Source organism: Puntigrus tetrazona, chromosome 9 (assembly GCF_018831695.1).
Source record: "Puntigrus tetrazona isolate hp1 chromosome 9, ASM1883169v1, whole genome shotgun sequence".
NCBI classification, from domain to species: domain Eukaryota; kingdom Metazoa; phylum Chordata; class Actinopteri; order Cypriniformes; family Cyprinidae; genus Puntigrus; species Puntigrus tetrazona.
The window spans coordinates 13,217,304-13,503,594 of record NC_056707.1 but is presented as its reverse complement, the minus strand read 5'-3'; the positions used below and the strand labels follow the sequence as shown (position 1 = coordinate 13,503,594).

The following is a 286,291-nucleotide window of genomic DNA, read 5'->3' as shown; positions in this document are numbered from 1 at the left end:
GAAAGGGGCCAGATCAAACTCCAGTTAGGTTTCCCAGTCTATTAGATCCTTTTTCTAATTCCAGCAGTCTCAGATGCATTGTCAGCTCACCCTCAGCCACTGTGCAGTGGTCGGAACTCCACTCCACGTTTACACTGTCCATTGCACTCTCCACCATGGCAAGCTCTGTTGCCGGCTGTTGCACCTTGTCTGATGTCAGGGGCTCTGGCTCTGAGGCAGTCCTGAGATCTGGCACAATCTTTGGCAATGCCTCTTCGGTCTGGGAAGTCTCTGACTCTCCGTCAAAGGTGGGCTCGTGCTTTGACTCCACGCAGCTGGGAGATGGTGGGCTGTGTCAAGAGTGAGGCTGGTGTCATCATTTGCAAAGTTGACTGTCAGAGAAGATTTACTGGACACAAGCACCCACTCAATTGAGGTGGTTAGGCTCTCTTAAGGATCGTCTCTGGACAGCTGCTTGTGTGCAGGTGCTCAGTCCAGAGGCTGTTCAGGTAGCATATGAAGTTTTCCAAAAATATAAAATGTTTGGTATGGTTCTCGCGAAAGCGGTCCCCCTGCTCCCGCAGAAGAATGCAGGATCATCCATGGTGAAACAAAAAACCCACAAAAACAATATGTGGGGAAAACACATTGCTTTACTTTTAAAGGTCCTGTCTTCTGGTCTGGAAGGACGCACTAGTGATGTTAGGTTCTTGAATGAAGTGCAAGCCTGAACGTACTGTATATGTTTATATGACTACTGTAAAATAACATTAAAAACTGCAAAAATATATCTGTCGGGGAGATTAAAATAAATTTTACAATGGTTCATTGTGTATGCAGATTACATTTTAAATATAAGTTCAAACTCCTTTAAAGACAATAATCAGCAATGTGCATTTTTATTAGTATTTTTCAACCTGTTGACATAGATTACTTTATTTGAATGTTTATTGATACAACATGGCACCAAGTTGTTAGAAAAGAAATGCAAAGTGACGTCATTGCTTTATAACATCAGGAATCGGTGGAATGGTTTTTTGAATCAGTTCAATTAGCTTAACTGTCCGAAAAAGAACCAGTTAACAGAAATTAATGACTTTGCTTTACTAGAACGCACAAAGATGAAGAAGGTATCAATAAACAGTCTTTAATAATCCACAGAAAGAAATCCCACATAGAGAGTATCCAACAGCGAGAATGGCAAACACACACTTACACACTGACACAACTGGACAACCAAACACTGAACAGAATACAACTTATAAAGGGTAACTAATAAGGATAATTAAATGACACACACACAATGATAGAATGTATTACCTGCCTGTCAATACATTTGCCAAAAGCAAGAGTTACTGTCGAAGGCTGAGCCAAGGGTGTTTGAGCCGGTGTGGAAATAGAGATTCTGCCACAGAAGTGAAAGACAAAAATCAAAAACGTGCCAAAATAGGCAAAGACAATAGGGTAAAACAAGAGTAAACACTAGCTGTGTTTGTACAAGATGGAGGAATTGATGGAATGTTTGTGTTTCAATCAATACGACAAGCCACATGCACATAACCTAATCTTCAATTAAAAGTATTCCTAATATGTTGGGGCTTTTATAGAAACTAGCCTACTTTTATCTTTTGAGATGTGCCTTAACTTTTCTAAACCTGTAAAATCAGTGTTTGGGACATTTGAATTGGGCGTGTGACGTGTGGGCAATTTGCCAAGGTTCATTTACTTTTGTAGTTCTGCTTGATGGCATCAGTAGCATGGAAACTGTGGAAAGTTTTTTTATCAGACATGATGGTCTGTTATAATTACAACACCTGCCTTTGTATTAATTTATTATTGTAGTTATTGGAAGTATCATAATAACAGTATTTGATTCAAATTCATTTTCTGAATCTGTTATGGCTTATTTACAATTGTCACAACAGAAAATTGTTCACATAGCCTACATATTTATGGATCTCTTCTGAATCTTTTCGTTTTGTGGGGCCACGCTCAGTTAATTGTATTTCTACATTGTCCAGGATCATTTTAGTTTATAAGCCACACCCACAGAGTCACACACAGCTCAGTTGCAGCCCTGGAACAGGCAGATCTCATTTTCATTCCAGCAGCCAGTGTCTGGAGTGTGTGCTGGCACTCGTGTGTTGGCTGCTGTTGTCCATTACTGAGCCAAAACAAACATCATAGATTTCCAGTCATCTGCCTTTAGCCCTTTGACTCCTTGTCCTCATCACATATTTACATTCCCTTTTGTTCCAACATTCCATCATTCAGAGATTGAGGAATCTTTGTGAGCGTGTGAGGGAACCCTTCAAATGAAATGAATTGAAAGCAAGAAGGGATTTAATTGAATGAATTCTGAAGAATGTGGACCAAATTCTCTCTGTGACTACTGACTTCCACTGTATGGAAAACCCAGTTGTGTATTATAACGAAGTAATTATTTGAAAATACAAATGTTTTTGGGAGTATCTGTACTTTAGGCTACTTGAGTTTTTATATTTCAGCCAACTTTTTTCTCAGTAAAATGTACTTTCTCCAAAATAGTCAGAATCTCTTAACATTCACTTGCAGTTGCAGTTGCAGTTTCACATTTCGATTATTTTCAGTATCAATATCAGTATTTAAGATTTTATGTTAAAACAAAACATTAGGCCTAATGCGCCCCTGTCCCCAGTCTGAGGTACATAAACTGCAAATTCATCATTACAGATGCAGATTCCAGAAATGATTTCTTATGTTGGAATAAAAGAAACTAAGTATCGGAGGAAGTGCTTCTTATTCTTATACAAAAATAGAGTTAAAATAAAATAAAAGAATCTTGCTACTCAAGCTGTGTCAGTATTTTTATATATACATTTATTTGCTTCTTTTCCATCTTACAGCTTTTTATTCAAAACGAAAAATCTGCAATTTGGACAGACATGTGAGTAATAAAGTGTTAACAGAATTAAACATTTTTGGGTGAACTCTTTTAGGGTTAGCGAAAATAGTAAGACGTTAGGCTGGTAGGTCAATAAAACAGTTGCAAGCATCTCATTGTTATGCCATGAGAAACCTGTGCACCCTGGGAGCATTATCAAAGTCAAGTGTTGCATTGTTGCTGGTCGTGGTGTTTTTAGTGATGTATATTGATCATCCAGATTCTATCAATGGTGGCATACAGAAAAGCATAGGGGAGTATAGGGGAAATACTGGAGTTTTAAGTTAGTATATATACAGTAGCTCTGGATTGTTATCGCTGATGAACCGACTGGTTCTTGTAGACTATGCACATCTCCTGGTTCTTTATACTCCGTCTGTCAGTAATTTAATGTTTCTTGAGTTTCTTTTTGTATTACCTGCACAGACTTTATATTGTGAGCAATGCATGTATATTTTATTTTGTCTTGGCTGCTATTTTTATGTTCAGCTTTTGATCATGGTACGCATACCCTCAAGAGTGCTCTGATGCAGTTTAAACTGAAGGAGTTTCACTGTCCTTGATTGAAACCATCAAACCAATGTCAAGAGAGGAAGTTTATCTGCACAACCAATTAAAATTGATTTTCCTCTCAAGGTTGTTTGTTGTGGGGGGTTTTAGTGATTATGTAGAAATGGAGGGATGAGAAATTTCACCCAGATAATGCAAATTTAAAAAGTAGATGCATTCTATATATGCTAAAATACTTGTTTAATTATATTCTACATGTATATGCTGATTAGCTAATTCAATTTTATTAAATTTGCATCGTATCTGTAATTTCTGTAAAAACCCTTTACCCCTTTTGTTGCTAATTTGAAACGGTTATTTAAATGTCAGATTCGTCACTAAAGCAGGTATTAAAACATTCCAAACTCCAATTTCTTTAAAAATATTAACATCACTAGTCTATAAAAAGCTTAATAATTTCGATGTCTATCCAAACACCTTAATCAGTTTAAAAAAAAAAAAAAAAAAAACAGGAACTGGTGAAGGTCGAAATGTCTTGTTAAGCTTTAAAAAAACAACACACTTTTGGAAAGTCAGTGTGAAGAAAGCAGTTTTTGGAAAGCAGTTTTTAAGATTTCAGGATTTCCCTATTCAAATAGTTAGGAGTTGGTCTTGGATGCTTAAAATAGCTAACTGGAGCATAGGCGGAGTTTGAAAGTGCTGGGGGCAGTCGATTTTGTCAAAGCTATAAATATAAAAATATTTTTACATTTCTTATTTTATATTATCTCATTTTAATTGGTACATTAATGCTAAATTATTTGTAGTTAATGTTAAAAAATAACAACTCTCACAACTTTATTACTGCATGAGTGGACTCTCCTCTCGTTCTTTACCGGCTTTTGTCTGCAAAGATATGCTAAATAAACAATAGATATTCTGCAGGGGTTTTTTTTATAAACCCACAAAAGCGTGGAGGCCTCTAACTTTGACAGATACAGATACAATAAATGTTGTTCAGCGAGAGAAAAAAAGATGCAATATTGACCTGCATCTGCGCAGCAAGCCCTCGAAGCTAAATTTGACAGGTAGGATAAAATGTCAGGACAGAAGAATCGGAAACTGAGTCAACAGACCTTCCTTGAAAAGGAACTTTGCTATACTAAAAGCATTAAAATAGCGTAAAATGTTTGCAGATATTTAGTTCACATAATTATTTCTTTAAAAAAAAAATGGTCACAGCAAGTTGAAATGTGCATTCTGTTTTGGGATGTCTATTTTGGTTTTGGTCTGTGTGAGTCCACCCACTTTCAATTTGCCCAATAGTATTTTGACACCCCATGCTGCCAACTGGCAGGGAACATATTGCAATCAGGGAAACCAGCAAACAAAATTGGTCAGAGTTCGCATATTTTGCCCGACCTTAAAACCCTCTGTATTCATGTAAAAAGCTCATATTTCTATTGCATGTCCTCAATCTGGCAACGTGCCTGAGCGTCGAGTCTGAAGAAGGAGGACAGGGGAATCAGAGGTCTGTCTAAACTATCTCCCCGTAGAGAATGAGGGATCTTGTTTTCTGTAATTATTATCTCACTTATGCAAGACAATGACTGTTGCAAAAGCAGAGCAAAAGCCAAGAGACACATGAGAATTAGTGGGGTCATATCATTGAAAAAAAATTTGCAATCTACTGTAGTGTTTTAGGTAAAGTGCAAGGACGCACACAAGGCTGGATTGGTTATCCAAAGTTTTGAATATGTGTTGATTTTAGGTGTCATATTGGCTGATTTAAATTTTAGATTTTATGAGCACAGCAAACTGACTGAATCTATCAATGCGTTTGTTATCTATTATATTTGTTTGTATATATTGTGCGGTTGTATATAGTATATTCCACTGTAACGTTTAGTTATTCATTCACTGTTATGACCTCAAAACACAGGAATATAAAGGAATATAACCAGCTTGTATCACATTACTATCTACATATGTGTCTTTTCTAATGAAGTATACTTGCTCTGTAGCTCACCTGGCAGGTACAGCATTGTGATGCAGAGAGCTCCATTATTAGTGGATATAAGAGCTCAAAGACATTTATAAGGAAACTACAAAGGCATGGTTGCAACAGCAAATGTATTTTTGTCTCACTTTTCCTTGTTTTTACTCTGTTGTTTAAATTTAGGATGCCAGATTCACATTTATGTGATCAACTTTAAAAAACACATTAAAAAAGTGCTGCAAAATGTGTAAGCAGCATATTGTAATTTTTACAGAAATGTTGACAAAAGTATGTTTTCCCAATGAGCCTGGGTTGGTTAAATATCTGATTTCTTAGGTTCACGCAAGAAAATAATACAGATTTCAGAACAACATGACAGTAAGTACATGATGACATTGAATTACTTTTTCTCTGTTTGTGTGTGTGTGTGTGTGTGTGTGTGTGTGTGTGTGTGTGTGTGTGTGTGTGTGTGTAATACATCATCAAAGGTGCCCAGTTTTCAGTCCAACCTTGAAATATACCAACAATGACATAACCTTTTGTTTTTTTGTTGTGAGCTATACTTTTATATAGCTTGTGTCAGGAAGTTTTCATAGTCAGGCTAATTTATTCTGTGTTAGATTTTCTGTGCTAATGAAGGATATCATTAATTAAGAAGTCTTTAAACAGATATGGCACCCCTCAATATAGCACAGTATGCAGAAATAATGTTCTCAAGTCATTGATGGAGTTCAGGGAGAGAATGGGACAGCATCTGGTCCATGCAAAGCAGAAATGAAAAACAGTTTGCACAGCATATGTGCTATCCAGCAGTCACAAGTCACCCCTCATTTTTTTTTGGAAAGAAAATGACAGCAATTAAAATCGCAGTCTCTTCTGACATAACCAACTTGAATTCATATCATAGTCTCAGAGTCAATCAAAATGGCACTGAGACTCTTGAGTACACATAATGAAGAAGATGCATTGGAAACCAATTTATTTCTTTATGAATATTTATACTAATCACACTGTATTATCAAGATGATATATCCATCTATTTCCAAACCACTTTATCCTCTTCAGGGTTACCAGTGGCCCCATGCATTTCAGACCAGAAGTGGGAGACGGATGGCCAGTAGGATATTATATATTTAATTTAACAATATTAAATTAAACATACTGCTTGGCATGTCCTAGGTGTTGCAATTTGATGAATAATTAAAGCCCTTATTATGTATTGTCACACCGTGCTTAACTAGCTGAAATAATCACATTTAAAATTAATTGCTTCATTCAAAGTACATTAAAGTTAGAGTTTGATGTATATACCGTCATTAAAAATAAAGACCCCTCTAAAATGAAAAAGTGAAACGAATTATAGATGAAAGGACTAAATGAAAAGGTATTTCATTTCTGTGAAATAGGTGGCGTGATAAATAGACATGCACGACGCAGGGTCAAGGTTTGGCTTGGGTAGATGGTGCAACGCAATTCTGTTCAGAGTTGCCAAGTATTCTGATAAATTAATTTTTGTAAGCAAAATACAAACTGCAAGTATTTCTGTAATTATATTTTAGTAAATATTTTCCCAGTTGGAGATTATTTTTTGAGAGCTCTTCAAAACATGAAATGCACTTTTGCCTGCTGTCTTGAATGTCACATCTCAGTGCAGTTGCCGTGGTGAGGAGTTTGGGACGTGTTCTCATGGTGCCATCGGCCAATCAATGCATCTGATGATTTCCTTTTCCTGCAGAGTAACGCACGGTTTCTTTTATGTGTGTCTGTGTGGACCTGCAGCAAAAACATGTGCAGTAGTTTATCTTCGGGATTAAGCGGAGGGATAGTTGTTGTAGATTTGCAGTTTACTACAAAATAATTGGTGCACTTAAGAGCTTTAAAATATTTATTTAATTATACAGAGTCATGGTCCTCTGTTTTAAATAGCAGGATAACACACCTGAATTCACACATACAGGGAAACCTGCGTGTACATCCAGGGACAGATGGCAAGTGCTACAGTCACTGTCTGATGAATTGTAGCTTATTTTTCTAGGTGTGAGATTGCAGTTGGCCGGCGTGAATATGAGCAGGTGTGACTGGATGCATTCATGAAGTCTAGGCCTTCATGCACTGCTTTTGTTTTCTTGCTTTCTCTAGATACAATTACTGGACAACCAAATCTGCAGATGCTCCATCTAGAGAAACTTATTGATTTAATTAGAAGAGCCGCAACTAGCAACTAGTTAAGAGTGATAACTGGTCCCTAAAATGTGACTTTTATATGAATAATCAGAATTATTAATGTTTAGTATGACTATTTTTGCCAATAGAAAAAAATTCAGTATTTCTCAGCTGCATATTTCCCTTGCATAACTATTGCTGTCTGCCTCTGTCTTTCCTCTTACAGCCAAGCTGTCTTCCCCCTTTCCTGAGCTCAGTCTGACAACAGCTGTGTGTTATTCCAGAGGAGGAGTCTGTGTAGTTGTGCTTTATTCAGGAGGAGGAGTCTGCCCAGCCATTGGTCGAGCACAAGAAACTATTACTAAAGCAGTATGTTAAGGGTGGAGTGGGCTGAAAGGGGAAGTTCACGTGCCATACATTTAAACTTAACGGATCTAAAAACAGAACTCTGATATGATTCATGATAATATTTCAACCCTTTTAGAAAGCGAAAGAACAACTGAGCAGAGGAAGTATTTGTGTTCCTAGAAAAAAGGACAGGAGGACAGCTTGCAGGCTGAGGGAGAACTTGTTGCAGAACTGTTCAAGAAAAGTTGGTGAGTTACATTTCCATTCAGTATTTAAAATAAAGCTTGCTGCCATGAAATGTGCTGTTTTGCTAATTTAAATGTAAAATATAAAGGTATATTATTGTTAAAAGTTTTTTTTTTAAAGTGACAGGTACCTATTCTTTAACTGCCCAAGATTTTTTTTTATTTACATCCGCCCAACATTCTCCCATCAGAGCTAATTTTAACTTTATATCTAAGTCTGTGGCTTTCTTTCGTATTTAGAAGAGTGTCTGGTCCCCGAGAGGGTTGTGCGTAGTTTAAAAGCGTTGAGATGAAACATGTCAGGTCAGCAAATAACCACAAACACTTGTAAGTGACATCTGCCCTGCTATATTAAGCTGCACATGTACTCCAATATACTCCAAACATGCAGAAAAGTATATCTCACAATATTCAAGTCATTTCTCGAATTCAGTGATAGCAAACTCTTTGACAGATCTTTGAATTATATTTATCTAATAGGGTGCTTCACACAAGAGTGAAAATTATGTCACTATTTATTAAACCTCCTGTCATTCCAAACCTGCATAACAAAAAATAAAAAATAAATAATAAAATAAAACATTTTAAAAAAAAATACCATTTACTTTGACTGTATGGAATTAAAATATTTAATGTTTTGGAATGGCATAAGAGTAAGTCAAAGATTATATAATTGTCATTATAATTTTAACAATTATATTTTTGTACACAGAATTTTGTATTACCCCAAATTAAAACATTTTTTCTAAACTTGATTCTGCACACTAATTCTATCAACCAGTTTCACAAGTTTCATCCAGGATGCTTTTAAATGGCCTCGACTATTGTCTATGTGAAATTAATCTCAGGATCCTGAAATTATAAGAAGTCATTTTTTTCTGAATGTGTGTTTGAATCTGTCAGTACATATTTTAGTAGGGGCTCAGACTTGTGATAGTGAAAAATGGGTAAATGACCTTTAAACAGTCGGATTGAAATTGCTTTGCTGCTCATGCAGGGACTATGTCCTGTTGCCTGAGGCTTGTATAAAAGCTTCAAGTGTAAATATTAGAGTAAAAGCCAGTCATGCTGGTATACAAAGCATATGTGAGCACTAAAAAAAATAAATAATAGAAAACTAAATTTAAAATGAGCTGAAATTGCTTTATTCTAGCACTGAGTCGTGATGAGGTAAATAAAAAGTGATCTTAAATTAGAGACTGAAAGTGAGAACTTGTTTTCCATCATCACATATAACATTTATGAGAGCTCCTCCTTCAGCTTCAGGCATAAACACTGACAACTTCATAGAGTCTAACAAGTTTATAAATTAGTAGCCTTGTCAAACCCATCTTTGGGAACATCTTTATATGGTACTTTTGATGTATGTAAATAAAGAAATCCATCGCTGAATTTCAGAAAGGAAGTACAGGGTGTGGACGCTGTGCGCTGATGAGAGAAGGAAATACTGTGAATGTTTGCTTTGTTTCACAGTGAGTGATAACGTCCAAGGTCTTTAAAGGCCCCTTCCTTTGTTTAGTAACTGGCAGAAAAGTCAGCGAAGGCTAAATAAGGCCAATGGAGTTTAATCGAATGTTCCACACGGCACTATTGTGTACACATCAACATATCAAATCGGCAGAGTAGATCACCTAAACATATCATTTAGAGCTGAGCAGTCTGTGAATTATTTATGAAAAGAAACTCAGCAAGGCTGCATTTATTTCATCAAAGAAACAAGTCTTACTGACCCAGACTTTGTGATGTTATTGTATAAAATGTATTATGACTCCAACGCCACCCAGATTAGGTTGCCAGGACCCAATTTATCTTTAAGGAGAGGGATGAATGGTTAAATACTGTATAGCAAGTGCTGTAACGTAAAACCAATAAGCAATAGAGAAGTGAAATGCACATTGTATAGCAGTGGTGAGCCAGCATCCACCACCGACTCATTAATTTTGACTGTTGCATCCATTTTTAAAGGACATTAACTTTCCCTGATTTACAGCAATTTACATGTAAAATAATAATTGCAACTTTAAAATTAACCACTGATTTATCCCCTCCAATTATTTTAATACGCTCCTCTGACCTAGTCAAACATCAGTAGGAAGTTATCAACCCCTGTTGTGTCATAAAACAGAGCTTTTTCCAGAAATTCGAAGAAACTTCATAACATAGATTCATAAAATAGCTAGAAAGCCACACAAGCCTCAGATCAACATTGCTGGCTAGAGATGTGGCATCTTTCTGCCTTTTTTGTCACATTCTCTGTATATGGTCTAAATGGGACAAACACTGTATTTGGATTGGGAGTCAGTTTTTTTAATTTTTTACATTATAGAGATCTGCAATTATTGATTTAGCCAAAGTAAAACTCGCTCAATAAACATGCTTAATAATGTCTTAATGATAATCTAAACATGGAGTGCAGCTTATGTAAATAATGGATAGCAAGAAAACCAAGTGCAAATATTATTCAGTATTCACATTGGAATCTGGGATGATGTAATACGTTATGTGCCTTATCTTGAAACATAAACGACACTCTCCTGCTATTTCCTCGCTCTGTTTCCCTGAGAGCACATTGGAGTGAAGCAATTGCCCTCTCTCTCTTTCTACAGACATCTCATCATCCCTGAGAACACTCTCCCACAGCTGTCCCCCTCAATCTCACTGCCAAATATTCCTTCACATGTCTGTAATGGCCAACTCCACAGAACGTAGCGTAACCCCTACTGAAAGCATATCTGACACATCACCCATATCTATTCGTAAGTATTTTGTAGTTCTGTGCACTATACTGAATGAGTGTCAGCACAATCTGTGACAACAAAGTGCAGCGTTATCAAATGGGTGTGTTTGGATGTGGATTGGTGACATTTAGAAGAACAGACTGCTCTGAATTTCACTCACCGTCTGAAGAGAAATGAGCATGTGTGGTTTGTGTGTGTTGGCAGTGGATTGCAAGCATGTGTGTGGCATCCGATATGTGGTTTATGTGTTTGAGACATTTTTGTAAGGTATGATATATGATATGATATGATTTTTAGGATTCTTAAAATTTTTAATCTATGGTAGAATTCTGTCTTTGTCACCTAAGGTCATTTTGATGCATTGCTGAATGAAAGAAAAATTTAAAAAAGAATTTCATTTATACTTTCATTCAGAAATGCATCACACTGACCAAATCGGTAACACACTTTATTTTAATCACTTAACTAGTTGCTCAGTAGCAAGCATATTTATAGAATATTAGCCATTTAGTAGCAATTTATCGCATATTATTCTCCTTTATTCTACATGACCTTATTCTACATCCTTAATCCTACCCAATTTCTAAACTTAACAGCTACCATACTATTAATGAGCAGCAAATTACGAGTTTGAGTGAAAAGCCATTGTTTATAGTGAATGTGTTTCCTATTCTCAAGCCAAACATTTGAAAAATCATATTAATAAAAACTACCTCTGTTATATGTTTTCCTATGTATAGTATATGAATATAAATCATGTATGCTTTTATCAGAAGAAGAAAGCATAGTAAAACAACTGAAATATCAAACCGTTTGTGGACCTTTGGTTGTCTCTTGAACTGTTGCATTGCACTAGATTTGAAATTGCTGAGATCTGTTTGACAGAGCGTGATGGCGGTGTGGTACAGCTCTGAATATGAGATATGGAATATGTTTACTAGATCAGGAACAACCAGCTGTGAAAACATAGCCGACAGCATAACAAGCCAATAAGAGTCAAAATACAGCAAGGCTCTTGATAATCAACAGAAATCAGCATTAGTACACTTTGAGAATAATTCAGCATGAATGAATTGTACCAGCTGATAACGTCCTTTGTTTACACATGCTGTTTACATTGTTTTAGCACAGGAGAGAATTATGCAAATCAGGAAGCAATGAAAACACACCCCAAAAAATTGTCCTGAGTTTACTGTGCTTGGTGAAATTTCTCATTTTACAGGCCAGTTCTGGGTTGTGGGGACTGCAGGAGACTATAGTGACCTGGCAAGTTTAGGGAATGAGTTTTTACTGTATGGAAAGAAGAGGTGTGTTCGTGTCTAGTGTCTATTTTTATAGGTGGCATTTGAATCTTTCCGAATAATTGAATATTTATGCGTTCTGATGTTTCTTGCTGAAGAAAGGTTTAAAAATTGAACCTCATAGATGATTGCTGTCTGTTAAAACGATGAAAACCGAAATACTGACTTTTTATTGTACTCCAGCATGACTAAAAACTAACATACAAGTAACTACTAGAAATTGTTTCATGAAAGTCTCAGGAAAAATCATTATCCCTAACATCTTTTGATATAGTTTTCTGTTGTTCTTTTTTGTCATTTTAAAAATGCTGTGTGCACTGTGATTAAGTCATGGCACTGATCGGTGACCAGTTTCAAGGTTGTATTGTAGATCACAGGATTAGGGTCAGTTTTAAAAGAAGCCAGCAGGTCATCCATCACCTGTTGTGTGTTGGCATGATGGGGAGTTTAAATAAACATTCAAAAGACGCATAAGCCGTGTCTTTGAAGACGGATGAGGGTTGATGCTAACTGGCGAGTTACTGATGTGGCAACATAAGTTTTTCGATTTTTTTTTAGAGAGATAAATAAAATAGATGTCAAACAAATAAAAGATGGCTCAAACTTTAGATGTAAAAGCTAAGCCAAGAGAAGAGAGAAAACAAATAAGGGAAATAGGACAAGACTTGGCTTTGTTCTTGGTGGAGGATGAAACAAAGTTAGAACCAGAGGGGTTGTAGATGTTTTCCAGCTACAGGACAAACACTGTGTGAGTGTGTGTGTGTATGTGTTCCTCACAGCAACAAAACAGCAAGCCAAAATGTTTGATTTATCTTCTGTTCTGAAAGCCCTTCGCATCCAAGTCCCCCAGAATGTGATGGAAAACATAGCAAACAAAACGCTTGTTGGTCTGTATCCCTCCACAGTCCAACAGCTGCAAACGCATTCACCTTGCATTGACACTTAAGCCATGACATTGTTTTTAATTGGGAACTGTTAAACGAAGGGCAGTCTGCACATCTGTGTTTGTAGTCAGAACCTGATTTTGCAACGTGTTCCTGGATCAACATCTTTGTTGACCATGGAACAACACTGTGATTAACCAATCAGATTTCAAAAACCAGTTTATAGTTTTTCTGAAGTTTAGGCTTACATCAATGTCATTCATGTATCATTTCCTGATTGTAGGCATTGCTCATCAGAAAGGTTGGGTTTAGGCATGCATATATAGTCAGAATGAAATTTTTAGATTAAAATGTTGTTCATAGAATTCAGCAAAATCAGGACGCGCGTGTTTATAGCTTTCTAAACTAATGGACTGTCTTTTATCTCACGCTACGCCACATTATTATTAAACGATCAGACAAACTGAATACAAACATGCTGGACTTAAATACACAACATAAATACTTAATAAACGAGACACAGCTGAAGACAATTAGACAATTAACTGAAATTAGAGCACATGGAACATAAAAACACAAGTCCAAAGACGTGACAAAAAAATTACACAAAATAGTTTTGTTTTTATATTTTTAGTATTATTTTTAGTATTTAGCAGAAATGATCTATTAACAAGACAAAAAAACACTTATACAAAATACTGAAATACGAGATCTCTAACACCACTGCTAAAAAAGTTTTGACTGGGATTACAAGATTCTTTGTATAAAATAAAAAACAGCTTATACCGTTTACTCTTGTTACACACTTAGCTAAAAAGCTAAGCTAAAATATTTTATTTTTATTTAAATAAAACACTGATGCAATGCAGTAAGATGCTTTCATCGGTTATTATTAATCTTTTGAATGAGCAGGTCATCATTAGGAATGAAAATTTAAAACATATGTATAATAGCTGCCATATTTATCCGTTTCCTGTATGTGATGTGTATGTCTGTCCACCCGAATGCTGGAGAATCAACAGCAGGCTCTTTATATTATAACTGACGGAAACAGGCCCTGTTCTCAACCAGCTGTCCATAATCAACCTCAGTGGGCCTGCAAGTCACTTGACTGACTCATGAGAGCACATGCCCATTAGTAAACTCATTGAAAAGGCTTTTTCTCTCACAGAATCACCGACTCTCAGCTTGAATGAGGGAATCTGAGAGTGTGGTGGAGAGCAGAGAGAGAGAGGTATTCTTTCGAGGCGAGATGCGTGACATATGGTTGGGTGAGATAGGAACGGTTACCACTTGAGCCTCAAATCCCAGGCAGATGTGACCTCAGGCCATGAAGGAAAGAGAGAGACGGAGAGAAACACCAGATTGTTTGAGGAAATCAGTTGCAGAAAAGCAGAGAGAGGGGAATAGTGAAGAGCTCTTTAACTGAGACTCCCACAGGACTGAGTGTGTGTGTGTGTGTGTGTGTGTGTGTGAATGTGTGTACCGTATTCAGAATCTCATGACTAGCTGACTAGCCCCACATACAAGTGTGCTACGGTCATGATGAGTCACAGCAGCAGCAGAAGAAAGTTAGCAAGCTTTATTTAGATTTTCTGTTTACAGTTTGTATTTGGGGACAATGACACAGTGACACATATCATCTATACGTTTTAAATTTGACCCCAAAAAAATTGGAACTGACGTACATTTTTGGGGAAGATATAGGTGTCATGACATTTATTTAATTTATTTTAAATCAAACTGTAAGTCTAGCAAAAAAAAGTGAAAAAATGCATGCCATATTTTCTAAATGCAATTCTTGTGGACGATTTATCTGTGCGCTTTATTTTATTTTTTTACCTTATTTCTTATTCTAAATGCCAGTAAACCTGATCTCATCATGAAAACCTGCTTGTGGGAACCTTATCGTAAAACACAAAATTCGTACTATTATTTGAAAATGTGTACAACCCGAATTGCAGAAATGTTGGGACGTTTTTAAATTTTGCATAAAATTCAAACCAAAAGACTTTCAAATCGCATTAGCCAATATTGTATTCACAACAGAACATAGAGAACATAAATGTTTAAAAAGATCGATTTGACACTTTTATCCACTAAATGAGCTCGTTTCAAATTTGATACCTGCTACAGGTAATGAAAAGAAAAAGGTTGGAGTGGGCAATTTTGAAAAGATTCAGCTGTGAGAACATTTAGCAACTACTTAAGTTAATTGGCATCAGGTCTGTAACATGATTAGCTATAAAAAAAAAAAAGATGTGTTAGAGAGGCAGAGTCTCTCAGAGGAAGAGGCAGTCCAATCTGTGAAAAAGTGTGTAAAAAGATTGTGGAACATTTTAAAATGTTTTCACCTCAGTTGCAAAGGCTTTGCAAGTCTCATCATCTACAGTGCATAACACCATCAAAAGATTCAGAGAAATGTCATCGGCATGATTCCATCATGAACATTACTAAATACAAAAAACAACTACATGTTTCCTTAAACACAATCGCTGTGCCCTCTGCAGATGCCAACTAAAGCTCTATAAACCCCTAAAAAGGAAGCCATATGTGAACATTGTCCAGAAGTGCTGTTGTTTCAAAGTGGAAAAGTGTTTTATGGTCAGACAAGTCCAAATTTGACATTCTTGCTTAAAAAAAAAAGATCAAAAGATTTTGAACTGAACCTTCCAGTGTTCAGTTCAAAATCCAGCATCTCTGATTGTATGGGGGTGCATAAGTGCATACGTTACAGGCAGCGCGCATGTTTTTGAAGGCACTATCAATGCTGTAAGTTATACAAAGGATTTAAAACAACATATGCTCCCCCCCAGATGATGCCTATTTTAGGGAAGGCCTTGTGTATTTTAGCAGGACAATGCAAAGCTACATACTTCAGCTATTACAACAGTATGGCTTCATAGTAGAAGAGTCAGGGTGCTGAAAATATGTCAAAGAAGACCATAAACTCTATAACAACTGGAAACTTCTCTCAGGCAATAATGGGACCAATTTCCAACACCAAAAATCCAGAAACTCATAACTTCGGTGTGTTGAAAGGAGAGGAGATGCTACACCATAGTAAACATAATTCTGTCCCAAATATTTTGAGACCTGTAGTAGACATACAATTTGAACTATGTTAATTTTGTGCATAAAATAGTCAAATTTCTCAGTTTAAACAACTGTTACAACATTTAATTTCTATTGTGAATACAGTTTTGGTTCGTGTGATTTTGAAATTCTTTTAGTTTTTATTTTATTCATTTCTGGAATTTAGGTTGGTTTTTAATAATTCTTTTTTTAGAAAATGAATGATCGTTTCACTAGATAAGACGCTTACACCTTGGCTGGGATTGTGTGGAGCTCTTTGAAGCTGCACTGAAACTGACCTGGGGGTGAATTAATTACCAGGATTTTTTTATTCTGGAAGTGAAATCATCTTTTAATTCACTTGTATAATGAAAACTGTGAGAACATTTTTATTTTTATATTTCAAATTAATAAAACATTCCTCATCATATCAAATATTTAAATCTGAACAAAAGTGTGAATAATTAAGCTTGTATATTTTAAAATTTTCTTCATTTTCTTGTACCCAAATGGGCATACCAAAGTATACATGAGCACAAATGGACACGTTTAGTGCATGCACACAACCTAGTGGAAAATCAGCTGAAAATTACATTATGCGGATTGTCTGTAAACTCAACGTGAACACAATGTTTTTTTATTATTGCATATATGAGGAGGAGTAGCACAAAAGTTATGCTGTTGTAGCTATGCTGCAGCTTGTGGTGTGAAACGGCTAATCCTTTACCTGCAGGACAGGCGGATGAAGATGGTAATGTCGTGTCTGTACTTATAAACTTGCAATAGAAAGTCGGAAAACTTTAAAACCCTTTCTGTACACTCAGGTTTAGGTCCCTGTGGATATTTTCACATTCCTCTTATCTTCATAGACGTGCACTCTGTCGCCTCCAGTCCTCTTTCTCAATTTGATTTTTCCTCCCCCTCAGCACCACAATCTGATTTCTGGGCCACTGAATAACTGTATCTGTGGCCAAGTGACCTCGGGGTCATTTGCAATTTCCTTCTCTTACATATTTTTCGGCGATTCTCAATCTATTTCTCACACTTTCGTCGCTCGCAAAGATTAGATGTCCTAGTCCCAAAGATGATAGACTGACCTTCTCAAGGGCAAGTGGCGTCTATAGAAATGAATATCATAATAATAATTATACTGCTTTGATTATGGCAGATGGCATTGTGAGGCATATCCAGATGATGAATGAAGCCATCTAGGCAGCAGAGGCCATTCGGCTTCATTGTGTCGCCGCTCAAAGGAATATGTTGGATTCGCTCTTTGAAGTGCGTAAGGTTTCTCAAGGGCGATTCACACCAGCTTATGTAAGGGTTAAAAGAGTCAAGAGTTTTGGGGCACTGACAAAGCCAAGTGATCCGTTATGACCGGAGTAAAAATACAGACATGCTAGCAAAAGAAAAAACTGCTAGTGACATTTTTATCTTTAGACGTTAATGTACAATATAAGTGACTGCTACTGGTCACTTACAGAGAGAGACTTTGTAAAGACTATGTACAGGAAGTGAGGGTGTTGTAGAAGTGAAGAGAGATGTGGGGCTGTGTAATGGTGCGGAAGAGTGAGCTGCTCGTGATTTTAGCTGCACAGCTGTTGGGGTGGATCCAAATAAAGCTACTCCACACCGTACCAACAAACACTAAATCAAACTGTTTTTGTGTTTTGGTGTCATTACTGTCGCTGTCATTATAGGATATGCTATTAGGGGTAGCTCTATTTTAAAACGTACTTGTCACACATGGACTGAAAAAAAAACAATGTTTTTAGTATTTTTGTCTTGTTTTGCTAGTATGAATATCTAAAAGTAAGGTGCATTTTAGTTAAGTAAAATTATTTTTGTTTTAAGCAAAAATTATCACAATTGTTATATTTTTTCAGAAAACAAGAGAGTGAAGTGAAAAACAAGTGAATTTAGTTTTATTTGAAAACACCATGACCTTTTTTTACATTGATAATAAGAAATGCTTCTTGAGCAGCAAATTGGCATATTAGAACGATTTCTAAAGGATCATGTGACACTGAAGACTCACAGGGAAAAAAAATACATTTTAAAATACATTTGTTAAAAAAATCTATTATTTCTGTTTTTATTAGATTTTTCATTTTATAAAAGCTGCATTGTTAAGCTAAAGAAACTTATTTTAACAACATAAAATTGTAATTGCCCAAACTTCTGAACAGCAGTGTGTATTCTTGATGTTTTTAGCTTGAGCGAGATGATATTCAAATATTAGAGTGATTTCCTGCTTAATGTCACAAAAAAAACTGGGTCATGGGTCAGAAAATGAGGGCATAATTCAGTGTTCCCTTTCAAAAGCTACTCTTGATGCTGCATTCAATAGTGCTAATGAGAACGTCTTTTGTTCGACCGGTTCTTGAAGCATGTGTGTCAAACGTGCCAAAGTTTGGCTCTAATAACCTCGGCCAGGTGACGTCACTCCATTACACGTACCTGGAGGCTATAAATAAGCATGAAATGGAAACATCCTCAGGTCTTTTGTCTACAATGACCGTATTGTGTGTGTGTGTGTGTGTGTGTGAAATCAAAGCGAGAAATTTAAACCAAAAAAAAAAAAAAAAAAAAAAAAAAGGTGGGAGAGTGTGAGCATTGTGAGCGAATGGCCATCAAGGTACTCTGTGCTCGGCTTGCCTTTTTCCAAGGCAGGCAGTGATCTGACGCTCCCTCTACGCGTTTCTGGGGATTGCCTGCCGATCTGGCAGAGATGCGTGAGACGGGTTCGCCCCTCCAGATCACGAGGTTCTTCCGTCTGATTCTCAAGCACGGTCCGGCGCTTCTTGTGAACAGGCGGAGGAGTTCGCTTCTCTTGCTTCTTCCGAAATGGAAAGTGCCACCTCGGAGCGCACCTCTCGTGATGAGGGTACATTTCAAGACCTCCTTGAGGTAGTCACTCGGGCAGTCAATAAATTACATCTTGACTGGCAGCAGGAGCAAGAGACCCCTAAGCGCTCAAAGCTAGATGACAGGTTTCTGTCGGGTGGCCGAGGACAGGGACCTCAACGATGGTCTCTCCCCTTTTTTTCAATGATCTCCACGAGGAGCTTGCTCCTTCCATGTCTTCATTCCATCAACGTCGATATATTCCAACGTTGTCGACGTAAAGGCATAGGGCTCGTACCTTCCCCCTTAATGCTCCCATCTCGCCTTCCAGGCCTATTTTGCGACACTGTCAACACCATCGCCACTAGGTTTTGGGAGGCGAAAACGCCATGAAGTGTTTGTGAGGTTTCTTCCCCGCCATGCTCAAGAGTCGGGACTGTCAACCACCCAGTCCTGGCCAGGTCCGGTCACTTTGAGGCGTGAATGCAAAAGTAGAGTGTGGCGAGTCGAGCTCCCCCTCTTAGGGATTGAGGAATGGCTCACCACGCTTCAAAGAGACCAGACCTGTGGACAGTCATCTCTGTAAAGAAAAAGTCCTGAGGCTGGTGTTCCCAGGACTGAGGGGGTGCCTCCTCCCAATTCCAACAGAGAATAAAAATAAGGTGCAGCCTTGCAGCAAGTGTGTGATGCGGCAGGATGGTCTTCTCCGCACACATTTGTTAGATTTTATAGTCTGGATGTCCATGCTACTCCGGGCTCTTATGTTCTTGATTCAACATGCCAAGGTCATGTCTGAGACCTCTTGATGTTTGTGCACACACACTACACAACAATTGTGGTCCAGACACTTCCAGTACAGCGGCGTTGGTATTCTTGTTCCCATTAGCACTATTGAGTGCTTCTATTCTTGTGTCATATTAAACTGGCTTTCAGATATCTCTCTTCTGCTGCCGTCACCCTGTTTTGATCATTTCAAAACCCTTATGAATGTATTTTTTACAATTACAATTTTTTTTGCAATTAAGCTTTAACAATGAAACTTTTCAGTTCATTATCCTCTGAAAAGCTTTCCCTTTAATGGTAGCTCTCCAATCTTGTTCATATATGTTAAAGCATTTGAATGTGGCGGCACGACAGTTTTGATGTCAACAGTGTCACATTGGTGTGTCTTGTGTCTGATAATGACAAGATTTAATACATTTGCTAACTTCAGTGGAGGTTCTGTGAAAAACTTTTCTTCACCCAAAACTATCATATTTCTTCAGAAGACTTGGAATGTTGCAAATGTGCCACATAGATTTTTTTTTTTCCTTTTATATAAAGGCCTGTTAACACCAAGGACTACAATAATGATATCTGTATCCATAAAGTTAATAACTTAAACTATAATAATCATACCAATTCTACGAAAATAGGGAAGTCCCACAACAACTGTACTATATAATGACAACAGCACAGAGGAACAATATTGTAGATTTTTTTTTTTTCCCAGTCTCATAAAACATTAACAGCCAATCAAAAAAATAAAGAGTTTGAGCATTTAAAGCAGATGACAAAACACTTATAATAACAGAGTGGTGAATGAGTGCTGATACAGTCATCATTTTAGCTATCTTTATAGTTATTGTTCTTGGTGTGAACAGGACATTATGCAATATTGTTACAGGGTTAAAAAAATAGCAACGTTACATATTTTTGTTATACCTTTCGCTGTTATATAATCGTCAACAGAGCTGAAATTTCATCAGATCTGTGGTGTGGTTGATCAGGATAAAATGTTCCCTTATGAGACTGCCCAGCTCAGTCACAGAAATCTGTCCCTCTCTTCCCTCCTTCAATGTAACAGCACAAGCTTTCAGCACGCTTCCTACCCTCTCTCCTCCTCCAAGACATGCTGAAATCTCACTCCATTAGTCACATCCATTACTCCAGTTTCCTTCCCTGTCTTTTGTACTCGGCTCATTTTTCTTTCAGGAATGGAGGGAGACTAGCATGTGGTTTCCTCATTCTGTCTCTTCCATCTCAGCCCAGTACGGTTATGAATTTAGGGTTATAATCACCATTGTGCTCTTGTGTAATATATGCTTGCACCTGTGCTGTCCTGGTGGCTGCCCTGTCTGTGCTCAGTGAGAGGAAAGTATGTGTGTTGCATGATGAAAATCGATGCAATAGCTTGATGTGATTAACCTTCTTATGCTACTTCAGCTCTGGCCTACTGACTCAATTAATAACTCACTTCTAACCCAGAATTAAATTAGCTAATGTTCTATACATGAACATAAGCGGCCAGTTCCATGAACATGATTACTTAAGAAGCTTAAGAAGTAGTTTGACCATCTATTAGTAACCTACAGTAAGTGGTAATCCGTCTTACTTTTTTATTCAGATTAGATCAATCTATGTAATCAATGTAACTGACTTCAAAAAGTTATGAACAAAATAATAATTTTCAACACTAATCTAAGCATTTTATGCAGCTTAAATTTTAAAGTGCATTATGTGTGACCTGTGCTTTATACATCACTACATTGACATTAGACATAGACCTTTTCTACCCACAAACCTTTAAGGTGACAGCACCTAAAGGTGTAAAACATGTAAGCCAGTGATTTCTGGTTCAATTCTTCATCACACGGGAAGGCTGATGAGCCTTTTTTGGCCTTGACACAAGCTTTCTCAATCATCAATTTTCTGATATGATCTTGCAGGGCAGTCACGTCACATCACATCACAAATACAGTGACTGGTCCTCTCAAGTCTGATAGAAATGACTATCGTAAAACCTGTTTAAGAGGAGGATTTAAAGGTCTGAATAGCCTTGGTGGCATAGAGGAACCTGAGAAGAGCTCCTGACCAGTAAACGAGAGATTTATTGATGGGCTTACATGCTTTCACTCAAGGCTGTTTTGAGGCCTTTCTTTGATGTGGATCTGTGAATTGCAAACATAGTAAATAATGTGGTGATCAATATTTCCTTTTTACAGTCTTAAGTCTGATAAGGTGTTACAAGTCATTCGGAGGAGCTTAAAACATACTACTGTGGACAACAGGTCACTTGTACTTAAGTTTCAAACTTCTATAGTGTTATGAGATGACAGGAATGAGGAGATCATGTGATCATGACAAATATATATTTTTTTACCATGCATGCAGATATATATATACTTTTTATTTATTAATTTTTTTTTGACCAAACTTTTTTCAAGGACTCTCTAACATTCCCATTGGACTCTCTTGAACAACCTTGCACTAAAGGACTGTGGGAAATTATTTCTCATTCCTACCTCTTCTGAAAAGCAGAAAATATGTAAAATAGTGTGAAATCCATTAGGAATTTTCGAAGGATTCAACATAGACTTTGACTATGTGGTGGCCTTATTCTTCCTCACAGTGACTGCTGCACCACAGAAAAATGTATCTAATTAAAATATGTTGATTAACTAGGACTGAGCATTTGTATGGTTTGTTAGAGGTTCATTATAAGCTGAGGCTTCTCTGCAGCTCCCTCAGGTTATCATCTATTGTCAATGTCCTTACTGGCAATGGGCTATTTAAGGGGAAGCTGCTTAGCTTTTAATGCTTCTTCACATAGCAGGATTTGGGCTTACATTTTACAACCAGCTGCTTTAAAACTGAAGTGTGTAATTTGTTCAATTTTTAATATATTTTACTATAATATTCAGTGGCAGCTATAAGAAAGCCACTGGGTTGATTTTACCAAAAAACAAATATCTGTGATCTTTTGATATCTCTACTTAATATACCTAATAAGTATATATAATATAAATATAGAGAGAGATTGCCTAAGTGAGATGGACTTTCATTTTTTTAAGTGCATCTGCATCTGTCCATTTTAAGTTGCTCTTTTAAAAGGATGATGAATAATAAACAACAGCCAATCATCTGAGATGTGTGTGTGTGTGTGTGTGTGTGAGAGAGAGAGAGAGAGAGAGAGAGAGAAGGAGTGTCTAAGAGCGAGTTTATCGAGGCGTTTAGTGGCTGTTTTCACTCTTACTTTGGCACAGGCAGTTGGCCACAGTCGAGTGCTTTCCTGACAGACTTTGGAGCTGTTAATTCTCTACATGAAACATGAAGGCCTGCCCTGACACTTCATCACCTCAGAGATGAGACAAGGACCTCTAATCCTGCGGTTTTGACAATGTACTATAGAGCCTGCCTAGGGAGGTGATGGTACATTTAGTGAAATCAAAGAGAGCTGCAGAATCAGCATGCAAAATAATAGATTCTGGGCTACAAGAGGAAGCAGTATTTTTGGTGTCGTCTTAAAGAACTGATAAAGGTCTTGAGGAATAAATCAATTTCTAGTACATGTCTAAAAGTATACTGTTTAGGGCTACTTTTAGCCTAGTTATCCAATGTGTGTGAGGCTAACAGATGACAGCCAGATCATTGGTTGTCTCCGTGAATAAAATGTTCAGATCAGAGCTAAATGCCATTGCTTTGGTACTACTCCAATTTGCTGAAATTTGGACAGATTCACAGTTTGGGCACTGGGCAGAGCAACAATGGGAAATTTGCATTAATTCAAGCTGGAAAATTATCAGCTTAATGTGTTTCCCACCCAAGAACTGAAGGGACTGGAATTCATTCTGGCTCCTGGTTTTGCTGCCCATCCTATCGGGAGACAATTACCAATGCGCTTCAAAAGCCGGCTTTGGGCAAGATTAGCTCCACTTCTGGGAAGGTGATGAAAGCAAATGTCTTGCTGCTGGGTTTGCTCTGCCCTGGGTCTGTATGGCAGAAGTGAGAGAGAGGGTGGAATGCCTTTGGCCCTCATCATCTTTCAGGTCCAACCCGTCGGCTTTCATGGCAGGCTGTGAAAAAAAAAGAAGCTGTTCTTCAGATCTGGCCACGCAGCACAGATGTCCTCCTCCATGTCACAACGGCTGGCGGATTTCACTAACGAGGCTAACGAGGGGACGCCTCCAGGCGAGACAGGCTCCCTCGTGTTTGCATGGCAAATTTAGCAGAGATTTAATCCGTCCTGGGGTGCTGTGGCTCTACGCTGAGTGTGACTTAGAAAGATCTTTTATAACGGCTTAACTTCCACTATACGGAAAATTTTTGCTCTAAAATAAGAACTATATCCATTATCCATCATATATTTTGGCCTGAAATTTCTGGCCTTCCTGTGCCACACATCCAGTGTAATAGATTTAAAAGAGTATGATTAAAAATCTACTATCCTAATTCAATAGGCAGAGACGACTAACAGTAAGCTATCTGTGCTTATGGTGCAATCAAAACATTGCTTTGTTTGTTTCAGTATCCAACATAGTAGCATCGGCTCAGCCAGTGGTGAGTTTGTGGCCAGATTGTTTGAAAACAACCATTATTTTTGCAATTTGGTTCGGTGAAACCAGTGGTGCAGAAATTCCACACTTCAGCTTCAAGTCCTAAATAGATTTCAACAGTTTGCTTCTCTATTCACTGAATGGAAAGAAAACGTGACCTGTGAGATATAAAAACAACAGTGTCCTTCATGCCCCTTTTGAATGATTGAACTCTCCAAACTTTACTACCAGCTTTACTACCATTTTTGTTCATGTTGCTGGTCTTTGGTTTTGTGGTGTGCATTACAGAAGCAAAGGTTTTTAATTAACAATGTTAATGCAAAAATTTACAGTCACTCAACCAGTGGTTAATTTGCAGTTAACATGCAGTGAAAGTGAAAAATTCAAATGAAAGAAAGTGTTTATTGGCGGGAATAGTAAGAAAACGTCAAATGGCCACAGTTCCATATACAAACACAGCTTTTATTAGCAAAAGGAGCTCACAAGTTACAATGTAATGGAAGTAGCGACAGATCTTTTTTTCAGTGTTGTGAGTGATGTACAGTACATCTGAGTGAAATGGATTATTGAAAATTCAAAAAAATGTACATCTAAGTCTCTGTCTTGGTTGGCTGAAGACAGATCTGAATGTGATCTTGCAGTCAACTGTAAAGCTGGGCTCACACTACAGGAGTTTTAAAATCCTAACCTATTATGAAATGTGGTTGAAGCACACACATCAGGAGAATCTTTGCAGATTATCTTCTCTCAAATCTTAAACATGCACATATTACAAGATTTTAACATTGTGGCGCATCACACACTTCAAGATATTCATGATTATCATGCCAGAGCCAGCGCCTCGATTTGACCTCACGCAGCAGGTCAACATTGATATTTCAATTATGTTTACATTAGCTAACATGCTAGTAGCTTTCTGTTCTCACCAGGTACATTCAAAACTGCGGTGATTTCATTTCAGCGCTTCTCTTTTTCCTTATGATTTTAAACTGTTTTCAACAGTCCTGTTACTATAAAACTCTGTGTCCATTGTCCAACAAAGCCATTACAAGAGCTGTCTTGTGGTCGCTAATCTGTACAATATTATAGCCATCATCATCTTGATTTAAATCCTAAATATCAAACATGATTGAGGTAGCCCCAAATTCTACACAAAGGTGCAAAGTTATGAACGCCTCACATTACCAGATAATCCATGCTGAACATTGGGACAGACCAAGGTACTCAAGTTTTTTGCTTTGATTCTCGGGAGGGGAAAATCGGGGCTAAATCGGGCTAAAAATCTTTAAGGTTTAAGAGAGAGGTGGGATTTCCAGCATTTGCCACCGGAGGAAATCTTTCGCTTTTGCCAGTTCAAGTTATGATATGTTAATTTAAAAACATCAATGAATAATTTACAATAAGATTAAAGGCGTGCATTTGAAAATAGACATTTTCATGTCATTCTTTTAATAACTGTAGGGAAAAGGCGTCTGTGTAAAGTGTAACTGTTTCAAATAGTACGCCTTTCAATTTGTTCAGGAGTCCAATTTTGTCAAAAGGAGTCAAAATAGTTTTTTTGGCTTCATTAGATGTCACTACTGACTTTGCTGCTCTTAGAGAAAGCTAAGACAGGTTTTATAGACAGTTTTGAGGTTAGCAGGTCACACATCTGCATGCTATAATGATGGCGACTCACATTAAAAGCTTGTGCTACTTTGTGAAACAAACCAGATTCTCTATTAGAGAGATGTTTCATAGTGTTGAGGAAAGATTTTGCAGATAGAACCTTGGTGGGGCTTTTTGCTGTTTTATTTATTTATTTATTTAAATTTATCATACATTTTTTTTACACCTACACCTTTTTTAAAGGATAACAAATTATTAAACTTGTATGTCATAAGGAGACATTAAAGATCACATGAGCGGTTGTTATACCTTCAGACACACATTCATGCCCTTCACATTACCCAAATGTGAATGTTCTGTGTCTCCTTAATTACTCCAAATATAATCACGCTGTAAACACCATATCACAATGAGCTTTTAATCACAATGTAACAGGTTATTAGACACTAATGAGGGAGCTTAATTGTTCATGTTTGGGGGGCATCTGCTTGGTCAAACCTGCATTATCCTTTCTGTTTAAAAATAGTTTTGGGGTCTCAATAGATCTATCTCCATTTTGAAAGCAACATGTTTGATTTGCCTGTCCTTCAGTGAAAGTCAAGTCAAGGCAGCAGATGTTGCCTTTGCAATAATTCATGATTATCTTCAATCACTTTCTTTAACGAGCTTTTTGTCCCCATGGTGATGGAGAGAACGAGTCTCGCTGCAATACAATGGGGGGACAGCTGTCTATAAAAACAAAGCATCATGAAAGATTCACGTATGTTATTATACCACAGGAGGAAAGTCAACAGTACGTGTTTTGTGAGGGATTAGTAAGTTGGGAGGGATCTTTTTGCAGAATGGCATGGCTGCAATGCACTCTTAAAAAAAACCTTTAGAGCCATTTAGAAGAGATCGAACAGAGCTAACTTTAATAAAATGTTAAATATGTGACATGTGATATGAACTTTCTCATTCAAAGAAAAATGTATTCAGTTTTGTCATACTATAACCAATTTTGTTTCACCACAATGTTTTCTTCTTGTCTTTAGAGGGACCATACTTTGAAGCCATAGTGGGCGGTAAGTGTAGCAGCTCACAGTCTTTGACATATCTAATATGTCTTAATCTCAGTACAATGTAAACTTGTGCATCTTTAACCTTAAGTCAATATTTCTACCTTCTTTCCTTTGCTTTCTCGAGAGCATTGTAAAGCATAGCATTGTACAGACTATTGGGCATTTATGTCTGGACACAGTTATCTTTGAGCCATTTTGACCTGAATTTGAATGTCATGTGACTAATTACTCAAGGTAGAGAAAAGAATGACAAAACAGGAACACGGACAGTCCAAAGCAACTATTCTAAACAGCGAATGGCAGCAGGCAGAGGATTACATCCATTTTCATTTCCAAATATCCAGTCCTTTTCAAAAGCTATCCAGAACAAAACTGGGCACTTGTAAAACATCTTCTATACAATAATGACATATTAGCAATATGTCACTTATTCAAAGTGCATGACTCTCAGTGGAAAAAAAAATGCTTTTTGCTTCCGGAGTGTGTAGTTAGGAGAACATTGTGAGAACAGCACTTTGATGATGGTCAGAAAGGTTTGGAAGATTTCTGCACAAATGAGAGGTAATTTGTGCACAAGATGTTTCCTGGCCTCACAAGATCTCTGGCTGAAAAAAAAAGAACCAGTACCACAGTGGTCTCACTTTAGCTCATTTACACATGAATAATCAGAGTGTGGGTTTGTTCTCAACACTGAAGTAATTGGAATCAGTAAACCTCAGCAGGGTTCTAATGATACATGCCCTCAAAACCTTTTTCAGGAAACTAGTCTGGCATACCAGGAGAAAATTTGTGTATTTCATTGTGTGCATTAGTTGGTTAGGGCTGTGATTTACTGCTGTTCTCTGCAGACAGGGCACTCTGAAGATTAGCTTTCAGTGGATAAGTCTGTGGGTATTTTCATTAGCTAAATTTACACCTGAATCTAACATTCTGTTATCGCATTTCCCCGTCCTCTCGCTTTATTATATTATGTTGAACATGATTTTCTGTTGAATTCTCACTTGAATACGGCTAAGGATGAGCTTATTTGGGAATAAAGCTGTGAAATATAGTTATAGACCAAGACATAAGCTAATAAATCAGCAAAGATTTTGCTATTTTAACACAATCGGCCAATGCAGACACAGATCAACAGAAGGGGTGTTTTTCTACTTCATGATCATACTTTTTATTAATATTTGAATTCGTTTTAATATGTACATTTTTTGCTTCATTTTTTATTTCAATTAAATGTTTAGTAATGTTGTACAGTTTTTACTAACTTTTTGTTATAGATATTTTAATATATTAGTATTAGTATTTTTATTCCCTTTTTTCAGTTTGTTGTGGTTTTAGAAAACATTATATACAATGTGTATATCTTATTTGTAAAAAAAAACACAAAGATGAATTTGTATGATGTAATACTTATTATGACCATCAACCGTATTGGCATCACCTACTGAAACAGAAGCATATTTCAGATTTAGCCCAATTTACACTCAATCAACAGCATTTTTGGCATGTTGGTGAGTAATACTGTGAAACAAATAGTTTCCTGATCATCTAAATTTCTTCTTGTGATAATCAACACTTATTGTGATAACGAACCCCAAATGATAAATTTTAAAACCCTTATCCGTATCACCGACTCACAAAAACCCCTATGCTCAAAAAAAGTGTAGTCAGTTTATTTGAGGACATTCAGCCTCACCTTATAGCTGCACCCCACAGGTAATCTTCTAATATAGCCTCTCTTTCTCTGTGTCTGTGTGTTCTAGTTGTCATTGCTGTGGTGGTTCTGGCCCTGCTCCTCCTCCTGGCCATCATTCTGCGATACATGTACAAGCACAAGGGCACATATCATACCAATGAGGCCAAGGGCACAGAGTTCGCGGAGACAGCAGACGCTGCTCTGCGTGGAGACCCTGCCCTCCAGGACGCCATGGATGAGAGCAAGAAAGAGTATTTCATATGAGACACAATAGCTGGCCCTTTATACACATCACATAATAAACTCCTACAGGCCCACATGATGCCTCAATCCTGTTTGCTGGAACTGACTGAGCTCCCCGCAAACACAAACAAACACCAAGTGTATTGTAAAATTCCTCTATATTTCAATATCTAAGAGCGTTTATATTTATTTGTTTCAGAAAAAGAGTTAATATTGAGTACAGATGAAAGAATATGCCACACTCCTTGTAAAGCTGAGCGTCTAAAAGAGCATCAGCTCAGGAGAATGAGATCAGATGTGTTCAGATGAAGAGAAGGAAAGTCTTTGATCTCATTAGAAAGAATGTGAACGATTGGCGTAATGTGAAAACATTGAAATCAACACTGTTAAAAGACAAGAATGTGAAATTAATTGGTTTTGTATATGACATATGGGACACCGGACCACAAAATCAATCATAAGGGTCAATTTTGAACTTTGAAACTGAGATTTAGGGTTTGTTAGGACAGGACAATATTTAGCCGAGAAACAGCTATTTGAAAATCTGGAATCTGAGGGTGCAAAAAAAATCGCCTTCGTAGTTGAAGTCAAATGAAGTCTTGATATATTTACAGGGCAAAATGTACAAAATATGGAACATTATCTTGATATCTTAATTATTTTTGGTATTAAAGAAAAAACAATAATTTGTTACCATCCAATGTATTTTTGGCTATTCAGAGATACCCTTGATGACTGTTTTTGTGGTCCAGTAAGAATCAGGTATCAGATTCATGAATATCTCAAGAAAGAAGTTAGTTTTTAAGAAGTTTGTCAGTTTTTAAGACATTTTTAAGAAGTTTAAGTTTTTTCTTATTTTTTAAAAGATGAAAATAGCTTTGTTGTTTAATTGTATGGCAGTTCTTGCCAAAGACTATCCGGTCAACTCAATATTAAACACCTCCAAAAGCATCTTTTTTTTGCAGATTTATCTAATGATCATAATAAACATGCACTGTTTTATTTTTGACTGGCTTTACAGGAGTTCAGTCCTCAATGTCACATTTTAATGCTCCATGTTTTTAAAATAGTTACTTTCTAGGAGCCTGTCTCAAGATACATATCAGAAATATATCTTTTCCATATTAATGTGTACATACACTTTTTTTAAAAAAAAAAAAAGGCTAAAAAGTCATCACTGGTATGGTAACTTTTTAAAACAAACCTTGTACCTAAAGGGTGCATACATTTATGCCTTAAAGTTACATATCAGTACCTAAAAGGCTATTATTAGTACCTTTTTGAGGCTTTTGCACATTGTTCTGTTTTTACTGGGTGATTCTAATTCCAACTATTTTTTTTTGCTTGTGGGGAAATAAAAGTTAGTTTTTTTGTAAGAATGTCTGAGATTTAATTAGACAGATCTAATGAAATGTTGCTTTCTAATTAGAAGCAGTATTAGAGTTAGTCAGCGGAGTAAGTAAATGAGAAAAGTATCTTCTTTAGATGCCTTAACTTTTTAATTCAATCTATAGTAATGCTTTGACAACAAATAAAACAAATTATATCACTTCTTCTTGTTACAGCTGCCTGTTTTTCAATGTCTCAATTTTATTAGCAATGTTGAGTAAAAAGTGTTGAGTTACACTTTATTTTGATTGGTCCACAGACATTTTACTAGCTATAAAAGTAACTTTGCAACTACATGTCAACAAATTCTCATTCATTTTCAATTGCATGTCTTTAGGTTAGGTTTAGGGTTCGTAGCATAAGTTGACGTACTTGCAAAGTTTCTCATAGTCAGTATGCTGTATGTTCTAGAGATCAAAATAAACTGCTAGTTGACGTAGTTTCAAAGTCACTTACTGTTACAGTGTTTGAAGAAAGAAAGAAAGAAGAACAATAGTACACCTCAAAATTAAACGTGTGTCATCATTTATTCACCTTTGTTTGTGTCTTTTAAGACAGTCTTATTTATAGCTTATTGTCTGAGCTGCTCTTTACTATAAAGTAAAAGTAAACAGCTGTCAAGCATGATTTTTAGTTAGATTTAGTTGTCAAATGGCTCAGAAGACTTGGCATACAGTGAGTGAGTCATTTCCTTTTATGAGGCTTTTATGGTGCTGTTTTTGCAAAAATCTTCTTTTGTTTTCCACAGAGAAAACATAGTCATTCAGGTTTGGAATGACACGAGGGTGAGTAAATGATGACAGAATTTTCATTTTTGCAAAAACTATTTCCTTTAAGCTCACAGCGACTGGCAGTAAAGAGAGCTCATGCTGTGCTCAGTTTAGTGATTTTTGGATCAAACAACCAGGCCTCAGGCCATTGATAGTTTCAGCTCCTCTTCACGGGGGAGTAATTAGTACAGGTGTTGCGTTTTTCACTCCTGGGAAACCAGAATGTGCAAATAAAACACTGAAATATTATCTCATGCAAACAGTTCTTATATGGCAGTGAGATGCGGAGTGCTATAAATATGATTCGAGTTGATGCGTACCGTGATAAATCATTTTTCAATGAGATCTCTTCTGGAAGATTTTTACCAAAAAATGTACACATTATTCAAAGGCCAGTACAGATGCTGATGCAACAAAATGAAAATGCCAGACACTTTGGAGGTGAGCTACACCGCAAGAATCCGACACGAGTGAGAGATATTTTTCTTTTGATTAATTCTTGGCTTCAAGGATGGAGGCTGAAAATAAGCCCTGAGCACCAAATCTCATCTCACCTTCTCACCCCCCTCTTCCTACGTCCAACGCTCTTGATTAATGACACCTCACCACTAAAGGTTTCTGCTGCGTTTTTTTTTTTTTTTTTTTAGGTGAATTTAACATCTGAAAGGACAGTTTTGTGTAATAGCTAGACTGCCTGTCATCGCTTATATTTTGATAATCAACACTGACACCCCATGATTAATCATCCATAAACAAGAGTGAAGTGGACACAATTATCACCTCCCACAATGCTCCAACACAAATGTTTGTTTCCTACAGTCACATCACTTCATTATTTCTTAACTGCTTCTGAAAACATTTGACACTTTCAGAATGTTCCCAGAGTTTTTACGAACAGCAATATATGCTTTTTTCAAATATATATACGAAAATTTGCTGAAAATGTACTCACCCTCGGGTTCATCCTAGATGTAGATGAGTTTGTTTCTTTATAGGAAACGTAGCATTGCATCACTTGCTAACCTATGGATTCTGTGAAAATGAATGGGTGTCGTTACAATGACAGTCCAAACAGCTGTTAAAAATATTGATCCGCATGAATCCAGTCCATCAATTAACATCTTGTGAAGTGAAAAGCTGTGTGTTAATAAATCCATAATTAAGACTTAAGCTTAAACTGTTGCTTCTGGGAAAAAAAAAACAAAACAATAAAATAGTAAATAATCACATATTCAAGAAGGAACTAAGAAGAAACATCATCTTGGATGACCTTTCTTACAAATTATATTTTTGAGGTTTTTTTATATATATATATATATATATATATATATATATATATATATATATATATATATATATATATATATATATACACATAAATATACACACATGCACTCCTGGCTATCATTTTCTATTGGACCTGCATTTAAACATTAGAGCAGCAGTTTTCTATGTAGCTATATTTTAAGGGTGTTTTTCTCTCGAATGTTAGACTGAAAAACTTGTAACATTAACATATATATTTTAGCATATTTTAGACAAGACAGAAATGATCTATTGCAGTGAGCAGTAAATCAATAATGCAGCTTTTTTCAGTTGTGCGGAAGTCAAGCAGACTAGAAATAAGACAGGGATTTGTCAACAATACAATACAATACAAAAGTGAACAGAAACTACGTCAAATGAACACAAAGAAGCCATCAGCACATCAGTTTTCCACTTTTCAAGCAGAACGCTCCTCTGTGACATTTCTGATGATTGAGTATTCAGAATCTCTCTTCACATAAAGTACAGTAGCTCTCTCCAAACACAAATTGCTTTTGTAACATTTTGATTTTACTAAAATAACACTGGAGGTGAATAAAGTCGAAAGACTGTCCCCAACTGAGTTTAAAGCTTGACAGGCTGTTTAAATTCACAAGCGCTGAATATCAAAGCGACAGCTTCAGTACAGAGGCTTTTGCTATTAGCAGCTGCTTTCCAAATTCATCGTTTTCAAAAGTTTGTATAGTTTGCTTCTTTTTTTTACCACAAGGGCACTTTATTTTGGAGTCAGTAAGCAGCAGTAAAAGATCAAAAGTGACAGCAAAGACATTTATAATGTAACATCGATTTTTCTATTTCAAATAAAATACTGTGATGATTTTTTTTTTACTGTCATACATATTTGTTGAATGCAATTTCTGTTGCTTCTGAGTGATATTGTCTTCTTGTCTAAAGACTTCTTTAAATTCAGCTCTGCATCACAGAATAAATTAAATTAAAAAAAACATTACAATAGAATCAGTATTAATATTTTGTTTTATTAATGTTTTAATGTGTTTTTGATCAAATGAATACAGCATTGATAAGCATCTTTTAATCTAATCTTTTTTTTTTCTTTCCAGCAAAATAAATGAATAAAACCTTACCAATCACACACATTTACACACTACAAATGTTTACTTTCCTATTTTTTATTATCTTTTAAGAACTGTCTGATTGCATCTGTATGGCATCAAAAGTTTTCGAAACATCCTTTTCTACTATGAGACACAGTTTTTTTTGAAGGCCTTTGATTTATCCTTTGCTGCCAGAATCCAACACGTCATAGCAGATGTCTGAACTGGTTACTAAAGTGCACTTGAACGTGTTCTTGATCATTAGATGTTACGTCCGTCTGAAGCGCTTTCCCTAGGTTCCTTCTCACAAACATGCTGCCTGTGAAGTCCCTGACTGCATTTGGCTGCAGACAGCTTCACACGTCCTCTGATGTAAATCTCTAAAACTTTGCATTTTGCAGTGTTTCAAATAAGAGAGATTTGTAACCATAATGAACATACACCTGTAGGAAGAGAAGATGAGATGAATGATTTCCATTAACCTACAACTCACAGCCCCTCCTTTCTGAAATTAAGCCATCGGTGTCCTGGAATCACATTCTTTCCTCTCTGATATAATGCTGAAAACAGCAAATCATCATCTCCAGCCACAGCTGAGCCTCAGCAGAGACCGTTCCAGATCTGCTCGCTCCATCCAGCTGTGTGTCACTAGAGGGTCAGAGCTGTGGCACAGAAGGCTGACATCTGTCCTTAGTGGGGTGGATTGAGGGGGCTGCTCTACACAACTGGAAATCCAGGAGTATTTTTAGAGCATGAGGACAAGGTTGTTCATCTTGAAAATGACTGTGACTCTGGGCAACCTTGATGCCCTCTGCAGCTCCACAGGAGATCGTGGCCTGGCTCCGTTTACTGAACTCACTTAAATCCACAGCCAAGGTGCTTTGACTCCTCCTCTGTCGGAGGACTTATGTATTCAGGTTGGTGAAGAGAGCTTATCAGACATGAATGCAATAAATCATCTTTGCTTATGTTTTTAAAATTAAGACGATCCAGTGACAACTCAGATGAACTCAACTTGTTTTATCTTTAGTCTTAAAGATTAGTTATCTTGTTTTTCAAGTTTCACATAGATCATATTATTTTACTCCTCACTTTTAAAAATAATTGTTCAGATCCCATACATCCATGGAACCTTTAAGGTTCTTTATAGTAGAAAATGGTTCTTTTAGATCATTAAAATGTTCTTCACACAAAAAAGCTATTTGGGTAACCAAACCATGGGTAACCATGCTTTTTTTATGACTTCACTTTTGAAGTTGTCCATTTTTTTTTTTTTATTGTTGCTGCAGATTTTCAGTCTTAAACTCACATAATCCAAAGAAAATATTTAACCCCTTTCAGTATTCATTTGTATTCATTCTCGATAAACTCTAGATGGTAAGGTAGTTAAGTTTAGGAACTGGGTAGGATTAGGGATGTAGAATATGATTGTGCGGAATATATGCTTTATACTAATAAACAATCGATATGTTAATAACACGTAGAATTGGTCCCTAAAGTGTTAACAATTTTGAATTTTAAGCTTAAAAACAAAACATTATAAAAATATGATATTAAATATTTGGTAATTTAAGAAAACAACGTCTTCTAAAAACAAGGAATTTTTAAAAATAGAATTTTCGCATCATGTCCAATCAAGCATTAATTTTTTATCAAATTATGCAAAAAGGTGTGAAAATATTCTACACAGTCTTTATCATCCATTGCATCTGTTCGCTGTCACAATGTTTATGACAGAGACACACTACTTAAGTAACACAATTGATCTCTGTTAGTGCAAACTATCTGCTGCAAATAACAGTCATCTTCAGTGTGAAAATATTTACTGCAAATCACAGTAATGATGCCAGTAACAGTTATTCTCTGGCAGTGTTGTATTATCTTTTCAAAAACATTGAGACAGAAAATACTTAGAAATAGCCAATGGTCCTTAAAGGACACTTGCGCTGTGCCATTTGTAAACGCCTGATGAAATTTCCATATTGAGTCAGCATTCTAGGACAGTGTTAACTCTCCTGAGGAAACAACTGTTCACCACAGATCATTAGACAGTACAGGAGATGTATGAAATAACATAAACACAATATGAAAAAGGAAACCGTTTGTAACCAAGGCTCGCAGGCTGTTTCCTACATCCAGGTAGGTTTACGTCTGGACAAAGGATGTTAGCTGTTAAATGTGGTGAGGGATCTGTACTAGTGTGGGCAGTCATCTTGGCAAAGTCATTATATCTGATGTTTGCTCAGCCAAGTAATATAAGGTTTTTACAGGATCAGGTACATGATATGTTCCTAACACGGTTACCTCATGCTATTCCAATATACCAGGGTGATGTTGCCCCCATAAAAACCGCTAAATGTTTTTAAGAATTTGGAATTTGGTTTTAGAAGCACCAAGTTGAGAAAAGAACTTTTCCTGACCTCCCCAATGACCAGATCTGAACCCCTAATGGACATTCTAAAGCAGATTTCCACCTCGAAAAACTGTAGCCATTTCTTCCTGAAGAATGGTGCTAGATTTCACTGCTCTAAGAACTCTTGGGTTTTTATGACAGATTTTTTATCACTGAAGCTAAGAGAGAGTTCACCCAAAAATGAAGATATTTAAGTATATTTATCATTTACTCACCCTCATGTCATTCCAAATGTATTTAAATACAATTACAATGCAACAATATTGGTTACTATTTACTTTTATTGTATGGATGACAAAAAAGAGGTGAGGGTAAGCGATGATGACAGAGTTACCATTTTTGGGTGAACTGTTCCTTTAAGGCTAAGAATGGTCATAGCCTATGTCTTGTGTTCAAAACAGGATCCAATTTAAAGAATTAATAAGATACCCTAATCTTAGGTGTGTACTCAACTGTATAGGCTGAATTCTAACACACACAAAAAACATTCAGCAAACCGTCTTAACAAATTGTGCTTAAATAGTGCTGTATTTAAATTAAGTCAGCGTTGTGTGTTTTTTTTATCACGACAATGCAACTTTAAATATCTTTACTTGGTTTGAAACTCGTTTACATACTATTGATCATTGTATCAATAATTAATCATATGGAAGAACTATAATTGTCCATTTGTATGGATGTATGACGTACTTGTGCACACTTTTGTCTTTTTTTGTGGCGGTGCAATGGTCTACAGTCATTAAGTATGTCAGATTGCAGTGGTCTGCTGCATCCTCCTAACCTTATACTCGGATCACAATTTTTTTGGCCATATTTGGCTAACTTGCATAATTATTTAAGTGAACTGAAAGGAGCATATGCAAATTAGTAAGACATCCTAAATGAATAGTGCAAAAATGTAATAATTACAACACATTAAGAATTGTTAAGAAAGGTTTGCTGTTTAAATATGCAAATTACGTATTTAAGCTATTAAGTACAAAAATAAATAAATAAATAAAAAATCTCAACATTGGATAAAGACAGGTTTAAAATACACTATTTATTTTGTTGATGTTAAAAGTATTTGGAAATCTCTTTTTATCTTTATCAGAAAATAAAATTTACCTTGTTTTTGAGAAATAAAAAGTTGCATAAATCCAGGATATGTGTAAAAACCAAATAAACCCATCTGTAAAACTTCATAATATAGATTTGTAAAGGCAATAAACCGTAAAGTTTATAGACTCATTTTGAGATAACAACCGTTGAATATATGTGTAGTGCTGTCAAACGAATAATCGTGAGTAATCACATCCAAAATAAAAGTGCATGTATTTTAGTTGTATTAAATATATTTATTCATAATATAAATTATATGAATATAAATACAGACATTCAGCTCTGCATCACAGAATAAATTAAATTTAAAAAAACATTGCAATAGAATCAGTATTAATATTTTGCTTTATTAATGTTTTAATGTTTTTTTGATCAAATGAATACAGCATTGATAAGCATCTTTTCATCTAATCTTTTTTTTTCTTTTTTTTCTTTTTTGTAAATACATACACAAATATTGTCAGAGCACATGCTTTATGTGTGTGCATTTATACATACATAATTAATATATACCGAACACACAAATATATTATGCAAACAAAAACTTTTATTTTGGATGTGATTCATTGTTTGACAGCACTGAACGGCAAAAATCTTAAAATTGACCATTGCATGAAAAATAAATGCTTTTACACGTCTTGCCTTAACAGCCAAACGTTCCTCATAACATTAATTTTGTACAAATCTTGGATGGAATTACAGCTGTGAACTAAAGACCATTACAGCCTCTCAACATATAACCCACAGTATCCACCTTCTGACTCGCTCTGCGTGAATCACAGTCTCTCCAAGCACACAATGTGCAGTAAAACCATCTTACAGTTTCAAGCAGAGGATAAATTCTGAGAAAGAAAATGCGTGCTGTTGGCTCAAAGCTGATGAGTCAGCCCTGGTCATCTTATGCGGTGTGTTTAAGAGGGCCATTACACAGGGGCTGCAAATCCCCATAAGGCACAATTACCTGAATGAGCTGATTTATCTCCACTCATCACAGCCTATTATTCCTTGAAACCAAGAGTGCTGGCCGGGCAAGACAGCCGCCTTATGGAAAAGAGCAGGCGATTTGTTTGTTTATTGGGAAAGTGGTACTGTATCTGTAATGGGTGGATGCGGCCGACCCTGGACATTCAGCTCTGTGTGAATACTTCATAAATATTGCTCTAAACAAGCTACATGCCCGTTTAAGTGCTCGTTCGTGTTTTTGGACAGCATTATTGTGGCAAACACGCTGCGGCTTTGATACGTCTTCACAGCATTGAACACTTTGCTCACCTGCAAGGGAATTTAATGAGGCCATTACAGTGAAGAGCTGACATCTCCGTTGTGAAGAGCGGTATCCGCGGTAGTAAGATGAAAATGCTGTATCACAGCAATTATTTGTAACCTTTGGATATTGCTTGTGTGAAGCCTGGCATCAAGTCAAAGTAATCAGTAAAAGTCGGTAAGCGTTCATTAGTTTGCTTTTGGTTTAAAATCAGAGCGTCGTGTCTGAAAAACAAGCCGAAATGACACCAGAAAAAAAGGCATTTTATTACATAAATCAATGGTCATGCGGAGCTTTGTAAATATTTCATCGGCTCCAGCAGGGAGGAAAAAAAAATATTTTTATTTTAAAAAAACTAAACAAAGACTGAACAATCACACTGTTCTAGTAACAGAAAGTAAACGGCCTTAACGCTGTTGCAAACGTTGTGTCTACAACAACCTCTACACTGACCTTGGTCACGACAGGTGCATCATGTTTCTCTTGCCTTGAATTGAAAATGGAGAAATTTACATGCATATCTGAATACTCATTGAGGAAGAGAACCTAAAAGCTAATGAGTGTAACTTGCATAATTAAAAAAAAAGAATTATGTTCACGAGTCCCGTATCGCAACATTCTCCATAATTGCTAGAGGTTGTTACATTTTCTAAGGCAGGAGGAAATGAATGAATGGATTGAAGAACAGGTTCTGACCAGGTGTGACGCACAGTGCTTGGGGTATAAGACTTTTTTTTTCCTTTTTCTTCCTTCAGTCTTTTTTCTTTGACAGAAACAAGACAAAACACAGGGCTCCGAGGGGCCCTTTGTGTCTCGGCGGGTAAATGCTTCTGCTCTTTGAAGCAGCTCTACCTTTCAGGTGTTCATTATCCTTCAAAACAAATAGCTCCTTTACGGACGTCCCTCATTTGTTTAAGACAATATCGTGTAATTAAAATCTAATCAGAGAAAGGAGGGAATCCATGAATATTTAAATCTGTTTGGCTTCTGAATCTTAATGAAATGGTAATTTATGATGGCTCCGGGCTTAATTCTAGCCAGGGAGCAAATTAACTGGATTTCCAGAGATTCCCTCAAGAAACTTCCTCTTTTTTCCCAGTGAGTGTGCTTAACATATGGAAATATGATTAAAACATCTATTTAAAGCCCAGACGATTAAAGTGTATGTGAAAGTACTTGTTAACGGGAGCTAAAGTACAGGCGCTTGTTTTTAATGTCAGTGACTTCAAGGTCTGACAAAAAAGTCAGCCAAGCATAATAACCAGAATTGAAGATTTGACATGAAAGCGCCTCAACGTGAACGATTTTTGACAAATGCTTTATCTGATAAAAGATGAGGTGAGAATACCTGACGTAAAATGAAAGCCGTTTTCATCATGGCAACTTAGCACCCATGTAACACTGCGGAAAATATCAAGAACAAGTCTGACTCCTAACATGAGGGATGGACGCTGAGAGACTTCAAAGTGAGTTTTCTGACGCTAGACTCTGACAGCGTTCTTAGAGGTGACGGCGTAACCTATAAGTAGACTGACCATTAAAGCAATTACAGAGAGACTAGTTTGTATGTTGTCACAAGTTGCTAATTTGAATTAGCGTGTTAGAGGAACTTTCTCCCACTTACATCATTAAATGTGAGTTTTGGCGCCATTTACTACAGGTAATTTTCAGAAATTAGACTTTAACTGACACACACGCACAAGTTTATTTACCATTACCAATAATGTTTATTGTTTTCGTAACCACAGAAACCGTGTGGTTTTACTATCCTTGTGGGAAAAAAATGTATCTAGTGCTCAGTAAAATTTAGCGACAGCCTCGGTTGCATTACCCTTTCTTTAAACGTTCACTAAATACTGTGGCAGCATATTATAAAAACTACACACCTGTTTGGTAGATACAAGTACGTACATTTGGGAGAAAAAAAAAAAAAAAAAAAAAGTTCTAACGTAAAATGAAAAGTTCCATTTTTCTCAGAGTCAGAGCGTGACAGAAAAAAAAAGATCACTTCGACGAGAGTGCATGGGTTATTAAAAGAAAATCATGTTCTCTCCTCGCATGTTAATGATTCATTTAAAACGATGTGTGAAATCTGATTAAAGTCACATGAGGCAAAACAGAGTTGTCAGTGGGAGACCCACTCGTGATGGTCCGACTGTGAAATTGTGGCCCCGGGTTTTTAGACAGTGTGAAAGCTTCTCTTTAGAGACACACAGAAGGTCTTGAACTTTCAGGTGTGGCAGATCCCAGCCAGAGACAGGCTATTATCATATCTTCCAGCTAATTCATATGATCAAAAATATATCAAGAACATTTGGATAAGGACACAGAACTGCTGGATGAATGTAACTAGATGTAACCTTGGGCTCTTCCTTAAATTCCTTATTCCTTATTTTAAAATATAACATTGCAGTTTTGTGGGAATGGTTTAATCAATGTCAAGGTTAAATAATATCAGATATTCTGAATAATGTATTTTTTCTGCCTTTATATACTAGCACTCTAGTTTGGGGTCTGTACGCTTTTTTCCTCAAATACAGTAAAAACTGTAATTATTGAGAAATATATAAAAAAAAATGTAAAGGTTTTTTACTATAATTCAAAATGTAATATCAATGTGACGGCAAAGCACCTTCAGGGTCACATGATCCAGAAAATGCACACCGTTTCCTTATTATCAAAAATGAAAAGATCTTAACACTTTTTGTAAAAACAGTGATAGATGTTTCAGGACTGAATGGATGAAGAGTAGGCTAAATTGAAAAGAACAATTTATTTTCACGTTACAAAAGACTTCTAATCAATTGAATGCATCCATGGTAAAGTTTCGTGAATAAAAGAATCGTAGTATATATCATAACCTCTGAGAAAACGCATGCAAATGGAAGTAGAGTATAATCAGAAGTTAAAGCAGTGACTATTATCTCCCCGGTTCTGTTTATTTTCCTTCGCCATTGATGTTATTCAGAGTTCATTTTACATCCATTCATGTTGCTTCAGGCCACTGCTGTGTGTCCATTGTCTGTCAGTACTGCTACAATAGCTTTATTTATCTTTCCATCCTCCTCATTTAGCAGACCACCCCTCCAAGCTGCCTGATAACACCGCCAATAACGGACAACTCAAAGCTCTTCATCCACAGCAGATCCAGCAACTTCACTGCAATTAACCGTTTGAAACCAGCCTCTTTAAACCTTTTTGAAAATGCATTAATGTAGCTTAATTCGAATGCAGCGCTTTGCAAATGTTGCGCACTTTTCTAACCACTTTAAATTTAAATTCAGAGCCCTTCTTGCCTTGCCAAAGTCACTGCCAGACCTGCACTGCAGCATCTACTGAAAGACCGCGTATAATAACAGCTGTGGAAGGATCTATGGGTATGAAATATTTATGCGTTTAAAAGAGCGCCGTCAAAATAAAAGCCTCATAAAGACAGATATACAAGAAACAAATGAAGGAGAAAAAAAAAGCGTTCTGTGAGACATGAATCCATAAGAGCCTTCAAAGCTGGTTTCTTTAAGATTGACGGTACAACAGTGCCCTCCTCTGAGGAAAGCAGAACAAGTAGAAACTTAACAGACAATCATCCAATAATTAATGTTCCATCATTTACTTAATTTTCAAAGTCCATATAACTTTTTTCCTGAGAAATACAGCAGATAGGCAGCGTAAGTGACAGCATCAGTCAACATTCACTTTCTTTGCATCTTTTCCCACACAATAAAAGTGAAGTGACCGTCTCCTTTGTGTTCCACAGTATAAAGAGAATCACAGGCTACGACATGGAGGTTAATAAACGATGACAGAACCTTCGTTTCTGGATGAACTATTTCTGTCAATATAGGCCATGAGCCGGATAAACAGGATGTACAGCGCCCTCTGATGGTTTTCAACAAAACTGCATGTAACGACAAATTTAGAAACGCCAAACTGACAAGGTTAACGACATAAACAGTAATAACTGCAGCGAACACAACTACAGTTCGGTGACATTGTTAGTCGTTTTAAAGGGAAATAAACTTGTACTTACAGTGGTGCTGGATTTCCTCATTTTGACACTTTTAGGTCTTTCTCCATTGTCTCCACGCGCTTTCTCGGTTTTAAATGAATGTAAATTAACGGATTCCCGTTCCATTTTAAAGACGGACTCAGAGGTTTGTAAATATAGATGAAAGCTGAGGGAATGAAGGCCGGCGTTGTTTAAACAGCCACTTTTATTTCAGCGTCATTGGAGATTTTGGTGAATAATCGCCCATAAAGGCCAGAATATGAGAAATGGTGGTAATATGAGAGGCACTCAGGAACAAACGAGCGGCGGCGCGAGGCAGCGCTATTCCTGGATCCGCGGGCCGCTCCTTTACCGGCAGCGGCCGCGTGAACCCGCCGCAGACACATATCATCTCCTCTCATCTCATCTGTGACGAGAAACGACCGGTTTCGGATGTCTAATGAGCTGTGGCCAGTTCGCACTATACCATTTCTAAAAAAAAAAAAAAAATAAAATAAAATAATAATATACATAAAGTATTCTAATTGGGGTATTTAGTCACAGTCTCACCGCAGCGAAACAAAATATTGATGGGCAGATTTTTGTTTGTCCATACAAAATTCTTTTCTTTACATTTTGTTATACTATTTTCACTTGTTTCAACAAATTTATTAACAATAATACATTTTAAGTGCTTTATTACATGAGCTGTAGGAAAAAGCTGTAGGCCTGTTAGTCTGTATTAGTCAGCCATGGCTGAGTTAAGGGCCTTTGAGTACTAATGCAACATGAAATGAACATCAAAATTGTTTTCAAAGATGTGTCCAGAAGGCCTTGTGAGACCATGACCTTAGCACCAGAGTTTAAATTAAACTCAAGATCCCATCCACGAACAATGCTTACTCGAAATAAAAGGAAACACGTTTTTTTTTAACATACAACTGTTTTAATAGCAATGTACAATGATATCTTTAGTTGCATAAGAGCAGAATATATATTTCCCCATAAGACATGGACAAATGGTTGAAATACCACAAGGAATCCGTCTTTCAGACGTCCTTCCCTCCAGCGACGACAGCGTTTCTCACTTCAGCCAGATGTCTTTGTCCCCGACGTCTTCATTATAACCTTCACTATACATCTTTCCTGGGAGCTAAGCAGAGATTTTCATGTCACATGTTTGATTTTGTTAAAGCCCCAGTGTGCAATGCCAACATTTTACAGTGACCTTTAAGGAAATGCATTGAAAATAAAATAAAGTATAAGTCTAGACACGTAATCTATATTCATGAGCTCCACTTCCACATGTTCTCTCAGCTGAAGTAAAGCTCCCTATGTTTTAGTGCAAGGACAGACAAGCTGGTGATCAAATGAGCAGAGGAAAAATCTAATGGTTGAACACGACAAGGAGCTCATAACTCCCCAAGATCAATATAAGAGTGCCAGGAATCATTAATGCCCATACAAAGTGCTTCTGTCACCCACTCCAGAAGTCTGTCTCCTAATTTTGTAATGCCACTGATATCACTGAATGTCACTGAATGTCTCAGGTGACACTCGTGCTTTGCAAAAACACTCAATCATCATGCAGGCACTTGTTGAGACATTGTTTGGGCTCCTGGACACACAGTGACTTGTACACAAATGTATCTGGCAAAAACATAATGTGAAGTGGATCTATCATCACTGAGAGACCTAAAGTATCACTGATGCCATTCCATTTAATAAATGGAATAAATAAGAGAAACGGCTAAAAGAGTTCAGACAGCATTACACACGACCGATATTGGATATTAGGCACATGGATTGCATTATATTTTGTTCATGATCTTGTTACCTTTACATTTAATGGAACAGGTGCAGTGGAGATACATACCGATTTGAAAGCATAGTAGGAAGCATCAATCTCGTGAGCACCGATTGTGATTTCTGGAAGGTATCTGGGTATACAGGTCAGGTTGGCAACTGTTTGCTTAGCCTCCACGCTAGTCAATGGGGAAAAATAAGAGAAAGCACATGTGCCTTTGAACCGCTGGATGGCAAAAAAAAACTTAAAGCAGAACCTTTCTATCTCTGCTTTTTACTAAATACAAAAGCGATGAATAAATACAAACAAATGTTTCTTGAAGCAACAGCAATGCAGAACTATCTTTATTATTTCTGTTATATTATATTATTACAATATATGAAAATAAATCAAGCACTCACAACATTCGTATATGGTGGAAACTGACGTCATCTTGCTCCAGCCAAGGGCCCTTGTCAAACTTGAGGTACTCAATATCCTCCAAAATCTGAAAAAAGAAAAATAGAGTCAGAGCAATGGCATTTGCTTGCCTCATTGTCCTCCATATACAGGTTTGATCCTCACCTTCTCAATGTCCTGGGCTTGGGTTGCATCATAGGAAAGAACCTCTGCCTCTTCACTGAAAATCAGATACAATAAAACTGAAAACTTGTTTGATACATCACCAGATTAAGCACCTACTTTAAACTTTTTCTTTCTTTTTTTTTTTAATTGAAGCAAGTGCTTATCCTTATGAATGGAAATCGTTTAATAACAAAACAACACTGCTGTGAATGACCATGGCCTATCAAAACCATTCTCACCGAAATTTCGGTGCAGTGAGATGTTTTAATCAGATTAGTTGTCCGGTCGGGCAAATAAAATTCTAAAAAATTAAAAATAAAGCATTTGTGTCAAGTTCTATTAATGTATATAAAATTCAACCCGCAGCTAGTGCACATTTAATTCTCCAGTGAGTTGGGCAGCTGTGGTTTTGTTTTTTTGGACACAATCCCGGTTAGCACCCGGACATCCCTTTCAGACAGCTTCCTCTTGCGTCCAACAGTTATTCCTGTTGGATGTGGTCCGTCCTTCTTGGTGGTATGCTGACATCACCCTGTATGCCGTGGCTCTTGATACATCACTTGCAAGACTTGCTGTCTGGACCAACAGTTTGTCCTCTTTTGAACTGTGATACATCACCCATAATGCACTGCAATATTTTAAGCAAAACTGTGCTATGACTCTGCTAATTAACCCTTCACACGCTGCTCTTACTGGTGGAATGTGGAATTAATGAAGATTGGCCACCAAGGCTGGTGTTATGCCATGTTGTGTATTCAAGCTATGTTTTTTTATATAATATAAACAGTACATATATTAATTATAACATGTATGCATAATTACAAATTTCAAACATTTTAAAAAAAAAGTTGCATGCAAGTAAAACGCAATGGATCAGATACTGACCTGATTTTAGGAAGGAAGTTGGCCTTGTATGCTGTCTCAATATTCTTCAGGTACGATAAAGGAACATTCTGGAGGTATGACTGTGTAAGGTAATAAAGATTTACATTTACTCATGTACTGTTAATCATTCAGTCACCAACTGGCAACCATTGCTTCCTGCATTCATCTCCTGCAAAATATTGCGATACACTGAATTCTTTACTCAGAAGCCATAAGTTTTTAGTCAGAAATCTGAGATAGTTTTAGAATGAAAGCTGAAAGAGAAAAACTGATCCACTTTAACTTGTTTGACACAATATTTGTCATTTATTCCCCCTAAATATTCATATAAAACTCCCATATGGCAAGCAAATCAAAAAATAAATTATTTTGTGTTCTTATTTGTTTAAATTAAAATCAAACGATTAATTATTTTAACCTAGAGAGAGAGAGAGAGAGAGAGAGAGAGAGAGAGAGAGAGAGAGAGAGAGAGAGAGAGAGATCTTGTGTTTGCTTCCTTCCACAAACCTTTCCTGATGCCTTGAGATTTTTCTGGACCTCTTCAGCAGGTACATCCACATAGATGACCAGATGAGGGGGCAGAAACTCACAGATACTGATACCTTTAATCTCATTATAGTGATCCACACCTGCCAGAATAGAAACATTTATCACACATCCTTTTCATTTCAACATACAAAAAAAACGCACAACACACCTCTGATATACTATCTGCTGTAATATGACCACCAGTCATTTTCAGCACCATTATACTCTTCCACATTATGAATTTCAGACATAACTACTCACACTGCTTTCTGATGAACCCTTCTTTGACCATGGCCTCCAAAAACACAAAGTCACTAAACGGAGAGCGTTCCAGAATAACTCCCTGTCCTGAGAAAGGGAATCGGAGAAAATACACTTGTGCTGTAATGTTTTCTTCGTCAATCACAAAGCAGCTGTACGTTTGTATAGAGTATCAATCAGGTTTGGTTACCTGTAGAGAGCAGGTGTTCGAAAGCTTTACAGTACTGCAGCAGCCTCATGAGGTACATCCAAGACTGCAAGCGGTAAGAGTGACCGTCACTTGCTTTCGGCTCCAAGTAAAACCTCTCCAGACTGCAGTTTCCATTAAAAGCGTCATCTAGGGGAACTTTCTCCTTTGTCACTGTGTCCATGTAGTGCGTGTCTGGCTCAGGCATGTACAGCATTCCTGATGAGAGAAACATTTAATTATTCTACTTCACATTCGAACACAAACACACAGGTGCTTAACATACATAAAAGAATATGTCTTACCCAGTTTATCTGCCAATTGTTGTGCAAGTGCACCTTTTCCAGACGCCAAGTTGCCATCAATGGAAATAATCTTGCTGTTTTCCTTGAAGCGGGAGGTGGTCCTCTCCCCCAGAACATAAGTCCACCATCCATACCTCAGGTTACTGACAGCGCTTGTGTGAATTTGAGCCTAAAGGGTACACAACGTCTTGTTATTTTTTCCTGTAAATAGGGTAATATAACAGTGAATACACAGCCATGGTCAGCTGCAATACCTCTCCATACAGTGTCAAGCCATTAATGTTTTTCAAGGCAAAACAACAAAACAGTTTGTTTTGACAGAACTAGCCTGAGCTGCATACGGAGTTTTTATTGTTATACTAACACTGGTAATGTGTGAACCGCAGTAAATGCACGTTTATATAAACGTGTAAGTGATTAGGCAAATATATGCACTGACGTGACAGTAAGAAGTGGTTTTCACAGCTGTAGTTTTGCTGTTGTCCTTCAGTCTAGACTACTTAAGGCCCGACAGGACAGATCAACCTTTCGTCTGGGGTCTAGAGGCTGTTTATCAATCTTACCGTCGCCACGGGCGATGCGGCTTTCCAAGCTGCTCTGCCCGATGGCACAACTACCCGAATAAACCGCAACGCCATCGCGAAACTTCACAAACTCCGGTGAGTCTGACGATCCTCAATGTCGTCGAGCGATCTCTGAGTCGCGTCGCGGTTTTTTTGCGTCAGCTGTGCGTCATGCGGTTTCTTTACATGACAAAAGCCCTGGCCTTAATGAAAATTATAATGCACTGAAGTCGTTTCATTTATTAACTACATTATTTTTTATAGACGTATTAGAGTTGGATCTTGCACTTCTGTATTTAATTATATGTTTTGTTATTTTATTTTCGGTGTTGTCTTCTGGTCGTATATGTATTGTAATTTGTATTGCTGAGTCTTCTATCATAATAATTAATATAATTATTATTATCAACTACAACAACAACAACTACTACTACTACTACTACTACTAAATATAAACTGTTTAGTATAAATAAAAAAAAATGTCAATAAAATTATTGTCAATAAAAAGCTAAATTATACTACCCACTACGGAAATAACTAAATAATGGATTAAAAAATAACTTAAAAACAAGTATTTTATTCACTATCACATATGTCACCAGTTCCAAATCATCGCCAGCAGATGGCGCGATGGTTTACTTCTTCAATGTGTAAACAAGTTTATGGCGAAAACAGAACAGCTTTAAAAAAGATATACTTATTTATTCTAAACAAATTATTCTATTAATAAAAATAATTTCTTGATTTACTTGTTATTTATTTATTTATTTTGTATCGTAAGCATGATGGCGTAAATGAAAGATCCTTGATTTTGTATGAAAATATATGTCATGATGCTTGAATACATATGTTTTATAATAATATATATATATATATATATATATATATATATATATATATATATATATATATATATATATATATATATATATATATACTCAATGTTGTACTGATAAATGTCAACATCACAAAAAAGGATACAGCATTATTGCATACAGCATAATTCAGTTAATCACATCACATGGACAGGAAAACCTTGATTACCGATATAAAAATCTATATTTGTATTGTGTTAAAAATGTATGCAGATAATGTATTTACCCTCGTTTTCACTCTTGATCATCGTGCATTCTATCTAACACCAAGGTCCAATGTTTTTCATAAAAATAAAATCATTTCATGTAATCAACAGTAGGCCTACTAACAGCAGCAGTCAAACAGTTCAAAAGAATGAAAGAAAAGTTCTAGTCAAATCAGGTTTAATTCACTAGCATCTGTTATCATCATCAGAGCTGGGCAGATAACTGAGAGGAAATAAATAATGGTGTAACATCACCACCAGCAGATGTCAGCAGAGTCTACCGTGGCGTTGAAACCGGCGTAAATGAGGACAGAAGAAGAATAAGCTGTTGCCATAGTAACTGTTGTTAGCTGGAGCAGATTTGTTGTCGGCTAAATTTGGAGCTAGTTGTGTTGATGGTGTTGGCGTCAGTTGCTTTACTATTTTCTGCATTGAGGAAAAGCCAATCAAAAACACACAAACGCGTTTTATTTCTGCTCTGGTTTGGACCGGTAACTACATGCATTTATTACTGTCTTTAATTCTCTGACTCTTGTGTTTTGAATGACCGACGGCTTACTGAGGTTCACAGATTTAAGGGCTCTGACACGTCGCCAGCCGCCCGCTTTATCCAGATTTCTTTAAGTATCCTTATCATAGTAAATTTCCCTTCTCTACGCAAGGCGTTTGACAATGCTATCAGTGTTTTTCTCTTTATTGAGATAGGTAATGTTTAGCTTTTATTGCTCGTGAAACAAGACGTTCGATTACGAGGGATTCAGTCATATCTGTTTATATCGTTTCTTTTGTTGTTGTTGTTAGACGCTGGAGGACAGAAGATGTCAGGAGATCTCGTAGCCGTGTGGGATGTGGCTTTGAGCGATGGAGTGCACAGGATTGAATTTGAACACGGCACAACCACAGGGAAACGGGTCATTTACATCGATGGAAAGGTACAAAAAGCTGACACTTAAAATTATAAATCCATTACATGTAAATAAAACATTTCATTTTGATGATTAAAGCTTACAGTTCATGAAAATCAAAAATAGAATATTTCCTAAGATCGATAAAAATAAAAGCAAATCAGAAAATTTCAGGTAATGTAAGCTTATGTTTAGTTTCTGCGTACTTGACCGGGTCTCCTAACACACTCCAGCATCAGTGAGGACTGGCATGAAGGCGATCAGTCTGTGGCTCTGCTGAGGCACTATTGGGCTTCAGCTCGTCTGTGTTCTTGGATCCATTGTTTCTCGTCTTTCTCTTGAAAATATCCCACAGATTCCACATAGGCTTCAGGTCAGGCATGTTGGCCGGATTGACGAGCACAGTAATATCATGGTCAGCAAATCACTCATGTCACTGCGGGCAGGTCGTGGTCATTTCATGAAGCTCAAATGTAAATCATCGAATACTTTGAGATACTGGATTTGTGACTTTCGTGAGCTGTAAGATCTGATCATCAAATTTAACAAAACAAAAAAATGTTTCATATGTTACAAAAAGTTGTTAAATAAGTTTTTCATAACATTCAATCTTTTTAGATGCACCTCTGCATAGCTGAACTTTCTGAACAAACTCTATGTAGAAAATCAGTAGCCAGGGCCAATTGTCAGCTTTGCAGTTTTCAATCTGTATTCCAGAGAGTTGTGTAATTATGGATTTATTTTTTTCTGTTAGCTGATGAGTATTTCTTTTATAATGATGGGAAAATAAGTGCTGATGCTTTGCATGACTTTTCCAGGAAGTTACAAGGAAAGACTGGATGTTCAAACTGGTTGGAAAAGAGACTTTTTATGTGGGTGGTACAAACACAAAGGCCACTATTAACATAGATGCAGTGAGCGGCTTTGCATATGAATACACTCTTGAGATTAACGGACAGAGTCTGAAGAAGTACATGGAAAATCGCTCCAAAGTTACCAGCACATGGCTCCTCAACCTTGATGGCATCGACTGCAGAGTGGTTCTGGGTAAGAAATACCTGATCACAGGTTCCTTAAATAAAAGTGATTTGACCGGTCAGTGATTAGGTTTTCCTCCTTATTCCCCCAACAATACTGATTCCTGTATTTCGAACACAATAATTAACACGATCCGTTATTTTGCCCGTACAGCACAGTGGTTCCCACTCACTTAACCTCAGTGACCTGCTACACAGCAGCAGTGATTAACTCTAGGTTAGATCATGGTTAAAAAAGATTACAAAGCTTCTTTAGCAATAAAACACAAATGTTTTTCAATAGATGTTAACCTCATGGAGGCGCAGGTGAGCAGATACATATCAAGCACTATGCCAGTAGAGCATATTGACCTTAGATAATTGACCTTAGATAACACTTTTAGCTATTAAAGAGAAACTTCCAAGGACTTTCCAGAACTCTGATTTATATGTTGGCTTATATAGTAGGGGTGTAGCAACAAGTACTTGGAAACATTTTCAAAGACTAGTAGCCACTAAGATATAAATCATAGGTCCTGAACATATCAGAATAAACCACTTTCGTTTTTAATGGAGCGGTAGTTAAGCGACAACAGGCTGATCTTCTCATTTTTCATTCACAATGGCAAACACATAGCATAAGATAGTGCTGGAATCTTAGATTTACAGTACGTCACAGATCAGAGCACTGGTCAGTGAGACTAGTATGGTGAAGTATGATTTTTATTGATGTTTTTACCTTTATAACTCTCTGTAACCTGCTAATTGGTCACTTATAAACTCTTCGTTCTTCAACAGAGAAAGATACCATGGATATATGGTGCAATGGACAGAAAATGGAAACAGCTGTAAGTCCAGCAGTCACTATATTCATTTACATTTATTTTCAAAAAATGTTTTATTATTATTTGTAATACTGCAATTTGTTACCATAAGTTTAATGCATCAAGTATCAAGAACTAACAATGAACAAAATTTATTTTCAGCATTTATTAATGTAGGTAATGCTGATTTTTAACAACCCAAGTTGTATAAATTTAATATTAGTTAATCATTTAAAAGGTTTATGAATCATATATGCAGCAAAATAGTTCATTGTTATTTCATGACACCTAAAGTATTAAATAATGTTAACAATGAAAACGTAATGTAAAGTCTGTTTTTTAAATCATATTTTATTATTATTATTTTCTTATGTTACAAGTGATAAGTGTCCCCACCTAGTTCTTAGTTTTAGCTGATACCTTAGGTCAGCACAATCTGTAACAGGTCTTATTCTTTGAGTAAGTGTGGATGCAATAAACAGCTGATCAGACTTTGATGTAAGTTTTAGATTAGCATATCATATATACTGCAGTCTTTGTTCACTGTGGAGGAAAACACAATTTCATCAGACTGAAATTGCTTGCTTGTGCATTTTACCTGTAATAAAGCGAAATAAAACTCTAAATCTACCATCTTATATGGGTCGGATTAAGTGCCCCAATAGAATCAACAAGGCAGAGATAAAAGCAAGAATGTGGATAGTTTAGATTTATTTTCCACAATGACTCACATGTGACGCTGTCAAAGTAGATCTGGTCACAACCCTGCTGAACATTCTGGTTCTACAGCACACGAGACTGCATTAACCACCATTCATTCTCAAGAAAAACATTCTTCTCTCCTGTTTCTCTTCCTCAGGGTGAGTTTGTTGATGACGGCACAGAGACGCACTTCACTTTGGGCGACCACGACTGCTGCATCAAGGCTGTGAGCAGTGGCAAGAGACGAGATGGCATCATTCACACGCTGCTTGTGGATGGCATGGAAATTTCAGAGTCAGAGTGATCTCTGTGAATGAATGTGTGAGTGTTTCTATTATCCGTCCTCACGAGAAGAGTGTATATACGGATGCTGGGACATCATGTTCTCAAGTATGACCACCGATCAGCATGCGCTGGTTCAGTAATGGACCGTTTTAAGTCAAAAGAGACAAATACAGTGTACTTTTATTGCTACATACCTCACGTAACATCAGCGTTTTTTTTTAGTTTCTCAATTTCGTGTCAGTTTGGTTTTTATCATCAGTGAAGTTATCTGTGACCACGGAAAGATGTGAGGATCCCTGGACCTTTACTGGGTGGTTTGGTATGACGGGCATGTCAGATTTAGACAATATTTTTATTCTTTGTGAGGTAGCATCACGGTCTAGTGGTCTAAATGTGAATTAAGTGTGAACGTACTTGTTTAAAGTATTTGGTCTAGAATCTGACCAGCCTCTGACTCATATTTAGGGTCAGACTACAGCAATAACATTCAATAGGATGTATAATATTTTTCCAATTCAATACTTTTATTTGACTTTGCGTTTTTGAGACACTGGCTCAAGGCCTCGGGACAAGCAAAATTGCTCATTCCTGCCATTCAAGCTTCATGTGTCTGGTGAATTCAAGATGACATGACAGACTCCTGTTGAGATTGAAATGAAAAATGATCAGAATCTAAATATGAATTAAGCTATTTCTTTTTGTCAAGTTTTAGTCACTTTTCCTATTTGGAATAAAAAATGGTTTTGTATTTAAATGCTCTACAGTGCCCTACGTAAGTATTGAGACGGTAAAGACATTATAAGATGAATTTGAGACAAAACTACAGACTTGCATGCTTGCATGCAAACTTCTGACTAGAACCAAAAATAGAAAGGCAAGATTACAGTTTGCCAAATAGCACAAAGGTCAGTCAGTACAGTTTTGGAAGTGAGATTTATGGACCGAGATTAAACTTTATCTAACTTATGGAAGAAAAAAAAAAAAGAAAATTCAAATGATCCTAAGCATACAGCCTTATGTGTAAAAGTTGGCGGAGGCGGTGTTATGGTATGAGCATGCACAGCTGTCTCTGGTAAGGCCCTCTCAATTTTAGTGAGGACCTGGGGTACAAAACTATCTTGGCTACCAATATTCAAAGAACCAGACTCATCAGAAAGTGCTTCGTAGCGCATCAGGACAATGACCTATAGCACCCTGCCAGGGAAGGAAAGAATTGAAAATTCTTAAGATTGCTCAAATTAATATCCAGATTTAAATCCATTTGAACATGAATTTCACCAACTGAAGGGGAGACTAAAACAGAGCAAGAGTCCGGTGATGTCTATGATTGCTTGCAAGGGATCTGCAACTAATCTTTTACTTCTGCCTTGAGTTTAACTGTCCCATGCTCACATCAAATAGTGGGACGACCTCTAAAAGTGCTGTCCTTTTATATTTGGTAAAACATGTATGTGTTGATTCTGTTATTTTATCTAATATTTATTAGTAATTAATTTATTATATTTGCAGATGTCTTGACTACACAGCAAACAAAGAACTTTCATTATTGTCCCAGTTTTTATGGAGGGCACTATATATATATATATATATATATATATATATATATATATATATATATATATATATATATATATATATATATATATATAAAAACAGAAGTGTTAGAATAACAGCATGAGTATTGGTATTGAAATCTCAATATATTTGCTGTTAAAAATCTTCTTTTGACCCTGATGTATTTCATCTTTTAATATGTAAAGCAACTCTTATATAAATGTTAAATATGTCTTGTTATGGTCATTATATTTCTGTAATAAATATTTTTATTATTATCATAATATTGCATAAATGTCATCATGACTGAATTTTTTTGTTGAATGTTGCCATTTATTTACTTGAGTCAAAGTATTCAGTATAATTCAGTTTTACAAATCACACCACAGGAACAGGAAGGACTCAGTTACTGATACAATAAACATTCATTTGTTCATTTGTATTGCATTAATTAATCAATAAATTAAAACGTATAGTTTGAAACCATAAACTTACCCAAAAACCCATTTGTATTCTGCTATAAACATGTAAAAAAAATACTATTTCCATCTAAAATTTCTGTTAAAAGCTAATTTCATGAAACTATGTTAAGAGTAAAGAGAGGACAGTAACTAAGGCAAGACCTATAGGGAACAAGAAAGAAAGAAAGAAAGAAAGAAAGAGAGAAAGAAAGAGAGAAAGAAAGAAAGAAATTTAGTTTTGAAGAAGCATTCGTTTTGGTACTTCACTCAAAAATTTTATTTACACTAATTATTACAACAAAGACCTTTATTCCCTCTTTTTATTTTTGCACAGTATTTAATTTCTGATGGCTTTTTCAAAAGTTTTGTTAAATTTAGTGTTTTGAAATCTACATACAGTAATTAAACCACAAAATAATTTTTTATGCTCCTTGTTTTTACATATTGAGCTGTGCTGCTACACATGGGTTGCTTTGGCACATATGATCAGGTATTTAGGAAGAGCTTGCTGACTGCTGAAGATAACGCATGTCTGCCCCTTGTCAGACACGCTATCAAAACGATCCAGAGGGTCTCCACTTAAGGGAGGGGGCAAGATCAAATCTGCAGAACCAATCGTGGACTTTCCGGTGAGGACCTGGGCTTCAATGATGTAGATGTACTGCTCATCTTCCTGCTCCTTCCACAACTTCATTGCTCCATCGACTGTAGCACTGAAGTATATTCCTCTGCCATACCTTTGCTCTAGAAATGAAGCAAAACATTTTTAATGAGCATAATCTAAAAAAAAAGCCTTCAGAAAATAGTCCACAAATATTTTAATCTACAAAAACCTAATTATTGTTGTGAATGACTCTACATTCGTTACCTGCAGGAGGTGCGAACTCTTTCTGAAAGCCCACTCTGCAGATGAGATCACAGAACTGAGCAGACACGCGCTGGTAGAGACGCCTCGGTTTGTCTTTCACTCTCTGCATATTCTTTTCAAAAAGTTGCTTGAGCACACCATTCTCTAGCTTCTCCATCTGTAATAACCAGTACAACCACATTGTTTTAGTACCACAGCCTTGTGTTATGCAAATAAAAAATTACATTAAGTAAAAGTACATTAAGTAAAAAAATTGTCTGTCAGTTAAAAACATGTATCGTTTAACATAAAATGGCTGCTCTATAGAAACATGTAAACAGCCTATAGCGATGTAGAATTGGGATGGTGGCATACTCACCTTTACAGTATGAAGCCCACAAGCATCAATGGCACTTCTTGTTTCTTTTGCAGCATAATCGTCCTTGGTCACTTGTGTTCTTGTATAAAACGAATCAAGAGATTTGAAAGGAGCGATCAAGCCTGTGTTTTAAAGAAGAACATTTTGGAACTGGTCATTCAGATGTTATGAGCCAAAAACTTAACATTAGCACTATATTGACAATAACTATTAAACCTTTATTAAACTACAATTTATTTGCATTTTAATTATTTGAACGTACATGTCCTTTTCACAATGTAGTGTTGTCCAGAGTCATCAATCAAAGTCTTGCTTAAAAAGTTGACTTTGTGGTTTTTGAACTCATAGTTTTTATACCCTGCCAGAAAAGCTTTCTCCAAATCTGCACTGATTTGAGGTGTTTGTATCCAAGGGACATCTTTACAGCTCCAACGAACCACAGAATACAGCATGTCACGTTCTTCAGCTCGGACGAAGTCCTCCTGGGCCTTACAAAGCATGGCCTCGACCTCGATTGCTGCACAACTGACATCTGAAGAGCTTCCAGTGATGGTTATGCCACCATTACCGTTCCTGAAGAACTCCTCAATGCGAACATTCAACATTGTTTGGAGAGTAAGAAGATGTTTGTGGTCGTCTTGTCCAAAATATATGACATGGTTATTCTTTATGGTTCTATTTATTGATGGCATTAGCATATTAACTGTCCACTCTTTTGCTTCTCTCAGAGCTTCAATGGAAGCACTGTCCAACTCAACAGTTGGCATTTGATGTGCTGTGGTATATTTGACTGCAGAAGCAAAGCCTGAAACATTTGAGAGTATAGAACATTATCTCAGTTGTTTACACGACTAGCTGTATTATTACTAGCTGTATGGGCAAAACCATTACACTGTGAAATCAAAAACATAAAAAAAACCCTGTAATTTATTTAGCTCACTTGTCATGTCATTGCGTACTTCTGGGGACTTTGCAGCTCCCTTCCTCCTTTTCATCTCATTTTCAAAAGCCTAAACATTACAGTGAAATCACACATGTGAAATTTTATTTTTATACTGAACTGTGCTTGATCAGTTTAAACTGGGCTGCACATCATTTATATGCATTTACTTTTTCATAATTCAGCACACAGATGCTGACTAACAAATTATGTCATGCAAAGGGACATAAAATTAAAATGTGATGGGTAATGCTCAATAACTGGAAAGCTTAGTACATTATTAGCATACATCACCTCCATCATTTCCACGTCGTTTGGAAACACAACAAAGTTCACGTTCAGTTTTTTCTTGTTATCTTTGGCAAATGCTTCTACAGCATCTGTCATGATTTTGGCAACCTCCCTTTTCTCAAAGCCAAGATTCCCAGTACCAATAGCTGGGAAGGAGATGGAGTTATATCCAAATGCAACTTTCCTCAAACAATCCAAGACCACTGTATAAAGAACCTACAGACAACAGGACAGACAGTGGGTACAGAGAGTGATAGGAATGGCCTAAATTAGTAATAAAAAATCCAATCTACCTGTGAGGCCTTGTGTTCAATCTTAAATGCGCATACAGTGTGATAAACTGCTGCACAATTCAGATTATATCCCTTTGTCACATAGATATTTGAGGAATTGCCTTTTTTTCTCATCCTGAAAATCTCGTCTTGAATCTTGCTGCCGGCCTTGTTCAAAATTGCTTTTGAAACCTGCCCCATGGACAAATTACAATCTGTTGCAATTGTATTCACAATTACATCAACCTGGACATAGAAGCAATATGAAAAGAAAAAGAGGAATGTTAGCAATTCCATGTTTTATATATATAAAAAACTAAAATTTAACCAAAAATATACAAAGCACTTTTAAACTTAAATATTTTTGTCTTACCGCTTCTTGTTCAATAGCCCCTTTTTTAAGTTGCAGCATTACATTCCCAAATTGACACCTGTTGCTAGAAGAGAAAGTCATGCTGCCCTGAACGGCTCCACTGTATGTGCCAGAGATGCTGGACTGCCCTAAAAACATCTTAGCTGCTCTCTCCATTTCTTGAACAGAGGGTTCGTCATTATTGACCAGATGGATTTTAATGTTTCTTTGAAACATTTTGTATTCATCGAACTGCTTTATACTCTTTACGATAATGTCTGCACAGAGATTTCTTGGAAAATGAAAAGGCCAGAACTCAAAGCAGGAATTGCAACAGAAGAAATGTTGTTCACCAAGACAATTTGTAGGATATTATTGATAGCATTATATAATAATGGTGCAGCAGCATCAGTCTCTGATTTGGTTGGATTTGGAGACATGCAGGGACCAACAGCATGTATGATGTAATTACACGGAAGATCTCCAGCAGGAGTGAGCACTGCCTGACCAACTGGCAATTTTCCATTTTTTTCTACAATTTCGTCACTCCATTTCTGGATCTTTGGTCCCCCAGCTTTACTCAGGGCTTGTGCAAGACCGCCTGCATGTTTTAGCTTCTCATTGGCTGCATTGACCACAGCCTCCACTTTATGACGTGTAAGATCATCCTTCCAGACTGATACTTCGACTCCGCCGGACAGCTTTGTGGAGTACCTCTTCTCAGGACTTAAAACACCACTTGTGTTACTAGCAAAGATGTCAGCCTCTTCCACATTGCAGAGAATAGCCGTGCTATTAAATTTGACACTAACAGCATAACTAAAGGCTTTTCCACACTTTGCCAGAATAGCAGCCTGTTCTGGAAGTAGTTGCACCATACCCTGCTCTTTGTCACTCATGGCTTGCAGCATCCTCAGGACTCAGATATCTATAAATATTTGACCACAGATTGATTAGTCAAAAAATATACTATTGGAATGTATACAGGTTTTCTATTGGAAATATTTATTCTGCTACTTTTTCCTTAATCCCTCCGTGTTCCAGTTTGGACTATGCTTAACACTGTTTTAAACATTGTATTATGGGTCCCATATTGTCAAATTTAGAATTTTCTGGTTGATATATATAAAAGTGAGATCTAAGGTGTGTGTTCGACCGCGAGAGCGTTTGACAGCTGATGGTTCCATAAACTCGTATTTACTCTCTCGCTGTATTTTGATACAGTACTGTACAGCATATGGCACACAGTATGCATAAATTAGCTGTGATTGTTTACAAGCTCTTGTGACTTTCTTAAAATGTGACGTCCAAACTATTCAGTCTCCACCTTTCTGATAGAAAGTCCAAAAGGGATCTTTCAGGATTGACTAGGGTAGTTGGGTAGTTCACCCAGGACTGATAAATGTCTGTGTACATAAACATATATCAGACAAAAACGAGTTGAAAAGGAGATATTAAAAAGCCAGTCACCAGTCACTTTGATAGTACAATGAAAAGTACGCAACGTCCTGTTTTACTGAAGAAGTCATACAGGATTAGCATTAGGAAAGGTAGGCCTAACTGAATTTATAATTAGAAGTACATCCCAGTGGACCAACAGACAAATTCCGCTTTCAAATCCTTAAAATCTCTATAAACAATACACAAAGTATTTTTTTTGTCTTGCAAGCGCTGATTTAAACACAGCGAATATCCGTGTTTGTAATGCTAAAATACGTGTGAGACCGCAACGGGTCCTGATCGCCAGAAACCACACTTCCCTGGTAGCTATGGAACTTAAGTAGCTAGAACTTAGTTTTTTTGTAGTTTCAGCTAAATCTTACCTTGGGGGTTGACAAACTTACACGCCAATGGCTGCAAAACAAAAGTTCGCTGAATTAAAATCGAAAGCGAAAGAATTGCGCGGTCTTTTCTTTGCATTAAATGCACATATATGTCGACACAGCAACCAGCGAAAATGTCCGCTCACCTTTTTATTTCCTTTTACTGCACTACTACTTTTCTTTCTCTCTCTCCCTCTCTCTGTCTAAAACAGCGACGATTTCAACCTTTAGCAAAAAGACAATCCATGTACTAAACGGGTTCCTGCTGTAAGCTGAAACTGCAGGCTGTGGTATGTTGTTCGGGAAAACCCCGCCTGGCAGAGAAATCAAAAGTGAAAGTCTTCAGGCTGAGTTCGACGAGCACCGCAGTCAGAAGACAGGCGGACATGGCTGCTAACGAGTTCCCATACCCTCTCTGCGTGGAGTGCCAGTGCGACCCTCACAGTCACGTACTAAAAAACAAGCTAATTATCTATTTCCAGAGTAAGAAATCTAGCGAAGGAGGCGACTGTGATGTGGAATACCCCGTTTCTGAAGAGCACACAGCAACTGTTCGGTTCAAATCAAAGGAAGGTAAAGCTTAAACTCTCATCTGAATCGCTGTAAAATATCGTGCGCAGAAACGTAAAGTGTTGTGTTAATATAATAGAAGTGTCGTAGTTGTAGCCTACAACAAAACAATATGTCGTGTTACCGTGGTAGAAACAAAAAACGAAACTGTTTACAATTGCTTGGAACATTAATGTTTTTGGTCTTGCATTTTGGTTCAGTGAGACAACGGGTTCTGGACAAACAAACGCATGAGCTCAAGATTGGTAAAAAAACTGTGAAATTGACTCTGAGTCTCCCGTTATCAGAGGCCCCAGTTCCACAGGTGAATAACATTAACAGCTAATAGCAATACTACTAGTAACAACAACATATACGTATCATAATACTGTATTTTAGTACAATAATTCTTACTTGGAGTAAAAACAAAACTTTGTTTTTTTTTAGGAATCAACTTCGTCTGCTGGTAACCTTACTAGTACAGCGGGTAAGTCATCCGGTTTCAATAACGTTGTTTTGCTGTCCTCTACTGGACACTTACTATTATATGTAGTAGTAGTACTAATAGTAGTAGTAGTAGGCTAGTCAACATTTAAAGTGCATCAAAAAAGGTAAATCAGAGTTGTGCTAAAACGACGAGAACGTTATTCCGTTTTAAGTTTTAGGACAACTTTTATGAAACTTTTTTCCACTTTAGGTTTTGACTATGTGTATATTTATATTTGCATTTAAATTTTTGTGATTTGGCAGACTCTTTTATTCAAAGTGATTTTCGGACAAATTAGGACAGTAGTAGAAATCAAAACCAACAAAAGAGCAAATAAATGCAAGCTCTTTAGCCTAAAGCAATATACTCAGCTTTTTTTAGTTGATAGAATACAGAAAAAAAGAACATAAAATTTTAGCATTTTATAACTTAAGTAACTTAAAATAAGTCTTACATAACCATCTGTTCTAGAATCATGTATACAGCAAAATATGCTAGTGCTCTATAAATCTAAATGGTAGAACTAGTAAACTGTTAAAACTATAATATAATAATAGTCTCTACTTCTAACAAAGTACCAGTAATAATAGTCATTGGACCTCAGCTCATTAACTCAACTTTAATTTGCTAAATAATTTTCAAGAAGATTAAAAATCAGTAGATAGGTATGCTGGCATGTATTCCAAAACTGTATTCTTTTTTTATTATTATTATTTTGTTGAGATTTTGTTCAGGAATTCTTTGAGTTAGGGAAAACTTTGAAGTCCCATAAGACCCGTTGTCACATTCATAAGAGAATAATAATAATCATTAATTACTGTATTGGTTTGAAGAGGTGAAAGATAAAGTGAATGTGGACTTCAAAGATTTAGACATTGTAATCAGTGGCCCAATGTCTCTGAATTTGTATCTAAGTGCAAATGTGCTACAGATCACCTCAGAAATTGAAAAGGGTTCTTGCAGAGGAGATACAAACTCTTTATTCCCAAAATCTCTAAATCAAGGAATCAATTCATTTTGAAATCAACTTCCAGTCCTATCAAACACGAAAACTAAACACATGGTTCAAAAATGTTGTGTTTATTATGTACGTTTCAGCATATCTAAAACTTTTCAAAAGAGAATGATGTTTGTTTCAGATGAACCAAAGATTGAGGAGAAGGCTAATGTCGTTGAGCCACCTGAGGAAACAGAAGAAGATGCAACCCTTAAATCAGCTGTAATTGAAAATATCCAAAACATTAGTCCAGATTTTCTAGCAATGCTGGTGGAAAGTGTGCTGAAAGGATCTTCTGCTGAGTCAAAGGACTTCAGCATTGAACCAATACCAGAGAGTAGCTGTGCTGTGGTAACATTTTCCAGTAGCAAGGGTAAGTCATGGAATCCTCATAATACTTGCAAAATAATAGCCTTTAGCTAATATCTAAATGTTGATTGTCTTTCTCTCAATTCCTTTTGCTTATGTTTCATTCTGTAGATGCAAAACATTTCTTTGTATCCTCCGAAAGCAATGGAATTATTAAGAGGAAAAACATTCAAGTTCGACTGCTTGAGATGACTTCAAAAGTTAAAGCTGAAGGCTTACCTCGAAACTCAAACTCTGACTTGTTAATGCTCTACTTTGACAAATTTGCAGAAGTAGAGGATGATGGGGTAGCATTTGAAACAGATGATTCAGCAATAATCACTTTTAAAAATCTTGAAGGTACATTTAAGTAGTTGCATTTGATTCATCAGTTGAATTTAATTGTCAAATGCATTTTAACTAAGCAATGTGTGCTTTTTCAGATGTGCAAAAAGTCCTCAATCAGCAACACCAGCTTAAAAAACATGTTTTTAGAGTAATGCCATACTATGAATCACTGCAGACAGCTCTGTATGGTAAAGACAGACCCACCCTGACACTTCCAGAGGCATTTAATGAGAAGATTGACAGAACTGTATGGCACCACATAAAGGAAAACAGGAAATCTCTGGATTTAGTCACACACGCTGTGTCCAGTCATTTTTGTGAGATGGATTTTCAGTCTTCAGCGGTGAAGATCAGTCCTTCTCAATCCTTACTTAACAATGGTGCGCAGACAAGAAAACTCATTCAGACATGGAGAGAAAATGCCCTTTCTGTGTTCTTAGAATCAATATCTAAGTTTAAATCAACTGAGCTCCACATTCAGGAGGATGCATGGACAGAGATACAACCTGAAGTTGAAAAAGCAGTAGTTGGAGAGGCTGTCACGCTGGTTTCCTATGTGGATGAAGGAACAATAGCTATAGCCGGCCTGAAAGAAGATATGAACACAACTGAGGGAATTGTAACAGAACTTGTTGAGAGAGTCACCCAAAGAATTCAAAGAGAGAAAGGTAGTGAATCAGAGGAACTCAGTATGACTCCATCCATATACAATCTTGTTCTCTGTGATGGTTTGGAGCAGCAAATGCGTGACACGTTTCCAGAAATGAACATCACATACAATAAGCACAACCGAAAGTTAACTTTCTACGGCCTAAAACAGGAGGTGCTGGAAACAAAGAATAATATACTGCAGGCTTGTCTTAATTTGATTCGTAAACCAATTGAGCTTCACCAACCTCTTTTAGATTTTCTGCACACAAGGGATGTAGAGGAAATGACGACAGAATTGTTTTTTAACAAAGGAATTAATGTGGCATTAGAAGTTGATGGAAAGAGATTATTGCTTGTTGCAAAAACAGACAATGCCTTGAATGCTGGTGAGAATCAATTGCGGACAGATCTAGGCCACCTTAGCTTCGATGTAGAAGATCCCAGTGTTCTAGTAACATCTGATTGGCATGACCTTGTCTCTCACATAAATAACGTAGTCAAAAATGTTACAGTACAGACAACTGTCAACCAGGTGATGGTATCTGGCTTTGTAGATAGCATTAATGGCGTTGAACGAGAGTTATATAATTTCGTTCAGGAAAACTCTCACTTTGAGAAAACTCTGAAATCTCACAAGACTGTTGTCGCATTCATAAAGGATCACAAAAAGCAGGATTGGTTTGAAGAGGTGAAAGGTAAAGTGAAAGTGGACTTCAAAGGTGAAGACATCGTGATCAGTGGCTCAAGGCTTTACGTCTCTAAGTTTGTGCCTAAGTTCGAGGAATTGCTTGGATCTGCATATCACTCTACCATGAAAATAGTTAAACCAGGAGCAAAGAAGTTTTTCAAGGAGAAAGAGTCCATGTGTATTACATATGCCATGACAAGAATGAAGTGTTTGGTCCAGTTAGTAAATGAGCATGACAACCCTCATGACACAAATAAATCACAAATCACAAAGCCTGTTTATCATTATAAAACACATGAAGGAATGGAGATTATAGTACACAAAGCTGACATGTGTTCATTTCAAGTGGATGCAGTGGTGGGTGCATGCAAAGAGAACCTCCAACTGGATGGAGGTTTAGTAAAGGCGCTCTCAGATGCTGCTGGTCCTAAACTTCAGAAGGACTGTGACAAGATGGTCAAAAAACGGAAGTTCACAACTGGTGATGCTGTCCTCCTCGATGCTGGAGACCGACTACAGTGCAAGCATGTCATTTTAGCAATAGGACCACATTATAACTCTTCCAAACCCCAGGAGTCAGAAAAGCTCCTGAAAAAAACTGTGAGGAAGTGTCTGAATTTGGCAGATCAGGAAAGCTTCCAGTCGCTGGCAATCCCAGCCATTAGTTCTGGTGTATGTGGTTTCCCACTGGACCTTTGTGCAGACACCATTGTGAAAGCTATAAAAGAGTTCTGTGATTTTGTTGAAGGGGACTATACACTGCAGGAGATTCACCTAGTTGACAACAATGATAAGACAGTTAAAACTTTAGAAGCTGCAGTGAAGAAAGTTTATGGGGCCAGTCCGCTTACCCACAGCTTGACATCTGGAAGCAGTTCAAGCAGCCAACAGCAAGACCAAAACCAAGCAAGCGCTTCTCTAAACCAACAGCAGATAGCCACACACTTCCAAGGAACATCACAAAGTTTTCAGACAAAAGAAGGTTTAACCATCACTCTTAACAAAGGAAACATTGAGGACACAACAGTGAGTTCAGCATTATTATATATAATATTGTTTGGTGTCTTACTTTTTGACTATAGCTCATTTTCTATTTGTAATTTCAAAGATCACCTTCAAAGGGGTTTCAAGTAAAAGTATATGTTTTGGGCTGACTTGCCATTTTTATGATTTTTTTTTCTTTTGTACAGATGGATGTTGTTGTGAACACTCTCAGCAGTGACCTGAATCTCGGTGTAGGCGCAATTTCAAATGCCCTTCTCAAAGCAGCTGGTCCTCAGCTTCAGGTTCTGCTCAATCAGAAAGTCACAGGCCCTGTCAGCATCGGAGCAGTCTTTGAAACAGCCGGTGCAAACCTAAAGAACAAACTGGTGTTCCATGCTGTTGTACCCCACTGGAATCAAGGGCAAGGAAACGAGCAGAAGGTACTACCCGTTAATTATTTTTTTTAGTAACTAATAGAAAACCTAAAGCTTGCAATAATGTTTTTTATTCTCTTTGAGCAGGTGCTGGAGGATATCGTGGATAAGTGTTTGAATCAGGCAGAGCAGCATCAGCAAAGCTCTATTGTATTCTCTGCCATTGGCACAGGGAACCTGGGATTTCCAAAGCCATTGGTGGTCTGCACTATGCTGGACTCAGCCTTCAACTTTAGCAGTAAAAGAGGTTCAAAGCATGTGAAGGAAGTGGTATTTGTTCTTCACCCCAAAGATACACAAACCATTCAGGTACCTGACGTATGATATCATATCTTTGATACTTAGTACAATAATGAGTTATTTTCACCTTAGTAATATTATATATCATTTACAACAGGCTTTCACAGATGAGTTTAGCAAGAGGTTTTTGGGCCAGTCTGCCCCAGCAAGTAACCCCACACAGCCACAGAGCACAGGTGCCCAAAACGTCACTTTTTCTAATCTATTTTGCATAACTTATAACTAACTGGACTTATAGTCATTTTGTCATTGGCTATATGAACTTTCCATAATGTTTATTTCTTTCTCTTTCTTGCTTCATTAAATTATGAAATTAAATCACAGGACCCTTCTCAAAAGTCACAACGAAATCTGGGATTCATGAGACTACAGTAGGAGGAGTAATACTACAGGTCCTGCATGGTGATATTACTTTAGAGAAAACTGATGTCATTGTGAACTCCAGCAATAAAGATTTCACAGCGAAATCAGGTAAAGTTACTAATTCTAAATAAGTAGAACACTCTTACTGCTGTTAATGTTAATGTCATTTTATAAGACATGAATGATTAAGCTTAGAGTTGAAACGGAGAAAAAAATTTGTTTTAAGGTGTCTCAAAGGCTATTTTGGATAAGGCTGGTCCAAATATTGAAACTGAGTGCCAGCAACTTGGTAAGAAGAATGTTTTAATTTCTAAACTGAATATGTTATAACAATGAAGTAATAAATTATTTAAATATTGATTAATCATTAAACAATATTTTCACATGCTCTGAAACTTTAGCATGTTTTATAATTGTAGTTCATGTGTGTTGCCAGGGGCCCAGGCTAACAGTGGACTGATAATGACTCAAGGGGGAAATTTACAGTGTAAAAAGATTATTCATCTTGCAGTACAAAGCGATGCCATTAAGATCAAAAAACATGTTAAAAGTGCTTTGGAAATATGCGCCAAGGAAAAGTTCACCTCCATTGCATTCCCAGCTATTGGTACAGGTGAGAACAAAGTAACATCAACATAAGGACATATTCTTATAGGGCTATTTCAGTTTGAGTTGAAATACATAATGTCAAATTCTGTATAAACATTAAAAATAAGTGCTTATACTTTACATTATATACTGGTACATCTCCAAAAATTTGAATATCGTGAAAAACTTTCATATATATAGATTAATTTAATGTAAAGTAAAACAAAAAAAAATCATTTGGATGATTGGAACTTATAGCTCATAAAATTTGAAATCTAGTATCTCAAAATATTAGAATATTTATATTTGAGTTTAATTAAAAGCCCATCCCTACAATAGAAATTCTAGGTATCTTGTTCTTTGATACCACAATAATGGGGAAGACTGCTGATTTAGCAATGGTCCAGAAAATGATCATTGACACCCTCCACAAAGAGGTCACAGAAGGCTGTTACTGAAAGGAGTGAGTGTTCACAGAGTACTATATCAAAGTATATTAGATGCAAAGTTTACTGGATAGGGTAGGAAAAGGTATTTAAGCAACAGAGATGACCACAAGCTTGAGAATACTCCCAAGTAAAGTCAATTCACAAGGACTGAAGCTGAAGTCAGTTCATCAGGAAAAGGGCTACCAAGACACTTCTGAAACAATAACAACATCAGAATCATCTTACCAGGAGAAAAATATCTGGACATCTACTCAGTGGTCCAAGGTCCTCTTCAGATAAAGTACTTTTTGCAATACATTTGGAAATCAAGGTCTTGAGACAAGAGGAAGGCACAGAACCCAAGCAGCTTGAAGTGCAGCATGAGGTTTCTGAAGTCAAGTCAGTGATGGTTTGGGGTGCTGTGACGTCTGCTTATGTTTGTCCATTGTATTTCATCAAGTCAAAAGTCAATGCATCCTTCTGTCAGGTGATTTTGGAGCAATTTATGCTTACATCTGCTTAAAAAACTTTATGGGGATGCTCATTTCATTTTCCAGCATCACTTTAGCACCTGCCCAACGTGACAAAACCACTTCCAAGTGCTTTGCTGACCATGATATCACTCTGCTTGATTGGTCAGCCAACATGCCTGACCTGAACCACATATGGAATCTATGGTATATTTTTAAGTAGTGCCACAGTAGAGACACAGGCTGATCTCTTCCATGCCAGTCCTCAATGATGCTGGAGTTTGTGCTAAAGGAATTCCCTGACCAAGTATTGAGTGCAGAAATTAACATACACATGAACTTGAACCTTTCTGCTTTGCAAATACTTTTTTGATTGATTTTAAAAATATTGAGATACTGGATTTTTAATTGTATGAGCTGTAAGTTCTAATAATCAAAATCAATTTTTTTTAAATATATATTTTCCATTACATATAATGAATCTAAAATCTAAATAAAAATTTCACTTTTTGAAATAAGTTACAAAAAGTTTTTTCATGTTACATTCAGATGTTCAGATTATGAGCCCCAGTTGTAAATATTATATTGTATTATTATTATTATTATTATTATTATTATTATTAAACCTTATATGAATTTCCTAGGACAAGCAGGGTTGTCTCCAGGTCAAGTAGCAGACTCCATGATGGATGGTATTCTGGAGACGATAAGAAAAATGTCCCAGTCCACTGTCAAGCTGATAAGACTGGTGGTGTTCCAGAAACAAATGCTCCCTGAATTCCACAAAAGCATGCAGAATCGAGAATCTGGACCTGCCAAACAAGAGCAGAGCACCTGGTCAAAAATCAAAGGTATGATGTCATTTTAACCTAAATTTATAGAACTTCATTTTCTGAATAGTCCATAAAACAGAATAGTTCAGGAATGCATTTTCATGCACGGCAAAAAATATCAATATGTGTTCCCATTTTGTGTATTATGCAGCATATGCCGCTAATGTTAAATCGTTCTTTACTGGATCTTGGGAGAAAGAAATAAAACAACATGGTGGCAAAGACTTTGTCATCGAAGGCATCCAAGTAGATCCAGTGTATTTTTCTATCTGTGGACCTTCACAAGCAGAAGTGGACAAAACAAAGCGATTCTTAGAGGACACAATCAACGATGAACAAGTGTTCCAACCCATCACAGACACAGCCATACTTACCTTATCGGATAAAGACCAACAGCGAATCCAGGACCTGCAAAGCTCCATAGATGTGACTATAACTCTGGAATACAAAGCTCATAAAGGTTCAGACGAAACCCCGGGACAGGCCACACTCATAGTACAAGGTCTCAGCCGAGATGTTCTAAAAGCCACTCAGGAAATCCAAGACATGCTCAAAACAGCAAAAGAGAAAGAGACACTGCAAAAAGAAATGGATTACACAAGTGAGCTTGTTGATTGGCAGTATGAACAAGGTGGCCAATATAAGAGTTTTGATCAACATACAAATTTGGAATTGGAAAAGGCCCTTGCCAGACAAGCTACAGACATCAAAATTTCCTTCCAAGGCCAGACTTATAAGGTCACACTGCCTGAGGGTCCAGCAGTGAGCACCTCTGGTGGAAACCAGATGAATATCAAACGCATTGACAAACTCAAAGGTATTTACTGACAAGAAAACAAGTATTAAAAATGAATGTATGAATTTTTATTCACTTGTATTTTAACGAATAAAAGATGTGATTACGATGTGTTTGATAAACTTCACTAGAACTAATGGTGTAGATTTTACCACTATTTTTAATAACTATGTTTTTCCCATTAGCTACTGAAGATATTCCACAGCATTGGGATGCAATGGCACCTAGTGAATTTTACAGAATGTTTAATTTGCAACAAACCAGCACAGAATACAAAGATGTATTGGGACTCTTCCAGGCCACTTGTCGAAACCAAGTCTTGAAAGTGAGTGCCATTTTATTGGACCTGATACATCAGATTGCCTACAAGGTTAAACATTATTAGCTTAAAAACCTTTCTAAATGATCAGGAAATAAACAAATGATGATAACATATACTTGTATTTATTATATGATTGTTACACTTTTTTTTTTTATTACAGATCGAACGAGTCCAGAATCCTGGCATGTGGAAGAACTACCAGAATAACAAAAGCGTCATGGAAAAGAAGAATGGCCATCAAAACAACGAGAAACGACTCTTTCATGGAACCAGTGAGCCGACTATTAGTCAAATCAATAAGGGTGGCTTTAATCGCAGCTACGCAGGGAAAAATGGTAAATCATTTACTACAATCACTTTTTCACATTTTATAATTGTACGTGGTTTGAAGTGGAATATGTATGAATTTTCTCATTTAATGTAATTGCCTTTGTTTCTTGTTATAGCTACAGCATATGGAAAAGGCACTTATTTTGCACTCAATGCAAGCTACTCTTCTAGCAACACATACTCAGTGCCTAATGCTCAGGGACATAAGCACATGTACCTCTGCAGAGTCCTTACAGGTGATTATATTACAGGAAATTCAACAATGTTCGTGCCACCTGCAAAAAATGCCAACTGTGACCCCTACGACACGGTCGTGGACAACCCTGCTGCACCAACCGTTTTTGTGGTATTCCGAGATGATAATGCATATCCTGAATATTTAATCACTTTCATGTAGCTGCTGAAGATCAATCATTTTACAATCAGGGAGATGATTTTTAAATGAAACTGTAGTTCCCAAAACATGTTTTATTTACCTGTTAAAATTTAAAAGGGTATTAATTACGGAACCCGCATGTGCCTTAGAATTCATTCATATTCTGTTGTTTCTGCTGTAATGTTTTCAAAATTGTGTTTTGTTCTGGTGATATGTGAATAATTTGCACAAACAATACAATTTTCAATCACAAACTACTACACTGCAAGTAAAGATCTTAGAAAACTCAGATTGTTTTATTGTTATTTCTTACACCCTTCTACAACATATAACTGATACTTTAGGCATTCAAAAACAATTATAGGCACAATCAACATGTATGCTTGCTATTCCACATAATAAAAATAGTTCAATACAGTTACATTTCTGATCGATCTAGAAAGAATACATATTAAAGAATCTTTGTAGAAAAAAATAGACTTAGTAAAATCTTAGGAATCCTTCCATTATAACCGAAAAATAAACTTCGTTGACTGTATATGTGTTTACTAATGAATGCGTATGTGCATAATAATATTTATAAACAAAAACTCTAAATATAAACCTGTACAAAAAGGGTTAAAAAAAATTAAAAGCCAGTTTACCTCCTGTTAAGAATTACTGTCTCACACACAAAAAATATTTTACAAAAATGAAATATCAAGCCATATATATATATATATATATATATATATATATATATATATATATATATATATAGCTTGAGGTCAATGAAAGCAATGAGACCCAAAATGATGAGGGAATGGATATTGTTTTTAATTACATATATGTATTTAAATCACCAAGTCAGTGCCAAAGTGCTTAGTCTGTCTCATCTAGATAGCTTTCACTCATTAAAAAAAATAAAAAAAAAATATAACCAAATATTAAATCTGCTCAGTTAATTCTGCTAGTTTGTCTTCTTTAGTCCAGGAAGAGTGAGTTCATACCTGTTTATCAGAGAGGAAAAAAGTTTTACATAAACTATCTACAGCATCTTCATTAAACCTTACAAATGAAAAAGTCAACTGTGCAATAGAGTGAAATAGTGGCCACTTTTTCAGTTTTGTTGTTTTTTCAGTTGTCTTATTTTTCCCATAAGGATTTTTTAAGTATTTTTTTAAAGCATTATACACCATGAGCCAAATATGAATGACCAGCTCTGAGCTAAATATACCTTTAAAAGTTGTCACTGAAAGTCAGTTTCCCTATGTAGAAAATAACATTTCCATTCTACGGAACCCAACTGTTGTACTTTAAAGACAAAGAAATTTAGCTGACCACAATTGATTTCCTTACCATTCTGTGGATCCCTTGATCAGATCCATTTCAGACATATCAATCAAAACCTTTTTAAAAAGAATAAAATAACGTCCAGATAATTAGTGATCCGTTTTTATCCATTTCAATCTACATACATTCTTTATCTACTTACCATTCCAATCTCCTTTCGCTCTCTTTTGTGAAGCATTTTATTGTTTTTTACTGCAACATCCAACTTTCTTGTTCTTGCTTCCTCCATTGACACGGCAAACTCAAATCTGAGGTAGAAAGATATTTTAAAAATCTTTGAAATATTTCTACCAAAAATGAATGCTTGATTTTCAAAAGGTGGGAAATTTCTCTAACGTCTCATTGAAGACAGGGTTCACGGTCTTCTTTTTAACCGGAGTGCGCTTGCGGTGCTTCCACGTCTGATCAGGCAGCAGATACATGCGGACGTAAGTATCAGAGCCGCTCTCGCTGCAGGAGAACAGGTCCCTAGGCAGCAAAATAATAGCTTTTGTGAATCTTTGATCTGTGAAATCATTACAATTTAAATAAAAAAAGGAGGGATAAGCATCTCACTTGCAGCAGCTGACAATAACAATGAGCCTCTTCCTTAAGTTGGCATAACGCAATGTGATTTGAATCTGCCCAAAGCTGCCCTGATGATTCAGGATGGCCCTTTAATGAACACAAACTCATAAGTTAGATTTTTGTAGGACGCAACATTTATAAGCAGCACCAGAGTGTACTTACTCAGGATAAGGGACGTTGTCCGTAAGATCGAAGCGAGAAGAAGCTATGGAGTTCTCTGACAACAGGCTGTGGGAATCGTAACGGCGCATTTGACTGGGGGTGGAGGGGGTCGAACGCAACGCCTCTGTGCCAACAAAAGTGCTTCGTCGGTAGTGAGGATGTTCCGCTTGGAGCTCATTATAGGAGCTGACTGAAGATGGCACAGGGGCAGGAGCGGTCTGTGTTCTGGAGAGGGGGACAGAGGAAACAGGCACTTTTTCTTTCGGGTTGCTCTGTACAGGCTGAACTGTAACTGGAGCTGGAGTCTGAGGCTCAGGACGAGTTTGGGGAGATGGGACTTTTTCCTTAGCCTGATTTGGTGGAGTGACAACCTTTGGTACTGGTTTCTCCAACGTAAGAATCTAATTGAGACGACAGGTGTGGTTTGTTAACCATTTTACCAGCAAATATGAAATTAATATAGTCATTATGATGACAAAAAAACATATCAGACAAACCAAAAAAACACCTAAAAATATCTACGTCAAAAACTTTCATTGTCCTTCAGCTCAGTGGTTCTAAACTGGTTGGCTGTGACTCAAACTTCTGGCACAGGTTATTATGTTATTATGGGGTTGTGGTTGGCAGGATAGCAAAATACATAGATTTATCAACTTTTAAAGTGTAGGAGCTGAAATGTTCAGATATTTTTAGTTGTTGAAACCAAAGGCCCAATTCATCTCTTACTTGGCAGAAGACAGTATAGTTAGGGGGGATGCCAGTAAACAATGTTATTGCATTTAACAATAAGGTAAAGTGCTTCTTAATGGGTTTTTAGTACCGTGTTTGGGTATAATAAAAACAGCTGCGGTAGTTCACTCACTCACCCTGAGAACAGCTTTCATTTTGATCTGGCTGTTGGCTCCGGAGCGCTCAAGCTGAAAGCGCTGGTCCATGGTCATATCAGATGCACTGAGCAGCCGGACCAACGGCAGAGTGAGTTTACCCAGTGAGGACTTTTTCTCATGTTCTTTTACCTGAGGCCACAGGATAGAAGAAACACAAACATCATAGTTCTTGGTTTTTGTTATATTTATCAAGTTTGTGTATGGAGGAACAAGAATAGTTGACGGCAAAATGATGGTTATGGTTTTATGATAGGTTTACCTCGACATTCAACACTTGGTTATTCACACTGTGTACAAAGAACGTAAAGCATTCATCATATGTCGGGTCTTTCGAGCCAAACACAACCTTTCAGAAAAAAAAACAAAAATATAAATACAGATGAAAAACACTCCAGTGTCTAAATGTCTGATTAATTGTGTTTAAAAACTGGGAAATAGATTGGATTCAAATACCTTGCTTTTTTGACTTTGCGGATCAATGGAAAACTCCACGTATGAGTTGGGATCATTAGTTCTTTTGGTGAGCTGCAATTAAAAATGGACACAAATGGAAATGAAGCTCGTAGAGATGTTTTGATTCTGGATATTCTAAATAACCATGAGATTTGGTTCGCAAACTTTTTGAATTCCTTTGACTTTTCATTGTCATGACCGTGAATTTCCTTGACCTTTCCAATAAAATGTTTTCAGTGAAAAATCATTACTGTAATGCAGTTCACAGATGATTTAGCAAGTGGTGCAACAAATAGAACATTATGCCAAGTCATTCCAGCAGCTGCAGAAAAAAAAAAAACCTTCAAAGAATGTATACAGGAAATGTGTAATTTCTATGCCCTGACCAGCAGATTACTGACACTGAGGTGGGATATTATGATTATGAAACTACGACACTATGAAAAAGAGCCCAAAAAATGCTTTACCTTTCGATTTGCATGATGCACATGCGGTTAACGTGATCATTTTCATGAACCAGTGGTAGAAACCAGTTGGACAGGTTGCCACAATTACAGAGAAGCAGAAACTAAAACCTGGGCCTTGACGTTATCGTGCTTGAAGTTGAAATGTTATGATATAATCTCTGGAATGCACAATATTCGGTGAAAGATGGTAGGAGGCTGCATTCCAGATGCATGATGGAATAAAAGACATCTAGCTTTTGACTCAATAACAGAAGAAGCCTTGTTTTTGAGGAAGCCTACACAAACCTTCCAGAAAGGCTTAAAGGGATAAATCACTTAAGAATATTTTTTTTTGCTTTTTAATTGTGAAATGAATGTATATTTCAGTCTGCTTCTCATACAAGCATTTAGCTCCAGAAGACTGTTATTTGGTATTTTTATTGTGTACTTTTCTAGAATCCTTTCGGAGTTCACACCTATGAATCACCTTTGTTTTGACCAAATGATCAATGGCCAAAATGTTTGAAAAATATGGAAAGATTATTATTTCACTCATATATTTTTGCTGTTATTGGTTCTATAAGGATTTAGAATGTGCTTCATTCTTCCTGCATAAGGTCAAGGACAATAGTGGCCATTTCTTACCCGAGATTCTTTGGGTGGTTTTCCATGCTTTTCATTATGGGTGAATTCACGTTGGTCTTTCTAAAGGCAAAGAAAAACGGTAAGTGAACAAGCAAGAAAGAAAGGCAATATATCAAAAAACTTCTTGTTCTCACATGTTGTGTTTGTGTTATGATAGGCTGACAGTTGTTTAGTTGTGCTCTCACCGCACTTGTATACTCACAGGCAAGTTAGAGGCACTATCTAAGTATACAGCCAACATGGCACAAGCGAGCCCATCTCTAGTCTGAAAGACGAAATTGAATAAAATCCATTAAAATACCTTTACAGTCATTCCAGTTCAATGTTTTTACAGTTAAACATATTGATCAAACACACTATTTTTTTAGACAATACACCGCTTAAATCACAGCAAGTATTTTAACCACCTGGCACAGCATATATATTATCTACACTATTATAATAAGCTCACCTCCTTCAGTAGTGATGGTTTTGTGTTCAAAGAAAACCATTGCAATTTCATATGTATCTGACCGCTCTCAATGTCCTCTAGGGTAAACCACTACAAATCAAAGACAGAACTTGGTGAACAAGCACAGCTAAATTTATATTCATATTATATCACAGAATATTTTAGCACTTTTTTGATGTACAGAGAAATTCTGATAAGGTTTTTGTTCAGCTATCAGTTAAGAAGCACCGCAGTTCAGATCTTTCTAATGCTCACCTTATCTAATTCTCTGTCTTTCCTCACATCTCCACAATCCAGGCTGTATCTGTTGCAGACGATACAAAATCTTACACAAAATCGCATAATATGGGCAAAATAATGACCGTTGTCTGAGCAAACTCATCATTACCTGCCCAAAAAGTCATCAGCATCCGGGTCTTCGTCATAAAGTTCCACCTCCAACTCTTGTCCAGGAGCTTCATGAATGACAAACTATTAAAAAAAATAGATATATGAATGAAATCTCTATTTTCATTCTGAAATAATTTTGTGGCAATAGATTGAGAACTGCTCAAAATTACCTCATAAACTTCATTCCAGCGTGGATTCAAAGTTTCTTTAATGGTCTTTGTTTTGAATTGCTTGTTTCCGACCCTCAGCACAGTATATGGATCTGACTTGCCCTTTACAAGTCCCATCATATATGTATCCTTTGCTACAAGATCCCGGGCCTCCAAAACATGAACCCGCACAACACCCTAAACATGTTCACATAGTCTAACTTATTCTGCATTTTGAAAACAGAGTTTTTTGACTGATTTTAGCAATGGGAACCAATTATTCCCGGTCTTACTCGAGGAAGAGGAAACTTCATTTGGTCAACTTTGACTTGATCGATCAAAGGGATGCACATGCGATTGGGTAGAACCATGAGAGAGGCGATGATATCCACAATGGCTGATTCCGACATATGACTAGAAGAAATAGAGAGTCAGATTTACAATGGCGAGGAACACTACGTTTTTAGATACCTCTTGGTTTCTAAGTGGCCACTAAAATTTGTAACTGAAAGATTTTTACAGGTAAAAGCTATGCTGGGTGATAGGAAAATATTTTTAATAATGTCTCAGGAACACAAATTATGAAATCTTATTTCTTAATGTGAAAAGGACAGCTTTAATCTTTAATAATCCTGTACTATTTATCCCTCCCTGTACAGGAGGCTTTCATGTTTGAAAACCACAAATGAACACATTTGTCTATATTTAAACTTGAATGACAACATTCCATGTCCTGAAGCAATTTTAAAGAAGTGTGGCTAGCTAACTAGTTTGGTTTTTCCGTTGGTATGTTTAGCTCATTCAGCTACAACATGACTGAGTTGCTCAAGCTGGTTACAAGGATGACTGCTTGATAACACAGCGTTTAAAACATAACTGACAAAGTTAATAAATACTGTGATAAAAATCATTTGACCCTTATAAGATAGCATGAGAATTGAACTGTTAACTACAAAAAAAATCATAAAAATAACAAATGTGCACGGAACTGTTTGAGTGACAATCAAAAATAATGAAAACCTATGAACACACCTTAGTCCTGGACCATCCAAAACATTGGTCATTCCAGTCCAATTGAGTTGCAGAGCCTGCAAATTTAATTTAAAATGTTTTAAACTAATGACCTAGTGACACTTTTGTCTATTTGCGATTTTAAATGAGCCGATTACATCTGATGTCCACACTCACAGGTCGACGAATGAAGAACATGGTGACTCCACCTACAAGGGGTGACTGGCCAATCAGAGGCTCAAGAATTACGCGTAGCATTCCCTGTAGCTGACAGAAAAAAATAAACATGCAGGTGTTCATTGATTTCATTTTATTTCATTGAATAATCACATTATTACTACTTTTATTGTATATGGGCAATACATTAAGTTATTAAAGACTTTTAAAATATAGTGTAAATCAAAACTTTTGCCTTGCTTGATATAAAATGCAAGTATTAAATACCATCTATTATCATTCAATTTAACTATTAATTCACTAACCTGAAGGCCTTTGACTCCTACTTTGATGGCCGGTTTAACATCTGCATCTATGTCTACATCAGCATCGTAACTGCAGGAGACAAAAAGAAAAGAGAGCTTTAAAACATTTCAACATATCAGTCACATATGGTTTAGCAAGACAATCTGGTGTCAAAATGAAATTTGATGTCTTAGCTCACATAATGTTAAAGTCGAAGATGACCTCTCTTGTTTCTAGCTCATGCGTGTAGACTCGTACCCCTGTAATAGTCGGAGCCTGAAATGCAGATGCACAATTGTAAGCTTCTGTTTGACTGCTGAAATATTTACAGTAGCGGCAATGAGCCTCAGATTACAGAATCATACCTTCTGTCCCATGTGAACTTTAGTAAAGGTGAAGGTCTTCAGATGAGAGCTGGACGTTCTTACAGATTGCTGAATGTTATCAATAAGAAGTTTTTCCATGTACATGCCAAAGAATGGCCATGCTTGCTGAAGTATCTACAACAAACAAGCACATTTATAGATATGCAATAACAGCAAAAATACAGAAACAAATCAACATCCGAGGCGCAAGCCGTACCTTGTTGATCCAAGCAGCCTTCTCAACGTCTGCAAATTGAATCTATCAGAGAAATAAAGAATGAAAGAATAGATACATTTTGGAAATTGAACACGCTTGTGTGCAACTTATCTAAATGTTATGTTTTTTAGCACATCATAATTCTGTTTTCCTTTCAAATTTTTATGAAATATGAATAGAAAAAGATCAATCCCTAAAAAGCCAGAAAGTTCAAAGGGCGGTTTTAGTTTTATTTTGTGGTGTCATAAATATATGAGGCTTGGAATCTATTATATCTAAATCAACTGTGAAGATCAGGTAAGTGATATCAGACACATATTTTATAGGGAAGACAATAAGAAACCTAATATCCTGAAACAGCTTGACTGTTTTGGTCACAATGGGCCAAAGGGACATTCTTCCGATAGCAGCACATCTCCTGTATTTTCCAGAAGAGAGATTGTCATACTGGTTTAGGATGACATAAGGGAGAATGAATGATGGTAGAGCTTTCATTTTTAGGTGAACTACCCCCTTAGGGCTACGCTGGAGTTTGTAAACATGAAAATCTTGGGAACGGTAGCAACATAAAAAACTATAAAAGTAAACCTTACAAGTGCAATAAAACGGTTCTACAACATAATCTATTTTATATATTTCTTTCAATTTTAACAAAGGGTGTGTCACATTCCTGTTTTAAAAAGGGCTGGGTATTTTAATGAAGAAACTCAAACTGACACCTTAGTGTGTGATGTTCCCAAAGCAACGCAACAAGAAGCCACACCTCTACAGTTCAGTACCATCTAGTATTGTTCGAATGCCAAGTATGCATGCAAACAAGCACGGTACAGTATTTCCCCTTCCAACATACAAATTAACTTACATCTCTACAACTAATTAAAATACACAGATCCCTCAGACGAATGTTATAATACCAAGCAAGCAAAGATGCTAAAAAGAGCACCCACCCAAGCTGGCATGTTCAAGGCTTGGAGTTCAGTGCCGATCACGTCCTTCTCGTTTTCCAAAAAGTCAATGGCTGTATCGATCCTCTGAACTTTCCACCTGCGGTTGTTTTTCCACATGGTCCACATCAGCATGCTCAGGAGAATCCAACTGACGCTGAGTCCGAGCGAGCCGGTCAGGTATACGGGATAGCACAGGACAATCGCTCTCATCATGAACATCAGGAACTCCATGATCAACCGATTGACATCCTTTACACTGAGTCCCTCCGGCTCTCCATCAGACACGGGGGGCGCTTGACCCTCACTGGCTGCAGCGCTCATTGTGGCTCCGGAGCCCGGCTGCTGATTTAAAGGGCTGAAGCAGATAAGCGGTAGAAGTAAAAGCTCCTGAATTCACATCAGAGACGCATCGCCTGCCGGTCGTTGCGCTGAGGTCGGTTTACTCGGCTCCCTGAGATCAGATCTAACCATCAGATCGAGAGAGTAAACAAGACGCGTTCAGCATCCCCGTTCACTTCGGCTCCATTAAACCAACTGTGATTGTGGACGCTCTCTGACAGTTTTTGCGAACTTCCGCGTTTCCCATTCTTTGGGTTTGTACCTGCCACCTCGAAGTAGACACGCCTAAAATCCACCCTTTTCTGCCTGTGAGAAAGAGTGCGTTCGTTCGTGCGGTAAAGTCGACGGACAGGATCTGTCTCGAAACCGAACGATCTGTTAAAAGAAGCTGGCCATATGAAGACGATATCTGATTGACTAATAACTGGCCGGTACGCAGTAAGCGGCCGAGATTTATCGTAAAACAACTGTTTTTCACGGTCGCCGTGATTTTTGCCAAGACATCAACATCTCAGATTAACATCTTTTTGCTGATCCTCGACTTTACTTTATCTCAATCCTAAACCTAAACCTAACCCTGACCGAAACGTATTCCTAAAATCAGTGGGAAATGATAGCTGATTAACAGGAGTGTGAAAACACCTAACCTAAACCTAAAACGTATTTCTTTCGTCTGATTGGTTGACCGACAGTAACGTTGATGCAGGAACATCTTGTACGAGGTAAAATCACGCTCACTTTTTTTCACTTGGATGAACTTAGTTTAAGTATTATTTAAAGAAACGTGCTTAATCAAGAATAAAAATGATCAAAAGTAATTAAATTTAAAAGTTTCGTTTTCTCTGTTTAGCTTTAACAAGAACAGAAAGATCCGCATTGGTTTTGGTTTCTTGTCTCTATATTTATTAACGTTAATTATTTTTTCTGTAAATACGTGAAATATATTATGTGCACAATCCGATTTTTTTTTTATTTACAATTTTTTTCTTTCTTTTTTCACACCTAACATTTAAGTGAACACAGAATTTAGGCCTATTTGTAATAGTGGAAATTAAGGCCATTGTATTTAGCCTATTTCGTGACCTGCTGAAATGATGAAACCCCTTCGTTTTCAAGATATTTTCATGCAGTTCAAATTTAATTGCTATTGTTTGTCTTGCGCTCTCTCAATGGTTTCAGAGTCATTGCAGTCCAACGCAATTTTAGCAGCTACTTTATGTACATAACGATAAACTTACGGGTAATAGCTTGACCCGTCTTGGTAGTGGAGGTGTATTTGTACGCCAGTACTCATTATTTAAATAGGAAGACATTCGCAAACATGACTGCTTGTGTCTTGAAACTGGTGAAGGAGAAAGACACCGATTGTGTCACATGAAAGAGCATAATAAAAACACCTTAAAACATGATAATGTGGGATTTGACACAACGGCAGTACAACGAGAGAGAAATGACTGGCGTTTCTGAACTCACTAAATTCTAAAACATTTTTGTTCACTATTATTTTTTATCCTTACCTTGCCTGTCATGGGTCCGTTTAACAGTTAAATTGTGTGTAGAAATGGAAACGTAGTTTTAATCAACATTTAAAAAAAAAAAGATCTTGTCAGAAGTGGGATTCGAACCCACGCCTCCATTCGGAGACCAGAAGACCCATGCTTTACTGGGAAGGTTTGAACCTTGAGTCTGGCGCCTTAGACCACTCGGCCATCCTGACAACTATGGAGATTTGGAAAATTTGCTGCTATCCATATTAATGAATACTGTTAATCTCGGTTTTATTTACGATGTGGGTGTCAAACATCGATGTAAAATGTGCGCGCACTGGGAAAAAACTTCGATTGGTATACTCAACTTCCTTAAATAAATTTACAATGCTGTTATATGATAGAATTATTCTAAATGTTTGTATTTATTTATGTTTTACAAACTGTTTTAAATAAGTGCACAAATTTAAGGTTTTCACTAAAATAACGTTTTGTCGTGTAACGTAGCATGAGCCAAAGTCCTCATTCTTTCAGCTTAGCAAACAGAACTGCGCATGCGTGTTGTAACCCGCGCTTACAACACATTCAACACGTGATCTGTTATTAAACGCCACAGGGGCGTGACTCCGATTTCCAACGTGCTCGTGTGTTATGACACCGCTCTTGAATGAGAACGAGTGAAATCGTGAAGATGTCTCTCTACCGAAACACGGTCTGGTTCCTGAAGGGTCTACAGGAATATACCAAGTAAGTCATCCTCGGCGTATTCCCATTTGAGCTTAGCCTAACGCATTGATGAGCACAAGTCATAAACGGCCATTCACCATCGAAGGGTTCTGCGGTAACGTACAGCGGTTTAAATCTCATTAACCCTCACCAGGGGCGGTTATGAGGCGGCGGCGAGGCGCTTTAACGAGGCGGACCTGGAGGTGAATGTGAGCGGCCGCTCGTTCATCATCACCGGAGCGAACAGCGGCATCGGTAAAGCCGCCGCGTGCGAAATCGCCAAAAGAGGTGAGAAAAAGTGCCCTTGTTAATTCAGAACCGAGACTTCCTCTTCTAGTTTGTGACTTCGACAGCTGGTCAACTTGGTAGATGTTGTACATTCCATTAAAACCCTGTTACGACAGTTAGGTGAAAGTTTAACCAACAAAAGGGACGCAACAGTGACTCCTACTGGCGAATAACGTGCAGCGCTGTTAAAAACGTGAATTAAAGTCCATTCAAACAACTTCTCTTAAGGTGGGACAGTACATCTGGTGTGCAGAAATGAAGACCGCGCAAACGAGGCAAGAAAAGACATTGTGGAGCAAAGTAAAAATGAGGTATGTTTTTACATTTTATATACTATGAATATAATTTTTTCACTCTTCCGGGACAGAAACAGTTAGTCTCTCTTTTGCTTTTAGAATGTCCACATTCACCTAGTTGACATGTCCAGCCCCAGGAAAGTGTGGGAGTTTGCTAATGGATTCTCTCAGGATCACGATCTACATGTTCTGGTGAATGTATTCCTGGTTTAAGTCATATTAACGTACAATAATGAGCTAAAACAATAAGTCGCGAGAGCCCATTCACAAAGTAAACTCACATTAATGCATGTATGTAAGGATACTGTTGTTATTATGTGGGGATAACTGCACTATGATAATGATAATTTGTTACATCTATTGTATATGGTAACAATAATGTATACTTCATCATTTTAACTTATTCTTAATAATGTAAAAAAAACATATTTCATCTTCCCCCAACTATTGCATCTTATTAATACCATGGCACATTTAATATAGCATGTAACGCCTGTTGATAGTCATTTTGTCAGGCTTGTATTGTTCAGCCCTTTGTCTTTTATCTTCATGTGATTTGTTACTGTAGATCAATAATGCAGGTTGCATGGTCAATCAGAGAGAGCTGACTGAGGATGGCCTGGAGAAAAACTTTGCAACAAACACACTGGGTAGGAAAGTTCATGCATGCTTTTTCTGATCTAATGCTGATCATATGCTTTTTTTCCCAAAATGTATGAGCTTTTTTGTGTTTTTTTGTTATTGATTTAATAGAGAATATTGATGCGGTAGATCAAGGTTTAAATCAAGGGATATGGATAGATAACTAGTGCTTAGTGGGCTCACTCTTCTTTTGTGGTTTACAGGGACGTGTATACTGACAACAGCGCTGATACCTACACTGAAGAAGTCCGAGAATCCCAGAGTGGTTAATAACCGTTTTTACTCTCACAACATTAACAGAAATGAATGACTTGGGTGGTGCTTATCAATTTTATGAATGTTAAAACAGGACCTTTAAAACTGTATTTTTATTTCTATTTATTTTATTAAAGTATTATTTTTATTATTATTGAAAGTTGAAGAGAAAGAACATTTTAGTATACAATTATACATATTATTTTTGTATTTTGATTCTTTTTCTTTTTATTGTTTATTTTACAAATATTTCAATGACTTCTGTAAATGTTTTTTTATTACAGATCACAGTGTCATCCGGTGGGATGCTGGTTCAGAAGTTAAATGTAGAGGACCTTCAGTTTGAGAAAGGTTCTTTTGATGGCACCATGGCCTATGCACAGAACAAGGTACTACCATTAACTATAAACTCACAATATAAATAAGTAAAACTTTGCACTGCAGCTTGCCTTTTGTATGTACGTTATTATTTCAGTTATTCAGTGTTAACTGTGATCTTTCTCAGAGGCAACAGGTGATCATGACAGAGCAATGGGCAGCACAGCACAAAGAAATCCACTTCTCATCCATGCACCCCGGCTGGGCAGACACCCCAGGTGAGCAGCGTTTGTGTATAACGCATGTAAATATATATATCAATAAATACAGGAATATTGCAGTCTCAGTCACAAAGATATTGTTTTTGTTTCATCTCCAGCGGTGCAGTCATCCATGCCAGATTTTCATGCAAAAATGAAGAATAAACTCCGTACTGAAGCTCAAGGTGCTGACACAGTGGTGTGGCTGGCCGTATCAGATGCTGCCAGCAGACAGCCCAGCGGCCTCTTCTTCCAAGGTCAAGTATCTTTATAAAATGTAAAAGCATGCCGCGTACATCATCTATAACACGTCTCTGATGTTGCAGACTAAATCGTTTTTTAACACGTTACTGAACTTCGACCACGTTTTCTCAAACTGACTCCTGTGCAGACAGAAAAGCGGTTTCTACGCATCTGCCTCTGGCCTCCTCCAGGTCTTCTCCAGCCGAAGACCAGAAGCTGATGAGCAAGCTGGAGGAGCTCACTCTGAAATTCAAGTGTTAATTGGTTGTGTCAGCAGCCAAATCCAAAGAAGACATCACTCCATTAACAGACTGTGATATTTATTCTCAATAGCGGTGAGAATTTCAGAGGCGTAAAAAGCTTTTGGATACTATAACAAAACGACTAACCAGAGCAACCTGAAATGTTTAAAATATTTGTTTTTTGAACAAATACAACTCCTAAGCTTTTTTTTTTAATCATCCTAGATTAAGGCAAGAAACTACTTTTTGCAATGGCATTTTTTTTAATGCGTTTCTCGATTCTTACATCTGACATGAATTAGATGAATGTTGAAGCTGAGTTTGCTTTCTTGATGAATCAGACAACTGTTGCAGTATGTAAATAGCAGATTATTTTATTCATAAATCTAAAACTGCTATTTCAAAAAACAACAAACTGACATCAAGAATCGGGTGTCTGAGAACAAGCCAAGTAACACTACCTATAGCTCATACTGACATTAAAGAAATAAATGTGACAGAAATACATAAGGAATATGAAGAAATATTCTGTCTCTTATTTACACTTACAAACAAGTTTGTGGTGAAATTTTGTGGGCCAATTTTTAATTATGACTGATTTTATTTTTGTCAATTTGTTACAGCTGACATGATTTTTAATTAAAGATAATAACAAGCTATTTATCCCTCTGTCTCAATCTTTTAGGGAAGTCTGTATTATATGTTTTAATTTTTATGAAAACTTTTTGACTAAAACAACAGATAAAATCCAAATGGTGCACAGCTCAGACTAAACCACAGGACTATTTATAGAATTACAAACAATAAAAGAATAACCGTTGCTAAACTGACAAAAAACAATACGTTTAATTCAAACTGAAAAAAAGACTTTCACTCCAATTATTATCATTTATACTACCATTAAAAAAAAACTAGGGTCAGTAATATTTTTTATTCTTACAAGAAATCATTACTTTTTTTTTTTAACAAGATTTCTTTTTCCAGGTAAATGCTTTTCTTTCATCAAAGAATCACCAAATGCATCCATTTTTCCACATAAATAATTAGGTAGCACTTACTGTTTTCATTACATTACTCTTTACAGTGTTTTCTGAGCAACAGATCAGCACATTAGAATGATTTCTGATCACACCAAACTGTTGAAAACTGAGCTTTGCGATCAAAGAGAATAAATTATATTTTAAATATATTGAAATACAAAACCGTTCTTTTAAGCTGTAAACATTTCAGTGTTACTGCCTTACTGTATTTTTGATCAAATATACTTACAATGAACCTTTCTGTCAACTTCATCCTTTTTTAAAAGCTAGTATGCAATCCAACTTCCACATTTGCAATTACGCAGTTACAAAGTAAAGCATATTTGTTTTGTGCCAGTTTTATCAATCCGTACCATAATGAGCCATTCACAATGGCCACCGCAAAAACAAATACACCTGACAAATAAAGTTAAAGTACGTATTAAATCGCCACCATAATATATGATCCAAAGAAAGAATGAAATGCCATGTTTCTTACAGTAATGACATGCCTATGAAACATCAGCTTTAATAAGATCAAACACGATATCATTATAATGAAGCATTATTAAATTTCACCCTGTGTAAACAATAGCATTTGTGATTACGTGCACATTAAATCCTCCGATTAAATTTGCTGGAACGTAAGTGCTTACATTTAAAGAGTCAAATAGGATGCAATAGCAGATACTATTTAACCATGCCAAAACCACCGATTGAGCTGCGGTAAAGGCACTTGAATATAAAACAGTTCCAACATGCTTTGATGCAGTGTAACAAGGATTCACTCACGTTTAGGATAAGACATAAGATGATATTAGAATGTGAGGAGTTTCAGAGACGACACACCGTAACAACACTGGTCAATATAAACAACCTGAACTAAGCAGATTTAAACTGGACAGTATTTACACGTTTGTTCCCATAACCCACGTGCACATGCACAGATACATACAAATGCACATGCTCAGTTCAATATCAGGACATCCTTGAGTTTTTCCTCCATGAGATGAAGCTGCCCATGGAAAGTGACGTGAACTTTGAACGTTTTCCACAAACACATGATTCTCGGTTCCGGTTCAGCGCCGATTTTTAGTTCCTGCTTGCAGACGTTACACGGGATTCTCACGATACCACCGGAGTCATGTCCCATAGCTGAAGGTAAACACACACCACAGATATCACAAGCAGTTCAGTGTCTTCATCAAACAGCATGCTCGCAATTGAATGGGAACAGGTACTGACCTTGATGATTTTGTCTGTCCCGGAGGTGAGCAGCCAGCCCCTGGTTGGCTCATACTGCATGTGTATGACGCTGTGCTTACTGTCATGGAATGTTGCAGTGGGCGCACGTCTGGACAAAAAAAAAAGCATATGTGATTCCAGCATGTAAGAGACTCAAAACATTGAAGATGATCAAAATTGGACTTACTCCTCATCCGTGATGGAGTCGTGACAGCTGTCACAAACCCGCACCTCAAACTCAAATCCCATTAGAGGAATGGTGGAGCGTTTAGAGGAGCACTTTCCACACACGGCCTGGCCACACTTCCTACAGTGATGCTGGGAAGGAGGAAAAGCAAGCTGCTTTATATCAGATTAAAGTGTGGGCTGAAGGCTGAATAATGGACTGCAAACCTAATCAGAACCGCTTTAGTCTTTTTTTCTGGAAATACGTTTTAATGCATAATGCATTCGCAGTTCTTGTATAAAAATATTTTAATGGAAAATGTTTTGAAATATAATTCCAGATATGTATATTTAAACTTGATTTTGAGTATTTAACTAAATTCGTGTACAGAATAAAAGGTCGGCGATAATTATCAACAAGGATGATTAAATCAAATGTATCTTATTTAATTTGACAATAATTTTAATTAAAAGTGACCGTAAAGATGTATTTAAAATGTTACAAAGGATATGTGTTTTCTCATAAAAACATTAATCAGCGCTATATTATCAATACTGAAAACAATAGTTGATGATAATAATAATAATAATAAATGTCTCCTGGGATCCAAATCAGCATATTGCTTTACCATCACAGGAATAATTAAAATTAACATTTTTACTTTTCATTTGTAATAATATTTCACAACATTACCATTTTATTGTATTTTACATAAAATAAAGTGAGCATGGCATATTGTAAAAACATTCAGAAATTTTACAGACCCCAAATATTTGAATGATTTTGTATATTATATCAAAAGGTCTTCTCTTACACAATTTAGTTTCACAACTAAATGTATCTTGTTTTAAGGATTGAACTGTAAAACAAGACAAAATGCTAATAAAATAGTTGATTATTCTTATCACTTTTAATTTATTTTTGCTGTGGTTTTGTTCACTGTACCTGTCGCAGGCCAATTTTCTTGCTGTCCCACATCTGTTTAAAATTCCAGAAGAATGGCTGTTCACATTTCTGACACGAGTCACTGTCGAGCCACTCAGGAGTCTGAGACACAGAACAGAAGAGGAAGTGTAACTAACATAAACACCACGCGAGGCAATCCTGTTTGTAGTAGATTCTTCATCCTTGCTCTGTATCTCTCTCACCTCTTGTCGTGTGACATCCATGTTCCAGATAACTATTCCTCCATCTGAGCCACAGGAAATGAGCTGACGTGTGTGAGGAGCGTAACACAAACCCTGCACTTTATCACTGTCACACACACACACACACACACACACACTCAAATATTAGGATCTGAGAAGTATGCTTTGCTTATTCTCATATCTTAAATACACGACAACAATTCATCTGTCCTACTTGTGTCCCTGCAGCTCGATGGCTGTGCCTTTACGGCCTCCAATGTCCCACATGATGATTGAATGATCAGAACTTCCGGAGAATAAAACCCTTTGGACAGGATCCCAACACAGGGCTGTGACATTGCCTGCACACACATACACACACACAGTCACTGTTGTGTTGCGTAAGCACAAGTAATGGAAAACTTGTTTCTCTTATACAATATTTTGTGGATGTATGCATGATGATTAATATACTTGTGTAAGGCAACTCAAGGGGATGGAGGTCATTTAAATGTTCACCTTCTGTACACTTGATACTTGTTTTTTTGGTTAATTAGCTTTTTTTGTGCTGATCAACTGTTTGCCATGTTAATTTTTAATGTATTATCAATCTATTTGTTGCTTGCTAAGATTCTACCACTACCCAAAAATGAAAAATCTGTCATTAATTACTCACCCTCATGATATTCCACACCCTTAATACCTTCGTTCAAATGTTGAAATTGAAATTGAATTTGAATGAAATCAGAGAGCTCACATTGGGTAATGTGGTGTTTGCGTACGCACCTGTGTGGCCTTTAAAGGTGGTGACCAGGCTGCAGTTGTCCTGCTCCAGCTTTAGGATCGTCACTTGACCGGAATGATCTCCAACGAAGGCATGTCTGGTTTCCACATCAAATCTTACACGGATTGTCAAGAAGCCAATGCTACAAAGTTTTTAAACCCCTCCTGAATGTCATATATTTACACGATTACAGTAATATGTACTGTGTAAAAAAAAATCTTTATGTTTTTCAGGGCATTGTCTTGCTAGGTGATAAATTATAACCAGTCATAGTAAAGTTCTTTGTTTTATTTTGGCAACAGGCCACCTCTTAAGGTTTCAGCGAAACCAATTTTGCATACTGCCACAAAAGCATATTTTTGGTCATGGCGTAGGTGTGTCCATACTGCTGACATTAACCCCTTCCTATTCATGCTGAGTGCGTGAAACACACCGTACACAGTCAAAATGAGTCAACGGAGAAGTGTTAATACACCTAACCCTAACCACATCCCTACAGCATTTATAAGGATTGGTCACCCAAAAATAACAATTCAATCATTTACTCACTCCTCATGTTGCTTCTGCATAACATAAAAAAAGAGATTTTTAAAAAATGTTGGTAAGCGAACAATGGACATTGATTTCCATTGTATGAAAAAATATTAAAAGAAAATAAATATTTTCTCAAAATGACAGACAGAATTTCCATTACCTCTTCATCTAATTACATTTCTAATATACATTACACAAACTTAACATTCAAGTAAATTATTGGCGTTCTTGTTACAATTTTAAATAAGTATATATTTCCTATAAAGCAAAAGTAAAAGAATTCAAATTGGACCCAAAACAATAAGAAGACAAACTCAGGAGTGGCGTATGAGTGGATACTGTAGTCCAGACACCCATGCCGTGGTCCTGTACGAGCCCAGCTGCTGTCCGCTCTCTGAGCAGTGCCACGTGAAGCTCTTGTCCTGACCCGTGCTTAGAACCCACTCCATCTCTAGGACAAACAGCACCACGGTCACGCCACCCTGATGAGCTAACACAGACATAAGACAAGGCAGAATGAGAAGAACAGGGGTGGATCACTTTTGAACACAGCCAGTTAAAAACACCACCGATTAAGCTCTCACATATAATAAATAAATAACAAAGCAGCAGAAAGTCAAATAATCAGAGAGGTTGTATTTCAGTAACAAAGGAGCAATCCCAAACCACAGCACTTACTATAATTCATGTTTATACTTTACACGTGTATGTCTATCCATAACGGTATCATTTATCTTTGTTGGAAGCGTTACATAAGCCACATGTATTAAAGAGGGTTAGCTAGCCATATCACATTAAAGCCATTCTAGGCCATGACAACACCCTGTGGTTAAAAAAAGCTCCCCTAGAGTTAAACAGTTGAGTTTTACCATTTTTGAATCCATTCAGTTAATCTCCATGTCTGGCAGCTAGCACTTTTAGCTGTAGCTTAGCATAGATAATTGAATCGGATTAGACAGTTAGCATCACGCTAAAAAAATGAGAGTTTCAATATTTTTCCTATTTAAAACTTAATAGGAAGTTTGACTGACAGGCTATTCACAAAATACTCTACTTTGGGGTATATCATTTTTCGAAAACTCTTTGGGGCGAGTACCAAACAAACTTGTAGCCAATCAGCAGTTTTCTGTCAGACAGCATCCAGTGCAGACAACATGACTGATTATTACGATAGCCTAGTATTTTGTCGCACGGTGTGACATTGGCTTTGCTTTGTTTTACAGAACTAATCATCATCTGGATGGCGTAGGCTACGTATGTGTGGAGGGGGCGGGGCTATCAAAATAGGGGCGAGACCCTTTTGGGGTGGAGGCGTGTTCGTTTCGGTGATTTCAAAGATCTACACTTGCTTCCAGAAATCGCTTACTCAACCTTTGGACAACAAACAAAAAAGTCTAAAGAGAGATTGCGATGCTTGAACGTGTGCATATGATTTGTGTTAAGGTAGAAAAACAAACTTAATTGCCAGTGCCTGTGTTTTTGACTCACCCTGATATGTTCGTGCAGGAGTCATTTGGTTGTAGTCCTCTGATAAAACAAACTCCTGATAAGAGAAATGCCAGGCTCGATGAAGCTTAGTAATGCATCTGAGAACCTGCTAGTGACATATCGCTACATAGAAAACAGGTGTGTGTAAGAATAATGTTCAATATACATACCGATACCGCGCCATTTTCCAGCCCTACAGATATCCTCCTTGTTTCTGGATTAAATGACATGCATAAACACGCCACTGCAACATAAGAAAAAGACACTGAGTATGAGAACCTATTCAAAAAAATCCCTTGATCACAATTTAACTATAAACAAACACCCTGCACTAAGAGCCGGTGGCTCCACGGTCTACAATAGCTAACTAGAAAGCAAGCAAAAATGCAACATCATTACTGAGAAATGAAACTCCTGTCTGAACGGGCCGAAGTTCATGCTCATACTGGTTTCACTTCATGCTCTTACTTCAGTAGAAAAATTCCTCAAGTTCTGAGGTTGCATGTCCCGTAACGGTTACATCAGTTTAGCTCTCAGACAGCTGCACGGGATCGATGTTGGACTGAGGACTCACCTGGCATTGTGTGAAAGACACTGGGCCAGTACTGACCACTGTCCCTCTTCAGCCACACACGGATTGTCCTACAACAAATTGAAATAATTAAATGCTGTTAAAAGACATTGTTCTCTTTTATTCGTTCACACTTCACGCTCACACATTCAGTGCTTCAAATTTTAAAGATATGTAAAATAATCTACTTCCTCACGCAGTACAGTACACTAAATAACTTGTGAGTCCTCGTCCTGGCTGGTTGCGGAAGTTGTGCTGGGTCTGACGCTGACATGACCTCTGGTGCTCTTTTACAGCGCTTATTTACATGAACATGAGGTGTGCTTGGAAACCCAATCATATGACACTCATTACTTTGAGCTGCAGAGCAATTCAGTTGGAACAAAATTACTGAAAGCATAGCATGCAAAAACTACAACAGCGCAGTGTCTTTTTTTAAAAAAGTATATATTTAATAGAAACGCTGCACTGTTGTACTATACCTTTTCTTCTTTGCATGAAATAGGAGTTTACTGATTTACTGACTACAGTAATGGCCCTTTCTGAATGTTTCTATACACTGATTATACTGGTTTACAGTCTACAAATCTACCAATAGACTCCATTGTTATCTTCACAATAATGCAGACTTTCTTCGCTTGTCACCGAACTATATCTATTATACATATGCATATATATACATATACATTTAATTTATACATATTTATCTCCTGTAGATATTACCTGTATGTGCACTTGTCATTTACATTTATACCTATATCCTGCACTTGCTGCTTATTGCACTCCTGGTTAGACCTAAACTGCATTTCGTTACCTTGTACTTGTACATGTGTAATGACAATAAAGTTGAATCTAATCTAATCTAAAACTGCGTGGGAAACTAGAATAATACAGAAGAAACCATTTTCGAGTTTCGTGGAAAGACCCCATGCGAGTTTATTCGTGTATTTCTAGCGAATATTTTAAACATGCCTAATTCTTTTGCCATTTCCCCTCCTTTTGTAAACGAGATTTTCCAGTTCATTCGCAAATGAGACGTCTCGCTCTTTTAGATTCAAATCAGCGACCATTTCCAGTTTTTTTTTTTTTTTTTGTTTTTAGTCCGGACCAGAATGCTTTCTTTTGGTTTTTGTCAGTAACCGAAGGCAGGAAAAGGCAGTCACGCGTTTCAAACGGGACGCTTCAGTGAATGAAATTGATTCGTTCGTTTAAACGATTCTTTTAAAAACATCGATTCGTTCGCGAATCACGACACGCGCAGGCAAATACAGCACGAGCAAGCGAAGCGCATTGACAGAAGCGGCTTAAATGGTTCGTGTTCGACTATTAAAGCGCCTTTATTATTATTACCTTTCATCTGCACTTTATTTCCCCGAATACAGTTTATTAAACCGAAACAAAAAAGCATACATGTTTCTAACATATCATCGACTGTGCATGTCACGTGAATTTTATGTTTAATATTACACGTTACGCGGGTGCTGCTTATAACAAGACTGTAAAACGCAGGTGATATGGATGCATTCTGCACTGTGATTCTAACAGTCTAATCGCTGTGGGTTTGTAGCGTGCTGACCTGTCTTGAGATACGCTGATAACCCCGTCCTCCTTGGGGATGATCACAGCCGTATTCACCACATCTTGAAAACCCTCGATCTTACTCAGCAGGACGGGTTTTCGGGTCTGCGGACGGGGATGGATCTCTGCCGCCATGGCGCTGTAGTTCCTCCGTCACCCGAGTCCTCTCTCGGCAGCATAACACGCCGAGCGCAGGTCGACTATCAGACCTGCAGTCGGTCAGGGATGCTGCGGGTCAGCTGATGAAGTCTCCCGGCCTGCGCTGGTCACGCTCAAACACGATCTCTATGCCATGGCCCCCGACGCCGCGCGCGCCGTCCTCTCGTTCTCCACGTACACGGACGATCCGACTCTTCAATGAATCACAGATGCATGCGTTCGAGGCGCGCAGGGTTGACTCCGACGAACAACGTGTTTGTAGAAACGGAAGTTGAACGTCATTTCTTTTTCCATTTGATTGACGTTTGTGAACAAAGGTTCGCGGTACCAGATTCTGCACAACTGCGCTATTTGTTTTGTTCGGTTGAAACAATTAAACGAACTTTACGTCAGTCTATATTGTTTATATTAAGTATTTTCTGAATACTTAAACTTTTCAGTGTTCTCAACAACAAACCCACAGAGTGGAAATTTTACTATTTATAGTTTGGCCTTATCATGTGCAGACAGACACCGAACTATTGTTGGTTGTGCATACTAGTTTTTTGTTGTTGTTTGTTTGTTTGTTGTTTGTTTTTGCTGTACTAGTTTCATATTCTTTACCAGCTTTATATGACACAAAATTTGCTAATTATGTGACTAATAAACATGCCATTATATGCACTACATTATTATTACTACTAGTACTAGAAGTTCTTCATTTTGTTTGGGTTGGGTTAATGTCGAAGTACAAAAAATAAAATAAAAAGACCAATAATGCTAACCGGCAATCAATCAGCTGGAAATAAAGAGTCTTTCATTGACTGGTTATAATCAATATAATTATAATATAATGATAAATATATGGAATTTAAAATTGCATACATTAGCTTGATTAGCTTGCTGTGTGTGTGTGTGTGTGTGTGTGTGTGTGTGTGTGTGTGTGTGTGTGTGTGTGTTTGTATATAGGCCTACTTTTACCAATATTTTACCGATAGCTCTTGCAACATCAAAAACTTAATTAGGCTACTTCTTATTCTTAATATAAAATTATATAAGGATTTATTGATATTGACCTGAGCTTCAAGAAAAAAAACCATTCATGATCTGACTGCAGTAAAAGAGTATTTTATGCGTAGCATAATAATAACAATAATAGATATGCACGACCTATCTGAAAAAGTTTTTTTGTGTAAGAAAATAATAATAAAACAATAATAAAAGCAGTCATGTTTTATTATTATTGGAACTCTTTGTTTAATGGTCAAGTGATTTGCCAGGAAATGTGTGGTTATTACCAGAGGTTTCATATTAGAAACAAGGTTTAAAAGAAACAAAAACTCCTGTAATGTTACACACAGATTTAGCTTTATTTAGGCTACATCTGTAATTACAGAAATAAAAATGCATAAATGTAAAACCACTTTGTATTTAATTTAATAATTTTGTTAACTTTTTAAATGTAGACGTTTTTTCTTCTTCCTTTTTGTTTTGCGTGCATTGTGTTTAATGTTTTTTGTATTCAGATTTAAGCGTAAGTGTATGTCTATTTTTTTCAATAATAGGTCTACAAATACGCATGCTCCCTTTGAGCTTCTCTTTTTTTTTGAAAATATGCTAATCACTCATTTTCAGCTGCCAATCAGATGAAGCGTTTTGACGCACAGCGCTCCGGCGGCGCTCAGGGGGCGGAGTCAAGCGCTGTATGCAGAATAAAACCACTGCAGCCCGCGAGCAGACCTCAGTGTGAGGAGAATCATGGACGTAAACTAAACAGAAAGTTACCATGACAAAAGTTAGGCATTTCTTTCAAATTACAGCAACAACACCCGTTTCCCTTGTAAATCAACAACCTTTTCCCCCCCAGGGTCTGAGGTTTGCTTAAGTTTACAAGGCATCGCTCTTTCTACACTAACTACAGTTACACTCTGACAGAAAGAATGCGCGAGTCAGTTAGCATTAGCCGGCTAGCAGCGTGCTGACAGCAGCGACAGGAGGCGAACAAAAGATTGCTCTGCATTTGTCCGCTTGCACTGACATTCGGTCCATGTAGAAGGGGCGATTACCAACACAATGCCCGTGTTACTTTTCCTGATAGACACGTCCGCCTCCATGAACCAGCGCTCCCATCTGGGCACTAGCTATCTGGACATAGCGAAGGGCGCAGTTGAGACTTTCCTGAAGGTAAATGAATACACACCTCTGCTCCACACTCGCACTTTACTTAAAACTTACAAAAAACTGCGTTTCCGTTCGCTTATCTCCACAGCTGAGGAGCAGAGATCCGGCCAGCAGGGGAGACAGATACATGTTAGTGAGTTTCGAGGAAACACCGGCTGGAATTAAGGTACAAACTCTTTTATTTCTTTCCAAACCTGATTTATTTCACTCCAGACACTCTCAGCGCTCGAATCGTCTGTTTGCGTTTCAAAACATCACGGCTAAATTTGTAGCGTGAAAACATTCTGTCTAGCATGAATTTGTGTGTTTAAACATGGCCGACATTTTGTTCAGTGTGGCAGCAGAGGGCTCTATGTATGTGTGCGCGCTTGAGAAAAGAGATGGTGGGGGGGCTAGCCTAACTTAGTTTTCCCACCCATTGAGAGATGGGTCTCTTCACTGCCCTCTACATTAACACCCCAAAGCAAAATTCGTGTCATTGCATCTGTCTGAAGAACTCTTGATGTGAGAACCTCTTAAAAGGCGTTGCTTTATTTTCTGTTTTGATATTTCAGGCTGGATGGAAGGACAGTCACGCCACTTTTATGACTGAGCTAAGGAACCTGCAAGCAGTTGGACTGACATCGATTGGCCAGTCTTTAAGGACATCTTTTGATTTGCTCAATCTCAATAGATTAGTTTCTGGGATAGACAACTATGGACAGGTATGTTATGAACCAGGGACTGTTATAAAGTCTATGGCCTAGTCCCATGAGCCCGTCCCCAACACCTCACAGTTAAATAAGCACCCAATAGGCTCACACTGTGCCAACACAATCCCAAGAGCCCCTGGTGACACACAGTAGTAACAACTAAACTGCATCTTGGATGCGAAAAAAGCAAGTCTTATAGTGGGCACTGGTAATGCTTTTTTTGCGTGCTTTTTTATTTTTTTTAGTTCTTTGGTTGTGTTCTTTTGTGAAGGACTTTTGAGCTGTGAATGTGCAACAGATTCAACATTAACTCACATAGATGTTACGCTAATAGTACGTTTTGGAGGCTGTGTGTGACTTTGAATAATCACGGAAGATTAATTTTATGACATTTTCATTCAAAAATATGACCGGTTCATGCATGAATGTTATTATGAAGATGCTAAATGTTCTTATTGGTTTCATCATGTTACTGTGTAACGATTGTTGGCATATGCCAATGAATTAAATTATATTACCTGTCATGTAATTTAATTTTATTCATAGCCATGTACCGGAATCATAATACCATTCACGTTTACGGTGGCTTTCTCAGGAGAATTTCTCGTTGTAATAGGAATCTGAATAAGGATTTTTAACTCTTTGCATTTTTTTTCAAACGGTGTCTCTAACAAAACGTTTTGTTGTTCCAGTCATTTTTCCCTGCTCTGTCTTTTTTGACAGAAAATGAGAATTTCTGATATATGCCGTAGTTATGATTTAGATTATATATATATATATATATATATATATATATATATATATATATATATATATATATATATGCTGTTCCTAAGTTTATTATTGGCATGTAATGGAGCTGCATGTAGTGACATGACACACAAGAAAAACGGGGTCATTAAATCTTTCCTCTGCCTGCCTGCGGTAAATTTAGATACAAACTCTCTCCCTTATGTTATTGTGAGTACACGGTAACGGATCTCTTTTGGTTTCTGGTTCACGTATTTCAGATATTATTCATCCATTAAAAACTGCACTGTCCTAAAGATCTAATTAAGTGTAATCATTGAAAGAGCAGAGCATTTACATGATTGATTTTGTATTATTTTATCAGTGCATATGTGCCATATTTTTGGTTTGTGTTATAAAAGCAGGGTAACTACCATATAGTTAACCTCAAAAGCAGTGGGTGTATTTCATGCTATGACTTCCTCTGAGCTCCAATGTTGGTGCTCCAGTTTTTCTTTTTTATGGTTTTATGATGATTATATCGTCGTCTTTTTTTGCAGGGTAGGAACCCTTTCTTCTTGGAGCCTGCAATCATTGTGGCCATAACCGATGGCAGCAAGCTAACCAGCAGTTCTGGTGTACAAGATGAGGTGGGTTTTGTCAGAAGGGGCCGGACTTTAAGGATTTCCTCTCTGATGGCATCCTGTCTAGTCATGAGTTTCCTATTTAGTTTTGTACTTGCTATTTCCTGCTTGTTCTTTCCCCTTAAACTTTTCTTCTTGATATAGTTCACTCCTTTGACAGAATGACTTACAGATCTGTAAAAGTAGCTGATAAAATGAGCAATAGTCAATGTCTCTTACAGAACCCCCCCCCCCAAGGAATTTTTCCATTTATATGCAGACATGTGAATGAATTCATTGTCATTCTCTGCTTCAGTTACATTTGCCTCTGACAACACCACTGCCCGGGAGTGAGCTGACCAAAGAGCCCTTCCGATGGGACCAGCGACTCTTCTCTTTAGTGCTCCGCATTCCAGGCAATGCCTCTCCTGACCCTGAGCCAATAGGTGGAGTTCCACTTGACCCATCCCCTATTACGCCCATGTGTGAGGTCACTGGGGGTGTGTATGCATTTTAACTACTTTAGAAGTGAACATTTTATTGTTGGAAAAATGAACATGTATAATACGCTTACATATATCTAGAGGAAATTTTATCACTCCCTTTGACAAGTTCTTTCCAAATGACAAAATAATGGCATGCGCATGCTCTTTTCACTTCAAAGTCCTCATTAACAAGTAGTTAAGGACGATCACTTTGTTGATTTGTAACATTACCATGAATCGTACAATAAGCAAAATTTTACATCCATATTATATGTTAAAGGTTTTGAAATATGGGGCAAACTTTGTAGCTTTTGCTAAATTCCACAGGAAACCATGTATAACATCAATATAACAGTGGCCTTTCAGCAGCCGTTTAGAGTCAACGGTAATAACTGTTCTGCCTAGAGTCATTAGTTTGTAAATGGCTTGACAGTTCTTGACTTGTTTTAGGCATGCATGTCACACTATTATTGGGTGCTTTAAGAATAGAGTTGGGTATATGTGATGTCATTGCATGATTACTTAACAAACTGTCCAAAAGAACCAGAGAATAATGTTAGCACAAAGAATTGACATCCCTCTGCATTGCTCACAAGGTCTTTTTCCATGTTAAAAATAACATTTTGAATTGGATATTTATACGTTTGAGGTTACAGAGTAAATTTAGGGCACTCTTTAAAAAGCTGTACATGCCCTGCTGTGTAAATGTCAGGTCGTACCTGACGGGTAGTGTTTAAGTGCTGTGTGTTTGAATTGTGAATTGAAGAGAATTGCTGATTTGTGGTTAAGGGCAGATTCTGCTGGACTCGCGTGTGCTGACTAATACGGCTGTGTAATAGAGACGAGCTGAACTTCACTATAGAAAGAGGAACAACGTCTGTTCTCTCATGCTGATAAAATACTAAACACAATAGAGCGGAGTGTGTGTGTGTGTGTGTACACACATGTAAATAGATGCGGCTTGCCAATAAACTAGCCAGGAAAAAAGACCACAGAAATGGTTTAATCTTAAACTAGACAGTAATTTGTTCCAAGTTACTTTAGATATAAATAGTGCTCATGTTAAAGCTCACAAGACATGCGATTGTTAAATGTCTTTTGATGATTTTTTTTTTTTTTTTTTTCCTTCCCCTGCGTTTAGGCCGTTCATACAGCGTATTCTCCCAGAGAATGCTGAACCAGTGTCTGGAGTCACTGGTGCAGAAAATCCAGAGTGGTGTGGTCATTAATTTTGAGAAGACTGGACCTGATCCACCACCTACTGAAGGTAAAAGAGGTCCTGGTTTTTGTAGTTATATTTTTCAGTAGCATTTCAGTGCCTATTATAGGTGAGTGGAATTAGATGGATACTTCATAAATTCAATGGTGCAAATCGCTTTTTTAGTACACTATTCTCTGATAAAAGGCTTTGAAATTCATACAGTAAGAATTTAGTGAAAACACAAAAATTGAGAAATTATATAGATTTTTTTTCTATTTTAATATTTTAAAATGAAACTTATTCCTTTGAAAAAAGTTTAAAATTCAATATCTGCTATCTGCAATCAAGTTTTTGTCACGTTTGATCAATTTAACAATGAATATAATTATTTTCTTTCCAAGATAATAAAAAAAAACATGTTAAACCCAAACAAACATTTGAATGGTAATGTATGCTTTACTAAAACTTTAACCCAAACAATAAATAATGACACTACAACTTTTTTTGGTTTTACCCAGATGGCCCAATAGAAATGAAGTATGGACCTCAATCATGGCACAGCTGTCATAAGATGATCTATGTCAGACCTAACCCTAAAACGGGTGTTCCTGTTGGTCATTGGCCTATCCCAGAATCCTTTTGGCCTGACCAGAACTCTCCTACTTTGGTATGAAAAGACTTGTTGCAGTACGCTCTACCATCTGTTCATTCTGTTTTATATCCAATGTAATGCGTATATGCTCTTTTTTTTTTTTTTTTTTTTTCCTCCTAGTGTAATAACTTGTAACTTGCAAGTGTACTCTGCCCATTTGACTCATTTGTCCCTCCTCAGCCTCCACGTGCAGCTCACCCGCAGGTGAAGTTTTCATGCGTTGATTCAGAGCCCATGGTGGTGGATAAAGTGCCCTTTGACAAGTACGAGCTGGAGCCCTCTCCGCTCACACAGTACATACTGGAGAGGAAATCACCGCACACCTGCTGGCAGGTACTGCACGCATCCATTTTTAAGTACAGTTATACTCAGGACACATATAGGCTGTGTGTTCTGTCAGACTGCACTAACTTGCACTCCTGCTTATGGCTGAATGTTAATTGATGTTTTATACGTTCTCAGGTTTTTGTGTGTAACAGTGCTAAATACGGAGAACTCGGGCAGCCGTTTGGTTATCTGAAGGCCAGCACAGCTCTTAATTGTGTCAACCTGTTTGTCATGCCCTATAACTACCCTGTGGTGCTGCCTTTGCTTGGTAAGCTTCATTAGTACCAAACCTATCGTCATGTAAAGAATTAGTACATTTTTCTCTAGCTCTGTCTTGTCTTTAAAATGTTTCCAATTAGTTCGATATTTTATTCCACCAAACTAGATTCAAACTAGCCACCAATTTCCATTCGAGTGTGAATGAATATAACTCTCAAATACAACTTTTTATCTGTTTATAGATGATTTGATTACTGTGCATAAGTTCAAGCCTCCAGCAAAGTGGCGGCAATCTTTTGAGAACTATCTTAAAACGGTCCCGCCTTACTATATCACTGTAAGTAATGAATTTGGTCATTTTGACACTACAACTTTTGGACTGCATTCAAGTCAACAATTAATTCAATTTTTTTTTTGTGCCTAATCCTGATTCACCCAGGCCCTGCGGAAAGCACTAAGAATGATGGGAGCTCCAAACCTTTTGGCTGACAACATGGAGTACGGTCTGAGCTATAGTGTTGTGTCTTATCTCAAAAAGCTCAGTCAGCAGGTACATTTTAGCATAGCATGTTTTTAAAGTCTTCCTATTAGGCATGTTTCATGAAGTTATATATTATATTACTATATTGTGTATATTACAGGCAAAGATCGAGGCAGACCGAGTTTGTGCATCAGTAGGGAAAAAAACTGTACTAGAAGGCGGGATTAAACTTCGCTGCAGAAGCTCCGCCCTCTCTCTGGCACACAGGAAGGATTTCACGCAGCTGCTGCACAGCATAATGGGAGATGGCCCAGCTCTGCCAGTGGAGGCAAACAACAAGGAGTTTGCCGGCTTTCAACTAGCTGCTTTGAATAAAGTGTGTATGCACAACTGTACATACACAGAACACCTTTCGAATGTTTTTTTTTTTTTTTTTATACTGTTTTCATGCAGTCGGAACCACAAAGACGTACGTGGTATGCTCAGTGTGAATCAAGTCAGAGTGAGATTAATATTTAATGTTGTTTATTTTGAGGGCTGGAATTTACTAGTGCTTTACATATGGCACATTTGCAGTTTAGAGGCATGTTTTGTGCCTAACCAACAATTCCAGCAGGACACAGTTGAGCAGAGCAAATCAAATCCAAACCACTTATCTCCCATTTCCTTCTCTTTTCACACAGGCATTAAAACCACAAGGCCTGCGGAACCCCTATGATATCCCCAGATCTCATCTGATAGACCAGCTGAGCCGCATGAGGCGGAACCTTCTGCACGCCAGCATCTGTATTCTGAAAGGTCAAGATCAAGGTAACACTCAGACAGCCGTGAATGGTTATTGATTTTCTTAGTTTCCTGAGTGTCTGGTTATTTTGCTCAAATTCAGCGTGTGCTTTATAAAAGAATTGTGAGCCTTTTTTATCTGTTACGGTTATGCTCTTTACATGGTACGTTTTGGAATGATATGTTTTTAAAATGAATATTTCTAGATCAGCTGCACAGTGTTCCTATAGCTCAGATGGGCAACTATCAGGATTTCTTGAAGCATTGTCCATCCCCTCTAAGGGAAGCAGACCCCGATCAACCTAAACGTTTGCACACCTTTGGTAACCCCTTCAAATTGGACAAGAAGGTATCTTTATATCTGACTTTTCAAAAAAAAAAAAAAAAAAAAGCTTAATGAAGGTTTGAATTTCAAGCAAATAATTTTCTCTCTCTCTCTGTGTCAGGCGATGATGGTAGATGAGGCAGATGAATTTGTTACTGGCACTCAAGGCAAAGGCAAGCGTCCTGGAGAATCTAGTAATCCTGCTGGGGGCGGGGCCCCTAAACGGAGACGCTGCATGTCTCCTCTGCTTCGGCTGGGACGGGCATATACACCTCCCAAAACACCACCTAGAAGTAAGCAACCACCACACACGGGCAGAAAACCCTTTAGTAGCAGGTCGTTCAGAAATTAATTTTATATCTCATTTAACATAGCTCCAGATAATGATGACCCAGAATTGACCAATCACATCAACAACCATCTCGAGTCAAACCTCAGCTCTGACAAAGATCCAAGTCCTGCACCAGAGACTGAACTGATCCAGCAGAGCAATCACCTTCAGCCAGAAGAGGCGGAGAACCAGGAAAACAGAGTGCAGGAGAATGGCCAGTCCAGCGATAGTGAGTTATCTCTGGGCAGCGAGGGAGAAGAGGAGGCCCCGCGCCGCTACCCTTCTCCCTGCCAACTGAAGAAGATCAGAAACCAAGAGAGCCAGGAACTGAACTCCGAGCTCAGAGTACTTATCACCAAGGAGATCAGGAAGCCTGGCAGACGTGAGTCACAACACGCACGTGCAGATGTCTGCTACTCGACTCTCATTTCCTCTCCTGATGCTCTTTCCTGGGTAGTGTCCAATAAGCAAAGGAGGGGTGACCTCCCACAAATGCTTTGTCTTGGGCCTTGTGAAATAAACCGTCCATACTTGCTTTTACTACATGTGCAAATCTGTAACATTGTTACAGCTGGTTTTCATTAGACTTTTATTTTTACTTCGTAATGAGCATTACAGGCTTCTGGAAACTCATTTGTTCCTTTTTGTTTGTTTTTTTTTGTCATTGTTCATGATGCCATACATCAAATCTTTCTTCTTCCTCAATGTCCTTTTTTTTTTTTTTTTTTTTTTTTGTCTTAATGCAGGTTATGAGAAAATCTTCTACCTCCTCAAGCAAATACAGGGCAGTTTGGAAACGCGTCTGATCTTTCTGCAGAGCATAATCAAAGAAGCTGCCAGGTAAACTCCAGATTAAAATGCAGACAAAGTAGATGCTAACTCTGCATATTGGTATTTGTATGACGGTTAAAACACCAAGTGTACTACTTTACTAATTGTGATATGGAAAAAAGGATATGAGGAAAAAAATGCATATGAACATTTTGTGCAATGGCTTTAACCGCATGTTGTTTTCATAGACAGGAGTCTGATTGCTAAATAACTTGCATGCTGTGTGTGTGCTCAGGTTTAAGAAGAGGGTCTTGATTGAGCAGCTGGAGAACTTCTTAGAGGAGATTCACTTAAGAGCCAACAGCATGAATCATCTGGACGGTTTCTGAGCACTCCATCTGTCCTGTCTGAAGGACTTGCACACACATCTGCACTATTTATGTACTGTTATTTTGGACTTGTGTGTCTCCAGTCTTTATCAGTATTGAAGCTGATTTTTTTTTTTTTTTTTCAATGAGGACTTGATGGGTTATCGCTAAACCTCAGGATTGGGAGAAATAGGAAAAGTTGCTCTTTCTACAACAAATGGTCATACGCATACTGCTCTTTCTTTGTCTATTCTTTTTTTTTTTTTGAGGCACCCCCTCTAATTGTGCCAAAGAGAACTGGCTGAATGGCATCGGCTTCCTTAATCATTTCCATTTTTGTATGTCCCCCATAGTCCCCTGCGACATTTTGACACATGGCATTGATCACCAATATAAATGTTTTCCTTTCATTTCAGTCGGGAATTGCACCTCTGCAAACTCACTGCTGCACTCAGTCTCTGAAGATAGACGATTTACTGGATATCACATTTGTTAGGTTGGATCTCTCTAATAAAGCAACTAAATCAGCAATATTCTGCACCAATAAGTTACGAAGCAATTCTTTAAAGCTGGAGGTTTGAGTGATGTTGAGGTTTTATAATTAAATGTAGACTTGCACACTCCAAAAGTCATTTGTTGTTTGTTTAATAACTCATCTCAGGAATGATGTTGGCATTTGGCAGCAGAGGAGCATCTTTCTGGAATTTTCCTTTCCCAATATTCTTAAAGCTCTTTCTCCTTTCACAGAAGTAGCTTTTTTTCCCCCTAAATCTATTGAAACAAATTTGCCCTTTTAGGCCTTTTTTTTTTAAACCACCCAGCATTAAGCATGGCTTCAAGCGACTGTTTTGCGTTTAGCAAAAGACCTTCTGTAGCGCATCATGTGGTTTTCAGACCACAGAATCATGACAGGCTTCTGTGAAAAAGGACTGTGTTGCTTTTCTGAACTGACTAAAAATTGCAAATGACAGTTCTGCACTGAGTAACCGTATTTGATTTACAGAAGCAACAACCAGAAGTTGATACTTAATCATTCAAGATGGAGTTAAGAGCCACTTATTCATTGACATGGGAAGTTGCTGCTAATGTATTCCTACATTTACTGCCAAATATTCAGTAACTTAGCTTTTTTTTTTTTTTTTTTTTTTTTTGGTATGTCTTTGTATCTCATCCTCTTAACCCTGCACCCTAATGTAGGGACCAAATCTTTGCCATACATGTCATCGATAAATGAGAAAGGCTTCTTTAAAAAAGTATTTTTATTATGTTGTATATATGTACATGGTAACATTGAAAATATTATTTAAGAATGTTTTGGTGGACAGCCTTTTTTGTATGTATTTGAATAAAGTCTATTTTACACTGTGAATAGTCATGTAAATAAATGACATTTTCTGTCATTAATTTCTCAGTGGCACAATGTCATTAAAAAGGATTGCAAATCTTAAACTTACTGTGTTTTCTATATACTTTAAACCCGTTAGTTTGCAGGCATAAAGATTGAAGTTTAGTATGGGTTTTGGTTTGTTTGGTTTTTTCACTTTTCAATTGGTAAACCACAGACCGATGAAACAGACTTTAGTTCTAGATGTTACAAATTTCAACAGTTATTCAACATGTTGTTCAGCGCTAACAGAATTCTTATTTCTGAGTGCCATGAAATCAGTAATTGGTGGTAACCAAACATTTCCATGAGAATTGAGGGTAGACAGGGAAAAAAAAAAGACAACAGACGCTTTAAAGTGCAAAAACCCTGATGTAATAAAATTTTATTTACAGATATGTACAAAAGTCTCGTCCCTCTTCCTGAAGCGTCAGTGGACCCTCCTTACGGTCCTCAGATATCCCTCTGACCCCCCACCCATGAGGGAGGAGGGGGGTGTGGAGTTGGCAAAATCATACAAGTGTATATTAAAACAAGTCTCCTGTGTGTTTGTCATTTGAAGCAGTCGTGATTGCGTGCGTCATCTCAAGACATCTCGGCTGGATTCAGAACTCGACCTATAAACAACAATGACCCTGTGGAGCAAAAACCTACAGATTAAACTGACTCCCGTATCTCAAAACAGATGTCATGCAGATCTGGTTTATGTAGACTAATAACACTTTATGATGTTCACTCTATGGAGCATTAAATTTGCAGATATTTCTCAGTCCGTAAATGTAACTGACCTCTATCTCTTATTAGAAGTCTTTTTTTGTTTTGTTTTTGAGAGAGAGAGAGATGTTTGCATTAAGCAAGGATTCTGTAATTTACACCTTTATAATAACATTTATGTCACAAATCACAACGGTTTTCAACAAACTGGCATTCAAGCATTAGTTCTGAAGGATCATGCAACACCTAAGACTGGAGAAATTTCAGATTTGCCATCACATAAATAAACTGCATTGTAAATAAACCATTTAATAATTCAGAAGATTACTCTTAACTATTTCTGATCAAATAAGTATAGCTCTGGTGCGATCAGTGTTTTCATTTACCTGTACTAATCTGCCGTAAGATGAAGAGAAACGGTCGATCTGCTTTGAAAACCGCTGAACGGGATCTTTTCAAAAGCACCATTGCTAAAAAGAAAGATAAGAGGGAGAGCGCTCAGTTATTATTCCCCAGCTGATTCACAGCTTGAACAGTCTGTTCAACTATATCCCATCTGTTGACTACAACTGATTCTCAAACCAGGTACACATACACCAGGGAGCTGAGTGTATAAAAGATTACATCTTAGATAATATTTGGTAACATTTAGACGTGGTTTTGTCCTTTTCACAACAGAATAACATTTATTTAATTTGTTAAACCAGGAATATATCAGTGTCCGCACTAACAGACGATTGCGTCATCTGCTGCTCAAACGCTCAAGCTCTTTAAAGCAGCATGGGTTCTGCTTTTTAAAAAGAAAAGCATTCAGGCGTAACTGGAAGTCTACAGAAGCCCTAGTATCTTCTTCACGTCTATATTCTGATATGGTATGTCAATATCGGTCTCGACGTTAAACAGTGTTTGATGTACAAAAGTCTTCCTAAACATTTCCACATTCATTTATTTCAGCAAGCAAAATGTTGCATACCTGTAGCTGAAGCTGCTTTTGTCCCTTCCTCGGTCACTTCTATTCTTGCCTCATGGAAAGCCTCTGACACAAAAAGCCCTTCTCCGTCTGTAGACATATCAAACAGAAGGCTTAATCTTCACAAAGCGAATCACTGATGGAAACGGATGGTGTTTGTGGTTATTTCTCGGCATCTATGATTGGTATAAACTGTATTTGGTTGAACTGTCCTACCTGAGATGCCTCTAAAATCAGCAGCTGACGGACTGAAGACATCAGAGATACCGAGAGACTGTAAAACGGGCTTCAGATTGAACCTGCTCTGCATCTTAAACCTAAAATACAAGGATATATCCAATTTGCATAAAACAGTATTTCACAAGTGATTGTTTTTTTTTTGCATGTTGTTACCTGGGCAGAAATATATCCATTTTAGTGCGTCTTAATGCAGTATCCCACAGTCCCACAGAATGGGAAGTGAGCTGCTTTTCCAGCTGGGACAGAGAGGTTTTCCGGTCACTAGGTAAGGCCACCAGTAGCCTGAGTGAGCGATCTAAGTACGGAAGCTCCAGCACAGTGTACTCCTGCTCAGACGGCAGGCGGAAATGACCTAGGACAGGTGGACAGGTAAATATATACACTCTTAGCAATGTATTGGTGTCTGTCTCGTTCCTCCTCTTACCAATATTGACTCCGGTTGACTGGTACATCATCGGGACTTTGACTGTGCTGCCGTCTGAGAGGCTGAAGGGCAGGTTCTGAGTGTCAGTGAAGAGAAATTGTTTCTGCCAGGCACCGTGAAACACCACCGTGCTCAGAAGAGCCATGTGCAGTAAACTGTCTTGCCTGGAGGCCTCTTCCTGGGACGGAAGCTGTTCCTCTTTTGTCTGGAGATGGTCATCAGCTTTAGAAATAAATAATTCGTATGAAAACGTACAGTATGTATCCTACAGTATGTATCCTATATCATACATGTATATAGTTTCGCATGTTGCATCATGATAAAACAATTTAAATGCACTGAAAAATATTTGGTGTAGAAGCAATTTTCACTTAACTGAGAAGTTTTTGAGAAGTAACACATTTAATTAAACAAAGCATTACACAGCAGTTATTTAGACATCATTTTATATTTATAATTTTCAAATTAATTATATTTTAAATTGAAATCAATGTCTAATCAATATTTAGTTTGACGTATGTGTTTTTTTTAAGGGAAAGTCAAAGCTCACCTTTACTCTGGGAACGTGTCCACTGCTGTAGCCGACTATGAGTGTGGTTTGGATTACTGAAGTTTACACTCAGTAGACTACTGTTACCCCATCCCAAGGCATGCTGGGTAAATTCTGGCAGGAGTTTCACACCACTCTGGACAAATAAGGCATTGGCAAGCTGAAGCTGTACCCCTTCACTGGAATTACCCAGGTCTCCTTGTGGGCGAGACAAAATGTCCTGCACTCGAGCATCTGCGAAGAGACCAGTGCGTTACTTTTCGTATCGTCTTAACTCTCGTGTTAATATCGCACAATAACATACAGGTGTGCCTCTAGCTTCCTCTCACCATTCACGTCATATCCCAGAGTTTCCTCGAGTTGTGCTAGAGTGTTTCCCCTGGCACCGAGCTGAAGAAGACCAAGACACAACGAGACGCTGGCTGGAGACACGATCAGGTTGGAGTTGTTCTCCGTCTCTGTGAGTGTTTGGTAGAGGCTGACTCCAAACTGTGTGTGTAGATCATTGAGGCTGTTGCCATGGCAGCGCTCCAGCAGCCACAGACATAGCAACAGCGAAGTCACAGACAGCTGATGCATGATCAACAGGTCAAGATCTGCAAACACTACATTATTAGGAAAGTGTTTGCTAGAACAACCTAACATTAATCATTTTTATATATATATATATATATATATATATATATATATATATATATATATATACTATGTATTTGATAGCTAGGTTTAACCTAATAAATTACTTTTGTTGGTGTAACCCTATGTTAAAATAATACCACTAATTTAAAGTTGCTTAATCTTTATAATAGATTTTATTTGTTTTTAAGATTAGCATGTTAATTGCACTAATAGATACGTGGCCTCTATTCTGAATGAATGTAAAAATATAACCAGGTGTAACCCCTGTAAGGGTTGTTAAAATTTTGTCAATAGAACCCTATTTTTTGTTTATAAGCATATTTTTTAATGTGTATTATGAAGCCTGTAAAAAGTTTTTATTATAAGTACATGTCCCTTTAAGATCTTGGACGAAGCGCTAAGGATCGGTTGAAATGTACTTGGGCAAAACGTGGTTTTCAACAGCATGTTTGGTTGATTGCCGTTGATTGGAGGTTAATTAGTTAATGCCCGCCTTCTTTATAGGTATAGTCATACTTGATTGGTTTGGGGAGGGGGATATAAAAAGAAACCCGAGAAAGAGAACGAACAGAAGAAAAAGAGGAGCGAGTGAGAGAAGCAGGTAGATTCTAATCGACATCTATCGGTTTATTATTTAATCTAGTTAACTTTAAAAACTCTCGTAGAAGCGTTTGAGTTTGGTTGAAGTGTTATATTTCGTTCGATTTATTTATTTTTCCATTTATTCGTTTATTCGTGGACAACGAGTAATAGTTAGCGGGTTTCAGTTTACACACGCTGTGTGCGAAGTTCGGACGGATTGACTGGTGGTAGTAAAATAGTACTGTCGTCAGTATCCCGCGTGGGAACGAAGAGGAGATCAGATAGACCCGTTGAGCCACCGGACGCGCTCACAGGTCCTCTGACCACGAGGGACGAGAAGAAAAAAAACCGGAAAAGCGCACGCCAGCCACCGGGAGCGTTGGGTGTTCCTCCGCCGCGAGGGACGAACGACGGTTGGAGAGACTGTCGGGCTTCGTGACGAACGAGGACGGACTATAGGTACTGTTTTGTTTTTTTTTCAGCTCGCTGGAGAGTGAAGCGGCCAATAGTGTTTTAAGGCCTCTACGCACCCAAGCCACGCATCAGGCCTGCATCGGGAGTGGGTATGAGTGTGGTTATGGTGTGAGTGGGCCCACAGTTTATATGGTGTTTGTGGTATACATCGTAGTAAGTGTGAAGCATTAACGTTACTGTTATCATACTACTCGTGTGATGTAGATATTTTGCTATCCTCCTGCTAACACGCATATTTCTATTTTGTTTTTTGGTTTATAAATAAAAACTCATTTTTTTTTGCATACGGGTATTAGATTACTCATTTGGTAACTTTAATCTCTCTAAAGTGGTATCATAGGTGAGGCTGAAAATATATAGTCGAGAGACAACCTATAAAAGAACCCGGTGCTCCACCCTATAGATCTTAGTGTAAGGACACATCTAAGAGGGCAGGGGCGCTACACAAATTGGGGGCTCGTCCGGGATTCATCTTCCCCTCCCTGGTACCATACAGAAGAGAGAAATAGGTGAGAGTGAGAAAAAGTGTTTTTACCTTTTTTTGTGCTTTTAACTGCGTCTGGTTGAGCTATGTCTCGCCGAAGTAACCCCCCTATTCAAAGTGATCTTGCTGACTGGTGCAATGAGACTGGGATTGACCTTGCACACGCATTGCTGCTAACAAGTGTACCCCAAGCGACAGAGACATCACGCATTGAAGAAGTTGCTGAGACTGTGAAAGTTTTCGGAAGAGTGCGCGTTCGAGATACAAGATGCGGAGCCACTCCTGCTACCCTATTAGTGCTGTGTGAATGCCGAGAGATTGTAGATCCCACTCGTTGCCCCATGGAACTGAAACCCACCCCTGAGGAGTCCTGGAGGATAATTACTGGAGTTGAAAGAGAACCAACCAGTGCTGTTCCAGCAGAATTTACTGACCGGCTCTCCCAGTTTCTTAAGGATGAAGGGAAGTCCATGACTGATCTACAGGCTTTGTTTCCTTCACTGAGTGCCAGCTCTAGCTCTGCTGAGTCCATCATTCGTGCGATGGGTGAGATCCTAGAGAAAACAGCAAAACCACCAAGTGATAGCAATGCTTACCGCCGTTTGCGTACTTTCTCTGGGACGGTTCCGACACCCAATGGAGAAGAGACCATGGACCACTGGATGGAGCAAGCTAAAATGATGATAACTGAATGTGAATGCTCTGAGAAAGAGAAGAGGAGGAGAATTGTCGAAAGTCTGAGAGGGCCTGCCATGGAAATCATTAAAGCTGTCCGTATGTCTAATCCGGATGCCAGCTCAATGCAGTACCTTGATGCCCTTGAAAGTACTTTTGGATCCTCAGAGTCTGGAGAAGATTTGTATTTTGCTTTTCGGCTTCTTCGACAGCGCCGGGAGAGTCCTTTCTGATTTCCTAAAGAGGATTGAAAAATCCCTGACTAAAGTTGTGCAAAGAGGTGGACTGTCTCATTCCCAGGTTGACAAAGCCAGAGTGGAACAACTGATTCGTGGAGCTGTTGAATCGGATATGATGCTCTTGCAGTTGAGGTTAAGGGAGAGGAAAGAACACCCACCAACTTTCCTGAGACTATTAAATGAGATTCGAGAGGCTGAAGAAATTGAAGTCACTCGACGGAGATTCACTGCTACTGCAAAATCCATACACCTGCAGGACGAGGGGAATAACTGTCCCGTTTTTGTACAAGAACTAAAAGCAGAAATTCAAGAATTAAAGGCCCAGTTTAAAAGTGACAACTCAAATAGCGTACCAGCGTCCTCCATGATGATAGAATCTAGAACCAAATTAAGACAAACAAGCCCCTCAGATCAAAACGCGGTAGCAAAGGATTCTGAAGTTCAGTCTTTGAGAGAGCAAGTACTTCAGCTGCAGAAACAGATAGCAGTCATGAGTGTAGGTTCAAGTAGTTCTTCTAGTTATCACCAGTTCCCTCAGAGGCATGCTTCAGGTCCGCAGCGACCCAAGCCCTCACGAAAGCGTGGAAGATTACTTTTGCTACCGGTGCGGGGAAGACGGACACATTGCTACAAAGTGTCAAGCAGCTGAAAATGCCACTCAGGTAATCGCTAAATTAATTAATTCGTTACGGAGAGCAAAAGGACTGAAACGTGATTCAAACTCCAACGATCCGTCTGGAGAGAGAGCCTGTTTTTCTAAAAATAGTCAGGCGCACACCAGTGAGCGAAGTGGACTGCCCAAGGGACTAGTTGGACCAGCCTCGACCGTGGAAGTAAAGATCAGTGGTCGTCCATGCCAAGCCCTGTGGGACAGCGGATCTCAAGTTACCATTGTCTTCGACTCCTGGTACTCCCGAAACTTACCAGACGTGCCCATCCATCCTCTTGCGGGATTATCTGTTTGGGGACTTAGCTCATGCAGTTATCCCTACAAAGGATATATTGTCATAGATGTTACTTTCCCTGTAACTCACTCTGGTGCTGAAGAGACCATAGCTACCTTGGCGTTAGTCTGCCCAGATCCCCAAGGCCCGCCACAATTCCCTGTAATCATTGGGACCAATGCGAGCTTCTTTCAACGACTGTCAGCGTATAAAGGGAATACTAAGGAAAGAAAACATGCCCATTCGCTGAGAATACAGACATCCCCAGTCTGTCGTTTACCTCCAAGTGGAAAAACTTCGGCCACAGATCAACCTGAAGGTAAAGTGATTTGGGAAGGCCCAGGAACGTTTAAAGTCCCATCACGAGGGGAGCGGTATGCATTATGTAAAGTTGAGTCTGATAAACCCTTGAGAAAGGATATCTTTCTTATTGAAGCCTCTGCTGTGGATCCACTTCCTGCTGGACTGTTTGTTTCCCCAGTAGTAATGCCTTCGTCAGAGGTAGATGTGACTAATTTCCAAGTTCTGATTCACAATGACACAAGTAAAGATCTTTCAATTCCAGCAGGCTCTGTAGTTGCCCATGTATTCCCAACGGACACAGTTACGGTAGCTCACGACATGCCTGAATCCCAGGGACCCCTTAATCCAGAGTTATTTGACTTTGGGGAGGCCCCCATACCTGCTGCCTGGGAGAAGAGATTGCGTATGAAGTTGGCTGAGCGGAGTAACGTTTTCTCCACTGAGGAATGGGATGTAGGTTTGGCTAAAGACATTACCCACCAGATTAGACTACATGATCCTCGCCCTTTCGAGAACGATCAAGGCGCATTGCCCCAGCGGACATTGAGGATGTAAGACGCCATCTTAAAGATCTTCTAGCGGCAGGCATCATCCAAGAGTCCCGAAGTCCGTATGCGTCACCAATTGTCATCGCGCGAAAGAAAAATGGTGCTGTACGAATGTGCATTGATTATCGGACCTTAAACAGCCGTACTATACCTGACCAGTATGTCACTCCACGGATTGATGATGCCTTGGACTGTTTGGCGGGGTGTAAATGGTTCTCAGTCCTAGATCTACGAAGTGGCTATTATCAAATAGCTATGTCTGCTGAAGACAGAGAAAAGACTGCTTTTATATGTCCGCTGGGGTTCTACCAATTTCAACGAATGCCACAAGGGATCACTGGGGCTCCAGCGACGTTTCAAAGACTCATGGAAAAGGTGGTAGGTGACATGCACCTCTTACAAGTAATCGCCTACTTGGACGACCTTATAGTTTTCGGTAGAACACTCGAAGAGCATGAGGAGAGGCTAATGAAAGTTTTGGATCGACTGGAGGAATGGGGCCTAAAAGTTTCTATCGACAAGTGCCAGTTTTGTCAACCACAAGTCAAATATGTGGGGCATATTGTATCAGCTATGGAATAGCTCCGGATCCAGAGAAAGTGTCAGCTGTAACTCGGTGGAAAGAGCCAACGGACCTGAAATCCTTACGGTCTTTCCTTGGATTTTGTGGATTCTATCGGCGATTCATTAAAGGGTACTCCACAGTAGTAAGACCTTTGACTGAACTCACTAAAGGCTACCCCCCTGTAAAAGGACAGGGCAAGAAGGATGGAAAGAAATATTACAAAGAGACTGACCCATTTGGGGAACGATGGGACAACGCCTGTGGCGAAGCCTTTAAAACAATCATACATTGTCTAACCCATGCGCCAGTACTTGCCTTCGCTGATGCCTCTAAGCCATATGTACTTCACGTCGATGCAAGTCTGAGAGGTCTCGGTGCTGTGTTGAATCAGGAACATCCTGAGGGTCTTCGACCAGTCGCATTTGCTAGCCGAAAGTTGAGTACTGGAGCAGCATTACCCCATACACCAGTTAGAATTTCTAGCATTGAAGTGGGCTGTTGTCGACAAGTTTCACGACTATTTGTATGGAGCTCAATTTGTTGTGAGAACAGATAACAATCCTCTCACCTATGTACTGACCAGTGCAAAGTTGAATGCGACAGGACATCGATGGTTAGCTGCCCTAGCCACATATAACTTTAGTCTGCAGTACAAGCCCGGAAAACACAACATTGATGCGGATGTACTATCCAGATATCCTACCAATCATGCTGAGTTTGCCTCTTGGACTGAAATTCCACAGTCTGGAGTTAAAGCAATATGTCAGTTGGCCAGCTCCACTGAGAGTGATGACTCTGCTCGACTGGTGGACCATCTAGGAATTTCGCCGGATAGCATACCTCCTGTTTACTCTTGCCCAATTTCCCTGGCAACGTGTCACCTGGAGCAGTTTACCCTCGAAGATCTGAAGGTGTCTCAAGATCAAGACCCAGTTATCGGGTTGGTGAAACAGGACATTGAAACGGGAAGAGTGTTTACCCTTCGGAGGAGCTCTGATCCACTGCTTACACTCCTACAACGTCAGGGCCCAAAACTGGACATTAGAAATCAGCTACTTCACCGAGTATCCAAAAACCACCATGGAAAAGAAAGAGTTCAGCTGGTTCTGCCTGCCAAATATCATCGGACTGTCCTGCAATCTCTACATGATGAATCAGGTCACCTTGGAGTAGAGCGGACAACGGAGCTAATAAGAGATAGATTTTACTGGCCCCGTATGGCCCTTGACATTGAGCAGTACATAAAAACTTGTGGTGCTTGTATTACCAGGAAGACCTTACCTCAGAAGTCTGCTCCCCTCAGCCACATTACCAGTAAGGGTCCGCTAGACTTGGTATGCATCGACTTCCTGTCACTGGAGCCAGACACCAAGGGTATTGCCAATGTTCTAGTAATAACTGACCATTTCACTCGCTACGCACAGGCGTTCCCTACCAAAGACCAGCGAGCAGTTACTGTGGCAAAAGTCCTGGTGGAAAAATTCTTTGTACACTACGGACTGCCGTCTCGCATTCATTCGGATCAGGGACGAGATTTTGAATGCCGGCTGATAAGCGAACTCCTAGGAATGCTGGGAATCCGAAAATCAAGGACCACCCCCTATCACCCCCAAGGTGATCCACAACCGGAGCGCTTTAACCGTACCCTTCTCTCAATGCTTGGTACTTTGGACCCGGCTCAGAAGAGTAAGTGGAGTCAGTACATCCCACAACTTGTACACGCCTATAATTGTACAAAGAACGAGGCGACGGGCTATTCCCCATATTATCTCCTTTTTGGGCGAGAGGCTCGTATGCCCATCGGCGTGTGTTTTGGTACATTCCTGATAATCAAAGAGGAGTAGATCATTTGCAGTACATAGAGAGAATGAAGGATGATCTTCAACAGGCATATCAATTAGCAGCCGAAACTTCTCTAAAGGCTCATCAACGAAACAAAAGACTGTATGATCAGAGAGTGAAACCACACACTTTGGCAGGTGGAGACCGAGTCCTCATCCGAAACCTTGCCTGTACAGGAAAACATAAACTTCAAAACCGATGGAACTCTTTACCTTATGTGGTCATTGATAAGTTTACTGACTTACCCGTCTATAAACTGAGGCCTGAGAGTGGTCTAGGCAGAATACGAACCCTCCACAGAAACCACTTGTTACCCATTGGAGATGAGGTGCGTTTATTGAAGCCTGGGGACTTGAACCAAGTAATACAACCACCTGTAACGAGAGCTCAAACCATGAAAAGAAGAAAAAACAAACAGAATAAAGACAGTGTTGATCAGACTGACGGAGTAAACCAAGAACCTTCAGAGAGTGAGGATGATGATCTCTGCTATTATCACCCAGCAAAGATCCCATACCAGAGGTCTATATCACCTCCATGTGCATTGGAACCAGAAACTGTACCTCCTATAGTTGTCCCGGAGCTTATCCAGGAGTGTGTGGGGAGGGAAGATCCGACAGAAAATGATCCCCAAGAGATCCTTAATCAAGTTCAAGAAGTGGAGGAGGATCTGAGTTTAGAAGGGGGAGAAACTGACCCAATGATTGTACCCTCTGTGGAACCTGGGCCAGTGCCTTGTCGTAGATCGCAGAGAGAAGTAAGGCCAGTGATTAAGCTGAGTTATGATGATCTAGGAAGTCCAGCGGATAAACCTTTAACTGTGGTTCATCGTGGGATGGTAGTACACATTGAAGAGCTGTTCAAGACAAAGAAGGTCTGCCCCACTGTATGGTGCCACCCCATGGCCCAATGCCCCCAGTGTGTTACAAACCCCTGCCCTATCGTCAGAACAGTAATTCTGTCCTAATATATGTCTAATCACATGAGGGCATGCGACGTTTAGAAGGGGGAGGGTGTAACCCCTGTAAGGGTTGTTAAAATTTTGTCAATAGAACCCTATTTTTTGTTTATAAGCATATTTTTTAATGTGTATTATGAAGCCTGTAAAAAGTTTTTATTATAAGTACATGTCCCTTTAAGATCTTGGACGAAGCGCTAAGGATCGGTTGAAATGTACTTGGGCAAAACGTGGTTTTCAACAGCATGTTTGGTTGATTGCCGTTGATTGGAGGTTAATTAGTTAATGCCCGCCTTCTTTATAGGTATAGTCATACTTGATTGGTTTGGGAGGGGATATAAAAAGAAACCGAGAAGAGAAACGAACAGAAGAAAAAGAGGAGCGAGTGAGAGAAGCAGGTAGATTCTAATCGACATCTATCGGTTTATTATTTAATCTAGTTAACTTTAAAAACTCTCGTAGAAGCGTTTGAGTTTGGTTGAAGTGTTATATTTCGTTCGATTTATTTATTTTTCCATTTATTCGTTTATTCGTGGACAACGAGTAATAGTTAGCGGGTTTCAGTTTTTACGCACGCTGTGTGCGAAGTTCGGACGGATTGACTGGTGGTAGTAAAATAGTACTGTCGTCAGTATCCCGCGTGGGAACGAAGAGGAGATCAGATAGACCCGTTGAGCCACCGGACGCGCTCACAGGTCCTCTGACCACGAGGGGCGAGAAAAAAAAACCGGATAGCGCACCCAGCCACCGGGGCGTTGGGTGTTCCTCCGCCGCGAGGGACGAACGACGGTTGGAGAGACTGTCGGGCCGTGACGAACGAGGACGGACTATAGGTACTGTTTTGTTTTTTCAGCTCGCTGGAGAGTGAAGCGGCCAATAGTGTTTTAAGGCCTCTACGCACCCAAGCCACGAATCAGGCCTGCATCGGGAGTGGGTATGAGTGTGGTTATGGTGTGAGTGGGCCCACAGTTTATATGGTGTTTGTGGTATACATCGTAGTAAGTGTGAAGCATTAACGTTACTGTTATCATACTACTCGTGTGATGTAGATATTTTGCTATCCTCCTGCTAACACGCATATTTCTATTTTGTTTTTTGTTTTATAAATAAAAACTCATTTTTTGGCATATGGGTATTAGATTACTTTACTTTAGTAACTTTAAATCTCTCTAAAAGTGGTATCATAGGTGAGGCTGAAAATATATAGTCGAGAGACAACCTATAAAAGAACCCGGTGCTCCACCTATAGATCTTAGTGTAAGGACACATCTAAGAGGGCAGGGCGCTACACAAATTTACCAAAAATGAAAAATCTGTCATCGTTTACTCACCCTCATGTCATTCCAAACCTGTAAGTCATACTTTCTTCTGTGGAACACAAAAGAAAATATTTTGAAGCATGTTGGTAACCAAATAGTTTTGGTGACCATTGATTTGCATTTGCATCCTTTATGTATCTGATGTTATCTTTAAAACAATGATGACAGATTTTTCAGTTTTGGGTGAACCATGCCACAGCCTCCATTTATTCAATATTAATAATGTATTCTGATTTAAAACTCGTGCTATATTTATATAGTTTTATATTGAAATTGATCGTAATATGCCTATAATAAAATATTTTTATTATATATTTTATAATTAAAAATATATAAGAATAATTGAAAACAAAATGTATGATTATATTCAAATATTTAAGAATGTCTTAGTATGATTAAAAAATAATACAAGAATATAACTGAATTCAAATATTTAAGAACTTCTTATGTAGTATAATAATAATAATAAAAAAAAAGAAAACAAATTTTACTACTAAAATGACTGAATTCAAATATTCAGGAAGTTGTTACCAACCTCTGGATTGTGTGAGTGTCAGCTGCTCCTGATGTTCAGCTCCACTATCACTGTCACTCCAGCAGGACGTGCGTTCGCCCTGATCCTCCACGCCAAGACAACTGATTGAAAGAGTTGTCGATCATGAGACCTTGTTTAAAGGGAGAGCTTCGTGTTTGTGGTCACCGGCGGCGATGTCCGTACCACTCGGTCAGAATTCCTGCCTCCCGCCCGGCACTATAAGGAGCCAGGCAGAGGGAGGCATGCGCTCGACCAGCAAATCCGCACTCGACAGCCACACACACACACACACACACACACACACACACACACACACACACACATAATAGAGAGAGGAAGTCATTACACAAGCAGCTTGTTCTTTTGATAGAATGAGCAAATGCCATGCAGCTATAACACAGGGTAACATGCTGCATCAGCATTTCTGCATGAGATGCCATTAAACATTTCAAATTCTCATGTAATCAATGCCAAGGTGTGAGCTTTGCCAAGCGCTTAACATCAACCATTCATAGCTTAATTGACTGATTGATTGATTGATTGACTGGAATGGAGTATGACACTCAATGGGCTGCAAAACAGCAAAACTGTGAAATATTGTTAAAAATTGTTTTCTTCTTAAAATATATTTATATTGATCGTGATTAATCGCATACAAAAGAAAAAAAATGTTGGCTGTACAATAAATGTCTGCGTTCTGTGTATTTATTATTTATATATAAATGCATTCATTTTGAAAAGTATACATTTTGAAAAAGTATTTACATGTCTGTATTTATAATGATCTAATTTATATGATAAATGTGTTATATATAAATATAACATATTTTTCTGAAAATATATATATATATATATATATATATATACGTGTGTGCATTTATATATACATAATAAATATACATAGCACACTTACATACATTTTCAGTTTTCAGTGTCAGGTGATCCTTCAGAAATCATTCTACCAAAATAAAACACAATATGATAACATGATAACATAATAAAAAAATGGAATTTAATAAATATGCCCAATTCTCACTATTAACAAACCATCAATTTACCTCATAACCTCGTAATTTGCTTCCTAATAATGGTAAGTAAGCTAGTTGTGAAGTTTGGCGATTGAATTAGGGATGTAGAATATGGTCATGCATAATATTTGCATCATAAGTACTAAAATACAACATAACTAATAATTGTATATGCAATATATGTTAATAATGGCCATGCTAATAAGCAACCAGTTAATGCAGAGAATTGTTCCCTATACTAAAATGGTACCCAACATTTATTTTAAACAATATTTAATTTATATTTGTTTTGTTTTCTTCACATTTCTCCACTGTAATTGGATTTTCTATAAATGAGCCTAATGGATTGAAGAGACATTTTTTCCCATGGTAAACTGCAAGCGGGAAATGATCAGTAAGCATCAGGTATTTGGATGGTGCCCATCAGAAAGCATGTTAATTAGTAGAAGCAACTTGGCAGCAGTCAGTGGAGAAGACAGATTCTTTAATTCCAGCATTCCGTCCACGGCATTTGAATTTTTAAGATGGGAAATGATGATGGGAAAGTCACGGCCACTTGGGCAAGCACAATGCACCCGTCCGAAGTAAACAACTCCTCTTTCATCTTGAGGTCAGATATTTAAAAGTTGGTATGTGAACATACTTTGAACACAGTAGGTTCTTTAATGGGTCAAATATTGATGAACTAAAAGATTAAAAGATTACAAATGCCTATGTCTAAATCACTTGGACACTCTTTAGCCCCTTTACTTTCAACTGGACAGTTCCGCTCATTCACAGCTTCAGAATTACATTCTCACTATTATATGTAGTGGATTGCAAACATTTCCCCAAATCTGTGTTTGCATTATTATTTCATTGTAAAAATATTAGTGTCACAATGGTAATATTATTATCATTAGTAGTAATAGTTGTAATAACATTAATAGGGTGGGCACTAATACAGCTAATATTATGCATCATTACCATTACAAATATTATTGTTGTATTAATATTATTAAAGGGTGAACGTACTGCTTATATACTGTAGTATGCTGTAATAATAATATTACTTTTAAAATAATTATTATTGATTAACTATTAATTATGACTTTTGATTTGTTGCGTATTAATAGTCAGCAAGGTAGTTGTTAAGTTTAGGTATAGGGTAGGATTAAGGGATGGTCATGCAGAAAAAAAACATTAATATGTGTTTTATAAGAACTAATAAACATCCAAAATTCTAGTAATATGCATGCTAGTTAACAGTGAGAACTGGTCCTTAAAACTGTAACAGTTACCCTAAAATAATGTTATATTTACAGCTATAAATATTTTGTATACTGTGTAATATAGTATACCGTCCGTAAATGAAGCAACGATACTACTACTGCTACTAATTATTATTATCTGATTATTCTGGTATTGTATCCCATCACGTTTCATCTACAGCTGCTTCAAATGAAGTAGACTTCTGTTCTAGCAGGGAACTAGTCCACGCTGTGGTTCACCCCTCCTGCCCTATTTCTGTAGCTCTATGGCTGCTGGACGGGATTAACAGAATCCCAGTCTAGTGCCGGAGCGCAGTAGCACTGAGAGGCGGTATCGCCGTAGCGATGTGCCAGGTACGCTCAAAGGATTAGCTGGGAACGGGTGGGGAGTGATCTGGCACTGAGAGAGGGGCAACTCACAAGGGCTGTCCTGTATGTGTATGTGAGTTACATGACTGTAATGAAACATGGACGTCTTTGACCTTTGACCCTGCACTGAACCAAGATTTGAAGTGTAGGTAACCGATAGTGATTATTCCATTAACAAGCCTGCATACAAGACTTGTTTTCAGTGTTTGACAACATGAACATATTGGCAACGTTAAGCATAAGATGCACTCCTTTTGAAAAAATCATTTCTAAACAATTTATAACAGGTGCCAGTGACCGGCTGTTGTAAAAGTATGCAACTTTCCACAATGCATTATTTATTTATTTTTCCTCAAAGAAACAGCTGCTAACCCCTATGAAAAACCATTATAATTATTTGGGTTTTGTTTTTACAACATCAACAGCAAGTCGTTCAGACCACAGTAATTATATGTTTGTAAAGGCAGACATAAAAAAAAAAAAAATGAGTTCCTTGACTATTTCCTTTTCTATCCATATAATCACTGACATTTTGCGCAGGGTTCTGACATCTGCCACTGAGAGGTCATCAAAACAAAAATATTTACATATAATTTAAAATTTGTGACAATGTAAAACATTACATACGTTTTCTTAAACTCTTAAAAGAAACAAATAGTGAAACTGTACAAATGATAGAGATTTTAATAGTTTCTCTAACAACGAGTGACCTGCTGCCTTAGGACACAAGCGTCTGGCACTTGTGTAGTTGCCATGTTCAACCACTAGGTGGCAGAACTTTATTCTTCGCTGAGTTCTCTGACATAAGCTTTTTATTACAACTATCACGTAACGCTACGTAATACCACAACAGACAACAAATACAAGCCAATTTGATTCAGTCTTAAAGTCATTCATATGAATGCACATGGTTAAGCACTGTCTTTCGCTTATAAAACAATTTCACTACAGAACAAGACCTTAAATATAGTTCACCCAATAATTCTGTCATCCTTGACTCACCCTCTTGTTTCAAACCTGTAAGATTTCGGAACGCAAATTTAGATATTTTTAAGTAAACATATGTTTCTGTCTGTCAATGCAATTGTGTGCGCACATATTTAATATAATATATTATATTATTGTATATTTTATAAATGTATTACATATTTATTTATATTTAACATAGTATTTACCGTTAGGTTTCATATGAACGTGTAATTAAAAGCTCATCATATAGAGTGATCATACCTGTTCACAAGAAGTAAATATATTTGTCAATACGTTTATGAACTGAAGTTTTAATTACCTTGACTCTCAATTAAACATCTGAGGTCTTTAAATTTGTGTTTAACATGAGTCTTGTCAATTTAGAACAATATAAAAATGAGTAAACGATGAAAGAATGATTGGTTTAAGGTTTTTCCACATTCAAATACTCAGGTCCTTGCAATTATAGAAAATTCCCTTTTTAAAGGGTTACTCCACCCCAAAATAAAAAAAATGTAATTAATCACTTACCCTCATGTCGTTTTAAACCTGTAAAAGCTTTGTTCATCCTTGGAACACAATTATGTTTAACATAATTATATTTTGGCTGAAAACCAGGAGGCTTGTGATTGTCCCGTTGAACACTCTCAAGGTCGAGAAAAATACAACCATAACGTTATGAAGCAACAACAATACTTTTTGTACTCGAAGTACATTTCTCGTCGCTTCTTAAAACACAAATCGATGGCAGATGGACTACTCAGACAATGTCTTTCATACTTGTCTGGACCTTGACAGTGTTCATTACTTGGCAGTCAATGGGACAGTCACAAGCTTCCCGGTTTTCATCAAAATACCTTAAACTGTTCCAAGGACGAACAAAAGCTCTTACCGCTTTGAATCGACAATGGGGTAAGTAATAAATGAAAAAAAATCGTTTTGGGGTGGAGAAACGCTTTAAGACTTGCATACATGCTGATGATTGGCCTGCATGTGTCAGATATAAAATTCTTGCTCTTCCTCCGCAATGCCTTCTTGACCACAATCCTCTACTGTCACAATGCCATTGCTGTTCTGCTGTCCTTTGTCCTGCAACACGTCCTTCACATTCTTTGGCTGTGGTTTGTGTACTACACAAGGTGTGGATTTTGCAGAGATGCTCTGTGTTCTAGACAGCACAGGAGTCTGTCTTATGGAGGAGGCGTTATTAAAGGTCAGATCTTTAAAGTCAAGACCTCCATCTGTTGGAGGAGCAGACTTGGGCCGCGGTGCTGGGGCCTTCAAATGGGGCCTCAGCTGTGGATGGGAATAACCTGAGACCACCGACAGGTCCACAGAGCTGCCGCTGATGGTCTGTCCCGTGTCCACGTCCGTCTCTTCGGCTCCCACTAGCGTATCGACATTGACACGGAAAATTGGAGCGGCCATTGAAGAGAAGCAGCGAGGACGGAAGCTGGATGGAGAGGCACACGAGGAGCGGGACTCGTCTGTGGGCAGAGAAAAGAGGGACTGTGTGCGGTGGCCAGTCCATCCCGCTCGTAAGAGCTCCACATCCCTCTGGAGCCTCTCCATGCGCTCCTCCTGATCGCACAGCGTAGGCGTCCTGGAGGTGACCGGAGACGGAAGGGTCTGGGTCCTAGAACGTGATGAGCTCCGGTGAAAACGCCGATTTCGATAGGAGGCGGGGCCGCGGCCGTAAGGTGGAGGTGGAGGGGGCGGTTCGGGTGGAGGAGGGGTGGTAACCGGAGGATCATCAGGAGGAAGGTAGCAGAACTTTGCAATAGTGCGTTTGCGGTAATACCGTGAACCTTGAACCTGACAAAGTCAAAATGAGACCATGAAATTATGTATTTATGCAGATCCTAGTAAAAGTGGCTTTAACTACTATGTACTTTACATTTAAATGAATCATTTGATGCAGTGCACTTAATGTGTACATGCATGTTTTTACACTGTACATATATAAAAAAAAACACTTGCATATAATTACATCTGTAATTAATTTCTGTAAATACATTCATAATTAAACTGTTAAACCCACCCTTACCTGTTAAACTGTTAAACCTACCAATACTACCAAACCTGTCCCTAAATTTATCCGTATCCCACCTCAAGAGCAGCAGAAGTGTTTAGCAATACAATACAAACACAATAAGTATATTATACTTAATACTTAGTAATTAAGGCCACCTAATATAAAGTGGGACCTTTTATTTAAATTACTACATTTATAATAGAATCTACACAAATATTGAGATGTTTGCAAATGTGTACATTTTTTTTAAATAACGGATACCAAGACTGTTTGCTTCATTGAAAAAGAAAAAAAAAAAAGGAAAAAACAAAAACAGTAAAAATCTAGGTAAAATCTCATTTTAAAGGGTAAAAACCAACTGATCTTGAACTTTTCACATGTCAGTCTAACTCTTTGTGGAGAATGATTCTGCAGTGAGCTGTCAAAGTAGTTTGACATTAAACCAAAACGGCTTGGGAAAGGGAACCATGTTCCTGCAAATGCCAAATGAAGCACAATGTGGGAATGTGGCTTTGATAAGGTAACTGTATACCTATGTGCGTGCATGTGTGTGTGTGAACGAGAGAGAGAGAGAGAGAGAGAGAGAGAGAGGAAAAGAAGAAAATTTCTCTTTTTAACTTAGCAAGCATTGTTGAGTGTGTGTGCATTAGAGTAACAAAGTTCCACTGTTTTCTGCTTCACACCTCACTGCACATTCCCTCCATCCCTCTACCTCTCCCTCGATCATTTTCCTCTGTTGCTTTATTTGCTTTTCCATCCATCTCTGAGCCTCTTTGTGCCCTTCTTCCTCACTGTTCCACTCACACATTTCCCACGTTTTCCACATTCATACATTTCTCTCATCATATGCCATTATATTCATTCTGTATGTGTTATATCTTCCTCAAAATAGTATATATTTCCCTGTAAGAACATTTCTGACTCACTGAGCACCAAATGCGAGTAAAATTGTCATTGATGTAGAAACAGAAATTTACAGTTTTGTAAAGATTTCGTAATAATTTCAGTATTTTACGTATTTAAATAACCGCTCTAATGTTTGGAATAGTTTTTGAAAACAGTCTCAAATTTCAAATTTCATTTTCAACAATACGGTAAAAACATAAAACTTTTTTTTTGCATTCCTGTTACAGCAAAAACAAACTTTCAGCAGCAATTACCCTGTCCCTGTTGTTTTCCAAACATGAAATATTTTCATGCCCAGCGGTAGATTATAATCCAAAAACTCGTCTTTATGGTACGTCTGTATATACAACCAGTTTTTTTTAAGGTGTTTTTTTTTTCATTTGAGACATAATGTGAATTATGTGTGAAATCCCCTCTGTGCCATTTGGCACCAGCAGGGGTTGATTAGTAATGAGGCTATAGCTGTGACAGAGAGCCAAACCTGCTTTGATCGCAGCTAATCCAGGTCAGGCAGAATTGACCTGTATGTGCTTGTGTGTCAGTTAATTTGGCTGTCTTTAGGTTTGTATGAGTATTTTAACACTGAGTACAGTCTTTCCACACACATAAGCACACAAACGCAAAAGGCCAGAGGTGTTTGGACCTAAACCAGAACACATTTTAAAAATGAGTATAATTCATGCAAAGCCTTGGTGTTTGAATCCTATTTTTTCCTGCATGATAAGCAGTAATGCTCCTTTCAGTTGCCTGGTCTGAACCTGAGCTCAGTATCAGTGGTATATTTGTGGTGTATTTGTTTCATCGGTGTAGTTGCTAGCAGCGGTTGTTTTCTACAGTAGCTAGGTAACAACTCAGGAAGAGAAGGTCGGGCTGCTACACTTTTTTCAATTTTGGTTTGTTTGGTTTCTACCAAAACACCCTCAGGACGCCACGGCAAGAGATGCAAAGAAAATGAGCTGCTCTCTCAAGGTAATTTCTGCAGAGACAACCAGTAATGAAAAACTGATTCACGATGCCGCTTTCAGAGCATCATTACAGAGCTCAAATGTAATTTCAGGGACCTGAGATATGAAAGCATTTCGCTCATTATTTTTCTCCATAGGCAATAAAGAAAATTTCTGAATGAACAGCCCTGAACCTTAAAACAAAGCAACTCCGAGGTGACACAGTACTACATTCAAAATGAAAAGTGTAGCAAAGAAAATCTATAGATAAGACAAGCTTCGAAACATCTCAAAGAAAATTAATAATGTAATGAAATTAATCTAGGATAACATTTTGTTTTTAGCCTAACATGAACACATCCCATGTTAACTTAATTTGGCTAATGTTAGTTAGTTCATCTGTAAGACTTCACAAATGCAAAAGGTTTTTTTTTACAGTAATAGGTTTCAAAAGGTGTACTGGAAGTTGATTTGCTTTTTAATCCAACATTCCAAATTTAGGTTATCATGTACGAATAACACATATGAATATTAAAATGTATTAAAATATATGTATATTGCCTTCACTAACTGTCTTGTCTTAAACACTAGCTTCTCTATTCTTTTTTCATTCTAACTATCTCTTTTTCTTTTTACTTACACAAATAACAAAATCAAAAAAGGTCTCTATAGCTTGCTCAATTTTTTCTTTCTATTTATTATATAATTTAATAATTCCTTGCTACACGCACTACGTTAAGCTAACTGAGACTTGTTATAGCACTTGCGAATCATTGCTCTTTTGTTGATTTTGATTGCTTCCATTCTCCTCATTTGGATAAAAGCGTCTGATAAATATCTAAATGTAAATACAAATATATATTGCGAATCTTTGCGAATCATTATAATACTCACAGAGCAATCTCTACAGCTACTGACAGTTCACCAACATTGCTTTGAGACATGTTTTCTAATAACACATTCTCTGTCTTACCTGTAGCAATATTTTATTCCCGTCATAATCATTTGTTTGCCAGCGGACGTCGCTGATAGGCGTGCAGGGACATGGCAGCAGTGGCACAAGTTCACCGACATCCCTCACTCTGATCTCCATCACGGCATTTTCAGTGGGAACGGGGTTCTGGCCACGGGGCATCCGCTTGAATGACAGCTGGATTTCTGTTTCAGGGTTGGAGTAGACCACACAGAAGCAGAAATCCTCTTTCTTCTGGGCTAGCCTTCGGCGCAGGAGCAGTCTGTACAGACGCACCTGTTCGGTGTAGGTCTCATAGCGACAGTAGACTGTAAAGCGCACTATTTCTTTGCCGTAGTGCACCTGGCGAAGCGCCCACAGCGGTGTGCCCGGTGCAAGTGTAACAAAGTCCTGGCTGGCTGGAGAAAATGGCAAGAGCCCTCGCCCGTTCACCCGCTCTGTATGGTGGTATCGCCACGGTGGGCGTCTCAGCTGACTGTGGAGACGCTCAAGACTCTCTTCACCTCCGTATTCATCCTGTAGAAACAGGATCACAGCCAAGGCGGGCTGATGCGACGGCGGTTCGGTGACGCGCTGCAGGCGGGCCTTGGGCTTTCGAGAGAGACCACCTGCCCGTTCTGACACCCTGAAGAGGGTGAGATCAGGGTGGAGCCAGGAGAGGACCTGATCAGCGGCTTGCTGGAGCGTTTTGGCCTGACCGGGGTCAGTGATGATGTGGATAGAAACTAGGAAAGGATCTTGTAGGTCCCCCATGGACAAATCACCTAAAAGATGAAAAAAATCATACATAAATATATGCTGATTTATATAATATATTACAGTATGTTAACTATATGAAACAGAAGCAAGACGATCTTTTCTTAGTTCTTGGAAAAAAAAAATACAAGTGAAATAGATTATCCAAAAATAAAAATATAGGGTTGGTATAGGTTTGGATGAAGGGAGATCTGAATGCAACCTTGTGGTGGATTGTAAGAAAAGGGTGGAGGAACTGACTTAATGAGAACCACAGAGAACTTTCATAAAGATCAAAAACATGCATTTATAAAATATATTGGGTAAATTTGAATGTTGAAAGTTAAATTAATATAAACTATGTAATATTGATTCATAATTAATCTATAAATTAATTAAAACAAACAAACACTATGACACAATGCTTTACAAAAGCCACAAACCGCCACTGCTTTCAATAATACTTTAATATATCTTTTTAATATACAATAATAAAAATATCATTTGATTAAATAAGAGACTGATGCATAAACTACATTAGTCATTTAGGCTCTGTTCAGTTTGAGCACTGCTAAAAATACACTTAGTTTTTACACACTTTAGGTGTATTAGTGTTACAAGTTCTGCTTTATTCTGGCCTCAGAAGTCACTGTAAACCTACTTTGGATGTCTAGAACAGTACGAAACAGAAAAAAATGTATTGGCTCTCAAGACTGAATGCAATCTTTTCATCCATGCGCTCCTGTTCTGTAATCAGTCTGTATAGTGAACAGTGCAGCCTCATTAGTTGCATTAGTGGATGGTTAGTAACCCTGGAGAAATGCTTTGGCTCCCTGTAGGACTTCAGAATAAGGTTTGCCCTTCCACTGAACCTTTGACCATAGTGAGCCTTGAGTGCACAAACGCACGCACAAAAATACATGAAAGATTTCTTAACAAAGTGTTCAAGGCAAATGTAACAGATTATGACTGCAAAATGAGATCAACGAGAGCAGCAATTGAAGCATTTCATAAAAGACTGTATTTGTATGACATGTGAAAACAAATGATGTCTCTACGCAACATAACAAGTATTTCAAATCCCCTTATTGATATATTCATTTCTCTGCCATAATCTAGTGACAACAGCAGTGACAATCTTTGGGCTCTTATTGTATTATGAGAAATATTGCACATTCTATTATCATTCTCAACAAAAATGTAATAAATAAATAAAAATAGCAGGAAGTGGCAGAACATGGACAGCTGCCTCTTTCTTTTTGCCTACTCTTTTTTTCACCCCGAACTCTCCTGACTCATGGGACTCGTCCCACTTTGTTTGTTGTTTAAGGTTGGGGGCACCAGAGGCCGAGGGAACGCTATGCTCTTACACACTTACACACAAAAACACACTCACGCAAGTAAACACACTTCTCTAGTTGCACTGCACTCTTGCAGGTTTAGCTGACGCACATCTGAGTTCAATGAAGAATCCTTTCAATCGATCAGTGTGGAAAAACCAAGCAGTGTGTTTGCTAGGCAAAGGTACTAGTATAGACTTAAAAACACACAATACATCCTCTATTGTAGACTATGACCTCTAGAAACACACATATGCAGACAGACTTACAACAGACCTAATGCGATCCAGTTATTAATGTTTTAATTACCAAAAGTTTTCAGCTGGAAGAAATTAAATGTGAATGTTAGGGCACTTTGCCACACAGACACATGGTTTATGTAGACACTGTTTACAGCACACTATTTATAAGAAACAGCCTAATTTGAATTATTACTGATGCAATTATGAGGAGAAATCCAAATACTGAAATTATTCATTGGAGCATTGGCCAGTTTGCAAATCCGCATTTATCAAGTTAATGGCTTATACTATATACATATATATAGACAGACTTATTCTGTGATATTTCCCCTTTTAAAATAAAGGTTTTGATTATGATTGTTCTGTCACTCTGAAAATACATCTGACTCTAAGCAAAGTTAAATCTTGAACACACTATTTATCAGTATTTTATAATGGTTACACTTTTACAAACATCTAATAAAATGTATTGCTTATGCTTATCTATTCAAATTCTAATTATAGGAATTACAAACGTGCAAACGTAAAAGTTTGGTCTCTAAGTTTCAGTGTATTTATTTTTTTATGAGATGCAGCTCTATGTTCAGTTAGATTCAAGAAGCCTCCATTACTTAAAACCAACTGTAATCTCAGTTGAGTCTGTAATGGAATGTAATCTGGCTGTTTGAGACTTAAGCAACCAACATTAAATAAGACACCATATTTAGCACCAGCTTAACCATCCCTAATATACACTCCAATCTGGTGTCATTCTAACACTGTAAAAACCTGCAACTGTAAGTGGCTATTTCTTTCTGATCTAACGGTTTGTTAGTGTAACATAATGGTTTTAGGACTTCAAATTAATTTAAGTATTACCACATGAAGCATGATTATTGTTCGGTAAAGTGTCCAGAGCTATAAAGAGTTGAAAGCCCGATTTCACAGAATATGCATTTGAGTGGTTAGGGACATAACTAAGATATATAGAGGAAAGTATTGTGCACATGGATACAGAGAGAAAATGATGAGCTGCAGAAGTGGCGAAATGCTGACATGACTGATGATGAAGCATTAAGCAGTTATTCATGGCAGCCTTTCAAGAAAGCATACTGTCATACATTAAAAAAGAGACAGAATGCAGAAACAATAAGGGGAAATGTGGTGGAACTAGTGAAAACCAGATCTCTCATCCATGCAAAGGTGCTCAGACAAAGAAAAACAGTGTATAGCAAAGTGTAATCATGCTAAAGAACTCCTTTTCTATACACTACCACCTTTATATCTTTATAATTCAATAAATCTATTTTGTTTCAAAGTCGCTGAATGTTGTACTGTAAATTGAACCCTGTCATCAAATAATTTTTTTCGTATGTGAGAACAGAAATTGAAGCATTTAATTCTTCTCCGGCCCCACTAGTTTTCCCCATCTCCCATTATTCCTCAAACCATCTCATTCTGTTTTCTTCATTTTCTGTCCCTGAGTCCACATTGAACCACTTTTCAATAAATTATAAACAGTCTATTATGTGGTGTCCTTGATGGGCTCTAGGTTTTAGTGTGTGTGTGAGAGTAGGTGAGTGTGTCTATATGTGAGTGGGTGAGTGAGGGAGTGCTTCCTGCACTGTCACTGGGAGGAGTGTTTCCTGCTGCCCAGATTAATGGGCTAATATTGGACATTAATCCCTCCATAGGGAAACAGACTGGGCCCGACGCAGGTCAGACACACACACACAAGCAGGCGCTCACACACAAACAAGTGGAGGTGTTAGAGCTCTCGAAGCACTTCAAGCAATGATTCCCCGAACAAACTAATCTCACTGTCATGGCAACAACTGTCAAGTGTTTAAACTGACAGAAATCTTCCACTTCAAATTAATGTGCTTTTCTCGAAATACGTACAAATTCAAAAGCAGGTGTAGAAAGAATAGTCTCTTTTGAACCCCCCAACGAGCACATGGTGACAAAGGAAAAAGGATATTATATGAGGGAAATATGTGTTTGCTTAAGGCATGTTTGGTTGGAAAATTGATCTGAAGTGCATAAAGGGGAATATAAAAAACAAATGGCGTGTACTCACTGCTTGCTGATGACATAAGACTGTAGTCAGACCTGAGAAGAGAGTGAATGACAGTAAGGGGAGAGAGAAACAGAGAAAGTCTTTTGTTAGAGACTGTTAGAGTGATTTAGGATCCCAAGGTTTCAAAGGAAGGTCCTACATCTGGATAAACAATCCTGGGTGTCATGGTATATATAGTGTGCGATAATGTCTCAAGCGTATTATGCACATATACGTGTATATGTTTTGATCAAAGATTGTCTTGCTGCTTTGTGTCAGAAACCTTCTATTCTCAGCTCATCGGTTGCTGAGGTAGGTAAAAAAACAAGACCTATTTGACATATTTCATAATTTATGTACGTGTCTTACATAGTGACCTAGTCATTTTGTTTCCATTGTACATGTTTTGTTTTTTTTCTTTTATCGCTCTCTGGTCAATTTTTTTCCTTTCCTCTCCCTCTGTCTTTTTCCTGTTTCTCTGGTAGGGAAAACAGTGTAACAGGGTATTAAATTCTTTTTAAGAACAGGGAAATTCCATGTAGTTAAACTTAAATTGTGAATGTACTAATTTAAGGGGTGGTATGTGGTTCATTGGTGCAACATGTATATTCAAAAGTTTGGGATCAGGAAGATTTTTTTATTTTTTGAGGAAAAAAATGACCTTTTATTTAGTAAAGGTGCAATAAATTGACCAAAAGTGACAGTTAAGCCACTTATAATGTTACATATTGAATGCAAAAATACCACAAGAATGCACTTATAATGTATGCACTGAACTGTAAGCTGTAGACATGTGAAACACAATCTCATTTCTATGTGATGAAATAAAGTATCTACCTACAACATCTTTCTATTCCAGATAAACGCTGTTCTATTCATTAAATAATCTTGAATAAATCATATTTTCCACCAACATTTGAAGAAGCACAAAGAACAACAAACTTTTGAGCAGAGTGTAAATACTATGCTCTGTACTTTGCTTTAAACAGTAAAAGCATTTTTATGTGTTTCAATGTACAGTATACTAATACTAATAAAATCATTATTACAGTCTATAAATGCGTAGTAATGTCATTACAGTGAATCTCATATCTTTTATGTTTGCTATTCCTGAATCAGTAAGTGCTTTATAGTTTTCTGCACACTTCATGCAATCTCAAGCATCATTTTATACATTTTAAAACATTTTTAAAAGGCTCTGATTTACTGCCACCCGTGCAGTTTACAGTCACTGTTGTTAAATGAACTAAATGAGAATATAAGCCACAGAACATCTGTTAGCTCACGTCCCAACCAAATCTGACATCTGACCCTGGAACACAAAACCAGTCATAAGGATAAATTTTTCAAAATTGAGATTTATTTGGCTGTATTGCCAATTTGACAATATTTGGCTGAGATATAGCTATTTGAAAATCTGGAATCTGATGCATAGCTTTTTTACAGTAGAAAACTGACAAAATATCTATGGAACATGATCTTTACTGTATTCTAATGACTTTTGGCATGAAAGAAAAATCTATAATTTTGACCCATACAACATATTTTGTCTATTGATATAAATACATCCCAGTGACTTAAGAGCTTGTGGTCCAGGGTCATATTTATTTATTTTTTGAACAAGTGGCTAATCAAAAAAGCGTAGACGATATTCAATATATTCACATAGGAACAATACATCCTTCACATTATAATTCCATGATCAACCACGTAACTCATTTTAGGTCAGATGAATTTCTAAGATGGTTTTGTACATTTTGAAGGCAAGAAGAACTAGATAATTCACCTTAGTGGTTAAATGTGGTCAGATTACAGGTTGTAGTTCAAACTCAACAAGGGATAAGCTATCACCATTTGAGCTTAAACCCCAGGTTGCTCCTGGTTTTACTGTAAGTGGCTTTGGATAAATGCATCAGCTAATTGAAGAGTTAGTCATTAGAAAGGTACCAAGGCCGTTTTCTTCAGAACAAACGACTTAAAGCATATCTAAAGAAATAATATTCTAAAGCAGACATATACCATACAAACACACAAGTCGCATGTTCTGAAGAAGAGAGGATAGTCTACTATCCCACTAAATCACCATACTTACACCAACAAGACAGGACAGCCATTATGATATGACATACCTATAAACAAACCAGGATGCATCTTTTCATCGTTCACAGCTGAAATCACAGAATGATGGTACAGATCATGACTTTGAGATAATAGAGAGTTAAATCTTAGGTAGAGAGCTGATGTCAGATCTATGTGATTAGTATATTGGCTACTTCTGTCACTCTCTTGTGCTAAAAAGCCTAAGCAGCATGCACTAATAGCTCAGCTCATTGGCTTTCCAGCTACTTTTCGGCACTAAATCTCTGCGCCAGATGTCTTGGGTGTTAATACCAAACAACAGATGGTTAAATAAGAAATGGGCCAAATGAGGTAGACAAGAAACGAGATTTTAAACAAGCGCGCTGTCCAATGATTTTATTGATGAGCTGCGCTGCTCGGGTAACATAACCCTCCTCAAAAGCACTCACTTTTAAATGAATCACTTTCTTACAAGCGCGTTGATATTTGTAGCCCATTGGTGTTAATCCTAATCAGTGCAGTAAAGCTACATTCCCAATTCTACGCATTTCATTTTCTTTGTTAAAACAAGCGTGTTTGTCACTACTCACCCTCCGGTCTCCGCTCCTGAATCAGCCCACTCATCTTCAACCGAATTCTCCATCTCTGGTGAAAGTGACAGTAACTTCACATGCCTCCCGTTTTCTCTTCTGCACTTTAACGCTCACGCACACTGCACGAAACGAAGGCGGCGAAACTTGTTAAAGGTCGGAAGAACGACCGACTCCGGTAACGGTGACAGGCGCAGCTAATAGTGACAAGACACGCTGGGGTCTGTCTGATCCGGTTCGCTCGTGAAGCTCGTGCGTCACCGCCGTTCATTCAGTTCAATAGCGGTGCGTTTACCGCTCCCAGGTGGCACAACACAGTTAAAGCGAGCACGCACTTTTTGACCAAGAGAGGAACATTATGCGAACTTAGTCTGTGGAATGTGGAAATTAGGAATTAAAGTGTGTGTGTGTGTGTGTGTGTGTGTGTGAGAGAGAGAGAGAGAGAGAGAGAGAGAGAGAGGAGGGAGAGAGAGAGAGAGAGAGAGAGAGAGAGAGAGAGAGAGAGAGAGAGAAGTTCTTTAGCTAAAGCTCTTGTATTACGAAAGGATGAATAGACAACATTTAAGTTTAATACTAAATAATAGGAGCACTGTTTAATCCGGCTATTTCTCAAAAACACAATTCAGCAGGATACAATGGAGATATAGTTACACTATTGTACTCTTTTCTTTAAAAATAAAATAATAATAATAAAAAAACAATTTACATTGTGCAGTTCGCCCTCTCATGGCCGCCATGCTAACGCGACCAGACATGTAGGCTTAATAATAATAGACTTAATAATAATAACAACAACAAAATGAAATAATACGTTTTTATTTAGTCAAGTTATTAAAAAAAATACATCAAAACAAGTGCAAGGTCCACAGCGTTTTGCGTGACAGCAGCTAATAATCCAATTTCATGCACCGAGATCGATAAATATATCTCTTTCTTTACCAGAATTACTTATTTCTGACCAGTTCATATAGCTGTGTTGTGAGTATACGCTTACATATAACACACTAAACACTGGAGAAATAAAGAAAGAAATGACAGATATTATTTTAAAAAGATATTATTTTAATGACTGACAAAATCATTTCTTAATGAAATAATATGCAATGAACGTTAATTGAGCTGCAACTGCAACACAAACAATAAAATATCTTGTAAATCTATTTACACTAATATATTAGGTTATTTATATGAAAACAGGTGGAAAAAAATAATATAACTGTATGGTGACATCTTCGTCAGAGTGTTACATTTCTTTGTGCTAAAAACCCTTATACAGTATCCTAAAGGTTTCTAGTCAATGTACCCCTCCGGTTCCAAAAGAAGATACTGTTCAAGAGGTTTGGGTACGGGGAGCCTGGGAATGAATGAGCAGCAGTTTTTTCCAAACTGTTTCCTCAGTGCAGACCGACACAGATGCTGTAAACTACGTGGTTTATACTCCAGTGCAAAGAGAGACTCGTAAAATGTTCTGTGAAGCTTAAAAAAAAATAAATTATATAGTACAATAATTTCAACAGCATCAGCATGCATTGATTTATTCCAAAACTGATTGTAGGCCTTTTATCCTTGTTTTGTTACACTATTTTTGAAACATTATTGCTACAGTGTGAATCATGTTCTTGTAGTGAATGCAAATATCTTTATGAAATGATGAAAGACTTACATGAAAAATATCTTCAGGTATAGCCTCCACCCATTTGGAGGTCACAGGAACAAGTGTGTATGAGTTAAACAGGATTTCCACCGTTTTAGGTGCTTCTGCGCAGGCTGTTAATACCTTAAAACCAAAAAAAAACATGAATGGAAATATTTTTTTTGCCACCTGATCATACCACACATCAGATATAAGAATCACGAATAAGACATCAGCAAATTAATAAATGCTTTTTATTGAATAATGTTTAATATATAGAATAAATCTATTATCTTAGTTTTCACCTTCAGCAATGCTTGTGGCCAGACTTTAATAGAGCCCCGATTTAACAAGGTCTGAACAACCCTGTGAGGTTCCCAATCTTGCCGAACCACAGAGCTTTGTAGAACACTCGATAATGGCGAACATCCGTTATAGTCAATGGCATTGATATCAGCCCCATGGTCCAGGAGAAGCTCCACCAGCTTAAGCTGAACGTTGCGGGCTGCCTTGTGTAGAGGACTTCGCCGTTCTTTATCAGATGAATTAATCTTAGCTCCGTAGGCCAGAAGGAGACGACAGATCTCCAGGTATCGTTCATCTTGACTTTCATCTATCTTTTCTGGGATGACTCCACAAACCACCCCCAGTGGCGTTTCACCTGAAGAGTTGCTATGGTTCACACAGGCTCCGAATCGTAGGTACAGCTGTGCATGATGAGGCAGGCCATGTCTAGCTGCCACATGCAGAGGTGTTTCATCCTCTTCTTCACTGGGAGAGTTCACTTTGGCACCATATCTCACCAAGGCTTTTGCACATCTACAATAGAAATTGTAAACAATTATTAATTTGTTGCTTTTTTGCATTACAAGAGATATGTAGATTTACATCGGTTTGACAGTTGCATTAACATTTTTACAATTACTTTCAAATTATACCTGTGATTATATTTATTATTAGATGTAATAATATATAGTGTATTATGCAGCGTGATAATACTGTAGTGATTGTGGTGTTCTGCAGAGATGTAAGGCAGTCAGTCCCTCGTCTGTCATCTGGTTAGGATTAGCTCCGTGTTCCAGCAGCAGCTCTACACATTCGAGGCTGGCGTTTGCACAGGCCTCGTGAAGTGCTGCTTTTCCTCCTGCGATAAGGTTGGGGTGTGCTCCATGTTCCAGTAAATATAGCAGACATTCAGAGAAACCTTGTGCAGCAGCAATACACAGTGGGCTTGTCAGTTCTCTTTTATACTCCAAAGACCAAAGACCTAGAATAGGAAATACTGTAGGTGTCATACTGATGTGTTTAAATAACTGAACAAATCTTTAGTAAGATACTTATTTAATTTTTTTTTGAAACACTTTAATTAAAACTTTAAACTTTTTTTTTTTTTTTTTTTTACTCAAACAAATACTGTTCTTTTGAACTTTTATGGTACTTTTATGAAAACGTGCATTAAGCAAAGCAGCATAACTGTTTCAACAGTGATAATAATAATAATAATAATATAGATTTTAAAAGGCTCGGTAAAAGAAAAATAAATATATAAAAGATAAATGAATAAAAAAAATCCAAATATACAAATCAAATCAAAATTTTCCAGAACAGCAACATACAATTTTCGCTTTTTCTCTATTATTAGAGAATAAACTCAATCTTTGTTTCATTTATCGATACAGCACAAAAAACGAACAATCTTTTTCAAACACCTCCAAAGTTTCTATCTCACAAATGATTGTTTTTACCTGAGGGTCCAAAGGGGGTGTCTGTGTGAGCTTGCCATTCAAGTTCCTCACGGCTCACATTGTAAAATACATCAACATCAATATAGTTCCTTTTAAGGAGGTTACGCAGCCCTCTTGTGTCTCCCTTCACTACAGCTCTATAGAGCCATAAGGAGCGTAAATGAGCTCTTTCCCAATGATCCTGTCCTAACTCAGAGTTATCATCCAGCAGAGCCTGCCATCCATTCAGCTGCACGGTGGAACAGAGGTTCTCAAAGCGCATAGTTCTTAGCATCCTCTTACCTTTTCAAATGGCTTAGGCTTTCAAGGACTTCAGTTTATATAGTGCTAGTCATGTTTTCCTATGGCTTCAAGCACTTTTTGCCTCTATTTTTAGAAAGCCATTGTTCTCCATCAGTTGGTCATAGCTTACTGGGGCCATTTTTAGTTGTTGATGTATGAGATAGATGCTAAATCCTTTGAGCTTCTAACATCTATGCCCATTTGTTGCCTTTTGTTTTATTTGAATAATAGACCTGTCTTTCACGGACATTTAAGACAAGCTCTATTGTTAAACGGATCAGATTTTATATGCTGCTTCCTTGTATGCTAAAAAGTGCCTGCAGTGTCACACGTTAGATATTTACAATACAAGCACAGAGTTTAATTGCAATGGCATAATCTCTTGGTTGTATGAGATCATTCATTTTGCGGGCACACCAGGAAAATCTTTATTGGAATCTGCAGAATGAGTCGTAGGGGTGTTGCATGGAGACAGACCCAAACATCGACTCGCATCAAGGCTCTTGAGTATTGACCTGTGCATGGCATTTATATGCACGGAAGATTACCACAATCCCTTAGAAATCCTGTGTCAACTCCACACAGATTCCTCACAGCAGTAATGCTGCATTCGCCCACCGATAGTATGAAGCACAATGCTGTGAGTTAAGTGATAAAGGACTTGTAGAGCATGGCACATTTAGTCTATTTTAGAAGACACAAGCTTTGTTATCCTTGCATGAAAAGCTTCAGTATGTCAGTATGCTTCATGTAAGACGCCTGTCTCATCTAAAGGGAGTGTGGGGAATGTGCAGGGTGTTTACTAGCAGACATGCTGTCCATGGTAAAAGCCTGGATTAAAACTTATATGTCATACATCTCCAGTTGATATCCAACTTTACAACTAGTCATTATCAAAACAGTTAAATTTGATTGGTCACAATTTTTTTTTATATTCTGTGATAATGAAAATGTGATAATGACATTTTAAAAACTACATATTAAGAACAGCTTATCCAAAAATAAAAATTCTGGCATACTTGCCCATTCCAATATAAACCCATAAAACTTTCATTCATCTTTAAAAATTACATGAAGATATTTTTTTAAAGAAAACATCAAGCAAGTATTGTTGAGCTTCTTCGTACAGTGCAGAAAGCTTTTAGACTCCTTTACATTTTTGAGTTTATGTTGTTAACTTGCAGCCTTATACTGCAATTGTTATTTTTTTCTCATTATTTTACACTCAGTAAAATATAATGGCAAAGTGAAATGTCTATATATTTATTTAAAAGAAAAAAAAAAGTAAAAATCACATTTACGTATGTATTCAGACCCTTTGCAACAACACTTGAAATTTAGCTCAAGAGCTTATTTCTTTTGATCATTGCTGAGATGTTTGATTGGAGTTCACCTGTGGTAAATTCACTTTATTGCACATGATTTGGAAAGGCTGCACAGCTGACAATGCATATCAGAGTGAATTCCAAGCCACGTGGTCACAGAAACAGATCTCAGAAAGAGGACTGTATAGAGGCGCTAGGGAAGGCTACAAAAGATTTCTGCCAAAGGTTCCCAAGGGCACAGTGGCTTCCATAATACTCTAATGGAAGAAGTTTGGTACAACGAGGACCCTTTCAAGAGCTGGTCACCAGCCAAACTGAGCAATTAAAGGAGGACTGGTGACCAAGATCCTGATGGTCACTCTAGTTAAGCTCTTTGATCATATGTTCATACAGTCCTCTATGATCATATGATCATAGAGCTGAACTAGAGTGACCATCAGGATCTTGGTCACCAGTCCTCCTGGAATGAATGACAAACATCACTGCAACACTCCATGATCTGTGGCAAAATTCAATCCTGTCCTCAGTGAAGACACATGGATAAACACTTGGAATTTGCAAAACAGCACCTAAATCACCCTCAGATTCTGTGAAATAAGATTATCTGGTGTGATGAACCTCAATTCTAAGTTTAACCTTTGATTAAGATGTTTTGAGATGTTCTCAATGAAAACCTTTTATACAGTGCTCAGAAGATTCCCCTTCCACGATGGCAATGACCTTAGCACACAGCCAAGGCAACACATGAGTGGCTTAGGAACAACCGGTCAGAGCCATGACTTGAACCCTGTCAAACATCTCTGGATAGACCTGAAAATGACTGTCCATTGTTGATCCCCATCCAACCTGACCGAGCTAATGGCAGAAAATCCAGACACACTATGTCATACCCAAAAAAACTTGAGGCTGTAATTGCTGCCAAAGTGCTTCAAATAAGTACAGAGTAAAGTGTCTAAATATTTTAGTTTTTTATTTAATAAATATACAGAAATTCAAAATTTCTGTTTTCACTTTGTCATGTTGCGATATGATGTGTAGTTTACAGAGGAAAAAAGCAATTTAAACAATTGTAATATCAGTCTGCTACATAACCAAATTTAAAAAAAGTGAAGGTGGTCTAAATATTTTCTTATTGCACTGTATGTGATTTGCTTAATATACAGTGTGGTCTTTTTATATGGCAGCCATCCAGGGAAAACATGTAACATCCATTAAACATTTCTTTTGTACAAAAGGTTTTTAATATTGTAGTTTCCCCCCAATATTAAAATATTCAAAACGTTAGGTGGAGCATACTTTATTTATGTGTGAATAAATGCATTTCTGCATAAATTAAATGTCTCAACTAAGTAATGTGGGTTTTGTTTAATGTGCTTGAAACAGTGGTGCCGTTTTATAAAACCCTAAGGTATATCTAGGCATTGCAGGGGTGGGTCGGTTCGCCCTAAGTTTAAATCTAACGAACAACCAGGGTATGGCAAAGAAAGCTGTGCCTGGTTTGGAATAACATGAGGATGAGTAAATGATTAGATCAGTTTTTGTTTGTGGGGTGAACTACCCCTTTAATATTAGTATAACACAAGTTTTATCAAACTAAACTAACATTTGCTGGTGGACAGCATGCTTTTGCTGTTCCACTAGTCCTGCACAAAACAAGCAGTAGATCAGCAGAGCTGTCACGTCAAGCTATTTTAGAAGTCTGTTAAGTGCACCAGGTAAGCTGTATCCCATTCTTGCAACCAGAATACAACATATGCTGCATTTCTACAGGATATTGAAGCTCAAGAATATGGTTGATATGAATATATATAGGAGTATTTTTTCATTTTAACATTTTCTTAGGCTTTATGTTTACTCTAAAAAAGTCCTGTCTGAAAGATTTTGAATGCACAAACATTAGTGTATGCATTTCTGGATGCATTTTCAACATGATGCTGATTCTGAAATTTCTTCCCTAGACGCACATTGTTTCATTTTAAATCTCAGTCCTATTCATCAAATCTGACTCACCCCGTTTCTGAGCAGTCCACAGCAGTTCGTCGCTCTGAAATTCAAGAACTTCGTTCAGTTGCTCTGGATCAGAGAATCCATCCTGCATGTCTCTCCAGTGGTGGGTTAGAAGGTCACTGAGAACAGGGGGACAAAGGAAGTCCATCCCTGGCTGTTTATAACCCTTGTTCTTTTCTTTCCTGACACCCTGGCTGCTGTCTAAAGACGACCGCCTTCTCTCTGTCAAGAATGTAGCCTTTCGACTGACAACACACGCCCCACTGCCTTGGGAGAGCATGGCTAATATTGACCTTTCTACTTCTTACCTGTCTGATTTTATGGCTATTTATATCATCAGTGTTGCTCTATATCTTGTATTTTTAGTACAAATGACATGTGATCAGCAGGGTAATTGCATGACAAGGGGGCCTTGATCATTGTTTTCATCAACAACACAGAGGCTGAGTGTTCAGAGAGGTCAGTTCAATAAATATGCCAGATGCACAGCTGAATGGAAAGCATTGCTGATGATATCACTACTGCACAAGCCAAGAATAGAATCAGACTGTCCATTTCAACAAATCATGAGGTGCGATGGCATTGTCCTCCAATCACAGCTGACCAGGAATCTGATCCTCAATGGTGCTTTACATTGTGACCTTAATTCCAAAAGTGCCCTGAACTGTCGACTGTAATTCCAGTGAGAAGTGAAAGGGCATCAGCTTCTCCTTGATGCAGACTATTTAGTTTATTTAACATTAACTGTGCTGATCACTGGATTTAAGTCAAAACTATTTGTTACACATAGGGCTTTAAGGTTTAAATTTAAGGACTAATTTAAGTTAATGGTATATTGCTTTATATTTTACAATGTGGGAGTGAACTTTAGCTTCTCAGTTTTAGCTTTGGTTGAAGGTAAATTCATGTTGCATGTTTGTTCGCTGCATATTTTTACCACATTGTACTACAAAACAGCCCTCAGTTTAATAAAACCCTCAGACGGTCTGGGACCTGTAACAATTTCACACGTGAAAGGCGTTCCCTGCTGATAACGATTTTTAAAAAGTAGGGTTCTATATAAAATAACACGCTAAATAATTTTTGAATATTATTTTTTGTGTTAATAGATATGCTAATTCTGAAATTACATGTGAAAATCAAACCAGAAACATTTTTGCATTTAATCACACATTTTCCAGCATCAGCCAAGGCATGTTTGTGTTGTACCTACCCAAAAGTACAGCTGGGGGGAGCTCGACATCAGGGTCTTTCATCCAGTCATCATTTGACAGCTCTATGATGATATTTGGATTTTCTTTGCTTGCCTCAGTGAGAAGGGTCTGCACATACGTAGAGTCCTCTTTACATTGCGCTTCTTTAAGCGCCTTAACGAATTCTGATTCGACAGGGTAATCTAATACAATGTCGTCTGACATTGTTTGATAACACTGTCAGTAGGTTTTTCCCCTTTCACACTAAGCTGAGACTGTAATAAGTTTCATATGTGGCGCATCTGTTGTTGTTCTCTGTGGTTACATCTAAATATAGACAGGTCCAACTGTAAGTCGATCTAAATGTTTATAAGACTGGTGTGAGCATTTACACTGCAAACCCACTGTCAAATCTAGTTTTGTGCGTCTTCAGAAAGTCTTAAATTGACAAACTCCATGTGTAAGCATAGTTGTACGAGTAGGATCTGATTTAGGTGATGTTTCTAAATACAGTGCTATAAGAGGTGGATTATAGACAGTGAGAGAGGATCTGTAGACATGCTCTTCTCACTACACATAAACCTGGCGAGCAGCTGGCCAGCAGCACCAGAACACTCAATCAAGTCAACAATATTATGCTGTTCTGAGAAGAGTAGATCTGCTGTAAGCCTCTAATCTGCCCCGTACTGCTTTAACAGAACGCTCGAACAGGTTTTAAAAGAGCAACTCTTTAACCTGCTAAATACGATTCAAATTAGGCTCCTGTACCTCCCCACATTTTGTTTCCCAGCTATAGGGTCCAAAATAATAGGTAATAGATTAGCTATTCCGCACATTTGGAAGTGGCGTCGCGTCGCCTGCTCTCCGGTCCAGCAGGTGTCAGGGTGGAGTCGCAGAGCTAGAGCAGCCGCGGGTTTGTTTTCCTTAGCCGTTAGCATATGAAGCTCTCGTAAAAGATGCCCGTGTCTGTCATGATGGCTGAATTTGATGAAAAGCTGCTATTGCAGTTTGAGACCCAAGAGCTGGAGGTAAAGACAGACCGAAAGATTTGTATATTAATGCTTTTATTCCGTGGATGTTTGTTTTCTGTTAAATAGCTACTGTAACTTGGTTGTCAGCTGAACAACACTAGTCATATAAAGTCAACTCTAGGCATAAATATAAGATAACATAAATAGAAATGTGTTTTTGTTCTTGCGGAATGTAACTTATGTGTAAGTGCATGTTAGGTTTTTATGTGTAGTAATAATTTTCCTTGTGCACGTGGGTATCTGTTATTGTATAACAGGCATGCTTTTCTGACTGACAGTTTATATGTAAGTTGTTATATTTATCTATTTAATATTCATAGTGTATCTTATATCCTAGGCTCCTGGTGGCATTGCTACGCCTCAAGTGTATTCCCAGTTACTAGTCCTGTATCTCCTGCACAATGATATGTGAGTGTGTTACATATGTATATTTAATGTTAATTAATATTTATATTTTCAGATGGTTCTCTTATAACATTTATTTTCCTTATGCAGGAATAATGCCCGATACCTTTGGAAACGGATACCACAGGCAATCAAAACAGTAAGTTTTACATTTGGATCCTGTTAGTCTAACATAAAGCAAAATTAATTTCAAGTCTCTGATACAGATTTTAATTACAGGCAAACCCCGAGCTGGCTTCTATATGGGCCGTGGGACAGCGTATCTGGCAGCGAGACTTTCCAGGGATCTACACAGCTATTGCTGCTTACCAGTGGTCTGAAAGCATTCTCCCTGTGATGGAAGCTTTAAGAGGTACTGAGATTGTGTGGTTTGAGGTTTATGCTGTATTTTATTCTGTATTCATAAAATGAAATGTATAATGAAGTGCCATATAATGGCCTTTTGAAAATTTCAGTTTATGTATTTATTTATTTATAGAATATATATTTATCAACCTTCTTCAAGTAAATGTTTCAGTAATGTTTAAGTAATAAATGTTTAAGTAATTAATTAATAGGTGTTAATAGGTGGAATCAGAAAATAATTTAAAATAAATAAATGCTCAAAATTTAAAATGCGGGACAATTATGGGTAAATCTTTTCAAATTGTTCATTAAAATCTTGTTCTTTAAAAAAAAAAAAGAAGAAATTTCTCCTTCAGATTTTTTTATATAAAACAATCTGGGCTGTTGATTTAAAAATTTGTTTCCAACAAATGCCAGTATGGGGTAAAGGAGAGATCTGATTGTGCCCAACAAATTCCTAGACTGATTCAAAGGATAGAATTTTCTATTTCTATTTTTGTAATAATTTTATTTATAATTAACTACATGGCTACATTGCTTTTGCTTGGATTTTTTTTTGTGAGAAAGAGAGAAATTCCTGACAGAACTCATTCTTGTCAATCAATCCTCTACTTCAAGTTAATAACTGTGAAATTTGGTTTGTTTTTTGAAAAATACTTAAAATTGAATGTTGTTCTGTGTGATTAGCTTTCTCTTTTACAATGATTAGAATGTGTTTAGTCACCATTGAATGTGGATGGATCGAAAAAAAAAGGTTATATTTTATCCTGGGAAGTAGCACATATCTTGCTCCCAGATTCCATTTGAAGTGGTTCAGCACTAAATTTAGCTCAGCATATTCACAGGCCAAGTGCAAATCCTTTTGAATGGACAATTAAAGACTAGGAAGTTACTTTATCACTACTTTGTCATTTTCTTGTTAAAACGTAAGATGGCAACAATTGCTTTGCAGTCTCTTGTACTTATTTAATATAGTGTCTTCAGGGATCATGCTAAAACACAGCCTTCATTTGATCCCCACGTGCCAGGCACCTGACCCACCCAGGCCAAGGATAGGTTAAAAATAACCCTTTCCATGTGTTCATGGGTTCCCTATGTACTGTTTTTTAAGACATCAACAGTTGTTCTTTACAAGCAAATACTCAATAATATTTGTACAATTATTTATATATAAAAAAAGAAACATTTTGAGTGATTTGTGAGTTGTTCCTCAAAATTAAATATTCTCAAAATACAAGAAAAATAAAAAGAATGCTGTAGGTAAATGTATGTTTTTTTTGTGGTTGTTTTTGGTATCTATTTGAGGTAGTAGAGCTTAGTGTTTTATTCCTCTGAAAAATATGAATTACTCTGTGCAGGATAGAAACTAGCAATAAAAATTCTGAGGGTGTTTTGTAACGGTCAGGGTTTATTTTCTTGACCTGAAACTTGTTTGTCACCCCTCCAATATTTCAACATTGAAATCTCACTGTACAGGATAGGGTAGGGGTGTTATGGTTTCATCATGACACAACACATGGGTTTAAAGGGGTGGGGGCTTTTGCTTCTCCAAAAATGAATCTTGAAAACAAGTGGATAGGAATGCGTACTCTGATTGGTCGGAGGAGTGGCATGTCATCCACTGGCCGAGGGTAGTATAAAGACCAGGGCCACTTTGCCCCAGAACAGATCTGACAACTGCAAGGAATCATTTACTGCTGTACCGCCTTTTATTTTAATCTTTTTGGGGAAGACAGCCATTGAAGTCATACAGCAAAAAGCTACAAAGTGACCATTAACATGGACATTCAGCGAACTTCCTCTTTGTTGGGGTCTCCTGGCTCCATGGAGAGCCTTGAAAAACAACTAAGCTGCCCGATCTGTCTGGACATGTTCACCAAACCGGTGGTGATACTACCTTGTCAGCATAACCTGTGCCGTGGATGTGCTAGTGATCTTTATGACTCTCGAAACCCTTATCGTTTCTCCGGTGGTGTCTTCCGGTGCCCCACTTGCCGTTTTGAAGTGGTTCTTGACCGTCATGGCGTTCATGGACTTCAGAGAAATCTTCTAGTTGAGAACATAATTGACATATACAAACAGCAGCAGGAAGGTGGGAGTGGTGGTGGTGGTGGTGGCAGCACCCCAGAAATGCAGATAAAACCTAAAAGCTCTAAAGAACCAATGTGCCAAGAGCACGAGGAAGAGAAGATCAACATCTACTGTGTGACTCACCAAGTTCCCACTTGCTCTATGTGTAAGGTCTTTGGCCAACATAAAGATTGTGAGGTGTCACCACTTGCTAGTGTCTATCAGGCTCAAAAAGGAGAGCTGAGTAATGCCATTGATGGTCTTGTAGCAGTTAACGGTCGCCTTCAAGCTTTACTTAACCAGATGGAGGAGGCCTGCACAGCTGTTCAGGACAATGCTCAGCGTGCCAAGCAAAGGCTTGGTGAATGCTTCGATTCCCTGTATGCAGCCTTGGAAGAGCGTAAGAATTCCCTCTTGGAACGTATAAGCAAGGAGCAGGATGAGAAGATAGCTGCCCTCAGGAGCCTGGCCAGGCGTTATGGGGATCGTCTTCAGGCAGCCACAGAGTTGACAGACACAGCAGTGCAGGCTCTGGAGCAAAGCGGTGCTGCAGATTTCCTGCTGGCCTCCAAGAACCTGATCACCCAGACAAAGGATGTGGCGAAGAGCTCATTGGCTGAAGAAAGGCCTGAGCCAGGCTTTGAAAAAATGGACCATTTTACTCTGGATACAGAACAAGTGGAGACTTTGTTGTCCAAGATGGACTTTGGAGGAGATGAAGATGAAGAATTTGAAGATGCTGAAGATCAGGAAGAAGAGTGAATGGGAATAGTGGCATAGAGCGCAAATAGAATGTGATGAAGGACAAAAAGATCAAGCAAGGACAATGGCAATGAGAAAGAAGGTTTAATGTTTGTATATCACTGCTAAGCAGTGTCAGCATTTCAACTTGTATGATTATAAGAATATTTCAGAAAAACTAGGTGCCATTTTTATACTTTTTATAATGTAGTTGCTGTTGTCACTTTAGAAGTTATCTTCCTACTTTTACATGTTTTACTTAGCATTGTTGGTCACAGTATGTGGTTATATAGTTCTGTATGTTCAGTTTACTCAATTGTGAACTTAATGCTTTGATATTAAATAAAATATTCAGATGTATTGAGATTTGAGTTTATTGTAAATTAATTTTATTTTGTGTCATGTACAGTACAAATCAAATGACAAATTTAAGGATCAGTTTAAATAGAGTATCTTGTAAACAGTAAGCTCTGGAGCAATTCCAAGTAAACTGTGCACTCTTTGCCCTCAACTTTCTTCTCTAGTTAAAGGCACATGCTATTTTTAAAAGGTAAGAGGATGAGATATGGCTTGGGGACCTTGGGGGTAGAATACCAGAATAGGACAGATGGACACTGCTTTCACCTCCCCCAGTACTGCCTTGCTCAGCAGCTCTTGCTATTCACGATTGCAGGTCAAGACGAGTGAGAAATCAGGAACTTGGAGTCGTGTTATCTACCATAGATTGACAAGCACTAAAAATAAACAAGCAACATACAGAAATCCTGTTAAATCTTCCAAATGCAGTTTGTTGCTTATTAGGTGTTCAGCCCAGACATATTTCACACACTGGGTCAATCTCATTTTCTTTCTGTAGAGGGCATGCTTGTATAGCATGTTCTCGTCTGTGTGTAATTTCCAAACCGCGGGCTTGTAATCACTGTTGACTTCCATGGTGTTGCATACAAGTAGCTGTTAGTAAACACTGTTGCTGTGAGTGTTGCTATTTATTTAGCCTAAAAAGGATACTCCTTTTTGCTGTAATGGAGAATATAAGTAATTTTCATTTCTTTCCTGTAAGTTACACTGGGTTAAAGGATAATGTCACACTTAACACACTAGTCTACTGCAATAATAGAAAGTGACAAATACATTAACAGAGACGCAGGGGTGCATTTATTTGATTAAAATATTGTAAAAATATTATGATTTTTAAATAACTGCTTTCTATTTTAATATTTTTGAAATGTAGTTTATGGCAAAGCTGGAATTTCAGCAAATACTTTTTATATTTGAAAAAAATATTATAATTTATATTATTGTCAACCTTGGTTAATTTATTATTATTTGGTGAATAAAAAAAACTGTATATGAATACTTTTTTGTAACCTAACTTTCAATCAAAGCGATATGAAATCACTCTATTTTAGCACTGGTCCTTCACACTTCAGATCTGAAGAAATGGGCATTTAAAGCTGTGGGAAAGTGAGAGTAAAGAGGGTGGGAAAACAACCAATAAAACACAGACCTACAACACTCATTATACAGACTTGCTTTTTTACATGTTGTTTTTTTAACAAACTAAATAGATGAGAACTTTTAGTATAAAGTTTAAAGGAAAATTCTGACATTACTTATCCTCAAGTTTTTTCAAACCTGTATCAATTTCATTGTTCTGCCAAACAAAAAGGAAGATATTTTGAAAGAAGTTTGTAACCAGGTTACAAATTTCGGTCACCATTGTCTTTCAGTAGGAAAAATACTGTGGAAGTCAGTGGTGACCCAAAACAGCCTGGTTACAAACCTTTTTGTTTCTTACACTACTTTCACTGTCACCAGTATCTTCACTACTAGTCCTTGATTGGGTGTGTGCAGCCATGGTGCAAAGTTGAATATTGAGTGAAAGGAAAGAGTTTGCGGGTGTGTTGAGAGATTGCCACCTTTTGAAGAATGCTTTGTGTTTCTTCTAGAGTCCACCCGTAGGAGGGCATATGGGCTGGTAGCACAAGCTTACACCTCTATCAGTGCAGAGGACTTTGCTGCGTTCGTGGGATACTCTGTAGAAGAGGCAGTCAAAGGTAAATAATCTGAGACTTCTGCAGAAACAACAATTTACAGGAATATTGGTTTAGAGATAAATGTGAACATCCTTCATATAAATGTTTGGTTCTGCTCTTTTTAAAGGTGTAGTTAGCCATGGGTGGCAGGCAGATCCAAACACCAGGATGATCATGCCACAGAAACCAGGTGGGGGCACTGTTTCACTTCTTATTACCAATAAGAACAGATGTTTTTTTTTTTTTTTTTCCTCTCACTCTATGACTCATTCCTCCATAAGGTTTCATTCAGGGCCCCTCTTCTGTACAGAGAGCTTAACGGTTCTGCATGTTTTTTCATAACAAGCACGTGAATTGGTGACTTCACTCAGACTCCACTTTCATCCTGCTCTCATGTTTGTTGCTGATTTGCTCTCACAGTTTCTCAAAAGTTCTTTCGTTTTTGCAAAGGGCAAAAATTTCATTAGTTTTTTTTGATCACCTTATGCTCAGCATTCTTTGTGTTGTTGTGTTTTAGTGCACTTTAGTGAACTTTTTATGTGTTTGCCTGTAACCGTTGAGAACTGTTTTTACGAGACACATTTATTCCGAAAGCACAGGAACACGCAGCATCTGGGTTTCTGCACAGGCCTCGTGAGACAGTGCAGATGTCTGTAATACATTTAAATAACTGATGATTGAGAAATGATTCCCAGTACTGATGACCTGCAGCTTTCACTAAAAGCAGCTGATGTTTATTAATTCAACACGGTTGCCATGACATTTTTCTTACTTGCATAAGCTGTTACATCTGTAACGGACTCTGTTGTGCACATATTCTTGTTCTATGTGCAACTTTGTTTACATTCATATGTCTGTGTGTTATAGAGCAGTTCGTAGAGGACTTGAAGGTATCCCCTCTTCTCTCATGTTTCTCTTCTGCCTTCCTTCCTCTCTCTCTCCAGATCCGCCCCCGGTCTCTCTGGTTCCAAACGAACAACAGCTGGCCAGACTTACCGACTACGTGGCTTTTCTTGAGAACTGATAAGCACTCCATCCTCTTCCATCCTCTTCCTCACCACCTTTTAGATACTCAGTTTTATGGAAGAAACCTGTGGTGTCCAGGATCCTTCACATACATTCAGTGATGGAGCCACCATCTTTCTTTTGTCTCTTTTGGTTCTTGAACTTGTCACCCTCAGTGATGTAGAAAAGTTTCCAGATTGTCTACTTTGGAGTATGACTTTGCTGTCAGTGTTGTAAATTATTGTCTTTCGGCATAAATACTTAACTATACGACATTATTCAGTCTTTTGTGATGTTACAAAAAATTGGATCCTAATTTCATACTAATAAAGACAAGTATGCGATTTAGGTTCAGGATGGTTTGGACTTCCATTTACGAATGTTGTACAAAATTATGATCATATAAATTTTGGCACAGCAGTCAAAATGGCTTCTTCTTGCAAAATAAACCATGGTCATATTACTGAAACCATGCATTCAATTATGCATTATGTAGACAATATTTTCTTTTGTTGTTGCAGTGAGCAAAATGTTATCATTTTAAAAACCTCTAAAATCTTCCAGAATAATAGGTTTAGGAAATGTCAGTTATGAAGCAGGAATAAAGGAATATTTCAGTTTATGATAGCTGGTAAAAAAACCCCTAAAAAGTCATTCTTAGCAAAGGTATTGTTTACCAGTGTGAACAACTGACAGTTCAAAGCAGCTTATTTTGGGAGGCGCACAGTTGTATTTAAGATGTTTTCCACTGTCTGACAAGTGTTTTGTTGACAGTGCATTTCTGTCTGTCTGCTGCTCAGATGTTATGCACTGCCTCCTTGGTTTCTCACGCAGAGCGGATTTGAGAAAGTAGAGGAAACGTACCAGCTGTTGGCCACTGTCACATCTTTTCAGCTTGAGAATAAAAGTGCGATCCATATGGTACTGTGAGAATGTTAACTTCATCCATTTTATCATATATTTGTATTTGATTTTTATTTTCCTGTCTTGCATTTGCTCTTCTTTTTCATTTTGAGGTTGCACCAACCCGGTCCTATTCAGTGTTTGATTCCGCAGATATTATTATTATCTTGTTTAAGTTTCCCTGTGGTTTAGCATCTTGTTTAAGATCAGCTGGCTGTCTGACACTTGACAAGTTCACTATTTGACCTTATCTGACATAAAACCTTCAAATTTTACTTCAGTGCCGGAACCGTTATGTTTATACTTAGCATATTTTATTTCTGAATATTTTACAGGAGACTCTGCTTCTAATCCTTTGGACTTTCCAACATAATCCTGCAGACATCAGTTTAGTCTATTCTCTAAAACAAAAAATGCTGGAATGTTGACAAGCCTCATATGGTTGTGAATGCATTTCCTATGAGGTGAATGCATTAAACCTGCAGACCTTGTTTTAATTTTTACTTGGACCAGACTAATTTCCTTTGATTTTATATTTCTATATTATATCATATGTCATATGCTTTAACAGTGTAAGTCCAAAAAAACCTTCAAAGGACATATTTGGTGATCTGAGATCATCATTGACTTTACGCTACATCAAACAGTAATAAATGCAGACCAGCTGAACTGAAGTCTTTGACATCAGTAGCGGTCAGGGGTCACAGACACAGGCTTTACTGGAGCAGCTGAGGTGCGCGCGTTTAAAACCGTTGAGCCATTCGTGAGGTCACATATGCACTCTAGAACATTTAAAAATGGGCGTTTTTTTGCTTGTTCTTTGAATTCTCCTTGACAAATGGTAATTCAGCGTTGTTATGGTAGTGTTTTTTTCTTTGCTTTCAAATAAAACAAGGTAGGTTTACAAAAACCAGATCTTACCTCTTCTTCAACAGATGTTCGAAAACGCTAATGAGTTCGCCTTTTGCAAGGGTTAAGGGTTATGTCTGTATCCCATCATGCTAGATGCCACAAAGGTGACGTGCAAAGGTGAGCAGATTGCAAATCCTATTGCATCTACCTAACTTATGTAAGCTACCCCTCTTTGAAAAGATTGTCGTATTTGTGTCTCACAACGACATGAAGTTTAAAAGTCTGGGCACGATCCTTTAGAAAATGTTTAAGCATTTGTAAAAGACTTCTTCAAGTTGTGAAATAGCTTTGTCTCCTTGTGCAGAATTGCAATATCACGCATTTTCTGCATCTGTTTAAAATTTTGCTCTTGCCATCCCTCAAATCTGAACTTCTCTCCAGCACTGTCTTTCTGTTTATGGACAGAGAGCGTTATGAACCATTAAGGAAGAATGGTTATTTGTCAAAACACAGAGTAATAGATTCATTGAATTTAAATAAACAAAACTCCTGCTGCATGTGAAGGGAAAATGTTTCCATGTGGGTGGATGAGTCATAGTTTTTTTTTTTTTTTCTCAACCTATGAAGTATTACAACTGTGTGTGTGCTTTTGTGAGACAGAGAAGTAGTGTTTTGAAATAAAATATTCAGAAGAAGCTGTTTGTTCTGACTAATTTATGGTGTAAAATGTTCTGTAATCTTTGAAGATTTTAGAGTTAATTGTTGTCAATGATTCAGGGGAGGGTAGACGCCCGTAATTAAAGAATGTGCAATGCTTACAACCTCATTCAGTTAAAAGAGTGACTCATTTAATTTGCTCCACATGGAATTCCCTAATTTAGCTGAGTTTTGTGTATTTCACATGTCCTGTTTGTCAGAGGTGGATAACACTGCTTTGTCATTATGTCTGTGAATGTAAACTACGGAAGCAATCGGACCAACATGAACACCAGCGCACCACACATGAAGGTGGCATCCAATACAACACACACTGCAGTCCATATAGCAAATGTTTTAGTGGTAAGATGAGCTCACAAGGATTAAAAACAATCCTTTTAAGACAGTCAAACAAACTGCAGCTGCTTTTTATTTGGCTTCAAGTCGTTGTGAATTTTAGTTCCAGTATTTTGATCTTAGATAAAAAAGGAAAAGATTTATCTTCTTTCTACAAATATCTATTGTCATTGTTTTCTTTGCGCCTTGGTTTAGCTGTCATCCAAGATTGTATCGCATTCTTTATTTATTTATTTACATGCTATGTTTGTTGAAGTTGTTCAGCTATCTGGGTGTTCCAAGTACTTTATACAACCTGTGTTTTTTGATTACAAGTTGCATGGACACTGTACTTATCAACTGTGCTGCCTGGAGAGCTGACCTGAAGTGGCCCAGCCAACAGGAAAAATCTCATTTACAGACATTTCGGGGCCCCTGCAGTTATGCCCTGTCAAACAGCTTGTTTCAGGTTTAAACATTGCGAATGTCATATTGGGCCTATAATATATTGTAAACAGTATAATATCAGAGTTTGATGACTTTCAGTGCTTCATACAGCGATATCATACATCATCCAGTGTGTCTGGAATGACATGAAGAAACAGAACAAACTCAGACAGACTAAAGTCACACTAAAACGGTGGCAACGTCTGTAATATGTTCCAAGGAACCTACCTTAAAAACTACAATACTGTTAAAAGTTTTAGGCGCTTGTGTAAAAATGCTGTAAAATCAGGATGCTATAAAAACAATGCTTTTAAATAGATTTTCTTTATCAATTGACTTCAATTTGGTGTGACCACCCTTTGCATTTTTTTAACCATTGTGCTCTTGCGCATTTGTTTTTTTGTAGGTAGCTTTGCAGCTAGGTTTCTTGAAGCATCTTGGAGACGTAGTCAGTAGCTCAGTTTCTTCTGTTTCTTTATGAAGAGATCAGGGGCCAGTTGCATGAACTACATGCTTATTTTCCTTTCTTTTCCAGTACAAATGAAATTAATCTACATTTACATAACTGAGCAGAAAAAAAGTTATTACCTGTCTTAAAATGAGATAACTAACTTTTTAAGACTAGTCTAAACAAATTTATGAAACATATATATATATACACACACACACACACACCTAGTACAGTTTAGTATAAATGTGCATTATTCAGTTTCTAATATTCATGTTTTAAGTGTAGATAAAGTGTAAAAAATCAAGGACAGACTGTCAGCATTATAATTAAACAGTATTTATTGTTCAGCAGAGTGTTGGGTGATAGCAAAAAAACCTGATGAGAATAATGAGACTTCTCATTTTCAACACTTTAAACATTACAGAGAAAGTTCTTGTTATTTCAACCTGCCACTGTTCCATAAAGCTTAGAGTACTTTTCCATGGGCTTTAAAACCTAAACACGTACAGGCCAAGAAATTACATAATTCTCCCTAGAAGCTGAAGTTTGTCAGGATATGGAAAGGCAGATGTGCTAAACGCTCAGCCAAAGCAGCCAGAGTTCTCATTACAATTAGCTCCACACATTTCCTTGTTACTTTTCCATTCCAATCACTGAGATAGAATGGGTCATTAAGAATAATCAGTAGCACAAGAAAAAGTGTATATTTCAAAATGATTAACCAGAAAGGTCCATGCTTGCATGTGAAAAGTACAGATATCTGTGGAGAATATCATTCTGGCCTGCCTCACCCTGTCAGTGGTCATGTTGGACCAAAGAATGGGAGCGTTTGGTGTCTCATTGCTGGCTGACTTGCAAATTTTTCCAGACCCAAAACGGAGGCAGATGAGAAGCATCAGGATGTTAGCAGTCAGTGGAAAAAGCCCTTTCCCATCTTTCATCTGGATCAGGGGGATGTCTGTGGGTTGAGAGCTAATCAGTGTTCTGGGGGTATAAGTCTGAAAATGAGTGTGGGATGTGATTTTGGTTATGCTGAGGTGGACATAATAGAGATGTTCACTAAATACATGGACAGTTATGTACAGCTCTGTAAAAGAGCAAAATATTCATTTTTCCTTTTTTAATATTTTAAAATTAATTTAACAGAAGCCTATCCAATATTAAACGGGTTCATATTATACCATTCTGTCAGCAGATTCTTCAGAAAGACTAATAGTGATTTCTAAACAGCAAAAATAAATGGTTTCCATCTATGGTATGTATCTTGATATACATTATGTTTATGCACTCATGAAGTAATGTTTATTACAGTTTAATTAAGGCACTTTGTCTTTCAGTGGAAAGGCAAACAAGCAATCTGCTGTAATTTTTTTTTTTTTTGCATTCAAACATCTGTTTATCATGATTATGATCAAAGACTATTTTCCTCAAACCATTTCATCATTCAGAGAGAAAGGAAATGAGGTAAAGCCAAAACTGTAATCTTACTTTTATTTATTTAGGTTTTTCTAATTTTAACCTTCATATTGAACTTCAAATAGATTTTTGAACATCTGGTTAGTTAGAGTATAAGTTGTATTAATGTTAAATAAGAAAATGAAATTTATCAAATTAGTGACTACAAATGTATTTTTTTTTCTGTTTGATTTGTTTTTGCCTCTTCACACTAAATGCAAAACAAAAAAGCGTAACAAATTGCAGACGAATCACTTCACACTAAGGTGCCAATGACAAATGCGGTGTCAGTGCCATCAAATGCTTGGCTCCCACGATCAAGACAAATGGAGACAGTTTTCCCTTGTGATGCAGCATGCAGATAAATTAATTGGACTTATGGTGAGCCCTTTCATGATTTGAAATATATGGTTGGTTTTTGTTTTTATTGCACCCATGGAAAGCCAAAATGCCATTATGATGAGTCATACAATGAGCCTGGGATAAACTCACAAAGCCACAGAGCAAAGGAGCTTGAACTTCTCGTCTGAATTATTTTGAAAAGAACCAGAGGAACTATGCATTCTCTTTTACTTACACAGACATCTGAACTGTATAGACCTTTTTGTAATCCCCTGTTGATATTCAGAGTGTAGTCATATCTGCTTTAAACTGCTGTGGATCTTTTCCCCACTTTGTATACACATGAATCCTTCTTTTTTTCCCACTCCTTTTTTGAGCTTGTTTCATGATGCCTTAAGGTTTTTGACTGATATAAATCTCTACGTAAACCCCCCTTCCCCCAAAACTACCAGGAATGACAGTTTGAAAGATCAGTATTAGTAAGATAATATATGCATGAAATAAAAATTTAATAGCTATTTTTAAAGCACATCTGAATGTTTATGAAAAAGGATGCAGGAAAAATAGTTTGGTCATTTTTGAACGCAATGCTACTGGTCTAATTGGATTCAATAATCTATGCTAAATTATATGCTAAAAATATAAATTATTAACTCTATAGGGGAGTTGGAGATTCTATTTCCAAAAAACAGTGGAGGGCTCCTTTAAGGCCCAATTCTCACTGTTAACCATCTGTTTATTAGCATGCATATTACTAAAATATTAGGTGTTTATATTAGTATTTACAATATTAATACCTTATTCTGCAATACCATATTCTAGGTCCCTTAACCCAACTCTATATATAGACTTTACAATAAGCGTCTATATATAGACTTTTAAGTTCTGCAGGGAAAACTCAGTGAATGTGTTCCTTAACCTAAAGTGTTACCAAAAGTATATTAGCGAGAGCAACTGAAACATGAGACACTGATGATGTGGAGAACACAGTGAGTCATTGCATAAAGCCAGGAATTAAAAAAAAATCTTGGTCAAATGCAACAATATTTAAAAAATCTGGCACTGAGCTCTGCAGGAAACTGTTCGCATGACTTGAGCGTGGATGCATTTCTTATACAGTTAACCTCAACATGGGAAGGGGGCCACAAGGACTGCTGCAAATCCCACATTGCCATGTGCAGATTGTTCAGGATTGAACATGATATTGCGTATGTGCTGCTGTGATGGATTTACAAACAGACTGGCAGAGAAAAATGCAACACGTGTGCATAACAAATCAGAAGGAGACACTTTGTAAAGTGTTTATAAGATGTGTGGATTGACATCCAGTTTAAGAATGGAAAACTGGATAATTCATGCAGCACTGTACTGACAGCTGTTGGAGATTATACACTTTTCAATTTTAAGAAGTTTACAATTACTTAAATTTATGAATATGAAAGACTGGAATCGGTTTTGGAAAGTTTAATGTGGAAGTGCGACTATGAAAATGTTAGAAATTGTAATCTTTCTAAAGTGGGTCACATACAGTTCACAGTGAAATGTTTCTCAAAGTTTGTTATCTCTAGTTGCCATAGAACTTGATTTATAAAACGTCTGCTGATGAAGCCGCCTGTCCTCCCCAAACAGTCTTGATTTGGGGTAATTTCCAGTGTGATAAAAAAAGTCAGCTGTTCACAGGAGAAAGGAAATTACAGCCTCAGTGGAACAGAGGAAATCAAAAGGTTACTTCTTTTTAATATGCATAGGTTCCCGAACTTTCAACAAGCTGATTCATTTTATCTTATTTTTCAAAGTTTGAACTTATGTGTCAAGTTGTGTATGCGTGTGGGATAAATGAAAGGGACAATCTTAGTTATTGTGTCTCTAAAATATAAGCTGGCATTACAGTTTGATGTACTGAATTAAACACTATGCTTTCCGTTGAGCATGCAAAGGTCACATCTGTTCATTTATTTCTTGTTCTCTCAGCAGAAATCGGCGTGAATGATCAGTCCTAAAATTATATTCTTCTCAGCATGACTCACAGCAAGAGTAAAATCACTTTTAAATGTGAATCTTTGTAATGCATTACAAAAAGAAAAAAGCATGATCATAGTTTTATATAAAGACTATTTTATTTATATCTGCCCATTTCCAACTGAAATACAAAGTTTAAAAAAAAAAACACCACCCCATACAGTTTAAAAAATACATTCCAATTGCTTTTTGAAACCAAAACTTGTGTGTAAGGCAATGGTTCCAAAAATGCATATTTATTAAAAAAATTACTTTCTTGGTTTCAGATGATGTAAATTTGATCAAACATCAAAAAAAAATTGTTTGGAGATTTTAGAGTCAGTGGAGATCTCCAGCGATATGACCAGAAAGAGCAATAAAAATTCTTCCTCTCAAGCAGTTAAAAAAATGCTAAAAACGTAATAAGGGCTCTGTAGTAATTTAGCAAAATTTACTAAAATGGAACTAAATTGTCATGAATTGTCTCATAACTACAAAGATTTACTGATATGTTTTGATCAAGATATTTCCACAAGCAAACCACATGATTAAAACAGCGTAACATTTTTAAAAAAATAGCCCTGGACATTTACAATGGGTTTTATTCAAACCCACACACACACATGAAAAACAAAACAATAAAAAAACTGAATGTAGCACCAGCACGAAACAAAGAAACATTTTTTTAAATGTGGAAAATACTACTTCAAGGTTTTCTTTGGATCAATCCTCTGGCTAGCTCCAGTGCAGGCATCTTGGCTGTGGCTGTGCTTCTTGTTTTAGGTGCTATATCCTCTGAGTGTTGTCAGCGGTTAGCTTACAGTCTTCATTAGTTCCTATGTTTTAACTGCAGCGATGATCCCTCGTTTAACAGGTGCTGTTAAAAACAAACAAGGGTAAAGTAATGCCTTGTTTATCAGTCAATCCTTACACTAAAATGACCTTGACATGCTCTTTTCAAAAGTAAACACACCTGCTTTTCCACAAGCCTTCTCACACTCATCTTGTGTATCAAAGCGATTCGGGTTCCCTTCACATCCTCCATACCAGAAGCGGGTACAGTTTCCACTAAGTGGGTCATAATGCCATTTAAGCACAAATTTAGTACAGGAGCCCTCTTCTTTTGGTAGCTTACAGATATCCACACTGGAGCGCAGGGCAGCTGTTAGAGGATGTAATGAGGATGAGAAAATATTAATTAAGTATCGAATTGTATTATTATTAATAATACTAATAATTACTTTTCAGATAACTGCATACTCATCATTTCAGTGACCTTGGCAGGTTTGTTTTGTTAATGAGATGGACTGGCTTTAGGGTTTATTGTCTCTAGACAGTGGTGTCTCACATATACATATATAGAAGCCCTGTTGGAACGCTCCAGGTACGGACATGCACTTGAAGTCATTTACCACCATACTGTAGATTCACACAGAGCTGTTGAGCCATTGTGTGCAGGATTGTGGCATCTTTCGATTATTCATTGATTAATATGGTCAGTGACGTCAAGTCAGACCGGTACAATATGGCAGATAGCTTACGTATCACCGCCCACAGAAACAGTCGCTAAAGAGGCATCTAGGTTTGTATGTCTGTGGGTGTTTCATATGTTATGTCATCTGCAATGTGATTTCTTGAGTACATATTTTACCCTAAAAAATTATATAGCTTTATAACCCTTTCAGTTTGCTTAAGACAACATTTACATTAGGATTTAAATGCAGTTATTTCTAGGAATCATTAAAAAAGTATTGTTCAATAAGTAAAGTGATTTACATGACTTGACAAAGTCTTTAGCAAGAAAGCAGTTCTTGGTCTTCACGTGGGCCATTTTACACATTATTAACTATGACAGCATTTTCTTATGTAAACTATTGCACACATAGACATATATATGTGAACTGTTTCTATGGGCCGCGATAAGTAAGCCATCCTTGACCTCATAGTAATCACTGAATATTAGAAAGATGACACAATCCTGCAAAGAGCGGCTCAACAGCTCTGTGTGAACCTAGAGTATGGTGAATGATGTTAAGTTCACCATTTCAACATGGTGGCCACACCTACGTACCTGTAGCTGTCCAATGGGGCGTCTAAATGAGTCACGTGCATCAGGCATTATTCAAACTGAATAACAACAGTGCTATCTTCTCTGTACTGTAGCTGCTTACTGCTAAATTTTTTCATAACATTTTTTGAAACACTTCATGATTATTGAAAAACACTGAAGAAAAAAGTTTCTAGATTTTAATGTAACAGGTGGACTTACCTGGAGCTGGTGCTGGGGGTTGAACAGCTTTGACATGCTCTTCACTTGCTTTAGCTTCAGGCACTGTGGAAAAAAAAAGTACTATTTATTGTACTTTCTTTTAAGGGTGCTTAGTAGAAGGCACAAGTAGCCAAGTAATACAAGGCCAACCTAGACTTGTAATACAACAAAGATTATATTTGAGTGCTGGAGAGTTAGTACTTGGATCCTACATTACACATTATTGTACTATTGAGCAAGGCACTGCATTTAGTGTGCTTTAAATGTTTCAGTTTCATCTTGTTATGGGATTTAAGACCTTGAGTACTGTAACCTTTATACTCAGCTTTAAATATTCATGATTTTATGGCTCTATCATGAAGTTTTCATGAACAAATCAGTCGCTGCAGTGATCGGGTCAAGGGGTCAGAGGGCGCACATACCTGGCTTCATGCAGCGTTTGAGGCAATCAGCCTCAGTCTCAAACCTATTGTCATTTCCTCCACAACCTCCATACCAGAACTGTGTACAGAATCCATTCTTTCTGTCAAAGTACCACTTAGCTTGGTAATCTTTGCATGGCAGTCCAGTGTCAAAGTCAAGTGAACATGGGTCCATAAGATTGTTAACTGAAACATGCGGACAAACAAAGAGGGTTTTCATGAAAGAGGAAAGACAAAGTTAGTGTTGTCAGTAAAATGAACAAATGATTAGTTAATATTAGGTGGCTGTAGCTCATTTAGAGAAATTAGCTAATTGTTTTAATGGGTTAGCTGGATTAAAATCAAGATTATGCAAATTGTGTAATTTTTAAATCAAGCTTGAATTCAAACCGTACTGCTCAAACTTTGTTATATGTTATACCTGCAAAGGCCAAAACCACAAAATATGCTATTTATAAAGACCTTATGATTTTATTATCTTTGTATAAAGATTAGTATTATCAGCACTGTTAGTCCAAATAGCTGGTCACTGGACAAAAGGGATAGTGACCTTGTTTGCAAAAGCACTTTGAAACACATTTAGTTTTTACATGCCTTTTCCATTTCATTTGATTTATGTGCAATACATTAGCCATCTGCAGGTAATTACGGTGATGTCAGTCTCATTAACTGTGTCTGTGCTGAGGCCATTTCACGAAACTTGCTTCAAAACCCCTACAGAGTAAACCTGACTTTTATGTGAAACAACATTTTTCCCCTTTTCAAAGTAAGTATTGCACTGTGTTAGTGGGATATCAAGTTGAACGATGTCTAGTTCAATACAATTTACGTTAGTTTATTAGTTTTTGTAGATGCATTTATGTTAAAAGTCAAACTACCCTGAATTAAATGGGGTTCTCTATTACCAGCTAATGAAAACAATGATCTCATTGTTTTGCAATGCCATCCTAACAGATTTAAGAAATCATCATTTATTCTGTGCAGACATTTGATTTTCGAATTTCTAAATCACAGAAAACCTCTAAAACCTTTTTTTTTTTAAGTCCAAAAGCACTCACAATGCTGCATTCATATACAATTATTAAAGTGAAAAAGAATGTAATAGAATACCTGTCTGCTTACAGACAACTTAATGAAAAAACTGACGTAATTATTTTTAACATGCATCCTTTTGCTGTTAATCCTCAGCATTACTTACGTTTTTCTGGTTTACTTATGGGTGCAGAGGACACAATCCCCATTGCTTCACTCAGAATCTTCTGCTCTGCCATTTCTGTTGAAAATGACCAGATCTCAGTTAATTAGATCCCACAAACCTCATGACTTTCAGCCAACATTAATGCTTTGGAGAATGGGAGAATGCACTAAAATTGAATTAAAAGTGTTCAGTGTTGTCTGGTTTTGAATCCAAATGTAAAAGCTATCCTCTGCATGTTTCTCTATATTGGAGTAAAATATCCTTGTATAGATTGTAGAACAAATATTGTCACTTACTAATTTCTGCGTTAATCAAGGGTGGAGAGGGTGCAATCTCTATCACTTCACTTGGAATAAGAACCTTCTGTTCTGCTGATTCTGTTCAAAGGAAATCTGAGGTTAACTAGGTTATACAGAAATCAGTTTTCAGTCATCATTATGTTTTCTAGAGTAAATAAAAGTAATAATTTTATAGAATTTATTCAAAATTGTATTTGTTTATACAAATAGTTAACAAATATTTGTAATTAATTTATAAAATATATATTATTCATTTTAGTTTCTATTAAGTAAATAGAGTAAATTAATAGAAACTTTAAACTATGTACCGCATAAGAGCAAGGTTTATTAAAAACAGTATTTCCTCTTCCATTATGGAAAGAAAAATCTGGTGAGTATATATATATATATATATATATATATATATATATATATATATATTCTGTCACTTACTAATTTCTGATTTACTCAAGGGTGGAGAGGGTGCAATCTCTATCTCTGGAGTAAGAACCTTCTGTTCCACTGATTCTGTTCAAAACAAATTGGAGGTTAACTAGATACTGGAGAAGTCATAGATTTTAGTCATAAGAAATGCTTTCTTATCAAACTTTAAACTATGCGTACAAGATCTATCAACAAAATAAATAAATAAAAATAAAAAAGGAATTATTTAATTATTTTGTTTTATTCGTTTATACAAATAGTTATTCATTTGCACAAATATTTGTAATTTATTTATAAAATATATATTTTTCATTTTAGTTTAGAAACTTTATTAAAAAGTCTCCTGTTATATTTTGTCACTTACTAATTTCTGGTTTACTCAAGGGTGCAGTGGACATCATCCCCATCATTTCACTGGGATTAAGCATTTTTTGTTCTGCTGATTCTGTATAAAAAGACACATCTGAGAATAACTAGATCTAGATAGAGCACTTGTCTGGTTTCGGTTTAAAGAATTCTTATTCTGTACTACCTTTATGTAACAATACAAAAGCTAGAGTCATAAAAAACACATAGCTTTGTTATACTATAGTATATAAAATGTGCAAAAAAACCAACAACCTGACATCTGAATCTGTGAAGCTAATTATTTGTCACTTACTTGTTTCTGGTTTACTTAAGGGTGCAGTGGGCACAATCCCCATCACGTCACTTACAGTAAGGACCTTCAGATGTGCCGATTCTGTTGAGTATGAAGAATAAATATATAGTTAATGGCATCCAACATTAAATTAACATCTTGTGAAAATAAATAACTAAATAAAATTATGTAATCAATTAATTTTATTATTGTTGAAATAACCACATTTTAATGAGGAACATGAAATGTGCTTTTTAGTAGGACATCCAGTCTCCTTTTTTGCACTAGAAAACAAGAACTAGGGCCAGCCAGCTTCAGAAAGAAAAAAAAAACTCTACAAGTCAAAGCCACCAAAATCCTTTGTTAGAAAAAGGCTGTAAATTGCCATTTATTGAAAATCTTGTCTTCCAGAACAGGTCACAAATCTTCTTCACTAACCAAATAAGGTCTAAAGCCTACTTTTTCTCCTTTTGTGGAGCTAAGTCCACTGTTTCCTGCTGAATGCAGGTGAGAAAGCTTTTGTATCATCTATCAAAAATGTACCACACAAAAAAGTTCCATGCAGCAAATTTTGCTTTTGCCATGTAGTCTAAATAAATCAATCCGTGGGGGAAAAACACTATGCAAATTAGTAACTAGCTGTGTGTTCCACTGAAATGCGTTAAAATTTTAAGTGGCCCTAAAACCTGTGTACTTAGTAACTAGACGTTTACATAGTATGTAAACACGGTGTTACAAGTGTACATTGTTAGATAGTATCTACAGCCCTAATGTTTGTTACACACATGTAATAACCCACTAAATGGTATGTATAAGTACAAATATGTAACAAGACATTGGTAACAACACTTTCTGGTAATGAAAGTGTAACAAATATGTAATAATTTACCATGTAATTACTCTGATGTTACACAGCCATGGCCAGTAAGTTAGGCTTTACATATAAACTGTGGTTGGTGTCCAGAATGTTACACTTTATATTAAGTGGACAGTTCCTGAGGAGTTATTAATCAATCAATCAATCAATCAATCAATCAATCAATCAATCAATCAATCAAATTGTTCCAATTACTCTTTTACATACAATTATACATACTTATACACATATAATTGTTGTTACATGTGTGTAGAAATATTACAGCTGTAGATATTATGTACCAATGTGTACTTAGACTATGGTTACATACTATGTACACATCTAGTTAATTTGTAAGTATTAGGGCCACTTAATATAAAGTTGTACCTAAAAATCATACTGCTTCATAATGAAGTAGATGACAGAATAATTTTTTAGCTGTTAATTTATTACATTTCAATTCATTTCATTGCTTATCAATTCATACTTTTTTATTTTATTTACATGACATGTTCATTAAAATAATAATCATAGATTAATTTATGTGAAAAAAAAACATGTGCTTACTTGTGGGAACAATGCCTTTGTAGGTGCTGGAAACATGACCACTGACGCTGTGAGTATTGACCACTACATGATAGGTTTCGGCTGCCTCCAACTCAGAAATGGAGAGATGGCTGCCAGTCACATTTTTCCTCAGCACCAGACTATGATCCTTCAGGCGAGTAACAGTAACCTCATGGGTGGCCTTTGAATCGCCACTCAACCACTGCAAGGAGAATCCGCTGGAGGTGACGTTAACCAGATGCATTTTCTCCATACCTGTTTCTGGACGCCAACATACACACAATGTGACCAGAATTCAACCCCAACCATTTCTCTATAAACAAATACCCACAATCTACGGTGCATACTCTCAGTACCTTTATGTGTTCTGTCATGAACCTCTTCCTGTCCATGATGCTTCTGGTGTTTCCTGGAAAAAAACAAAACAATTCTTTAGCAACTCCTAATGTCTGTAAATTATTTTTGGTCTATGCAGAAGCAACATCTAAAGTGTGCATTGCTCATAAATATACTCACTCATCTGTTTTTGGCAAACTGAATTGGAATTTGTGTGGCTGGTCACTCTGATGCCACTGACACTTCTTAGAGACTTCAGGTGACAAGTAGAAAGCATTTTCAACTATATAGAAAGAATGATGAAACTCTCAATAACAGTTCTTGGTACCAAAATGACAGTCTAATACATCAGTGGACATTTTGAGCATGTTAAATAAATCTCTGACTTACGGCCAAGATACTTGGGCAACAGTCTGGCAAATGTCTGAATATGGTCATCATAGAAGCCTGAAGGTCTATCCACCCTCTTAAGAAATACATCTGAAGGCTCACTTGCCACTTGGGCCAAAACACGGATATCACCTGCACTGAACAGCTTTCCAACTGCCATCACCACTATGAAGTATCCTTTGCATTTAACTTCAGTGGCTGCCCTTATTATCCTCTCCTCATGCAGTTCAACTGGTCCAGTCACCATCAGAACTAATACCTTCAGATGGCGGGGATGTGGCGCCTTCTCAAACACATGTTCAACAGTGCCTTCAAGAGCATCCGCAAGGGCCCGTCCTCCTTCAAGCTGGTGCACCTTATCCTGTAGAAAGCTTCGGACACTGTTTGGTGACTTGTGATCTGTCAAACCAAAGGTCACGCTGATGGGAATGCCACTGCCATTGTGCAAGTATTCATAAGGTGCATGCTGAACAAGTGCTACTCGAGCATGATGGGTAGTGCTGGCTGGCTCCGGGGACATCTCAAGTTGTTCTGTCATTAGAGCCACATATTGCTTTATCTCTGTGAAGACGGAGGGCCAGGTGCTCTCTGAACTATCAAGAACAAAGGCCATGTCGATGTCTAAGTCAGTGGTTGGATCTCTCCGGTCCCGAACTCCACGATGTGAGATATAATCACACATTTGATCCGGGGCACAGAAATCTGAAAAAAAGTGAAAGAAGAAAAGCGACATTCAAACATTCTCTGCTGGTAATGTTTTGCCATTTTAAGAATGTTTAGTGGCTTTTCTTGAAAAGTGGAACTCGGTTGTGCATGATAACAGTTTTACCTAGGCAAATATGGCAGGTCATGACCTTCTTGATGACATTGTTGTATTCAGCACTTCCAGGTGAGGGTAGGACGATAATCTGGGCTATGGCAGTGTTGTTAAGCTAAAAGAGAGTAAATATAACATAATGGTATGCTTTCTTTTATGCCAAATGCAATTGGCTGTGTCAAGTTTTTACTTAATTCATTAAAACACTAAATAAAACTGTCATATAGAGTTGACGCATAGTTAATTACGGATAATTTGTTCAAGTGATTGACATTTCCCCCCATTTAACTTTGAATGCTGCAAATTTATGTAAGCCCCAAAAATCGATTTTACTAGGGAAATGAAACAACTACTGTTTTCTGTGGATCAACTACAGCCATGAGGCAACTTTCTAAACAGCACTAATGCAAATGAAAGTTCTTTTTCTTACAGACACAGATTACAATACTTCTCCTTTTACTGCCCATACCTGCAAGGCTCGTGTGAGTTGGCGATCTTCACGGTTCAGAAGGAATACAGAGGAAATTCCTGCATCATAGAGGCGCAAAGCAGCAGCACTGAATTCTTGATTCACTGTCACAGGGCCGTTGACAAAGAAAACAGCAACCTTGCGCACAAGAAACCCACTGCGAACTCTCTTAAATGTGTTCTGTGCAACAAAGTTCATGGCTGTCTCCAAGCTGCGCTGCTTACGGGTCTGCTGAATCTGGAGCCCTTGAACTAGCTCAACAAGTGACCGCTTCTTCTGGGTATCTGCAAAGCGGATCTCAGTAGTCACCTCATTGTTGTATAGCGCTAGAGCAACACGGGCACCTCGGGGACAGTTGCTCTCAGCGATAGTGATGTCACTGACCAGGCGGAGAACAGTGTCACGCATATTGTTGAAAGCAGAGCGTGATACACCATCTGATGCATCCAGGGCAAAGGCCAACTCAGTAGGGTATAGAGGACATTCCTGAGCACCTGGTGAATTAGAAAATTAAAAGCTGAAGTACAGAATTGTGGCTTTAAACTGTGTACAGTACAAATGCAGAAGAAATTGTTCACTATTCACTTACCATAGCAGCAGGCTAAAAAAAGAGAAACAAATAGAGAAAATTTTCAAAATGTGCAAGTATAACCTAACTCAAACTATGATCAAGACAGCATTATTAGACACTGTACAATTACTATACTTACGACAGTTATCCCTAATTTTCTTGACCAGTTCACATTGCTATGAGAGAAAAAATATTTGGTATTAATGTTCCAAGCATGTAACAGTGAAGAAACTTATACAGTGAAAGAAAGGGAAAAAGTACATACCACTGCACCAGTTCCTCTGGGTCCTTTTAGACCCTGTTTTTGACAACAGAAAAAAAATTCTTTCTCAACAGCTGAACACAGCTGGGTAGAACAATCTGGATTTATTCCACTGAGTATTTTTTGTGCCAAACTAATGTCTGTCACTAGTTTAAAAAAATAAATAAAATTTAACAGCTTGAGTAAATCAAAGCTTATGACTTGGAGAGAGAATTATACACTTTGTAAGAAAAACATTTCTATTCATTCCTCAACTTAGTCACTTTGATAATTCACTCCTGTATTTAAAGATTTGCAACAAAATAAATTTGTATTTTTTTAAAAAGCTTATTTTAAAGCAATATTATATTAAAGTGTGGTGCTTACATAGGGCCCTGGGTATCCAATATCTCCCTTTTGTCCAGGTCCACCAGGTACCCCTGAGGTACCCTACACAAACATATTATAATTGATTACTGGCAGTATGGAATTTATGACCCAATTAAAAAAAAAATAGTTCCATCAAAATTACTCACTCTCTGGCCATTGTTTCCTCTAGGTCCAGATCCTCCTTTTGAACCAGAGTCACCTGCTTCACCCTTTGAATGAGATTTAACACTTAGTTCTGTCATGACAACTCTCTGAGAGATTAACACTGTAACATACATGGCAATATTAATGTATTTGGTCTTGGCTGAATACATCTGCTATCCTGCTGTTGTGGCAGAGCAAGTACAGAGACTTGATACTGCTAATCAAATCCACAGCATGCTGCTGCTGCAAATGTAACATACATTATGCCAGAACTATATGTTTACATTCATGGTTTTGCACAGCAGAATTTAAAGTGAGTGTATTGTTATAAGTACTTCTGTATAAACCGCTAAACATTCAAAGGAGCAGACAAATTCAGTAAACTCACCTTTGGACCAGGGAAACCAGGGAAACCTTCATCACCCTAAAATAACATTAAAGAGTGTTCAGTGTAAAACTGAACAAGGTTTGCAGACATTTGATAATCAGAATGGAATAATGAGCCTCCCAATAGCACTGTCTTAAGTATCTTACATTAAGGACAATGCTATTTATTACTGTTTCCATTGCATCAGTTTATCTGCAGTCCTCATGCAGAAGGACTACTGCATGTTCAGTCTCGTGTGTAGTGACGAGCTGTTAAGTATTGTAGCTGTGACTTTAACTGCCTACTGCATGTAAAATTTGGGATGTTCACAGGTGTATGTGCAACAATTCTATATGGTTCATTGAAAAAGCACAATACAACACATTGTCTTTTCACATACACACACACTCACTTTTCGTCCTTTGGGACCAGGTATACCAAACCCATCTCGTCCATCTTCACCCTGTATACATAGGAAACCCCTTAGTTTCATGTAGGCTAAACTGCTGACATACCATAGACTGATCTGATAAATGATCAGTGTGCTTTATGTTTTATTATGAAAGTACTGTTTATAATTATTCAATCTATTTGTAAATGCTATATATAATAATGCTGATGGTCATTAACATTTTTGTTACAATTTATGAAATATATTTAGATGACTGGTGCAGACTGTGACGTCTCACTTACAGGCTCCCCACGGGGTCCCGGGGGTCCAACAACACCTTTAGGTCCTGGCTCCCCAGGTTCACCCTTTAGGGTGAATGAGAAAAAGTAAACCATCATTTTATAAATAATAAGGTGCAATGGCCATACTTTTAGCAGCTGAAAGAACACACTAATTCTCACACTAATGCACTGAAGCAAAAATGTGAGTTAATTTCCTCTTCTCAAACTGTAAATACAAACTCCCCAGAAACTCTGCTCTCTCAGTTGACACTGAGATGTTTTCTTTAAAAAAAAAAAAGGTAACTGCAACATGAGAGTGTGACTGCCTTGCAATGACTTGCTAAATTTTGTTAAAGATAACCAGTACCTTCCGGCCAATGGCACCTCTTCTACCCTTTTCTCCAGCAGATCCTGGCAGTCCTCCTGGCCCCTAAAATACATAAATGTACGTGTTTGTGTAAATGCAGTATCAAACATTTTATCTGTGCATAAATGGTCATTATTATTGATACAAACAATATTATAATCAATTGAAGAAGCATAGAAACAAGAAACAAATCATGCTTGAACATCTCTTACCCTTGGACCAGGGTTTCCATCCTCTCCTCTTATACCAGGTGCTCCAATTGGTCCAGCGGAACCCTGAATCAAGTACAAATGTGCAATAATCTCATGAAATATTGTCTCATTGATAATAATATCGAACATTTTATTTCAGGGCAGGTGAACCACAACAAAACCATTGTGTATGCATCTGTATTTTGTTTTGCTTTTTTTTTTTTTTTTTTTTTACAGCTAAATAATTTACCCGAGATCCTCCAATTCCTGTCTCTCCTGGTAAACCATCACTTCCTGGCCTTCCAGCAGCACCCTAAAAATGCAATAGAACAATAATTAAATTCAACAAATTCAAATAAATTTTCTTGAGAATATTTTTGAGAGTGTTAAATTAATGTGCATGTCCCTCAATGGAATGAAAAAGTTTATATGTTTACCCACCGCTTGACCAGGAGGACCTCTTCTACCATCAGCGCCCTTTTTTAAAAAAAAGAAAAAGGTGAATAAGATTATGAACAGAACATCTGTCATTCAACATTTCATGGATCTTACACATAATATTTCACATGATGTATTGCTATAGATAACATGACATTAAAAAAATCGATATTGAAGTACTAATCAGAATTGCTGTCAAAAAGAATTCAGAAATGTCCTATCCCATAACAGTTTTCTTTTATCTTGTTAGATTCTAAACAATTGATTTTGCTGTTTTATTTTTTTTTAATATTATTTATGAATTGATTGAAAGAATATTAGCCTAATAACTACAACTGCAAATAACTACAAATTATCTTCAGCCAAGGAATCATACCCTTCTGCCTGGTTCACCAGGTCCTCCCTTATTTCCGTCCACCCCTGGCTCTCCCTAAAGAAAACATTTCAATGAACCTCAAAAATGCATTACAGTTGTGGATCTTATTCACATAGACACAAACACACGTTTAGTAAGACACAGTATGTGCAGTAATTACTACTATATGCTAAGCTTGGCCAAGTATTAAAGTTTGACCATGACTAGATATGAGACTAAAATTACATGTAATGACAAATAATAGTTTAATCAAATGATAAATAATTAATAAAACAACTTCTATAGTTTTAATGAAATTATAGTATAGTACTATAAACAAAGCTGAGATGAAGCTTGGTACTTGGTACACAATCAAATAAATGGAAGAATCAACCAGAATGACATACAAGATTAACTATATTAAACAAAAATAATAATGGACCATACCGGTGGGCCAGCATCGCCTGGATCACCTTTTGGTCCCCTCTGAAGGTTGTCTCTTCCTGGGATGCCCTAAAGCAACAACAAAAACAACATCAGCCTTACTTACTGAAGAAAGATATACTCATTTTAAATTAAGTCAAATCCTTGAGTAAATAAGAGAGCAGACATATCCGACTATGGAAATACATTCTCACTCCCTCATAGCCTTTGGTGTCACTTTTTGATGCAGAGTGTACCCCTTTACCGCCAGTTTTCAACATGAAGGGCCAAAGAATGCTGACGTAAAAGGTACTGGGAATTTTATTGTCACGATTAATAATTTAATTAATAATTAATAATTTTACCTTGTACCTTTTATATTGTGCTAGATTCCTTTATTAGCGACTGGTTCTGTGGGCTTCAAAATGTAAGCTATCCCCATTTTGTAGAGGTCTGATTTGACGTCATTCACCATAGTAATCAATGAATATTCGAAAGATGCCACAATCCTGCACACAACGGCTCAGCGGTTCTGTGCGAACCTACAGTATGGTGAATGACATCAAATACACAGTTCCAACATGGTGGCCACGTGCCTGGAGCAGTCGAATGATGCCTCTAGTATGTCTATGCTAAGAAACGCCTGACGCAAAGTGCATTTAAAACCCTTTAATGCACAGCTAGCTGTTGATTATTCTGCTTATTCTATGGTCATTTGCAAAGCTTTAGTCAATTTCAAGCTAGTATTGCTGAGATGAAGCAATATTTGACCAAAGGGTAAAAATTTGGTTATTTTGTCAGTTAGCGCTAACATTCTGCTCACTTCAAATCAGACACAGAGATGAAGTGGTAAGATCAATGTAAGAAGTGAGGTAAGATCACATTTATTTGAATGAATTTTACCGTTTACTTGAAATAATTATTGATCGGGAGAGAAAGAGAGTGTCACCTGCATTTGTGCGTGTCTCTTCAAACAATCAAGCTGTAACTAAGTTTACCACCTCGTTGCTGAGAAATATAATGTAGCAATCTAGTATCTCTAGGACATTTATTATATCTCTGTGCAACAATTAAAGCAGTACATTAATATGGATCAGTGAATAAACTGACTTGGAACGCTTTACTGCATACCGGTTAGCCAATCCAGTATTCTGACAGACCATGGAATAATAGGTAATAATATTGTCTTAATTGCATATATGTTGGGGTGTGATCATGAGTTGGGAGAGAGAACATGTTGGCTATGTATATAATACATACAGGATCACCACGGATTCCAGTCTGACCAACGTCTCCTGCCTGCCCTTTGGCCCCTTTAGGTCCCTAGAAACACAAAGATATGATAAACCATATTTATTTATTTTGAATGTATTCTGAATATATTCTAATGACCCTGCACAACTATATTCTACATGACTTACCCTTTGGCCAGAGTTTCCTCTGTTTCCTGGAGGGCCAGCAACACCACTTTTACCCTGAAAGACAAAAAGGCAACAATTGGCATGCACAAAGATTTGCACAAACTATACAACTGAACACTAAAATTAAACTAAATCAAAAAACAGCCGACCTCCTCTCCATTGATTCCATCTAAACCAATCTCTCCAATTTCACCCTAAAACGAAAAAAAAAAATGCTATCAGTTAAACATGTTATTGTGTTAATGTTTATCATGGTAATATATTATTATTTACAATGACATAATTAGAAAAGTGATATATTCTATATGTTCTTACCTTTTCACCGTTGTATCCTCGAGATCCCTGAAGAAAAGTAAAATAAATACATTGGATTAATCACGTAATATATTTTAATCATAAAGTGATCCCTTAAGTGAAATTTAGTTGAACTTACTTTAACACCTCTTTGACCTGGACATCCTTGGAATCCTTGAGTTCCATTTACACCAGGTGGACCTCTTTCTCCCTGACAAAATATGGATTATCGCAATCATGAGAAATAACATGCCATATACACAAATGTTGCATTTTGCACACTTTAATGACAACAGCAACGTGTCAGGTTGTCTGTGATGAAAACCAAGAGAAAAGATAATGCCTTTTAAATGTTTATATATATATATATAGTAGATAATTATTATATGCTTACAGGACCACCTTCATCACCGGGATGTCCTCTCAAGCCTTGACCGCCAGATTGACCCTATAGACAATTTAAACACTGACATTAGCAAACACTGATAAATTTCACTTTTTTTTTAAATATTTGCTGTAATATAAAAGGATGTTTTTTCGAAGAATGAATTTGACCTTTGGTCCAGGAATACCAACAGCCCCTCTGTCCCCTCTCTGGCCATTACACTTGCATGGAACAGAACAGCACTCCCGCTCAGCAATGTTATCCTTAAAAAGAACCAACCAAAATAATATTAGACAAACATATTCATCTGTTTTTGACATTGTAGTGGGCCATCCCTTTGTGAGTATATTTGACAGCAATATTTCACTCACAAGTTCTTCGAGAAGTTCATAATCCAAGTCCATGAGGTTGACACGTAAAGGTCGTGTGTACCTAAAGCCACGGCCAAATTCTAAGAGAACTGCATCCTCAAATCGTGGCACTCTCTCCAAGGCAACAAGAATAAAACTACTCACACCTTAAGAAAAAAATATTAAAATGTTTGTGGTAAAATATTTTGAGGTACCTAAATCCTCATAATCAACAACAAACATAAGTATTGTTGAGTAGAGAAAGTAATAAAATCACACAGTTTCATATCTATATTCATGATTACTCTTACCAGCTGAACGCATCAGTTCAACTCGCTCTTTCAGGATGTTATATTGGGCATCTAATCCATCAGTTAAGTGGATCACAACCTTTATGGGTGTAAAACAGCAATTGATTTAATTTTTAAAACAAATACTTTTTTTTATAAATATACAAAGATACACATTAAGGTTACAATTTGGCATGAATGAAAAAGATGTACCTTAACACTATCTGAAGGCTGACTCTTGAATCTGTCGGCATAAGCTTTGATTGTGGCAGCATTTAGAACGAAAGGTCCGCGGTTTCGCAGGGCCTTGAAGGGCTCAATAAGCTCTGAGTATCTGTTGGTGAAGTCCAGCTGAACAGGTTCAGAGGCAGAGTCCATTGCTAGTAAGCCCACTTGTACTGAGGGAACCTGGCCAGAAGTGCAGCTGATGGGCTGCATCTGGGTAATGCGTTGGACAATAGTAGCCACCTTCGTCTCTAATGTCCTCTGAGCAGCAAAGATGTTCTGTGCAGCCACATCAAACCCCACAAGAACATTCAGCTTGCATTCTGCCAGAAACAGAATTAAGAATTAATACAAATGAAGAGAAAACCATTTTGTTTAAAAAAATGCTTAAAAACCAAACCTTTTGTAGTTTCCTTTACTCCAGTGCACAGATCAACTCCTTTCACCTCATCATCCAGTGTTTCCAAAATCTGCTCATTCAGTTCAGAGAGCTCTTGGAAGGTGCTGGCTCGGGCCACTGTAGTAGCTTCACTGCCCAAATTATTGAGCTCATCCTCAATATCACCCACCCCAACAGCATAGATCCGCACACCACTAGCTTTGAGAGCTAGTGCCGCTGATTTGCTGTCATCCCTTGACCGTCCACCAGTGACTACCATCAGAATTTGTGGAATTCCCTCATCCTTTCTACTGCCTCTTTCTTTGACAAAGTGTGTTTTCTGAACATAGCGAATAGCATTGCCTGTTTTAATTTCCCGACCTCCCTTGTACTCGGCTCGAGTTATGGCATTAATAATGTCATCCTTATTTTTGTAAGTATTGAGGTAGAAAACATCAGTCACATCTGTAGCATAATGTGCTAGACCAATTTGAAGATTGTCTCTCTCAGTGAAGAACAGGTCAATTAAATTAAGAATGAATTCCATGACTTCTTTAAAATTGTCCCTGCCAAGATTGATTGAGCCATCAACCAAAAACACAATATCAGCAGTCTTGGCCTGTGGGAGCACAGGACCTAGGGGAAATCAGAGAAAATAAAACAGGCTAAATAAATGAACAAATAAATATTTATGGCCTATTATTATACACTTATCATGTAAAGTATGTCTAACATAACAATGACATTAAAGTTCCACCTACCTGGCTCCTCAGTGGGAGTCACCTCTATAATCGTTCCATTAAGTCTGGCTATAAACTTGCTCTGTATGTTCGGAAGATTTGGGAACGCAGACACTTGCAGGACATCATCAGCAGTGGTAGTAATTTGTTCCAGTTGTCTTGGATCTGCATTTTCTGCACCAATTCCAATACAATTTACGCGAGAGCCTTTGAGAAGTGGGCCATAAGTAGATACATCGGAGGTTGATCTTCCACCAGTTAGCACAACTAAATGCTGTGAAGCCTGTGTTAGACGTACCCCAGCAGATGCTTGGAGCTCGTTTCGAATTACATATTTTATTGCCTCAGCTAGATCAGAACCGCGTCCACCCATATGGCGCAACCTCTTAATTGCAGAGATAACAGATTGCTTGTTGTCATGAGAGTTCAAAGAGAATTCAGTTTTAGGCCTTTCACCATACTGCACAAGAGCCACACGAACTTGGTCAGGTCGTACATCAAGCTGATCAACCACTTTCAAGATGAAGTCACGAATGTGAGCAACACCGCTCTGTCCAACACTATCAGAGCCATCAATGAGGAAGATGATGTCCTTTCTTCCAAGACCAAGTGGGACTGATAAGAAACACAAATTAATACATTTACTATTAAATTTCTGCATATTCTATTAAAGCAATATGCAAGTGTAATCATGAATGGATTAAAATTAAATAATGGTTTTAACACAAACAGAAAAATTGTTATACCTCTAGGCGTAGGGGGAGCTGCAATTTCATCTCTGGTCATGGTACTGACTTTAGTAAAAAGCTCTTGCTCCACTCTTGGAAGTTGCTGGAAGTCTCTTATTGTGTATGTTAGCTCTGGACTAAAGGAAATTCGTTTTAATTCCTCTTCGTCAGCATTGTGAGCTCCAACTGCTAAGGGAGCTACGCGGCTTGACTTCAGTTGGTTAGCAGGGCCAGACACATCATCATTTGACTTTCCTCCGGTTACCAAGATAAGAAACTGGGGCACACCCTCTTCTACACGGCTTCCAGCAGATCTTTGGTAGATGTTCTTTGAAACATATTCCAGAGCTTGGCCAGTGTTAAGCTGATTGCCACCTTTGCTTCTCATTCTTCGTATTGCTTGGCGAACTTCATCCTTGGTGGAGTGCTCATTGAGAAGAAACTCCAATTTGGGATCATCACTGTACTGCACAACTGAGACTCTCACATCGTCTAGACCCACATCTAACTTTTCCACCACTCGCAGAACCATGTCTCTTATGGCAGGAAACTCACTCCGCATCTTTGATGTGCCATCAATGAGGAAAACAACATCCCTTTTATCTCCACGAGGTACTGGTACTGGAAATACAAACTCTGTGTTTTGAAATAAAGAGATGAAACTGTACATAAAAATAGTATACCAAATTCTCAATTCTTCAATTACTATGAAATGTTAGGTATATTCAAGTAGTTTAAAAAAGGAATTGATGGAGAAAGCTGATGGAGAAGCTGACGATACTTAATGTTGTCTTTTTAGCCACAGTCTATTGCACTTTGCACACAACAGTGTATTGTATATTAATCTGATTGGCAGTCCTTATGCAATTTCTTAAAGCAACAAGAATAGGGACACATTTTTAGATGTTATTTCCAGCATAGAATGCATAGAATCTAGTGTTTTTAGCAAGCTTCTTAAATAGGGCAACAACATCAAGACTTCCTTGATCATCCAGAAATAAGTGATAGACCATATACTGGATAACAAATTTCACAACTTAAAATTTAAAATAGAAATGTTTAACCACCAGCTGTATCACATGTGAAAAAATATGTTTCTGGTCCATGCTTGCCTTTTCAGCAGTATTAACACATCAACAAGATATCACAACACATCAAAACCCAAATATGAAATGATTGTAGCTACCTGTAGGGTACTCAGGGCGCAATTTGTTTAACTCTTCACTAGATAACTCTGTCAGGGTGGTGATGAGTGTGTCCTGAATTGTATATAGTCCAGGCAAGTCATCAACTGTGTAGGCAAATCTGGGGACATAGGATGTCACCTGTAATTCCCGAGTGTCCACGTCTCTTGTTCCTATGCTAAAAGGGACGACTCCAGATTGTTTTAGTGCAGTTGCAGATGGTCTTATATTATCAGTTGCTTTTCCTCCAGAAATTACAACAACAAATTGTGGAACTCCTTCCTGTTTCCTTCCACCACGTCCAGAAGCCAGAACTTCACGACTAACAAAGTCAATTGTCCGACCAAGGTTACGCTGTCTCCCCCCTCGTTGTCGGAGTTCCTTAATGCCATTTAGGACACCTTCTTTGGTTCTGTGTGAGTTGAGGTATATGTCTGCATACGGTGAATCTCCATACTGCACCACACCTACTCGGATCTTGTTCTCGCCAACATTGAGGTTCTCCACAACTCTGCGCACAAACTCCTGGATAATTGGGAACTCTCTGCCAACACTTTCTGAGCCATCAATCACAAAGACGATGTCCTTCTTAGGTCCTTGTGACTCCACTAAAACAAACAAAAAAAAGAGATCTGATTTAAAATCAAACATTGCTGATTAGATGAGGGCCAGTCTGTATACACACCCAACCACAACATAAATATAATTACATAAACTGTGCAACCCCTTTGATCAGTGAATATAACAAATTTTCACTTTATTCCAGTACCTAATGGTAAGACATTTTATCAGCAAGTTTTGTATCATCATTCAGTATTTTTTTCCACATGGAATTGTGATGTGCAAGGTATAATTTTCAACACTGAATTTTGGAAAGCAACCATAATAACATATTTTTTTTATATATGTGACACTGTACCACAAAACCTGTTATAAGTAGCATGGGTATATTTGTAGCAATAGGCAACAATGCATTATATGGGTCAAGATTATTAACCTAATTTTTAATTATTAATATGTATTGATAATTACTTCATTTAGACAGCTTTAAATGTTTATATCCCGCACCGCTGAATTGCCTGATTGAATCTTAAACAGAAATTCAGTAAATAAAGCATGAAAAATCTATCAACAGCTGAGCAACACTGGTCTACACACATTTAATAGTAAATCTGATCTCTCAAAAAGCACTGAAAAATAAATGTTTCCATTCAGAAATTGTATGGAAATAATTAGGCAAACTACAAACCTGTGCATATTAAAGGAAGACAAGGTATGAAATAAGAAAGACGTGTAAAATTTGCTATACAATCCTAACTGGTATAAGAATGTTTCGTGTTATAAATGAAACGCATTTTCATAATGTTCACTAAAGTCATACATTAGCAGGGTGGTTGTCAAGTTGCTGCAAGAAGGTTGCATAATACGTTACATTACTGAAGTAAAAAAAGAATACGCATACAATGTTTGATCCTCCATTAGTCAAAGAATAGATAAGGGTACATCTCTCCTTGAGAAGCCAAAGCATATTTTGCGGCAAAGTAAAGCATAATGTGAAAAAAACTCGACTGGACCTACATACTTTAGCAGACACCATAATACATAAAATGAAGTACTGCAAAACTGGTGTAAATTTCTTACCTATTAATGTAGAAGTGTTGGACGTGTGCTCTACTAGTATTGTATTAATGTTAGTGAAAAGCTGCTTTTGGACACTGGGAAGGTCAGCAAAGTCACTCACTGACAGTGAATAACTTGGCTCATGGGAGATCCTTTGGAGTTCCCTGCTGTCTGAGCTCCTTGACCCTATGCCAAAAATAAGCACTCCCAGCTCCTTCAGGGATGAGGCCGGTGTGTCAACATCATCAAATGACCTTCCACCACTCAGCAGAATTAGTAACTGAGGCACACCTTCTGCACGTCTGCTTCCAGAAGCAGCAGCGAAAATGTTATCCTTCACATACTGCAGCGCTGCTCCAGTGTTGAGATATCGACCTCCTTTGTGTCTCAGACCCCTGATTGTTTCAAGAATCTCATCCTTTTTTGAGTATGTGTTAAGATAGAAATTAACCTCTGGATCTCTGCTGTATTGAACCACTGACACACGGTCTCTGTTCTCAGACACATTCAGTCTCTCCACCATCCGTTCAACAAAATCACGCAGTGCAGGGAAAGTTCTCCTAGTGCCATCTGAACCATCCATAAGGAACACTACATCCCTCCTAGCCATCTTTTCCTCAGCTATAAATATGAAAATAAAGCACAAAGTCATATGACGACTCAGCACCTGATAATTCCAGTTGGGAAAATTCTAGGATTTTGATAACAAGCATTAAGATTGTGGACCTAAAAATTAAAGAAACAAATATCAACTAGAAAGAAAACTGTATGAAGTAAAGCGCTAACATACACATACCAGTGGCTGTTGGTAAAGGTGGAGTGATGGGAACTGGAACAGCCTGGACAGAGGCCAGCAGCTGCTCTTGGACTTTTGGAAGCTCACTGAAGTCGGAGACGGTAAGAGCATAATTGGGGTCGTATGAAATTCTCTGCATTTCTCTGCTATCAGAGCCCCTCGATCCGATTCCAAAGGTCAAAACGCCAAGCTCTTTCAGAGAAGAGGCTGCTGCATCAACACTGTCAGATGACCTTCCACCGCTAAGCAAAATCAATATCTGCGGCACACCCTCCAGCCGCCTGCTGCCAGAGGAGGCGGCAAAGACATTGTCTCTGACGTACTGGAGACCCGCCCCCGTGTAGAGGGGTCTGCCTCCTTTGTGCCTCAGACCTCTGACACCTTCAAGAATGTCTTCCTTTGTCGTGGTACGTGTTAAGATAGAAATGGGCCTCTGCTTCTCTGCTGTACTGGACCACAGAAACGCGATCTCTGTTCTCAGCTATGTCCAATCTCTCCACCATTCTTTGCACAAACTCTTTCATTGCTGGGAACCCATTGCGAGTGCCATCGGATCCATCCAGCAGGAAGACAACATCTCTCCTCTGTCTACGGCCCTCAGCTAAGAAATAACAGTCATGGGTCAGATGGGGACAATTTTAAGGAAAAAACGCTAAAGGAAAATCAAAAGCACATTGCATTACACTGTAAATGCTTTGCCCTTAGTCGTGCTTTCTGTGCTTTTCGATATCATCTCACCTCCAGCAAAGTTTTACAACTCATTAGAACTACAAGTAGAGTAAAGCATACCTCACTGCAAACATAAAAGCTGAGAGGAAGTAGAGCAAGCATGTTTCTTTTTTGTTTTTTTTTCTTACCTATCGTCGCGGTAGTGGTAGACGTGCCCTCGACAAATACTGTGTCAATGTTGCTGAAAAGCTGCTGTTGGACACTGGGAAGGTCAGCAAAGTCACTTACTGAGAGTGCGTAACTAGGCTCATGGGAGATCCTTTGGAGTTCCCTGCTGTCTGAGCTCCTTGACCCTATGCCAAAGATAAGCACTCCCAGCTCCTTCAGGGATGAGGCCGGGCGTGTCAACATTATCGAATGACCTTCCACCACTCAGCAGAATCAGTAACTGGGGCACACCTTCTATACGTCTGCTTCCAGAGGAGGCAGTGAATACGTTTTCCTTCACGTACTGCAGGGCTGCCCCTGTGTTGAGGGGTCTGCCTCCTTTGTGCCTCAGACCCCTGACCGTGTCAAGAATGTCCTCCTTTCTTGAGTATGTGTTAAGATAGAAATGGGCCTCTGGATCTCTGCTGTACTGGACCACGGACACGCGATCTCTGTTCTCAGACACAGTCAGTCTCTGCACCATCCTTTCAACAAAGTCGCGCATGGCAGGGAAAGAGCTCCTAGTGCCATCGGAACCATCCAGCAGGAAGACTACATCCCTCTTTCGCTCAGCTACGGGTAATGAAATGGAACACAAAGACACGTAAGCACTCGGCATCTGATATTGTCTGTAGGTGTATGCGTGCTCTAGCTGGCAACTGCAAAAGGGATAAATGACTCTCCCGTCCTTTAAGTGATTTTACGACCACTCCAAAGGCCAAATGTTGGTCCCTTCTGCTATAATAACACCCCGTCTTGCTCAGAGTAAAACTGGCTAAACTGGATGAATATGAAGCCGGGAATATGGCCTAAATTTAAAGGATATATTGGTCAAAAGACAAAAACTTTGCCTAAAGCGAAGCAACGAGTGAATGAACAAACACTTTCAAATATAACAAGTGCCTAGAGTTCAAGCCCTTGGCCTTTTAGCCTAATTTCCCACGGTTCTGCTCACATGCAACGCTAACGTGAACTGTTCAGGGTCTACTGCACGCTTTGCAAAGAAGGGCTCAGTGTGCTGTTTTTCTAGAGGAGCGCGAGAGTCTGTCTTACCCGGCACAGTAGTTGTCATGGGCTTGACTTGACCGAGCACGTTGTTGAGGGAGCTGGTAAACTGCTGTTGGACACTGGGAAGGTCAGAGAATTCATTGACGGACTGTGCATAGGAAGGATCATTGACAATTCTCTGCACCTCTCTGCTGGAATTTCTGGTGCCGATGCCAAAAATCAAGATCCCGCTCTGTTTCAAGGCAGAGGCAGGTGTATCTATGTTATCGCTGACCGTCCTCCACTGAGGAGGACGAGAACCTGAGGGACGCCCGCTTGCTTTCTACTCCCGCAGAGGCGGTAAAGACATTGTCCCTCACGTACTGGAGAGCTGCTCCAGTGTTGAGGGTCTCCCTCCTCTATGCCTCAGACCTCGGACAGAGCTCAAGATCTCCCCTTTTGTTGTGTAGGCATTCAGATAGAAATTGACCTCTGCGTCTCTACTGTACTGCACCACGGCAACGCGGTCTCTGTTTGCATCTATGTTGAATTGCTCCACTAATCTTTGCACAAAGTCACGCATCGCTGGGAAAGCATTTCTAGTGCCATCCGAACCGCCCAGCAGGAACACTACGTCCTTTCTGGGTATGGCGTCATCAGCTAGGGAAAGAAAACAGCGTCATTAACAACCAGGACATGTCAAAACATCTTTAGAACGGCACGTTAGTTCACTACCTCCTAGACTACCTAAGCTGCGAGTAAGCAATAAGGCACAGCCTGTCAGCTAGCTCACATCAAGTCCTGCCATGCACATACCGGTCGGAGTCGAGGAAGTTGGAGTGAAGGGCATTGCAACATCCTGGACAGAGGCAAGCAGCTGCTCTTGGACATTTGGGAGCTCACTGAAGTCGGACACGGACAGAGCATAACTGGGGTCGTATGAAATTCTCTGCAGTTCGCCGCTATCCGAGCCCCTCGATCCTATTCCCAGATCAAGACGCCAAGCTCTTTCAGAGAGGAGGCCGCTGCATCGACACTGTCAAATGACCTTCCCCCGCTAAGCAGGATCAGCATCTGCGGCACCCCCTCCAGCCGCCTGCTGCCAGAGGAGGCCGTAAAGACATTGTCTCTGACGTACTGGAGAGCTGCCCCCGTGTTGAGGGGTCTGCCTCCTTTGTGTCTCAGGCCTCTGACACGGTCAAGTACGTCTTCCTTTTCGTATAGCTGTTCAGATAGAAATGGACCTCAGCGCCTCTACTGTACTGCACCAAAGAAACGCGGTCTCTGTTGGCCTCTACATTGAATTGCTCCACTACTCTTTGCACAAAGTCTCGCATAGCAGGGAAAGAATTCCTAGTGCCATCTGAACCGTCCAGAACAAACACTACGTCCTTTCTGGGTGCGGTGTAAACAGCTAAGAGGGGGGAAAAAAACAGTATCATTAACGCCAAGTAATGTCAATAACGTTCATTAACCTTCAGAATGTCATATCAGTTCACCACCTCATTAACAGTCTAAGCTCTGGCTAACATTCGCACTGCTCACATAAAACACAAAATGGGGGTGGGGCATTAAGTAGAAAGACAAGACACAGCATGCAATAGACTTCTGCCATGCACGCACCGGTGACAGGAGGTGAAGTTGGAGTGATGGGAACCGGAACAGCCTGGACAGAGGCCAGCAGCTGCTCTTGGACTTTTGGAAGCTCACTGAAGTCGGAGACGGTAAGAGCATAATTGGGGTCGTATGAAATTCTCTGCATTTCTCTGCTATCAGAGCCCTCGATCCGATTCCAAAGGTCAAAACGCCAAGCTCTTTCAGAGAAGAGGCTGCTGCATCAACACTGTCAGATGACCTTCCACTGCTAAGCAAAATCAATATCTGCGGCACACCCTCCAGCTGCCTGCTGCCAGAGGAGGCGGCAAAGACATTGTCTCTGACGCACTGGAGACCCGCCCCGTGTAGAGGGGTCTGCCTCCTTTGTGCCTCAGACCTCTGACACCTTCAAGAATGTCTTCCTTTGTCGTGGTACGTGTTAAGATAGAAATGGGCCTCTGCTTCTCTGCTGTACTGGACCACAGAAACGCGATCTCTGTTCTCAGCTATGTCCAATCTCTCCACCATTCTTTGCACAAACTCTTTCATTGCTGGGAACCCATTATGAGTGCCATCGGATCCATCCAGCAGGAAGACAACATCTCTCCTCTGTCTACGGCCCTCAGCTAAGAAATAACAGTCATGGGTCAGATGGGGACAATTTTAAGGAAAAAACGCTAAAGGAAAATCAAAAGCACATTGCATTACACTGTAAATGCTTTGCCCTTAGTCGTGCTTTCTGTGCTTTTCGATATCATCTCACCTCCAGCAAAGTTTTACAACTCATTAGAACTACAAGTAGAGTAAAGCATACCTCACTGCAAACATAAAAGCTGAGAGGAAGTAGAGCAAGCATGTTTCCTTTTTGTTTTTTTTTTCTTACCTATCGTCGCGTGTAGTGGTAGACGTGCCCTCGACAAATACTGTGTCAATGTTGCTGAAAAGCTGCTGTTGGACACTGGGAAGGTCAGCAAAGTCACTTACTGAGAGTGCGTAACTAGGCTCATGGGAGATCCTTTGGAGTTCCCTGCTGTCTGAGCTCCTTGACCCTATGCCAAAGATAAGCACTCCCAGCTCCTTCAGGGATGAGGCCGGCGTGTCAACATTATCGAATGACCTTCCACCACTCAGCAGAATCAGTAACTGGGGCACACCTTCTATACGTCTGCTTCCAGAGGAGGCAGTGAATACGTTTTCCTTCACGTACTGCAGGGCTGCCCCTGTGTTGAGGGGTCTGCCTCCTTTGTGCCTCAGACCCTGACCGTGTCAAGAATGTTCTCCTTTCTTGAGTATGTGTTAAGATAGAAATGGGCCTCTGGATCTCTGCTGTACTGGACCACGGACACGCGATCTCTGTTCTCAGACACAGTCAGTCTCTGCACCATCCTTTCAACAAAGTCGCGCATGGCAGGGAAAGAGCTCCTAGTGCCATCGGAACCATCCAGCAGGAAGACTACATCCCTCTTTCGCTCAGCTACGGGTAATGAAATGGAACACAAAGACACGTAAGCACTCGGCATCTGATATTGTCTGTAGGTGTATGCGTGCTCTAGCTGGCAACTGCAAAAGGGATAAATGACTCTCCCGTCCTTTAAGTGATTTTACGACCACTCCAAAGGCCAAATGTTGGTCCCTTCTGCTATAATAACACCCCGTCTTGCTCAGAGTAAAACTGGCTAAACTGGATGAATATGAAGCCCGGGAATATGGCCTAAATTTAAAGGATATATTGGTCAAAAGACAAAAACTTTGCCTAAAGCGAAGCAACGAGTGAATGAACAAACACTTTCAAATATAACAAGTGCCTAGAGTTCAAGCCCTTGGCCTTTTAGCCTAATTTCCCACGGTTCTGCTCACATGCAACGCTAACGTGAACTGTTCAGGGTCTACTGCACGCTTTGCAAAGAAGGGCTCAGTGTGCTGTTTTTCTAGAGGAGCGCGAGAGTCTGTCTTACCCGGCACAGTAGTTGTCATGGGCTTGACTTGACCGAGCACGTTGTTGAGGGAGCTGGTAAACTGCTGTTGAACACTGGGAAGGTCAGAGAATTCATTGACGGACTGTGCATAGGAAGGATCATTGACAATTCTCTGCACCTCTCTGCTGGAATTTCTGGTGCCGACGCCTAAAAATCAAGATCCCGCTCTGTTTCAAGGCAGAGGCAGGTGTATCTATGTTATCGCTTGACCGCCCTCCACTGAGGAGGACGAGAACCTGAGGGACGCCCGCTTGCTTTCTACTCCCGCAGAGGCGGTAAAGACATTGTCCCTCACGTACTGGAGAGCTGCTCCAGTGTTGAGGGTCTCCTCCTCTATGCCTCAGACCTCGGACAGAGCTCAAGATCTCCCCTTTTGTTGTGTAGGCATTCAGATAGAAATTGACCTCTGCGTCTCTACTGTACTGCACCACGGCAACGCGGTCTCTGTTTGCATCTATGTTGAATTGCTCCACTAATCTTTGCACAAAGTCACGCATCGCTGGGAAAGCATTTCTAGTGCCATCCGAACCGTCCAGCAGGAACACTCACGTCCTTTCTGGGTATGGCGTCATCAGCTAGGGAAAGAAAACAGCGTCATTAACAACCAGGACATGTCAAAACATCTTTAGAACGGCACGTTAGTTCACTACCTCCTAGACTACCTAAGCTGCGAGTAAGCAATAAGGCGCAGCCTGTCAGCTAGCTCACATCAAGTCCTGCCATGCACATACCGGTCGGAGTCGAGGAAGTTGGAGTGAAGGGCATTGCAACATCCTGGACAGAGGCAAGCAGCTGCTCTTGGACATTTGGGAGCTCACTGAAGTCGGACACGGACAGAGCATAACTGGGGTCGTATGAAATTCTCTGCAGTTCGCCGCTATCCGAGCCCCTCGATCCTATTCCCCAGATCAAGACGCCAAGCTCTTTCAGAGAGGAGGCCGCTGCATCGACACTGTCAAATGACCTTCCCCCGCTAAGCAGGATCAGCATCTGCGGCACCCCCTCCAGCCGCCTGCTGCCAGAGGAGGCCGTAAAGACATTGTCTCTGACGTACTGAGAGCTGCCCCGTGTTGAGGGGTCTGCCTCCTTTGTGTCTCAGGCCTCTGACACGGCCGGGCACGTCTTCCTTTTTCGTATAGCTGTTCAGATAGAAATGGACCTCAGCGTCTCTACTGTACTGCACCACAGAAACGCGGTCTCTGTTGGCCTCTACATTGAATTGCTCCACTACTCTTTGCACAAAGTCTCGCATAGCAGGGAAAGAATTCCTAGTGCCATCTGAACCGCCCAGAACAAACACTACGTCCTTTCTGGGTGCGGTGTAAACAGCTAAGAGGGGGGAAAAAAACAGCATCATTAACGCCAAGTAATGTCAATAACGTTCATTAACCTTCAGAATGTCATATCAGTTCACCACCTCATTAACAGTCTAAGCTCTGGCTAACATTCGCACTGCTCTCATAAAACACAAAATGGGGTGGGGCATTAAGTAGAAAGACAAGACACAGCATACAATAGACTTCTGCCATGCACGTACCGGTGACAGGAGGTGAAGTTGGAGTGATGGGAACCGGAACAGCCTGGACAGAGGCCAGCAGCTGCTCTTGGACTTTTGGAAGCTCACTGAAGTCGGAGACGGTAAGAGCATAATTGGGGTCGTATGAAATTCTCTGCATTTCTCTGCTATCAGAGCCCCTCGATCCGATTCCAAAGGTCAAAACGCCAAGCTCTTTCAGAGCAGAGGCTGCTGCATCAACACTGTCAGATGACCTTCCACCGCTAAGCAAAATCAATATCTGCGCACACCCTCCAGCCGCCTGCTGCCAGAGGAGGCGGCAAAGACATTGTCTCTGACGTACTGGAGACCCGCCCGTGTAGAGGGTCTGCCTCCTTTGTGCCTCAGACCTCTGACACCTTCAAGAATGTCTTCCTTTGTCGCGTACGTGTTAAGATAGAAATGGGCCTCTGCTTCTCTGCTGTACTGGACCACAGAAACGCGATCTCTGTTCTCAGCTATGTCCAATCTCTCCACCATTCTTTGCACAAACTCTTTCATTGCTGGGAACCCATTGCGAAAGTGCCATCGGATCCATCCAGCAGGAAGACAACATCTCTCTCCTCTGTCTACGGCCCTCAGCTAAGAAATAACAGTCATGGGTCAGATGGGGACAATTTTAAGGAAAAAACGCTAAAGGAAAATCAAAAGCACATTGCATTACACTGTAAATGCTTTGCCCTTAGTCGTGCTTTCTGTGCTTTTCGATATCATCTCACCTCCAGCAAAGTTTTACAACTCATTAGAACTACAAGTAGAGTAAAGCATACCTCACTGCAAACATAAAAGCTGAGAGGAAGTAGAGCAAGCATGTTTCCTTTTTGTTTTTTTTTTCTTACCTATCGTCGCGGTAGTGGTAGACGTGCCCTCGACAAATACTGTGTCAATGTTGCTGAAAAGCTGCTGTTGGACACTGGGAAGGTCAGCAAAGTCACTTACTGAGAGTGCGTAACTAGGCTCATGGGAGATCCTTTGGAGTTCCCTGCTGTCTGAGCTCCTTGACCCTATGCCAAAGATAAGCACTCCCAGCTCCTTCAGGGATGAGGCCGGCGTGTCAACATTATCGAATGACCTTCCACCACTCAGCAGAATCAGTAACTGGGGCACACCTTCTATACGTCTGCTTCCAGAGGAGGCAGTGAATACGTTTTCCTTCACGCACTGCAGGGCTGCCCCTGTGTTGAGGGGTCTGCCTCCTTTGTGCCTCAGACCCTGACCGTGTCAAGAATGTCCTCCTTTCTTGAGTATGTGTTAAGATAGAAATGGGCCTCTGGATCTCTGCTGTACTGACCACGGACACGCGATCTCTGTTCTCAGACACAGTCAGTCTCTGCACCATCCTTTCAACAAAGTCGCGCATGGCAGGGAAAGAGCTCCTAGTGCCATCGGAACCATCCAGCAGGAAGACTACATCCCTCTTTCGCTCAGCTACGGGTAATGAAATGGAACACAAAGACACGTAAGCACTCGGCATCTGATATTGTCTGTAGGTGTATGCGTGCTCTAGCTGGCAACTGCAAAAGGGATAAATGACTCTCCCGTCCTTTAAGTGATTTTACGACCACTCCAAAGGCCAAATGTTGGTCCCTTCTGCTATAATAACACCCCGTCTTGCTCAGAGTAAAACTGGCTAAACTGGATGAATATGAAGCCCGGGAATATGGCCTAAATTTAAAGGATATATTGGTCAAAAGACAATAACTTTGCCTAAAGCGAAGCAACGAGTGAATGAACAAACACTTTCAAATATAACAAGTGCCTAGAGTTCAAGCCCTTGGCCTTTTAGCCTAATTTCCCACGGTTCTGCTCACATGCAGCGCTAACGTGAACTGTTCAGGGTCTACTGCACGCTTTGCAAAGAAGGGCTCAGTGTGCTGTTTTTCTAGAGGAGCGCGAGTCTGTCTTACCCGGCACAGTAGTTGTCATGGGCTTGACTTGACCGAGCACGTTGTTGAGGGAGCTGGTAAACTGCTGTTGGACACTGGGAAGGTCAGAGAATTCATTGACGGACTGTGCATAGGAAGGATCATTGACAATTCTCTGCACCTCTCTGCTGGAATTTCTGGTGCCGACGCCTAAAAATCAAGATCCCGCTCTGTTTCAGGGCAGAGGCAGGTGTATCTATGTTATCGCTTGACCGCCCTCCACTGAGGAGGACGAGAACCTGAGGGACGCCCGCTTGCTTTCTACTCCCCGCAGAGGCGGTAAAGACATTGTCCTCACGTACTGGAGAGCTGCTCCAGTGTTGAGGGTCTCCTCCTCTATGCCTCAGACCTCGGACAGAGCTCAAGATCTCCTTTTTGTTGTGTAGGCATTCAGATAGAAATTGACCTCTGCGTCTCTACTGTACTGCACCACGGCAACGCGGTCTCTGTTTGCATCTATGTTGAATTGCTCCACTAATCTTTGCACAAAGTCACGCGATCGCTGGGAAAGCATTTCTAGTGCCATCCGAACCGTCCAGCAGGAACACTACGTCCTTTCTGGGTATGGCGTCATCAGCTAGGGAAAGAAAACAGCGTCATTAACAACCAGGACATGTCAAAACATCTTTAGAACGGCACGTTAGTTCACTACCTCCTAGACTACCTAAGCTGCGAGTAAGCAACAAGGCACAGCCTGTCAGCTAGCTCTCATCAAGTCCTGCCATGCACATACCGGTCAGAGTCGGGGAAGTTGGAGTGAAGGGCATTGCAACATCCTGGACAGAGGCAAGCAGCTGCTCTTGGACATTTGGGAGCTCACTGAAGTCGGACACGGACAGAGCATAACTGGGGTCGTATGAAATTCTCTGCAGTTCGCCGCTATCCGAGCCCCTCGATCCTATTCCCCAGATCAAGACGCCAAGCTCTTTCAGAGAGGAGGCCGCTGCATCGACACTGTCAAATGACCTTCCCCCGCTAAGCAGGATCAGCATCTGCGGCACCCCCTCCAGCCGCCTGCTGCCAGAGGAGGCCGTAAAGACATTGTCTCTGACGTACTGGAGAGCTGCCCCCGTGTTGAGGGTCTGCCTCCTTTGTGTCTCAGGCCTCTGACACGGTCAAGCACGTCTTCCTTTTTCGTGATAGCTGTTCAGATAGAAATGGACCTCAGCGCCTCTACTGTACTGCACCAAAGAAACGCGGTCTCTGTTGGCCTCTACATTGAATTGCTCCACTACTCTTTGCACAAAGTCTCGCATAGCAGGGAAAGAATTCCTAGTGCCATCTGAACCGTCCAGAACAAACACTACGTCCTTTCTGGGTGCGGTGTAAACAGCTAAGAGGGGGGAAAAAAACAGCATCATTAACGCCAAGTAATGTCAATAACGTTCATTAACCTTCAGAATGTCATATCAGTTCACCACCTCATTAACAGTCTAAGCTCTGGCTAACATTCGCACTGCTCACATAAAACACAAAATGGGGGGGTGGGGCATTAAGTAGAAAGACAAGACACAGCATACAATAGACTTCTGCCATGCACGCATCGGTGACAGGAGGTGAAGTTGGAGTGATGGGAACCGGAACAGCCTGGACAGAGGCCAGCAGCTGCTCTTGGACTTTTGGAAGCTCACTGAAGTCGGAGACGGTAAGAGCATAATTGGGGTCGGATGAAATTCTCTGCATTTCTCTGCTATCAGAGCCCCTCGATCCGATTCCAAAGGTCAAAACGCCAAGCTCTTTTCAGAGCAGAGGCTGCTTCATCAACACTGTCAGATGACCTTCCACCGCTAAGCAAAATCAATATCTGCGGCACACCCTCCAGCCGCCTGCTGCCAGAGGAGGCGGCAAAGACATTGTCTCTGACGTACTGGAGACCCGCCCCCGTGTAGAGGGGTCTGCCTCCTTTGTGCCTCAGACCTCTGACACCTTCAAGAATGTCTTCCTTTGTCGTGGTACGTGTTAAGATAGAAATGGGCCTCTGCTTCTCTGCTGTACTGGACCACAGAAACGCGATCTCTGTTCTCAGCTATGTCCAATCTCTCCACCATTCTTTGCACAAACTCTTTCATTGCTGGGAACCCATTGCGAGTGCCATCGGATCCATCCAGCAGGAAGACAACATCTCTCCTCTGTCTACGGCCCTCAGCTAAGAAATAACAGTCATGGGTCAGATGGGGACAATTTTAAGGAAAAAACGCTAAAGGAAAATCAAAAGCACATTGCATTACACTGTAAATGCTTTGCCCTTAGTCGTGCTTTCTGTGCTTTTCGATATCATCTCACCTCCAGCAAAGTTTTACAACTCATTAGAACTACAAGTAGAGTAAAGCATACCTCACTGCAAACATAAAAGCTGAGAGGAAGTAGAGCAAGCATGTTTCCTTTTGTTTTTTTTTCTTACCTATCGTCGCGGTAGTGGTAGACGTGCCCTCGACAAATACTGTGTCAATGTTGCTGAAAAGCTGCTGTTGGACACTGGGAAGGTCAGCAAAGTCACTTACTGAGAGTGCGTAACTAGGCTCATGGGAGATCCTTTGGAGTTCCCTGCTGTCTGAGCTCCTTGACCCTATGCCAAAGATAAGCACTCCCAGCTCCTTCAGGGATGAGGCCGGGCGTGTCAACATTATCGAATGACCTTCCACCACTCAGCAGAATCAGTAACTGGGGCACACCTTCTATACGTCTGCTTCCAGAGGAGGCAGTGAATACGTTTTCCTTCACGTACTGCAGGGCTGCCCCTGTGTTGAGGGGTCTGCCTCCTTTGTGCCTCAGACCCCTGACCGTGTCAAGAATGTCCTCCTTTCTTGAGTATGTGTTAAGATAGAAATGGGCCTCTGGATCTCTGCTGTACTGGACCACGGACACGCGATCTCTGTTCTCAGACACAGTCAGTCTCTGCACCATCCTTTCAACAAAGTCGCGCATGGCAGGGAAAGAGCTCCTAGTGCCATCGGAACCATCCAGCAGGAAGACTACATCCTCTTTCGCTCAGCTACGGGTAATGAAATGGAACACAAAGACACGTAAGCACTCGGCATCTGATATTGTCTGTAGGTGTATGCGTGCTCTAGCTGGCAACTGCAAAAGGGATAAATGACTCTCCCGTCCTTTAAGTGATTTTACGACCACTCCAAAGGCCAAATGTTGGTCCCTTCTGCTATAATAACACCCCGTCTTGCTCAGAGTAAAACTGGCTAAACTGGATGAATATGAAGCCCTGGAATATGGCCTAAATTTAAAGGATATATTGGTCAAAAGACAAAAACTTTGCCTAAAGCGAAGCAACGAGTGAATGAACAAACACTTTCAAATATAACAAGTGCCTAGAGTTCAAGCCCTTGGCCTTTTAGCCTAATTTCCCACGGTTCTGCTCACATGCAACGCTAACGTGAACTGTTCAGGGTCTACTGCACGCTTTGCAAAGAAGGGCTCAGTGTGCTGTTTTTCTAGAGGAGCGCGAGAGTCTGTCTTACCCGGCACAGTAGTTGTCATGGGCTTGACTTGACCGAGCACGTTGTTGAGGGAGCTGGTAAACTGCTGTTGGACACTGGGAAGGTCAGAGAATTCATTGACGGACTGTGCATAGGAAGGATCATTGACAATTCTCTGCACCTCTCTGCTGGAATTTCTGGTGCCGACGCCAAAAATCAAGATCCCGCTCTGTTTCAAGGCGGAGGCAGGTGTATCTATGTTATCGCTTGACCGTCCTCCACTGAGGAGGACGAGAACCTGAGGGACGCCCGCTTGCTTTCTCCCCGCAGAGGCGGTGAAGACATTGTCCCTCACGCACTGGAGAGCTGCTCCAGTGTTGAGGGGTCTCCCTCCTCTATGCCTCAGACCTCGGACAGAGCTCAAGATCTCCCTTTGTTGTGTAGGCATTCAGATAGAAATTGACCTCTGCGTCTCTACTGTACTGCACCACGGCAACGCGGTCTCTGTTTGCATCTATGTTGAATTGCTCCACTAATCTTTGCACAAAGTCACGCATCGCTGGGAAAGTATTTCTAGTGCCATCCGAACCATCCAGCAGGAACACTACGCCCTTTCTGGGTATGGCGTCATCAGCTAGGGAAAGAAAACAGCGTCATTAACAACCAGGACATGTCAAAACATCTTTAGAACGGCACGTTAGTTCACTACCTCCTAGACTACCTAAGCTGCGAGTAAGCAATAAGGCGCAGCCTGTCAGCTAGCTCACATCAAGTCCTGCCATGCACATACCGGTCGGAGTCGAGGAAGTTGGAGTGAAGGGCATTGCAACATCCTGGACAGAGGCAAGCAGCTGCTCTTGGACATTTGGGAGCTCACTGAAGTCGGACACGGACAGAGCATAACTGGGGTCGTATGAAATTCTCTGCAGTTCGCCGCTATCCGAGCCCCTCGATCCTATTCCCCAGATCAAGACGCCAAGCTCTTTCAGAGAGGAGGCCGCTGCATCGACACTGTCAAATGACCTTCCCCCGCTAAGCAGGATCAGCATCTGCGGCACCCTCCAGCCGCCTGCTGCCAGAGGAGGCCGTAAAGACATTGTCTCTGACGTACTGGAGAGCTGCCCCCGTGTTGAGGGGTCTGCCTCCTTTGTGTCTCAGGCCTCTGACACGGTCAAGTACGTCTTCCTTTTTCGTATAGCTGTTCAGATAGAAATGGACCTCAGCGTCTCTACTGTACTGCACCACAGAAACGCGGTCTCTGTTGGCCTCTACATTGAATTGCTCCACTACTCTTTGCACAAAGTCTCGCATAGCAGGGAAAGAATTCCTAGTGCCATCTGAACCGTCCAGAACAAACACTACGCCCTTTCTGGGTGCGGTGTAAACAGCTAAGAGGGGGGAAAAAAACAGCATCATTAACGCCAAGTAATGTCAATAACGTTCATTAACCTTCAGAATGTCATATCAGTTCACCACCTCATTAACAGTCTAAGTTTCTGGCTAACATTCGCACTGCTCACATAAAACACAAAATGGGGGGGTGGGGCATTAAGTAGAAAGACAAGACACAGCATACAATAGACTTCTGCCATGCACGCATCGTGACAGGAGGTGAAGTTGGAGTGATGGGAACCGGAACAGCCTGGACAGAGGCCAGCAGCTGCTCTTGGACTTTTGGAAGCTCACTGAAGTCGGAGACGGTAAGAGCATAATTGGGGTCGTATGAAATTCTCTGCATTTCTCTGCTATCAGAGCCCTCGATCCGATTCCAAAGGTCAAAACGCCAAGCTCTTTCAGAGCAGAGGCTGCTGCATCAACACTGTCAGATGACCTTCCACCGCTAAGCAAAATCAATATCTGCGGCACACCCTCCAGCCGCCTGCTGCCAGAGGAGGCGGCAAAGACATTGTCTCTGACGTACTGGAGACCCGCCCCCGTGTAGAGGGGTCTGCCTCCTTTGTGCCTCAGACCTCTGACACCTTCAAGAATGTCTTCCTTTGTCGCGTACGTGTTAAGATAGAAATGGGCCTCTGCTTCTCTGCTGTACTGGACCACAGAAACGCGATCTCTGTTCTCAGCTATGTCCAATCTCTCCACCATTCTTTGCACAAACTCTTTCATTGCTGGGAACCCATTGCGAGTGCCATCGGATCCATCCAGCAGGAAGACAACATCTCTCCTCTGTCTACGGCCCTCAGCTAAGAAATAACAGTCATGGGTCAGATGGGGGACAATTTTAAGGAAAAAAACGCTAAAGGAAAATCAAAAGCACATTGCATTACACTGTAAATGCTTTGCCCTTAGTCGTGCTTTCTGTGCTTTTCGATATCATCTCACCTCCAGCAAAGTTTTACAACTCATTAGAACTACAAGTAGAGTAAAGCATACCTCACTGCAAACATAAAAGCTGAGAGGAAGTAGAGCAAGCATGTTTCCTTTTTTGTTTTTTTTTCTTACCTATCGTCGCGGTAGTGGTAGACGTGCCCTCGACAAATACTGTGTCAATGTTGCTGAAAAGCTGCTGTTGGACACTGGGAAGGTCAGCAAAGTCACTTACTGAGAGTGCGTAACTAGGCTCATGGGAGATCCTTTGGAGTTCCCTGCTGTCTGAGCTCCTTGACCCTATGCCAAAGATAAGCACTCCCAGCTCCTTCAGGGATGAGGCCGGCGTGTCAACATTATCGAATGACCTTCCACCACTCAGCAGAATCAGTAACTGGGGCACACCTTCTATACGCCTGCTTCCAGAGGAGGCAGTGAATACGTTTTCCTTCACGTACTGCAGGGCTGCCCCTGTGTTGAGGGGTCTGCCTCCTTTGTGCCTCAGACCCCTGACCGTGTCAAGAATGTCCTCCTTTCTTGAGTATGTGTTAAGATAGAAATGGGCCTCTGGATCTCTGCTGTACTGGACCACGGACACGCGATCTCTGTTCTCAGACACAGTCAGTCTCTGCACCATCCTTTCAACAAAGTCGCGCATGGCAGGAAAGAGCTCCTAGTGCCATCGGAACCATCCAGCAGGAAGACTACATCCCTCTTTCGCTCAGCTACGGGTAATGAAATGGAACACAAAGACACGTAAGCACTCGGCATCTGATATTGTCTGTAGGTGTATGCGTGCTCTAGCTGGCAACTGCAAAAGGGATAAATGACTCTCCCGTCCTTTAAGTGATTTTACGACCACTCCAAAGGCCAAATGTTGGTCCCTTCTGCTATAATAACACCCCGTCTTGCTCAGAGTAAAACTGGCTAAACTGGATGAATATGAAGCCCTGGAATATGGCCTAAATTTAAAGGATATATTGGTCAAAAGACAAAAACTTTGCCTAAAGCGAAGCAACGAGTGAATGAACAAACACTTTCAAATATAACAAGTGCCTAGAGTTCAAGCCCTTGGCCTTTTAGCCTAATTTCCCACGGTTCTGCTCACATGCAACGCTAACGTGAACTGTTCAGGGTCTACTGCACGCTTTGCAAAGAAGGGCTCAGTGTGCTGTTTTTCTAGAGGAGCGCGAGAGTCTGTCTTACCCGGCACAGTAGTTGTCATGGGCTTGACTTGACCGAGCACGTTGTTGAGGGAGCTGGTAAACTGCTGTTGGACACTGGGAAGGTCAGAGAATTCATTGACGGACTGTGCATAGGAAGGATCATTGACAATTCTCTGCACCTCTCTGCTGGAATTTCTGGTGCCGACGCCAAAAATCAAGATCCCGCTCTGTTTCAAGGCGGAGGCAGGTGTATCTATGTTATCGCTTGACCGTCCTCCACTGAGGAGGACGAGAACCTGAGGGACGCCCGCTTGCTTTCTACTCCCCGCAGAGGCGGTGAAGACATTGTCCCTCACGTACTGGAGAGCTGCTCCAGTGTTGAGGGGTCTCCCTCCTCTATGCCTCAGACCTCGGACAGAGCTCAAGATCTCCCCTTTTGTTGTGTAGGCATTCAGATAGAAATTGACCTCTGCGTCTCTACTGTACTGCACCACGGCAACGCGGTCTCTGTTTGCATCTATGTTGAATTGCTCCACTAATCTTTGCACAAAGTCACGCATCGCTGGGAAAGTATTTCTAGTGCCATCCGAACCGTCCAGCAGGAACACTACGTCCTTTCTGGGTATGGCGTCATCAGCTAGGGAAAGAAAACAGCGTCATTAACAACCAGGACATGTCAAAACATCTTTAGAACGGCACGTTAGTTCACTACCTCCTAGACTACCTAAGCTGCGAGTAAGCAATAAGGCGCAGCCTGTCAGCTAGCTCACATCAAGTCCTGCCATGCACATACCGGTCGGAGTCGAGGAAGTTGGAGTGAAGGGCATTGCAACATCCTGGACAGAGGCAAGCAGCTGCTCTTGGACATTTGGGAGCTCACTGAAGTCGGACACGGACAGAGCATAACTGGGGTCGTATGAAATTCTCTGCAGTTCGCCGCTATCCGAGCCCCTCGATCCTATTCCCCAGATCAAGACGCCAAGCTCTTTCAGAGAGGAGGCCGCTGCATCGACACTGTCAAATGACCTTCCCCCGCTAAGCAGGATCAGCATCTGCGGCACCCCCTCCAGCCGCCTGCTGCCAGAGGAGGGCCGTAAAGACATTGTCTCTGACGTACTGGAGAGCTGCCCCGTGTTGAGGGGTCTGCCTCCTTGTGTCTCAGGCCTCTGACACGGCCGGGCACGTCTTCCTTTTTCGTATAGCTGTTCAGATAGAAATGGACCTCAGCGTCTCTACTGTACTGCACCACAGAAACGCGGTCTCTGTTGGCCTCTACATTGAATTGCTCCACTACTCTTTGCACAAAGTCTCGCATAGCAGGGAAAGAATTCCTAGTGCCATCTGAACCGTCCAGAACAAACACTACGCCCTTTCTGGGTGCGGTGTAAACAGCTAAGAGGGGGGAAAAAAACAGCATCATTAACGCCAAGTAATGTCAATAATGTTCATTAACCTTCAAAATGTCATATCAGTTCACCACCTCATTAACAGTCTAAGCTCTGGCTAACATTCGCACTGCTCACATAAAACACAAAATGGGGGGGTGGGGCATTAAGTAGAAAGACAAGACACAGCATACAATAAACTTCTGCCATGCACGCACCGGTGACAGGAGGTGAAGTTGGAGTGATGGGAACCGAACAGCCTGGACAGAGGCCAGCAGCTGCTCTTGGACTTTGGAAGCTCACTGAAGTCGGAGACGGTAAGAGCATAATTGGGGTCGTATGAAATTCTCTGCATTTCTCTGCTATCAGAGCCCCTCGATCCGATTCCAAAGGTCAAAACGCCAAGCTCTTTCAGAGCAGAGGCTGCTGCATCAACACTGTCAGATGACCTTCCACCGCTAAGCAAAATCAATATCTGCGGCACACCCTCCAGCCGCCTGCTGCCAGAGGAGGCGGCAAAGACATTGTCTCTGACGTACTGAGACCCGCCCCGTGTAGAGGGGTCTGCCTCCTTTGTGCCTCAGACCTCTGACACCTTCAAGAATGTCTTCCTTTGTCGTGTACGTGTTAAGATAGAAATGGGCCTCTGCTTCTCTGCTGTACTGGACCACAGAAACGCGATCTCTGTTCTCAGCTATGTCCAATCTCTCCACCATTCTTTGCACAAACTCTTTCATTGCTGGGAACCCATTGCGAGTGCCATCGGATCCATCCAGCAGGAAGACAACATCTCTCCTCTGTCTACGGCCCTCAGCTAAGAAATAACAGTCATGGGTCAGATGGGGGACAATTTTAAGGAAAAAAACGCTAAAGGAAAATCAAAAGCACATTGCATTACACTGTAAATGCTTTGCCCTTAGTCGTGCTTTCTGTGCTTTTCGATATCATCTCACCTCCAGCAAAGTTTTACAACTCATTAGAACTACAAGTAGAGTAAAGCATACCTCACTGCAAACATAAAAGCTGAGAGGAAGTAGAGCAAGCATGTTTCCTTTTTTGTTTTTTTTTCTTACCTATCGTCGCGGTAGTGGTAGACGTGCCCTCGACAAATACTGTGTCAATGTTGCTGAAAAGCTGCTGTTGGACACTGGGAAGGTCAGCAAAGTCACTTACTGAGAGTGCGTAACTAGGCTCATGGGAGATCCTTTGGAGTTCCCTGCTGTCTGAGCTCCTTGACCCTATGCCAAAGATAAGCACTCCCAGCTCCTTCAGGGATGAGGCCGGCGTGTCAACATTATCGAATGACCTTCCACCACTCAGCAGAATCAGTAACTGGGGCACACCTTCTATACGTCTGCTTCCAGAGGAGGCAGTGAATACGTTTTCCTTCACGTACTGCAGGGCTGCCCCTGTGTTGAGGGGTCTGCCTCCTTTGTGCCTCAGACCCCTGACCGTGTCAAGAATGTCCTCCTTTCTTGAGTATGTGTTAAGATAGAAATGGGCCTCTGGATCTCTGCTGTACTGGACCACGGACACGCGATCTCTGTTCTCAGACACAGTCAGTCTCTGCACCATCCTTTCAACAAAGTCGCGCATGGCAGGAAAGAGCTCCTAGTGCCATCGGAACCATCCAGCAGGAAGACTACATCCTCTTTCGCTCAGCTACGGGTAATGAAATGGAACACAAAGACACGTAAGCACTCGGCATCTGATATTGTCTGTAGGTGTATGCGTGCTCTAGCTGGCAACTGCAAAAGGGATAAATGACTCTCCCGTCCCTTAAGTGATTTTACGACCACTCCAAAGGCCAAATGTTGGTCCCTTCTGCTATAATAACACCCCGTCTTGCTCAGAGTAAAACTGGCTAAACTGGATGAATATGAAGCCCTGGAATATGGCCTAAATTTAAAGGATATATTGGTCAAAAGACAAAAACTTTGCCTAAAGCGAAGCAACGAGTGAATGAACAAACACTTTCAAATATAACAAGTGCCTAGAGTTCAAGCCCTTGGCCTTTTAGCCTAATTTCCCACGGTTCTGCTCACATGCAACGCTAACGTGAACTGTTCAGGGTCTACTGCACGCTTTGCAAAGAAGGGCTCAGTGTGCTGTTTTTCTAGAGGAGCGCGAGAGTCTGTCTTACCCGGCACAGTAGTTGTCATGGGCTTGACTTGACCGAGCACGTTGTTGAGGAGCTGGTAAACTGCTGTTGGACACTGGGAAGGTCAGAGAATTCATTGACGGACTGTGCATAGGAAGGATCATTGACAATTCTCTGCACCTCTCTGCTGGAATTTCTGGTGCCGACGCCTAAAAATCAAGATCCCGCTCTGTTTCAAGGCGGAGGCAGGTGTATCTATGTTATCGCTTGACCGCCCTCCACTGAGGAGGACGAGAACCTGAGGGACGCCCGCTTGCTTTCTACTCCCGCAGAGGCGGTGAAGACATTGTCCTCACGTACTGGAGAGCTGCTCCAGTGTTGAGGGGTCTCCCTCCTCTATGCCTCAGACCTCGGACAGAGCTCAAGATCTCCCTTTGTTGTGTAGGCATTCAGATAGAAATTGACCTCTGCGTCTCTACTGTACTGCACCACGGCAACGCGGTCTCTGTTTGCATCTATGTTGAATTGCTCCACTAATCTTTGCACAAAGTCACGCATCGCTGGGAAAGTATTTCTAGTGCCATCCGAACCGCCCAGCAGGAACACTCACGTCCTTTCTGGGTATGGCGTCATCAGCTAGGGAAAGAAAACAGCGTCATTAACAACCAGGACATGTCAAAACATCTTTAGAACGGCACGTTAGTTCACTACCTCCTAGACTACCTAAGCTGCGAGTAAGCAATAAGGCGCAGCCTGTCAGCTAGCTCACATCAAGTCCTGCCATGCACATACCGGTCGGAGTCGAGGAAGTTGGAGTGAAGGGCATTGCAACATCCTGGACAGAGGCAAGCAGCTGCTCTTGGACATTTGGGAGCTCACTGAAGTCGGACACGGACAGAGCATAACTGGGGTCGTATGAAATTCTCTGCAGTTCGCCGCTATCCGAGCCCCTCGATCCTATTCCCCAGATCAAGACGCCAAGCTCTTTCAGAGAGGAGGCCGCTGCATCGACACTGTCAAATGACCTTCCCCCGCTAAGCAGGATCAGCATCTGCGGCACCCTCCAGCCGCCTGCTGCCAGAGGAGGCCGTAAAGACATTGTCTCTGACGCGTACTGGAGAGCTGCCCCGTGTTGAGGGGTCTGCCTCCTTTGTGTCTCAGGCCTCTGACACGGTCAAGCACGTCTTCCTTTTTCAGATAGCTGTTCAGATAGAAATGGACCTCAGCGTCTCTACTGTACTGCACCACAGAAACGCGGTCTCTGTTGGCCTCTACATTGAATTGCTCCACTACTCTTTGCACAAAGTCTCGCATAGCAGGGAAAGAATTCCTAGTGCCATCTGAACCGTCCAGAACAAACACTACGCCCTTTCTGGGTGCGGTGTAAACAGCTAAGAGGGAAAAAAACAGCATCATTAACGCCAAGTAATGTCAATAACGTTCATTAACCTTCAGAATGTCATATCAGTTCACCACCTCATTAACAGTCTAAGCTTGGCTAACATTCGCACTGCTCACATAAAACACAAAATGGGGGTGGGGCATTAAGTAGAAAGACAAGACACAGCATACAATAAACTTCTGCCATGCACGCACCGTGACAGGAGGTGAAGTTGGAGTGATGGGAACCGGAACAGCCTGGACAGAGGCCAGCAGCTGCTCTTGGACTTTTGAAGCTCACTGAAGTCGGAGACGGTAAGAGCATAATTGGGGTCGTATGAAATTCTCTGCATTTCTCTGCTATCAGAGCCCTCGATCCGATTCCAAAGGTCAAAACGCCAAGCTCTTTCAGAGCAGAGGCTGCTGCATCAACACTGTCAGATGACCTTCCACCGCTAAGCAAAATCAATATCTGCGGCACACCCTCCAGCCGCCTGCTGCCAGAGGAGGCGGCAAAGACATTGTCTCTGACGTACTGAGACCCGCCCCGTGTAGAGGGGTCTGCCTCCTTTGTGCCTCAGACCTCTGACACCTTCAAGAATGTCTTCCTTTGTCGTGGTACGTGTTAAGATAGAAATGGGCCTCTGCTTCTCTGCTGTACTGGACCACAGAAACGCGATCTCTGTTCTCAGCTATGTCCAATCTCTCCACCATTCTTTGCACAAACTCTTTCATTGCTGGGAACCCATTGCGAAAGTGCCATCGGATCCATCCAGCAGGAAGACAACATCTCTCCTCTGTCTACGGCCCTCAGCTAAGAAATAACAGTCATGGGTCAGATGGGGACAATTTTAAGGAAAAAACGCGCTAAAGGAAAATCAAAAGCACATTGCATTACACTGTAAATGCTTTGCCCTTAGTCGTGCTTTCTGTGCTTTTCGATATCATCTCACCTCCAGCAAAGTTTTACAACTCATTAGAACTACAAGTAGAGTAAAGCATACCTCACTGCAAACATAAAAGCTGAGAGGAAGTAGAGCAAGCATGTTTCCTTTTTGTTTTTTTTTTTCTTACCTATCGTCGTGTAGTGGTAGACGTGCCCTCGACAAATACTGTGTCAATGTTGCTGAAAAGCTGCTGTTGGACACTGGGAAGGTCAGCAAAGTCACTTACTGAGAGTGCGTAACTAGGCTCATGGGAGATCCTTTGGAGTTCCCTGCTGTCTGAGCTCCTTGACCCTATGCCAAAGATAAGCACTCCCAGCTCCTTCAGGGATGAGGCCGGCGTGTCAACATTATCGAATGACCTTCCACCACTCAGCAGAATCAGTAACTGGGGCACACCTTCTATACGTCTGCTTCCAGAGGAGGCAGTGAATACGTTTTCCTTCACGTACTGCAGGGCTGCCCCTGTGTTGAGGGGTCTGCCTCCTTTGTGCCTCAGACCCCTGACCGTGTCAAGAATGTCCTCCTTTCTTGAGTATGTGTTAAGATAGAAATGGGCCTCTGGATCTCTGCTGTACTGGACCACGGACACGCGATCTCTGTTCTCAGACACAGTCAGTCTCTGCACCATCCTTTCAACAAAGTCGCGCATGGCAGGAAAGAGCTCCTAGTGCCATCGGAACCATCCAGCAGGAAGACTACATCCCTCTTTCGCTCAGCTACGGGTAATGAAATGGAACACAAAGACACGTAAGCACTCGGCATCTGATATTGTCTGTAGGTGTATGCGTGCTCTAGCTGGCAACTGCAAAAGGGATAAATGACTCTCCCGTCCTTTAAGTGATTTTACGACCACTCCAAAGGCCAAATGTTGGTCCCTTCTGCTATAATAACACCCCGTCTTGCTCAGAGTAAAACTGGCTAAACTGGATGAATATGAAGCCCTGGAATATGGCCTAAATTTAAAGGATATATTGGTCAAAAGACAAAAACTTTGCCTAAAGCGAAGCAACGAGTGAATGAACAAACACTTTCAAATATAACAAGTGCCTAGAGTTCAAGCCCTTGGCCTTTTAGCCTAATTTCCCACGGTTCTGCTCACATGCAACGCTAACGTGAACTGTTCAGGGTCTACTGCTGCGCTTTGCAAAGAAGGGCTCAGTGTGCTGTTTTTTAGAGGAGCGCGAGAGTCTGTCTTACCCGGCACAGTAGTTGTCATGGGCTTGACTTGACCGAGCACGTTGTTGAGGGAGCTGGTAAACTGCTGTTGGACACTGGGAAGGTCAGAGAATTCATTGACGGACTGTGCATAGGAAGGATCATTGACAATTCTCTGCACCTCTCTGCTGGAATTTCTGGTGCCGACGCCAAAAATCAAGATCCCGCTCTGTTTCAAGGCGGAGGCAGGTGTATCTATGTTATCGCTTGACCGTCCTCCACTGAGGAGGACGAGAACCTGAGGGACGCCCGCTTGCTTTCTACTCCCGCAGAGGCGGTGAAGACATTGTCCTCACGTACTGGAGAGCTGCTCCAGTGTTGAGGGGTCTCCCTCCTCTATGCCTCAGACCTCGGACAGAGCTCAAGATCTCCCCTTTTGTTGTGTAGGCATTCAGATAGAAATTGACCTCTGCGTCTCTACTGTACTGCACCACGGCAACGCGGTCTCTGTTTGCATCTATGTTGAATTGCTCCACTAATCTTTGCACAAAGTCACGCATCGCTGGGAAAGCATTTCTAGTGCCATCCGAACCGTCCAGCAGGAACACTCACGTCCTTTCTGGGTATGGCGTCATCAGCTAGGGAAAGAAAACAGCGTCATTAACAACCAGGACATGTCAAAACATCTTTAGAACGGCACGTTAGTTCACTACCTCCTAGACTACCTAAGCTGCGAGTAAGCAATAAGGCGCAGCCTGTCAGCTAGCTCACATCAAGTCCTGCCATGCACATACCGGTCGGAGTCGAGGAAGTTGGAGTGAAGGGCATTGCAACATCCTGGACAGAGGCAAGCAGCTGCTCTTGGACATTTGGGAGCTCACTGAAGTCGGACACGGACAGAGCATAACTGGGGTCGTATGAAATTCTCTGCAGTTCGCCGCTATCCGAGCCCTCGATCCTATTCCCAGATCAAGACGCCAAGCTCTTTCAGAGAGGAGGCCGCTGCATCGACACTGTCAAATGACCTTCCCCCGCTAAGCAGGATCAGCATCTGCGGCACCCCCTCCAGCCGCCTGCTGCCAGAGGAGGCCGTAAAGACATTGTCTCTGACGTACTGGAGAGCTGCCCCCGTGTTGAGGGGTCTGCCTCCTTTGTGTCTCAGGCCTCTGACACGGTCAAGTACGTCTTCCTTTTTCGTATAGCTGTTCAGATAGAAATGGACCTCAGCGTCTCTACTGTACTGCACCACAGAAACGCGGTCTCTGTTGGCCTCTACATTGAATTGCTCCACTACTCTTTGCACAAAGTCTCGCATAGCAGGGAAAGAATTCCTAGTGCCATCTGAACCGTCCAGAACAAACACTACGTCCTTTCTGGGTGCGGTGTAAACAGCTAAGAGGGGGGAAAAAAACAGCATCATTAACGCCAAGTAATGTCAATAACGTTCATTAACCTTCAGAATGTCATATCAGTTCACCACCTCATTAACAGTCTAAGCTCTGGCTAACATTCGCACTGCTCACATAAAACACAAAATGGGGGGGTGGGGCATTAAGTAGAAAGACAAGACACAGCATACAATAGACTTCTGCCATGCACGTACCGGTGACAGGAGGTGAAGTTGGAGTGATGGGAACCGGAACAGCCTGGACAGAGGCCAGCAGCTGCTCTTGGACTTTTGGAAGCTCACTGAAGTCGGAGACGGTAAGAGCATAATTGGGGTCGTATGAAATTCTCTGCATTTCTCTGCTATCAGAGCCCCTCGATCCGATTCCAAAGGTCAAAACGCCAAGCTCTTTCAGAGCAGAGGCTGCTGCATCAACACTGTCAGATGACCTTCCACCGCTAAGCAAAATCAATATCTGCGGCACACCCTCCAGCCGCCTGCTGCCAGAGGAGGCGGCAAAGACATTGTCTCTGACGTACTGGAGACCCGCCCCCGTGTAGAGGGGTCTGCCTCCTTTGTGCCTCAGACCTCTGACACCTTCAAGAATGTCTTCCTTTGTCGTGTACGTGTTAAGATAGAAATGGGCCTCTGCTTCTCTGCTGTACTGGACCACAGAAACGCGATCTCTGTTCTCAGCTATGTCCAATCTCTCCACCATTCTTTGCACAAACTCTTTCATTGCTGGGAACCCATTGCGAGTGCCATCGGATCCATCCAGCAGGAAGACAACATCTCTCCTCTGTCTACGGCCCTCAGCTAAGAAATAACAGTCATGGGTCAGATGGGGGACAATTTTAAGGAAAAAACGCTAAAGGAAAATCAAAAGCACATTGCATTACACTGTAAATGCTTTGCCCTTAGTCGTGCTTTCTGTGCTTTTCGATATCATCTCACCTCCAGCAAAGTTTTACAACTCATTAGAACTACAAGTAGAGTAAAGCATACCTCACTGCAAACATAAAAGCTGAGAGGAAGTAGAGCAAGCATGTTTCCTTTTTGTTTTTTTTTCTTACCTATCGTCGCGGTAGTGGTAGACGTGCCCTCGACAAATACTGTGTCAATGTTGCTGAAAAGCTGCTGTTGGACACTGGGAAGGTCAGCAAAGTCACTTACTGAGAGTGCGTAACTAGGCTCATGGGAGATCCTTTGGAGTTCCCTGCTGTCTGAGCTCCTTGACCCTATGCCAAAGATAAGCACTCCCAGCTCCTTCAGGGATGAGGCCGGCGTGTCAACATTATCGAATGACCTTCCACCACTCAGCAGAATCAGTAACTGGGGCACACCTTCTATACGTCTGCTTCCAGAGGAGGCAGTGAATACGTTTTCCTTCACGTACTGCAGGGCTGCCCCTGTGTTGAGGGGTCTGCCTCCTTTGTGCCTCAGACCCCTGACCGTGTCAAGAATGTCCTCCTTTCTTGAGTATGTGTTAAGATAGAAATGGGCCTCTGGATCTCTGCTGTACTGGACCACGGACACGCGATCTCTGTTCTCAGACACAGTCAGTCTCTGCACCATCCTTTCAACAAAGTCGCGCATGGCAGGGAAAGAGCTCCTAGTGCCATCGGAACCATCCAGCAGGAAGACTACATCCCTCTTTCGCTCAGCTACGGGTAATGAAATGGAACACAAAGACACGTAAGCACTCGGCATCTGATATTGTCTGTAGGTGTATGCGTGCTCTAGCTGGCAACTGCAAAAGGGATAAATGACTCTCCGTCCCTTAAGTGATTTTACGACCACTCCAAAGGCCAAATGTTGGTCCCTTCTGCTATAATAACACCCCGTCTTGCTCAGAGTAAAACTGGCTAAACTGGATGAATATGAAGCCCTGGAATATGGCCTAAATTTAAAGGATATATTGGTCAAAAGACAAAAACTTTGCCTAAAGCGAAGCAACGAGTGAATGAACAAACACTTTCAAATATAACAAGTGCCTAGAGTTCAAGCCCTTGGCCTTTTAGCCTAATTTCCCACGGTTCTGCTCACATGCAACGCTAACGTGAACTGTTCAGGGTCTACTGCACGCTTTGCAAAGAAGGGCTCAGTGTGCTGTTTTTCTAGAGGAGCGCGAGTCTGTCTTACCCGGCACAGTAGTTGTCATGGGCTTGACTTGACCGAGCACGTTGTTGAGGGAGCTGGTAAACTGCTGTTGGACACTGGGAAGGTCAGAGAATTCATTGACGGACTGTGCATAGGAAGGATCATTGACAATTCTCTGCACCTCTCTGCTGGAATTTCTGGTGCCGACGCCAAAAATCAAGATCCCGCTCTGTTTCAAGGCGGAGGCAGGTGTATCTATGTTATCGCTTGACCGTCCTCCACTGAGGAGGACGAGAACCTGAGGGACGCCGCTTGCTTTCTACTCCCGCAGAGGCGGTGAAGACATTGTCCCTCACGTACTGGAGAGCTGCTCCAGTGTTGAGGGTCTCCCTCCTCTATGCCTCAGACCTCGGACAGAGCTCAAGATCTCCTTTTTTTGTTGTGTAGGCATTCAGATAGAAATTGACCTCTGCGTCTCTACTGTACTGCACCACGGCAACGCGGTCTCTGTTTGCATCTATGTTGAATTGCTCCACTAATCTTTGCACAAAGTCACGATCGCTGGGAAAGTATTTCTAGTGCCATCCGAACCGTCCAGCAGGAACACTACGTCCTTTCTGGGTATGGCGTCATCAGCTAGGGAAAGAAAACAGCGTCATTAACAACCAGGACATGTCAAAACATCTTTAGAACGGCACGTTAGTTCACTACCTCCTAGACTACCTAAGCTGCGAGTAAGCAATAAGGCGCAGCCTGTCAGCTAGCTCACATCAAGTCCTGCCATGCACATACCGGTCGGAGTCGAGGAAGTTGGAGTGAAGGGCATTGCAACATCCTGGACAGAGGCAAGCAGCTGCTCTTGGACATTTGGGAGCTCACTGAAGTCGGACACGGACAGAGCATAACTGGGGTCGTATGAAATTCTCTGCAGTTCGCCGCTATCCGAGCCCCTCGATCCTATTCCCCAGATCAAGACGCCAAGCTCTTTCAGAGAGGAGGCCGCTGCATCGACACTGTCAAATGACCTTCCCCCGCTAAGCAGGATCAGCATCTGCGGCACCCCTCCAGCCGCCTGCTGCCAGAGGAGGCCGTAAAGACATTGTCTCTGACGTACTGGAGAGCTGCCCCGTGTTGGGGTCTGCCTCCTTTGTGTCTCAGGCCTCTGACACGGTCAAGTACGTCTTCCTTTTTCGTATAGCTGTTCAGATAGAAATGGACCTCAGCGTCTCTACTGTACTGCACCACAGAAACGCGGTCTCTGTTGGCCTCTACATTGAATTGCTCCACTACTCTTTGCACAAAGTCTCGCATAGCAGGGAAAGAATTCCTAGTGCCATCTGAACCGTCCAGAACAAACACTACGTCCTTTCTGGGTGCGGTGTAAACAGCTAAGAGGGGGGAAAAAAACAGCATCATTAACGCCAAGTAATGTCAATAACGTTCATTAACCTTCAGAATGTCATATCAGTTCACCACCTCATTAACAGTCTAAGCTCTGGCTAACATTCGCACTGCTCACATAAAACACAAAATGGGGGGGTGGGGCATTAAGTAGAAAGACAAGACACAGCATACAATAAACTTCTGCCATGCACGTACCGGTGACAGGAGGTGAAGTTGGAGTGATGGGAACCGGAACAGCCTGGACAGAGGCCAGCAGCTGCTCTTGGACTTTTGGAAGCTCACTGAAGTCGGAGACGGTAAGAGCATAATTGGGGTCGTATGAAATTCTCTGCATTTCTCTGCTATCAGAGCCCCTCGATCCGATTCCAAAGGTCAAAACGCCAAGCTCTTTCAGAGCAGAGGCTGCTGCATCAACACTGTCAGATGACCTTCCACCGCTAAGCAAAATCAATATCTGCGGCACACCCTCCAGCCGCCTGCTGCCAGAGGAGGCGGCAAAGACATTGTCTCTGACGTACTGGAGACCCGCCCCGTGTAGAGGGTCTGCCTCCTTTGTGCCTCAGACCTCTGACACCTTCAAGAATGTCTTCCTTTGTCGTGGTATGCGTGTTAAGATAGAAATGGGCCTCTGCTTCTCTGCTGTACTGGACCACAGAAACGCGATCTCTGTTCTCAGCTATGTCCAATCTCTCCACCATTCTTTGCACAAACTCTTTCATTGCTGGGAACCCATTGCGAGTGCCATCGGATCCATCCAGCAGGAAGACAACATCTCTCCTCTGTCTACGGCCCTCAGCTAAGAAATAACAGTCATGGGTCAGATGGGGACAATTTTAAGGAAAAAACGCTAAAGGAAAATCAAAAGCACATTGCATTACACTGTAAATGCTTTGCCCTTAGTCGTGCTTTCTGTGCTTTTCGATATCATCTCACCTCCAGCAAAGTTTTACAACTCATTAGAACTACAAGTAGAGTAAAGCATACCTCACTGCAAACATAAAAGCTGAGAGGAAGTAGAGCAAGCATGTTTCCTTTTTGTTTTTTTTCTTACCTATCGTCGCGGTAGTGGTAGACGTGCCCTCGACAAATACTGTGTCAATGTTGCTGAAAAGCTGCTGTTGGACACTGGGAAGGTCAGCAAAGTCACTTACTGAGAGTGCGTAACTAGGCTCATGGGAGATCCTTTGGAGTTCCCTGCTGTCTGAGCTCCTTGACCCTATGCCAAAGATAAGCACTCCCAGCTCCTTCAGGGATGAGGCCGGCGTGTCAACATTATCGAATGACCTTCCACCACTCAGCAGAATCAGTAACTGGGGCACACCTTCTATACGTCTGCTTCCAGAGGAGGCAGTGAATACGTTTTCCTTCACGTACTGCAGGGCTGCCCCTGTGTTGAGGGTCTGCCTCCTTTGTGCCTCAGACCCTGACCGTGTCAAGAATGTCCTCCTTTCTTGAGTATGTGTTAAGATAGAAATGGGCCTCTGGATCTCTGCTGTACTGGACCACGGACACGCGATCTCTGTTCTCAGACACAGTCAGTCTCTGCACCATCCTTTCAACAAAGTCGCGCATGGCAGGGAAAGAGCTCCTAGTGCCATCGGAACCATCCAGCAGGAAGACTACATCCCTCTTTCGCTCAGCTACGGGTAATGAAATGGAACACAAAGACACGTAAGCACTCGGCATCTGATATTGTCTGTAGGTGTATGCGTGCTCTAGCTGGCAACTGCAAAAGGGATAAATGACTCTCCCGTCCTTTAAGTGATTTTACGACCACTCCAAAGGCCAAATGTTGGTCCCTTCTGCTATAATAACACCCCGTCTTGCTCAGAGTAAAACTGGCTAAACTGGATGAATATGAAGCCCTGGAATATGGCCTAAATTTAAAGGATATATTGGTCAAAAGACAAAAACTTTGCCTAAAGCGAAGCAACGAGTGAATGAACAAACACTTTCAAATATAACAAGTGCCTAGAGTTCAAGCCCTTGGCCTTTTAGCCTAATTTCCCACGGTTCTGCTCACATGCAACGCTAACGTGAACTGTTCAGGGTCTACTGCACGCTTTGCAAAGAAGGGCTCAGTGTGCTGTTTTTCTAGAGGAGCGCGAGAGTCTGTCTTACCCGGCACAGTAGTTGTCATGGGCTTGACTTGACCGAGCACGTTGTTGAGGAGCTGGTAAACTGCTGTTGGACACTGGGAAGGTCAGAGAATTCATTGACGGACTGTGCATAGGAAGGATCATTGACAATTCTCTGCACCTCTCTGCTGGAATTTCTGGTGCCGACGCCAAAAATCAAGATCCCGCTCTGTTTCAAGGCGGAGGCAGGTGTATCTATGTTATCGCTTGACCGTCCTCCACTGAGGAGGACGAGAACCTGAGGGACGCCCGCTTGCTTTCTACTCCCCGCAGAGGCGGTGAAGACATTGTCCCTCACGTACTGGAGAGCTGCTCCAGTGTTGAGGGGTCTCCCTCCTCTATGCCTCAGACCTCGGACAGAGCTCAAGATCTCCCCTTTTGTTGTGTAGGCATTCAGATAGAAATTGACCTCTGCGTCTCTACTGTACTGCACCACGGCAACGCGGTCTCTGTTTGCATCTATGTTGAATTGCTCCACTAATCTTTGCACAAAGTCACGCATCGCTGGGAAAGTATTTCTAGTGCCATCCGAACCGTCCAGCAGGAACACTACGTCCTTTCTGGGTATGGCGTCATCAGCTAGGGAAAGAAAACAGCGTCATTAACAACCAGGACATGTCAAAACATCTTTAGAACGGCACGTTAGTTCACTACCTCCTAGACTACCTAAGCTGCGAGTAAGCAATAAGGCGCAGCCTGTCAGCTAGCTCACATCAAGTCCTGCCATGCACATACCGGTCGGAGTCGAGGAAGTTGGAGTGAAGGGCATTGCAACATCCTGGACAGAGGCAAGCAGCTGCTCTTGGACATTTGGGAGCTCACTGAAGTCGGACACGGACAGAGCATAACTGGGGTCGTATGAAATTCTCTGCAGTTCGCCGCTATCCGAGCCCCTCGATCCTATTCCCCAGATCAAGACGCCAAGCTCTTTCAGAGAGGAGGCCGCTGCATCGACACTGTCAAATGACCTTCCCCCGCTAAGCAGGATCAGCATCTGCGGCACCCCTCCAGCCGCCTGCTGCCAGAGGAGGCCGTAAAGACATTGTCTCTGACGTACTGGAGAGCTGCCCCCGTGTTGAGGGGTCTGCCTCCTTTGTGTCTCAGGCCTCTGACACGGTCAAGTACGTCTTCCTTTTTCGTATAGCTGTTCAGATAGAAATGGACCTCAGCGTCTCTACTGTACTGCACCACAGAAAGCGCGGTCTCTGTTGGCCTCTACATTGAATTGCTCCACTACTCTTTGCACAAAGTCTCGCATAGCAGGGAAAGAATTCCTAGTGCCATCTGAACCGTCCAGAACAAACACTACGTCCTTTCTGGGTGCGGTGTAAACAGCTAAGAGGGGGGAAAAAAACAGCATCATTAACGCCAAGTAATGTCAATAATGTTCATTAACCTTCAAAATGTCATATCAGTTCACCACCTCATTAACAGTCTAAGCTCTGGCTAACATTCGCACTGCTCACATAAAACACAAAATGGGGGTGGGGCATTAAGTAGAAAGACAAGACACAGCATACAATAAACTTCTGCCATGCACGTACCGGTGACAGGAGGTGAAGTTGGAGTGATGGGAACGGAACAGCCTGGACAGAGGCCAGCAGCTGCTCTTGGACTTTGGAAGCTCACTGAAGTCGGAGACGGTAAGAGCATAATTGGGGTCGTATGAAATTCTCTGCATTTCTCTGCTATCAGAGCCCCTCGATCCGATTCCAAAGGTCAAAAGCGCCAAGCTCTTTCAGAGCAGAGGCTGCTGCATCAACACTGTCAGATGACCTTCCACCGCTAAGCAAAATCAATATCTGCGGCACACCCTCCAGCCGCCTGCTGCCAGAGGAGGCGGCAAAGACATTGTCTCTGACGTACTGGAGACCCGCCCCCGTGTAGAGGGGTCTGCCTCCTTTGTGCCTCAGACCTCTGACACCTTCAAGAATGTCTTCCTTTGTCGTGTACGTGTTAAGATAGAAATGGGCCTCTGCTTCTCTGCTGTACTGGACCACAGAAACGCGATCTCTGTTCTCAGCTATGTCCAATCTCTCCACCATTCTTTGCACAAACTCTTTCATTGCTGGGAACCCATTGCGAGTGCCATCGGATCCATCCAGCAGGAAGACAACATCTCTCCTCTGTCTACGGCCCTCAGCTAAGAAATAACAGTCATGGGTCAGATGGGGGACAATTTTAAGGAAAAAAACGCTAAAGGAAAATCAAAAGCACATTGCATTACACTGTAAATGCTTTGCCCTTAGTCGTGCTTTCTGTGCTTTTCGATATCATCTCACCTCCAGCAAAGTTTTACAACTCATTAGAACTACAAGTAGAGTAAAGCATACCTCACTGCAAACATAAAAGCTGAGAGGAAGTAGAGCAAGCATGTTTCCTTTTTTTTTTTTTTCTTACCTATCGTCGCGGTAGTGGTAGGCGTGCCCTCGACCAATACTGTGTCAATGTTGCTGAAAAGCTGCTGTTGGACACTGGGAAGGTCAGCAAAGTCACTTACTGAGAGTGCGTAACTAGGCTCATGGGAGATCCTTTGGAGTTCCCTGCTGTCTGAGCTCCTTGACCCTATGCCAAAGATAAGCACTCCCAGCTCCTTCAGGGATGAGGCCGGCGTGTCAACATTATCGAATGACCTTCCACCACTCAGCAGAATCAGTAACTGGGGCACACCTTCTATACGTCTGCTTCCAGAGGAGGCAGTGAATACGTTTTCCTTCACGTACTGCAGGGCTGCCCCTGTGTTGAGGGTCTGCCTCCTTTGTGCCTCAGACCCTGACCGTGTCAAGAATGTCCTCCTTTCTTGAGTATGTGTTAAGATAGAAATGGGCCTCTGGATCTCTGCTGTACTGGACCACGGACACGCGATCTCTGTTCTCAGACACAGTCAGTCTCTGCACCATCCTTTCAACAAAGTCGCGCATGGCAGGAAAGAGCTCCTAGTGCCATCGGAACCATCCAGCAGGAAGACTACATCCCTCTTTCGCTCAGCTACGGGTAATGAAATGGAACACAAAGACACGTAAGCACTCGGCATCTGATATTGTCTGTAGGTGTATGCGTGCTCTAGCTGGCAACTGCAAAGGGATAAATGACTCTCCCGTCCTTTAAGTGATTTTACGACCACTCCAAAGGCCAAATGTTGGTCCCTTCTGCTATAATAACACCCGTCTTGCTCAGAGTAAAACTGGCTAAACTGGATGAATATGAAGCCCTGGAATATGGCCTAAATTTAAAGGATATATTGGTCAAAAGACAAAAACTTTGCCTAAAGCGAAGCAACGAGTGAATGAACAAACACTTTCAAATATAACAAGTGCCTAGAGTTCAAGCCCTTGGCCTTTTAGCCTAATTCCCACGGTTCTGCTCACATGCAACGCTAACGTGAACTGTTCAGGGTCTACTGCGCTTTGCAAAGAAGGGCTCAGTGTGCTGTTTTTCTAGAGGAGCGCGAGAGTCTGTCTTACCCGGCACAGTAGTTGTCATGGGCTTGACTTGACCGAGCACGTTGTTGAGGAGCTGGTAAACTGCTGTTGGACACTGGGAAGGTCAGAGAATTCATTGACGGACTGTGCATAGGAAGGATCATTGACAATTCTCTGCACCTCTCTGCTGGAATTTCTGGTGCCGACGCCAAAAATCAAGATCCCGCTCTGTTTCAAGGCGGAGGCAGGTGTATCTATGTTATCGCTTGACCGTCCTCCACTGAGGAGGACGAGAACCTGAGGGACGCCCGCTTGCTTTCTACTCCCCGCAGAGGCGGTGAAGACATTGTCCCTCACGTACTGGAGAGCTGCTCCAGTGTTGAGGGTCTCCCTCCTCTATGCCTCAGACCTCGGACAGAGCTCAAGATCTCCCCTTTTGTTGTGTAGGCATTCAGATAGAAATTGACCTCTGCGTCTCTACTGTACTGCACCACGGCAACGCGGTCTCTGTTTGCATCTATGTTGAATTGCTCCACTAATCTTTGCACAAAGTCACGCATCGCTGGGAAAGTATTTCTAGTGCCATCCGAACCGTCCAGCAGGAACACTCACGTCCTTTCTGGGTATGGCGTCATCAGCTAGGGAAAGAAAACAGCGTCATTAACAACCAGGACATGTCAAAACATCTTTAGAACGGCACGTTAGTTCACTACCTCCTAGACTACCTAAGCTGCGAGTAAGCAATAAGGCGCAGCCTGTCAGCTAGCTCACATCAAGTCCTGCCATGCACATACCGGTCGGAGTCGAGGAAGTTGGAGTGAAGGGCATTGCAACATCCTGGACAGAGGCAAGCAGCTGCTCTTGGACATTTGGGAGCTCACTGAAGTCGGACACGGACAGAGCATAACTGGGGTCGTATGAAATTCTCTGCAGTTCGCCGCTATCCGAGCCCCTCGATCCTATTCCCCAGATCAAGACGCCAAGCTCTTTCAGAGAGGAGGCCGCTGCATCGACACTGTCAAATGACCTTCCCCCGCTAAGCAGGATCAGCATCTGCGGCACCCCCTCCAGCCGCCTGCTGCCAGAGGAGGCCGTAAAGACATTGTCTCTGACGTACTGGAGAGCTGCCCCCGTGTTGAGGGGTCTGCCTCCTTTGTGTCTCAGGCCTCTGACACGGTCAAGTACGTCTTCCTTTTCGTATAGCTGTTCAGATAGAAATGGACCTCAGCGTCTCTACTGTACTGCACCACAGAAACGCGGTCTCTGTTGGCCTCTACATTGAATTGCTCCACTACTCTTTGCACAAAGTCTCGCATAGCAGGGAAAGAATTCCTAGTGCCATCTGAACCGTCCAGAACAAACACTACGTCCTTTCTGAGTGCGGTGTAAACAGCTAAGAGGGAAAAAAACAGCATCATTAACGCCAAGTAATGTCAATAACGTTCATTAACCTTCAAAATGTCATATCAGTTCACCACCTCATTAACAGTCTAAGCTCTGGCTAACATTCGCACTGCTCACATAAAACACAAAATGGGGGGGTGGGGCATTAAGTAGAAAGACAAGACACAGCATACAATAAACTTCTGCCATGCACGTACCGGTGACAGGAGGTGAAGTTGGAGTGATGGGAACCGGAACAGCCTGGACAGAGGCCAGCAGCTGCTCTTGGACTTTTGCAAGCTCACTGAAGTCGGAGACGGTAAGAGCATAATTGGGGTCGTATGAAATTCTCTGCATTTCTCTGCTATCAGAGCCCCTCGATCCGATTCCAAAGGTCAAAACGCCAAGCTCTTTCAGAGCAGAGGCTGCTGCATCAACACTGTCAGATGACCTTCCACCGCTAAGCAAAATCAATATCTGCGGCACACCCTCCAGCCGCCTGCTGCCAGAGGAGGCGGCAAAGACATTGTCTCTGACGTACTGGAGACCCGCCCCCGTGTAGAGGGGTCTGCCTCCTTTGTGCCTCAGACCTCTGACACCTTCAAGAATGTCTTCCTTTGTCGTGTACGTGTTAAGATAGAAATGGGCCTCTGCTTCTCTGCTGTACTGGACCACAGAAAGCGCGATCTCTGTTCTCAGCTATGTCCAATCTCTCCACCATTCTTTGCACAAACTCTTTCATTGCTGGGAACCCATTGCGAGTGCCATCGGATCCATCCAGCAGGAAGACAACATCTCTCCTCTGTCTACGGCCCTCAGCTAAGAAATAACAGTCATGGGTCAGATGGGGGACAATTTTAAGGAAAAAAACGCTAAAGGAAAATCAAAAGCACATTGCATTACACTGTAAATGCTTTGCCCTTAGTCATGCTTTCTGTGCTTTTCGATATCATCTCACCTCCAGCAAAGTTTTACAACTCATTAGAACTACAAGTAGAGCAAAGCATACCTCACTGCAAACATAAAAGCTGAGAGGAAGTAGAGCAAGCATGTTTCCTTTTTTGTTTTTTTTTTCTTACCTATCGTCGCGGTAGTGGTAGACGTGCCCTCGACAAATACTGTGTCAATGTTGCTGAAAAGCTGCTGTTGGACACTGGGAAGGTCAGCAAAGTCACTTACTGAGAGTGCGTAACTAGGCTCATGGGAGATCCTTTGGAGTTCCCTGCTGTCTGAGCTCCTTGACCCTATGCCAAAGATAAGCACTCCCAGCTCCTTCAGGGATGAGGCCGGCGTGTCAACATTATCGAATGACCTTCCACCACTCAGCAGAATCAGTAACTGGGGCACACCTTCTATACGTCTGCTTCCAGAGGAGGCAGTGAATACGTTTTCCTTCACGTACTGCAGGGCTGCCCCTGTGTTGAGGGGTCTGCCTCCTTTGTGCCTCAGACCCCTGACCGTGTCAAGAATGTCCTCCTTTCTTGAGTATGTGTTAAGATAGAAATGGGCCTCTGGATCTCTGCTGTACTGGACCACGGACACGCGATCTCTGTTCTCAGACACAGTCAGTCTCTGCACCATCCTTTCAACAAAGTCGCGCGCATGCAGGGAAAGAGCTCCTAGTGCCATCGGAACCATCCAGCAGGAAGACTACATCCCTCTTTCGCTCAGCTACGGGTAATGAAATGGAACACAAAGACACGTAAGCACTCGGCATCTGATATTGTCTGTAGGTGTATGCGTGCTCTAGCTGGCAACTGCAAAAGGGATAAATGACTCTCCGTCCTTTAAGTGATTTTACGACCACTCCAAAGGCCAAATGTTGGTCCCTTCTGCTATAATAACACCCCGTCTTGCTCAGAGTAAAACTGGCTAAACTGGATGAATATGAAGCCCTGGAATATGGCCTAAATTTAAAGGATATATTGGTCAAAAGACAAAAACTTTGCCTAAAGCGAAGCAACGAGTGAATGAACAAACACTTTCAAATATAACAAGTGCCTAGAGTTCAAGCCCTTGGCCTTTTAGCCTAATTTCCCACGGTTCTGCTCACATGCAGCGCTAACGTGAACTGTTCAGGGTCTACTGCACGCTTTGCAAAGAAGGGCTCAGTGTGCTGTTTTTCTAGAGGAGCGCGAGAGTCTGTCTTACCCGGCACAGTAGTTGTCATGGGCTTGACTTGACCGAGCACGTTGTTGAGGGAGCTGGTAAACTGCTGTTGGACACTGGGAAGGTCAGAGAATTCATTGACGGACTGTGCATAGGAAGGATCATTGACAATTCTCTGCACCTCTCTGCTGGAATTTCTGGTGCCGACGCCAAAAATCAAGATCCCGCTCTGTTTCAAGGCGGAGGCAGGTGTATCTATGTTATCGCTTGACCGTCCTCCACTGAGGAGGACGAGAACCTGAGGGACGCCCGCTTGCTTTCTACTCCCCGCAGAGGCGGTGAAGACATTGTCCCTCACGTACTGGAGAGCTGCTCCAGTGTTGAGGGGTCTCCCTCCTCTATGCCTCAGACCTCGGACAGAGCTCAAGATCTCCCCTTTTGTTGTGTAGGCATTCAGATAGAAATTGACCTCTGCGTCTCTACTGTACTGCACCACGGCAACGCGGTCTCTGTTTGCATCTATGTTGAATTGCTCCACTAATCTTTGCACAAAGTCACGCATCGCTGGGAAAGCATTTCTAGTGCCATCCGAACCGTCCAGCAGGAACACTACGTCCTTTCTGGGTATGGCGTCATCAGCTAGGGAAAGAAAACAGCGTCATTAACAACCAGGACATGTCAAAACATCTTTAGAACGGCACGTTAGTTCACTACCTCCTAGACTACCTAAGCTGCGAGTAAGCAATAAGGCGCAGCCTGTCAGCTAGCTCACATCAAGTCCTGCCATGCACATACCGGTCGGAGTCGAGGAAGTTGGAGTGAAGGGCATTGCAACATCCTGGACAGAGGCAAGCAGCTGCTCTTGGACATTTGGGAGCTCACTGAAGTCGGACACGGACAGAGCATAACTGGGGTCGTATGAAATTCTCTGCAGTTCGCCGCTATCCGAGCCCCTCGATCCTATTCCCCAGATCAAGGCGCCAAGCTCTTTCAGAGAGGAGGCCGCTGCATCGACACTGTCAAATGACCTTCCCCGCTAAGCAGGATCAGCATCTGCGGCACCCCTCCAGCCGCCTGCTGCCAGAGGAGGCCGTAAAGACATTGTCTCTGACGTACTGGAGAGCTGCCCCCGTGTTGAGGGGTCTGCCTCCTTTGTGTCTCAGGCCTCTGACACGGTCAAGTACGTCTTCCTTTTTCGTATAGCTGTTCAGATAGAAATGGACCTCAGCGTCTCTACTGTACTGCACCACAGAAACGCGGTCTCTGTTGGCCTCTACATTGAATTGCTCCACTACTCTTTGCACAAAGTCTCGCATAGCAGGAAAGAATTCCTAGTGCCATCTGAACCGTCCAGAACAAACACTACGTCCTTTCTGGGTGCGGTGTAAACAGCTAAGAGGGGGGAAAAAAACAGCATCATTAACGCCAAGTAATGTCAATAACGTTCATTAACCTTCAAAATGTCATATCAGTTCACCACCTCATTAACAGTCTAAGCTCTGGCTAACATTCGCACTGCTCACATAAAACACAAAATGGGGGGGTGGGGCATTAAGTAGAAAGACAAGACACAGCATACAATAAACTTCTGCCATGCACGTACCGGTGACAGGAGGTGAAGTTGGAGTGATGGGAACGGAACAGCCTGGACAGAGGCCAGCAGCTGCTCTTGGACTTTTGGAAGCTCACTGAAGTCGGAGGCGGTAAGAGCATAATTGGGGTCGTATGAAATTCTCTGCATTTCTCTGCTATCAGAGCCCCTCGATCCGATTCCAAAGGTCAAAACGCCAAGCTCTTTCAGAGCAGAGGCTGCTGCATCAACACTGTCAGATGACCTTCCACCGCTAAGCAAAATCAATATCTGCGGCACACCCTCCAGCCGCCTGCTGCCAGAGGAGGCGGCAAAGACATTGTCTCTGACGTACTGGAGACCCGCCCCGTGTAGAGGGTCTGCCTCCTTTGTGCCTCAGACCTCTGACACCTTCAAGAATGTCTTCCTTTGTCGTGGTACGTGTTAAGATAGAAATGGGCCTCTGCTTCTCTGCTGTACTGGACCACAGAAACGCGCGATCTCTGTTCTCAGCTATGTCCAATCTCTCCACCATTCTTTGCACAAACTCTTTCATTGCTGGGAACCCATTGCGAGTGCCATCGGATCCATCCAGCAGGAAGACAACATCTCTCCTCTGTCTACGGCCCTCAGCTAAGAAATAACAGTCATGGGTCAGATGGGGGACAATTTTAAGGAAAAAAACGCTAAAGGAAAATCAAAAGCACATTGCATTACACTGTAAATGCTTTGCCCTTAGTCGTGCTTTCTGTGCTTTTCGATATCATCTCACCTCCAGCAAAGTTTTACAACTCATTAGAACTACAAGTAGAGTAAAGCATACCTCACTGCAAACATAAAAGCTGAGAGGAAGTAGAGCAAGCATGTTTCCTTTTTTGTTTTTTTTTTCTTACCTATCGTCGCAGTGGTAGTGGTAGGCGTGCCCTCGACCAATACTGTGTCAATGTTGCTGAAAAGCTGCTGTTGGACACTGGGAAGGTCAGCAAAGTCACTTACTGAGAGTGCGTAACTAGGCTCATGGGAGATCCTTTGGAGTTCCCTGCTGTCTGAGCTCCTTGACCCTATGCCAAAGATAAGCACTCCCAGCTCCTTCAGGGATGAGGCCGGCGTGTCAACATTATCGAATGACCTTCCACCACTCAGCAGAATCAGTAACTGGGGCACACCTTCTATCGTCTGCTTCCAGAGGAGGCAGTGAATACGTTTTCCTTCACGTACTGCAGGGCTGCCCCTGTGTTGAGGGGTCTGCCTCCTTTGTGCCTCAGACCCTGACCGTGTCAAGAATGTCCTCCTTTCTTGAGTATGTGTTAAGATAGAAATGGGCCTCTGGATCTCTGCTGTACTGGACCACGGACACGCGATCTCTGTTCTCAGACACAGTCAGTCTCTGCACCATCCTTTCAACAAAGTCGCGCATGGCAGGAAAGAGCTCCTAGTGCCATCGGAACCATCCAGCAGGAAGACTACATCCCTCTTTCGCTCAGCTACGGGTAATGAAATGGAACACAAAGACACGTAAGCACTCGGCATCTGATATTGTCTGTGTAGGTGTATGCGTGCTCTAGCTGGCAACTGCAAAAGGGATAAATGACTCTCCGTCCTTTAAGTGATTTTACGACCACTCCAAAGGCCAAATGTTGGTCCCTTCTGCTATAATAACACCCCGTCTTGCTCAGAGTAAAACTGGCTAAACTGGATGAATATGAAGCCCTGGAATATGGCCTAAATTTAAAGGATATATTGGTCAAAAGACAAAAACTTTGCCTAAAGCGAAGCAACGAGTGAATGAACAAACACTTTCAAATATAACAAGTGCCTAGAGTTCAAGCCCTTGGCCTTTTAGCCTAATTTCCCACGGTTCTGCTCACATGCAGCGCTAACGTGAACTGTTCAGGGTCTACTGCACGCTTTGCAAAGAAGGGCTCAGTGTGCTGTTTTTCTAGAGGAGCGCGAGAGTCTGTCTTACCCGGCACAGTAGTTGTCATGGGCTTGACTTGACCGAGCACGTTGTTGAGGAGCTGGTAAACTGCTGTTGGACACTGGGAAGGTCAGAGAATTCATTGACGGACTGTGCATAGGAAGGATCATTGACAATTCTCTGCACCTCTCTGCTGGAATTTCTGGTGCCGACGCTTAAAAATCAAGATCCCGCTCTGTTTCAAGGCGGAGGCAGGTGTATCTATGTTATCGCTTGACCGTCCTCCACTGAGGAGGGCGAGAACCTGAGGGACGCCCGCTTGCTTTCTACTCCCGCAGAGGCGGTGAAGACATTGTCCCTCACGCACTGGAGAGCTGCTCCAGTGTTGAGGGGTCTCCCTCCTCTATGCCTCAGACCTCGGACAGAGCTCAAGATCTCCCCTTTTTGTTGTGTAGGCATTCAGATAGAAATTGACCTCTGCGCGTCTCTACTGTACTGCACCACGGCAACGCGGTCTCTGTTTGCATCTATGTTGAATTGCTCCACTAATCTTTGCACAAAGTCACGCATCGCTGGGAAAGCATTTCTAGTGCCATCCGAACCGTCCAGCAGGAACACTACGTCCTTTCTGGGTATGGCGTCATCAGCTAGGGAAAGAAAACAGCGTCATTAACAACCAGGACATGTCAAAACATCTTTAGAACGGCACGTTAGTTCACTACCTCCTAGACTACCTAAGCTGCGAGTAAGCAATAAGGCGCAGCCTGTCAGCTAGCTCACATCAAGTCCTGCCATGCACATACCGGTCGGAGTCGAGGAAGTTGGAGTGAAGGGCATTGCAACATCCTGGACAGAGGCAAGCAGCTGCTCTTGGACATTTGGGAGCTCACTGAAGTCGGACACGGACAGAGCATAACTGGGGTCGTATGAAATTCTCTGCAGTTCGCCGCTATCCGAGCCCCTCGATCCTATTCCCCAGATCAAGACGCCAAGCTCTTTCAGAGAGGAGGCCGCTGCATCGACACTGTCAAATGACCTTCCCCCGCTAAGCAGGATCAGCATCTGCGGCACCCCCTCCAGCCGCCTGCTGCCAGAGGAGGCCGTAAAGACATTGTCTCTGACGTACTGGAGAGCTGCCCCCGTGTTGAGGGGTCTGCCTCCTTTGTGTCTCAGGCCTCTGACACGGTCAAGTACGTCTTCCTTTTTCGTATAGCTGTTCAGATAGAAATGGACCTCAGCGTCTCTACTGTACTGCACCACAGAAACGCGGTCTCTGTTGGCCTCTACATTGATTTGCTCCACTACTCTTTGCACAAAGTCTCGCATAGCAGGAAAGAATTCCTAGTGCCATCTGAACCGTCCAGAACAAACACTACGTCCTTTCTGGGTGCGGTGTAAACAGCTAAGAGGGGGGAAAAAAACAGCATCATTAACGCCAAGTAATGTCAATAATGTTCATTAACCTTCAAAATGTCATATCAGTTCACCACCTCATTAACAGTCTAAGCTCTGGCTAACATTCGCACTGCTCACATAAAACACAAAATGGGGGGGTGGGGCATTAAGTAGAAAGACAAGACACAGCATACAATAAACTTCTGCCATGCACGTACCGGTGACAGGAGGTGAAGTTGGAGTGATGGGAACCGGAACAGCCTGGACAGAGGCCAGCAGCTGCTCTTGGACTTTTGGAAGCTCACTGAAATCGGAGACGGTAAGAGCATAATTGGGGTCGTATGAAATTCTCTGCATTTCTCTGCTATCAGAGCCCTCGACCCGATTCCAAAGGTCAAACGCCAAGCTCTTTCAGAGCAGAGGCTGCTGCATCAACACTGTCAGATGACCTTCCACCGCTAAGCAAAATCAATATCTGCGGCACACCCTCCAGCCGCCTGCTGCCAGAGGAGGCGGCAAAGACATTGTCTCTGACGTACTGGAGACCCGCCCCCGTGTAGAGGGTCTGCCTCCTTTGTGCCTCAGACCTCTGACACCTTCAAGAATGTCTTCCTTTGTCGTGTACGTGTTAAGATAGAAATGGGCCTCTGCTTCTCTGCTGTACTGGACCACAGAAACGCGATCTCTGTTCTCAGCTATGTCCAATCTCTCCACCATTCTTTGCACAAACTCTTTCATTGCTGGGAACCCATTGCGAGTGCCATCGGATCCATCCAGCAGGAAGACAACATCTCTCCTCTGTCTACGGCCCTCAGCTAAGAAATAACAGTCATGGGTCAGATGGGGGACAATTTTAAGGAAAAAAACGCTAAAGGAAAATCAAAAGCACATTGCATTACACTGTAAATGCTTTGCCCTTAGTCGTGCTTTCTGTGCTTTTCGATATCATCTCACCTCCAGCAAAGTTTTACAACTCATTAGAACTACAAGTAGAGTAAAGCATACCTCACTGCAAACATAAAAGCTGAGAGGAAGTAGAGCAAGCATGTTTCTTTTTTTTTTTTTTTCTTACCTATCGTCGCGGTAGTGGTAGACGTGCCCTCGACAAATACTGTGTCAATGTTGCTGAAAAGCTGCTGTTGGACACTGGGAAGGTCAGCAAAGTCACTTACTGAGAGTGCGTAACTAGGCTCATGGGAGATCCTTTGGAGTTCCCTGCTGTCTGAGCTCCTTGACCCTATGCCAAAGATAAGCACTCCCAGCTCCTTCAGGGATGAGGCCGGCGTGTCAACATTATCGAATGACCTTCCACCACTCAGCAGAATCAGTAACTGGGGCACACCTTCTATACGTCTGCTTCCAGAGGAGGCAGTGAATACGTTTTCCTTCACGTACTGCAGGGCTGCCCCTGTGTTGAGGGGTCTGCCTCCTTTGTGCCTCAGACCCCTGACCGTGTCAAGAATGTCCTCCTTTCTTGAGTATGTGTTAAGATAGAAATGGGCCTCTGGATCTCTGCTGTACTGGACCACGGACACGCGATCTCTGTTCTCAGACACAGTCAGTCTCTGCACCATCCTTTTAACAAAGTCGCGCATGGCAGGGAAAGAGCTCCTAGTGCCATCGGAACCATCCAGCAGGAAGACTACATCCCTCTTTCGCTCAGCTACGGGTAATGAAATGGAACACAAAGACACGTAAGCACTCGGCATCTGATATTGTCTGTAGGTGTATGCGTGCTCTAGCTGGCAACTGCAAAAGGGATAAATGACTCTCCGTCCTTTAAGTGATTTTACGACCACTCCAAAGGCCAAATGTTGGTCCCTTCTGCTATAATAACACCCCGTCTTGCTCAGAGTAAAACTGGCTAAACTGGATGAATATGAAGCCCTGGAATATGGCCTAAATTTAAAGGATATATTGGTCAAAAGACAAAAACTTTGCCTAAAGCGAAGCAACGAGTGAATGAACAAACACTTTCAAATATAACAAGTGCCTAGAGTTCAAGCCCTTGGCCTTTTAGCCTAATTTCCCACGGTTCTGCTCACATGCAACGCTAACGTGAACTGTTCAGGGTCTACTGCACGCTTTGCAAAGAAGGGCTCAGTGTGCTGTTTTTCTAGAGGAGCGCGAGAGTCTGTCTTACCCGGCACAGTAGTTGTCATGGGCTTGACTTGACCGAGCACGTTGTTGAGGAGCTGGTAAACTGCTGTTGGACACTGGGAAGGTCAGAGAATTCATTGACGGACTGTGCATAGGAAGGATCATTGACAATTCTCTGCACCTCTCTGCTGGAATTTCTGGTGCCGGCGCCAAAAATCAAGATCCCGCTCTGTTTCAAGGCGGAGGCAGGTGTATCTATGTTATCGCTTGACCGTCCTCCACTGAGGAGGACGAGAACCTGAGGGCGCCCGCTTGCTTTCTACTCCCGCAGAGGCGGTGAAGACATTGTCCCTCACGTACTGGAGAGCTGCTCCAGTGTTGAGGGGTCCCTCCTCTATGCCTCAGACCTCGGACAGAGCTCAAGATCTCCCCTTTTGTTGTGTAGGCATTCAGATAGAAATTGACCTCTGCGTCTCTACTGTACTGCACCACGGCAACGCGGTCTCTGTTTGCATCTATGTTGAATTGCTCCACTAATCTTTGCACAAAGTCACGCATCGCTGGGAAAGCATTTCTAGTGCCATCCGAACCGTCCAGCAGGAACACTACGTCCTTTCTGGGTATGGCGTCATCAGCTAGGGAAAGAAAACAGCATCATTAACAACCAGGACATGTCAAAACATCTTTAGAACGGCACGTTAGTTCACTACCTCCTAGACTACCTAAGCTGCGAGTAAGCAATAAGGCGCAGCCTGTCAGCTAGCTCACATCAAGTCCTGCCATGCACATACCGGTCGGAGTCGAGGAAGTTGGAGTGAAGGGCATTGCAACATCCTGGACAGAGGCAAGCAGCTGCTCTTGGACATTTGGGAGCTCACTGAAGTCGGACACGGACAGAGCATAACTGGGGTCGTATGAAATTCTCTGCAGTTCGCCGCTATCCGAGCCCCTCGATCCTATTCCCCAGATCAAGACGCCAAGCTCTTTCAGAGAGGAGGCCGCTGCATCGACACTGTCAAATGACCTTCCCCCGCTAAGCAGGATCAGCATCTGCGGCACCCCCTCCAGCCGCCTGCTGCCAGAGGAGGCCGTAAAGACATTGTCTCTGACGTACTGGAGAGCTGCCCCCGTGTTGAGGGGTCTGCCTCCTTTGTGTCTCAGGCCTCTGACACGGTCAAGTACGTCTTCCTTTTTCGTATAGCTGTTCAGATAGAAATGGACCTCAGCGTCTCTACTGTACTGCACCACAGAAACGCGGTCTCTGTTGGCCTCTACATTGATTTGCTCCACTACTCTTTGCACAAAGTCTCGCATAGCAGGGAAAGAATTCCTAGTGCCATCTGAACCGTCCAGAACAAACACTACGTCCTTTCTGGGTGCGGTGTAAACAGCTAAGAGGGGGGAAAAAAACAGCATCATTAACGCCAAGTAATGTCAATAATGTTCATTAACCTTCAAAATGTCATATCAGTTCACCACCTCATTAACAGTCTAAGCTCTGGCTAACATTCGCACTGCTCACATAAAACACAAAATGGGGGGGTGGGGCATTAAGTAGAAAGACAAGACACAGCATACAATAAACTTCTGCCATGCACGTACCGGTGACAGGAGGTGAAGTTGGAGTGATGGGAACCGGAACAGCCTGGACAGAGGCCAGCAGCTGCTCTTGGACTTTTGGAAGCTCACTGAAATCGGAGACGGTAAGAGCATAATTGGGGTCGTATGAAATTCTCTGCATTTCTCTGCTATCAGAGCCCCTCGATCCGATTCCAAAGGTCAAAACGCCAAGCTCTTTCAGAGCAGAGGCTGCTGCATCAACACTGTCAGATGACCTTCCACATAAAGCAAAATCAATATCTGCGGCACACCCTCCAGCCGCCTGCTGCCAGAGGAGGCGGCAAAGACATTGTCTCTGACGTACTGGAGACCCGCCCCCGTGTAGAGGGGTCTGCCTCCTTTGTGCCTCAGACCTCTGACACCTTCAAGAATGTCTTCCTTTGTCGTGGTACGTGTTAAGATAGAAATGGGCCTCTGCTTCTCTGCTGTACTGGACCACAGAAACGCGATCTCTGTTCTCAGCTATGTCCAATCTCTCCACCATTCTTTGCACAAACTCTTTCATTGCTGGGAACCCATTGCGAGTGCCATCGGATCCATCCAGCAGGAAGACAACATCTCTCCTCTGTCTACGGCCCTCAGCTAAGAAATAACAGTCATGGGTCAAATGGGGGACAATTTTAAGGAAAAAAACGCTAAAGGAAAATCAAAAGCACATTGCATTACACTGTAAATGCTTTGCCCTTAGTCGTGCTTTCTGTGCTTTTCGATATCATCTCACCTCCAGCAAAGTTTTACAACTCATTAGAACTACAAGTAGAGTAAAGCATACCTCACTGCAAACATAAAAGCTGAGAGGAAGTAGAGCAAGCATGTTTCCTTTTTTGTTTTTTTTTCTTACCTATCGTCGCGGTAGTGGTAGACGTGCCCTCGACAAATACTGTGTCAATGTTGCTGAAAAGCTGCTGTTGGACACTGGGAAGGTCAGCAAAGTCACTTACTGAGAGTGCGTAACTAGGCTCATGGGAGATCCTTTGGAGTTCCCTGCTGTCTGAGCTCCTTGACCCTATGCCAAAGATAAGCACTCCCAGCTCCTTCAGGGATGAGGCCGGCGTGTCAACATTATCGAATGACCTTCCACCACTCAGCAGAATCAGTAACTGGGGCACACCTTCTATACGTCTGCTTCCAGAGGAGGCAGTGAATACGTTTTCCTTCACGTACTGCAGGGCTGCCCCTGTGTTGAGGGGTCTGCCTCCTTTGTGCCTCAGACCCCTGACCGTGTCAAGAATGTCCTCCTTTCTTGAGTATGTGTTAAGATAGAAATGGGCCTCTGGATCTCTGCTGTACTGGACCACGGACACGCGATCTCTGTTCTCAGACACAGTCAGTCTCTGCACCATCCTTTCAACAAAGTCGCGCATGGCAGGGAAAGAGCTCCTAGTGCCATCGGAACCATCCAGCAGGAAGACTACATCCCTCTTTCGCTCAGCTACGGGTAATGAAATGGAACACAAAGACACGTAAGCACTCGGCATCTGATATTGTCTGTAGGTGTATGCGTGCTCTAGCTGGCAACTGCAAAAGGATAAATGACTCTCCCGTCCTTTAAGTGATTTTACGACCACTCCAAAGGCCAAATGTTGGTCCCTTCTGCTATAATAACACCCCGTCTTGCTCAGAGTAAAACTGGCTAAACTGGATGAATATGAAGCCCTGGAATATGGCCTAAATTTAAAGGATATATTGGTCAAAAGACAAAAACTTTGCCTAAAGCGAAGCAACGAGTGAATGAACAAACACTTTCAAATATAACAAGTGCCTAGAGTTCAAGCCCTTGGCCTTTTAGCCTAATTTCCCACGGTTCTGCTCACATGCAACGCTAACGTGAACTGTTCAGGGTCTACTGCACGCTTTGCAAAGAAGGGCTCAGTGTGCTGTTTTTCTAGAGGAGCGCGAGAGTCTGTCTTACCCGGCACAGTAGTTGTCATGGGCTTGACTTGACCGAGCACGTTGTTGAGGAGCTGGTAAACTGCTGTTGGACACTGGGAAGGTCAGAGAATTCATTGACGGACTGTGCATAGGAAGGATCATTGACAATTCTCTGCACCTCTCTGCTGGAATTTCTGGTGCCGACGCTTAAAAATCAAGATCCCGCTCTGTTTCAAGGCGGAGGCAGGTGTATCTATGTTATCGCTTGACCGTCCTCCACTGAGGAGGACGAGAACCTGAGGGCCCGCTTGCTTTCTACTCTCCCGCAGAGGCGGTGAAGACATTGTCCCTCACGTACTGGAGAGCTGCTCCAGTGTTGAGGAGTCTCCCTCCTCTATGCCTCAGACCTCGGACAGAGCTCAAGATCTCCTTTTTGTTGTGTAGGCATTCAGATAGAAATTGACCTCTGCGTCTCTACTGTACTGCACCACGGCAGCGCGGTCTCTGTTTGCATCTATGTTGAATTGCTCCACTAATCTTTGCACAAAGTCACGCATCGCTGGGAAAGCATTTCTAGTGCCATCCGAACCGTCCAGCAGGAACACTACGTCCTTTCTGGGTATGGCGTCATCAGCTAGGGAAAGAAAACAGCGTCATTAACAACCAGGACATGTCAAAACATTCACTACCTCCTAGACTATCCAAGCTGTGAGTAAGCAATAAGGCGCAGCCTGTCAGCTAGCTCACATCAAGTCCTGCCATGCACATACCGGTCGGAGTCGAGGAAGTTGGAGTGAAGGGCATTGCAACATCCTGGACAGAGGCAAGCAGCTGCTCTTGGACATTTGGGAGCTCACTGAAGTCGGATACGGACAGAGCATAACTGGGGTCGTATGAAATTCTCTGCAGTTCGCCGCTATCCGAGCCCCTCGATCCTATTCCCCAGATCAAGACGCCAAGCTCTTTCAGAGAGGAGGCCGCTGCATCGACACTGTCAAATGACCTTCCCCCGCTAAACAGGATCAGCATCTGCGGCACCCCCTCCAGCCGCCTGCTGCCAGAGGAGGCCGTAAAGACATTGTCTCTGACATACTGGAGAGCTTCCCCCGTGTTGAGGGGTCTGCCTCCTTTGAGTCTCAGGCCTCTGACACGGTCAAGTACATCTTCCTTTTTCGTGTACGTGTTTAGATAGAAATGGACTTCTGTGTCTTTGCTGTACTGGCCAACAGAAATACGATCTCTGTTCTCTGCTATATCCAATCTCTCCACTATTCTTTGCACAAACTCTTTCATTGCTTTGAAGCCATTCCTATTTCCATCTGATCCATCCATTAGGAAGACAACATCTTTTTTCTGTTTTTCACTCTCAGCTATGAAACAAATTTTGAAGTGTGAAATCAAGAAGAATTCATAGTATGATCAATATAAATGTTCAGCTTTGAATAAAAATAATTATAAATATGGAGTTTTTACTTAAAGAATAGCAAAAGTTTAACCTCTATGTTATGTTAATATATCATAATAGTAGGGCTGCCTTTGACAAAAAAAATATCTGATTGATAATAGCTTGCCAGTTTATGTTTATATTAGTAAACCATGTAGTTCACAATAGTGAGTCCTTAATTGTATGTAGCATATCAGCGCTCAAGCACACACTTAAAGCTTGCAACACTGCACTGCAGAAGTAATGATTATGACTATTTCATGGAAATGAACAGCAAGAAGACTACTTGAACAGTATAATTATTTTATAAATTAGTGTTTTATTTTTGGATGGAGTGACAAAGTCACAATATTCACAGTGGTTATGCATGTTTCTGAGCATGCTTCTATTTAGCTTTCACACTCCACACACACGTAAATACTACACATTTTTCTTGATTAACGTTAAGTTTTACTGACTATTGTGTAAAAACATTATTATACTTACCTATCATTTCTTTTTTGTTGGAAGTTGGAATGACTTTTATTGCTTCTAATAGCTGTGTCTGAATTTTTGGTAATTCACTGAAGTCAGCCAATGAAAGCACTTTATCGTCAGAAGAAATTGTATGTAATTCATAAGAATCTAAGTGCTTTCCTCCTATTCCATATATTAAGACCCCACTTCTTTTTAAAGCAGAGGTTGCTTCAGAAATGCTGTCCCTTGATTTTCCACTAGTCAGCAGAATTAATATTTGAGGGATGCCTTCTTTTTGCCTGCTTCCAGAGGCACTTATAAAGATATTTTCTTTTACATATTGAAGTGCAGAGCCTGTGTTTAAGGGCCTTCCACCTTTATGGCTTAGCACCTTTACTGCATTCAACACATCTTCCTTTCTTAAGAACGAATTCAAATAAAAATTTGCTACAGCCACATTGCTGTACTGAATTATTGAGATTCTATCATTATTAATACCCACATTGAGATTTGTGATAATATTGTACAGAAAATCACGTATTTCTGGAAATCCTCTTCTTGTACTGTCCGAGCCATCCACAAGAAAAGCAATATCCCTTTTTAATCCTGTGCCTAGAATTACAATAATTACAGAATTAGAGATGCACCTTTAAAGTATTTTTTCTAAATTGGAATTGGTATGCTTAGTTTCATTAGTTACTATATACAATGGCAGGAGACAAATACATAAGGTTAAGATATAAATTAATATAGAATTTTATTTCCAACAATAAAATATTCTGTAACTTAATAACATAAACTTTATTAATTTAGCTTTCCAACAACAATAAAATAAAATAATATCAACTGAAATGATCAGCCTATACTGAAAGTCTTAACATGTTATCTTAAAACTTCTATGAACTTGTAAATGCTTGTAAATGAAACTATAAATGTTTCTTAAGCTTTACAGTGTATTGTTTTTTACTCTCACCATCAACTTCTCTGTCTCCCTTTTGTCTTTCACCCAAAAGTTTTGTCATGAGGCTTTGGCGTACATTTTTTAAATCATGAAAATCGGAAACAGCAATGGCATAATCTGTCTTCGAAGAAATGGCTTCCATTTCAATAGGATCTGTCAGCCTTGACCCAATAGCAAAAATGTTTACTCCCATACTCTTCAGTGCATTAGCTGGTCCATGAGGAGAATCTCTTGATCTGCCACCAGCCACAAGCACAAGATTTTGGCTAACACGTCCTATTTGCTGACTTACAACACTAGGGGTAAAAATACTGTCTCTAACAAACTGCAAAGCCTGGCCAATATATTGCGGCCTTCCCCCTTTTGGTTTGAGGTTGCGTATAGCATCTGCCACCTCAGAAGTGGATGAGTATGTACTGAGATTAAAGCTTATTGCTGCAGTATTACTGAACTGTACAACAGCAATTTGATCTTTTTCTTTACCAATCTCAAATGTCTCTGCCAAGCTGGCCACAAATTCTCGTATAGCTGTGAATCTATCACTAGCATCATCTGATCCATCAATAAGAAACACAATATTTCTTCCTGCATCCAAAGTCTGGCCTAGAGTAAATAAAAACAGAAAAAAAAAAATTTCCATAAAGGATAGACAAAAGTGTTTAAACAACAATTCTATAGAAACACAATAGATGCTATGCTAATTTGTTTGCATCTTACATACACTAATAGCATGTTCAACAAAGACATCATTTATAAAAAGTTCTTACCCCCAGGAATCATTAATTGCTCAGCAATTTCATCACCCTTTGTCAAAACAGAGGCAACTCTTTGGACAATACTGTTGATGAAGGTAAAATCAGGAACAGAGAAAGCATATGCTGGTGTTGTAGACACTGTCTGTAACTCAAGTGTATCAGAATTACTTGTGCCAATTGTAATGACTTTTATGTTGTTTTCTCTTAAACTTTGTGAAATGGTTCTGACATCATCACCAGATCTACCACCACTAAATAAGTACAGAATCCGAGGTACGCCCTCATGATGTCTGCTCCCAGAGGATTGTGAAAAAATATTTTCTTTAACAAACAGTAGAGCAGCTCCAGTATTCAGTGGCCTTCCACTTTTGTGTCTCATAGATCGTATGGAATTGAGTACTTCTTTTTTGGTTGAGTATGAGCTTAGATAAAAATTAGCAGTGGGATCCCGACTGTACTGCACAACCGCCACCCTATCAAGATCTTCCTCCAGGTTGAAACTCTCAACTAACCTCTGGATAAAATTACGAATTCCCTCAAAACCAATTTTAGAATCATCAGATCCATCAATAAGAAATGCAACATCCCTTTTGACAAATTCTGCAATAAAAAAATTCAATTAATAGTTTAACGATAACAAAACAGTACATTCTACAACACTAAATCATGTGTTTAGACAAATTTAAAGCACTATTTATGCAAGCAAGTGTGTGCTTGTGTGCACACATGCATTATGAAATTAATAGATTTTCTCTTACCAGAGACCTGAGGTGTCATTGTTGGTAGCCGTTGATAAGATACCGTGTTTATTAATGTTAAAATATTCTCTTGAACATCATGAATTCTCTCAAAATCAGAAATGAAAAAGTAGTTTGGCTGATAGGATATTGTTTGTAACTCAAGCGTATCAGCATTTGTGGTACCAATACTAAAAGAAATGACACCAATGTCTTTTAAAGCTTTGACTGGACCACGTATGTCATCGTTGGACCTTCCAGAGTTCAATAGAATTAGAATTTGTGGCACACCCTCCAAAAGTCTACTCCCTGCAGCAGCAGTAAACAGGTTCTCTTTAACATATTGTAGGGCCGCTCCAGTGTGGCGGAGCCTTCCTCCTTTATGAATTAAATGTTTCACATTATTTATAACATCATCTGATGATGAATATGTATTCAAAAGAAAATCAAAGGCTGCATCATTACTGTACTGGACCACCGAAATATGATCTTTGTTTGGTGCCACATTCAGTTTCTGAACCATGGTTTGAACAAAGTTTTGCATCCCTAAGAAACTTTCCTTTGTTTCATCTGTGCCATCCATTAAAAACACAACATCTCTTATTCCAGCATCTGTGGCAATGAGCACAAGAATATATAGTTATGTCTCTGGCCCATAACACCTTTAAATCAACCACACACACCCCCTCCCCAGAAAAAAAGCATCCTTACCTGTTGTAGTCTGTGGAAGCCTCCTAGGCTGACGAGGAATTCTTTTTACATATGACACAAGTTTCTGTTCAATGGTTTGAAGGTCATCAAACTGAGGAACAGTAAGAGTATGGGCAGGAGTATATGAAATTGCCTGGAGTTGAATAACATCTGCATTTTGATTGCCAATACTGAATGTTACAATTTGATCCTTTTTCAGAGCAGCAGCTGGAGCTCTAACATCATCCTGAGACCTTCCTCCAGTCACAAGCACAAGCGCCTGAGGAGCCCCTTCTAGGATTCTGCTCCCAGAAGAGGCAATGAATATGTTCTTTTTGGTATAGTCAAGTGCTCTTCCTGTGTTGAGAGGACTTCCTCCCTGGTGTTGCAGACTCTCAATTGAATTGAGAATGTCTTGCTTTGTGGCATGTGTGTTGAGGTAAAAATGGACCTGTGGCTCGCTGCTGTATTGAACTACAGACACTCTGTCTCTGCTTGGCCCAATATTGAGTTTGTCCACCACTCTTTGAACAAAATGACACATTTGTTTAAATGCATCCCTGGTGTCATCAGACCCATCCAGAACAAAGACAATGTCTCTTTGAGCTGCATCCAGTTCAACTGGGATAAAAATTAAATGGCTTTAGTAAAACTGAATTTTAAAAGTGTAAGACAAAACATCATTAACTAAATACATAAATCACATTATTGTATGTAGTGATTTTCATAGTATTTAATAAAATAAAAATTTGAACAAACAATTTACAGACAAGTTTACAATCTGTATGCATTATGCTATATTTGTGTTTTTAAGAATATGCTGACAATATCTGACACAAAGAAAAATGTAAAAAAAAAGAATGCCAGGATATCGGTAGTGTTGTTTCAAGCTCAGTTGAATAATTAAGATCGATCAAGCAATCAGAACAGAAAAAGGCAAGAACAAGAAGTTGAAATACCAGCAATGATTGAGAAATCATTGGCTCAAACAAGAGCTTTAACCTGAAGGAGAATCTCCATAAGTAGTAAGACTCTTCCATGGTTAAGAGAACCAGTGGAAAACCATGGAAGTTATCTGATGGACAAAGCAAAAGATGAACAGAACAGGTAAATATTTAGTGTTCAAGGCCATTAATTGCCATTCTTCAACACATGTTAAGAAATTGAACCAATCAAATAATCAATGGCCTCATAGTTAAAGCAAGAAGTTTAGTGAAGAAAGCAGCTGTTCATGAAGATTCATGTCCAAACTCTCAAACGCCCAAAGTCAAAAGAAAAGTTTGAATATGAGGAAAATGCCAAGTGTCATAATCCTTACCAACAATAGTAGGGGGTTCTATTCCCATTTTGGATTTGATAAAGGATAGAATATCAGGTTGTATATTTAAAAGTTCACCAAAGGCTGGAAGATTAAAAAGAAATCTAGGTGAGAATGCTATACGTTGGAGGTCTGCCTCTACAGCATTCTTTATTCCAATGGCAATGGACAGAATGCCAATATTTTTGAGATCTTCAGCTGGACCTGCCACATCATCACTGGACCCTCCACCAGTCATAACAATCAACAACTGAGGTACTCCTAGTTGATGCCTACTTCCAGAAGCAGAAGTAAAAACATTGTCCCTGACATATTGTAGTGCTGCCCCAGTATTTAGATTTCTTCCACCTTTTGCTGTAAGCCCATTAATGGCATAAAGTACAGCTTTCTTACTACTGTAAGTATTAAGTAGGAAATGAGTCAAAGCATCTTCACTGTACTGTATTACAGCAACTCGAACAATGTCCTGGTCAATGTCAAGATCCTCTGCCATTCTCCGGATAAACTCACGGATGGCAAGAAGTCCATTTTTGGAGTCATCGGAGCCATCAAGGAGAAAAACTATATCCCGTTTGTTAATTCCTGTGTCAGGCAAGTTACCAAGAAAAGAAAAAGAAAAGGATATTGGAATACATCTGACTCATTCAATGTATAAATTGAATAGCAAAAGCTTTAAAAGTGTACAAGTTTCAAAATGCAAGTAAATCAAAGAATATCAAAGACATCGAACCCTCAAAATTTTGTGGGTCAGGATGTGAATAGTGTTGAATAAGAAAAGGTCTTGCAAGTGAAATATATTTCAAAAACTTCCATGAAAGAACATCTTTATGTGCAAAAGATGTCAACTAAAGACATGGAAGGTATGAGAAAATAATTAAAAAGAAAGACTTAAGAAAAAGAGATTTTCAGTTCCACCCTTAAATGAGAATATCAGCAAAATATAAATGGCAATTTAAATTAATCAAAGGCATTTACCCATAACTTTTATTCATGTAATTTCTCTTGATTCTTTTGTGATATGCTTTAATATTAAAATTGTTTGTGGCTCTATTCAAGAAAGGACATAAAATCAATCAATATAATATGTGAATTGCAACTGAATTGATAGTTTCAGCTCATTTGAATCTGCATTTTTCACACCAATGTTCACTGTCAAAATTTTAAGATCATTCAGGGCTATGTTAGGCCCTTTCATCACTAGATGGTCTGCTATACAACAAAATTAGTATTTCAGGAATTCCATAAAGTCATCTATTCTAAGATAAAGAATTGAAAACCTGGTGCCTCACAAACTGGAGGCCTGCACCAGTGTAAGCTGCTTGTGTTTCATGAACTTTATTGCATGTAGAACCTCAACTTTTGTTTCAATAAGTTTTAAAATAGAAGTCAACCAATGAATTGTCTCTGTACTGAACCACAGATATTCTGTATTTTCTGTCGTTCACATTAAGTTTCTCAACAACTCGTTGCACACTGCACCAAATCCACTTTTAATACTGTCAGAAGAACCATCCAAGAGGAACACAATATCTTCAGCATCAACTAAGACATGGTAGACCACTGAGAAATATTTTGAAACAAAGAAAAGCTGGGTACCCAAAAATAAACCACTGACAGACATTGCTGCTTTTGCAAGCACATAGAAGACCACAGAAACACAAAAAGCTGAGTTTTTCTTACCTTCCTCTAGAAAGACCTTCAGTTCTTGATCTGGCAGGTTCACATAGTTCTTGAGCCTTTCCTGAACAGTGTTGAGCTGGCTGAATTCCTTCACATTGAAAGCAAATGATGGATTGTGAGAGATGGCCTCAATCTGTTTAGGGTCTGCATTCTTCACGCCAACACCAAAAGGAACAACTCCCTCAGTCTTTAGGGCAACTGCAGGTTCTCGAACACTGTCTCTTGATCTCCCCCCAGTCAAAACGATGAGAAATTGGGGAACATTTTGACCAGCTCGACCACCATTTGCTGGTGACAAGATGGTGTTTTTCATGAAAGTCAAGGCGACTCCGGTATTTAAACTTCTGCCACCTGCCAGACTGAGTCCACTTACAGCTCTCAGCACATCATCTTTGGTTCGATAAGTATTCAGGTAGAAGTTAGGACTTGGTCTCTCACTATGTTGGACCACAGAAACTCGAACTTTATCAAAGCCTATATCCAGAGGCTCAATAACTTTGGAAATGAAGTCACGGATATAAGGAAAGTCATTTCTTACATCATCAGAGCCATCAATCAAGAAAGCAACATCCCTTTCTCCACCAGGGGGACTTATTGGTTCAAATTCTGTGAAAGATTTAAAAACGAGAGAATATGAAATAAATACAATAAAATGCTATTTTATATAACATAAAACAAATAAGCAAATCATTTTTTTTTTAAATTTTATACATTTCTGAACATAACAGAAAATACATGGAGGTAATTTAAAGGTCCCACATTGTTCACCTTTTCTGAGTTTTATTTCAGGTGTTTATGTCTTCATGAATATATATTTGCAGTATAAGTAACAAAATCTCTCAAGATGTTTTAACAGCTCATTTCTCAGCAGCTTTGCTAAAAACAGCTTGATTTTGACCTGTCTTATTTACTATTCATGAGCCTTTCTTCTGATTGGTCTGATCTTTTCTGAGTGATGCACAAGCAGATCAGTCAAATGTAGCAACATCACATTTATGTCACAACGCTAGCTGGAAGCAAAACAAAGGGAAGACTGAGGCAGCTCTTTCAAAACAATGCAGATTTGGCTACATAATCAACAGAACAAAGCCTTGCATACCCGATGCTACTGCCAAACAAAAAAACGATGTGGTTAAACGTGATAAAACAAGCATATTGGACAGAAATGATCATTAAAAATACTTGAGTTTGCACACTTATTATCAGAAGGTTCAATAAAGTATTGTCTTTTGTTGTTAAGGGCGCATTTAATTTTTTTTCATATCACAACTATGTTGTTTATGAAATAATATCTGTGTGCATTTGTGTAAAACAACAAACTGACGATTTATATATAATCATCATGTGTTATTGTATATGCAATGTTGTGATTAGCTGGACTAGTCACTAGTTGTAGCTGGAATAAAGCCTGCTGAATCTGAACTGTATACATCTTCATCATGACTAGATAGACACGATGAGTTTGTCTTTACAAAGCCACTGTTTGACTAAAGGCGGTGACTGTGTAGATGTGACTTCATATTTTAACATAAGATACTACAGCTTGTGAAAATTCATAGCTACTTTGTGCAGGCTTTGTGCACTTTACTGTGGATTGACGTACGAGGCCCCTAGACCTCGCTTATCAGGAAATGTAACATTTGACAATATGGGACCTTTAAAGAATATAGTGGTGCAAAAAAAGTATTTTATGTTGGCTAGTTGATTGGTTATTTGATTTTTAGTTACTGGTGCCCATTGGTAGAAAGTACTGGAATGTTTGTTAACTTTCATTAACCTGTCTCGAAATAAAAGTCTGATAATTAAGGTGCTGTGTCATTTCATTTGGTATGTCTTTGTGTACCATTATATACATTTTAAAATATTAGCTGAATAAAATATTATTCAGCATTCTATATAGCAGTTTGTTAGAAAGAGAGTTTGTTAACTTTACACAGTTGTTATTCTTACTAGGGTTTATTTAGTTAAAGCTACTTTAAAGTCAAATAAAGCAATTTACTTGCTTCTTTGAAATAGCAACCACCCAGAACTACATAGCAATCCTAAAAGCCACAGTATTGCTTTTATACAAAACATCCTGCACTTGTTAGTCCTCTTTAATGTGGTGTGTGTACAGTGCTGGACATTGAAGATAAATTTAAAGTAAAGTAGTAACCCTTGAAATTGTGAAGAGACTAAGACGAGACACTGCAGGTGAATTGGGTAAATAATAATATTAGGAATATTATAATTAATATGTATGACCTTACCTACACAGATTTTTTGTATTTCTGGTTTTCTAAAATGTTAGGTTTACATATGCAAATGAAACATGCACTAATTTGCATAAATGTTTAATGAAACAATCTAAATACTGGATGATGTCAAATTCAAAAGTCTTGTTTCATTTTACTTTATTTTTTTCTTCTTCTTGACAAATTAGAGTCAAACACTACATATCACCAAACACTATATTTTCACAATTTTGGGGGGATTAAAATGTTGAATATAATGAAGCAAATTATATACAAACAAATCCCTCTGTAAAAAAAAACCCTCCAGGATATAGACAGGAATATAAGGATTTGTTTTTTTTGTTCTGCATTTCAGTAAATGGAAAAATTTAAACTGAAAGATTTTGTTATGGTCATGCATTTTCAAATTGTTTTTAAATGAAAAAGTGTTTTAGCTCACCTGTTACTGAAGTATCAGTCTCCCCAACAACAGTGACCAGTGGTGTCATAATTTCATCAACGACACTTGACAAGTCAGCAAAATCTGTTCTGTAGTATGCCAAATTTTCAACGAAAGCAACAGTTTTTAGGAAACGTTCTTCAACTTGGCCAGCTCCAACAGCAAATGTCAAAACACTCGCTAAGGCTACCCTGTCTGCAATCCTCTTGACTTCATCTTGAGATGGTCCTCCTGTTATTAAAACCAGTACCTGTTGGATCCCCTCTCTCCTACGAGACCCAGCAGAGGGCTTGAAGTGGTTGGTTAGGGCATACTCTAGAGCTGCACCAGTGTTCAATGCACGTCCTCCCATCAATCTCAGCTGAGCGATGGCAGAGAGCACATCCTGTTTGGTGTTGTGGGCATTCAGAAAAAACTCTGTACGGGGCCTTTCAGCAAACTGCATTAGTCCAATGCGCACTCGTTCAGGTCGAACATCTAGTCTGTTTACCACTTCGGTAATGAAGTCCAGCACAAATTGCTGATTATTTCCAACATAGTTAGATCCATCCACCAAGAAGACAATGTCTCGGACAACTCTTTGGGTGTGGACCGTAGTAACATCAACTGTGCATAAAATATTTTATATTAGCACAATTTTAGATATCTAAATGAAGTTCAACATGTAAGACAGTATCAATGGCCACAAAATGCATAAGAAAAGAAATATGGTTGAATAAAGTATTTTAGCATTTTATTTATCTAGGGTAGTGGAGGGAACAAACTAACACAGGGTTTACATATTTTTTACAAATGCTAGCATGACCAAATTCATGCTAATTACAAGTTACAAAAGCAAAAAAAAAAAAAAAAAGTATATTTTTTATACTTTTATCTATTTCCCCTTTTTTAGTTTTACCTTTTGGAATCTAATCAGTCAATCTCAAGGTCAGGCGATAGCACTTTTAGCATAGCATAGCTCCAGTTCAACAGACAGGAAACATTGAAACATTATTTTTATTAATTAAAAACACTATTATTTTATTTGAAAAAGTTAATCATTTAATTTTTTATTTAATTTATTATTAATTATATTTGCATTAGTTTAGATTACATTTTAAGCTCTCAGATATAATGTTAGAATGTGCCTTACTGTGTACCTACAGGGCACTTTGTCAAATTTCACTTCCATTTTGTGGATATAAATAAAGAAAAATGTATACACTATAATTCTGAAGCAAAATGACATATTTGTGCAAGAAAAGTCTAAAATTAATATAAATAAAAATTATGTTCTCAGCCTTGGGTACAGTTATACATACTGAGAACATCAAAAAGTGTTAGGTTGTACCCTGTGCTCCCTTAAATTGATGTTATTAATTTAAATATTCATCATTATATGTAATATAAACAATACAGTCTGATTTTAATAAACAAATAGAGTATGTTTATGGAACTCTAAAGATTACCTGTTTCAGTTGGACCCTCTGTTACAACAATACCAGACAATGTAGAGAGAGGGGAGATAATTTCTTTGGGGTTGCGCAGTAAGATCCTGAAGTCCTTCAGCATGAAAACCACACTTTCATCAAAAGCTATTTGCTTGAGCTCAGCCTCATCAGCAGCCCTGGAGCCTGCAGCCAGAGTCAGAACACCCATTTGACGAAGGGCATCAGCTTGCTGTTGGACACTGTCTTTGGATTTTTTACTGGTTAGGAGCAACACAAGCTGTGGCACTTGATCTCGAATGCGACTCCCACTCTCAGCTGTGATCATGTTGTTCCTCACATAATCCAAGGCAGCACCAATGTTGACTTCAACAGAAGATTTGGGTTTTATTTTTGCGAGGGCAGAGATTAGTGATTCCTTTGAACTGAATGAGTTGAGATTGATCTCCATTCTTGGGGTTGTGGAAAACATGGCCACTCCGACCTGCACCTGATCAGGACCAATTGGCATGGTGTCAATGAACCTTTTGATGAATTCTCGCACTGCATTGATTACGATGGTACCCATGCTACTGTCAATGAGGAAAATGATATCTCTCTTCCCAACAGCCAAAGCTAAAAAGGGGAAAAAAAAGAATAATTCTACTTAGTACTTCTGCAAATTCCTACCAAAAGCAGGTAATCTAAAATGGATCTCATATTTATTTAAACAATTATACAAGTTGTTTTACAAATACAATGTATTATCTTTAACCATTCTTTTACTTGACATAAAGATGTCATAGATAAATCGTATATGCCATAAAACAGCATTTTTTTTTACAGCACTGTTTTTTAATCCTGGTCCTGGGGACCCCACTGCTCTACATATTTTGTATCTCTTTTCTGACACAATCTTTGCAGTTCATGGAGCTCCAACTTGATGAGATAATGAACTCAATCAGGTGTGCTAAAAAAGGGAGACACAAAATATGCAGAGTAGTGGGTCCCCAAGACCAAGATTTGAACTGCTAGTTTACAGCACTGGTGTATAAGTGTTGCCTCTAAAATACCCAACCTGGTCTCATAAAAATATATATCTCTGTGCACTTTTTGTGCAACACTATTTGTATGTAGTTTCAAAGTGAAATGTCCACTGAGTGGTGCTAAAACACTGGATCAACTTGAACACTAGCACATTTTTATGAAGTTGATATAGGTATGTATTGCAACAGTTCAGAATTGAAATGTCGGTGGACTGTTACTAAAAGTTAATGTTCTATTATGTTGGAAATATGCCCTACGCCAAATCTAACCCTAAATCTACCTAACAGGAAGGAACGAAGGAACCCACCGCCAATGAAAACCCACAAATATAAAGCTGGATATGTGTGATGCTAACGTTCAACAGTATCAGTTTTCAAATCACAAGTCATAACTTAATATTCTTCAAGTAACTGTGCAAACATTAAGCTTTATTAATCAAAACTCTGTACATTTGTGTGAAAAGCAATAAAATGTGTCAGAGTTTTACTGCTTTTAGTGTTAATTTCTTTTGGAAACTGCAGTGATATGTACTAAAAAGTGCACCAATGTATGTTTAAGCCATGAAACCAGGTAGAAAATACCAGTCAAAAAAATATATTTCAAAATATCTGAAAAAAAACCAAAAAACAGAATACTAAAACCATTTTTAATTTTTTTTGTTGTTGTTTAAATGTCCACGTCCCTGATAATGTACTGTTATTATTTCCCGCTCTTCAGTTTCGCTATGGAATCCCCTCATACGTTAATTACATACCTTCTGTGAAATCTGTTTCAATCATAATGGAGCGCTGTGCGACCCCATTAATGTATGGCAGTATCTGGTCACCCATGCCTGCCACTGTTCTGACATCAGGAGCGGGCAGAACAAAGCTTTTGTCTGTAGCAATAGCTTCCAGTTGGGCAGTAGCAGAATCACCCACAGCAATGCCAAAGGTGTACACACTGGCCTGCTTTAGGACCCTTTCGCCCTCACTGACATCATCACTGGACTTCCCCGCACTTATCACCACCAGCACCTGGGGTACCCCTTCCTCAGCCCTGCCTCCTGCATCTTGGCCCAATAGACTGTCTGCCACCTCCTCCAAAGCGGCCCCCAGATTTGCCTCATAAGTGCCAGGGTACTTAAGACCCCGGATAGCACTGAGGACACTCTGTTTGTTGTCATAGCTATTGAGATAGAACTGAATGTCAGGGTCGGCACCATAAAGCACGATGGCTACACGGATTGCATCCCTGCCCACGGCAAGTCCCTCAATCACTTGGACAGCCAAATCGCGGAAGAGGGGGAAGTTGGCAGCTCCAACGTTCTCTGATCCGTCAATTAAGAGTACAAGGTCGGCTGGCGCAGGGGCTTTGAAGGGAAGTGGAGAGAGGACAGAGAGACAAACAAAATATAATGCAAAACGTGTGGGTTAAAAAAAGGAAAGAGGGAGGGTGAAAGGGGAGGGGTGCAAGCATAAAACATAATCATGGATAATTACAATCCATCATAAAAACACAACACAAACACATTATACTGCATGTCTGCTGAACCAAGGAAGATGCTCTGCAACTTTCTCATTTATCCAAATAGTGTAGAATTAAGCTGTGGGGTTTTAATGTACAGTGTATTTAGAGTAATTGGATGTACATTACAAAGATTCTGTGCTGTTTATGTGTTTTCGGGCCCTCTGGGGGCTTCCTAGGCAATTGAATCTTTTCATCTTCTTGTGTTCAGTCAGACCATGCAGACTCATGTTACAGTATTCAGTGATAACAGCACCAGTCATGAGCCTTCTGTCTCATCTTTGCACCTATTCAGAAATGGTTTACTGTCACTTTTTTTTCAACTGTACTATCATTTTTCACGTATTTGATTTTTAAAGACTCCAGGAAATCACTTAACAAACAGAGATTTATTTCTTGTGATAACAGTATCTACTGAAACAAAATGTTTAAACAGTCTATAAGCTTTATGTGACAAATGTGATCCATGATATGGTCCTTGATAATCGACTGCAGATTATATTAAGGGAGGAACATTAATGTTATAGATGAGTCATCAATAGGTTTAGCTTTATTTTGCAGACGAAATGCATACAATGATCTGCTAAACGTGGAGTTTGGCATCATTTTGAAACACTACACTACTCATGGCTAAAGGCAAGCCTACAAAAATGTTTACATCCAGTTTATGTTTAGTCTTTATTGTTGAAATTCTGTGAAATACTGTATGTCTTTTGTTTAAAAAAACTAATCAAAGATGAGAACATATGGATTCATCACTGTATTAAATGTGGAGAAACACCTTTTTTTACTTAAATGGTTACACAATAAAGACAGTCAGCACACAAACACATAAGATTCAGACATAAAGCTCTCAAGACATAAGCTGTGCTGGGTGGTTAGCCATCATCAGATGCTGATGATCTCTAAGACATAAATCAGTTATATGACAACTAAAGAATTTAGGCAACATTTTGGGAGTGAAACTAATTTTATTTTTTTATTTTTTTGTAAGACTTTAGTAGAGGAATGGATGGATAAATAAGTGAATGGATAATGGCAGAGAGACAAAGACACAGTGGGATGGATGGAAGTTTTGAAATTCTGTTGCATCTAAAATCCATTATTATATGTCTATTTGTGCAAATGCATTAAAAACAGCAGGAGTCACAGCATGCAGAAAATGTGACTGTAACAAAACTAGTCATGTTAACAGTGAGGGAATTGTTAATTTGATTATTTTTGTTTCATGAATTACCCATAGTCAATTTTAACTGGCTGTGGCCATTCCCGACGCTCACAGTAGTTCTTGAGACCTTTTAGGATTGGTGGTGCAAACTTAAAATTCAGTTAGCTGTTGAATTGTTTTTGTTCATTAGGAGTTCTGAACTGAACAGCATACTGCTCTGAGTAGCTAGGTATTTAAATCAGTTATTTCCTTTTACATAAACTGTAACTGTTTCTCTTCACTGTCTTTAACATAAGTGACCAGCACTGATGGGGGTCTTCTGAAAACACTCATATTATTACTTTCTATTGCACAAGTAGATGTAATTAAGCATAATATTGAACAATAGAACACTGCAAAGATACCTTATCAAAGATGAGGTAAAAGACACATTATAAATTCTCCTCAAAGTCAAGGCGAAATAACACAGTAAAGAAGAAGGAGAGAGAGAGAGAGAGAGAGAGAGAGAGAGAGAGAGAGAGAGAGAAAGAGAAAGAGAGAGAAGATGGACTAAACTTACCATCCTGAGCTTCAAGCTTTTGGAATAGGCCAAAAATCATTATACCCCAGAGGGCATACAGTAACAACCGGCTCTTCCCCATTGTCCCCAAAAGCTTAGGAATACACTGCTGGAAAAAAAGACGAGAAAACAGATTTTAAGGTTTTGGGAAAATATATAGTAAACATAACATCACATAACATCCCTTTATTTCAGACAAAACTTTAAAAATTTTAATGGCACTCACACATATGACTGTCCACAGATGTGAAACAACATTGCACAGTTTACTAATGTTTTGCTATCAAATTATAGGTGTCAAACGATCAATATTCTAATTATAGTCCCTTACTGGGTTGTTTGTGTTCTCATCTTATCTCATAAAATACAACATAAACATTCTCTGAAATACCTCAGCACTTATTTTTAGGAGGAGAGGAAAGTTTTGGCAGCACAGTGAGATTTATGTGACCTGTTTCCACCCCATGAGCCAAATCCACACAGCTGTCAGATTTCAGGATTTTAAAAGGTTTTCTTCCCACATCAACTGTCCTCACTTGCCAGTAAAAGCCACTAAATACTACACAGTCCACAGTCAGAAAAAAAAGCATCAGAGTACTGGACACAAACAAAAATGCCATAACATGCAGACAGACAACACACCACAACACAGAATGTCCCCTCCCTGTTGAGCTCAGAATCACACTGAAAGGTTATATTGTAAAAACTTTCAGAGTGGAAGACTACAGGAAAAGAACATGTTTCCATCACATCAGTCTCAGAGTTGTTGGATGCATTGAGTCATAGTACAAATTCATTAGTTTTGGCAGTTGGTTGCCATGTGACCACAAATGCAAATATGATTAAAAAAAATATATAATAAACAAAAAGCATATCTATATATATATATATATATATATATATATATATATATATATATATATATATATATACATACAATTTTAAAGGCATTTTTGCATGTTTTGCTCTTACACTTCTGACAAATTAAAATTTTTATTATTTGTTTTTTAAATGTTTACAAAGTAAAAAAGAACAGCGTAGAACAACCTAATCTGTCCTTTGACAATCATGTCTTGTTCTGATTCTACATACATATACATATGCATATAACAGAAAATGTAAACTACTCTTTAGATTCGGCATGAAGTGTTAACATTTTCATATTCAACAAGAAAACAAATGTGTGTGTGTACTTGTTTATGCTACATTGTCCCACAAGGATAGTAAAACTTGACTGGTCTGCGGTCCTCATGAGGGAAACCAATGATGTTTATCTGAAAATTATGTAAATGATGTTTATCTGAAAGTGTAACAATTCAAACAGGGTTTTTAAGGGGTAGGTTTAGGGTTAGGTTAAGGGATGCCAAATAATACTGTCATAGAAGCCTATAGAAAGTCGCCACAATTCACAGAAACACACATGCAATTACATTTATTGTGCACAAGACCAGGAAATATAAATAAATGTAATATTTAATAAACAAAATAAATACCAACATAAAATTGAACTTTATGTAGACATCACTTTTTTCAATTCACAATTTCAATATATATATAAAAAAGATTAATCACATCTGGAATAGCTAGAACCTAAGAAAGAAAGAAAGAAAGAAAGAAAGAAAGAAAGAAAGAAAGAAAGAAAGAAAGAAAGAGGTTCTTACACAAAATTACTGTATGAGTTGAAATTGTTTCAGTTGGTATTTATTTCATTTGGCTGCAGAAAAAATACTTAATACTTAAAAAATACTCAAATTTCAGCAAACAACGAAATTACATTTAAATGTATTACAATGAAATTTATAGCATGTGATGTAACGTGTAGTCATAATGTGCACAAGATGTACCAACTAGTGGTGTGTCTTAGAAATAACTGCAAGCACAACCACATGAAAAACTGGCCATGTGAACTGAATTACTGAATTACTGATATGCACACTGCAAATAAAGCAACAAATAAATATAATTAAACCAAAGAAGAAAAAAAATCCCAGTGCAAAATGCAAAAATATATTTTTTGAAAAAGAGTATTCAAATCCTAGAAATCTCTTTATGTTATTTTCAGCATCATTTTGCTGTTTCATTCAATAAAGTTGTACAGAATAAATAAATGATTCAGTCATTTTTCAATGCCCGACCGACAAGTGAGTATTACAAGGCGTCTCAACATTGTCCTCTAGTGGACTGAGTTGAGAAAACGGTGTCTCCCTGACAATCTTTCTCAAAGCAGATCAATTTAATGCACACACTCACTCTCACACACTCAGCTTTTCATTGGGGCAGGTATAAACTTTCATGCTTTATCTTACCCTAAAAGATGCATATCAGCACCGCATAAATCTGTACATGTTAGTGGTGACAATTACATATGTTTGCCTATATGTATGCAAGTCAATGGGAAAGTACTGCAATAGATTAAGATTTTCTGGTGTTTTCAAGGGTCCACATCTGGTTCTGCTCCACTTAAGTTTAATGCCTCAGCTCAAACTCTCCCAGCATTCTTTGTCCATCTGGCAAGGACAGTGGAAAAAGTGTTTCACATCACCCTGCCTTTACAGTGCTGGACAGAAGGTGCGATTTGAATAATGTCTACAGTGGTAGAAAAGCACAACAGAGCTCCCTGACTTGCTCTGCTTCTTGCCTCTGTTTAAACAAGCTCATAATCAGTATTATTCTCATCCTGGTATGTTAGATATCATCTTGACGAAAACTCAATCAATCAACAACAATCCTTCTGTAAAATTTCTAAATTATAAAATCCTTCTGTGCATTTTACACTTTTACATAATATAAGGTAAATGTAAGCACATCACACACGCACGATTGCATACTGTAACAGTTGTCTCAAAAACTTTCCTGCTGAATTTTTCACTCTTAACACACCCTTTAGCACAGAGCCCCTCCTCATGTGTTATACTTATCAGAGCACTTTGCTCTGCCTATTCTGCAATGCCTCTTCCTGTGGTGTAAGAAAAATTCCCTCTTCTTCCCAAAGCTTTGGAATTTAGTGTACCCATAGAATTCTTAACATTAAAACTATAATTAAGAAGCAAAACCTCCTACACATTACGTGCATTGGAAAAGTCATGCAAACAAACCAAACTTTATAGGGTAAAACGGGTGCATACGCAGCATATTTTAGTAAAAATGGATTTTGGCACAGTTTTAGAATGCATGCATACAAATACGCTAAAGCCCACACCATCTTGTACAGTCTTACCCATGAACTTAAAACACTCATTTTACAAAGACATATTTGCATGACTTATATATAACAAAGTAACTTACCTCTGGAATACAGAATTCAGTGCTGTATTCCACAGTCTTTTTATGGAATTTCAAATAACTGCAAAAAGACAACTCTTAGGTCATTATCTTCCTGGTATTTCCCTTCTGTGAACTGTTCTGGATGGGGCAGGTAGAGATGATGCTGATTAGCTCGCGCGCTGGAGCTCTACTGTGAGACTCTCGTCCGTTGAGCTAACCGTGTGCTCTCCAGAGGAGCAGTGCCACTCACTCCAGCCTGGGACAGAACACACAACTCAGAGAATCCTGGAGAAAAGCCACCCAATTTTTCCACGCCTCCTACTTTCCTCTTCATAAGAAGGAAAAAGCACAAAGAGGGGAAAAAAGTGAGCGAGAGAGAAAGAGAGAGAGGTCTTAAATGAGAAACAGACCCAAGGCCGTATTTGGTATGGCTGTTCCTTATTGGGAAGGTGATGTAACAAACTAAACCAAAGTTTTTATTTTTTTCCTTACACTTCTCTAACCTAACTTGTATACTTGGCTACCCACCGAAGGTATAATCACAAACACAATATATGAACTTCCTTGCAAGCCTCTTTAGTGTATAAAACAGTGTGGAATATAAAATGAGAAGTATATAAAAAAAAATTTGCTTTGTTTAGATGACCGTGAAAAAATGGTTCTGGATGGGGACGTCTGTTTGCAATTCTAAAAAGATCTTTTTTTTTGCACTTATATAAAAAAACACACACAAAGGTGTGTAAATCAGTTACATCAATAGCAACACAATCAAAAAACACATTCAGATAATAAGTAACATGTTTACTGTGCCTTGCAAAAGTATAATTGTTTTCTATTTTTTTATGTTGCTGCCTTATGTTAAACTGCTTTGAATTCACAAAGTTGTCTATAAACCACTCTTGCTGTGTGCTTAGGGTCATTGTCCTGTTGGAAGGTAAACCTTCTACCCATTCTGAGTTTCTGAATGCTCTGGACTAGGTTTCCTTTAAGGCAATCTCTATATTGTTCCTTCTACTCTGATCAGTCCCTTAGTCCCTTCCTCTGAAAAACAGCCCCACAGCATTAGTCTGCTACCAGCACACTTTACTCTTGGGATGGTACTCTGCAGGTGATGAGCAGAGCTGGTTACCTTCAAACATGATGCTTAGAATTGAGATTCACCACACCAGATAATCTACATTCTCAGACCCTGAGGGTCCTGTAGGTGTTTATTTTTGCAAATTCCAAGTGTGTATTCACATATCAAAACTGAGTAGAAGATCGAGTTTTGTCACACCACCATAAAACCGAAAGTGATGAAGTGCATCAATTCACTGCAGAGATTGCTTCACAAATAAGAGATGCATTGACAGATTCTGCTCCACTGTGTGCAATTATAATAGATCAATGTCAAATCAAAGGAACTACAAATGCAAATTATGGAGAAGTGATGTAGCCTTAGAGAATCTTTAGAGAAATACAGCCTGTTGCCTTTTAATGCTTTCCTCTTTCATCATGGTCAACTGTTATATTGAACTATTAATGTGTGCAGACACAGAACATAAATCCTGTTTGCTAATTTTGAGTATGCCATGTATAACATGTTGTCAGAAAACAGTCAGAGTGACATTTAAAAAAAAGAAAAGAAAAGAATAATAATAGTAAAACAAGTCTGAAATGCAATGTCAGTTAAACTTTTTCAATGGTAGTGTAGAAAATATCTCTTTTCTCCTATCAAAATCAGCTCTGTTTTCAAGCCATGTTGCTTTAAATCATTGGTGTCAAACTCAATTCCTCTACACAGTTTAGCTCCAACCGTAATAAAACACACCTGATCCAGATAATCAAGGTCTTTAGGGTCACTAGAAACTTCTAAGCAGGTGTGATTTTGAGCTGGTTGGAGCTAAATCTTGCAGAGCTGTGGCCCTCCAGAGTTTGAGACCTTTAAATGCTAAAGAGCTCTGCTGACCTCTCCTCTCTCGTTCCCATTAGAATTCAAAGTTCAGATCAGTACACACTCTAATGCAGTGGTTCCCAACCAGTGTGCCGCGGCACTAAGGGGTGCCGTGAGATCTTTTGAGGGTGCCGCCAAAATTTCAACAAAATTTTTTTATTAAGGCAGAATCAGTGTAAACAGTATTCTCATATCATCTAGGACTAGGTATGAGGTGTTGTTGCATGCAAACTCTCGAAATGAAACAAATAAATAAATAAATAATAATAAAAAAGCTACGGAGATTTTAAATATCTATTTCCTTATAAGGGTGCCGGGAACTTTTGAACTTTTTGGCTTTCCAAGGGTGCCTCAAACAAGAAAAGGTTGGGAACCACTGCTCTAATGGCTAATATTGCCCACAACACATTGTGTGGTGGATGAGGATATGATTAGAACTACAAAAACACATTAAAAGTGTTAAGATAAAGGAAGGAATCTGAGTAATAAATAATGAATGACTAACCTGATTAAAAAATATTAATTTAATGTTATCCTAATTATGTTGATCTGCAGCAACACTGTAAACTTTTATAATGATACATTAACATTTAAATGAAACATTATGCAAATGCATGAAACACCCACAATGTGCTTCTTTATTTCTCTCTAATACAGTAGTAAATCAAATTAAACGATAAATGGATGATGTTAACTGTGACAGGATGATTGACAGGTTAGTTTAAACAGTTATGGAATGCACATAACCAAGCATAGCATCCTTTTAGGGCATAGTATAAGTAGGCGAATTGGGATGCAAAAAACACAGTAGAATAATATGGTTGCGTAATATGGACAATCCAAAGCCCTGCCTTCTGAATAACATAGTCCTTAAATGATCTGTAAAGAAACAGTCAGCATTTTGACATAGATATATAGATAGATGCCTCATTAGCAACTGTTTCCATGGGCTGCTATATTTAAGCCGTCCACCATATTGTTGCTGTCTTGACTTGACATCATTCGCCATTGTAATCACTGAATGTGCGAAAGATTTTGCACAGTCAACTGTAAACATCAGCTGTAAAAGTGGCTAGCTTAACTAGTACATTATTAGGAAAGGCGGTTTGCAAAGATTCATAAAAACCTCACTTCTTCTGTAGATAAAGCTGGATCACAGACACATTTAGGCAGTTTGGGAATGGGTGCATTCCCTTCAGAATGAAAGTAACGTTAATCCTCTGCATCTTCAGCTGCTCAGATATTGGGAGTAAATGATGACTGCCATATTTATTATTACATCCAACAACTAAACAGTTAAATCTCTTAACCCTGCTCACCCTGTGCAATTTTAGCCACGATTTGGCCATCTTGCAGTGTGACTTCTCCTACAACAAATTAAATTGTTTTTCGTTTTTTAGAAAAGGCCATGATCAGAATTAATGCTAGAGATTTCTTCTACCACTGGGTAGATTTTTATCATTATAGCCTGAATGTGCACACACAGTTCCAACACACATTCAACACTTCTAAAGTGACTCACATCCAATGACCACTTTAAGAAATGTAAAATTTTAGATTACTTTTTTAAACGTAGTAAAGCATTACTTTTTAATTACTTTTTCAAAAAGCTCTGCACTGTAAACCCATATCTTGGATGATTCATCTTGTGCATGTAGAGTCAATTAAAAACAAAGAGTGTTTTTTTCCCTTTTATTTCTGAAAGCAGCAAAATGGCACAAAAATGTTCACTGGACTGATCCGAGTGTTGGAAATATCACTTGTCTTACATGCTTTTATTGTAACAATTTTAATGGTGGGTTGAAACCACCATTTACCTTTTCATGGAAACGTGATTTGTTGTCGAAGAATTTCCATGGGTAACTGGATGGATAGTGTAGAGTTCTGTGGATTTCCCAAAACTGTACCTGATCAGAGTTTCCTCTGCTTAGTCATGGAGGATGCTGAATCACAGACCAGCCTGCTAGCAGTATACTAAATGAAACTATGAGTGATGCATGGTGTTATTTTTGGTCTTTTTCTCCATTTATATTAAAAAAGATACAGCATAATGTAAGAAAATGTGTGTATACATCTGTGTACATACAGAGTCTCATGTCAGTCCATGTGTTCTGACCGCTAGACTCTGACATTCTTTGAGTTTGATTCAACATGTTTGTGCACATACTTTTGGTAAAATTTTTGCCACAACAAACGCCAATAGCCAAATGCTTTTTTGTGCACATAATGTTTTGGTAAAGCTTTTGCCTCAACAAATGCCAACAGCCAAATGCTTTTATTGTAGTTCCTAGACTGTTAGTTGATCTCTGCTCTTTTAATTGTAAAAATACACTTTATCTAAATCTTTAATCAGCAATAAGCATGTTTTTCTATATTGTGCATTATGTATTGCAATGACATTGTAAACTTGTTTATAGTTAAATGCCATTATGACTATAAAATATTATATATTATATTTTAATCTATATAGTATAGGGAAGGCGTTGTTTGACCATTTTGCACTGACAGAGAGTCAAGTAGAATTAGGTTTTTAGTTCTGACTTTCTATGATCCGCTAGAGCCAGTGAAAATAAAAAGTAAACAAGGACAATCATTGCCAAACATTTGCAAACACCTAGCTTGTTTACCAAAGGAGTTTTGGCTTGCCCCATAAGATTCACAATGTTCATCCAGCTAAGAACTACTTCTACTTTTAGTGTGCTCTAAAATAAACTCAAAAAAACTTACACATTCAGCAAGTTTCAATAACTAGACTTTGAGAGTCTAAGTCCCTTTTTCTTTAACACGAGCTGTAGTCTTCTATAGTTTTACACAAGGCCAGGTGGGCACAGACCGTCAATAAAGATGATTCACAGATTGCAGATTAGTTCCAGCTGGACAGACTGAGAAGCACAAACCACAAACTTAGTCTTAGAAAGCTTAGTCTTAAAGGAACTGCAAGATTCTAATGCACCTAAGGTGAACACAAAACCATTTTATGCATTTAGCAGCATTTTTTCTGAACCAAAACATCTAAATGATTTTCAGCTGAGAGAGAGGTTCAAAAAGGCACCATCTGTCCTAATAGGATGACCCTATAGGACTGTAAGCAAAGCGTCCACGGGACAGAATGTTCACGTAGATCACAGCTTATCATCTGATTGCGCTGGTTTCCAAACTGGTAAGAAGACTCTAAATCAGATGAAATAGATTTTCAGAGATGGTTGGCAGCTGTGCACAGCATGTGCAAAACACATTTCTAAAGTCCCCTTTTTACCATAGTCTTTTCCCTTTTCTCTCTCTGGCCACTGAGGGGTATATCTGTTTTGAATTTGACTTCAGCATTTTAAGATTCTTCCTGTGGTGTTGCAGCCTACAGACAAAAAAAAGTTGGCACCAAACAAATCTGCACATCCAAAGCTTTAGGGGATAAAAATATGCATATACTGAGTCAGGATTATATGTTAGTTATGAGAGCAAAAGCTGTGGCCGCATATTGTGTCCAGATTTGCTCTGGCTAGCCAAAGATGCAACCATTGGTATTTCTGCAAATCTGTTACAAATATGATAAATTGCCAACATCACGAGTGCTACGAAAATAAAAATGAGTTTTATGATCAAAAGTGCTGTTGTAACATTAAGTTTTATTTTCCCCCACCAATGATAATTTACAGTTAGACCATCAATTACCTATTTGCCATTAGTATCTTAGAATAGGTTTAAACAACATGAACAAGAATCACGTTTTTGCCTATTTAACTAACAATCTGGAATAAAAAAGACCCAATGTTTAAGTTTTTGGCCCTCAGAATGGTCTAACTGCTCACCATGTATCAAATCCCCGTTCCAGCTGCCAGAAGCAGCCGCAGTTTAACCCTCCCTTGTTGCTTCATTGACTCACCAATCTATGTGAACAATGAAGTCGATTGAAATCGTACTGGGTGTCCCGTACCAACGGCTGCTGTTTTAAAATTCTGAACCTAGTAACCATGGCTGCAATGCCGCAGTGACTAATGCCTCATAATGCATACAGTATTCATGGCTGGAATGCAAAGGAATGGAAACTGGGTGTGATTTCATTTTTAGAATATACTGTTTAACATGAGTACTCAACATGTGCCTTTGAAAAAGACAGTGTGCTTGAAAATCATACTCATTTTTTCCATGATGTTCACATGCTCTGAGGCTGGAAATGAAAATTTCCATGATTAAAATGAATCATGCCCAATGTTTGTTTGGGAAGCTTCACATTCGTTAGGCTTAACATTTCCCTAAACTCATGTCCAGCACAAACGGAAAGGTTTTTGTGTAAACTAAGAGAGTAAAGAGGAAAGAGTGGAGTAGTACAGGAAAGAAACTACATTGGAGGAGTGGTGTACTCTATAATGGTTAAGCATCTGGGGTGTCTAATATGCACAAAGAAAATGAAAGCACAATTCTTCATTGAGAGACCTTTGAAAATGTAGAGCAATGGTGATAATACTGGTTCTGCTGAAACAGATGAACAAGCAAGATTTTTAGAATACATTACAGTGTAAGGAACATCATGAATATAGCTCTCTACATATATACTGCCTAGCCAAAATAAAAATAAAAATAAATAAAAAAAAGGCTATCTGAATTCAAACAAGCAAATATGTAGGATTTTAAGAATAATTAATATGTATTAATACCAGTATTTCAGTAAATAATATGTTTCTTGCATGTTGTATATTTGCCTAATCCAGTGTGGCTTGGAAAACATCTCTGTGTCCATTTCCCAGGATGACAATGCCAAAATTCACCAGGCTCAATTTGTGAGAGATTAGCCACTAGAGTCCGGTCCTCAACCTAATTTTTTCAGACAGCCAATGCCAGCCTTTGCATTCATTTAGCCTGTGTTTTGACATAACATTTATTTCCACCAATAGTTGCATTAACTTTAGACTGAGATCTTGCGGTGACAATGGGAGAGTCGAACCACTCTATAAAGTTGTCCCCAGCACATGTTAAAGACTTTCCTTAGGGATAAGATCAGGACTGTGGTGGTCAGTTCATACAAGAAAAAAAACTATGCAATGCATAGGGTTAAAAGAATTGTTGCAAATTATTACAAAAACTTGTATTTACTTATTTCCCATTATTTGCTTTTTTAAGTTCAATTAGTGACTTTGTGACCATAAAGTGAGAGTGTATTATATTTATTTTATATGATAGTACTTTGTTTTATTTTACATGATATTACATTAAATTTTTGTATTAATCATAATTTGAATAAGATGCATTTTGAAGACTTACATTGATTACATTTCATTTCATTTTCTAAAGCAACAAAACCCATCTGAAAAAAAATTCTCAAAATAAAATAATATCAGCACATATAGTTCGGTAAGGAATGTTGCCATTTCCTTGTGTTTTGTCTAAAACTGATAGGCTTCCCTTTCTTGTCAGTGCCAAGAAAACAAAAAACTTAAAATGTTCCGGCTTGAACACAAGAGCACAATTAATTCAAGTGATGCAAGATTGCTTCTTGAAGGAAAGAGGAAAAATTTACCAAGGATGTGTTGCAGTGTTGAATTGTTAAAAACTAGGGTAGAGGCCTTAGGATGTAGAGTAGATAGAACAGATTGATAGTTAAATGTCATATTTAATTAATGTACTGAATATAACCAAAGCAACGCAGGGAGGGATTGACAAAGTAGTTTGAATGTGTCACACATCTTTTGTAAAAACAAAACAAATTAAATAAATAAATGAATAAAAACCCAGCAGGCACACAACTGTGGAAATTACGGGTTGTGAAAATTAGATGCAGACTTAGGACCTTAAGACAATAAAGCCCAGTGTGCAAACTATAAATGTACCCGTCAGAAACGCATTGTACTTTGTAGAAAAAATTAAAAATACCATAAATATGGGCCACTGCAGCACATTTCAGAACCCATTCGAGATGTTATTTCTTTTTTTGACGGCAGAGGGGGCTGTTCTTGTTTACTCCTTCTTCCAGTTCGAACTTCTGCTGACAGTTCATTTCATTTCTTATTTTGGCTGCCTTGGCACGGCATATACTATAGCTAGGTTTGCATACATATTTATTTGCATTTACTATATCTGCTACAGAAGAAATAATATGCTTTAACAGTACTTTCACCATAAATGTTAGATTACATAAAACTTATAGATCATCAATCAAAATCAGTCTTAGCCAGATAGAAATATGCACTTCCACTATATTCTCACAACAGAGGAACAAACCAAGCTTCAGGATTTGAGGTATTTTAGAAACTCACAGGTAGGAGATATTTAATAGTTTTCTGAACATAGTTGTACCTTGGGATTTGTCATTTTCCCACAGTCATGAATACAAATGGTTGAAACATTTTACATGAATTGCCAAAGAATCTAACTTGGACAAACTTAATCAGAGTCACCAGCCTAGAATGAATATGTTTTCCAGTTGTAATAAAGTCATGTGGTAGGTGCTTTTCCCTTATTGGTCAGGCAAATGCAATAACTTTTCAAACTTGCTTTGAATAGCAACAATCTAAACACTTATTTTGATAGAAAATCAGTTAAAATGGATGAACACCACTACTGAGGAGTTTCTAAAATTAAAGCTTATGTGGAATTGTCACGAATAAGTAGCATGAACAAATAGATTAGATGTTTGTTCATGGCAAAAATAATCAAAAGTAACACGACATTAAAAAGTATCAGTGAAATGTGATCCTAATCATTGTTTGAATGATAAATCTAAATTGACTAAACCAACTGCACTACATGGGGTAAATAACCTATAGGGGATAAAAATTTGAAGTATGCTATTTAAACCAACTTGGCACCCAATTTTGAAAACTGTGACCATTATGCTGAATTAAGCTGTAATTAACACTGTGCAGTGTCCAGCTTTTTATAAGATTAAATCAGATGTTGTTTCAAAGAGAACTCTGAGGTGGGGTTTAAATATTTCAGTGGCCCTTCCCAACCCCACAGTTAATTGGACATGTGATAAACACAGCAGTTGCCTGAAATTGCTCAGCTGAAATCCCACTGGACTACCACAGGCTGCTGAATAAAATCCAGGTAACCATTTTTACTACATATTTGTTATTAGACTATATAATATCAAAACCTAAGAAGAAACCCTGTGTCAACATTTTAGGTGTGAAATTATTAAACGTTTTGTAATTTGTACGATTTTGCAACATTCCTCTAAATCCTTAAATCCCACTTTATTGAAGCAAAGCTTGCCATCGCTGTGCATCAGTTAGTCTTCTGTTATATATGAATGAAGTAACATGCCTAGGGCCGCAGAGATACTTTTTATTGCCTAACAATCCACCAGTTTTCCGTTATATAAAGACCTTAAAGGCCAGCAGTAGGATATAAGAGCTTAAGCACAGATGTTGAGTGGAATGGAAGATATGAACCAATTCCTATAAATAAACAAATAGTAAATTTCGTTTTTACAGTTTTAATTCATTTACAGCACCTCTCAAGTCATTTTAATAAATTCCATAAAAGTTAAAATGTTAAAAAAGAAATATCATTTCACAGTTTGTGGATAATAATAGATTTCTTTCACATTTTGTGTTTGAAATTGTGCTTTGTAGGCTATTCAAAACGTCAACAACCCCAACCAAAATGGCAAATCAGGTGTAAAGACTTCTTGTTGCTTAAAAATCATTAAAAATATTGGAAAGGCAAAGAATCTTAAAACGGTATACTGTAACTTGTCAAAGCACGGCTGATTATTTGCCCTTTTGCACTTTAGAAAGTAAATAGTGAATATTTTCATAAACACTGTATAATTGTGTATAATTAATCATTAAGAGAGGAAGATAAACACATTTTGCAGATAATGATGTCATGGGATGTGACCAAGGGAACTAAAATAAATAATTTACCATTAAATAAATCATTTTAGCAGCTCATCAACAGCTAGTCACACGGCTCTACTTGACTATTCAAGTGTTTAAAAGACTAATTAAATTACTGATTCTAACTGGCTGATGTGTTTATACTATTAAATGAACTGATGTTGTTGTTGTTTTGGAGAAAACATCAGTTTATCTGCAAAAATAGGCAATAGCAGAGTTTTTTTGACAACCCACAATTTAGTCTTAAAGGTAAAGCAGTAAATAATAATAATAATAATAATAATAATAATAAAATATTGTGCTTACATAAGTGGACCCAATGAAGACAATACGATTCTGGCGTATTATTAAAAAAAAATGTAAATGCTGCTTTTTAATATCAATATTATTGTTAAGTTTTAATAAGTAGCCTAATGGATGCCAGTCTTGTGACAGAATGGAAAATGCAATATTATCATTTTGTTTACAAGTAAGCTTGATCACAAATAACGTTTTATATTAAACCTTTGAAGTGCCAAATTGTTTTAAAGAAAATGTGCTTTAATAAACTGTTTGACCTGTGAAATACTTCGAGCTGGGTGCCAGGACTGCCTGCTTGCAGTAAATGAGGTCGAACCATTATTTGTTCTGTTTCTTAACTCCATATGTTTGGTAATAAAGTGGCTCTGTGACTTGTTTTACAGGCTTCCTCATTCTACCGGATGAGATTTAAGATGATGCCCAACAACAGTTATGGGAAGAGTTTGGATCTTTCCAGGTTGACAGATGATGAAGCTAAGCATGTCTGGCAGGTGATCCAAAGAGATTTCCACCTGCGAAAGAAAGAAGAGAATAGACTAGGGTAAGACGCTCTTGATCAGATTTTCATGTCATTAACTGTCAGAACAAAACATATTTTCCAGCATCTCATCATAAAGGACTGATCACTGATATTTTTTGATGGTTCTGTCTGATTATTATCGTCCTTATCTGAACTGCTGCTTACTCGTACTGTTGATCTGTTGGTTTGTGCTTACTAGAGGTCTTCACTTACTGTACATCTGGGATTTATCGTTTGACTAGAATCTGTGGAATGTCTGTCATTAATTTATACTGCTCAAAATTATGGATCTCAGGAACAGTTCCATGGCACTTAGCCTAATGTGAACCCGTCTGATATAAATATGAAATCATTTTCAGTGGATAACATTTTACATAGAGAATGTCTATAGGTTTATTGCTCATCCTAAGAGCAGAGAAGGACATTCATTAAAATTTCACAAATAAACTTTTAGTAAAATTAAGTTAACTGCCAATTTGTTTTATTTATCTCTTTGAAGGTATGGCCTAATGACTCAGCAGGCCAAGAAAAGGTCTTTTGAATGCAGTACATTGTGTTTATATAATCATATCTTGTATGCCTACTGTCTGCACCATAACCATCTGCTTTTTTAATCCATTAAGTAATAAGGTCATGGATGTGGCCCACGGTCATGCTTACAGACATGTGGTACTACTTGTTCACGCCACCTGCATATCCTAGCACTGTCAAGTACTAGCTTTGCATGCTGCGCTGAAGAAAAGTGCAAGTAAAAATCAATTCCTGTAAGAGAGCTGATGTCTATTTCCTCTGATGTTTTGATGTGTTGGAAGAGTCTACTTTAAATTGTTTAGTGTCAACTTTAAGTGTTTTTTTTTTAAGTTTTTAGATACAATCGAAAGTTAGCTTACAAATACAAAAAATGAGAAATGATACAAGTTAGCATCCGTGTGTCAACATATGAAACCTAATTTAAAGTCCCTTACATATATCTTTCCTTTTTCAGCAGATTATCTTTTGTTTGTCTTACCAGAATTTTTTATGCTTTGGCTTTTCAGGCCCTTTATCAACAGGGTGAGCTCATGTATGTCTAAATTCCAGTCATTTTAAAGGAGGTAATAGGATTTGTCTCAGAATATTGAATAACATCACATGACTGACATTTTTCTCTCAATTCTCTCACAGTTGGAAGGAGGCTAGCTCAAAATAGTCCTCTGGAGACTTTGTTGTAATGTGGTGAGGATTTTTGATGATGATGATGATGATGATGATGATGATGATAAAAACAAAGATGTTCTTGGAAATATGATGTGGTAATGTGATGTTATGCATTGCAGACAGAACTTCATTAAAAATGTTAATGGAAAAGAAAAAAAACAAGTGCTATTGCGAGCAGGTGATCTGTATGTAAGCCGAGTGAACTGTCAAAACAATTTAATAATAACAATTTATAATTATGAATTATAAAAACTATGTAGTCTCCTACTGTTCATGTTCAAACACTATGGCTTATTTCGATCAACTTCACCTTTTCAAAACTAAGTGCATTGTTAGTTATATACATGAATTATCGGAGAAGATATTATTTATACATACTACTGAAATGATTTTTAATTTCTAAGACATTTTCCTCTGTAAATTCATGCATCCTTTATGAATTGATTTCGCTGTAATATGAGATATTTCAGTCACACTTGGACTTCTGCTGAAGTGCTTTCAACCTTTGCCAAATAAAAGTTGAAAGAGCCACAAGCACACAACCATTCAAGATGTGGAGGAAAGCTCTTAGCAGTTTTTTTTTCTTTAGCAGTTTTTTCTTGAGAAGAGCAGATTTAGTAGAAATTACTTATATATCCCGTTTTAAATGCTACACAGCTGTGACACAGAGGGGTCATTGTGCTAGAAGGCCATCACTTGGGCCGTAAAGCTTAAGAAATTGGCACATTAAGAATGGAGGTTTTTGAAAAAAGAAGGAAGACCATGGAACAGAATATGGAGTCATTTCCTCTCTCTATTATGCTGACTTGATGATCCAAAGCAGCCTGGGCCCAATTGTTTAAAAAAAGAAATTTGATCACATTGGATCAATTCTTGTAAATGAGATGTTCAAACTAATATATTTCTTTCACTAACTTTCACATTATGTACACACTTTTATCACTTGTTGTTTTAACTTTGTAGTAAGAATGTGGCATAGGCCACAGAAAGAAAGTTGCAGAAAGTAACATAAAAATATTTATAATATAATATCCCAACCAGCTGTCAATATCAAAGAAAAATAATACAAATAATAATAATGTTATGGTCATTCATCATTGTATATTAATCAAAATATCAAAATAAAACTTAACATCTTATATTGCATGGATTTGTTGATGTTTAATTTTTATACCGTAACTAGCAGTTCACATTGAGCGTATTAAAATAAATGTAGTCTATTTATTTATTTGCAATTGTTAAACATTTACCATTTATTTAATATTTTAGACAACTGTAGACCTACTGAACAAGAGTTAATAACTTAAAATACTAGATGGTCATATATGCGTTAAGATAATAACAAGGATTTTAGTTACGATGATGTTCTTTTTCTGTGCTCCTGACTGTCAAGTTCACACTGCAAGATTTTGAAAGTCTTCGGACCACTGTTGTTTTCATACTGCACATGACTATCTAGGGTAGCATTTGTTCGCTGTTGTGTTCACGTCGCACAATGTTTCGGTGACAGGAGGTAACACACCGCTCTGCACATATCCGTCTGTGCTCTGATACCAGCCAAACCAAACGCATGTAAGAAGTAAAAGAAGAAAAAAAAATTATAAAGAAGCCTAGGCTGGTTGGATGGTCTTAGCTGGTTTATTCTGAAAGTAGCTGGTTTTAGCAGGTTTCCCAGAGTTTATTATTTTCATGGAATAACCTTAGCTCAATTCTTTATTTAGCATGTTCTGCATATTCTAATACAAAAATGTAGGCCTGCACGTTGTTACACTGAAAATCGCTTATGAAAAAAAAAATAACTTCCTGCCCTGTATCTTGCTCTCTTGTTGGCTGTGGATCATTGCCATTGTGTGTTTCAGTCAGAACTCATTTCACACAGCAGGATTTTCAATTGCAGACAGCTGTAGATGTTTAGCATGGCAAATATCTGAGTGATTGTCACTGTGAACGAGCACCGATTTGTCTCTGATTTCAAGCATTTGTCGACGATTTCGCAAAAACTGCCAATGAGTGAAAATTCCCTAAATCACAAACCTACCATTTTGGCGTCCTCCGGCAAGTTTAGGGCTGTATCAGAAATTGTCCCCTATATCCTACTTTAGTCCACTTATTCAGTTCACTTGAAGGAGTGAATGAAACTGAGTAAATGAATTAGTAGCTCCAATAATAAAATTAAAAGATTTATCTTGAATTCTGTCATGGTTTAGATCATGCTACCTGATTGGCTGACACCATATGTTTAGGCTTGTGGTCTCCTCAGGTAGCGTTCACCTGTGTCTTATGATGCCATAGTACTGCTAATAAATTCTTTTTTGACCACTAGAGGGCTATTACCTTTTAAAGAGGTCATATGATGTTTCTAAAAAGAACATTGTTTTGTGTAATGCAATGCAATGTTTATGCAGTTTAAAGTTCAAATTTATTGTTTCTCCTCTAAGCCCCACTTTTCTGTAACGAGTCGATTTGTACATCTCATCGTTCAAAAAAGCAAGGTGTGCTCTGATTGACCAGCTATCCAGTGTGTTTTAATTGGCTGAATACCTCAAGCATGTTACAGACTTTTATGCTACTTATCATAACGTGATGTCATGCCCTGGCACTATGACACAAAAACAATAAAAGCAAATACAAACGAGGCATTTGTTGCATCCAGTGGAGATGTAATTAGTGCCTGGCGCCTCATAAATATAACACCATGTCTGCATTTGTGATCAGAGAAATGACAAACATTACTCATTACACTGCTCAAAACCGATGTTTGGAAACAAAAGACAGCATCTTCAGAACATGGCGCTAACAACAACACTACAGCGAGAATAATAGTTCCGCCTTCTTTCTTTGCATAAACATTTGGGTGGTATTATGAAAATAAACCCACACCGTGGGTTTGATCTAAAGAGATGTGGGGATGTGTTTAAAAGAGCCATTTTAGGGGGGTGTGGACAAGTCATACCTTTTATAAATAATATATAGGGACATGGAATGTCATATAAGGACGCGGAGCTGTCAACTGATCACCACCTGGTGGTGAGTTGGATCCCCTGGCGGGAGAGGAAGCTGGACAGACTCAGCAGGCCCAAACGTACTGAGAGGGCCTTTTGGGAATGTTTGGCAAAGACCCCTGTCAGGGAGGTCTTCAAGTCCCGCCTCTTTGACCGGATCCTGAGGGAGACAGGAGACATTGAGTCTGAGAGGACTATGTTCTCTGCCTCCATTGTCGGCATGGCTGTTCAGAGCTGTGGACATAAAGTCTCCAGTGCCTGTCATGGCAGCAACCCCCGAACCCGGTGGTGGGCCTGGTTGGCTCGTGGGACTCATGAGGCAGCTGATAGGTACCGGTGGGCCAAGCGGACTGTGGCTTGGGTGGTTCTGGAGGCAAAACTTGGTCCTAGGAAGAGTTTGGCGAGGCCATGGACTTTCAGACGGCCTCAAAGAGGTTCTGGCAAGCTGTCCGATGCCTCAGGAGGGGGAACCAGTGCCCTGGCCAACACTGTATGCAGTCTGCTGACTTTGACTGGGGACATTGTCAAGTGGTGGAAGGAATACTTCGAGGATCTACTCAACCCCACCAACGTGCCTTCCACTAAGGAAACAGAGACCAGGACCCGGGTGGGGACTCGGACACCTTTGCTGAGGTCAACAAGATAGTTATGAAGCTCCTCGGTGGCAGGGCTCTAGAGGTGGATGAGATCCGCTCTGAGTATCTCAGGTCTCTGGATGTTGTGGGTCTGTCTTGGCTCACACGTCTCTGCAGCATTGAGTGGAAGCAGAGGACAGTGCCTTTGGACTAGCAGACCGGGGTGGTGGTTCCTCACTTTAAGAAGGGGGACCGGAGAGTGTGCTCCAACTATAGGGGGATCACACTTCTCAGCCTTCCCCGAGAAATTCTATGCTGGGGTACTGGAGAGGAAAAAAATGATCCGATAGTCGAACCTCAGATCCAGGAGGAACAATGCGGCATTCGTTCTGGTCATGGAACACTGGACCAGTTCTATACTGGGGTACTGGAGGGTTAATGGGAATTTGCCAACCAGTCCACATGTGCTTTGTGGATCTGGAGAAGGAATTCGACTGGGGGTCCCTCGCGGTGTCCTGTAGGAGGTGCTACGGGGCCGTTTGCTAAGGGCTGTCCGGTCCCTGTATGTTTGGAGCAGTCAGACTTGTTTCCGGTGCATGTTGGACTCCGGCAGGGCTGCCCTTTGTCACCGGTTCTTTTCAATTATTTTTATGGAAAGGATTTCTAGGAACAGCTGGGGGCCGGAGGGGGTCGATGTACCTGTCCCTTGTGGTGAAGAAGGAGCTAAGTTGTAAGGCGAAGCTCTCGCTTTACTGATCGATCTACATTCCTACTTTCACCTATGGTGAGGTGTTCTGGGCATGTCCCATCGGGAAGGGGACTAAGTCTCCCGGCTGGCCTCGGCGTCCCTACTTAGACTGCTGCCCTAGCAACCCAGCCCCGGATAAGCGGTAGAAGATGGATGGTTGGATGGATGGATGGATGCATGGATGAATGGATGGATTAATTTTAGGGATCTTGTCTATGCACTAACAGCTTGTAACACTCCAAAGAGAAAGGACAACTTTAAATCGCATCATACGATCCCTTTAACTTGATTTGATTAGAAGCGAACAATGAACAAAAACAAAAAGTTGAACCGCCAAGTGAAAACCACTTCGGTCCAGCACTGATGGTGGCACTGTCCAGCTTATTAAAACCAGTCATCCATTCCATATTCTAGTGTTGTAAATGTCAAACCATTTTTCTTGTTTGAATTACACTGTTTAATTAGTTATCACTGGAGCAAGAGCCCACAGATCTTGTTTTACACACTACAAATAATTATTTATTTTTCATGCAGGGAACTCAAGACTAAAATAATGAAAGAGGACACCAAAAGAGAGCTGCTGGAATATCAGCCTAAACTCAGTGATTCTCTCTGCATCCGCTGTCTGCAGCCCTTCAAATTCCTTGTCAACAGCAAGCGCCAGTGTCTAGACTGCAAGCTATTTGTCTGCAAGTCCTGCAGCCATTTTAACAAGAAGGACCGCGGTTGGGTTTGTGATCCATGCCACATGGCCAGGTGAGTACCTGACAGACATGTGAGCCTATATATATATATATATATACATGACACTTGTCAAAGGAACAACATACATAGAAAGTAAATAAAACACAAGCAGAACAAATTTCTGTGTAAATACAGAAAAGGCTATTGTCATAAACTGTCAAATTCAATTCAGTGGGATAATATATGTAAGGATGGTTTCTAAACAGTTTGGCTCATGTTTCATAAATAAGGCCCAATTTTGAGACTGTTTTTGAGACAGCGTTGATGATTCATCTTCACCAGTTCAGTGTGCATTTAACTAAACCACAACCCTAAACAAGGGTCATTTCATGCAAATAAACAGTATGTAGGGGAAAAAAAACCAACTTTTCTCATGAGATCAGTTTGGATTGACTAAATAATAATACAGTTCTTCTTGTTTTTGTCTTTGTTCCCAGAGTCCTTAAAATTGGCACACTAGAATGGTTCCATGAGAATGTACGCTCTCGCTTCAAGCGTTTTGGGAGTGCAAAGGTCATGAATTCACTTTTCAAGAGGCTGAACAGTGACCGTGCCAGCTCTCAAACTGACCTCAGAGGTAGACTTCAAAAGCCTACTTAATTGAGCAAGAGTTATTCAAAAGATGTAATATTTTTAATTTGAGCATAATACAAAAATTCTGAGACTGAGGACTGAGACTGAAATGTTTGCCAATTGCTATATTTGGAAAAGTCTAAGGAACAAGAAAGTATACATTTATTATAGTTAAACTAAGTAAAATAAAAATACAAAATGATGACAAAACCAATAAACGAATAAATTGGAAAATTAAAAACACTGATAGTAAAAAGCATTCAGTTGAACCTGTTTGCAAACTGCATTCTGTTTGTTCACTTTTAACAGAAATTCTATCCATTCAGAAAGATAGTTATTAAGAAACTAGCTTTGATTCTTACTGTGTCATCAGTTAATATAAAACACTGAAGAAACATAGGAAGACTGAAGGCAGAGCTTAGAGGAGAGAGGCCCTCATAACTTTGAAGGATTTAGTGAGGGATCCAGAGGGAGTGAGGGAGAGAGAGTACTGGCTGGGCCGAATCATCCATGTGATTTACTCCTTTACGCAGTCACATGTCTTATTTCTCTCTGTGCCTGGACCGGAGTGTGTCTCTTTTATCCAATTTTCAAGCTCTGTCTGTCCTAAATACAGAGGTCATTGACGAAAATTGCTGTTTGGGTCACATGAGATTAATGATGTTCTGAAACAAAAAAAAATAGCAAATGTAATAAAAGATGTTTTAATAATGTGCATAATATTTATCACAATACAAATAAATGGCAAAAAAACACCAAAAAACATGGTTATTGGAATTTAAATTGGGAAATGTAGACTGTCTTGTTCATGGCATCAAAAACACCAATGTGTTTAACAACCCTTGAAATTTGGCTTTAGCTTTAGTTGAAACAACTGTTTAATTCTTCTATTGTTGCTTTCAACAGTGGTTGCCTCCTGCAGCCAATCACAGCTTATTTTCTGTCTATTGTCTTCTTATGTTTAACTTTTCATCTCCCACTGTTCCTCCCTAACCCCCCATTTCCATTACATAGAGCCTCGAGATGATGACACGCACAGCATGCCTGAAGTTCACAGTAAGTGAAAAAAAAAGTTCTGTTCCTTTGTGATATAGACATTTTGAACGCTGATGTCATGCAAGAATCTAAAGTAATCAGTGAATGCCTTTCATCTGTCCAAACAATACAGCAGCCATCTGCTCTCACATCTTTGATTTAATAAGGCAAGGAACATGGAGAACAAAATGTCTGTGGAAGAAAAACATCTAACATAGCCATGAAAAGAACTGAACATAGAAGTTTTGTTTAAAACATAGCTTTATATTTATCTTAAAAAAGTATAGTTTGTGTGGCATTTTCTTTACCACTTGTCTTTAATATTAAATAATAGCAGTAAACAATAGTTATGTAACGTCATGGTTATAACTGTAACACTGTTTTTCTATATACTGTATTTTTGCTTTAAAATGAAGTCATGGGGCAAAAAGAATGTGTTTTTAATTTACAATTTATAAACCGATTCTAAATAATGCTTTCAGGATTTAAATCATCTGTGTTAGCTAGCTAGATAATGGTAAACATATTTAAATAGCACTATTTTGGGACCCTGCTTATCTGTCTGGCAGCTTCTAGATTTGGAGCTGTGAGAGAGAAAAAATATAATAATAATTACGTTGTTAATTTTAATGGCAGGTCCAAGAGAACACATTTTAAATCTCTGCTAAATTAAAAACATAATTTTTAATTTATATTAGTTAAAATGTGTTCGAAGAGTCTGACTCAGTAATCATAGTAACGTGTCTTGTCTGAGATCAAAGATTCATGTTTCTAACTCTTGACATCCACACAGCTGGTTCTCTGTATAGCCAGGAAGATGAGCAGTCTGAGAGGGTCGACAGACGCCACTTCAGCCTGGTAATGAACTGTCCTTTAAAATGCCAGAAACTGATTATTAGGGTGAAGGGGAAACTAGAGGCTGGATCACTGCATCAGTTTGTTAGCAGTTCTTTCAGTTCTTTCAGTTAAACAGTAGTGTGAGATCGCCCTCTGGTGCTTAAATTTTATTTTAGTTTTAACAATTTTTTTTCTTTCCTTTTTTCCCCAGTTGGAACTGGATTCTGTCTTGTTCTTATTATATGATTTTGATTCCTCACATTGCCACCTGGAGGTGGTTTTGAAGACCACATGAAAACAGACTGTAATTTTAGAAAGAATATCAGCTTTAAGGCTATGCTCAATCCTTATCTAAATGTGTCTGTGACTCAGTCTCTTTATTTAGTTTTATAGGCATCAGAGTGGACAGAAAAGAGAACAGATAACAGGACTAGGGCATAAAATGAACCTGCATTGGCACATTAACTTTAAATTTGCTTTAAATTTCAAAACAAAGTATGGCAAAGTGTTTGTTTGCCTACTGTAATTTTATTAAATATTTTATTGTACATTTATTTGTTATTGTGTCAGTATGAGCTTTTATAGGTCAGCTACCTTTACTTAAAGTAGACAGATAACTTTTTTAAATATTTGGGCTCTAGAGAATTAAAAATAACCATTTTCTTTCTCCTTTAAGATGAGAAAAGGCAGACGACTACTCCCTGTTGATCCTCTTGATTTTAATCTAGGTGTTGAGAACCCTGCTTATTCTAGACCTCCCATACTTCTGGTTTGTATGATTATGTTGTTACACATCTGATGTGAGAAAGCCACATTTCATATGTCATACACTGAAATACTGAAGCGTGCAAAGAAAACATTACTCAAAAAAGTTTCTTCAATGGCATATCCAGCTGCTTTGAATTTTATATTGTAAGAACAAATGCATTAGATCGGAATACACGGTTTGCAATGATGTGAAAAATTTGGGATTTATCTACCCAGTGTGACAAACTAAACGATGCAAAGTGCTCCCACTGAGCATTTTCTGACTGCAAACAGTGATAAGACTGTTTGTTGAATCTTGATTATTTATCACTGAAGCAAATCATCACAAAATTAGTCATGCCATGCTGTCGCATCGTTTTCCTTTTGTTTTCAGTACAGACTGTTACCAAATTGGTATACTGTGCAATAATTTATTTTAATTAAAGTATTCTGAAAGTTTTGTTTAAGCACTTTATTTCAGTTATAAAGTCTATGCAATATGTGACATTTATGTGTTTTTTTATTATTATTTATCCCTTCATTTTTTAAAGTATTCAGGTAGCCAAGAGAAAGTAACCCAGAGTAAGGATTCAGTAACTGAAGATGACTGGTCCACAACCTTTAAACAGATCCTGGAGAATGGAACTCATGGTAGAGGTGATGAGATGAAGGACATGTTGCATATCAGCCAGAGAAGTCTGGACAAACCCTTCCATTTTGGTATGATGTGCTGTATGCTTCAATTTCCCTTACAGATTTCTGAGGATTTCTGTTTTTCCAAGACTCTGTAGAGGTGAATGGGTTTCCCCTTCAGGCCATCCCATGTTTTTTTCCTACTGTCAGCAAGATTTAGGTTACCTTGTGCTGGGAATATACACGCTATAAACACAATAATCACAGTTAAAAAGCACTACAAAATAATTACACTAATCAAACCGAGTTCCTGACTTGACAAAATCCATTCCAGGCTATTTGGATAGACTCAGTAATTCCTCTCTACTTTGTTTCAGCATTTGCATCATAAAATAGCAGTGTTTTGTTTGCACTCTGTAGATGACTGCACACCACATCTAGAACAGAGGATGACAAAATCTCGTTCCCTCTCCAAGATGAGCATCTCTTCAGCTGGCAGTTCTAACTATCACTTCCACCGTGAGCCTTCTTACAGCCTAGAAGACTCAGAAGATGATGATGAATCTGAGATGCACGTCATATATAGTCACAGGGAGCACTCACCAGATGAGGTTCCTCCACAGGTAAAGTTAAAAAGTCATGAAATATGTGTGGAAATTAGGACTTGTGAAACTGATAAAACTCTTTATAGCAATCTTAAAAAAATAAAAAATACAAATGAGCAAACAGATACATTTTGTATCACTCTGACACTAGATTATTGAGCTCAACAAGCGTATGTCAGCAATCGAAACTCTTCTGAGCTGTTTGGAGCAGAAACTCGTCTTCCCGGGAATTGGGGGATCAGCAGAACAAGTAGGTTTCTAAGTAAATCTGCAAGACCAGCAGGTTATTGTTTTAGGTTTATAAATTAAATGCTTTAAATATAAAGTTTGTGGTCTGTGTGTTTTTGTTGTCTTATGCTCACCAAGATTGCATATATTTGACCCAAAATTACGGTTTATAATAATGTTTAAAAAAAAAAAGTTGTGCTGCCGTATTTTGTTCAAAATGTTCAAAATATTCAAAATGTTAAGATCCAACAGAAATTTCTTTGAAATAGAATGCTTATATTAGAATGTACAAGTTTTTACTGCTTGATAAATTTAATGCATCTAAGTATTAATTTCTTCATTAAATAAAAGTCTTAGTGAGCCCCATTTTTGGATGGTAATATTTGTTTACTACTACCCAAAAAAAATGAAGACTCTCCCAACTTTAAATACTCATGTAGTTCTTCTGCTTTCCCTTAAGGTTGAGCATAAAGAGGAGGATCTGTCTCCAGCTGATTTAGAGGAGCTTGAACTCAGAAAAAAGCTTGATGAACTTACTGAAAAAATAAGTGATAAAGGCTCATCTGATGAGGAGGATCCAATGAAGCCTACAGAGGACTCTCCAAAGAAAGGGGTGGTTTATCATGCTTCAGCTACGAGAAGAGCTTCATCTGGACTTGGGAATGTCAGACACGAGTGGCCTCTTGAGGTTGAGTGGGTAAGAGTACGGAAACAGTCAGCAACAGCACTAAAAGTACTGCTAAACATAAAGTGTGAATATTTATTCACAAATAGTTCAACAGTCGTTTGGTTTAAACGCATTTTTCTGTGTTTTGTAATTGTATACCTCAGAAAGCAAAGCAAAGTGTACCTAAACCCTTAAAAAAGCAGAAGAGGGTAAGGTCCTTAGAGTTTAGCAGCACAACCAGCTGTGAGCTGTCGCAGCTGGAGGGTAAAGTTGCAATGGCAGTGGCCAGCGTCCAGAGCACTCAAAGTGGGGTACGCCACTCAGTCTAAACATTCACATTTACTCCACATTCTCACAACTCTCACACAATCTTGCCTTAACTGTTTGTTAACTATTCATGTAAAGGTTACAGACATTCAGAAAAGAATCGCTGCTTTGAGTGCTGCAGGGATGACGGTGGAGACGTCCCGCAGACGGGTATGTAGCAATTACATATTCCTGTTTAGCTTTCTAGAAACCTGGCTGTATAGGAGCAGTTACTCGAACTTTGAAAGAAAAAAATATTGATTCTTGGCACATTTTAAGCTAAATCTGTTTACAACAGATCTTTGTGGCAAGTTCATAAATAGGCTAAATGTAGGTTTCTGTTCTTGCTCTTTCATTCAGACTCCTCAGTCATCAAGGACATTGCACGAATTTCCAATAAGTAAGTTTGAAGCTTTATACTGCATGTTCATGAACAGGATTAACTCAATCATCTTTGCTAAAAACTGAAAGCTAATTAATAATGTAGATCTTTTCAATTATTTAACAAAATATCAAACCAAATGCATTTATTTTAAAGATGTATTTTAAGCAAAACATTCAGCAAACAGCAGTTTGTCTGGTATAAGATTAAGAAATAATAGACATATTGCTCAGAACTAAAAGAAATAAAGATCGTTCTTAGATACGCATCCATATATTTATAAACCGCAACTAGACATTTAAACCTAGTTTTGTTTCACAGTACACAGTGATTTTAACTCATTAAACTGATAACAATCAGACCCCTTAGTTGATTAGCTCAGCTTCTTGAACAAATGAACTACCCAGATCCATTGGTCATGTAAGGGCCTATGGAAAATCTTTCATTTTCAAAATGTCACCAAAAGCTGTTTACTAATAATACTGTTTTTGTTTGTTTGTTTTTTTTCTAAAGGAGGCAGCAATGAAGCAAGATCTCTGCGGAAACTTGTCTTGTGAAGCAGCTTCAGCATACTAGATGTCTTTCATTTTCAGTTGGTCATAATGGTATACAAACTCACAGAACATTTACAGATTAACATAAGCACATTTCATATGTTAATAAAATCAGCTGCAAGGGCTTGTGGGATTCCCAGCTTAATAAAATGTAATTAACATCATTTTTCAGTAGATGACTGTCAGATTATTCTTTTAAAAAAAAAAAGAAAAAAGATGTGCCGTTTCTTAATTATGCACACAATAGAAATTGATTGCCTGCATTACACTTATTAACTGTTGTCATTTTGATAAAATCTCAGTATTTATATGAAAAATAGTCAATATTTAATATCTTAATTTTAGATTTATATGTAGTTTCTTTAGTACATTTTATTAAATATTGTATCTGATATATTTTTCATATGTGTTGGTTATTTTTTCTGCTAAATAAATATCTTACACTACACAACTATCTTCTCAAGCATCTTCTCTTCCATGTGAGTGATGTATTAATGAATCAGTCAGCACTGATACATTGTCAAAGCTCAGTTCCATCATACGCTGGGTTATCACATTATCCATATCCAAATTACCACATCATTTTCATTTTTGAGTACATGTAGGCTGTGCAGTCTTCATCCTCCCCGGGGGATGGGGGGGTATAAATTGCTGGATCGGTCTATCACTATATACTCAGCCTCTGAGAAAGACTCAAGAACAATGCTCAGGAGTTGTCTTATACTCACAGCTATGACAAGACTATAAGACTACAAATCCTCTGCTACCTTGAAGACACATTTATGCTTCTTTGCACTCAAGGATCATTTTAACTGACAGCTGAGGATCAAAGAATACGATTCCAAGACAACATCCTGTAAGTTTCAATATATTGTAATTTACAAAATGTAGCGTAAAATACTTTTACTCAAATCTGTTTTTAATTATGAATCCAATGATTTGTATAAATGTGAACATAGAAACGATGGGAAAGTGGAAAGTATTTTTTTATTTTAGAAGACTAATGTCATTCATTCATTCTTTCTTACAGGTGACATTTTTCTCTGTCTAGTGACAGACCATAAGTCATGGCTGTAAATCTGTGTGCTTTGCTCTGTATCCTTATGCTGTTAGCATGTTTTACGCAGCCTAAACCTCATGATGATCTACCGTTACGCTCAATGGAGATAAGAGGTACAATTTTACTTAACAACTGAAGATAAAATTTAACGAACCTTCCACTTACAAATATCAGATACCTTATATTCACAATACCATTATTTTTCTGTAGATCCGAACATTGACGCAGTGTGGTATAAAGGCAGGGGAATTCGACCTGTTGGGAGATTTGGCAGAAGAACGGCGCAAAAAGGTGAAGGATCGTATTTTGGAAGGCACAGGTTCTGCTATCCTGAGGTCCTGGCTGTGGACTGACAAGTCAAAAATAATTTTAAATTGCATCTGTTCTGTGAGAACTTATTTCAATACCTATTTGACTCCAAGATATTGCATTTCAAAATTACATACGTTAATGAATGGGTTACAATCACAAAAGTCATAAATACCAGATTTTTTTGTGTATTTCTTGAGACATACATCTAAATAAAACTAATTCGTGAAAAAGACCACAAATTTAGTTGATTGGATGGAAGTAGATTTGAATAACAATTGTGAGATAGCATGCACAGAAAAAAAGATTTAATTTCATACTATAAAGATGTGTCATTATATTTGTTTTGATAAACTGTTAACAGATGCAGATTTATTTGGGGACTTCTGCATCTGAAACAGTTTGTAGTGTTAATGCTACGCTCAGCAGGAGTTTCTTGAGAGAAAAAAAACCCAGACAAATAACACTTCAAGTCTCTTGATTTATACTTTTCATCATTTCAGTGTTTTAAAAACACAGGCTGGTGGAATGTTGAAAAAATATCATAATCTGCAGCAAAATGAGTATGAAGAGTTTATCCAGCTTAATTCCAATGTCATTCTTTAACCAACAAACCTGATAACGCTGAAATGTTATCAGCAGCAGCTTTCTCAATTTGTAACAATTTGCTGTCACTGTAACTGGTACTATGACATACAATAAATGTTATTAATCAAACCAAATCAGGTCAATTAAGAGGGGAATGGTCAGATGTAGATAGAATCTGTCTGTTCTATCTGCTTGAAGTTCTCGAAAGGCTATCTGCATTTGAAAACTCCAGAGGAATCCAAACAAGAGGCAAAGGCAGTTCTCGTGGTCTGTAGCAAATGCACCTTCATCACATCCAGCAACGAGTCATGTCCGTTCAATAGCACCACTAAGCATTCGATAACAAATGTATACTTTAAAACAAACTCTTAGAATCTGTAGGAAAGACTTTCAGTGGTGGGCGAAAACAGACTTGACGAAAACACTCAAAATGCTCAGCGGTCCAAAGAGCGTTTCTGGATTGCTTCAATAACTACGTTTTTGAGAAGGGCGATTACAGAACGAGGGTCTTCACTGCTCACCACAGCACTGCCCGATACGATCATGTTGGCTCCAGCCTAAAAATAAAAATTGGAGTCATGAATACAGATGAGTTAAGGGCTTCTTCAAATAATCTCTCTTGCTTTTTTATTCACGCAAATGAAAACGTGTGCAGTAAAGGACAGCTATACCTCAGCACATCTATGGATGCTGTCTGGACCGACTCCTCCATCCACTTCAATGTCCAAAGAAGGGAACTGACTCCTGAGCCAGCTCACCTGTGGAGACACAAGCAACTTTAGTGTGTTGAATGAGGAATCTGTGAGAACTAATAGATTGTTCACTTGCTTACCTTTGGCATCATATCTTCCATAAACTTCTGACCACCAAATCCAGGTTCTACAGTCATGACAAGAGCCATATCGATCTGTGCAGCCCATGGTGCCAATTCCTCAACCGTTGTTCCGGGTTTAATGGCAAGACCAACCTGCATCATAAACATGCATAAGGCTGTTGCTACAAGTAAATAAAATAAAATACTATATAAAGAAATTCTAGGCAGTTTAGAAATAAAAGATTTTCATCAAAATGAGAGTTTGCTGAAACTTCTTTTTTTAACCAGCTAAATTATTTCTATTCTCTATTTCTGAGTCTTAGCCTCAATTTAATGTATGAAACTTATGTTAAGAAAAAAATTATTTTATTAGTCAGCAGAGGGCGCCTTAAGATCATAGCAGTGAATGTCACAGGGCATAATATAACCATAATATAAACATATGCTGGAGAAATAAATAAATAAAATAATTCAATTCACATTTTTATATGATATGCTTTCTCTGTGCTGTGTGTACACACACACACACACACACACACACACACACAAAATTGGCTTTTTTTTTGCACAGACCTTCATGCCACTCTCCCTGATTTCCTTGATGAGGTTGCCAGGGTTGGTTGTGGCTTCTAGATGAAAAGTGTACTGACTGGCTCCTGCTGCTGCCATGGGCTTCACCCATTGCTCTGGCCTGGACACCATCATATGCATGTCTGTAACAAGCAAAGGGTAAGCAAAACCTTCAAATCTACACAAAGCAAACACTGCAGTGTTTTGCTTATCTGGTTTATCCTAGACGCAATGTTTATTTAGGAATACAGAAAGTTTGCAAAAATGTGAAAGAACCCACAGTGTCTACTTCAGCAGAATACCAACAGAACTGTCCCAAAGAACAGGCCAGCTTGTGTGCAGCTCACATGAACCAACCCGGAGTAGATGCAATTTTACAATAACTAAACTCACCGAAAAATGGATCAGGTCCAATACTGTGTCGTAAACATTCCACCATAGGATGTCCAAATGTGATGTTTGGAACAAAATGACTTGAGCAAATTTAAAGATGAAGGAAAGAGATTGGAAAAAGAAGTTAGATTTTTTTATTTTTTTAGCAAGAAAGTAATATGTTTGTTCAACAAGGATGCATTAAATTAATTAAAAGTATCATAAAAAATATATTATATATATATATATATATATATATATATATATATATAAAATTATAATTTTACAAAACATTTGTACTTTATAAAATGTTGTTCTTGTGTAGTTTCAATTCATAAAATAAATCACCAATCAATAATAAAAAGAATACCAACATATTAGAATGAATTCTAAAGAATCATGTCACACTGAAGACTGAAGTAATAAAATTCAGTTTTGCATCACAGGGACAAACAACACTTAACATAATATTTAAAATAATATTTCACACATACTGTGTTCTGTTTTTTTTTTTTTTTTTTTATTCAGTCTCGATGAACTTTAGAGACTTATTTTAAAAACATAAAAAAAACTGCAGAGCACAAACTTTCACATTGTAGCATGTATACGTTTCATACAATAATTTTGATGAAAATGTTTGCTTGGCTGATCCAGACAGCACTTTATTTTGTATATTTTAAAAAGGGAAATAAGATAATTGTCACTGCTGTGCCAAGCTTCTTGCGACATTCCTTAAAATTGTTACACAGCATGGGTGAATTCATGTTGTATCGTCGCTGTGCCAAAATGTGGAATAACTAAATGTTCTTGGTCATTCAAAAGACTTGATTATGGTATTGGTTCTCTGGGCCACATGATAGCTATCAATGCCTGCAGGTCAACATTGTGTGAGAAACTTAGATGAAGAATTGCGAACTTTATTCCTCACCCATCCATAACGTCAAGGTGCAGGTAATCAGCACCGCACTCCATCATTCGCTCACATTCCCTCCCGAGCTGCGACAGATCGCTGCTCAAAATAGACGGTCCTATCTTCGCCGAGTACGCCATGCTGCCTCTGCCCGCTGCACACTTCCTGCTTTCACGCGAGCCTTTCAAAACAAAAGCCATGCGTCGTGTCTTTGCCGTCGAGAGGTGGCGCGATTTAAAAGTAAGAAAACCTTCTGATATCGGAACCTGAACATTAACCTAAAAACTCCAAAACAACGCAGTACACACCGTTTTCCTCTCAAAGACAGGCAAAGACGGGTTTCTAATTCACCAGGTGTTCTGCAAGTAGCTTGAAATTTGACATAAACGTATCACTGTTAAAGAATATTTTGATGTTTTGCTGATGTGCATGGTTAAATGAATACTAAATGAATACTAAATGTAACTGTGAAGTAGGTTTCCTTCATATGCAGCGTATATGTAGACGCTTTCATTTATGTTTGCCATGTAAGACGAATCAGGAAGCTCCCCATTTCAGGTTCAGTTTTGATTCACGCTGATATTGTTTTGGCTTGCAGCTTTCACCTATGTACAGTGGCTCTGATGAGCTTGACTGTTTACAAAAGGACGTCCTAAAGGCCTCTCCTTTCCGATCCTTTGAGTCTAGCTGACAACTCGGCCTGCGGCGGATATGTCCTTTTCCCATCTTCACAGAGGTAAACACCTTCAATTGTCTTTAGAACTGTTTGTCTTCCTGAACAGTTTTTTGTCCTCGGTTCGGGATGCTGTTTAAAAGAGAGAGATGAGATTTATGCGCTTAAACAGGCCGTATTCAAAAGAAATCCTTTGCATAAACTCCTTTTGAGCTTATAAAAAGGGAACATGTGAATTTGAGACACAAAAACACTGGAAAAGCAAACCTACAAAGCACAAAGATATTACATACAACACTCCATTTACATTTTTTGTTTATTTATTGCCAGATTATTAGTATCAATATGTAACATTTCTCGCCCCATATGAACACAATTATTTTAAATTTAATTCTAAAGTTTAATTTTGGGCGCTTCTGTCATAGGCCAATATCTACAGTATTAATTTATCTCACGAATAACAATAATTATGTGTAGCACAAAATGTTGATTTGGCAAGAGCACCATCTAAAATCTTTTGGTTCCTGCTATGTACAGTATGATGGTCTGCATTGCCTCTGGGAATAGACTTGGCTTCTCCTATCCCATTCCTACAGGCTCTGACGTGAGAAACACTGTCTCAGCTGCGTTCCTCTGATTTCTCATATTAGAGGACAGCACTAGTTCTGCAGGGGTCCGATCTCTGAGCCAACAGAAGAAACAGATGGTAAAAAATGAGATTGGAGGATGGGTTTACAAAGTTATATTATTCACAGTTTTTGATCAAAAATATAATTGTAACAAAAGGAATAGAAATCCTATTTTTCATATATCTGCTGCTGAAGAATTCAGTTTTGTTCAGTCTCTGTTAACAAAACACAACAAACTTTTATTAGATGAGACAGGGGTCAATACGTACATTTCTGCAATTTGGCAGATACGATGTAACATAACTTTAGCCTATACTTGTGTGTTATAAATACTTTTATACTAATAAAATGTATTATATGCTTAATATTAAATGTATGTGCTGCTATTAAACACTTTATTTAACAGATGATTGTGATATAATAATAATAATAAGTAATACTTTTAAAATACCAGCTGATAAAGCTTCTAGAGATTTAATGAACAGTGATCTCTTGCCGTCAAATCTGCAGACAAATGCTTGTAGCTGTAGGCAGACTTTCTGTTTGGTTAGTATTGCGGTGCTATGGTTTGGATCATGTTCCTCCTGGTGAGTTTACCTGTCATGCTATGCCTCTGTGATGAATGATGCCTCCAGGGAGTCTGCAGTCACCTGTTTGTTTATTGATGTAAATGGAGCTGGGTACTAAACAGGCCAACTGAAACAGTCAGAAAAGGGCCTACTAAACTGAATAGGCCATTAAGGTTGACAAATGTGTTGGCAAAAAACAAACAAACAATCTGTCCTAATGTATAAGCCCGATATGTAAATTAATTGTGTGGGTTTAGATTAATGTGATAATAAAACAAACAAATAGTTCCTATTAACACTTTTTAATCAATTTTCACTACTTGTTATTAGCATGCATAATACTATTGTGTATATATATAATATATATATAAAATATGCCTGTGCGTTTATAAAACAATACTTTGGTTTCTTGTAAAGTTGACATTATTTGCAATTCAAGTTTGTTTGTTTTTTAATATACTGGTTTGCAGTGTTTGTATGAGAGTTTGCAGGGTCACAGTCTTAATGGCATTGCTAGAGAATTAAAAAGTGTCTACTGGAGGAAATCAAATGTCAATGTGACATAAAATATGTAAAAAGATGATTCTTTAATGCTGAAGTTCCAATTGTGGAACAGTCTTTACTTTTGTTGAATCACAGAGATGTCATTGGGGTCTTTGTCAGATTGAGGGATACGCTTTGGGACACATGGACATGTGGATGAATGGAAAGAATAGTGGGTGGGAAAAACCTGCTTCCCTGGTTTACAAATCAAGCTACAGTTTCCATGTGAAACACAATCTATACATATTTGATTCAGCATATTGTATGAGCTGATGTTTGTGGTGAATGTGAAAAAGGATAGAGGATTGTTCTGTTCTTTTTACCGAAGCAGACCAGAGGTTCCCATGGGAATTTATTCCATAGGAGAAAATCTGAACTTTCAGGGATGTGAAAACAACACTCTCTGCCCATCATCACACACACTCATCTAGAGAGAAACTTGACTCTCACTGATTTCTCCTTGACTGTGGATTCAGTTATTCATCACTTAATGGATGCTTTTTGTCCAAAAAAGTGTCTTGCTCGAGGTCTCGAGGAGAAATTCTCCATTTCACCGCTCTCACTTTCCATGGTTTAAAATAAGAACCCACCCAAATTTAACTGTGCCACCATTCAGTTAAGAAGTAGAAGTTCATCATTCTGCAGAGAGAACAGACAGGATGTATTATTCATAACATAATAATATATATTTTTCATAGGCCTAATGACAGTTTGAATTACCCTATTGAATTTACAGTCTACTTTAGAACTGTAGGCACATATTGTCTTTAGAATCCTTATAGGGGTTGAATATTTCTGCATGAAAAACAAACTGGAGTGGGGCGATGACATTAGGCCATTGATACTTTGTGAGTCAAATTAGAGCAAAAGATGATCTGTTCTTTAAAAAGTAATTTCCATTTGGTTTTTACTCTTACATGACCGCATTTTGTGACCTCTCTCCTTCTGACTAGTAATAGTAAATGAAAAGCTCTTGAAAATGAATGCACTTGCCACCAATGGGTTGAGAAAGCTTTTAGCATAACCACTCTTCAGTAAAACTTCTGTAAAATTCCAGGATGTAGTAGAGATGACAAGTAGAATTTAGTGAAAACTCTTTTCCTTTGAATAATGGTTCAGCTGTAGTTCACTGTCACGTATCCACATCTTATGAATGATGTAACTGTACATGTGTAGACTTGACAATTGATATCTGTATCTGTGAAGGTAATAGAGAGATGGTGGAAAAGAATTCAGCCGTGACAAAAGCATGGAATAAATAAAATAAGATGTGACCTTTCAGTCATCCTTACCAAACACTGTATCCTTTCAGCTTCCTAAAAAACATTTTGACTGATTAATCTTTTGAAAAGCAGTTGGCTTCTATGTGAGTTTTTAGACAGTACTTTAAATTTAGTCCGTTTTTTATTGTCATATTTATTTTTACCTTGACTAAAATGCTATAAACCCTTTCCAAATCACACAACTGATTTGTTTCCTCTGTGATCAACTACATAGATGACATGGCAGTAATGTGAGACAGAAATATATGTAAAGCAAAAAAGTGAAAAGAGAGAACAACACAGTTAGGGTGGAGCGGTTTAGGGTGGAGGCTATAGAGAATTGTCAGAATGTTTCACTTTCAAAAAAACTGCCACAACTGTCACAATTAATAAAGTTCAAGTCTTAATCTCCTTGTGTCAATATCATAACTGAATCTTAAATCTGTAATCATTTGCAAGTGTAATGTTCTGCAGCTTGTTAGATGCATCCTGCAGCTTCTAACAAGCTCTCCCTAAAACCTATAAACCTACTCAAGAGCCCTTTAAACAAGAGACCACCCATCTCTTAAGAGACTATATCTCTCATTCACCTGTACAGAGTTGTTAAGTTTGCACTACAAAAAACCTGGAAGGCTTTTATAAGTCATGGTGCCCTCAGGAAATTGCTATGGGTTATTTAAATAGCAGTGTTAAATTTTGGGGTAATAAGTTGAATTAAAACTAAAAACCGTACTCCAAATGTGAATTTTGATCATGTATGTTAAAAATTCAAGTTGCTTACAAGTTGCTGCAGTATAACTGCAAGTTACAGCTACCGCAAGAATGTGACTTTACGTGTGTGACAAACATTGTAAAAACAAGTTGTCATCAGCAGTATTAAATGAGCTTTACACATAATCTGCAATACGCACAAAACATTATCCAAAACATTTGACATTTTTTATACTGAATTAACAACTGAATGGATGTAATCAGATTTTATGATATTTGTGATATTTATTATGTCGTGGAAAAGTATGAGAACTGACACCAAACAACGTCAGAATGCATAACCTCACCTTGTCTGTTCCTCCTGAAGAATCAAAGAATCAAAGGCTCTGTAATGAAATGGAAGTCATACTGTGTTTTCAAAACATACTGCTACTACTGTATCCGGGGCGGACATGAAATATAGATTAGACAAATCTGGTCCTGACAAAGACTTATAAACACTTACACTAAGAGATGAAGAATCTGAATACATGATTGCGTTTATGTTGGACACAGTGCCATTTTAACATGTGTCATGTAATGCGTGCTTAGGGGTGAATGTCCGGTCTGGAGTTTTGCGATGTTTTGATAAAGTTGGTTTTCAGGATAAATATTTATCTTCTTGATGGTGCATGTTCATGTTTTACAAGGTCACTCTCATTAAATATCCTTGCAGTATTTATAGTTGCAAAATTCAAATATAGTATTCGGTGACTCAAAGACAAATCTTTTTAGCTTTGTTGTAAAACCAACATACAGAAATACCGGCTGTTCACATTACACGCCGTCCTGGACTGTTCATTCAGCCGGCATGAACCAGTGGCTTTCTGCCTTGTTCTCAAATCCCTTTTGGAGCATCAGCCAAACCACAGGAGGAGACTAAAATGAAAAACAATATTTGTCTTCTGAAGAGTCTGCCCAAGCAATAATGAAGGGCTAAGACAAAATAGCAGAGGTCTACAATGACAAATTATATCATTAGACTAGTAATATTGTTTTTGTACAACATTCAGTTCCAAAAAAAAGGTTATATTATATTATATTATATTATATTATATTATATTATGCAGTTCCTTTACAATCTATGTATTTTATTATCTACAATGTATTTGTCTTCATGGTCTCTGGATAAAGGTTTGTTTTCTACGCTCTTGTAAAATGCTCCATACTGTGATGCATTTAAATCTTTTGTGTCAGGACTCGTTAAAATTCACTGTTCACCATCTTTAGATTTTGGGCAGCCTGTAAACTGAGGTCCTGTATAACAGAAACAAAACAAAGACCGAGCCTAGATTCATGACAGTGTTGTGTTTGAAAAAATACATTTTTATGAAGTGTCATTTTTATGACGTTTGAGGTTTTTGAAATGCCTGAGAGTTGTGTTGTGGTGTAATTTTCCCGACATGAACACTTTGAACATGACAAAATAAACGAATAGCTTCCGAGAAAGTCACAAAGAATGTTTAGGGATGAAAATGCGTCACGTTATGATTGGTGTCTAAATAGAATTAACAGATTAGTAGAGACTAACGGAGTAGAAGAAGAGTTCATCAACTAAGCTGCTAATTATGGGAAAACCCTTCAAATATACAAAAAATAACTTATCTGATGCTCAAAGTGTGGACCATACTGAATTAATTCGTTTGACTTTGTGTTTAATCCATAATCATGCTGTGGTTCTTTATGAAAGATAAAATTATAAAAAAATTTGGGACAGTAGTATTGCATCTTTTTTTTTTAAGAAACCTTGGGTTTATTAAGAAAGCTTTAACATCAGTTAGATGATGTTTAGATGATTATAACAATGCAGCTTTTGAACAACCATGTATTGTGTCCAGAAGAATGTCTTTTAGAGTCAGCCACTAATGCAACTTTAAGAGGTTTTGCTCAGGCCTTGTAGGTGTCTAAATGCAGGAAAGCGTTGAAAGTAGTATAGACTTGACATTGGTTGAGTTCAAAGCAGCATAAACCAGACTCTCATGTGTCTTTGTTCTGCCCCTGCACCTGTTTGGAAATGCTGCTCAGACCTAACTGACTAAACTGCAAAAAAAATCAAATCAAGGTGAAAAGGATTTTACTAAGCTATGCTGAATATGCTAAACCTTTACAACTTGGTTTTGGTACCTCTAAAAGCTAGTAAATATTTAAAGACTTAAAATACACTGAAAGGGTCAGTTTTATAAACTGTATTCACTGTATGGTTTTGATTGTGTAGTTGTATCATTTCTGCAAGTTACACTGAATTTATTTAACTGTTCTTTGTATTACCTGGCCAAGTTACAAGTTGTCCTTGTGTGATTTTGCTTCAAGTTTATCTTGAGAATTGTTCTTTTGTTTTTATATTGTTATTTTATTCTAGAAAGCTTCGTAGGTCAGCTCGTGATACTAAAAGAAGAAAAAATGAGACAGTAAATTTGTTTCCATAGTCATAGTCCAATTATATCCGTTTACGTTTACAAAATGTTCTCCATATTTTTCACATTTCAGCTACTTTTTAGCAGAATGCAGTTAAGGCTTTTCAACTGCAATGTAATGTACCCTAGTTATAACATCTTGAGATCTTTTTTCAGTTAAAACAAAAACTGACACCAATGTTGTTTAAAACTGTATCCTAGTACAATCTTGTAGGTTGTAGCCATTACCTAAGTTTTTATGATACCCTTAGGATATAAATAAAAACGGGCCACCATTGTTGAGCAGATGGTGAACCAGTTACACTACAGGGTTGATTTTAATAATCAAAGATAAAAGGTATGGCTAGATTGAATCCATATTAATTCCAGCGCATGCATGGGTTAATCCTAACCATGCATCATATACCATCAGACAGCATAGAGAAGTATGCAAATGTGTGAGAGAAAATGTTTTATAGAAGACATATTTGAGGTTTCATTATTTCTTAAATTACACTGAGACAAGGTCTATTCAAAAAATTTAATCAGTGTTCCAACGTAAGTCAAAAATGACAAAAGAAAAAAACTAAAAAAAATATGCAAGTAAAGATAAATATAACAACATACTTAACTTACGTTTCAGATAATTGAAATATGCATATAAATGCCAAGTACACATGAGGCGCTGTTACAAGATAACAGACAATCATAAAACATCATATACACACATGAACATACCTACAATGAAGTGAAAACACAGTCGCACAATAAAATTCCAGTTAAAAATAAGTTCTTTCTGACTTGTTCCACCCTTCAAAATATGTTGGAATGTGCTGTTGTCGAGTTCAAAATACAAAAGTAATACCAATTCTCTTGCCACAGACACAAAAGCCCCTTTTTATCAAAGTGCTTTTCACAATTTTATCAGTAGCAACTAAGCTAAATCTGAACACATTTAAGCAGAGAATTAGAGCTACATCATTATACTGTTACATTACATACTGGAGCACTGTTATAAATAACACTTTATCACCATTTTATGTTTTTTGACCTTAAACAGCAAAATAAAAAGCCTTTTCACCCAGAAATTGCTAGTAAATATCACAAATAATTATGAAGAAACAGCAAGTAACAGTAAAATAATTAAACATGAAATTCAGATTTTAAATTGACATTGTATTTTTTCTAGTAAAACTAATTCCAATAATCAGTTTTATAAGCATTCATTTCTGTATATTGCATTATATATCATATTTTGATGACCGAAAGCCATCAAACATTATTAGGAAGTCGTTATTGGACACATTTATGATACGGCATCAAGCTGTAAAACACAAGTGGTTCAAAATGACCTAATTTAGGCTGCCAGTTCATTTGTTGTTTAAGTATTCGTGGTTCATCAGAGTTTTGAACATTTCAGATGAATTGATTAGTATCTTTGGTGTCACTGCTTTGGTGTCATTTACTGCAATTTTGACAGAACGCATAGTCAATTTTACCAGAATTTCATGAAAACGAAGCGGTTCAGATTTTACAAAATCTCATCAGTCTTTGGTGCATTTGAAATGAATTATTCTGAATCTTTGGCGTCACTTCTGAGCATTTGCGGCAATTTGGCAGCGATTTAAGGAAACTTTTTAGAGGAGTTCATGTTTTGAAGCGGTGCAGAACTCGTTGAGGGTGACGTTCTTGAGAGTCCTAGCTCATAGCCGTAGGGGTGCTCTCCACCATTGCGTACTCCATCTCGGTGCCCTGAGAGCCCTCCATGAGTCGCGCCAACCCTGTACGTTTGGAGTATTTAAAAATGAAGGCTTTCATGAGGTCATAGCGGTAGTGACGGTGAGCAAAGCTGTAGACCACGGGGTTCACACAGCAGTGCAGCAGCGACAGGCATTGCGTAAGGTGCAGTGCCACAAAAAGGCCATTCTCTGAACTGCAGCCCAGCGGGAACACACCTAGAATCGCTAGCGCATCGGCTAACAGCACAGCATGATACGGTGCCCAGCAAGCTATGAAAACCACTATGTACGTGAAGATGACCTTCCTGCTCACGCTACGATCCTGATCGCCATTTGAAGGGGAATGAGAGGAAGAGGAAGCCAGAGCGTTTGCTAACAGCGCATAAGAAACTGCTATAACAGGGAAGGGTATGACAAAACCAAGAACCACGAAACTCAGCTGAATGCCCACCATCCACTGCAAAGGGTTGTCTTGTGGATATACAGGATGACACAAAGTCACATGACTGTGTAGGGACTTTACGGATTGCAGGAAGTATGTTTCAGGTATCGAGGCGAATAAAGCAAGCAGCCATGCTACCACACATACTAAACGGCGTATTTGCCGTCCTCGTCTTTGAGAAGTCTCCATCGAGCGGACCACCGAAAGATACCGGTCCACACTCATGCAGGCCAGGAAGAAGATGCTGGCGAAAAGGTTGACGCTGAGCAGTAGATGTGTGAGCTTACAGGCTGCTTGGCCAAACGGCCAATGACCGTCCTGTGCCAGTGAGCTCACCCACACCGGAAGAGTAATGACCATACACAGGTCAGCCACCGCTAGGTTTAATATATACAAGTGTGTGTCGTGGTAATGACGCTCCGAGCGCAAGTTGACCCACACTACTAGTGCATTGGCGGCCAGGCCCACAACAAAAATGAAGGCGTAAAGGGTGCACATAGCATGGAGAAGAGCAGTACGATTGAAGTATGTGGGGCACATATGCGTTTCCACCAGCAAGTTGTTGTCACTGCCGTTTGTGAAGTTTAATTCTTCCCACATGGGGAAGAATTCAGTCAGTTCAGTGCCACTTAAACTCATCTTGTCATTTGGTGGTGAAGACTGCAACTGTGGATGAGAAGAAACAGAAGTCAAACACCCGTCAAGATGATGTTCAGCTTTCCCTGTTATATGATAAGCATAAGGTCTATGTTATTGGGTTATGAAATATCAATGAATTAAATAGTTTTTTGGTAAAAATAGTACCTGGATATATATATATATATATATATATATATATGAATGCATTAAATTGAACAAAGGTGACAGTTAAGACATTAATAATATTACAAAGATTTCAAGTAAATGCTTTACTTTTGATCTTTCTATTTATCAAAGAATTATTTAAAAAAAATTTAGTTTCCACAAAAAATGTTAAGCAGCAAATCTGTTTTCAGCACAATAATCAGGAATTTCAGAATAATAATTAAATATTTGTCTTGCATGTGCGAAATATATTCGTCAAATTCTGAATTATAATAACATTGTAATAAAAAGTAACTTTTCAAATTGTAACAATATTACAAATATTATATTTATTGTATTTTTAAACAAAGATCACGATGAACATGAAGAACCAAACTTTTGAACGATAATGTTTCTTTCCAAAATTGGTGCTTTCTTACTTTTGTCTTTTGATTGTGATGTGAAATATGACCTGTTTGTGTGTTAGAGAGGTTTTATTCACTGGAATTACATTAGAAATTATTATAAGTGCCATAATAGGATTTAAGAGTAATTGTCAGAAAGCAAGCAAAAAACTAAAAAAACAAAACTACCAAATCTGCTATGAACTATTAAGTGTGCGTCTGATTTTACAGTTGTTGTTGTTGTTGTTGTTGTTTTTCATACAGGGACATAAGTTAATTTTTTTCTATTATTTATTTGACATAAGACCTCCTAATCATAGAAGACAAAACTGTCTATGGCACTCAAGCGTTGCATTTTTGTGAAATTGCCACAGCATCCTATTATAATTTCATGGTTCATCTTGGCTAGAAAGTTGACACTACTTCAAAAGCCCAAAGCTGTTTGGCTTCCAGCCAGTCGTGTTAAAGTACCCTTTAAGCTGGTTCTGCTTTTCAAAAATCAAAGTGACTCGGTTCTATGACTTCACAGTAATTTCAATGGGCAAAGTAATTTCAGTTTAGGGATTTTGTCACGCCATCTTAAACATCTAAGTGGTCCGTTTCAAAAGACATGTTGCTATGTGGTTGGTGAGGTCACAGACCCTTGACCTTTGATTTTTTTCCTGGTCACTAAATCCTTTTTTTAGTGGAACCTTTCAATCTCCAGCGGAGCAGGCACAACGGATGTAAATCTCAGTATAATGCTGTTCTGAATTAGAGAAAACATAAACATATAGCTAAAATAACTCTGTCTCACATTATGTTGCAGGACTTATAACACGAAGAGTGTGTGATTGCGTTTACGCACTAAAATGTTATAACTAGTGTCTTGAATTACACATCATTTTCCCTTACAAAAGGAAATTTCCTGTTACTCCACCTGTATTCTGTTTGAAGTTCATTACAAAGTGAAATCTAATTGTTTTCCATTTCGTGAATACACAATAGTGCTGTTGATAAAAGCTTTTGGGTTTGTTTGTTTAAGAATGGTTTATATTCTTTAACCCTAAGAGGAAATAGTTTAGGAAGTTCATAGCACAAAATGTAATTTGTGAAGCCATTAAGGACTGATATGGGTGGAGACAGACATGCAAACACTCTTTGCCTTGTGTCGCTGTCACTACCTGCTAAAGATGCTCCACAGTATTGCAACTGACCTGAGCGCTTCTTGGGCTTCCAGTAGTATTTAAGCAAAGGACATTGGAGTGTCAAAGGTCAAATGATTTATGACAACAGACACCTTGAGGGCCTTGAACCTGCGACACTGTTCTTGACAGGATGACAGGACGTTGGAAATGAAGTCATTATTTGCTCAAAATTGTGAATGGTGATGGGCGTAAAGACAAAATGTATTGTTTGAAAAGTAACACTGTTTTTAGTGCTCTGTCGTTTCTAATTATTAGCCGTGCAAGCTCTCTAGGCTCAAATGTTTCTTTCTTTTCAATTAAAATGAAATTCATTCCATGTTCTTGTGCCCCAAAGTAATCTTAGGTTTTGAATGAATTTATTTATTTTGAGGTTACAGATTTCGACGAATGTAAACAGTGTAATTGAATGATACATTGAGTAAAGATCTAAGCATGAGCTAATATGAAAGACTGGGATTACTGGCAGCAAATACAAGGCAGAACTTATGAATAAAGCCAAACCAAGGATATAATGAACTATGATGAAAATGCTTAACATATGTGAGCTTTTTCTCAAACGTACAATCTACAGTAACTGTATAACTTTCTACAGCATTGATGTGACGATACACGATACAATATAAAGAGTATTGGGTTTTGTTTAAGTTAATGTTTCCCTACTAAACTGGCCTGTGCCCTAAAATAAAACTGGCCAAATTTTCATTCCAAAATAGAAAATGTTTTAGAAATGTTTCACTTTAAGAGTATAGGACAAATCTATGGACGGATCCATATTCAATCTAATAGGCTATAAGTTAGCTTTATCATGATTAGGCATAGACTGTATTATGTCTGATTTTCAGTAAAAAAACAAATTGGTTTGTACGCAGCACCTGAAGTAGTCAACAATACTAAAGTTTATGATATATATATATATATATATATATATATATATATATATATATATATATATATATATATATATATATATATATATTCAAAACATTAGTTTACTCCTAAGCGCGCAGTATAGTGTTGCTATGGTTACGTGATTTACTTCCTCAGTCAAACGACTTGTTACTATTATTACCAAACGTTTATTTTGCGCTGTTTATTTAAGTAACTTATACTCAGTACTAGTTCACTTTTGTAAAACATAAACGACCCCTCACACTAACAAAAAAGCTATCATAAAGAAGATCTACTTTTAGAAAAACAACCTATTCTTGTTAAGTAGCGTAGCGCAGGTGTCTTACACAGGCAGCAGTGTGAGTAACACAGCCAACCAAAACTCCTCAAGTTTTTTGCTCGTTCTTAAGGACGAAAAGATACTTCTTACCTCTGTCGTTTTGCTTTTAACGCTTGGTCGGCGGGTAATATTAATCCACGGTTTCGTTCTTATCCGCTGAGGAGATGAAGTGATTCGCTGGCTCGTGTGCTGCAGGTTGTTTAAATAGAGAGAATGAAAGTGGTGCCGCCCATCTGCCTCACAATAGAGACTCCGACTGCACACTCATAGTCTATGTATCACCAGAACACTGCTGGCCAAATGCTACGGAATGAATGCGAAGTAAGTAATTAAATAAATATTTAACGAATTATTTATATACTTCAACAATAACGTAATACATTCAATTAGTAATTTTTGCGCATTTTCATAAACAAGAAAAACATAAATATTAAAAATATAAATAAATTACGCAAATATGACAAAATTGTATATAAAAAATTATAAAAACTGATAATAAATAGATAATAGATAAAAGGAAAAACGCTGAATGCTCCTAAATCTATTTTTGATAATAACTTTTAATATATATATATATATATATATATATATATATATATATATATATATATATATATATATATATATATATATATATATATATATGTGTGTGTGTGTGTGTGTGTGTGTGTGTGTGTATATGTATATATATATATATATATTTTTTTTTTTTTTGAGCACCTCCTGAGAGCCTTATGCCTGATTACACATTATGAAACATAACCGCCCAAAACGACAACCTGGGAATAAAAATCTGTCAAAACTGCAGAGCAAAACCTTTACCAAACCTCAATCTCACTTATGATGAAAATAAAACATCATATGTCTATTTTTTTTTTCTTTGTTTTTTTTTTTTTTTGGGGTTGTATGGGGAAGACATGGGGTATGTAATGGTTTTTCTTTATCCTCCGGCACAGAAAAGGTCTGACCTCATGAAGGATATGAATTGATGAAGGAGTGATTGTTTCCATCACGATAACCTGCATGAAAGGGCAGCCTCAGCATGCAAGGATATCCATTGTCCAGGCTATCAAAAATATCAGAGCAGATTTCAAAAAGTCACTGATAAGCATCCTGGTTCTCCTTAACACTTGTGCCAGCTTCTTTATCTGAGCTTTCTTCTAAATACACAGGAGGGGAGAAACCTTTTGGCGAAGTCTTTGAAGCAGAGACTGAATGAGGTGAATTAAGAAGGGAAGAGAGCAGGGGTCCAAAGCTGCTGGAACGGAGGAAAAAAAATCTCTGTCTGCTATTCAAACACACACTTAGCCTCCATTGCTAAGCAACAAATATTGTAAAATGAGTGACTCAGTGCTTGAGAAAAAGGACCTTTATATAACTTCCTGCAGTGAAGGTTTAATTTAGGTAATGCTCAAGAATACTACATCATTTTGTCCACTGGAAATGGTGCAACAGTGTTACTGCACTAAAGCTTCTGGTGTTAATATTAATTCCACAGATGTCTCAATAAACATGGAAGACTTGTGGTGACAGCTGAAGGTTGGATAAACTTATCCAAAGTTTCTTGGGTCATGCCCTCTTCTGCTTTAGGGTCAAGGCCAGGAGCGGGAGATCACGCCATCTCTGTGACAACTTATTCATTGAGTTTACAACAAATTATGTTCAAAATTGCACAAGTAATTAAAGGAAATGCCAATTAACACTAAATTAATCATTCAAATTTTAAGTAGACATAAAAAGTAAGAAATAAAAGTACATCATTTTTTTTATTGACAGCTTTGAAAAAAACATATATTTTTTACAATGTGAAAGGATATAAAATGGTTTATTACTCTGTTTATATATTTGAATTTGTTCCCCCCCTCTCCAAAAAAAAATAACAAAAAGAAAATCTATCTATTCTCTTTCTATTCTCTTTTCTTAGTCTATAAAGTGTTTTGCATCTAGTGTGCATTACCTAAAACCCTATTCTAAGTACATTATAATTAATTCTGTAAGTTGGTAAGGAATGTGGTAAAGTGGATTATGTTTTTATGAGGTGTAAAATATTTTTCAGGCAGAGGGACCTTGTTATTAATTTAGCTTTTATTTGTATGAGACTTTTCAGAGATTAAAAGGGACAAAAATTAAAAACAGAATGGCTGGAACCAATCTAAGTTTCTCAGAATCTAAGTTTTAATTACTGTATAAACATATTTCCCTTATTTTAGCAGTGTAATGTAGAAATATGAATTGGTAACCTATGAACTTTCACACATTAAACCAGTAATTTGTTACATCATTCCATTACTTCTATTAGTTTTGGGAAAGCAGGAGACATTTACAGTGGTTTGATTGACCGGTTTCTCTCTGGCCAGTTTCAGTTCAATTATTCTAGAGCTCCTCGACCCTCAGAAGCTCACTTTCTCTAATTGGTTGAAAAACAGCTCAGCTGGTACAGCTGGTCACATAATATAACCAAGAGGAGCTCCCAAGGCAGCAATTTGCTAAAGCAAAGTCTTTGTATTTGGTTATACAGGCAGACTGCTTTTCTCACAAGCACCAAACACACCACTCACACTTCATCAGAGTGATGAA

General features: G+C 39.2%; 19 protein-coding genes, 1 long non-coding RNA gene and 1 other non-coding gene across 38 annotated transcripts; 9 read left to right on the top strand and 12 right to left on the bottom strand.

Moving 5' to 3' along the window:
- The first annotated feature begins 7,927 nt into the window (after positions 1–7,927).
- Positions 7,928–30,460, top strand: gypc (glycophorin C (Gerbich blood group)). The gene is made up of 4 exons (XM_043248890.1): positions 7,928–8,149; positions 10,753–10,902; positions 26,949–26,978; positions 28,736–30,460. The coding sequence occupies exons 2-4, from the start codon at positions 10,824–10,826 to the stop codon at positions 28,930–28,932; spliced, it is 306 nt and encodes a 101-aa protein (XP_043104825.1). The 5' UTR covers positions 7,928–8,149; positions 10,753–10,823; the 3' UTR covers positions 28,933–30,460.
- A 12,680-nt stretch (positions 30,461–43,140) lies between these two features.
- On the bottom strand, positions 43,141–47,480 carry ndufa10 (NADH:ubiquinone oxidoreductase subunit A10). Its single transcript, XM_043249747.1, has 10 exons — positions 47,318–47,480; positions 46,755–46,923; positions 46,453–46,668; positions 46,263–46,349; positions 45,981–46,102; positions 45,474–45,553; positions 44,589–44,643; positions 44,426–44,511; positions 44,094–44,202; positions 43,141–43,370 (listed from the first exon to the last, which is right to left on the bottom strand). The coding sequence occupies exons 1-10, from the start codon at positions 47,390–47,392 to the stop codon at positions 43,302–43,304; spliced, it is 1,068 nt and encodes a 355-aa protein (XP_043105682.1). The 5' UTR covers positions 47,393–47,480; the 3' UTR covers positions 43,141–43,301.
- Positions 47,481–48,744: 1,264 nt separating this feature from the next.
- Positions 48,745–53,725, top strand: faima (Fas apoptotic inhibitory molecule a). 2 transcript variants are annotated; one of them, XM_043248171.1, is made up of 5 exons: positions 48,745–48,889; positions 49,200–49,330; positions 50,122–50,350; positions 51,118–51,167; positions 52,003–53,725. In XM_043248171.1, the coding sequence occupies exons 2-5, from the start codon at positions 49,217–49,219 to the stop codon at positions 52,147–52,149; spliced, it is 540 nt and encodes a 179-aa protein (XP_043104106.1). In that variant the 5' UTR covers positions 48,745–48,889; positions 49,200–49,216; the 3' UTR covers positions 52,150–53,725. The 2 variants fall into 2 exon arrangements, with proteins under 2 accessions (XP_043104106.1, XP_043104105.1); XM_043248170.1 differs by lacking the exon at positions 48,745–48,889 and adding an exon at positions 48,897–49,103.
- A 270-nt stretch (positions 53,726–53,995) lies between these two features.
- Positions 53,996–59,340, bottom strand: parp9 (poly(ADP-ribose) polymerase family member 9). The gene is given in 11 exon segments (XM_043248840.1): positions 53,996–54,889; positions 55,014–55,170; positions 55,372–55,493; positions 55,634–56,176; positions 56,312–56,381; positions 56,606–56,818; positions 56,896–57,120; positions 57,248–57,528; positions 57,531–58,154; positions 59,050–59,080; positions 59,196–59,340. Coding segments are annotated over 9 exon segments (2,505 nt in total). The 5' UTR covers positions 58,138–58,154; positions 59,050–59,080; positions 59,196–59,340; the 3' UTR covers positions 53,996–54,602.
- Positions 59,341–59,422: 82 nt separating this feature from the next.
- Positions 59,423–69,630, top strand: parp14rs1 (poly(ADP-ribose) polymerase family member 14-related sequence 1). Its single transcript, XM_043248838.1, has 17 exons — positions 59,423–59,622; positions 59,820–59,923; positions 60,046–60,085; positions 61,225–61,455; positions 61,563–61,790; positions 61,874–64,143; positions 64,308–64,541; positions 64,623–64,844; positions 64,933–65,011; positions 65,160–65,306; positions 65,425–65,487; positions 65,635–65,811; positions 67,329–67,535; positions 67,669–68,334; positions 68,499–68,638; positions 68,796–68,970; positions 69,082–69,630. Exons 1-17 carry the CDS (start codon positions 59,436–59,438, stop codon positions 69,360–69,362), a joined length of 5,451 nt encoding a protein of 1,816 aa, XP_043104773.1. The 5' UTR covers positions 59,423–59,435; the 3' UTR covers positions 69,363–69,630.
- On the bottom strand, positions 69,611–78,405 carry esyt3 (extended synaptotagmin-like protein 3). Its single transcript, XM_043248839.1, has 23 exons — positions 77,826–78,405; positions 76,879–76,920; positions 76,662–76,796; positions 76,496–76,572; positions 76,317–76,386; positions 76,012–76,101; positions 75,856–75,911; positions 75,117–75,237; positions 74,845–75,021; positions 74,673–74,755; positions 74,540–74,588; positions 74,285–74,374; positions 74,036–74,098; positions 73,834–73,893; positions 72,743–72,814; positions 72,549–72,635; positions 72,269–72,418; positions 71,403–71,803; positions 71,229–71,327; positions 71,010–71,141; positions 70,816–70,921; positions 70,680–70,729; positions 69,611–70,330 (listed from the first exon to the last, which is right to left on the bottom strand). Exons 1-23 carry the CDS (start codon positions 78,144–78,146, stop codon positions 70,291–70,293), a joined length of 2,571 nt encoding a protein of 856 aa, XP_043104774.1. The 5' UTR covers positions 78,147–78,405; the 3' UTR covers positions 69,611–70,290.
- Positions 78,406–78,749: 344 nt separating this feature from the next.
- On the top strand, positions 78,750–83,580 carry dhrs12 (dehydrogenase/reductase (SDR family) member 12). The gene is made up of 11 exons (XM_043248842.1): positions 78,750–78,886; positions 80,268–80,398; positions 80,532–80,665; positions 80,894–80,976; positions 81,061–81,153; positions 81,530–81,611; positions 81,807–81,868; positions 82,143–82,247; positions 82,364–82,454; positions 82,556–82,693; positions 82,828–83,580. Exons 2-11 carry the CDS (start codon positions 80,319–80,321, stop codon positions 82,938–82,940), a joined length of 981 nt encoding a protein of 326 aa, XP_043104777.1. The 5' UTR covers positions 78,750–78,886; positions 80,268–80,318; the 3' UTR covers positions 82,941–83,580.
- trnal-caa lies at positions 79,769–79,881 on the bottom strand. Its single transcript has 2 exons — positions 79,844–79,881; positions 79,769–79,814 (listed from the first exon to the last, which is right to left on the bottom strand). It is a non-coding gene; the product is annotated as a tRNA-Leu (tRNA).
- A 163-nt stretch (positions 83,581–83,743) lies between the features above and the next one.
- On the bottom strand, positions 83,744–91,808 carry wdfy2 (WD repeat and FYVE domain containing 2). Its single transcript, XM_043248841.1, has 12 exons — positions 91,432–91,808; positions 89,859–89,926; positions 89,455–89,528; positions 89,285–89,339; positions 88,136–88,286; positions 87,265–87,377; positions 86,714–86,840; positions 86,500–86,605; positions 86,297–86,398; positions 85,373–85,503; positions 85,186–85,294; positions 83,744–85,095 (listed from the first exon to the last, which is right to left on the bottom strand). Exons 1-12 carry the CDS (start codon positions 91,566–91,568, stop codon positions 85,066–85,068), a joined length of 1,203 nt encoding a protein of 400 aa, XP_043104776.1. The 5' UTR covers positions 91,569–91,808; the 3' UTR covers positions 83,744–85,065.
- A 1,387-nt stretch (positions 91,809–93,195) lies between these two features.
- ints6 (integrator complex subunit 6) lies at positions 93,196–103,343 on the top strand. The gene is made up of 18 exons (XM_043249085.1): positions 93,196–93,755; positions 93,841–93,918; positions 94,307–94,456; positions 95,734–95,823; positions 96,113–96,296; positions 97,423–97,548; positions 98,001–98,149; positions 98,315–98,467; positions 98,597–98,729; positions 98,923–99,017; positions 99,120–99,230; positions 99,322–99,537; positions 99,845–99,971; positions 100,151–100,293; positions 100,391–100,562; positions 100,644–100,982; positions 101,347–101,440; positions 101,667–103,343. The coding sequence occupies exons 1-18, from the start codon at positions 93,645–93,647 to the stop codon at positions 101,758–101,760; spliced, it is 2,565 nt and encodes an 854-aa protein (XP_043105020.1). The 5' UTR covers positions 93,196–93,644; the 3' UTR covers positions 101,761–103,343.
- Positions 103,344–103,482: 139 nt separating this feature from the next.
- On the bottom strand, positions 103,483–116,935 carry serpine3 (serpin peptidase inhibitor, clade E (nexin, plasminogen activator inhibitor type 1), member 3). 4 transcript variants are annotated; one of them, XM_043249087.1, is made up of 10 exons: positions 116,129–116,935; positions 115,606–115,642; positions 106,351–106,617; positions 106,022–106,255; positions 105,472–105,693; positions 105,201–105,399; positions 105,024–105,124; positions 104,811–104,897; positions 104,224–104,307; positions 103,483–103,758 (listed from the first exon to the last, which is right to left on the bottom strand). In XM_043249087.1, the coding sequence occupies exons 3-10, from the start codon at positions 106,598–106,600 to the stop codon at positions 103,709–103,711; spliced, it is 1,227 nt and encodes a 408-aa protein (XP_043105022.1). In that variant the 5' UTR covers positions 106,601–106,617; positions 115,606–115,642; positions 116,129–116,935; the 3' UTR covers positions 103,483–103,708. The 4 variants fall into 4 exon arrangements, with proteins under 4 accessions (XP_043105022.1, XP_043105024.1, XP_043105023.1 ...); XM_043249089.1 differs by having other exon boundaries at positions 106,351–106,510; XM_043249088.1 differs by lacking the exon at positions 115,606–115,642 and having other exon boundaries at positions 106,351–106,626.
- Positions 116,936–117,101: 166 nt separating this feature from the next.
- Positions 117,102–132,002, bottom strand: LOC122352182 (protein FAM124A). 2 transcript variants are annotated; one of them, XM_043249766.1, is made up of 5 exons: positions 131,627–131,998; positions 131,087–131,125; positions 128,979–129,010; positions 124,603–125,366; positions 117,102–121,559 (listed from the first exon to the last, which is right to left on the bottom strand). In XM_043249766.1, exons 3-5 carry the CDS (start codon positions 128,992–128,994, stop codon positions 120,741–120,743), a joined length of 1,599 nt encoding a protein of 532 aa, XP_043105701.1. In that variant the 5' UTR covers positions 128,995–129,010; positions 131,087–131,125; positions 131,627–131,998; the 3' UTR covers positions 117,102–120,740. The 2 variants fall into 2 exon arrangements, with proteins under 2 accessions (XP_043105701.1, XP_043105700.1); XM_043249765.1 differs by lacking the exon at positions 131,087–131,125 and having other exon boundaries at positions 131,627–132,002.
- Positions 132,003–132,667: 665 nt separating this feature from the next.
- Positions 132,668–140,529, bottom strand: asb18 (ankyrin repeat and SOCS box containing 18). Of its 4 annotated transcripts, XM_043248868.1 has the most exons (6): positions 139,832–139,958; positions 138,622–138,737; positions 134,259–134,526; positions 133,565–134,078; positions 133,290–133,403; positions 132,668–133,102 (listed from the first exon to the last, which is right to left on the bottom strand). In XM_043248868.1, exons 2-6 carry the CDS (start codon positions 138,707–138,709, stop codon positions 132,917–132,919), a joined length of 1,170 nt encoding a protein of 389 aa, XP_043104803.1. In that variant the 5' UTR covers positions 138,710–138,737; positions 139,832–139,958; the 3' UTR covers positions 132,668–132,916. The 4 variants fall into 4 exon arrangements, with proteins under 4 accessions (XP_043104803.1, XP_043104801.1, XP_043104800.1 ...); XM_043248866.1 differs by lacking the exon at positions 138,622–138,737 and having other exon boundaries at positions 139,832–140,529; XM_043248865.1 differs by lacking the exon at positions 139,832–139,958 and having other exon boundaries at positions 138,622–139,313.
- Positions 140,530–140,679: 150 nt separating this feature from the next.
- On the top strand, positions 140,680–148,844 carry cops8 (COP9 signalosome subunit 8). Of its 2 annotated transcripts, XM_043248869.1 has the most exons (7): positions 140,680–140,839; positions 141,180–141,250; positions 141,338–141,386; positions 141,467–141,599; positions 146,353–146,460; positions 146,567–146,629; positions 147,384–148,844. In XM_043248869.1, exons 1-7 carry the CDS (start codon positions 140,768–140,770, stop codon positions 147,461–147,463), a joined length of 576 nt encoding a protein of 191 aa, XP_043104804.1. In that variant the 5' UTR covers positions 140,680–140,767; the 3' UTR covers positions 147,464–148,844. The 2 variants fall into 2 exon arrangements, with proteins under 2 accessions (XP_043104804.1, XP_043104805.1); XM_043248870.1 differs by lacking the exons at positions 146,353–146,460; positions 146,567–146,629; positions 147,384–148,844 and adding an exon at positions 143,361–144,769 and having other exon boundaries at positions 140,681–140,839.
- A 6,177-nt stretch (positions 148,845–155,021) lies between these two features.
- Positions 155,022–243,334, bottom strand: LOC122351698 (collagen alpha-3(VI) chain-like). 9 transcript variants are annotated; one of them, XM_043248955.1, is made up of 51 exons: positions 243,087–243,334; positions 239,802–239,910; positions 237,323–237,919; positions 235,564–236,157; positions 234,116–234,721; positions 231,443–232,048; positions 229,763–230,344; positions 228,466–229,065; positions 173,768–174,373; positions 172,600–173,217; positions 171,875–172,468; positions 171,135–171,749; positions 170,723–171,057; positions 170,531–170,609; positions 170,241–170,386; positions 170,040–170,132; positions 169,879–169,932; positions 169,624–169,695; positions 169,506–169,532; positions 169,340–169,384; positions 169,191–169,244; positions 169,030–169,092; positions 167,794–167,859; positions 167,368–167,421; positions 166,995–167,030; positions 166,804–166,866; positions 166,575–166,637; positions 166,363–166,425; positions 166,017–166,079; positions 165,736–165,786; positions 165,345–165,380; positions 164,959–165,021; positions 164,810–164,872; positions 164,447–164,479; positions 164,321–164,357; positions 164,200–164,211; positions 163,611–164,104; positions 163,154–163,256; positions 162,325–163,026; positions 162,115–162,217; positions 161,955–162,007; positions 161,599–161,859; positions 160,197–160,277; positions 159,900–159,980; positions 159,545–159,619; positions 159,110–159,190; positions 158,814–158,888; positions 157,616–157,801; positions 157,194–157,256; positions 155,898–156,086; positions 155,022–155,801 (listed from the first exon to the last, which is right to left on the bottom strand). In XM_043248955.1, exons 2-51 carry the CDS (start codon positions 239,881–239,883, stop codon positions 155,761–155,763), a joined length of 10,359 nt encoding a protein of 3,452 aa, XP_043104890.1. In that variant the 5' UTR covers positions 239,884–239,910; positions 243,087–243,334; the 3' UTR covers positions 155,022–155,760. The 9 variants fall into 9 exon arrangements, with proteins under 9 accessions (XP_043104890.1, XP_043104893.1, XP_043104892.1 ...); XM_043248958.1 differs by having other exon boundaries at positions 172,600–173,202; XM_043248957.1 differs by having other exon boundaries at positions 239,802–239,907.
- LOC122351699 (collagen alpha-3(VI) chain-like) lies at positions 224,999–227,603 on the bottom strand. Its single transcript, XM_043248965.1, has 3 exons — positions 227,030–227,603; positions 226,275–226,865; positions 224,999–225,913 (listed from the first exon to the last, which is right to left on the bottom strand). The coding sequence occupies exons 1-3, from the start codon at positions 227,394–227,396 to the stop codon at positions 225,303–225,305; spliced, it is 1,569 nt and encodes a 522-aa protein (XP_043104900.1). The 5' UTR covers positions 227,397–227,603; the 3' UTR covers positions 224,999–225,302.
- An 8,601-nt stretch (positions 243,335–251,935) lies between the features above and the next one.
- Positions 251,936–266,914, top strand: mlphb (melanophilin b). The gene is made up of 15 exons (XM_043249431.1): positions 251,936–252,039; positions 253,520–253,677; positions 259,713–259,934; positions 260,360–260,499; positions 261,510–261,551; positions 262,324–262,388; positions 263,044–263,136; positions 263,666–263,834; positions 264,168–264,370; positions 264,504–264,602; positions 265,041–265,277; positions 265,412–265,558; positions 265,653–265,724; positions 265,914–265,953; positions 266,449–266,914. The coding sequence occupies exons 2-15, from the start codon at positions 253,538–253,540 to the stop codon at positions 266,490–266,492; spliced, it is 1,713 nt and encodes a 570-aa protein (XP_043105366.1). The 5' UTR covers positions 251,936–252,039; positions 253,520–253,537; the 3' UTR covers positions 266,493–266,914.
- A 496-nt stretch (positions 266,915–267,410) lies between these two features.
- prlh (prolactin releasing hormone) lies at positions 267,411–268,188 on the top strand. Its single transcript, XM_043249436.1, has 2 exons — positions 267,411–267,662; positions 267,760–268,188. Exons 1-2 carry the CDS (start codon positions 267,557–267,559, stop codon positions 267,900–267,902), a joined length of 249 nt encoding a protein of 82 aa, XP_043105371.1. The 5' UTR covers positions 267,411–267,556; the 3' UTR covers positions 267,903–268,188.
- Positions 268,189–268,325: 137 nt separating this feature from the next.
- On the bottom strand, positions 268,326–271,289 carry rpe (ribulose-5-phosphate-3-epimerase). The gene is made up of 6 exons (XM_043249435.1): positions 271,131–271,289; positions 270,224–270,303; positions 269,834–269,973; positions 269,279–269,413; positions 269,118–269,204; positions 268,326–269,003 (listed from the first exon to the last, which is right to left on the bottom strand). Exons 1-6 carry the CDS (start codon positions 271,250–271,252, stop codon positions 268,881–268,883), a joined length of 687 nt encoding a protein of 228 aa, XP_043105370.1. The 5' UTR covers positions 271,253–271,289; the 3' UTR covers positions 268,326–268,880.
- Positions 271,290–271,384: 95 nt separating this feature from the next.
- LOC122351987 lies at positions 271,385–275,441 on the top strand. Its single transcript, XR_006251825.1, has 3 exons — positions 271,385–271,466; positions 271,711–271,848; positions 272,382–275,441. It is a non-coding gene; the product is annotated as an uncharacterized LOC122351987 (long non-coding RNA).
- Positions 275,442–278,458: 3,017 nt separating this feature from the next.
- Positions 278,459–283,972, bottom strand: ackr3a (atypical chemokine receptor 3a). The gene is made up of 2 exons (XM_043249434.1): positions 283,805–283,972; positions 278,459–280,778 (listed from the first exon to the last, which is right to left on the bottom strand). The coding sequence occupies exon 2, from the start codon at positions 280,749–280,751 to the stop codon at positions 279,630–279,632; it is 1,122 nt and encodes a 373-aa protein (XP_043105369.1). The 5' UTR covers positions 280,752–280,778; positions 283,805–283,972; the 3' UTR covers positions 278,459–279,629.
- Positions 283,973–286,291: the final 2,319 nt, after the last annotated feature.

Coding starts and splice junctions, on each gene's coding strand:
- parp14rs1 (XM_043248838.1), top strand. CDS start 59,436: ATGGCTGCTAACGAGTTCCCATACCCTCTCTGCGTGGAGTGCCAGTGC. Junction 61,791..61,873: donor CACTTTTAAAAATCTTGAAG/GTACATTTAAGT, acceptor GTGCTTTTTCAG/ATGTGCAAAAAGTCCTCAAT. Junction 64,845..64,932: donor AAGATACACAAACCATTCAG/GTACCTGACGTA, acceptor CATTTACAACAG/GCTTTCACAGATGAGTTTAG.
- LOC122351698 (XM_043248955.1), bottom strand. CDS start 239,883: ATGGGGAAGAGCCGGTTGTTACTGTATGCCCTCTGGGGTATAATGATT. Junction 166,426..166,574: donor ATGGAAACCCTGGTCCAAGG/GTAAGAGATGTT, acceptor TATGTATTTTAG/GGGCCAGGAGGACTGCCAGG. Junction 160,278..161,598: donor CAAAGGCATTGTTCCCACAA/GTAAGCACATGT, acceptor CATACTCAACAG/AATCGGCACATCTGAAGGTC.
- asb18 (XM_043248865.1), bottom strand. CDS start 138,898: ATGCTCTCCCAAGGCAGTGGGGCGTGTGTTGTCAGTCGAAAGGCTACA. Junction 134,527..138,621: donor GTGGACTGCTCAGAAACGGG/GTGAGTCAGATT, acceptor TTCCTATTCTAG/GTCTTTGGTCTTTGGAGTAT. Junction 133,404..133,564: donor GGCCACAAGCATTGCTGAAG/GTGAAAACTAAG, acceptor TTTGGTTTTAAG/GTATTAACAGCCTGCGCAGA.
- esyt3 (XM_043248839.1), bottom strand. CDS start 78,146: ATGAGCGCTGCAGCCAGTGAGGGTCAAGCGCCCCCCGTGTCTGATGGA. Junction 76,573..76,661: donor AAGTTCACATGGGACAGAAG/GTATGATTCTGT, acceptor TCTGCATTTCAG/GCTCCGACTATTACAGGGGT. Junction 70,922..71,009: donor AACCCTGTCTTCAATGAGAC/GTTAGAGAAATT, acceptor TTTCTACCTCAG/ATTTGAGTTTGCCGTGTCAA.
- LOC122352182 (XM_043249765.1), bottom strand. CDS start 131,679: ATGGAGAATTCGGTTGAAGATGAGTGGGCTGATTCAGGAGCGGAGACC. Junction 129,011..131,626: donor TCAGGAGCGGAGACCGGAGG/GTGAGTAGTGAC, acceptor CTCTCTTCTCAG/GTCTGACTACAGTCTTATGT. Junction 125,367..128,978: donor TCTTATGTCATCAGCAAGCA/GTGAGTACACGC, acceptor TTCATCTTTTAG/GTGATTTGTCCATGGGGGAC.
- ndufa10 (XM_043249747.1), bottom strand. CDS start 47,392: ATGGCGTTGCGGTTTATTCGGGTAGTTGTGCCATCGGGCAGAGCAGCT. Junction 44,512..44,588: donor AAGCCCAGGACATTGAGAAG/GTGAGGATCAAA, acceptor TTCTTTTTTCAG/ATTTTGGAGGATATTGAGTA. Junction 43,371..44,093: donor CCTACTATGCTTTCAAATCG/GTATGTATCTCC, acceptor ATCTCTGCTTAG/CTCCCAGGAAAGATGTATAG.
- rpe (XM_043249435.1), bottom strand. CDS start 271,252: ATGGCGTACTCGGCGAAGATAGGACCGTCTATTTTGAGCAGCGATCTG. Junction 269,414..269,833: donor TCAGGGAGAGTGGCATGAAG/GTCTGTGCAAAA, acceptor TTTATGATGCAG/GTTGGTCTTGCCATTAAACC. Junction 269,004..269,117: donor GCATCCATAGATGTGCTGAG/GTATAGCTGTCC, acceptor TTTTATTTTTAG/GCTGGAGCCAACATGATCGT.
- cops8 (XM_043248870.1), top strand. CDS start 140,768: ATGCCCGTGTCTGTCATGATGGCTGAATTTGATGAAAAGCTGCTATTG. Junction 141,251..141,337: donor TATCTCCTGCACAATGATAT/GTGAGTGTGTTA, acceptor TTCCTTATGCAG/GAATAATGCCCGATACCTTT. Junction 141,600..143,360: donor TGTGATGGAAGCTTTAAGAG/GTACTGAGATTG, acceptor AAAGCTACAAAG/TGACCATTAACATGGACATT.
- faima (XM_043248171.1), top strand. CDS start 49,217: ATGTCAGGAGATCTCGTAGCCGTGTGGGATGTGGCTTTGAGCGATGGA. Junction 49,331..50,121: donor TCATTTACATCGATGGAAAG/GTACAAAAAGCT, acceptor TGACTTTTCCAG/GAAGTTACAAGGAAAGACTG. Junction 50,351..51,117: donor CGACTGCAGAGTGGTTCTGG/GTAAGAAATACC, acceptor GTTCTTCAACAG/AGAAAGATACCATGGATATA.
- ints6 (XM_043249085.1), top strand. CDS start 93,645: ATGCCCGTGTTACTTTTCCTGATAGACACGTCCGCCTCCATGAACCAG. Junction 95,824..96,112: donor GTTCTGGTGTACAAGATGAG/GTGGGTTTTGTC, acceptor TCTCTGCTTCAG/TTACATTTGCCTCTGACAAC. Junction 98,468..98,596: donor CACCGCACACCTGCTGGCAG/GTACTGCACGCA, acceptor ATACGTTCTCAG/GTTTTTGTGTGTAACAGTGC.
- dhrs12 (XM_043248842.1), top strand. CDS start 80,319: ATGAGAACGAGTGAAATCGTGAAGATGTCTCTCTACCGAAACACGGTC. Junction 80,666..80,893: donor GTGCGAAATCGCCAAAAGAG/GTGAGAAAAAGT, acceptor ACTTCTCTTAAG/GTGGGACAGTACATCTGGTG. Junction 81,154..81,529: donor ATCACGATCTACATGTTCTG/GTGAATGTATTC, acceptor TTGTTACTGTAG/ATCAATAATGCAGGTTGCAT.
- serpine3 (XM_043249087.1), bottom strand. CDS start 106,600: ATGCATCAGCTGTCTGTGACTTCGCTGTTGCTATGTCTGTGGCTGCTG. Junction 106,256..106,350: donor TCTGGGATATGACGTGAATG/GTGAGAGGAAGC, acceptor GTCTCTTCGCAG/ATGCTCGAGTGCAGGACATT. Junction 104,308..104,810: donor AAAAGCAGCTTCAGCTACAG/GTATGCAACATT, acceptor CTTTCTTTTTAG/CAATGGTGCTTTTGAAAAGA.
- ackr3a (XM_043249434.1), bottom strand. CDS start 280,751: ATGAGTTTAAGTGGCACTGAACTGACTGAATTCTTCCCCATGTGGGAA.
- gypc (XM_043248890.1), top strand. CDS start 10,824: ATGTCTGTAATGGCCAACTCCACAGAACGTAGCGTAACCCCTACTGAA. Junction 10,903..26,948: donor CACATCACCCATATCTATTC/GTAAGTATTTTG, acceptor TCTTGTCTTTAG/AGGGACCATACTTTGAAGCC. Junction 26,979..28,735: donor CTTTGAAGCCATAGTGGGCG/GTAAGTGTAGCA, acceptor TGTGTGTTCTAG/TTGTCATTGCTGTGGTGGTT.
- wdfy2 (XM_043248841.1), bottom strand. CDS start 91,568: ATGGCGGCAGAGATCCATCCCCGTCCGCAGACCCGAAAACCCGTCCTG. Junction 89,340..89,454: donor TGGAAAATGGCGCGGTATCG/GTATGTATATTG, acceptor TTCTCTTATCAG/GAGTTTGTTTTATCAGAGGA. Junction 87,378..88,135: donor GCATGGGTGTCTGGACTACA/GTATCCACTCAT, acceptor AATCCGTGTAAG/ATTTGATGTGGAAACCAGAC.
- LOC122351699 (XM_043248965.1), bottom strand. CDS start 227,396: ATGAGACACAAAAGTGGAAGGCCACTGAATACTGGAGCTGCTCTACTG. Junction 226,866..227,029: donor GCAATTAATGATTCCTGGGG/GTAAGAACTTTT, acceptor TATTTACTCTAG/GCCAGACTTTGGATGCAGGA. Junction 225,914..226,274: donor GGGAGACAGAGAAGTTGATG/GTGAGAGTAAAA, acceptor TTGTAATTCTAG/GCACAGGATTAAAAAGGGAT.
- prlh (XM_043249436.1), top strand. CDS start 267,557: ATGGCTGTAAATCTGTGTGCTTTGCTCTGTATCCTTATGCTGTTAGCA. Junction 267,663..267,759: donor ACGCTCAATGGAGATAAGAG/GTACAATTTTAC, acceptor ATTTTTCTGTAG/ATCCGAACATTGACGCAGTG.
- mlphb (XM_043249431.1), top strand. CDS start 253,538: ATGAGATTTAAGATGATGCCCAACAACAGTTATGGGAAGAGTTTGGAT. Junction 264,603..265,040: donor TTGGGGGATCAGCAGAACAA/GTAGGTTTCTAA, acceptor CTTTCCCTTAAG/GTTGAGCATAAAGAGGAGGA. Junction 265,278..265,411: donor GGCCTCTTGAGGTTGAGTGG/GTAAGAGTACGG, acceptor TGTATACCTCAG/AAAGCAAAGCAAAGTGTACC.